Raw genomic sequence first — 288,358 nt, 5'->3', positions numbered from 1 at the left:
TCTGTGGATATTACTTTATGTGATTCGCGTCTGTGGCACACTGGGAATTGTAGTCTTTGGTAATGTATTCAATTCATGTATTTTAATGTTTAAAAACTACAGTACACACACTGTGAAGAACATAAGTTTCATTTTAAAGATACTTTATCATTTCATAAGGATACAATTTGACCACTTTTAATCACACAAAAATCTGCTGAAGAAAGTAAGGTTTTTACTGTTCTTATCTAGAGGTATACAGATTTAGATCTAGATTATGATTATGAAATATATATTTCACTGTAGTGGCTTTAAACACCTACACTATTTTTTTGGTATATCTGTAGGTATTACTGAATGTGTGGCTAACTGGTACATACCGTATGTTACCATTGGTAACTGTACATATGCCACAGAAATGCTGTGATCCTGCAGTCTTGAAGTTAAATGAAAGATGAAGTAGTAATGCAGACTGATTTACATAAAGGCTTTAGCTAGCAACTGTCATAATACTTCATAGCTGTGTCGATTTTTTTAAATTATAGATGGTTCTTGTTAGTTTCTCATTGAATCCTTTTTAATAACTAGGCAATTCAAAGGATGTTTAAAGTTTCAACCTATCTGTATAGTCACAGATTTAATCATACCAGATTTACTTAAGTAGTTAATAACAAATCTGTAACTCAACTTAAGAAACGCTTCCATATCACACATACAGAGTTCAGTAAAATTAAAAAAACTAGTTAAAAAAACTAAGCAATTCAAAGAACATTTGAAGTCTTAACCCAAATGACACTTTGGAACAATGTTTAAATACTTGTTACTTAGAAGGTCCGAGGTTTGATTCCCAGTCAAACCAAAACCTCTTACTTTTTTTACTCTGCTGGATGTATAAACTACATTCACATTACTGATGATTTTAGATATCACAGAATGTCAAATATTAAAATAAGATTACTAAAGTAATAATATGATTGAAACCCAAGTCCAGCAATCTCCAAAATGCTCAGAAATAGCAATGGAATTTAAAGATGAAATTAAACAGAAGTTGCAATTGAGTTTTTATGTGCCTTTTGAAATAGGATTTTGGTGAAGGAATGCACAACACAGCAAATTTCCAGTTCTGAATTTTATTGAGGAAATGTACAATTTGATCAAAAGAGCAACAAACAAGGAGAGGTCTCCCACATAGAAGTAAAATGATCTATGTAAATCATCTTTTGGTTTGCCTGTCTACTTTACAAGTAAAAATTTCTTATTAATCTACATTCAATATGGAATATGTCTCAAGAAAAGATAAAACTGAAAAAAATAAAAGAAAACACCACATATAAAACATAATGCAAGTGAATTTTAAAAACTCCCCCAATAAAATCACAATGTAAATATACAAGACGAATCCAAAATGATATTAAAGATTAATCTGTTATTCTGATTCACATTCCCCTTTATATTTCAACCTGAGAGCTTTGGTCTACTGCATATTGTTTCAGGATTCAGTCACAACTGTTTTTGCATTAGTGTAAGCGAGGCCCTTGTAGATACCTCTGGTATTAAACTTCAGAACACTGCCATTGTAGCAGGTAATTTCCACTGTGCCAGTGTACGGGAGATCCACAGTGGCTCTACCAATTGTGATGGCAACATCCACAGTTTTTCCTGGAGGAACTTGGACAGGAAAAGACAGAAGCTCAGTTTTCTCTTCTGAATTCTCTAAGCCATATTTACTTTCTACTCCCATTGTGAAGCTAAACCCAGCAGACACTTCCACAATCTCTGGAATTCCTGATTGCACCTCTATACTAAAGGTTGCTTCCATTTTGTTAGCCACAGACCATGACGATTTTTTAGTTATTGTTTTTGAAGTTTCTATTTTGTATGACTGAGGGACATCGGACCTGTTTTGGTAAGACAGAGATTTGATTTCTTCCGTATTAACTTGCGGAATGGCTTGATGAAGGGTGGGATACTGGAGATTGGTCAATACAGTAGACTTGATAGTGTTGATGAATACAAATCCTAAGCAATCAATGTCTGCACCTGCATTTCCTACAATTCCCAAGCAAATTCCAGAACCAATATCAATTGGGTACTCTGTTTTAAGACCCCACTCAGTCATATGTGCAAAAAATTCTCGTGAGCGATTTGTCTTGAATTTGATGGCACCTAGACGTGTTCCAGCTCCATTTCCCCACAGTGAAAGTGAGGTAAAAAACTCTCCATCTTCAAACTGAAATTCAGTAAAATTCCCAGAAGCATTTCCAAATTGTTTGAATTGACCATCAGTAAGCCAAACCTTTATAGCCTTCACCTGCCAGCCTCCTACCCACACCCATATCTTTTTCAGTGTGGCTCCAGTGTCTGTACCAGTGAAGTTAAAGGAACCACCTCCTTGTCCACCAATAATCTGTACAGGTGACAGGTATGACATGTTCTTCTTGGTGTAAACTTTAATCTGAAATGGAAAAAAGGGCTTTGATAAATTGTATTATTCAGGGTAAAAGATTTATATGAACTGTTTTAGAATTTATTTTGAAATGTACTCTGCATGCTGATATGAGTTATTGATTCTTGAGTCATGTTGATTTGCATTTTACCAATGTCTTGCAAGATGTCAGGGTTTCAACAGCAGGACTGGGTATCTTGTTCCAAGCTCCTACAACCCTTTGGGAAAAGAAATACCTCCTACCCTCCTGTTTAAATGAATATACACACAGTTTCTGCTTGCGCCCCGTTTCATGTTTACGTCCTCATTTTAAACAAAATGTGTTGAAGTAACTTTAGTAATAAGAATACCCTTAACATTTTGAATACTACATACTTACCCTCATAATCCTCTCTGTTCTAGACTAAAAAAAGGTCCAGTTCTTCCCAGTTGTCAGTGTAGGGCATTCTTCTCTCATTAATTACTAAGCAGCAATATCATCTTGTATAAACTGATGATCACAATTATGCACAGTATTCCAAATATGATATTTTTGTCCATGAAACAATATAATACACAGCATAATACAACATGCCTTTATTTAAATTCTACAATACAATATAAGCTATATATTCTTACATTTTGTTTGCTTTTTATTTCCCTACACTGTGAAGGCTGCAATACTGCATTAACAATGATTCATTTGCTAAGTACTAGTCCTGTCTTAAGGGACATTTAAAAGAGTTGCATGAATAGCTTCTGAATTGCATCTCTTGTATTCATTTTCTAAGATGCCTATTAGGCCCTGTGAATTCTGCCTCCTCTGTGGTCAAGGTGTTGACTTTTTTCCTTAGTAAACACCTTAATGACCATTTCCCTGGTCTAAAGATTTCCCATTTCTTTGCGGAGAAGATCCTCCATCTTACCTGAACCCTGCTGCTGTTTTACAGAGCGAAACTTGGTAGGTATGCTCACATGTGTATGTAGTTGCTGCTCTGAATGTACATTCATATTCAGTTGATATCAGACAGTGAGTGGTGAGATCTTAAGAGAGCAAGCACAGAAAGGGGTACAACAATATTTAAATCATGTCATTCTGGTGATTGGTTATGAAATCATCAGGTGTAGAGACAGACCTATGTGGCATGTTCTTTATTATTGAGCCAACCAGACCTCTCAGCGTATTTATGATAGGTGGGAATCAGTATGATTGAGTGGCACCCATTTAGGCATTATATCACTTGTGTGGTGTCAGGGTGAATCCTATTTGTGAGATGCCTACCTTAGAAGTACCTTAGCTAAGGAGCTATACTACAGGATTTGACAAGTTTATACATATATTTCCAAGGAAATAGAAGTCATATTACTTAAATTATTATATTCTAGATTAATCTTTTAAACAGAATAATTCTAGGCCTGACCATAGCCTTGCTAATATGTTGCAAATGTGGGCATGTTGCAAATGAGGGGAGGCGATTTGTCCCATTACTATTATTTTCTATATTGGTAGTAAAATACAGTAAACCCTTCTCCAAGAAAGATTTGATAATACCCCAAGTAATTGAACTACTTGCAGTCATACACATCCAGTTATTCAGCATGCATGTAGAATAATAATAATAATAATAATAATAATAATAATAATAATAATAATAATAATAATAATAATAATAAGCTCTGATCTTAATGTAGTATTTTAAAAAATATTATGTATTATGATTGCACTACTTTCTGAACCCGCCAGGTGGTGCACTGAATGTTTAACATGGCAGTATTTGGCCTCTGACCTGAAAACACCTGGTTTCAAATCCCACTCAATGCTCAGTCCCCCATAGGGACAGTCTTTTTCCAGTTAAAGAATTTGATTTGTATACTGTTTCGACTTTAATTCATTTCATACTGTATATTACAGTATGTTAACAATTTAATATTAAAAAAAGAAAATAAGAAAGTAGGGGTGGTTTACAAAACAAATTACTTAGTCAGATACTGTATATAAAAAATACTTTATTGTTCTATCTTGTTGCAATGCACTTTTCTCAAGTTTACATCTGGATTGAAATAATCTATATTTTGTCTTAATGCTAATTTTAGAAACAAGTAATTAGGAAACAAGTTTTTACTTCAGATTTTGATTATACTGTACTGTAACGGCTTTAAAACCCTACGCTATTGTTTTGTCATATCTGTGGATATTACTTAATGTGTGTGGCATGTCAGGAATTGTAATCTTTGTTCATGTATTCAATTCATGTAATGGAAGTTTTCAATCTTAAAACCCATATTCATTTTTCATTGTCAATGAGCGGATCAATTTGCAATCCTGAACTGAAAGAAGCAGTTAGAAAATTTATGGATATTTAGCATATATTGCAAAATACCTATGTTTATACATTATTTATTAATTGGCATATTGATTATAATAAAATAATAAATAAAATGCTATGTGAACAAACCATAAGTGAAACATGTTTGCTAAAGACTACCTGGGGTGAAAAGTGATAGCTGTACAAAAGTGATATCTATATACATAACTTGAAATGGGAGGCAAAACAGCAGATTGTACTAAAGGCAAAACCAGAAGATTTTGTTCTTAGCTGCTATATATGTGTATGTTTTGCAACAATGTTAATGTTTCTGCTCTACAGACCTGGCTTTAATCAGGTTTAAACGTTCACATTTTGATTAATGTTATAAAAATATTTACAGATCATTCAACACAATGGAATATCATTAGGAAGAACTGAATACATTTGCAAGGCACGGTACGTCATGTATTAAACTAACAGAAAACACAGTTAAACCTTAACCCTAACCTAACAGAGAATAATTTACAGGAACTGACTGATCAATTACTCTTTTTATAGTTATTGGTTCACAGTATTGATTGATGATACAGCCCTATGTAATACATACTAATTGTTTTGTTTTAATTGAGTTGATTTTAAAAATAAAATGTATGACTGTCATTGTTTTCTTTTATAGTATTAAGTAAAGTAAATCCTAAAAAATGTTTAAACAATTACAACACAATCCATACTTATACAGATTTAATTTACATGTACAGATTTACGTCAAGAATATCAGGGATACTTACAGTGAAGTCGTGAGCAGCTGGGTAGCTGTAAAGTTATAGCACAAGAAAATGGTTTCCTGTGAACAGCTTGTTAGAAAGAAGCTGTTTTCTCCCTTAAATTGAAATATAAGTAGACAGGTTGGTCATACATCATTGGCTAAATACAGGTTTTTATTTAATGTTAACAGAACCTTGACATATTGGTATGTGCTGAACCAGAAATATGCTAATAACCCACATCAACTAAAAAAAACATGATTTTCAAGAAGAACTAGTTAATAAAGAAGTATTGTAAGTAAGTGCCTTAGGGACTGCAAGCTACAAAATAGATGTTGGATCTGTGTCAAGGAAGCAACTATTCCAATTAACTAAAAGTTGAAATATACCTTGCACCCCTGTTACCCTTAGCAGTTAAAATTAGTTAAAAATAGATGGATAAATAGAATGTACCTTTACCATTAACATTGAAGTATCTAAATAAATTTCATTTGCACTTTATTTGCACTGGTCAGACCTGACGCCATATATCCATCAATCCTAACCCTGTAGTTTCCTTACTAGCTAGATACATTTGTTTTAAATGAAAGAGTAATATTTTTTATTATTGAAAGATGCGTAATACAGAGATACAACTGAACATCTGGCTGGGAAGAAATCCACCAGTGTTTTGTGATTCAACTCTAATGATATTCTTTCAAGGCAAAAAAACTTTCAATACTGTGAACAAAATCATTCTACGATCCCATTCAAAGTCATATAATGTCTTTATAAGTCCTATAAATCCTATGACCCCTTACATTTATTTGTTTAGTGGCTTTTAGAATAATATGTAATCATAATGTATTTAATTATGTTTTTTTTTTACCATTGATAGACATAAAACACTATAATTTCAAAGTAAAAGCAAAATTCTACAGATCCTCCTAAGTGAATTCGATAATTCAAAACAGAAAACAAATATTTCCACAACTATAAGTCTTTAGTCCCTGAAGTTGGTCTCTGTGTTCAGATAATTTTGACATGTTCTGTAGTTTTGCTTCCCTGAAGGAGGACCCCATTGCAGTGTTTTTTCTTCTCCTTCTCCTTTATCTCTACTCTTCAATCTGTTCTGATGTACCAGGAATTTTTTGGCCACATTTAAATACCAGTACAATTTACTGGCCAACTGGATTCAGGCCATAGTGGCTGTGTCAATCAACAAGATAACTGTAACAAGATAGGATCAGATAGTTGTGGGAGGCCTAACTTGACACACAAATAAATTGGCCTTTTGCCAAACATTAAAGACACAAAGTACAGTAAGGGGGAAGCTAAACTTGTTACTCTTCCCCCAAAATATACTGTATATCAGTTTTATTTACCTATGTTTCATACCTAGTTTTTCATTATCTATATTTCATACCCAGGGAAATGTGAAAACTGAAACAGAAATATGTATAAGTTGACAAAATTAACTAACGCTCAAAAATTAAAAAAGGAAACAAATCCTGGATGTGATTTCTGATACAGATACTTGCAGTAGATATTCTTTTAGCTTGAGAAAAACTATTGTAGCAAGCGTGATGGGGCAGGTTTTTGACATGGTCATGTAATGATAAATGCTAAAAGAGCACTACACATTATTTCACATAGAGAGTTATTAACAATTGTTCAGAATTCAAATATGATCTACCATATGCAATTTTCTAACAAAAAAATTAAATATATTAAATCAATTGTGAAGACAAGGTTATTATGTTAAATAATGTTATGGAGTATATATAAAAAGTACAAGAAGGTAGCTGTGTCAGCATGCGTAGGCTGTGAAGGAACAGGTGAATGTTTATTCCATACTGAAACACTTTTTTCAGTGTCTTTCCCATACCTTCAGCACATACCTTTTCGTATATAAAAGTAATTTATCTCTAAGATCTTCTTTCTCTGTCTTTTATCTTTCTGTGTCCTTTCTTGCCTCTCTATTAATGTTGTTCTCTATGGCTGTCCTGTAGGTTGTTCATTAACTAGAGCAAGTAACAAGACATCCTTTGTTCATCTGTATTCACTGCGTCTTAACCCACTTTCCGCTAGGCAAACACCTCAAAGGATACCCTTTCAGCTCTCTAAATAGTTCAGATCATGCTGGGAAAGTAAACATAAGTTACTTTCATACCAGTAGTTTATAACAATAATTATCTGTGAAATAAAAATATTATAGCCAATCCTGCTCTCTTTTGGAATAACAATTGTTGCCTTGGAGTTTCAAAACATAATCATCAACAAAGCTAATTCACAATATTCACAAATAGCAAAATTCAGTTACTGTCACTTACTGTCACTGTCAGTTACTGAGAAACAGCCTTTAGCTCTATTTAGAAGAGACATTAAAACCAAATTACCTGAAGAATTGAATAACACTTCTCAACTCCTTAAGGCAACCGATGAGGGTGCTGCATCCAGTTCTTATCCTTCAGTGTCTACATGTGAAATGATGGCTGCTACAATACATTAGATTGAAAAGATAATTGTGGTGTGTTAATCAAGATATGTAGGTTAAATTTTGTATAGTCCCCTCCTGGGATCATGACCTTGTTTTAGTAGAGGGGCTTGAGTCCCTCAGGGAACTTTAGACCTATGTCGTATGGGCTTTTGCACTACTGGTAGGTTACCCTTGGCAAGTTGGTCTAAGGTTAGGGAAAAGACAAGAACTCCCCAGAACTTTTCTCTAGGAAGCAGAGAGAGCGAGTCAGTAAAGTACAGAATTCCATCCAAGATATTTTCTCATAAACATAGCGGTTTACAGTTAATGGGGACTCCCCTGAACCACCAATGTGCAGCATCCACCTGTATGATGCGACAGCAGCCATAGTGTGCCAGAACGCTCACCACAAATCAGCTATCAGTGGGGGGGAGAGCAGAGTAATGAAGCCAATTCATAGATGGGGATTATTAGGAGGCTGTGATTGGTAAGAGCCAATGGGAAATGTATTAATATCCAAACATATTTTAAACAAAGTTATAGCAGGAATGAACTGAGTTCCCCCTTTTGTAAAAACTTTCGCCCTGACCCTAAGAAGACAAACTTGCATACACTGGTTCAAAAACAAAAGTCAGCAAAATTTAAAAATTCCTATTACTATACAGATGCAGCCATTCAAAGTGCATGGCACAGACACGTACCGGAGGTAATTGGCTATGACATCGTGACGTGTGTTGACGCAAAATACCGCGGTACGTGATTGGTTGACCGACAGGGGCACTTGTGGTGCGTTGGTCGATCGTAGAAAGATTTAAATGTCTTTACTGTGCCCATTTTAGTATTGAATATTTATATGGAATTTTACCACTGAAGGGAAATCTTAGTAGCTGACCATAAAAAGAATAGGAGCATACTGTAATGCGTGTGAAGGCCATAAACAATATTAATTTTGGAACATAAACATACAGTGTATGGCTGGTCTCAGTACTTTAAAGAAAACATACACACCAGTATTCCATTTCTCCCTAAACATTTTAAGCATGGAAGTCTTTAACTAACGTGATAGTGGAGTCAACAAGCATACTTTTAGAACTTGATTAAAAGGGAATATAATATGGAATCGCGTATCTAAAGAAATTAATAACAATATAATTATATTCATGTACCGCAACACAAGCCTGCATCCAGCCAGAGCCATGACTTTTTTTAACAAACATTTCTTTGAAAAAATAAAACGAGATTAAATCGTTTAATTTAATTTAAATTAAGTCAGAGATTAAATAAAACTTCACTCGCACCAAACAAATTTATATTTCTAAATATCACAACATGATCGAATTTAAGTCATGCTAATAACAATGAATAGTCACCTATGCGTTACAATATAAACATTTATATTGATTTAAATCATGTTTTGATTTAAATCGCAAACGCGTGTTTAAATATGTGTTTTTTTTTCATAATCAGACAAATGCAACATAAATTGATATCTTTGTCTTCTAAGTATCTTAATAAACTTTCAGCATAGCTTTCTCCCCGTTTAGATTTATTTTTATTGGGATCTTGGGATCAAATCTGGAAAGATTAGATTGTAATCGTTTCTATTTTTTAAATACATTTTAGAAAAGTGTAATCTATACTAAAAAGCTGTACACCACCTGCTATAAAGATACATATTGTAATACTTTCGGGCTCAGATAGGACGGACACAAGAACTCAGACTTGCGGAGTTAAAGCAAGTTAAAGCCTTGATTTTATATATCACCTTTAAAAGTGGCATCTCAAAGCAATACAGATTACAAAGTAAATACCCAACACTGATTGTACCCATCTGTCATGCTAATAAACACCTTGAATTGAATTGAATTGAGAGAGAGAGTGGGGGGAGGGCGAGCGAGAGAGCACAGCCAGGACAGACAGGCAAATAAGATACACTCCACAGACATTCACAACAGCGACATATCATAAAAAAACATTTGCACATATTGTTAAATTATTACTTGTTTTTTAGGAAGTTAAAAAAAACACTTGAATTACTTATCCAGTCTCTCGAAATAAAGTTATTTTTCAAGCAATGCAACTGACATCGGGCAATGTGTTTATTTTAATCCAACATTGACAGCCACATCTTAAATCTTGTCAGTCAGCTCTTTTTTCTCTATTTGAATTGTGGCGATTCAAACAACTTGGGATAACAAGTGGTCTCAAAGTCACCGAGCTCACAGAGCTTCAATAACAGATGGCAATTTCTTTAGTCCTTCCTTAGTCTTCCTGAAATTGTCAGATTATGAGTGAATAAAAGCATTTAATTAAAAACACTTTTGCATTTGTTTGGGAGCTATATTATGTATTTTTCATATGTAAGATATAATGATGTGTTCCTGCTTACTCATTGCACAACTTTAAAAGCTAGAAAAACAGGTTTCGATTCACATTATCTGGTGAGCTTTGTTTTGTCAAAGGACAACACACAATTCAATTCAATTCAATTCAAGGTGCTTTATTAGCATGACCGATGGGTACACTCTCTCTCGCTTGCCCTAAACTGACAATACACAGGGGGGAGGGCAAGCGAGACAGAGAGGGGGGGGGGGGGGGGGGGGATGATATGTGAATATGATAATGTGAAGTCAGGCACCTGTGAATTTGCAGTATTCCCTGAAAGAGCCGCATCCCATCCACTGTTCCTCCAGAAAGCTTATGTAGAAGTGAAGGAATTAAATATGGAATTAATATGGAATTTAATATGGAATTAAACAGGTTTCACAGGTATTTTCAAAGTAGAAGGGGGCAAGATTTCCAGCGAAAGACATGTATGGGTAGAATATGTTCATTGTCTTCCAATGAAAGAAGGGTTCCTTTCACTGTAGTCGGGAGACATTAGAAGCTTGCCACGCCCAGAATGTTACACCAATGCATTAGCATATTAAAGCGATTTCATTGAGGAGCCTAGCTTTCTAAACTAGTAAGTACTGTACTTACTGGGTTTTGGAGGGGGGGAGGTGTCTTTCGCTGGAAGTCTCGCCCCCTTCTACTTTGAAAATACCTGTGAAACCGGTTTAATTTGTCACAGCCAGCACTTCCGCAGAGAGGGGGGTTGTACTTGCAGCGCATCAGGATAGATGGGAAAGCCAGAGCCTACCGCTATGCTGACCCCGTGTTCGGGGTGCTTACCATTCTCAGTGCATAACAAGGAAGATTAATAAGCATAAACATAATCTCATTGGTAAATAGTCAAGTCTAGCCATGTGTGAGTCTAGTCTCACAGAGCTTCAACAGCAGATGACAACTTGTGAGTTTGATTAAGAATGAATAAAAGCATTTAATTAATAACGCATTTGCGTTTGTCTGGGTGCTGACAAAGTAAAAAACAATTACTTTTTAAAAATGATGAACTGTATGTGTGTCTCTCTCTGGCATTTGTAATCATTTTTATTTTTAAATACATTTTAGGAAAGTAATTTACCATGAAAGTATTGTGAGACATATTTGGGTTAACATGTTCAGTGTTCAGTGTGTGGTAATTTGTTTGGTGCGAGTGAAGTTTTATTTAATCTCTGATCCAGGGAAAAGTGTGGTGTGGACAGCTAAGGAGAGAATGCAGGCTCACGCTGTGTCCATTATTCTTTTTGTCGTCTTCTGGCTTGGTCGGATAGTTTTTGTTTTTGTTTTATCAAGAAAGTTTGATAATCGGCCAGTGAAAGCTCTGTTGTCCTTCACATGAATGCCTGAAACATTGTACCGAACCCGGGATTTTACAGTATTTTTTTCTTTAAAATATCAATATCAACAGCGACATACAGTTTATATAATATGTTTATGTTCCAAAATTAATATCGTTTATGACCTTTATGACCTTCGTTATGCTCTTTGTTAATGTCTAAACCGGAACACATCATTATATCTCATTTTGTATTTATTTTAAAAAAAAACATTTGCCCAGCCTAACAGTATTGCTGTTATTGTTTTTTTCCTGTAAAGCGCTTTGAGGAGCCACCTTTAAAGGTGCCATATACAATAAAGTTCATTATTATTACTATTGTTAATTTGCTGGACAGAGAGGTGAACATTATTACGCAGAAGACAAAGATAGCGATTTACGTTGCATTGTGCATTGTGCTGCTGTAATACAGTTTTAAATAATTAAAAAGTCTAAACAGTATCAGCTTTATTTATGGGTTTTAAATAAAGGCGATTTAAACGTGATTTCAATCAATATAAATGTTTATATTGTAACACATATTCATTATTATTAAAATGACTTAAATTCAATCATGTTGTGATATTTAGAAATATAAATTTGTTTGGTGCCAGTGAAGTTTTATTTCATCTCTGACCCAGGGAAATGTTTTATTTTTTCAAAGAAATGTTTGTTAAAAAAAAAGTCATGGCTCCGACTGGATTCAGGCTTGTGTTGCGGTACATGAATATAATTATATCGTTATTCATTTCATTAGATACGCAATTCCATATTATATTCCCTTTTAATCAAATTCTAAAAGTATGCTTGTTGACTCCACTATCACGTTAGTTAAAGACTTCCATGCTTAAAATGTTTAGGGAGAAATGCAATACTGGTGTGTATGTTTTCTTTAAAGTACTGAGACCAGCCATATACTGTATGTTTATGTTCCAAAATTAATATTGTTTATGGCCTTCACACGCGTTACAGTATGCTCCTATTCTTTTTATGCTCACCTACTAAGATTTCCCTTCAGTGGTAAAATTAAATATAAATATTTAATACTTAAACGGGCACAGTAAAGACATTAAATATACATATACATACAGATGCAGCCATTCAAAATGGGTGAGGTATTTCGCGGCATACCACGACACGCCCACCGGGGTATCACGCAGTTCACGTGTGTCACGTGACTAACTATCCGGCGTCGCCTTATAAAACCGCCAGGGGGAGCTTAACCTCTCATGTACAGCATTTGAGCTTTTAATTTTGAACTGTGTATTACAGCATGTTAATCATCAGTCATTAAAATGTTGGTATATTTTATGAAAGCAAGATTGCTCAGTTGGACAAAAGTACACAACCTACCTTTATCAGAAATATTTATGCATCAAAGCCTTTACTGAAGATATTACTAATAGTATTAATAATGGATGACTTTGGACAAGCTGTATACTCAAAGTATAATTTCTTTAGCACATTTGTACAAGCACTTGGAATCTGTCCAAGCCATACTTTGTCAGGCATTTTGTTTTACTTCAACGGGCATAAAAACTTCCTTGCTTTTAACATGGCGTTTCATAATTTCTAACTACGAAAATGATTTAAAATGCGACACCTATCATTCAACTAGAGCTTAAAATATCACAAGGATCCTCAAGAGCACAGCAAAGAGTGTATTAAAAGACACTTGTATTTATGAACACTTTCTTTTCCGTATACCAGATTTTGTGGAACCACTTCAGAGGGGTGTTCCAGGAATCGGCACTTTAAAGAAAAAAATACACACCAGTATTCCATTTCTCCCTAAACATTGTAAGCTTCAAAGTCTTTAACTAACGTGATACCGGAGTCAACAAGCATACTTTTAGAATTTGATTAAAAGGGAATATAATATGGAATCGCGTATCTCAAGAAATTAATAACGATATAATTATATTCATGTTGCAAAAGAACTGCAATGGACATAAAAACTCCCTTGCTTTTAACAGAGCGTTCCATAATTTCTAACTATGAAAATGCCAGGTGAAAGGATTTGTAAACATATTTTGTTAAAGCAAGTCCTCAGCACATAAAATACATCTTTCCAAGAAAGTTTAGCCTTTGTCACTAATGAAACCACTAAATAAAGACATAAATATAGAAATCTTAAGATTTGTTTTATTTAATGTTGGTAGCAGGATGAACTGTCAGAGTGTATATTTTGTGGCAGAGTTGCTGCAAGATGTTAACAGTGAAAAAGGTATTTAGAAATGAGTTATTTCAAGATGAAAAGGAAAACATACACGAAACATGGTTTCATTATGACCAGAATCAGTCTTGAGATATTTTTAACTTGATTTACAGTATTTGAAAGGTATGTCTTAACACCGATAATACAGTGCTTAAGTACTGCTCACGTATATGTTTCTAGGTTTATATTATGCATTTCATACGGTCAAATTACTTTATTTAGTGGTTTCATTAGTGACAAAGGCTAAACTTTCTTGGAAAGATGTATTTTATGTGCTGCGGAAAAAACTGACTTGCTTTAACAAAATATGTTTACAAATCCTTTCACCTGGCATTTTCATAGTTAGAAATTATGGAACACTCTGTTAAAAGCAAGGGAGTTTTTATGTCCGTTGCAGTTCTTTTGCAACATGAATATAATTATATCGTTATTAATTTCTTGAGATACGCGATTCCATATTATATTCCCTTTTAATCAAATTCTAAAAGTATGCTTGTTGACTCCGGTATCACGTTAGTTAAAGACTTTGAAGCTTACAATGTTTAGGGAGAAATGGAATACTGGTGTGTATTTTTTTCTTTAAAGTACCGAGACCAGCCATATACTGTATGTTTATGTTCCAAAATTAATATTGTTTATGGCCTTCACACGCGTTACAGTATGCTCCTATTTTTTTATGCTCAGCTACTAAGATTTCCCTTCAGTGGTAAAATTAGATATGAATATTCGATACTTAAACGGGCACAGTTAAGACATTAAATATACATATACATACTGTATACAGTACAGTTTGCATACGGTAATATGTTTATGTTACGCGATTAAAAAATAAATAAATAAAACTGAAAGGTCCAGCACCAGCTGGATTCAAACACACAACCTTCCAGTTGGTAGTCACACACCTAGACCAGTAGGCTACAAGACAGCTCGCATGAACAGGCAGGCGAAACAGCCCTACACAGCCCTGCCGCAGTACACGGATATAATCATACCGTTATTAAATTCTTGAGATACGCGATTCCATATTATATTCCCTTTTAATCAAATTCTAAAAGTATGCTTGTTGACTCCGGTATCACGTTAGTTAAAGACTTCGAAGCTTACAATGTTTAGGGAGAAATGGAATACTGGTGTGTATTTTTTTCTTTAAAGTACCGAGACCAGCCATATACTGTATGTTTATGTTCCAAAATTAATATTGTTTATGGCCTTCACACGCGTTACAGTATGCTCCTATTCTTTTTATGCTCAGCTACTAAGATTTCCCTTCTGTGGTAAAATTCAATATCTACAACGGGCACAGTAAAGACGTTTACAGTAAGTCTTTCTACGACAGACCAATGGACCACGAGTGCCCCTGTCGGTCAACCAATCACGCACCGCGGTACCCCGTGTCATCTTACCTGCGGTACGTGTCTGTACCGCTCACTTTGAATGGCTGCATCTGTACTGTATACAGTACAGTTTGTATACAGTAATATGTTTATGTTCCGAAATTAATCTCTTTTATGAGCATGTGAAAGGCATGGTGAATCGGAGATTCTCAAAAATTACTGTACTTTGCATGATTGGAAACAAATGTGTGATTGCTAAATGCTGTGGTGTTACTTTTACAAAGACGGTCAATGAAAAAAAGAATGTGGACCAGGGCAATGCTTTGAGTTTACAGCTTGTCCAAGGTAATTCATTATTAATACTATTAGTAATATCTTCGTTAAAGACATTGATGGTGACAGCTCAAACATGAGAGGTTGAGCTTTTTTACTCCACCTTGCGGAAATTCCGGATACTATTATTTTACTTGCGGTACCACGTGCTATTATAAGGTGCTATACGAGAATTTAAGGTAACTCGCGGTAGACTGAAGAGTGAAACGCACCGTAAAATAATGCGGTATCGCCCGCTTGTTTTGAATGGCTGCATCTGTACCTCCTCCCTCTTCTTTTGAGTGCCTTGTTATAAATGTCTTTATCCCCCAATCTACTATCATTGCCACAGTTTATAGCCCACCCAAACCCAGCAAAGCCTTCTCAGGTGAGTTTGCTGATTTACTCTCATTTTTATGCCTTAAGTTTAAGTTTAAAAGGATCCTTATTCTAGGGGACTTTAATATACACATTGACTCAAGGTCTTCTAGTATGGCTAAAGACTTCCTTTCTCTATTGGGATGCTTTGATCTTACTCAGTTTGTTTTTACCCCTACATATAACAAAGAACACACCTTAGATTTAATCATTGCCAGTGACTCTTTTGTCTTCCACTGCTCTTCCCTTGATCTAGGCCTCTCTGACCACTTAGCTATTCTTTTCAATCTGGAATTACCTGTTTCTAACACTTCCCCCTCACGCTCTGTAAGTTTCCACTGCCAATCAATTGATCACCCATGGTTTGCAAATTCCAAAAAACCCCAGCTTGCTCTCAATGAGACTCACAGACAAGGAGAGAGCCTGGGGTCAAAGCACAGGGTCACCCATTGTACAGCACCCTTGAAACAGTTGGGGTTAAGGGTCTTGCTCAGGGCCCCAACAGAGTAGGATTCATCTGCCAGCTGCAGGATTTGAACCAACAACCTTCCAGCCACAGGAACAGATCCTAAGCCACAGAGCCACCGCTCCGCCCCGTTATCAGGCTTGGAGAGGTTACTTGTCTGAATATAAGGGTACAATAGAGTCTGCTAGATCCACCTACTTCTCTAACATCATTGAAAATCACCATAACAACCCCAGACATCTTTTCTCCATATCATTTCCATACCTCCTCCCTCCTTATCCAACTTTTCTGGTTCCCTTCTCTCCAGATTCTCTCTTCTTGACTCAACATCCCTCAATAAACTAGTTAAATACATGAAACCCACCACATCTATTTTAGATCTCATTCCCACCTCTTGATTTCAGTCCTGTTTCTCTGTCCCATTGTCCTCAATATTATAAATTAATCCTTGAGCACTGGCATTGTACCAACGGTCCTCAAAACTGCTGCCATTACTCCCGTGCCAAAAAAGCCTAACATGGCTCTCGACAATTTTAACAATTTACGCCCCATTTCCAACTTACCCTTTCTTGCAAAAATTCTAGAACGTGTTGTCACATTTCAGTTACATAACCACCTCATGACAAATAACCTTTTCGAACCCCTCCAATCTGGCTTCTGTCAATTTCACAGCACAGAAACTGCCCTGGTCAAAGTCACTAACAATCTTCTAATAGCCTCTGATCCTGGTTCTCTTTCTGTATTCATCCTTGATCTCAGTGCTGCTTTTGACACTGTTGACCATGACATCTTACTTTCTCGTCTTGAGACTGTGTTTGGAGTTTCTGATACTGCTCTCAAATGGTTTAAGTCTTACCTCACTGATCACTGTCACTTTGTCTCTCTTAATGGTTTTAGGTCTGAAATTGGTCTTGTTAAGTCTGGTGTTCCTCAGGGCTCAATACTGGGCCCCTTGCTCTTCAGCAATTACATGTTTCCACTTGGTCAGCTTTCAGGATCACATGGCCTCAGCTATCATTTCTACACTGACGATACTCAAATATACATCCATACGAACCTAACACCGATGTGGCTGTCTCTAGTCTATCTAATTGCATCTTTGACATAAAAACTTGGATGACTCAAAATTTCTTTCATCTTAACTGTGACAAGACTGAAGTCATGCTTATTGGCACCCCCCATCAACTTCATAAAGCCAATCCTGTAACCCTATCTGTAGATGGTTATGTACTTGAGCTTCAGTCTAAATTGAAAAACCCTTGGGTGAAATGCGATTCTGGCTTAACATCTGACCCACATGTGCAGCATATAGTCAAAAAATCATTTTTTTCACCTCAGAAATATCGCTAGACTATGCTATCACTAACTGTGGCTGAAAAGCTAATCAACACATTTGTGTTCTCTCGAATTGACTACTGTAATGCTCTACTTGTTGGGGTATCTAAATCTACTTTGAACAAACTGCAATACGTCCAAAATTCAGCAGCCAGGATCCTGACCAGGTCAAGTGATCACATTACTCCTATCCTGGAGTCCTTGCACTGGCTTCCTGTCAAATTCCTTGTGGACTTTAAAATCCTCATGCTGACTTATAAGGCTCTGCATGGCTTGGCACCTCAGTACCTGTCTGAACTATTATCGCCTTAGTCCCCAACTCGCAACCTTTGCTCTTCTAATTCTGGTCTCCTAACTGTCCCCCAAGCCAGTCTACATTGTATGGGTAACAGGGTCTTCTCCTGTTATGCTCCTAAGCTCTGGAACTCTCTGCCCAAGGAAATCAGAGAGTCACCTTCTCTAAACTCCTTCAAATCCAGACTAAAAACCTTCTTCTTTAGAAGAGCCTTTACTTAATTTTTCACCCCTCTGCTTTTCCTAGTACCACCATTCACGGTCTCCTCTGTATATTGTAATTGTGTTTTATCTTGTGTATTCTTTTTATTTATTGTTGTTCTCATTGTGTAAAGTGCTTTGAGAAACCACCTTTAAATGCACTATATAAAATAAAGTTTATTAATATTATTATTTAAACTGACTATCAGAAAATATAATTTAAAATTAAGACAGAGTTTTTTCTGTCTCTCCGTACTCCCTCTCACCAGCTGTGATTCGGACACAGAATGGTTAAAAATGGGGATAGGTCAGACAGGCAGAGGGAAAGGGGAAGGAGGAGGCGTCTTATCACCTCTACAGCTAAAGAAAGTATCAAAGAGGAATGGCTTAAGTGACATACAGAGCCGAAAAAGTTTGGTGGGGTCTTTAAAGGTACACTCCTTGTGGAGAATTTTTGCCTCGAACGTTTGCCCACCAACTAACACACAGAAACAAACTGAATATAAAATGTACTTGCAAGAATAGCAATTACAAACATTTTAAAAAACATACTTGCTCTCTCTATCTCTCTCACCTAGCATTAATTCCGCATCAGCAGGGTCCGCTTGTCGCCATTTGGTGGTTTGACCCATATTTTTGAGCTGACGTTACCATTAAATGCGACAAGAATACTCCAACCGGAGCGTTGCTCCGCCTGCCGTCGGTGGGGAGAACAAAGTAATGTAGCCAATTCATAGAGGGGGATTATAAGGAGGGATGGGAAATTTGGCCAGGACGCCAGGGTTACACCGTTACTCTTTTCAAGAAACACCCTGGGATTTTTAATGACCACAGAGAGTCAGGACCTCGGTTTTACATCTCATCCGAAAGACGGCGCTTGTTTACAGTATAGTATCCTCGTCACTATACTGGGGCATTAGGACCCACATGGACCACAGAGTGAGCGCCCCCTGCTGGCCTCACTAACACCTCTTCGAGCAGCAACCTTAGTTTTTCCCAGGAGGTCTCCCATCCAGGTGCTGACCAGGCTCTCACCTGCTTAGCTTCAGTGGGTTGCAGGGTGACATGGCTGCTGGCTCAAACATATTTGCTATATATTGTTATACTGTACAGTGTATTAAAATTAATACTCTATAGGCATTATTTTTGAGTAACACTGCCCACTAAACCTCTTTCCCAAAAATGTCATGGGGGCAAGGTCATGTAGGTGATTCATAGCTAGATACAATTTTATCTTGCTGCGTGAAAGCAAGACCTCAGACATCTGTCAACATATTTACTAAAATTACCCATCTTACTATCACACTGTGTTAATCTCAATGTGTGCCCCAGTGCCCCAGTGTTCACACTCCCAGTAAAATAAAATTGCTTAGCAGAGCCACTTGTAAGAGCAAGGTGATTTTCTGCTCCCCTTGTGATATTTTAGCTGCTTAGTTACACGACTACATATTAATATTACTATTAAGAGGTATTAAATCAGTACAACTTTTTTTTTACAATAACAGCAAGTGGTGTTCTTACCATGTATTCTAAGGAAAGGATAAAAGGTTATAACTTTTTATGAAGTACAGCATATAAGGTTTATAATGTTAGAACAATCACATTAAAACCACAAACCAATGTAAATTACAGAGTTAAAGACTTTGATACATAAAATATTTATGCTTAATTAAAATATTTACATAATGAAGAAGGTGGAAGGTTATGCACTTTTGTCCAACTAAGCAATCTTGCTTTTGTAAGATATACCTACTGCAGTAATTTCAGTTACTTCAAATAATCTCAAAGGCTACTCTGTTCCAGTAGCTCCTCCCAAGAGGCAATGTGCACCTTTGGTCCACTGAAACATACCCCTATATGTGCTAACACTATTTATTTATTTTTGTGGCCTTCCAATTTTACAACTAAATGCTTCCAGCATCTTGATTCTTTAAGCTATAGAATTTCAATATCAGCCATGCAGGTCCAACCTCTAGCTCCCATCTACTACCCCTGACATTACTCTCAGCACTGCATTACTTCAAGGCTCAGGCAACAATTGCAGGTCATCATCCAATTTGCTTAAAAATAATCATATCTGGACATGTCCTAGTACTGACCTCAACCACCATATAATCAGCAGTCGTTGAACCAACTCACATTGTGTCAGCACTTCCTCAGCTCACTGTGCTCTAGAGATGCACCTTACACCTCCACCACATTCTCATCTTGATCCATGTTCTTACAAATATAGAAAGTATCTGGGTTCAAACTTCACTAACATCTCTAACCATGCAGTCTGCTCTATAAAAGCATGATATTTGCAATTTCTGTTTACTGTATACAGATGTAACCATTCAAAATGCACAGTACAACCCCCTACTGCGCGCAATTACCCATAGTTCACTGTAGTGTACCGCGGAATGTGATCTGGCTTGCCAAAATGATCGACAGGGACACTCGAGGTGTATTGGTTGTTAGTGAAACAATTAATCATTTAATCTCTTTACTGTGCATGTTTTAATCCATTTAGTATTGAATATTAATATGGAATTTTACAACTAAAGGGACATTTAAGTAGCTGAGCATAAAAAGAAGAGGACCATAACGCCTCTGAAGCTCATAAACAATATTAATTTAGGAATATAAACGTTATGTAAACTGTATATTTTCATTGACAAAAAGTAACACCACGGCATTTCGTTGATCCGATCACGTAATTGTTTTCAATCATACATAGTAATTTTTGAGAATCTCCAATTCTCCATGCCTTTCACATGCTCATAAATGATATTTTAGGAATTTAGGAACATGAACATATTACAGATGCAGCCATTCAAAACGGGAAAGTATCCAGAATCACCTTGTAAAAACGCCAGGAGGAGCCAATAAAGCTTAACCTCTCATGCACAGCATTTGAGCTTTTAAATTTAAACTGTGTATTACAGCATGTTAATCATCAGTCATTAAAAAGTTGGTATATTTTATGAAAGCAAGATTGCTCAGTTGGGCAAAAGTACACAACGTACTTTTATCATAAATATTTTAATTATGTAGAAATATTTTATGCATCAAAGCCTTTACCGAAGATATTACTAATAGTATTAATAATGAATGACTTTGGACAAGCTGTAAACTCAAAGTATTACGCTGGTCCACATTCTTTCTAACTGTCATTTTAAACTAAAATACTTTTATTTTTTTCTTTGACAATCACCACAGCATTTCGTTGATCTAACTAACGAGGACAGGACATTAGCTAGCCAATTGCTAATTTCTTTAGCACATTTGTACAAGCACTTGGAATTTTATCCAAGCCCTACTTTGTCAGGCATTTTCTTTTACTGTAACGGACATAAAAACTCCCTTGCTTTTCACAGAGTGTTTCATAATTTCTAACTATTTCTAACTAAAATTATGTAAACTGCGACACATCATTCAACCAGAGCTCACAATATCACAAGGATCCTCAAGAGCACAGCAAAGACTGTATTAAAAGATACTTGTATCAGATACATGAGAATCCAAGCTTTTGTATCCACGCTTTCTTTTCCGTATACCAGAGATTATGGTACCACTTCAGAAGGGTGTCAGCCAGTCAGATTCCAGGAATCGGTACTTTAAAGAAAAAATACACACCAGTATTCCATTTCTCCCTAAACATTTTAAGCATCGAAGTCTTTAACTAAATGTGAAATAGTGTGTATTAAAAGTGGTAGTTTTAAGCTTTTCTGCTAATATAATATGGAATCGCGTATCTAAAGAAATTAATAACGATATAATTATATTTGTGTACTGCAACACGCTGTACAATGTCTGTTGATTCTGTATGTGTAGGGCTGTTTCACCCCAGTAGCCTGCTGGTCTACATGCTGGATTAGTAACCCACAGGTTGTGTGTTCAAATCCAGCCAGTGCTGTGACTTTTTTTTAACAAACATTTCTTCGAAAAAATTGAATATCAATATTATGAACAATTAATTGACAATAAATATACAAAAGCACATATTACATTTGGGAAATAGTTTTAATATGTTAGTAGTTCCCTGGTTCTGCACCCCTGGTTTCACTCTCTCTCTTGCTCTTTCGCTCGCTTCCCCCCTCTCTCTCTCAATTCAATTCAAGGTGCTTCATTAGCATGACCGATGGGTACAATCAGTGTTGCCAAAGCAAATAAAATAATGAACTCCCTTGCTTTTAACAGAGAGTTTCATAATTTCTAACAATTATTTAAACGGCGACACTTTTATCATTCAACTTTTATCATTCATATGTTTAGATATTTAGACCTGGCGTGGCACCAAGAAAGGGAGGAGGCAAAGAGCTCAGCAGTACAGAATGAACGTTGTGCTGCCTGGAGCGCTTAATGGCACCAATCGCGTCTGCATTTATAACTTAGTTTTTAAAATTAATCAAGCAATATGAAGCATCTCTTTTTACTTTAAGACCCTTAATTATCATTAAGCACAGCTTTCCAACCACTTAGACTACTTTTTGATACCATCCTTAGACAAAGCAGAAACTTGTTGTACTTTCTAATGACATTACAAGTGGAAAGATTACAGATTTTAATCGTCTTTAATTTTGTTACGTTATACATTTTAGAAACATTTCATCTATACAGACACCACAAAACTATTCTTGATTGTATTTCGGAATGTTATGTTACACTTAGTTCACTATTTTAAATACATATAATTAAGAAAGTCACTGTAGGTGTTAGCATAAACTATTAGTAATCAATAATATTAAATTTAGCACTGTAATAAGTTGTTTCACTTTCCCCCGGATCTTGTAAATATATATTTTCATTGTTCAAATATACATTAAATCTGACTTTCATATAAGAAGTTGAATACAAAACTAAAGAAAAAACAGGGTAAAATATAATTCAAAATATTTTGCTAACAATGTTAACTGTTTATAAATAATAAAATGTATTAACTAAGGAGTAGGATGGCACAGTTGATAGTATGCTTTTTGTTTTGTTTCTTTTTCATAAATACAACAGTAGTACCTGATTTCTCAGTGGCTTTCAAAATTAAATTATGCACGCAAACCTGTGAACTGGCCTGTGATACTGGCCATGTAAGACTCTGCATTGTGGAATAATAGTTTATTTTTAAGGATAGAGAAAGCACAGAAAATAGGCTGTTAGATTGATCAGATTAGTATGAAAAGCCATTTAGCAAAGAGGGAATGAGAAGAGTGACAAACTAGTATACTTTAGATCTTTTTTTCTGAACCAGGGAAAATCTGATCATGTTTTTCTATAACAATAATAAAAAAACTTGTATTATTAAAACAGTTAAGGACCACAGATTACAAAGTAAATACCCCGACAAACGTTTTTAATAAAATGCTTTTATTCGTTCAGCAGAGAGAGAGAGAGACATCCAACAGAGAGAAAGACACACACACACCAGTTTTCATTAACAAAAATAAATTGTTTTTTTTACATTCCTCTTGTCTAACAGGAATGTTTTGTTTGTGGACAGACTGTTAGACTAGAGGAAAAGAGCGCCTCCTTCTTCGAAGCATTTCATTTATCCGATTACGAATTCTTCTCCAGTCGCACAAAGTAAGGGTTGAGAATCTCCGATTTACCATGCTACTAATGGTTTCTCAGAGATTGCAAGGCAAGGCACTTTTGCCTCTGGACCCATCGAAATTTACAGATGTGGTCCACCCCCAATAAATTTCAAAAGTCACAAGATTTCGAAACACGAGGGCGACGTAGTGGTCGGCTCTCGCTTTCCCATCTATACTGATGCACTGCAAGAACAAACTCCCCCTCTTTCTCATGAGTGATGGGCAACAGGTGGATATCTGGGAGAATTATTCGTCCCACTGGCGTCTGTGAATTCTGCTCTGTAAATGGTGCTTCCTGAAGGGAGATAGAAGGCGGGGACAGCATCAGCCAATTCCTGCGCGGTGGTGAGCGGAGAGGCCGGGATGGAGTGTCCCGAGACGGTGTCTGCTCTGTGGGGGGCAGAGCTTCCGCCAGGCATTGCAACCTGCGCGGCGGGGAGAGGCACTTATCAGGAGACAGCTGCTCAACTGTTTGACTGCCGGAACATACTGTCTCCTTCTTCTGCATCTTCAGGAGTGTCTCTAACCTCCCAATCCTCCCCAGTAATGCGTCGTACTGCTCCCGCTGCTGCCAAAAAGTCTCCACACAGGTGCCGCTTCTACAGGTTGGCACCCTGGCCAGTGTCCGAGAGCAGAGACCCACCACCTGTGGCAAAATAACATAATTCATGTAAGAAATAAAGTCACACAGTAGTATTCAACAGTTGCTGAACAGACGTCAAAATAAACTTTTCTTTTTATCCGTCTTACCGCTTTCTTTTTTACTGTCCTGGTGGTATATTTTGAAGATCGTTTCGCCCATGCTGTGTTTTCCTGAAGAACAGGCTATGAAGAAATATTTATAATTGAATGTATAATTCAAAATGGCAATAATATCTTGTAATATGTGCTATAATCGCGTATTTCAGATGAAGCCTGCTGTACTTGCTTACCCTTCACTCTTTGCAAGTTGGGGCGGCAGAAGCACCTTGTCTCTTCCCGTAACAGGTCTTGGTCTCCATACTGTACTATGGTCGCTGTAGTGCAGGCTCGCAGTTTTTTTTGTGATGGGAACTCACCCAATCCCTTGGTATATTTATGCTATATTCTCATGTACGGCTAGAATGTGTTCATTGTCTTCCAATGAAAGGCCGGTTCCTTTTGCCGAAGTCGGGAGACATTAGAGGCTCGCCACACCCGGACTGTTAAACCAACGCATTAGCACATCAAAGCTATCCCATTGAGGAGCCGGGCACAATAATTGTTCCTGCTCTATGCAGACGACCTGGTCCTGCTGTCGCCCACAGAACAGAGGCTGCGGCAGAACCTGGCTCTGCTGGAGCAGCACTGTCAGACCTGGGCGCTGACAGTCAATCTGGACAAGACCAGAGTTATGGTTTTCCAGAAAAAAAACCAGACCTCAGGGAAACAGGTACAAATTCACACTTAACAACAACACATTAACACCTAACAATGGGTGCAGGGGCGAATTAGGCCAGTACCCACTATTGTTATACAGAAAAGAATATGAAAGTATTGGCTTTAATATTAGCCATACAGAACATTAAAGTGCCCCTTTTCCATTCAGCGTGTGTCTGACCCGCTGTGTCCTATCTTCTGACAGTCGCTGTTGTGAATGTCTGTAAAATGTATTTTACTTTTAGTACTATATTTTTATGTTATATTCCCTATTAATCAAACTCTAAGAGTATGTATTGGCTTGTTCCCCCCTCCTGCCCCTCTCTGTGTACAGTAGAGCCTCCTGTCCTGGATGGTGGAGCCCATACAGCTGTGTCTGGAGAGAATCCAGGGTATCAGCTTCAACCACACGGCTGGATAGCTTGTTACCCCCTCCCGCCCCTCTCTGTGTACAGTAAAACCTCCTGTCCAGCCAGTACAGGAGGCTCTACTGTACGCAGAGAGGGGCGGGGGGGGGAACAAGCTGTCCTGCCATTTGGAATGCTACAGAACCCTAAACAGACAATACACACTAGCCGAATATTTGACCGAGATATCCAAACACAGCTGGATGAGCTCCACCAGCCAGGACAGGCAAATAAGATACATTCCACAGACATTTACAACAGCGACATATCATAAAACTTTTGCACATATTGTTAAATTATTACTTGTTTTTCAGGAAGTTAAAAAAACACTTGAATTACTTATCCAGTCTTATATAAAATAATTTTTCAAGAAATGTAACTAACGTCAGGCAATGTGTTTTTTTTTAAATCTAACATTAACAGCCACATCTTAAATCTTGTCAGTCAGCTCTTTTTTTCTATTTGAATTGTGGCAATTCAAACAACTTGGGATAACAAATGGTCTCAAAGTCACCAAGCTCACAGAGCTTCAACAACAGATGACAACTTCCTTAGTCCTTCCTTAGTCTTCCTGTAATTGTCAGATTATGAGTGAATAAAAGCATCTTATTAAAAACACGTTTGCGTTTGTTTGGGAGCTATATTATGTATTTTTCATATGTAAGATATAATGATGTGTTCCTGCTTACACATCGCACGACTTTAAAAGCTAGAAAAACAGGTTACGATTCATATCTTTTTCACATTATCTGGCGAGGCTTGTTTTGTCAAAGGACAGCAAATACTTTGAAAAGACCGCAAATGTATTAGCAAGGGTTAATTGCACTATGGACCACACAAAGAAATGTAAAATAGTCTTCTTTAGATGTGAGGGCAGGAGTGGATCGCAACAGGCATACTCAGCAAATAACAAGAAAACAAAGAACAGGGCAAGTGAGATGAGTATCCAGACAGTGAGTGATCAGAAAAAGGAAACAATTGTTACACCTGGGTTTTCGAATCAGTTTTTTTCAACTTGCTAGTGCATCAGACACATTTCCTGCGTATTGTGTTTTAAATAAAATAGGAGTGTCTTTCCCTGGTATTAGCTCATCGGTATGGTGTAAGTTTTATCTGTTCCATAATGTATACAGGTACAGACTTCAAGCTGCACCACTGTATCGCTTTGGTAAGGAGACAGACTATGGCCAATGAAGATGAAAAGAAATGGGAAGTCAACATGAGACATTGTACAGCATTTGGCTTCGATGGACAACTGCGTTTGTGAAAGCACAGTGAGACGACATTATAAAGGGGAGAGGAGGCAAAGAGAATTTAAACCGAGGACGATTCAAAGGTAAATAACTTTCTAAAAATACTTTTCTTGCATGTAAATACAACTACGCAAATTATTTTTATAACTAACTGTTGATCTCTTTTTTTTCAAGTCCTATTGTGCGAGCCATCGACAGACTGACAGATGAAAATGATGAGCTACCGGCGATGCAAGTTCAAAGACGGCTGCAGGCTGACCTCGGTGCGAGCGTTAGTCCGACATCGATAAGAAGAGTGCGCAGAAGGCTTGGATGGAGATACAGAAAAACCAACACATGCCCCATGATAAGGGTAAAAAACAAAGAAGAAAGACTCAAACATCCCCAAATCTAAATCCGATAGAGATGGTTTGGCATTCCCTGAAAGATGATGTTCGGAAAACCGCTAAACTCGGCACACAGCAGGAACTGATCGATGTGATCTATAAATTCTGGGAGGAAGAACTGACCGAACAAAATTGCAACCATTTTATTAACAGGCTATTTCGTGTTGTTGACCGGGGCGGGGGACACTGGGGAATGTGAGTCTGATAAAGACAATCTCACGTTCATGGACAGTCTGTCCACAAACAAAACATTCCTGTTAGACAAGAGGAATGTAAAAAAAACAATTACTTTTTGTCAATGAAAACCGGTGTGCGTCTCTCTCTCTCTCTGCTGGATGTGTCTCTCTCTCTCTCTGCTGAACGAATAAAAGCATTTTATTAAAAACCCGTTTGCATTTGTCGGGGTATTTACTTTGTAATCTGTGGTCCTTTTAACTGTTTTTACAACTACTGCATTGCTTTGAGATGCCACTTTTAAAGGTGATATATAAAATAAAGTTTTTTTATTATTCTTATAGAGAAACATGATCAGATTTTCCCTGGTTCAGAAAAAAAAGATCTAAAGTATACTAGTTTGTCACTCTTCTCATGCCCTCTTTGCTAAATGGCTTTTCATACTAATCTGATCAAAAAGTAGTCTAAGTGGGAGGAAACCGTGCTTAATGATTATTAAGGGACTTAAAGTAAAAAGAGATGCTTCATATTGCTTGATTAATTATTAAAATATAAAATATTATTAAAATAAAAATATTAAAACTATTTCCTAAATTTAATATGTGCACTGACTGGTTTTGAACAGACAATCTGTGGATTACTAATCCAGCATGTAGACCAGCAGGCTACTGGGAAGGTCGCATGAACACAGCTGAAACAGCCCTACACATACAGAATCAACAGACATTGTACAGCGTGTATTACTGTGTTGCAGTACCAAATATAATTATTTCATTATTAATTTCTTTAGATACGTGATTCCATATTATATTAGCAGAAAAGCTTAAAACTACCACTTTTTATACACACTATTTCACATGTTAGTTAAAGACTTCGATGCTTAAAATGTTTAGGGAGAAATGAAATACTGGTCCGTATTTTTTCTTTAAAGTACCGTGACCAGCCATATACTGTAATACTGTTTGTTTATGTTCCAAAATTAATATAATTTATGGCCTTCACACGCGTTATGTTCCTATTCTTTTTATGCTCAGCTACTAAGATTTCCCTTCAGTGGTAAAATTCCATATAAAAATTCAATACTAAAACGGGCACAGTAAAGACATTTAAATCTTTCTACGACCGACCAACGCACCACGAGTGCCCCTGTCGGTCAACCAATCACATACCGTGGTATTTCACGTCATCATCCATCATGATGCGCGAAGACGTAGCCAATTACCCATGGTATGTGTCTGTACCGTGCATTTTGAATGGCTGCATCTGTATGTAAACTGTGTGTGGATGGTATTAGCAGTTTAAATTAAAAAATGGACACCCGTTTTTCTTTCTTCCTAAACATTTAAAGCATAAAAGCTTTTAATTCGGTTAAATAATGTGGTTATTTTGGAATAGTTTTTAGATACTCCTTCTGACTATATTAAGTTTATATACTTTGTAAGACGTTTTAATGTTTAAACCTTTTCTGTGATTACTTATGCTATTGCAGTAAAAAATGCATACAGTTTAGAATTTGATTAATAGGGAATATAATGTGGAATCGCTTATCTAAATAAATTAATATCTATATAATTATATGCATATACTGTAGCTCAAATTATCACAGTAGTACACTTTCTTCGTAAACGTCTGCATCAGTTTAACTCTTTCCCACATGATTCTGTGTGAGGCATAATGGCTTAGGTGTGTGTCTTGAATGGTTGAAATTGGGGGTTCAAATCCAGCTGTCACCATGAGTTTTCTATTAACAAATAAACATTTCTTTGAAAAATTAAAATAGCAAATATTATGGACACTATATTGACATTTATTATATTTCTAAATATCAAAACATGTTCAAAGCTAAGTGATCTATTAATAACAATGAAATATTTTAAACTGCTACTGTTCTGCCACTACTGTCGTTATTACTGATTATAAATATTATCAACACTATATTGAATTTGTTGGTATTTCTAAATATCACAAAACATTCACATCTTTGTGAAACAATCATGACATTCATGTGTATTTTCGTATAGCTTCGGCTTTGTTGTTTTGATGGTTTTACGTTAGTTTCTTTGTACTTTCGTTTGTTTGTGTGTTCATCCTTGTTTTGTCATTACCTTGCCCCAGTGTTACATGTTCAACTTTTGTGTTCTTTTGTACCCTGCTCCTGTGGATTACTCTTGTTATTCCTTATTTGTATTCCTGGTTCACTTGTGTTTGTGTGTGAACCTTTGTATATAAGGTTAATTTAGGTTGTTGGGGTACACTTTACAGACTTAGTTGATTTTGTATTAGTACACTAGTTTAGTATGGGTGAGTGCCATTTGTCTTGTATGGTTTTGGGTAGTCAGTGCAGGTTAGCTAGGGTGTTGAAGACACCGAAGACCATGTGTTTCGGGTTTTCTTTTGTAGTTAGTTTAGCTTTCCCTCACTGTCCTAGCCAGCTCCATTTTGTTTGTTATTTTCTTTCCTTTGGCACCACTCTAGTTCCTTACCCTTATCACGCTTCCTAGTCCCTCACCAAAACCCACCTGCTTCCAAAAGGATTATCATAAAAGTTACACCCCTTTACCCCTAGACACTTGGGGTCGTAACAGTGGACTTTCTGAGATACAGGCCACACACTCACAGTCCATTCAGTATTGATGGAATAGAAGTGGAAACAGTCACCAGCTTTACGTTTTTGGGAATTCACATTTCTAATGATCTAACCTGGACTGTGCATATGGACTCTCTGTCCATATCTCTGTCTTGAAGAAGGCTCAGCGGTGCCCCTATTTCCTGAGGTACCTCAAATGATGGGGGATGCCAGTACCTGTGTTGGTGAACTTCTACAGCTGCACCATCAAGAGCATCCTCACCAAAGGGTATGGTACCCACCGTGTGGTTTGGCAACACCTCTTCTTGAGAAAGAAAGGCACTGCAGAGAATGGTGAATGTGGCCCAGAAGATCATCGATCGGCTGTGGTCTCACTGAGATTAAACAGCTTTATTAGGACTGCTATCGTGGTAGAATTCTGGCCATCACAGAGGACAGTCACCACCCCGGGCATGAGCTCTTCACCCCACTGCCCACAGGCAAGAGATACAAAAGCATACGGACACTTACCACTAGATTCTTCAATAGCTTCTATCCACAAGCAGTGCAATTGGTGAACACATTTAGCCATGCCCCTCAGATCACACCTACACCATCTACCTCATATTTTTTTATTTATTGCACATCTCCATTGTTTACATGTCTGCATTGTTTACATTCAAACTGTTTACTTGTACATTGTCTACTGTTTGTTTGTATATTGTCTTGATGCACTGTCTGCACTTTGTGTTTTTACACTTGTTTTAACAATCAAGAGACTTTCTGTAAATAAGAATTCCATTGTACCAGCACAAGTTCCGGTTACATATGGCAATAAAGTTCAAGTTCAAGTTAAGTTTTATTAGCTCCACTTGGCAGTTTTACAAGGTTTCTGGATACTATTATCATAATCTAATTTGCTTGCGGAATAATGCGGTATGATGTGCCATGCCTACCGCGTTTTAACGCAGCATACTCCATGCATTTTGAATGACTAGATCTGTATGCTCACACAAGGCCTGTTTGCCCTGCAACTTAAGCACACTATCTGCCCTCCGGGTCTCTATACCTACCCACAGACCCATTCTGATGGAATGTCACTAATTTCCTGACTCTTAGCTTTATCCACAACAATGCTGTGGCATTCCTTTCAAATTCAAATGTAATTTAAATTCCTATAGAAATTATCACAGAAGTGATGTGCTTTGCTGCCCTTTCTATTTCCTGGGATCAGACGCGTCCAAACTCTAATCCCTGCATCTCTAAATTTCAACTTCATTGGAAACTGAAATTGAGTCCCCCATTACCTGCTTTCTGTTTCCTATAATTCATCCACCATTCTATATAATCTAGAAATCAGTGTCTCCAGAAACCTTCTTTACAGTGAGGTTCTCTATCTCGAGACAGTGGCATGTCATCTCCTGCAAAAGCCATTATGGACGTACACTATTGTGCTAATTTTTATTTTTAGAATTCAAAATCAGGCATACCAGCTTTCCTGCAAAGGATCTCTGGCTGCAACTCCTGAACATTAATTATTACCTTTTGGAACATTTTTTTTAGTATAATGATAGTCTAGTTGCTACATAGGTATTTGTCAAAATAAATCTCTTGCTTTTTGACAGTGATAGAGCATTTCTAAAGGGTGTGTCAGACAATGTTGTCAACAGTTTTCAGAAAGAAGATGTTCTCACGCTACCTATATGTCACTCTCCTACATATGGTATTCTAAAACTTCTGTAGGTAAGATCAAAGTGAATTTTTTCAGCAGGTTTAGTAATGTCTCTACCTCACTTAGATTTCTCAATAGATGATTCACTGTATTAGTGCCAGTGTGTATATTAACCCTTCACTCGAAGTCTCTGTGACAGGATTACTGTTTGTGTATTGGTCAATCTCTGTCTCATTCTGTTAGTGTCAGTATTTGTACAGTATATTGACTCCTGTCTCAAACCATTAGTGTCAGTGTGTGCGTATTGACTCACATCTGTCTCTGTCTTAGTGCATTAGTGTTGGTAAAATGTGAAACACAAGATCACTGAACAAACATTTATGTGAACCTGCCAAGAACAGTTGCCTTCAAAAATGAATACAGGTTATTTTCATAGTTGCTTTTAGACACTGAGTCAGACAGGAGCTGATACACACACACTGTGACTAATTCAGTAAGACAGATAAAACTTACACACACTTTGACCCTAACAAACTGAGACAGAGAGGAGGCAATGCACACACAGTAACACTGTCACAGTGTGGAGTTAACTGAGAAATCCGAGATGGAGACATTGCTAAGCCTGTTTAAGATTTCTTTAGATATGATCAAAGAGAATTTTTAACGAAATCAGTTTAAATACTAGACATGGGAGAGTGATGTATAGGTAAATGTAGGAACATTTTCTTTCTAAAGACTGTGCTGTGAAGATTGTTTGGAAATATTGTGTCAGTGTCGAATACCAAGAAAAATTGACAAATTCCTAGGTAGCAGCAAGACTATGATTTTAGCGTCAGCCTTAGATTTAGCTTCTTAAAATTGCTGTTGAGATGGGAGCAAAAATCAGAATGTGATATTTTAAGTTCCTTGGTCAGGTAATGAATTTACTGAAAGCAAAATGTCTTTCAAGAAAATTAAAAAGCTTTCAAAGCATGCCAAGTAGTCCATGTAATCCATGAAAAATACAGATTGAGAAAATAATACAAAATATATTGAAGCTTTTGAAAACGCCAGTGAGCACTCTACCCAATCAACAAAAAACGGAAGTTGCATATCACCACCCAAGCACCTTGTTTACACAGGAAGAATTCTTTATTTGCTAGTTCTTCAGGAATTACAGCTCTGGGTTGTACATATGTGTTATAGTGTAACTACTGTATAGTTGTATTATTTATCATTGTTAAACGTTTTAATAATCTTTTTGCTGGCTGGGCAGTGTGTTCAGATATGTAAAAGATGAATAAAACATCAGTGTCCATATTACAGTTATCAGTGTGCCACACTTGTTTGATAAAATTTAATTCACAGTAGCAATTATATTTTACATGTGCCACACCACATTCCACATACTCCACCTCATTTAATCTTGATCCATGTTTTTACAAATATAGAAGGCCAAAAAATTATCTGGACTCAAACCTCACTAACAACTTTAACCATGCAGTCTGCTATGGCATTCCTTTCAAATTCAATCTTTCAATAGCCCCAGTCCTGTCCCATCTGGGAGCCTCACCATCTCCTGCTTTGGAATTTGGGCTCCCTCCTCCACCACCTCTGAGGCCTCAGTTGGCCACAAAGTCCATTCTATCTGTAATTACATGTCCATATTGTTCCCATCAAATAAACATTTTCTTTCACCTGATTCTGTAGCCTTTGTCACCTCGTCTGGAGGTCAAGATCTAACTTTCACAATCCGATGCCTTCAACAACTCCTCTCTTCAAGCTCCTAAATTGCATCAGTCATCTCATTTGGCTAACTTATTGCTCTCAAACCTGTTTAGTCAGCAGTAAACTGTCAGCAGTCAACACAAAAATAACTCTCTACTTTCTCTGCTTGGTTTTCATTGCTCCTAGGTCCCACTTCTTTAGATCACATTCAATTGCAGGTTTTCAATCAATCTTCTGTCCAAACCCTCTCTCTATTCCCACAGTAACTCTTGGAATCACATAATTATCTCCTTCTATCTCATCCAGGAAGCCTATCTCCAGTAAGGTTATCTTATTTTGATTCCTATTCTAAAACAATGTAATTTAATTTCCTATTGAAATAATCACAGAAGTAATGTGCTTAGGTGCCCTTTCTATTTCCTAGTATCAGCTGTGTCTAAGCTCTAATCACTGCATCTCTAAATTTCAACTTCATTGGAAACTGAAATTGAGTCCCCCATTACCTGCTTTCTGTTTTCTATAATTCATCCACCATTCTATATAATCTAGAAATCAGTGCCTCCAGAAACCTTCTTTACAGTGAGGTTCTCTATCTCAAGACAGTGGCATGTCATCTCCTGCAAAAGCCATTATGGACATACACTATTGTGCTAATTGTTATTTTTAGAATTCAAAATCAGGCATACCAGCTTTCCTGCAAAGGATCTCTGGCTGCAACTCCTGAACATTAATTATTACCTTTCGGAACATTTTTTTTTAGTATAATGATAGTCTAGTTGCTACATAGGTATTTGTCAAAATAAATCTTTTGCTTTTTGACAGTGATAGAGCATTTCTAAAGGGTGTGTCAGACAATGTTGCCAACAGTTTTCAGAAAGATGTTCTCACGCTACCTATATGTCACTCTTCTACATACAGTATTCTAAAAATTCTGTAGGTAAGATCAAAGTGAATTTTTTCAGCAGGTTTAGTAATGTCTCTACCTCACTTAGATTTCTCAATAGATGATTCACTGTATTAGTGCCAGTGTGTATATTAACCCTTCACTCGAAGTCTTTGTGACAGGATTACTGTTTGTGTATTGGTTAATCTCTGTCTCATTCTGTTAGTGTCAGTATTTGTACAGTATATTGTATATATATACCATACAAGTATATGTACAGTATATTCTACAGATGCAGCTATTCAAAGTGTGCGGTACAAACCCATACTGAGTGCAACTCACTACGTCATATCGCATCGTACCACGGTACACAATTGGCTAACCAAAATGACCAACATTGGCACTCGTGGTGCGTTGGTCGGTAATGGAAAGATTTAGTAATTTAATCTCTTTACTGTGCACATTTCAATCCGCTTAGTATTGAATATTTAAATGGAATTTTACTGTATATTGCTGGTCTTGGTAGTTTAAAGAAAAAAATACACACCAGTATTCCACTTTCTCCCTAAACATTTAAGCATCAAAGTCTTACATGTGGTTATTTTGGAAATGTTTTTACATGCTCCTTCTGACCATATTAACTTTATATACTTTGTGAAAAGTGATAGTCTTTTAGCCTTTTCTGTGAATTCGCTCATTATTGGCAGAAACAAAAGCATTAGAGTTCGATTAACAGGGAATATAATATGGAATCGCATATACACTATACACTATATTGACATTTTTTATATTTCTAAATATCACATAACTTCAAGCTGTAAGACAATGTAAGACTTTGATGCTTAAAATGTCTAGGGAGAAATGGAATACTGGTGTGTATTTTTTCTTTAAACTACCAAGACCAGCCATATACAGTACAGTTTACATACAATAAAATGTTTATGTTCCTAAATTAATGTAGCGTTAACAGGTTCTTTTCAGAACAAAGGACCAGTGGAGACACGATTAACAAACCAAGCGATAGCTTTATTCATTAACAACCACACAAAACCAAACACAGGATATACACGCACATGAGGAGACTGACGGAACACGTACACATCTTTAGGGTGGTAATTACTTAACAACACGCTATACTCTTATAAGACTACACAGGGCACTAGAACAACTAGGACATTATTTACTCAGGTAGGGTCAGCCGCTGGTCATCGTGCTGACCCTCAGACTCTCCCCGGCTACCACTCCCAGCATGCCCAGCGGTACTACAAGCGCCTAGGGGCGCTTCCTCCTCACCACCAGGAGAAGGCGTTATTTAGTTTATGAGCATGTTGAAAGACATAGTGAATCGGAGATTCTCAAAACTGACTTTGTCTGATTGGAAACGAATACAAGATCGGATCAACGAAATGCTGTGGTGTTACTTTTTGTCAATGAAAAAATAAGTGCACCAGGGTAATGCTTTGAGTTTACAGCTTGTCCAAGGTCATTCATTATTAATACTATTATTAATATCTTTGGTAAAGACTTTGATGCAAAAAATTTTTCTGCATAATTAAAATATTTATTGGTAGGTTGTGTACTTTTGTCCAACTGAGCAACCTTGCTTTCATAAAATATACCAACTTTTTAGTGTATAATGTTTAACATGCTGTAATACACAGTTTAAAGTCTAAAGAGTATACAACTTCAATTCTTAATTCTTAATTGAATAAAGATTATCCCTCAGCAGTGATCGGGATTCAAAACCGGGTGTTTTTTTTACATTCAAAAAGTTTTCTCATTTAAATTCACATTTATTCATGTTTCTTTATATTTATGCTTTAAGTTATCCTTTAATTGCAAGCTTCCTGTCTGCATTCATCACCTACTGTGTTTTTAAAGTAATCTTTTTCTCATGGTCTCTATTTAACACATTGTAGAAAAAGACATGTTAAATACTAATATAAGCCGTGTAAATTAAGTACATGCTGTGGGATGATGTTACAGGTAGCAGAGACAAGATGGCTAATCTTGCCATTACTGTTAAGGATTCGGCCAATGAAACTGAAACCTAGTAATGAACCCACTTGTGGGAGCTGAAATAGTTACCCTGAAGGAGATCTATACTGCGAAATAAAACCAAGTCAAAAGGGGAAGCCAGCAATCCAAACCAGGAAGAGAGAGACCTGTCACGATATTAGTTCCCCCTCCTTAAGGGTGCTCCAGCCCTTTCACTAAGACTTTAACCTCTGCACCTGTTCCCTATTCCCAGCCCACCTTAAAAGCCAGGCGCTGACGCTCATCCGGGCTCTGCATCTGATTTCCATATCGTGCGAGTCCGGGACCTGGAAGCGCCTGGTCCCGTTAAGGTTTTAACCTCTGTTCCCATTCCTGTTCCCCGTCCGCCGGTTCCGACCCAGCCTTCGTGGTTTTTTATTCTCTGTTCTGATGGATCTCCTGGTTTTGGACTTACCCTTGCGTTTTGGATTTTCCCTAAGGACTACTCTCGGATTGTTCGCCTCGGCCACACCTCCCCCGTGCACCAGCGCACTTTGGACACGCCCCCCTGTCTTCAGCCCCGTTTTCCTGCATGACGTTTCCCCAGTGTTTCCCCACTCCGTTGGACTGTGTCGTTCGCATAGGGTCCGGAAAGAACTGTTCGTTACAAGACCAAAGCCAAGCCGTGATCCAAAAAGCTGTAGTTGAAGGAGTGAACCAAAAGTCCAGGGGAAGCCAGTGATACTAAACTAGGGAGAGAGTTACCGAAGCCAAGCCGTAATTCAAAAGCCGTAGTCGAAGGAGAAAACCTAGAGTCCGTAACCAAAAAGTAGCAAAGAGGAATAAGGGGTAGCGCAACGCAGTAGTTTTCAAACTGAAAACCAATACTGAGTGAGGAGGTAGGGAAAAACTGTGCTTAAGTACAAGATGAAATGCAGGTGTGGTGGTGAATACATGCTCGAATAGGTTGTCTAATTGAACTTGAACTATGCCTTCTTCTGCCTCTTCTGTTGCCGGGAAACAGGGATCATAACAACGACTGCATATCCTAGAAACTTGAGAATGGCCTACCGTTACCTCATCAGTCCTGTAATAATCCATGATAGAATAATGTTGACAGAAAAATACCACAGAAAGGAAAAAACAACAAATGTTTGGAAGAAAGAAAGGAAGAAAAACCAAATGTAGCAATAAGAGATGCTGCATCCTGTCTATCTAGCTGGAGAAGAAGTTGTCACGGACGTCCAAAGGGACTAACCGTGGGGAGTAGGAGAGCGGAAAAAGACCCATATGCGTAGCGGCGGGACGGGAAAAAGACCCGGGCTCATTAGTGCAAAGAGTTCAGGAATGCCGTATAGAAACCTATGCACTCAGGAAGCGGACGTGGGGCGCCCTGGTGCTAGGCGGGTCTCAGGACATCCGAACGTCACTGCTGAGCCAGGACAGAGTGTAAGACCCGGAAATATATAGCCCAAGGGAAAGAGAGGGACAGGAAGGACAGCAGACTGGAAACTAGGGACAGGACAGAGATGGAGTGCCCTCTGGCTACAGAGGGCATGACAGAAGTATCTTCTCTAGATCTACATAATGAGAGTGTGCAGTTCTTTGGGGTAAGATGGTGGCTTCCAGATGGAAGCCATACAAAAGAAAACTGCTGGTGTCATGAAGATTTTCCAAGCCATGTGTACTGTTAGACCAGCATCAGTAGGCTTGTTGGTTCAGGATGTTGCAATTCATTCATGTGGCAGGAGGTGGAGACCTGAACACATGACACCTGAGGGCTCCAACATCTGAGGATGGGAAGGCAAATCAAATTCTCCACCCCAGAGGAAAAGGAAATTTACACTCCAGACCAAGGGAGGTCAGGAAGAGCAGTGACTGCTATTGCTACACCCTGAATAGGGGTATTACAATTATTTTAATACTATGAGTAATTAACTGTTACTCAAATTAACTGGCACTGATGCAGGAATCCCCACTCCTATCTCTACCAGCACTAGTTCATCCACTGCAGGATCCTATTTCAATACGAGTTTCACACTCTGATATATCCTTCCTCTCATGAGACATGGTGAAGCTTGGTGACACGAATGTCGGAAAGGGCATGCCGTGGAATGAAAAAGATGCATACTACCCTATGCATACTGGTAAAATGAGGGTTAGCCCAGGCTCAGGAGTTCAAACGATGTTGGGTGGAAACCTATGCCCTCAGGCCGCAGAGGAGATGGCCTGGTGCTAGGTAGGCCTCAAGACTCCCGAACCCTCAATGCTCAATGTCGAGCTGCAGGGACAAAATAAAAATGTAATCGACATGGTCAGCAGTGTTAACATGTTTAAAACTTTTTTGTCAAATAAGCTTCTTGGTGCCAATGCTCACATTAAGGTAGGATATTCTGTTTTCTAAAATGGAAAACATTACTTGTTCACTGTAGCATGAGTAACTTGATTTTATTTGCTGTCATTTTAGTGATGGATATCATTATTGTACTAATGTGCCCACAGTCTGTTTTTCCTATTTCAGAGCTTCAAATTCACACTGGTAGATAGCGCTGGACTGGCAAATGAAAGAGTAGATCTTACATTAAAAAAGGTTGGGCACCCCTGTTCTAGTTATATAGAATTTGCCAACTTTGTATTTTGTTTTTTACTTTTCATTTATTTTGATTGAAGATTTATTTTACTAAACTGAATAATTTTTATTATTGAAAATAACAATCTCCTAGAGGCATCTGTCAGAATAAAAAGGCCCAAAATATATGTTTGTGTCATGTGGAGGTTCACATGCTGCAAGGTATACTAATGTTTTAACTGTGTTGTCGGGCCGTTAGGTGTGTACAGATGCAGCCATTCAAAGTGCGCGGTACAGACACCGCAGTACAGATACCGCAGGTAAGATGACACGCGATACCGCGGTGCGTGATTGGTTGACCGACAGGGGCACTCGTGGTCCGTCGGTCTGTCGTAGAAAGACTTACTGTAAACGCCTTTACTGTGCCCGTTGTAGATATTGAATTTTACCACTGAAGGGAAATCTTAGTAGCTGAGCATAAAAAGAATAGGAGCATACTGTAACGCGTGTGAAGGCCATAAACGATATTAATTTTGGAACGTAAACATACAGTATATGGCTGGTCTCGGTACTTTAAAGAAAAAAATACACACCAGTATTCCATTTCTCCCTAAACATTGTAAGCTTCGAAGTCTTTAACTAACGTGATACCGGAGTCAATAAGCATACTTTTAGAATTTGATTAAAAGGGAATATAATATGGAATCGCGTATCTAAAGAATTTAATAACGGTATGATTATATCCGTGTACTGCGGCAGGACTGTGTAAGGCTGTTTCGCCTGCTTGATCATGCAAGCTGTCTTGTAGCCTACTGGTCTAGGTGCGTGACTACCAACTGGCAGGTTGTGTGTTCGAATCCAGCTGGTGTTGGACTTTTCATTTTTATTTATTTTTTAATCGCGTAACATAAACATATTACCGTATGCAAACTGTACTGTATACAATATGTATATGTATATTTAATGTCTTAACTGTGCCCGTTTAAGTATTGAATATTCATATCTAATTTTACCACTGAAGGGAAATCTTAACATAAACATACAGTATATGGCTGGTCTCGGTACTTTAAAGAAAAAAATACACACCGGTATTCCATTTCTCCCTAAACATTGTAAGCTTCGATGTCTTTAACTAACGTGATACCGGAGTCAACAAGCATACTTTTAGAATTTGATTAAAAGGGAATATAATATGGAATCGCGTATCTCAAGAAATTAATAACGATATAATTATATTCATGTTGCAAAAGAACTGCAACGGACATAAAAACTCCCTTGCATGGTTTCATTACGACCAGAATCGGTCTTGAGATATTTTTAACTTGATTTACAGTATTTGAGAGGTATCTTAACACCGATACTACAGTGCTTAAGTACTGCTCACGTATATGTTTCTAGGTTTATATTATGCATTTCATACGGTCAAATTACTTTTGAGCAATAAGAAGCGAGAAACGGTATGCGTTTTACTTTCATTTTGTGCTGGGACCCCTGGATTGATTAGAGATATCAAGTACATACAAGTCATTTTTTAAATGTTGTAGTTCGTCTTGAAAAATGTTACGAGTACATCATCTATCAACAATTACACAGGTTCTGTTTCCATATTGCGGATTTTGGTTACGTAATATTATTTTCTAGATTTCACGTTGTGAATATGATGGGATGTCTGATGGTATGTTCCTAAAAATCCATCCTCTGTAAAACGTCTTCTCTAGTTGTCCTGCATATGTATTCGCTAATGAAGCTGTGTGTTCTGAGCCTAGATCTCTACATTTCTGTATGAACCAGCTTAGAGGGCTAAAGACAGCTTGTGTTTAAATTGAGTGTAAGGCAATTTATGCTTCTAAAGTCATGGTCAGCATTTATCTTTGTACTGTGTTGTAAACTTGTTCTGTGCCGAGTCACATTATTTTATAGCGTTTTTAAAGCGTTATCAAATTCGGTGTTACTGTAGTTTACTGAGTCCCATGTCACATAGTCTGTGATTGAAACCTGTAAAACCGGTTTAATTCGTCACAGCCAGCACTCTTCAGGTGTGAGGGTCTTCTGCTCAGAATGAAACGCTAAAATGTTTGTGTATATTCTAATGGTATTGGGGGCGGGGTGTGTGGGAACAGGTTTGGTTGAAACATTTTCTCTGAAAGCATTTTCTTCTTGTAACCGATCTTGTTACAGAATGTTACAGTTTACTATTATTAACCATATTAATTTTAAGTGCTCAATGTAAAATCTTGTAAAAATATATTTTCATTTTCAAATATACATTAAGTCTGACTATCATATAATATGTTAAATACAAAACTAAAGAAAAAATAGGGTTAAATATAATTCAAAATATTTTGCTAACAATGTTAACTGTTCATGAATAATAAAATGTATTAACTAAGGAGTAAGATGGCACAGTTGTTAGTATGTTTTTTGTTTTTTTTTAACCCAATCTCCGGGAAACCATTAGTACGATGGTGAATCGGAGATTCTCAACCCTTGCTGCGTACGACTGGAAAAGAATTCGTGATCGGATCAACGAAATGCTTCGTAGGAGGAGGCGGTCTTTTCCTCTTGTCTAACAGTCTGTCCACAAACAAAACATTCCTGTTAGACAAGAGGAATTGAAAAAAAAAACAATGTTGTCAATGAAAACCGGTGTGTTTGTCTCTCCCTGCTGGATGTCCCTCTCACAAACTGCTGAATTAATAAAATAATTTTATTGAAAACGAGTTTGCGATTGTCTGGTCTTTAAATTCTGGAGATACGCGATTCCATATTATATTCCCTTTTAATCAAATTCTAAAAGTATGCTTGTTGACTCCGATATCGCGTTAGTTAAAGACTTCGATGCTTAAAATGTTTAGGCAGAAATGGAATACTGGTGTGTATGTTTTCTTTAAAGTACCGAGACCAGCCATATACTGTATGTTTAAGTTCCAAAATTAATATCGTTTATGGGCTTCACACGCGTTGCAGTATGCTCAGGCACTAAGTAAAAGGAGATGCTTCGTATTGCTTGACTAATTTTAAAAACTAAGTTATAAATATAAAAATTGCAAGCGCTGCTCTGGTGCGTCGGCACCTACACAGTGCCTGTCTGCCGTAATCGTTACAATATACATACAGTATCCAACACTGCTTGTACCCATCTGTCATGCAAATAAAACACCTTGAATTGAATTGAATTGAGGGGAGAAGGGGGGGATACTAAAGCCAAAACTGGCTCAATGGGCTTTGACGTGCTAATGCGTTGGTTTAACGGTCCGGGTGTGGCAGGCTTCCAATGTCAACTCGACTCGATTAGAAGACAATGAATGTATTTTAGCCCTAAATGAATTAATAGCAAACATGGTTTACATAAAATACATTTTTCCAAAAAAGTTTATAATAATACGATCTATAGTTGAAATCTGAGCCTACTTTAAAAATAAAGGAAAAGCATTTTCAGAGAGCAATCACGCTGTGTTTATGTAGAAAAAGTGATTAGGTTTATGAGCAATCTAATTACCTATTCGCTTAAAACGCTATGTAGATTAAGCCGACTCAGGGAAGCCAAATATGTAATCATAGTGGCTCTCTGAAGGCACCAGTTCTGTAGGGTTTGGGCATTTACTGAGACAATTATTAATTGTAGCAGTAAATCACAAAGTTGATTCTTTTGGTGGCTTTAGAATCCAACCATGCGATATAACTCAAACAACGCACACACACAGGTACTAATACACGAGGATACATTTATTAATACATAGAATATGCATATAAACCTAACAGATCTTATCGAGAGGGTTATCAGAATACAAAAGATATATATTCAATCAGTTACAAAGTGTTACACATCAAGAGGACATACGTTCAGTATATCATTCATTAAGACCGTTTCGTAAAGTGAACTTGGTTACAACTTCTACATTACTCAAACAAGTACATAACTCTTAGGAATTAAATTGATATCAACTGGTTGGGATAACAATTGAATTCTCGAGCTGTAATGCATTGAAGTTGAATACTCATCCAATCTTTGGGGATTCAGATCTCCTGCGGGCACAAAGAAACAGTTGCAGGCTGTTGCTGTCCAATCCGCGCTCTCTGGCTCGGTGCCAGGCTGTGCTGTGCGGCTTGCGACGGTGCGCTGCTGATGCTCACTGTTGGCTTTAACTAGCAAAGTTTGTGCACAGGAGAAAAGATGACTGTGGGTCCCAGCAAGTCAGGAAGAGGACCAGTTCGTTTATGATGAAGAGCTAGTTCTGAATAGTAATTCAGCTGTCCACAGTTCCGACCTGTTCACGAGGCCTGCTGCTGGTTACTCTCTGGCAACCTCCACTCTAGACTCTTAGAACAAAGGATAGTTCTGGCACTCGGACACACTGGCCGTTCCGTGGTTGTCCGGGCTGAGTCTCAGGATGGTCAGGAGGCGCGCTGCGAGAATGTCCTGCCCTTGGGATTCTCCTTTGAATTCCCTTTAGAATTGTTGAATCTGAATCTGAATCTTGTCTGAATCTCTCAGGCTCTCTGTGTTGCCTGTTTTTACCTGGAGGAACTTCAGCTCATTGATTGGCTGAAAGTTCCATGGGCATCAGAGTCCCACGTGGGTTACTCAGCCCTACCAGTCCCTGATTGGTTGATCAGGGTGAAATATGAGTCACTTAGTCCTGACACTTAGTAATGCAGTCCAGATGTCCAACTCGCACTCCCTAGACAGATAGGCACCAATGGATGACCATTGATCATGATAGCCAGGCTTAGCTAAGTGCATCCCCCTTTGGGAGCTGTCCTTGGACCTTAAATCACCTTGCATGAATGGTTTCTCTGTGGCTGCACCACAGAGATGAACAGAGAAATGAGGCCTAATTTGGGAAAGCTCAGAAACACTTAATTCTGCATTATTATTAAGCCTTGCCGCTACATATCCCCCCTTTTTGAAGGCCACGAGGTCCTGAGGCGTTGTTGCCTTCAAAACAAAACAGAGTTAAGTGATGTCCCTTGCCATTAGAACATTAACCTTAAATGTCTACATTACTCCTCGAGAATTCATACCGGAACCAGCATTGGATACAAACAGGATGAATAACATCTGGAGTATGTATAAACACGGTAGGAGACATTATCTCAGTCTAGGAATTACACATGAGGAAGTTCACTGTCAATATCTGATACCTCTGTAGTAGATATTTGGGGAGAAGTCACTTCTTTTCTTTTGACATGCTACCTTTGACTCATTCATGCTACCCAGAGTACATCTTGATGTGAGACTACATCATTCAGAGTACACTGTCAGTCATGATCCAGCTACCTGGCAGTAGTGTTACAATAACAACAGTTCCTGTTCCCAGCCCCCCGATAAACCACAACACCTGTGTTGGGTATCTGCTAGGGTGATTTGGAGGTTTGTTCCATTAAAGCAAACTAACTACCTGTACCTCTTCAGGGCTTACTGTTTCTTGGATTTCTATCCAATTGAATAGTGTGGCACCTGAAGGCATCTTAGACCTCAAGTTTGGTCTTATATTGTCTGGTTCCAGACCGTACAGTGTTAAGTTACCATGCTGTACTATGGCCTCCTCGGGAACTTACAGGAAAACTATTGGTTAGGTAGCTGCATTGCGGTAGCTGTATCATGCCTGTCACAAGTCATAGTGTCAGTTAAATGTGGTGTGCTGACCAGCCATTTACTTCCCACCTGCTCTTCTTGGGTTTATTAACCTCCCTCTGCTCATCAGTAGCTTTACACCCTTCATTGGTGAATCGTTTAGACACAGCCAATGGATAGCTTTGGTAGCCATACCCATCTCAAGATTTGGAACCGAATTCAATCTTGGATTGCCTTCTGGGTGAGCTATGAGCGATGGGGTTAATGTCACGCACTCCTCTACTGAGAAGAGTGGAATCAAGTGGGTTGGGAATTGTGCCATGGCTAGACTGGCTACAGTGGCACTAAACTCCCTTAACAGGTCTTGTGTCAACATTCTGGCCTGTTGCACACAAGCATAAACCCACTGTATAACACCAACAATCATGTCCACTGGTTGGGGAATAAGGTTTAACCCTGTTGCATAGGAAGTTGCCTGTAGGGTTTCCCCTAAGCTTTCCAACTTTTGCTGCTGTTGATACAGTCTGTCACTACCCTCTGGCATCTCTGACACCTGCCTTCTTGGGGCAGTCAGGGTGAGAGTGCCAGTAGCACACAAACCTACCAGAAATAGCAAATGCACAACAGTGGTGGCAGCAATCAGTCCTCCCAAAAGTCTTTTCGGGTGGCTGATCCCAGTCATCTCCTTCTGAGTGACTGTTGCCTTTCTAAGCTGGCGCAGCATGTACATGGTGTCTTTCTCAGTATGCCCTGTGGCATCTTGGGCACCAACATCCTGGAAATCTGGGGAGATCTGACGTAGCGGTTGATGCTGCTCCTCCGTTTCCAGGGCATCTGCTTTTTCGATTTGTTCATGCATGTGCTCTAGGAACCCTGCAGGGGGCGGTGCAGCGGTGGAGCATGCCTGACCCTCGGCTGAGTGGTCATCTGGAGCACCTGAGTGATCTGGGATTGTTACCCGATTCTCACTGTTCAGGTCCACCCTGCACACTTCCTGATTGAGGAATCCCTCTATCGGCATGTTTACAATCGTTCGCTGGGTGTGGGTGTAGGACACCTGCTCGCTCCCCCCTTCCCTCGCTAGGGGTTCAGTGAGCTGCCCCAGCACTGGGATAGCTAGTTCACTGTCTTTGAACTCACTATCACTCACCAGGCCCATGTCAGTGCAGACGGGGATTCTGACACCTCTCTTTGCGATGTCCTGCACTGGCAGGCGGGTGACTTTACCATCCAGCTCCAGTCTGGCTGAACCACTGTTGGTCAGACTCAGACTGACAGACTGAGCTGGTGGCTGTAAGAAAACCGTCTCGGCTTTCATTCCCTGTCCCTTCTGGGGGACTGGGTGTGTTGGCAACCCTGCCATTGAGGCAGGAACAATCAGGTCAGTCTCACTCACTACCTGGTAGTTGTGAGAAATAATGTTACCTGACTGCAGGTTCCCTGGGTCACAGCAGAGGGAACCAGCATCTGGGATCAGGTGTGTCCACAGTGCAGTAGTCTCAGCGTCCAGCTGGACCTCCTGTCTAAGCTGTGAATGTTGCACCAGGGGCACCTGGCGGTGGCCCTGCGACAGCTGCTCAAGCAGATCCTCACTAATAGAGGACCTCTCAGGGCTAAGGGTGAGGGCTACATCACCAACCTGCTCTCCTTCCATCTGGATCCCTTCCACCACTGCGGGGTGGTGGTCCTGACCCCTCTTGGGTGCCAGGGTGTACAGGGAAAGCTCCTTTTCATCGCCAGGTGGGGAGATCTGCTCCTCTTTAGGGATGTAAAAGGTGTGTGCTTTACCTGGTGGATCAGGCTGCTGCTTGGAGCACCGCTCCTGTGGCATGGAGGCTGTTGGGACCTCAGCCGGGACACGACTTCCCTGTATATCCGGGGAACAAGGAAATATTTTTATTTCTTGTCCAGAGGGAACAGAAGGAATCTCCGCATAGGCTTCTGTGTTCGGTGGGCACTGTGTGAGCACAGTCTGCCTCTTGGCCCCCCTTTCCTTCTGTACAGAAGGCTTAGGAGCCTTGACCTGTTTCCACACCTTGCCTTTCTGGTGATCCACCAAAGGTTCCTCTCTGAGTCGAGTGCCCTTTTCTTTTTCTACCCGTTTGAGCTTGCCGTGTGACATCAAACACCTTTCAACCTCAGTGTCAATCAGTGTCTCACTGTGTAAGACACCTACCATGGCAGCCTCGAGGTAAAAGCTTCCTGCTTTGTTTTTTCCTCTGTGTTTTACTGCCTGCTCTGTGACTTCAGGGGTGGAGTCAGCACTCGCTGGGGAGTGGCTGACCTCATCTAGGCAGGAACCCTTCCGCTCAATCAGATAGACTGAGGGAGGGAGAGGGGGCGGGTCTCCGCCTCCTCCAGTGGAGAGTATCAGCTCATTCACGCTTCCGGCAGCCTTGGGGAGCGGTTGTCCCTGTCCTAATAAAGCTTGTTCAAGCCTGGCCAGGCGGGCGGCTACTGAATCCTTTTGTTCAGCTTTATCTAGCCCTTTCCCTCCCCCGGTGTTCTCATGGCACTTAGGACGCTGGGTGCGGTCCTGTGTGAGTGCTTTGGAACGGGGCTTAGCCAGCTCAGGAGCCTGTGCTCCTTCGAGCAGGGGGGAATTAACCCTCCTGGCTCTGACGGCGAACACAGTCGCTTTAACAGCTTTTTGCTCAGAGCGACTTTGGACATCATACTCCCAGGCTTTCTGCACGAATCTCTTGATATCAGTCATTTTCATGGTCTGTGCATCTGTATGCATTAAGATCATCTTTCTGACTGACGGGTGGAGATTCGCAATGAATAAACCCTTGAAATGTGTGTTCTCTTCGCAACCCTCATCATTTCGCCCTCCAAAATAAGTTCGTCTAAGTCTCTCGTAATATTCGCGAGGGGACTCTGCTCTCTCGTGCTTAATGTTAAGAGCGGCGGCTATCGCGACAGTCGGGTCAATAAACGCACTGTATTCTTCGATAAGTGCTTGACAAAGCTGCTCAAAGTCATTACAGACTTCTTTCATCTGCCTAGCCATCCACTCATGTACAGCTCTGCTGGTAGTTTTTCTAACCAGAAACACTTTCTCCTGTTCTGTGGCGTTTGGCAGGTACTGCAGGTTATACCTGATGTCTTGAATATAACTCTCGATATTATTCTCTGACACTGCGGGGTCAAATCTCTCTATGTCCTTCACTAGCTCTCTCAGAGAATGGAGATCTATTCTCCTAGCTTCTCCGCTGACGGAGATATGGAAGAGATCGTGGTCAGACCTGTCGCTGCTAGAGAGAGTGCTTAATAGCGACTCGAATTCAGACCTTTTTGCAACCATCGTTAAACTTAAAGAGTATTACGTTTAAGTACGAAATCACAGTTTTACCACAGAAAACCAAAAGATCAAGTATGCAATCAACCCGGTAGATCGCAAAAGATCACAAAACAATCAAGCACTGCTTAAAGAGCAAGGGGAACTTTTTTCCTTTCGGCTTTCAGCACACTGTATTGTCGTGTATGAAACCCGCGGCGTTTTATATTGAATTATTCCGCTTGGTTGACTCATTTCAGTCTTGCCACGCCCACCCAGGGACGCCAAATAATGTAGATTAAGCCGACTCAGGGAAGCCAAATATGTAATCATAGTGGCTCTCTGAAGGCACCAGTTCTGTAGGGTTTGGGCATTTACTGAGACAATTATTAATTGTAGCAGTAAATCACAAAGTTGATTCTTTTGGTGGCTTTAGAATCCAACCATGCGATATAACTCAAACAACGCACACACACAGGTACTAATACACGAGGATACATTTATTAATACATAGAATATGCATGTAAACCTAACAGATCTTATCGAGAGGGTTATCAGAATACAAAAGATATATATTCAATCAGTTACAAAGTGTTACACATCAAGAGGACATACGTTCAGTATATCATTCATTAAGACCGTTTCGTAAAGTGAACTTGGTTACAACTTCTACATTACTCAAACAAGTACATAACTCTTAGGAATTAAATTGATATCAACTGGTTGGGATAACAATTGAATTCCCGAGCTGTAATGCATTGAAGTTGAATACTCATCCAATCTTTGGGGATTCAGATCTCCTGCGGGCACAAAGAAACAGTTGCAGGCTGTTGCTGTCCAATCCGCGCTCTCTGGCTCGGTGCCAGGCTGTGCTGTGCGGCTTGCGACGGTGCGCTGCTGATGCTCACTGTTGGCTTTAACTAGCAAAGTTTGTGCACAGGAGAAAAGATGACTGTGGGTCCCAGCAAGTCAGGAAGAGGACCAGTTCGTTTATGATGAAGAGCTAGTTCTGAATAGTAATTCAGCTGTCCACAGTTCCGACCTGTTCACGAGGCCTGCTGCTGGTTACTCTCTGGCAACCTCCACTCTAGACTCTTAGAACAAAGGAAAGTTCTGGCACTCGGACACACTGGCCGTTCCGTGGTTGTCCGGGCTGAGTCTCAGGATGGTCAGGAGGCGCGCTGCGAGAATGTCCTGCCCTTGGGATTCTCCTTTGAATTCCCTTTAGAATTGTTGAATCTGAATCTGAATCTTGTCTGAATCTCTCAGGCTCTCTGTGTTGCCTGTTTTTACCTGGAGGAACTTCAGCTCATTGATTGGCTGAAAGTTCCATGGGCATCAGAGTCCCACGTGGGTTACTCGGCCCTACCAGTCCCTGATTGGTTGATCAAGGTGAGATATGAGTCACTTAGTCCTGACACTTAGTAATGCAGTCCAGATGTCCAACTCGCACTCCCTAGACAGATAGGCACCAATGGATGACCATTGATCATGATAGCCAGGCTTAGCTAAGTGCATCCCCCTTTGGGAGCTGTCCTTGGACCTTAAATCACCTTGCATGAATGGTTTCTCTGTGGCTGCACCACAGAGATGAACAGAGAAATGAGGCCTAATTTGGGAAAGCTCAGAAACACTTAATTCTGCATTATTATTAAGCCTTGCCGCTACAGCTATATAAAATAAAGTTTATTTAGAGATGAATGATCAGTGTCGCAGTTTAAATAATGTGAGTCAGGAAACTAACACAGCGCCACCGGATTTAATAACGCAATAAAAACACTATAAAATAATGTGACACAGTACAGCACAGTACAACAATACTGACCATGACTTTAGAAGCATAAATTACCTTACACTCAATTTAAACACAAGCTGTCTTTCTGTATGAACCTCTAAGCTGGTTCATACAGAAAATGTAGAAATGCATTAGCCTGATCATGATTAAAAAACACATAATTAAACACGCGTTTGCGATTTAAATCAGAACACGATTTAAATCAATATAAATGTTTATATTGTAACGCATACTGTCCAGCCTCCATTTCTCTATAAAAATTTACTGTTGCACACACACACACAATAGAAGCAGGAACCGCTGTCAGAAGGGAAGATATATTCAAAATATCGCAAATATCGATCATGTTGCGATATTTTGAAATATAAAAGTCAATTGATTGTCCATAATATCGCTTACCTATTTTTTCGAAGAAATGTTTGTTAAAATAAAAGTCCAGCACCAGCTGGATTCGAACACACACCCTGTCAGCTGGTAGTCACGCACTTAGACCAATAGGCTACAAGACAGCTCGCATGATCAGGTAGGCGAAACAGCCTTACACAGTCCTGCCGCAGTACACGGATATAATCATACCGTTATTAAATTCTTTAGATATGCGATTCCATATTATATTCCCTTTTAATCAAATTCTAAAAGTATGCTTGTTGACTCCGGTATCACGTTAGTTAAAGACTTCGAAGCTTACAATGTTTAGGGAGAAATGGAATACCGGTGTGTATTTTTCCTTGTGATATTTTAAGCTCTAGTTGAATGATAGGTGTCGCATTTTAAATCATTTTTGTAGCTAGAAATTATGAAACGCCCTGTTAAAAGCAAGGAAGTTTTTATGCCCCGTTGAAGTAAAACAAAATGCCTGACAAAGTATGGCTTGGACAGATTCCAAGTGCTTGTACAAATGTGCTAAAGAAATTATACTTTGAGTATACAGCTTGTCCAAAGTCATCCATTATCAATACTATTAGTAATATCTTCAGTATAGGCTTTGATGCTTAAATATTTCTGATAAAGGTAGGTTGTGTACTTCTGTCCAACTGAGCAATCTTGCTTTCATAATATATACCAACATTTTAATGACTGATGATTAACATGCTGTAATACACAGTTCAAAATTAAAGGCTCAAATGCTGTACATGAGAGGTTAAGCTCCCCCTGGCGGTTTTACAAGGCGACGCCGGATAGTTAGTCACGTGACACACGTGATACCGCGTGATACTGTGACACGCCCATCGGGGTATGCCGCGAAATACCTCACCCATTTTGAATGGCTGCATCTGTATATTGTATAAAAGAAACGGTTTGAATTTTAAGATGATTATGAACAAACCTGGTGCACAACAAGTTTACTTTGTGGAATGATGCCTGTCTGCCTCAAATCTCAAGTTCCCTGTCTTGTAATTTTATTCCTGTTGCACAACTTTGAAACAAAGGTGCAAAGATTCAAAAAGCCTTTTTACTCCTTTACGCTCAAGGTTTATCAGTACTAATATCACATTTCCAATTGGTAAGCATCTATTTAAATTAAAAGGTTTCCTAAATGGAAACAGGCAGTTACAGAACTTTTTTACAAATGTATACATTTGTTATAACAATATAGTAACAAATAGGGGCATGTGAACTATTCCAAACTATATGAGCTATCATTCAAATAAAATAATGAGGGTAAAATGACGTTTGTTCTTGGTTTATCTGACACAGCTTGGTGATAAAGTAATAACTAGGTGGTAAGCTCAAAAACACTAATATTTGTTACATAAAATTACAGATATTTAAAGTTCTATAAGTTTCCTAGCCACACTTTCAACAGATTTCTCTCAATCGTTACAACATAATTTTGTTCTCATAACTCAAGCTGCCTCTGTATAGGGATCTATTTTACCATTTGACTTGAAATGTGTGCTAATTATTTTCGATCAATTCTGTCTTTATCTATGTAAAAAAATAAGTCTGCTTTGCTGATGGTAAAATCTGCATTGAGAAAATCCAAAATCCAAATATGGTAAAAACCATTAATTATTTTTTATGTTTTTAATTTAATTTTACTACATAATAACAAACATTTTTACATTAATAAGGGTGGCATGCTGGCTCCCTAATGGGGACAGTGATAATCATTGTAGAAGTATTATGTGTTGCCTTGTTATTTTCTGGCATCTAACTTCTTTCACTTCTTGGGCATTCAAGATTTGATTAAATTATTTGTATAATACAAGGCAACAACATTGACTTACAGATATACTGTACATATTAACAGTAAATCAGCAAAAAATGTAATAACAGCAGGATTACATACAATTGTACTTTTTTCATCAAACTATTAAAATATTTGTGGTAAAGAAACAATATTGGACACTCAATAGAACAGGATTCCATCACAGATAAGTACTGTACAAATATCCCAGTATAAACAAAGGTAAATACAACGTCAAAGAAAAAATAGAAAAATAATGTTAATGTGTTGCAAAATTGCAGATTTGGCTATTGATAATTGTGAAAGTAGTATTGTTAGTCTTTATATTTGCATGTAAATACTGTATAACACAATCCAAGCAAATGTGATGGATTTGATTTGAAGTACATTTTTTGTAAAATGACAGTTCAAATTCTAGGTTTATCATTAATTTTATGATTAGATTTGACCATAATTTTAAGAAACAATCATATCCCCAGATATGGACACATCTTCCTGTGTGATTATCCAACGCCAATTTAGCATTTAATTAACAAATGTTGTTTAATTGATATTGTTTTATGTTGGGGATGACTTTATTAGCTCTATTTCAGTCAGGCTGTTGCAAAGGGCCTATGTCACAAATGTAATTTATTTTTTTAAAACAAATTACATGAAAACAGCTTCACACACAATGATGGTAGTGGAGTCCAGGCAAGCAGGTCCATAGCAGACTCTATAGCAGTGCACACTCCATAACTGAAATGAAGCAGAGAGTGAAGGAGAATTTTTTTTTTTTAGTTCATCAGCAGCAAACATATCAAGCCAGACTCTCTGATCCGGTCACTCATGGTAGTGTTTTTTATTTTCAAAACGTCTATCCTGGGGCTTATTCTTTCTAGGTTAGGGTTTAAACTAGGATCAGTGTAACAATTACATTGAAAATTCATCTGAGGTTGGAGTTCTATTTTTATGGGAACAAGTAATAGCTTTATTCCATGGAGAAAACAAAGAAGAAACAAAACGTTTCGGCCATGGAGCCTTCTTCAGTTGTGAGAAAGACAAGTAAGCAACTTTATGCATATCTATTTTTATGCATGTTAATTAAGCAAGTGTCACTGTAGTTAGATTTTGTGTTCAAATTGAATTTTGAGTTCACTTTTGAGAAAATTCTGTAAGAGAAAAAGTAGGGTTTTTTGCAATTAAAGATTTAAGAGGAACGTCTTTACAATTCACTGAATGTATTGAAAATCACACCACACAATCACTCTGTGACAATTTTCTTCAGCACATGTGAGCAACATAGAAATCACCTTTTACATTAATTATTAAATTTTGAAATCTGATCTTGAATGCTTGGCTCAAATAACAGGATATAAGTAATAGGTTTATTCCGTGCTTCCACACCTGAAGAAGGCTCCACAGCCGAAATGTTGTGTTCTCTTTTCAGCATGGAATAAACCTATTTCTTGTTCCTTTTTAGCCTATGCGTGCTGATGCAGCTATACACCTGAACTAAATAGCAGGATAGCAGGATAATGTTTAAGGCACACATAGCACACATTAGCACATATTAAAATAATCCACGTATTTTTTAAAAAAATTATACATTTTAGAAATCTCTAATAGCTCTTACTCTTTTTAACATATTACTCAATTAACATATTATTTATATCATAATAAAAATAAATAGAATTATAAAAAATAATAAAACATAACTTAAAATATTGCCAATACTGTATACAGTCATTGTGACATTTTACTGTGTTAACACTGGGTGGCATTAAAACTTCACAGCTATTGAATTTTACGGTAGCCCATTACAATAAGGTTGCGATATTAAGGGTTTATAAATACTTTATTAATAATGAACTTATAAGGATTCATAGTTTATTGAAAATGAACAAAGTATTAAAGATTAACAAAGATGTTCTTAGGCCTTCATTAACTGTGATTTGCATGTTTTGTAAATGTTTTCTTAAAATGGATCTAACACAAACTCATACTTTATAGAGTGTGAAAAATACATTAAAAGATGTCATTTTTTTGTGTTGCTAAACATGAATTCTCTGCTCTGTGGAAGAGCAACACAAGCTGTCTCTGGCGCACCTACAGTAAGTGCTTTATAGAACACCCTTTGAAGAGATCACAATTGCAGGTATATTAGATATTTATGGGAAACATAGATGTGTTGAAGAGAGTGTGTATGCAGCTCCAGGTTGTTGACTCCTTTCATCCAGGATTGTTTTTTTTACCTATAACCATCAACCACATTCAGACTAAACCTTATGAACAACCTTCCTATTTACTAACCCCACATTGAGTTAATATATTATTAACAGGCATTTGTAAAGGCTTTATAAGCCTTTTATACATTCTTTGCAGCACCTCATGTAAAGTCTGAACCTATTCATGCTTATTAATGCAAAATCATGTTGCAGTAAAATATTAATAGACATTAATAAAGCCTTTGTGAACCACATTTGGTATTAAAATGTACCAATAATACAGACCAGATTCTTTTAATGACAATAAATTCCAACCTCTATATTACTTGTAAAAATATTTTGCAAATACAAAAACAGAAATCTTGGACAAAGTATCTTTACAGCATCTTAACAAAACAGTATTTGTTTTACACAGATAGAAATGATTTTTGACTTTGAGGCATGGCATCAAAGTAATGACTACTGTAGAAAAAATAGTAAATACATAAAATCAAGTAGGAACAGGCAAAGCTTTACTCCATGTTGAAAAGTAGAGGAAAGAGAAACAACTATGGAGCCTTCTTCAGGTGTAAATAAAATAAATTATATACATATCATCGCTCCACGACTACACTTAGTCTATTGCCGCAACCAAAACAATCAATAGCAAAGACTGCACAGCAGAATCAAGTTTGGCATATTGAGAAAGATATTTGTAGGGATAGTTAATGATTATGGTATTGTTTCCTCAAATCATTAAATAATCTACCCAGGGGTCCATTTCAATGTTTATTTCCAAGCCAAAGTATCCACTCTATCAAATCCAAGTGCTCTTATAGCAGCATCTCTGTCCTCTTTCCTCTCAGTCTCCACTTATGTTCCTTGTATATATGCCATGCTTTCTTTTATGTTGTGTGTGAGCACCTGTACAAGGATACACAAAGGTTCTTCTGTTACTGACAGTAAAATGTTTGTAAGCAAGACTGCCTAGTACTCCCCTGTATGTTCGCCACTTATCTGTAAATATGCTAGTTTGTGGTCGAACGTAATGAACAACGTGGGGTATCAAATGTCTTCGTGACCTTTTCTCCACTAGACGCAGGACTGGCTTCTTTTTTTCAGCCTTCACCCCCAGAATTCCGTAAACTAAATTTTTCCTTTGCTATGTTGCAGAAAACCCCCTTCTTCTATACTGATAAAGAAAAAGGAAACAAGTTGCTTCAAACATTATCAAATACAGTACCTATGACATAACAAGTTTCACAATTGTAGTCCCTCCTCCTTAAGGGCGCTCCGGCTCTTTAACTTTGGATTTAATTCTGTGCACCTGTCCCCTGTTCCCAGTCCACCTTAAAAGCCGGGCGCTGACGTTCATCCGGGCTGTGCATCTGATTTCTGTATTGTGCGAGTCCGGGACCTGGAAGCGCCTGGTCCTGTTAAGGTTTTAATCTCTGTGCCCGTTCCCTGTCCGCCGGTTCCGACCCGGTTCGTGTTTTTAATTCCTTGTTGGATGGATCACCTGGCTATGGACTTATTCTTGTGTTTTTCCCAGTCTGGATTAGTTTTGGATTGTTTGCCTCAGCCACACCTCCCCCGTGCACCAGCGCACTTTGGACACGCCCCCCTGTTTTCATCCCCGTATTCCTGCATGACTTGTTCCTAGTGTTTCCTCACGATTCTGGATTGTGTCGTCTGGATAGGGTCCGGAAATAACTGATCGTTACAACAAGAACATATAACAAAAGCGGAGATTTGCTCTACATTTCTATCTTCATTTTGTTAAAGAATCTTTCTAGTGATTCTTTTGTGTGAAATAGGTCAATCTGTAAGGTGTGTTTTTGTATTATTGCAAAATCTGCTCTCACGAAATATGTTGGATTATTGTTAGACATTTAAGAACTTTATATTTTTGTCTTAATAGTGTTCCAATTATCTGCAAATATATTCTCCTATCATCAGAATACAAAGAGAAAGCTAAAAGAAAAGGAAACAATTATGTAATGAAATAAATATCACATACAGAATGTACCTTTTTTTTGTGTCTGAAATTGCTTTCATCAATTACTCCAAACTCCCTTCTGCCACTCAGGTACCTCTGCGGTACCTCAGGATAGCTTTCACACAGACACCCTGGACCTTCTTGGCCTTTTTCGACAAGGGGCTGCTGCGCGTGGCAATGGCATCCTGAATCATGTCTATCTGAAAAAGACGCAATCCTTGAGCAAATCTAATTTAAGAGTCAGTGAAGGAAATCAATATATTTGTTGATTAAAGCTGTTTTCTCTTTAGTTTTAGGGAATTGGTTTCAGATTTAATTGAAAAATATTTAACACTTTAATTGTTCTTCCTCTTGATTTATGTGTGTGACTTTTAAAAGGATGGCAAAATACATAAATATTACTGGATAAAATCTTTGACACCATTTTCTGTGATCATTTCATCAGTTTCTGTGAAACTTCCCTTTGTAAAATGTTCATCCACTGACGCAGTGAGAGTTTTGATTTTGTGAACAAAGATCCATGTGTCTGATTTCAATATGGAATATATTATTAATAATATTAATAATGAAAGACAATGGATGAGCTGTTAACTAAAGAGTTATAGAGAAGACATGTTGAGCCTTGTCTTTTCAGCTTGGAATGAACCTTAAGAGCAATCCTTTTGGCAAAATTTTTGACATAGCAGGATGTGTAAAAATAGTTTGTTACTATAGCTTTTTGTGAATGCAATGTGCATCTTTCAGGTTTATATCCACATTAAGAAAATGTATATTTTGTCTTAACACAAATTTCAGCAATGAGAAATTTAACATTAAATTGTGATTAAGAAAAGCAGCCCTGTTAGAGTTTGTGTTAACACACTGCACCCTTTTGAATAGATTTCTGTCTGTCTGGGGAGTAGAGGTTGTATCCCTTCCTTAGTTTAACATCTGATACATTCCCAGTAAACTGAGACACTAAAACACTCTATCAATAAAACAACTGCCTTGCGACAATTCTCAGACTGCTCCCAAGTCGGGCGCAGAGTATATAATCCTCTAAACTGAAAGCCACAACGGACACCACAATTACCCGTAACACAAACTGTAGTACCATAATACCTGTAATACAAAGGACCACAACAAACTTAAACAACCCAAAGTGCAGCACGTATGAACCAAGGAAAAAATATCGTCTCCACAAAACAAATCAAAGATCCTGAAGAAGCAACCAAATATACTACATCCCCACTGTAGTTATGGCAAGGTGAAAGTGGGAAACTGATTTTTTAAACAAAATAAAAAGTAAGAAACAAAAATATGTGCCTGCCTAAATTAGACATTGCATGACTTTAAAAGCTTAAACTTAAAACAGTAGAACCTCAATTATATTTGCCATTGTATTAACATTTACAACAGATACATATCTCACAAATCCAAAACCTTTTAAAACAGAAGCTGTTAACTCTACTTCACAACTGCATGTCAAGATCAAGGTGTGCCCAGCAGCTCTTTTGTTTGGATTACACTATGAATTAATCCCTGTGGCATACAATCCAAGGTTTTGAAATTTAAAAAAATTCAAACCTTTGTTTGGATAAGAGAAATGGGTATCTTTTAAAAAGTTAAGTACTGATTCCAAAGAATCTGATTTTGACAAACCTTAAAGAGCTAATATTGCTTGAAGAATTAAAAATCTGCCTGCCTGGCTGTATTGCAACTTATTTAATTGAACTGTTCAGACACCTATGGAGATACTCGATCTTTTTTCATGGTTTTGTTATGCAAAATGTTTTTGGACTTTTTAAACTCTGAGATCCTAACTGATTTACTTTATATTTCCCCATTAAGCTGAAACAGAAAAGGAAAACGTTCTGTAGTTAATCTTTTTGGAATTCGATTTATTATATTTGTTATTATTATGGTTAATAATTATTAATGTTATATTATTTATTATAAAACCCCTAACATCGACAAAGGTGCTGCTGCTGTTCATTGCCTCTCATTAATTTAAAATGTGACCAACCATTAGGGTCAGTAATGCTAGTTTTGTGGATTAGAGATATTCTTTTATTTATCAAAATGGAGACACCTCCTTTCTTGGAATTGTAAATCGCTGAGAATATTTGATTTGCGAGGATTTTAGTGTCTGATGCTCTGATTTTCCTTAATTAGTTTCTCTTATTAGACATATGTTAGCCTGTGATTCAATGAAGCGATTGAAATTTTTTTAAACCGAAAGGCCTACTTACTGTGCAAAACACTTTATAGGAGATGCAGCTTTCTCATTATTGAACATAGCACATGAAGAAAAAAAACTTCAGGTGGTCAACCACTTTTTGTTCTTCCCCTCCTAACAGTTGGCTCATGCTCTACTGGTGGATCCTCTTCTTCCAGCATAAGACCTATCAGGGAGAATATCTTTTGAGCATACAGTCATGTGAAAAATAAAGTACATCCTCTTTCAATTATATGGTTTTATAGATACTTTATTAATCCCATGAGGGAAATTGCACAAATATATCAGGACATAACAAAAAATCATCTGGTTGTTACTAGGTCCTACAGTTAAATAAATCTAACCTCAGGTGACAAACAACACATAACAGATTCCACTATGTCATTATTTATTTAACAAAAAATAAGGCAAGATTGTTTTATGATGAATTTTGGCCCACTCTTCTTTACAACATTGCTTCAGTTCACTGATGTTTGAGGGCATTATGCACAGCTCTCTTAAGGTCCCTCCACAGCATCTCAATGGGGTTGAGGTCTGGACCTTCATTATTTTCTTTTTCAGCCATTCAGTTGTAGATTTGCTGGTGTGCTTGGGATCATTGTCCTGTTGCATGACCCAATTTCAGCCAAGTTTTAGCTGTCGGACACATGGCCTCACATTTGTCAATTTATTTTGATTTAGTGCCTTTCACAACAAGGTTGAGCCAAGGCACTTAACAAAGCTCTGTGATAGTACATGATATTACAATACAGAAAGAGAAAAAGAAAACGGAGGAGAAGAACCAAAAACTCCTCTTTGAAGAGAAAAAATACCTCTAGGGGTCCAAGGTCAGCTGGCTGCCCAACCCCTCTGGGCATGCTAACATTATACAATTCTAAAAAAGTACTAAATGTGGAGTATTAAATCTTCCATCATGTCCTTCTGTGTGCCAGTACTGCATGCAGTTCTCTGTAGACTAACAAATCTTCCTAATTGAAGATGCCTACAGTATGCCTGCAGGTGCTTGACCCCTGAGAGCCTTATAAGTAAGTAAAAGAATTTTGATGTCTGCCCTGTACCTAATAGGAAGCCAATGGAGAGAGCTAAGTACAGGCATTATGTGGTTGTACTTTCTACTCCTGGTAACAATTCTATCTGCTGTGATTTAAATTTGCTGTAAGGTGTTGAAAGTGTGATAGGTGCCCCCTGATAGTAGGGTATTACAGCAATCTAAGCTGTTGTATACGAAAGCATGTATTAGTTTCTCTGTGTCTTGTGCAATATTTCTTAACTGTAGGAAGCATGCCTTCCATACTACATTAACATGAGAGTTAAATGAGAGCCTTGTATCTAAGATGACACCTAAGTTACGTGCCGAATCTTTGAGTTTATAGCAGTCCTATCCACATTGTTGACTCCAAACAACAGAACCTCAGTTTTAACAGTTGAGTGCCAAAACATTTTCACACATCCAAGACTTTACTTCATAAATGCAATTAGCTAAAGTGACAATTGACGAGTTGTCATTAGATGTAAATGAAATGTATATTTGAGTGTCCTTAGTGTAGGAAAACCGGCTAAGGGACGCCAAATATGTAATCATAGTGGCTCTCTGAAGGCACCAGTTCTGTAGGGTTTGGGCATTTACTGAGACAATTATTAATTGTAGCAGTAAATCACAAAGTTGATTCTTTTGATGGCTTTAGAGTCCAACCATGCCACATAACTCAAACAACGCACACACACAGGTACTAATACACGAGGATACATTTATTAATACATAGAATATGCATGTAAACCTAACAGATCTTATCGAGAGGGTTATCAGAATACAAAAGGTATATATTCAGTCAGTTACAAAGAGTTACACATATCAAGAGGACATACGTTCAGTATATCATTCATTAAGACCGTTTCGTAAATGAACTTGGTTACAACTTTTACATTAGATACTCAAAAACAGTACATAACTCTTAGGAATTAAATTGATATCAACTGGTTGGGATAGCAATTGAATTCTCGAGCTGTAATGCATTGAAGTTGAATACTCATCCAAACTCTGGGGATTCAGATCTCCTGCGGGCACAAAGAAACAGTTGCAGGCTGTTGCTGTCCAATCCGCGCTCTCTGGCTCCGTGCCAGGCTGTGCTGTGCGGCTTGCGACGGTGCACTGCTGATGCTCACTGTTGGCTTTAACTAGCAAAGTTTGTGCACAGGAGAAAAGATGACTGTGGGTCCCAGCAAGTCAGGAAGAGGACCGGTTCGTTCCTGATGAAGAGCTAGTTCTGAATAGTGATTCAGCTGTCCACAGTTCCGACCTGTTCACGAGGCCTGCTGCTGGTTACTCTCTGGCAACCTCCACTCTCGACTCTTAGAACAAAGGAAAGTTCTGGCACTTGGACACACTGGCCGTTCCGTGGTTGTCCGGGCTGAGTCTCAGGATGGTCAGGAGGCGCGCTTCGAGAATGTCTTGCCCTTGGGAGCCTTCTGCTCCTGGGCCGTCCTGCCCTGGAATTCTCCTTTGAATTCCCTTTAGAACAGTCCACAGAATCTCTGTGTTGCCTGTTTTTACCTGGAGGAACTTCAGCTCATTGATTGGCTGAAAGTTCCATGGGCATCAGAGTCCCACGTGGGTTACTCGGCCCTACCAGTCCCTGATTGGTTAATCAAGGTGAGATATGAGTCACTTACTCCTGACACTTAGGAATGCAGTCCAGATGTCCATCTGGCACTCCCTAGACAGATAGGCGCCAATGGATGACCATTGATCATGATAGCCAGGCTTAGCTAAGTGCATCCCCCTTTGGGAGCTGTCCTTATCAGGAGAAAACATCTTAAATCAGCCTGCATGAATAGTTTCTCTGTGGTTGCACCACAGACATGAACAGAGAAATGGGGCCTCATTTGGGAAAGCTCAGAACACTTAATTCTTTCTTATTAATAAGCCTCGCCACTACATTAGCATAGGAATGAAAGTTAAGATTACGCTTTCTTATTATCCTATGTAGCGGCAACATGTACAGAGAGAACAAAACTGGTCCAAGTACTGATCCCTGTGGTACCACAGATTTGACAGTGACGAAACAGTACAAATAATTAGATATTTGAACATAGTGAAACTCAAGCCTGTGTAACAAAATACACTGTGTCGAAGGCAGCACTAAGATCTATGAGCACAAGCACTGTTGCATTCCCTGCGTCAGTTGCTAACAGAATATAATTTGCAACTCTTGTTAATGCAGTTTCAGTGCTGTGGCCTGGGCAGAAACCATATGGGAATTTCTCAAGTATATTATTTGAATCCAGATAAGACTGAAATTGGGCCACAACTATTCTCTTAAGAATTTTAGATAAAAATTGAACATTTTTCTTTTTCACATGACAGTATATACTGTACATGCAGGCTTCAGCAGGGAGTTTCAAACAACCAGGAGAGTTGCTGGCTGCTCTTGCACTCCAGCATGGACGTGCTTGTCCCCCTATTTATACCCTCTCCCTATGATATGCGACAGTAATAAAGTATGTCGCTGCTGTAAAAACCAGAGTAACCAGTAATATGTAGGGCAAAACTGTACCCTTTGACTTCATGTGGGTTACATGTGCATGGGTTCGTACATGTAGCAAGATGGTCGATATCATAAGTTATCATTTTCAGTGTCATCAGTATTGTTGTCACAGATAACCATTTTAACAGTGCAAAAGAAAATCTAAAGGGGCCAGCAGGGGGTGCTCACCCTGTGGTCCATGTTTGTCCTAATGCCCCAGTATAGTGATGGGGACACTATACTGTAAACAGGCACCGTCCTTCGGATGAGACGTAAAACCGAGGTCCTGACTCTCTGTGGTCATTAAAAATCCCAGGGCGTTTCTCCAAAAGAGTAGGGGTGTAACCCCGGCATCCTGACCAAATTCCCCATTGGCCCTTACCAATCATGGCCTCCTAATAATCCCCATCAATGAATTGGCTTCATTACTCTGCTCTCCTCCCCACTGATAGCTGATGTGTGGTGAGCGTTCTGGCTCACTATAGCTGCCGTCGCATCATCCAGGTGGATGCTGCACATTGGTGGTGGTGGAGGGGAGTCCACATTACCTGTAAAGCGCTTTGAGTGGAGTGTCCAGAAAAGCGCTATATAAGTGTAAGCAATTATAATAATAATAATAATAATTATTATTATTATTATTATTATTATTATTATTATTATTATTATTATTATTATTATTATTATTAAAGATTGTTACAGTGCCCTCCAGAATTATTGGCACTCTTGGTAAAGATGAGCACAAAAGGCTATGAAAAAATGTCTTTGTTGTTTATCAGCTTGATCTTACACTGAAAATATGAGAGAAATCTAACCTTTCAGTGAGGTAAAATTATTCAAAGAAAAAAAAATTCTTATAAAAAAAATTAACATTTTTCTCAAAAACACGTGTCACAATTATCGGTACCTCTGCATTTTATTACTTTGTGCACTCTCCCTTTGCAAAAACATAACAGCATAACAGCACTGAGTCTTCTCTTATAATGTCGGACGAGGTGGGAGAACACATATAAAGGTGTCTGAGACCATTCCTCCATATAAAATCTCTCCAGATCCCTCAGAGTCCTTGGTCCCCGCTTGTGGACTCTCCACTTCAGCTCACCCCACAGGTTTTCAATGGGGTTAGGTCAGGGGACTGGGATGGCCACTGCAAAAGCTTGATTCTGTGGTCAGTGAACCATTTCTGTGTGGATTTGGAGGTATGCTTTGGATCACTGTCCTGCTATTAGATCCAACCGCGACCCAGTCTTAGCCTCCTGGCAGAGGCAGCCAGATTTTGATTTAAAATCTCCTGGTATTTGATTGAGTCTATGATGCCATGTATCCTAAGAAGATTCCCAGTGAGGATGAGTTTTTTTTCTGCATGACCTTTTTACTACTGCTACTGCATCACATACACATATCTGGACTTTTACACTACTCCTATGTACTACACAATTTCTGTCTTCCCAAGTAAACACAGTACTACCAAACCTCTGCATCTCAGACATGAAAGGGGTAAAATATGTGTCAACTCTAGGTTTATGTCTGCCAAACAGCCTGTGTGTAATACAACATTTATACATCTGTCTATCAAAGACAGCTCACTAATGGTGCACAAAATGGGCCAGATAGAATACTGTGATGATCTGAAACCAGGGGACCCATCACAGTTGAATGATACTGTAATGTTGTCAACAACATCTGTAAATTCCAGATGTGCTTTGTAATCACAGAATGTATCTCTGTAGAACTGCTTCCTGATCTTTGCTTGAACTTATACAAGAATGTTTCTGAGCTGCTTTCTGAGGGGCATGACTAAGAAGTAACTGGCTAATTTCAGTAGGCTAACAATGTAACAATGACAAGGTAACAATGACATTTAGGACAGTGATAGTGGACATGGACTTTGTCATTCAAATAAAAAAAACTGCTTGTCTAGAAACCATTTTGTTTTTGGAACACATCCTGACACAATATGGTTTAATCGCTCGAGTAGATCTTTTGTAGCTGTTGTTGACAATTTGTATCTCAAGATAAATGCCATCATAAGTATTAGGAGAGCACCCATGCTCCGTTGTGACCCAGTGTAGATCTTTTTGTCCGATTGAAAGAAGCAATAAACAAGCTTTCCTGTAGGGACATGAAGGACATTTGTATCCATGCATGCAGAAAACAGTCTGTAGACCAAACAAGTATAATAGAAATATACAGATGGAGCCATACAAAACGTGTGTTGTCACCTAACAAGATATACTGCATAACGTTTAGCTGGCATCCCAAACTGAACTATGATGGAGGCTTAGATGAAAATGACATTATTGTCCCACTTGAGATCTTGTGTTATTTCAGGAATGGAATATACATACAGTACAGTTCCTGTATGTTGTCATTATGAAAATCATCCTCATCAGTTGGGGGTCTCATCAGATTATTCTCCATTTAGCTGCAATGTTCAACAAATTTATCAACCATGCCAGTATTTTTTCTAAGAATACCATGACTTGCATTGCTCAGTTGGACAAAAGTATGCAGCCTTCCACCTTTATCATAAATAATTTAATTATTCATAAATATTTTCTGCATCAACGTTTTTAAATTGGTAACTTACAGTGGGTTCTGGTTTTAACGTGTTTGTTCTAACATTAAGCTTATATTCTGTACTTCATAAAAAGTAATAACATTTTATCCTTTTCTAAGAAAACGTAGTAAGAACAACACTTGCTGTTGTTGTTAAAAGATAAATGTTGAAGTGATTTAACATCACTTGATAGTTATATTAATATGGGATTGTGTGACTACAGTAAGTAGCTAAAGTATCACTATTGTCCTTGTAGTGGTAATGAGCACTGTAATGTACCAAGATGCACCCAGGCAGTTTAAAGCGCAATCTGAGCATTACTCTAAGATTATTTCTCATATAACCGAATGCATACAAATAGTCCACTATTATAGCTTATTGTGAACACGATGCATCTCTTTCAGGTTCACATCTGAATTGAGAAAATCTATATTTTGTCTCAATCCAAATGTCTGCAGCCAATGATCAGCCAACAGTTAAACTTGGAAAGAGTAGTAGGTTTATTCCATATTGAAAAGAGAAGAAAGAAAACACAATGTTTCGGCCATGGAGCCTTCTTCAGGTGTGAGCGGGAAGATGATGTGGAGCTATCAGCCGTAGAAATTCTGTAGCCTCTTTGATGTTGTTGTCGGAAAGGATAATTTGTTTTTTGAGTGAGAAAATGGTAGAAAGCTTTAATTTTCTAGAAAATTGTTTTAGAAGTCTGTGAGTGTTACTCTGGGTAATATCAGAGTCAAAAGAAAAGGTATTAAATTTCAGGCAAAATCCTTTAGGAATTATATTATGTTGACGACATCTGTACAGGAATAGAAGGTGGTTAGAAAGCCTTGTCTTGGAATAGATTGCTGTGAAGAGACAAAATGCTGGTTTAGTGAGAGAAGGGGGCAAGTGGTCCAGGGAGGAAGAGAAGGTATGACGAAGAGATCTAGAAAAAGATTTGGAGAAAAGCATAGTGGGTTGCAGCATATGTAGGCTGTAGTAGTTCAGGTGGATAGCTAAGAACACGTATGTGAGAATGCTGTTTGTGGACTACACTTGAGCATTCAATTCCATTATACCCAGTCAACTGGTGACAAACCTCAGGGGATTAGGTCTGTGCAACTCTGTCTGCAACTGGCTGCTGGACTTTCTAATCGAGAGACCACAGATGGTGCGGATAGGTAATAAAACATCAACACCACTCACCCTGAGCACTGGAATCCCACAAGACTGCTGTCTGAGTCCAAGGTTGTTCTCCCTGTTCACTTACTACTGCACAGCAAGACACAGCAACAACCGGATCATTAAGTTTGCGGATGACACCACTATAATAGGGCTGATCAGCGATGATGACGAGTCCACTTACATGGAGGAAGTCGTGCAGCTGCTTAGGTGGTTTCATAGCAATAACCTCAACTTGAATGTAAATAAAACGAAAGAGGTAATAGTGGACTTTAGGAGACACAGGCCACACACTCACAGCCCATTCAGTATTGATGGAACGGAAGTGGAAACAGTCACCAGCTTTAGGTTTTTGGGAATTCACATTTCTAAAGATCTAACCTGGATTGTGAACACTGATTCTATCATGAAGAAGGTGCCTCAAAAGATGGGAGATGCCAGTACCTGTGTTGGTGAAATTCTACTGCTGCACCATGGAGAGCATCTTCACCAATGGGATCACCTTGTGGTACGGCAACACCTCTTCTTGAGAAAGAAAGGCACTGCAGAGAATGGTGAATGTAACCCAAAAGATCATCGGCTGTGGTCTCACTGAGATTAAACAGTTCTATGAGGACAGCTGCCATGATAGAATTCTGGCCATCACAGAGGACAGTCACCACCCTGTGCATGAGCTCTTCACCCCACTGCCCTCAGGCAAGAGATAAAAGAGCATACGGACACTGACCATTAGAATCTTCAATAGTTTCAATCCACAAGCAGTGCGATTGGCAAACACATTTAGCCATGCTCCTCGGACCACACCTACACCCTCTACCTCTACCTCTACGTTATGATTTCTTATTTATTGCACATCTCCAGTCATTGTTTACACATCTGCATTGTTTACATTTAAACTGTTTACTTGCACATTGTCTACTGTTTGTTTGTATATTGTCTTGATGCACTGTCTACATTTTGTGTTTTTACTCTTGTTTTAACAATCGAGAGACTTTCTGTAAGTAAGAATTCCATTGTACCAGTACATGTACCAGTTACATACGGCAATAAAGTTCAAGTTCAAGTAGCTGCGTTCACATGTGTAGGCTGCAAAGGAACAAATAATATGTTTATTCCATGCTGAAAAGAGAAGAAAGAAAACGCAAAGTTTCGGCTGTGGAGCCTTTTTCAGGTGCTCACACTTTTAATTTAAGTTAATTTCATCCCTCCCGGCTCCCCTAACTTCAGATCTTTTCCAGGAATAATGTCCCCAAACTCCTTCTCCCCATACTTCTACCACCAAACACCAAACAATGCGACAATGTAGCACTTTAGGGCTCATGTGGGTATGCAGCTGAAATGTCACTGTTTAAACTAATAAAAAAATAGATTGCTCATAAATCTAATCACTTATTCTACATAAACACAACATAATTACTCTCTGAAAATGCTCTTTTTCCTGTTTGTTTAAAGTTATACTGGGCAGTGGTGAACGGTGCACTATTTTGTCAGAAACCTGCTAGTCTGCTTAACAACTGTAGAAAATATTATTTTATTTCTGTATGGAATGAGTGTTGCATTTACAAAATTAAAGTTTTTCAAATCTGAAAATTAGAAATATAAAAAATGTCAATATACAGATGCAGCCATTCAAAATGCGTGGGCGATACCACATTATTACCACATCCGGTGTGCTTTACACAGTCTACTGCAAGTTACCGGTAAATACCACTAGATACCGTAAATTCTCCTATAATACCGCAAGCAAAATAATAGTATCCGGAATTTCCGCAAGGTGGAGCTAATAAGTCTTTAACGAAGATATTACTAATAGTATTAATAATGAATGACCTTGGACAAGCTTTAAACTGAAAGTATTGCCCTGGTCCACATTATTTTTTTCATTGACCGTCTTTGTAAAAGTAACACCACAGCATTTCGCAATCACGCATTTGTTTCCAATCATGCAAAGTACAGCAATTTTTGAGAATCGATTCACCATGCCTTTCACATGCTCATAAAAGAGATTGATTTAGGAACATAAACATATTACCGTATGCAAACTGTACTGTATACAGTATGTATATGTATATTTAATGTCTTTACAGTGCCTGTTTAAGTATTGAATATTTATATGGAATTTTACCACTGAAGGGAAATCTTAGTAGCTGAGCATAAAAAGAATAGGAGCATACTGTAATGCGTGTGAAGGCCATAAACGATATTAATTTTTGGAACATAAACATACAGTATATGGCTGATCTCGGTACTTTAAAGAAAACATACACACCAGTATTCCATTTCTCCCTAAACATTTTTAGCATCGAAGTCTTTAACTAACGTGATACCGGAGTCAACAAGCATACTTTTAGAATTTGATTAAAAGGGAATATAATATGGAATCGCGTATCTAAAGAAATTAATAACGATATAATTATATTCATGTTGCAAAAAAACGGCAACGGACATAAAAACTCCCTTGCTTTTAACAGAGCTTTCCATTATTTCCAACTACGAAATTTATTTAAACTGCGACACTTATCATTCACCAAGAGCTCGAAATATCACAAGGATCCTCTAGAGCACAGCAAAGACTGTATTAAAAGTATACTAGTGACAACCTAGTATAATTTAGATATTTTTTTCTGAACCAGGGAAAATCTGATCATGTTTCTCTATAACAATAATTAAAACATTATTTTACATATCACCTTTATGTGATATCACCTTAAGGACAGCACTGTCATGGAAATTTAACTATCAAGGAAGCCACAAAAGAGAGTTCTCACCTGAGTAAGGTCTTTATTTCAATATTGCAATATTGGGAGCCCTGCTGCAAAGTGCAACCAGAGACTCAATTTGTTACAAGCAGTACAGGGTTTTTATAAGACGTTGCGCTGTAAAAAAGTTCAGCACTTGGTCCCTTCTAAAACTTCCCCTTTCTCTAAGAGAAAACAGATTACATCATAGAGCGAGAGAAGAAAAACTAGATTTGTTATTCAAAGCTTATCAGTTACTTTCAGCTAATTCTAATGACCCAGACAGCATATATTGTTTTGGTACATTGTCTTCTAAACTAACCTAAACAGTGTACTTTGTTGACGAACTGTTTTCTAAAATTCTGCACGCACTGTAGCACAGCAGTTACATCCTTGAAATATATTATCTAAAAGCACCAATATATTTTTTTCAAAGCTCTCTACATTTTTAAGAATCAATTTACTTATTAGATTTCCACTTCAGCACATACAAGGGTTAATTGCACAATGGACCTCGCAAAGAAATTAAAAATAGTCTTCTTTAGGTGTGAGGGCAGGAGTGGATCGCAGAAGGGATAATCAGCAAATTACGAAAACAAAGAACAGGACAGGTGAGATGTTTATCCAGAGAGCGAGTGATCAGAAAAAGGAACAGCTGTTACGCCCAGGTTTTACGCTCTCTCTCTGCTGAATGAATAAAAGCATTTTATTAAAAACGCGTTTGCATTTGTCTAGGTATTTACTTTGTAATCTGTGGTTTACATCTACTGTATTGCTTTGAGATGCCACTTTTAAAGGTGATATGTAAAATATTTTTTATTATTGTTATAGAAAAACATGATCAGATTTCCCTGGTTCAGAAAAAAGACGATTAAAATCTGTAATCTTTCCACTTGTATGTCTTCGGAAAATACAAGAAGTTTCTGCTTTGTGTAAGGATGGTATCAAAAAGTAATCTAAGTGGTGAGAAAGCTGTGCTCCTCAAAGCGCTTTACAGGATAAAAACAATAACAACAATAGTGTTAGGCTGGGCAAACGATTTTTTTATAGAAATACAAAATGAGATATAATGATGTGTTCCGGCTAAGACTTTAACGAGTACAACCCCCCTCTCTGCGGGAGTGCTGGCTGTGACGAATTAAACCGGTTTCACAGGTATTTTCAAAATAGAAGGGGGCGAGATTTCCAGCGAAAGACACCTCCCCCTCCAAAACCAAGGAAGTTCAGTACTTACTAGTTAAGAAAGCTAGGCTCCTCAATGAAACCACTTTAACATGCTAATGAGTTGGTGTAACAGTCCGGGCGTGGCAAGCTTCTAATGTCAACTCGACTCGATTGGAAGACAATGAACATATTCTAGCCCTAAATGAATTAATAGCAAACATGGTTTACATAAAATACATTTTTCCAAAAAGTTTATAATAATACGATCTATAGTTGAAATATGAGCCTAAATAAAAAGAAAAAGCATTTTCAGAGAGCAATCATGCTGTGTTTATGTAGAAAAAGCGATTAGGTTTATGATCAATCGAATTACTTATTCCTTTAAAACGCTATATAAAATAAAGTTTATTATTAATTTGCTGGACAGAGCGGTGAACATTATTATGGATAAGACAAAGATAACGATCCTGATCAGTTTAGAAATCTGTGTACGCTGTAAGGTTTTTACTTCTTAAACTTTTAAAATACACGTTTTGAATAGAAAGAAATCATCTTCCTGATACAGTATGTATAGCAAACCAGCACATCTTTTTTCTCCAATCAGAGGAGTTAGACGCTCGGTTAAAAGCAAAGGAGATTGTCTGTTATAGTGGACATAAAAACAAGAGTTCACTGGCATTATATCCTAGAAGACACAGATCGGCGCCAGACCAGGAGAATGCCCGCAGCGTAAAAGAAAATGCCTGATGAACTAGGGATTGGACAGTTTCCAAGTGCTTGTACAATTGATGGAAATGTTTAAATAAATGTGCAAAAGAAATAAAATAATCATTTATTTCTTTATTATATTGGCTAGCTAATGTCCTCTCTTTGCTAGTTAGTGGCTGTGTTTCTGCGTTGGGTAGCAACGGGTGACTGTTCTCAGGCGGAAGATGTAAACAGCTTAATTTTCGTGTTAAATATTTTTTTTTAATTAAAATTCATTCCATACAGCAATCGCATATTTGGGTTCCATTTCATAAAACTTTCATGCTTAAAATGTTTGGGGAGAAATGGAAGACTGATAATGGAATGGAATGGAATGAATGATAAGTGTCACAGATTAAATAATTTTCGTAGTTAGTAATTATGAAATGCTCTGTTAAAAGCAAGGGAGTTTTTATGTCCGTTACAGTAAAAGTAAATGCCTGACAAAGTAGGGCTTGGACAGATTCCAAGTGCATTTTTGCAATTTATGTTGCATTGTTTATTGTGCTGCTGTAATACAATTTAAAATAAGTCTAAACAGTATCAGCTTTATTTATGGGTTGCAATTTAGAAAAAGTAAAAAACCGCACTCAAAATGCAATTTAGAGCTTTCTGGCAAGAGGAGACACCCAAATTAATAATGTAACATGCCACTGTTTGTGCGTGAACAAAGTTATACTGCTATTTCCTTAGATACGCGATTAAAAAAATAATTTTTTTGAATCCCCGGCGGAACACATTCCATAAGATTCAGCGCTTTTATATATCGCCTTTAAAGGTGGCTTCTCAAAACGCTTTACAGGATAAAAACAACAATAACAGCAACAAGAACAATATTGTATTTCATTGCACTTTGAAAACCAAGTAATAACTTAACTATATGTGCAAACGTTTTATGATATGTCGCTGTTGTGAATGTCTGTGGAGTGTATCTTATTGTCTGTCCTGGCTCTCTCGCTCGCCCTCCCCCCCCTCAATTCAATTCAATTCAAGGTGCTTTATTAGCATGACAGATGGATAAATCGGTGTTGGGTATTTACTTTGCTTTGAGATTCCACTTTTAAAGGTGATATATAAAATCAAGGCTTTAACTTGCTTTAACTCCTCAATGTATTTAAAAAATAAAAACGATTACAAACTAATCTTTCCACGTTTGATCCCAAGATCCCAAGAAAAATAAATCTAAACAGGGAGAAAGCTATGCTGAAAGTTTATTAAGATACTTAGAAGACAAAGATATCAATTTATGTTGTGTTTGTCTGATTGTGAATCAAAAAACACATATATTTAAACCCGCGTTTGCGATTTAAATAAAAACGCAAATGGGTTTATATTGTAACGCCTAGGTGACTCTTCATTTAATCTCTGACCAAGGGAAACGTTTCATTTTTTCAAAGAAATGTTTGTGAAAAAAAGAAGTCATGGTTCCAAAGTGGGATTTGATCACAGACCATGTGATACAGGAGTCAGAAACCTAACCCACAGCACCACCAGCAAGGTCGCATGCTGAATGCTGAATGCTGAATGCTGAAAAAGCACTACAGAAACATTATCAACAGACAATGTACAGCGTGTACTATTCTTGTGTTGCGGTACATGAATATAATTATATCGTTATTAATTTCTTGAGATACGCGATTCCATATTATATTCCCTTTTAATCAAATTCTAAAAGTATGCTTGTTGACTCCGGTATCTCGTTAGTTAAAGACTTTGATGCTTAAAATGTTTAGGGAGAAATGGAATACTGGTGTGTATTTTTATGGTGTACATATGTTTATGTTCCAAAATTAATATCGTTTATGGCCTTCACACGCGTTACAGTATGTTCCCATTCTTTTTATGCTCAGCTACTAAGATTTCCCTTCAGTGGTAAAATTCCATATAAATATTCAATACTACAACGGGCACAGTAAAGACGTTTACTGTAAATCTTTCTACGACAGACCAACGGACCACGAGTGCCCCTGTCGGTCAACCAATCACCGTGTGTCATCGTGTGTCACAATGCGCGACACCGTAGCCAATTACCTCCAGTATGTGTCTGTACCACGCACTTTGAATGGCTGCATCTGTAGTGTCCATAGTATTTGCTATTTTAGTTTTTATGGCTATTTTAGAAATGTGTATTTGTTAAAAGAAAAGCCTTATGATAACAGCTGGGTTTGAACCCCCAAACTCTAACATGCAAGGCTTAAGCCTAAGCCATTACACCACACATAATCACAGGTGAGTAAGTTAAACTGATGTAGACATTTACAAAGAAATTGTACTACTGTGATAATTTAAGCTAATTTGAATATAATGATATCGTATGATGAAAAGATCTAGAAAAAGATTTAGAGGAAGGCATAGTGGGTCGCAGCAGGTGTAGGCTGTAGTAGTTCAGGTGAGTAGCTGCGTCAGCATGTGTAGGCTGCAAAGGAACAAGTAGTAAGTTTATTCCATGCTAAAAGAGAAGAAAGAAACACAACATTTCGGCTGTGGAGCCTTCTTCAGATGTGAGGTCACAAAAAACAAGACTTGTTTGAATATGATGTAGAATGTAGAAATGTAGAATATGAAAAAAGTTGATCACAGCTTCCAAAAAAAAATGTGTAATTATTTTTTTAAAGATATAACCTGCCACGAGGGGGACAAGATGGCTGCGTGAGGGAGAGCATCAAGAGTGCAGAGGGTGCTAATTCAGTTCAGCTGTTAGAATCTGTAACTTAATCTTCAATAAGTTTCCTGTTTGAAATACAAAATATTCACTGGCAACGACCTGGAGCATTTGGAGCAACCCATAAGAAATTGTACCATGGTACATTTATGGTACCAGTACTATGGTATGGTACCCTGGTATTTTTGACAGTACCATAGTAGAAGTACCATGGTACTTATACTGTATACCATGGTCGACTAAAGGTTGAGTACAGATGCACCCATTCAAAAGAAGCGGATGATACCGCGTTAAAACGTGGTGCGCTTGTTGCAGTATAACTCAAGTTACCGTACAATACTGTATTAATACACTCATACAGCTGTGTCTGGAAATCTTGGTCAAATATTCGGCTGGTGTGTATTGCCTGTTTAGGGTTCTGTGGCATTCCACACGTCTGGGCAGCTTGTTCCCCCCTCCTGCTGAAGACTCGACCACTTGAAAATACCTGTGAAACCAGTTTAATTCGTCACAGCCAGCACTCCCGCAGCGAGTGATGAAAACCACATGTAAGACTTTGATGCTTAAAATGTTTAGGAAGAAATGGAGTATTGGTGTGTATTGGTGTGTGACTTGCGGAGTTAAAAGCTGCCTTTATTTTCTTCTCCATCACCACCTGTCAGCGAGCTCTCCCGCGCCCCTACCAGAGAGAGACACATGACGAGCCCTGCTAATAAAGCACCTTGAACTGAATTGAATTGAGGGGGGGGGGGAGGGTGAGAGAGAGAGACTGTGCTCCCACTGCCAGCGGGGAGAAATAGAGACAGAGGTGCATTCCTACTGCACTGTGACAGATACTCTGGGATTAGAGAAACATTCTTCCCTAAACTCAGAAATCTAGTACCAGAGTTCCCACACCTGCCAGAATAACAATGGGTCCCAATCCTACTGGGTGAGGGAGGATGGAACTCAGTTGAACTGGCAGCCCAGTATGTGATCTCCTGTCACAGCCTGAGGAACAGTGAGTCTGTCTCCCAATAATGCTCCTGCTGTCTACATTATATGTAAATATTCTATAATATGTAATTGTTGTAAATGTCTGTAATATGTCTATAGGGTTTATATTCATGTTATTTTTTGTTTTGTTTTAATGTGAATTTCATTATTTTATTTGCTTTGGCAACACTGATTGAACCCATCGGTCATGCTAATAAAGCACCTTGAATTGAACTGAGGGGGGGGCGAGCGAGCAAGAGAGAGAGAGAAACAGGGAACTATTTACATATTAAAACTATTTCCCAAATGTAATATGTGCTTTTGTATATTTATTGTCAATTAATTGTCCATAATATTGCTATTCTATTTTTTCAAAGAAATGTTTGTTAAAATAGTAGTCGCGGCACCACCTAGATTTAAACAGCCAACCTGCGGATTACTAATCCAGCACCTAGACCACCAGGCTACCGACAAGGTCGCATGAGCAGAGGTGAAACAGCCCTACACATACAGAATCAGCAGACGTTGTACAGCATGTACTACTGTGTTTCAGTATATGAATATAATTATATCGTTATTAATTTCTTTAGATACACGATTCCATATTATATTAGCAGAAAAGCTTAAATCTACCACTTTTTATACACGCTATTTCACGTTAGTTAAAGACTTAGATGCTTAAAATGTTTAGGGAGAAATGTAATACTGGTGTGTATTTTTTCTTTAAAGTACCGAGACCAGCCATATAATGTAATACTGTATGTTTATGTTCCAAAATTAATATAGTCTATGGCCTTCACACACGTTATGCTCCTATTCTTTTCATGCTCAGCTACTAAGATTTCCCTTCAGTGGTAAAATTCCATATAAATATTCAATACTAAAACGGGCACAGTAAAGACATTTAAATCTTTCTAAGACCGACCAATGCACCACGAGTGCCCCTGTCAGTCAACCAATCACGTACCACGGTATTGCGCCTCATCGCGTGTCATGATGCGCGAGGACGTAGCCAATTACCCACGGTACGTGTCTGTGCCGTGCACTTTGAATGGCTGCATCTGTATAGATTACACTTTTCCAAAATGTATTTAAAAAAACTTCCATCTTCTTAAAAATGAAATAAGCCAGAAAATGTGCTTGACGCATTTGCAAGTTAAAGCGAATCTGTTGAAAACCCGGGTGTGAGAATTTTTTTATTCCTTGATTTTCTGATCTGCAAGGCCCCTTGGCTACAGCGAATGTGAATTTTGTCTGGCATTGCCAGATTTTGAAAAAATAACACTTTTGGAGAAAATGTTTCTGGTGGGAAGAACACAGACCCCCATTGCAATTTCAACCAAACCTGTCTCCACACACCCTGCCCCCACTGCAATTAGAATATACACAAAGCACAGAAATCTTTCGAGCAGATGATCAGGTGTTTTGTAGACGTAGGCATAGTTCATAATTCAGGCTTTATGAATTCACATCTGGGATTCGATTAATTAGGGTTATTAATTATTAGAGTTCATCAAGCCTGAATCGAAACCTGTTTTTATAGCTTTTAAAGTCATGCAATGTCTAAGCAGGAACATATCATTATATCTTATATATGAAAAGTACATAATATAGCACCCAAACAAACGCAAAAATGTTTTTAATAAAATGCTTTTATTCATTCATAATTTAACTCACATAACTCACATTCCCAAATGCCTCCCACCCCTCTAAACAATTTTAGGAAGACTAAGGAAGGAATATGTATACAACAAGTGTTTGAGTCACTGTGTCCATCCTATATAATAATGCCACAATATGTCTTTAATGTGTTGAAAAAACTGACTTGCTTTAACAAAATATATTTACTAATCCTTTTGCCTGGCAATCTACCTGAATGCCCAATTATCCGAGGCAGCGCCACGTGATGCTGGCCGCGCCGGTTTCCTTGGAGCAGGCCCTGGCTCTGGCTGAGCAGGCTGATGCCATATTTGAGGAGACCGCTGGGCACCAACTGAGGTGCCATGCAGCGAAGGTGGCACACGGGGAAGATTGCCAGGCGAAAGGATTAGTAAATATACTCCTCAGTGGAATCGCTTTAACCTGCTAATGCGTCAAACACATTTTCTGGCGTATTGTTTTAAAGAAGATGGGAGTTTTTTTAAATACATTTCAGAAAAGTGTAATCTATGCTGAAAAGCTGTATTTATTCAAATACCACTTGATAGTTAAATTAATGGAGATAAGAATTCAAATTGATACTGTTTAGACTTATTTTAAACTGTACTACAGTATCACAATGCACAATGCAACGTAAATTGCTACCTTTGTCTTCTGCATAATAATGTTCACCTCTCTGTCCAGCAAATTAACAATAGTAATAATAATGAACTTTATTTTATATAGCGCCTCTAAAGGTGGCTTATCAAAGCTCTTTATGGGATAAAAACAACAATAACGACAACAATATTGTATTTCACTGCACTTTGACAGATTGTCTTTAAATCAGTTGTTGTCAGAATTTCCATGCCTCCAAACTAACAAGGGCTCTGAGAATGCCTGTGGGCTTTTCACTGATAAACTTGTGTTAACAAAAACACAAGTTTGCTTAAGAGTTGTTAAACCGGTTTTTATCTATTTTTAGGCACAGCCAGCCGGCTGTAGAGTGGTATTAAATGCAACTTTTTTGTTTAGATGAGTTTGCTAAAATGTATTTAAAAATAAAAATGATCACAATTGGCACACCTGTTGCTTTTTCACAAAACCTCCTAGAGTTATGAAAACACTTGCTTTGTGTCACATTGTGACTGTTTTCACAGCCTTCACTATGTCGTTTTTAAGCCATTTTTTTTACCAGGCTCGAAAATTCTTCTGTCCATATCTTTGGAAGAGAAACACAGAAAGCCTTCAAACCAAATGCATTTTGAAGACCATGACTTGTGAAAATATTCACAGCCTGAAAATATTCACAAATATTCAGTGAGCTAATTCTCTTTTTTTAAACCTCCGGTTTTTCATTGATGCGTAATCAGGCACTAACTGGAACCCGAGGGGACCGCTGTGTACACATATTCACAACGCAAGAAATACTGCCCCCCCCTCCCAAAACCCTTTTTTTTGCTTACAGTAGTACTTCTCGCGTTAAGAAAGTTAGGTGTTAGCATAAGCTTTTAGTGAGAGGCTCTGGTGAAATTTTGCTGTGAACTGAAGAGTTAAAGTGTAAAGTGTCTCCTCTTTTTAACAGGGAGAGACGTGGTGCTTCAAACAAGAGAGTGTTGCGTTACTTTTTGTTAATGAAAAAGTGTGTTTTTTTTAATCCCTGGCGGAAAATGGCTTCCTTAAGAATTCAGTCAATTGTTGATTTAAAGTTTGACAGTAAATGTTTATATTGTAACGCGTACAGCCTCCATTGCTCTTGAGAGCCGGCTTACCAGCGCGGGGACATCACTGCCCTTCCCTGGTTCTAGCAGGGCCGGCAACCAGCAGGCTGAGGGGAGATTCCTCTTTGGCTCAAGAGGCTGGGTCCCTGTTGAGTGATACTGGAAGCCTGAGTTTGAGTCCCCAATGGTGGGGGACTGTCCTATTATGGCAGCGGCAAGGGTGCCCCTGTGAGCCCTATAGTGTTACAATATCATTATATCAAATTTTTTATTTCTTCATAAAAATTTAAAAAATCGTTTGCACAGCCTAGGGGGGGTCTGCTCTCATTGACAGCTGACACTCCTCCATACACACAAGTGAAAAATTAATAACGCTAATTTAATGTCGTATTTTCAACTTGTTGATAATAAAAATGTTAAGTTCTCTCAGTCAAGTATGATAGTTGACACAGGGACCTGTGTAAGCATGTGCAGGCAGCATAAGATCAGCTGAACTGGGAAGATGCGACACCGAAGATATTATTAATAACCTTTTAAATCTGAAGGGAGATCTAAAGGGATCCCCACACGATACCGGTTCCTGCTCCAGAGGGAAAGACGGTGGCTATTTGTTGTTATTAAAAAATGACTTAGATTCGAACATGTTGTGATATTTAGAAATATAAAAAAGTCAATTAATTGTCCATAATACTGCTATTTTATTTTTGCAAAGAAATGTTTGTTAAAAGAAAATTCATGGCACTAGCTAGCTAGTGGACCTCTCACTTATAAGTCAGGCACTTAGACCATCACACCACTCACACAGTCACATACTGAGTGGTAAAACAGCCCTACACATATCAATAGACATTGTATGTGTACAGTATATACTACTGTTTGTGTTGCAGTACATGAATATAATTATACTGTTATTAATTTCTTTAGATACGCGATTCCATATTGTAGCATTTACAGGTTCTTCTCAGAACAAAGGACCAGTGGAGACACGATTAACAAACCAAGCGATAGCTTTATTCTTTAACAACCACAAAACCAAACACAGGATATACAGGCACATGAGGAGACTGATGGAACACGTACACATCTTTAGGGTGGTAATTACTTAACAACACGCTATACACTTATAAGACTACATAGGACACTAGATCTACTATGACATTATTTACACAGGTAGGGTCATCGTGCTGACCCTCAGAATCTCCCCAGCTACAACTCCCAGCATGCCCAGCGGTACTATGAGCGCCTAGGGGCGCTTCCTCCTCACCACCATGCGAGGGCATTACAATATTATATTCCCTATTAATCAAATTCTAAAAGCATGCTTGTTTACTCCGGTATTGAGCGTATTTGCAGAAAAGCTTAAAACTACCACTTTTCTCACAGAGTACTGTATACTGTATAAATGTCCAGTAACATGATCAGAGGGAGCAATGAGCACGTAAAAATGTTTCTGAAATAACCACGTTATTTCACGTTAGTCAAAGACATTGATGCTTAAAATGTTTAGGGAGATATGGAATACCTGTGTGTATTTTTTCTTTAAAGTACCGAGACCAGCCGTATACAGTTTACATAATACTGTATGTTTATGTCCCAAAATTAATACTGTTTATGACCTCCAAATGCGTTATGCTCCTATTCTTTTTATGCTACTAACACGTCCCTTCAGTGGTAAAATTCCATATAAATATTCAATACTAAAATGTGCAAAGTAAAGACATTTAATGATTAAATCTTTCCACGACCGACAAAGCACCACAAGTGCTCCTGTCGGTCATATTGGCCAACGAATCACGTACCGCGGTATGACGCGTTATGACGTAGCCAAATGCCTGCGGTACATGTTTGTGTCGTGCACTTTGAATGGCTGCATCTGTATGTCGTACGTTGAAATCTATTTTATCCTATGATGTTTTGACAGCAGTATGGTATAAGTATGGTACTTTTAGGGGTTCCAAAGTACATAACACTAGTTATTAAAATATGATTGATAGATAAATTGATCCACAGGCCTACTTTATTCATTCTGAAGAAGATTGCAAAGAAATTAGAAAGCCAACATAAAATGTACAGTACAGGCTATTTTAAACATTTTTGGTTTTGGAATGAAACACAAAATTCAATAACCGGTTAAGTCCAAATGTATTAATACTGTATGTACATCAATACAGAATATGATCATAACTGTACAAATACAACAATAACAACAACAACAATAATAATAATAATTTCACAGCTGAAGTTAAAGGGAGCAGGGCATTTAAATTTAGACTGGCTCATGTTCATGATGCTTGTTTTGCTGGCCCACACCACACTGACGCTTTGGAATCTTTGCTGCATTAGATAGCTTCTGCTCAGAATGATTATTTCAGAATATAACCTAAGCCATCAACACTCACCAATTATAGCTTCAACTTCTTCTCGGGGCAGGGGTGGCCTTATTTCACTGTTAGATGAAGAGACCAGGACACAGTGAGATGCCATGTATGCTGTAGTGTACAAGCCATTCATCAGATCATTTTTGTATTTTGCTGCAGTTGCCCGGGAACAGCGATCCCTCAATGTGATGAGCTGTACATTTTATAGAGAAAGACAACATTTGGAGAACAGGTGTGAGGAAACAATTGAGCTACCTGTGTGTGCTTAGCTGTAGTACATGTGTGTAGCTTCTACTCAGTTAGAAAGCGTTAGAATGGCAAATGGCTTTACACATACCTTAGCTTGTACACCCTGAGGTGTGGACTCTCTTGTGAACTGGCCAATTGCAAGTTTAGTTTTAGTTGCCTAGAAAAGAGTAGAATAGAATGAATAATACTAGAAATACCCAAAATAACCCAAAAGAACACTGTCACATTGAAATAGTTTGTGTTTGTTGTGTATGTGTTTGTGTGTGAATGCCTGCGCATGTGTTTGTGTGAGTGAGCAGTACATCACCCCTCATTTCATCAGAAAATATGCTAGCTGACATGACAGCTTGATAAATGTGAGAGGTTTTAATTGCATTTCACAATGTAAGATGGTAAAAGAGGGATGAAATGAAGGAATATGTTACTTACTTTTTCTGAGTGAGCAGGGGGAGGCTGGTTGAGGCTAGGGGTGCGAGCAGGAGGCAGAGAGCAGGGACAGTCCTTGAAAAGAAGAGGAAGTGTACTGATGTGTGGTGTTTGGTGTTTTGTGGTAGAAGTATGGGGAGAAGGAGTTTGGGGACATTGTTCCTGGAAAAGATCTGAAGTTAGGGGAGCCGAGAGGGATGAAATTAAATTCTTCAATGAAGACACCATCTCAGGCAAATCTGAAATTACATTTGGAAGATAATCACAGTAAATTAATGTCACACTGGCTACAGAAACATTCATTATAGCTTGTTTTTATCAGCTGATATGACTGTATATGATACTGAACAAATAAACAAATAAATAACATACCTCTAAACATACTTAATGCCTGTCTGAGGTTCATATTTTCCTCCTCAAGTTGTTTTATTTTGACTTTAAGACTTTGCACCACCATGTTTTTTTCTTCTTCATCCTTCTTTTGTTCACAGGCCTGTTAGGTAAAATATATGCCTTTACTCAGTGGCCTGTGACAAACGATATTACAATAACATAATATTTCTAGTCAATTATGTAGCCTATGGTCAATTCAATCACCTGATATTGACCTTCTTTATACTTCTGCAAGATGGTTCTGCAAGAGTTCAATGAGGGCTTTATTTTTTTTCTTTTTTGATGGTGCACTCTCCTGAGAACAAAACTGGATGTAAGTCATTACATTTACACTCACTGACCATTTTATTAGAAACACCTACCTATTAGAAACACCTTGTAGGTATACAGTTTGTCACGCCCTCTGCAGCCAGAGGGCGTTTCTTCTCTGTCCTGTCCCTAGTTTCCTGCCTGCTGTCCTTCTGGTCCCTCTCTTTCCCTTGGGCTATATATTTCCGGGTCTTGCACTCTGCCCTCGCTCAGCATTGACGTTCGGATGTCCTGAGACCCGCCTAGCACCAGGTCGCCCCACGTCCGCTACCTGAGGGCATAGGTTTCTATATAGCACTCCTGAACTCTTTGCACTAATGAGCCCGGGCCTTTTTCCCATTCTGCCGCTACGCATATGGGTCTTTTTCCGCTCTCCTGCTCCCCACGGTTAGTCCCTTTGGACTTCCGTGACACAGTTAGAGACTATAGCTCATCTGCCTACCTAATTAAGTGGCCAGTGAGTGTAGGTACAAGGTACAGTAGGTGTTTCTAATAAAGTGGTAGGTGACGTTAACATTAATTATTTGTTTAAAACTTAGTGTACCTCGGTGGATTCATTGTTAAACACTTTTCTCTTCTTAATATGAATTCCTCTGACATCTCTTCTGTACTTGTCAGCCTGTTCCTCATTTTAATGAGTTCAGCCTTGTCATCTGTAGGAGATGTCACTCTGTAACTTAACCCTATACAACGAACCTTAGGCTACTACTAATGGGTCATCGTCTAAAGAGTTAGCTAACTTTACTGGAAATGATCAGTAACTCTATTCAAGCTAGGTGTAATTAATTAAAATAGTTAAAATAATTATTGATTACTGGCTTACCCTTACTAACGTAGGTCTATTTCCTTTAAGTTAGCAATGTTTGAAGAACCCGAAAGATCACTAACCCCAACCACACTAAAAACTCTCTTCCTTTTTCACAGTTCCTTAGGTTACGACGATTATGCAGCGACGACATCGACTTAGAGAACCAAGCCCATTGATTATTTTTCATCAACAGAGGATACCCCAGCAGTGTGATTGACCGGGCCCTTTCACGAGCCAAAAACACCCCCCGGACCATCAACCTGATCGGGAACTCCCGCCGTAACATCCGCATTCCTTTGGTGCTTCCTTACCACCCTAACACACTACCTATCCCCAGGACCATTAACCACAACTTTTCCATCCTACAGGATGATCCCTCCACTGGGGCCCTCTTTTCTGATCGCCCTATCATCTCATATCGCCGGCCACCTAATCTGCGTAACCTCCTGGTTCACAGCTCCCTTGACTGCCCTCAACAACCATCCACACCAGGCACTTTCCCTTGCAACAGAGCTCACTGTATCACCTGCAAGTACACAGCCACCACCACACTCATTCAAGGCCCCTCAGGACAAATCCATCTTGTACCTCCAGCAACCTTATTTACTGTATCTCTTGCAGTAAATGCCCAGCCATCTACATTGGAGAAAAAGGAGGGAGACTCTGAGACCGCTTCAGAGAACACGTCAGGGCTGTGAAGATTAAAGATCTCTCCAAGCCCATTGTTTCTCATTTCACCTCTGACGGCCACGACCACTCTAATCTCTCCGTCTGTGTTCTCAAAGACGTTTTTTTGAACTCATACATCAGAAAGACCACCGAAACTAAAATTATTCTGCAGCTAGGATCACACATTCTCCTTTCCCTTAACGACAGACTACTGTTCTTTTAAATGTTCTCCATTCATTGGAAGTTTCATTTCACACCTCTCTGCACCCATTCTGACTTCAAACCTCTTGATTGGCCTCTCTTTCTGTCCCCTGCTCCTGCCTCTCACTCCTCCTCCCTTCCAACCTTTGTTCTCCCGCTACTTTACCTCTGCCTACTGCCCTGTCTCTCTCACACCTGAAGAAGGCTCCATGGCCGAAACATTGTGTTCTCTTTCTTCTTTTTTTCAGCATGGAATAAACCTATTACTTGTTCCTTTGCAGCCTACGCATGCTGACGCAGCTACCCACCTGAACTACTAACATGTATATAATATACATATATATTATAGAATATATACAGTATAGAATATTTTATATATATTATATATAAATGTATAAATATTTTATATAATATGAGTAAACATACATATACTGTATACATACAGTATACTGTAGCTGAGTGTGATAGATAAAACACATACAATTGAATGAACTGTAAGAACTGTAATTAACCTCTCTAATAAGATACAGATGTTTAACTGTCGCCATATTGCAGACACGCAAAGCCTGAGCATAGATTCATACCTATCTCACAGGTTAGAATTAGGCTACAGAAACACAAACAAATGGAATAAGGATCTCAAGGATGTTTACTGTAAGGTTTTCAGTTAATAAATAATTTACAAACAAATGAACATTGAAACATAAATAAGCTACTTGATACAGCTTTGTAGTCCTTGGAACTTCATACTGTTTGTCATGACAGATAGGGTTTATATTTTTTTATTTCGGCATGTGTGACTACATTTTTGAATTGACCATAGGCTACATAATTGACTAGAAATATTATGTTATTGTAATATCGTTTGTCACAGGCCACTGAGTAAAGGCATATATTTTACCTAACAGGCCTGTGAACAAAAGAAGGATGAAGAAGAAAAAAACATGGTGGTGCAAAGTCTTAAAGTCAAAATAAAACAACTTGAGGAGGAAAATATGAACCTCAGACAGGCATTAAGTATGTTTAGAGGTATGTTATTTATTTGTTTATTTGTTCAGTATCATATACAGTCATATCAGCTGATAAAAACAAGCTATAATGAATGTTTCTGTAGCCAGTGTGACATTAATTTACTGTGATTATCTTCCAAATGTAATTTCAGATTTGCCTGAGATGGTGTCTTCATTGAAGAATTTAATTTCATCCCTCTCGGCTCCCCTAACTTCAGATCTTTTCCAGGAACAATGTCCCCAAACTCCTTCTCCCCATACTTCTACCACAAAACACCAAACACCACACATCAGTACACTTCCTCTTCTTTTCAAGGACTGTCCCTGCTCTCTGCCTCCTGCTCGCACCCCTAGCCTCAACCAGCCTCCCCCTGCTCACTCAGAAAAAGTAAGTAACATATTCCTTCATTTCATCCCTCTTTTACCATCTTACATTGTGAAATGCAATTAAAACCTCTCACATTTATCAAGCTGTCATGTCAGCTAGCATATTTTCTGATGAAATGAGGGGTGATGTACTGCTCACTCACACAAACACATGCGCAGGCATTCACACACAAACACATACACAACAAACACAAACTATTTCAATGTGACAGTGTTCTTTTGGGTTATTTTGGGTATTTCTAGTATTATTCATTCTATTCTACTCTTTTCTAGGCAACTAAAACTAAACTTGCAATTGGCCAGTTCACAAGAGAGTCCACACCTCAGGGTGTACAAGCTAAGGTATGTGTAAAGCCATTTGCCATTCTAACGCTTTCTAACTGAGTAGAAGCTACACACATGTACTACAGCTAAGCACACACAGGTAGCTCAATTGTTTCCTCACACCTGTTCTCCAAATGTTGTCTTTCTCTATAAAATGTACAGCTCATCACATTGAGGGATCGCTGTTCCCGGGCAACTGCAGCAAAATACAAAAATGATCTGATGAATGGCTTGTACACTACAGCATACATGGCATCTCACTGTGTCCTGGTCTCTTCATCTAACAGCGAAATAAGGCCACCCCTGCCCCGAGAAGAAGTTGAAGCTATAATTGGTGAGTGTTGATGGCTTAGGTTATATTCTGAAATAATCATTTAGAATATTTTGTTAAGGTAAATAATATTTTTCTGTTCTCTTTCTCTCGATAGCTGAAGTAAAATCTGTGTTCCCTGACAAGACTCATACAGAAATCAAAGCCTTTATGAGACAGAAGCTATCTAATGCAGCAAAGATTCCAAAGCGTCAGTGTGGTGTGGGCCAGCAAAACCAGCACCATGAACATGAGCCAGTCTAAATTTAAATGCCCTGCTCCCTTTAACTTCAGCTGTGAAATTAGTATTATTATTATTGTTGTTGTTGTTATTGTTGTATTTGTACAGTTATGAGCAAATTCTGTATTGATGTACATACAGTATTAATACGTTTGGACTTAACCGGTTATTGAATTTTGTGTTTCATTCCAAGACCTAAAATGTTTTAAATAGCCTGCACATTTTATGTTGGCTTTCGTTTTTCTCTGCAATCTTCTTCAGGATGAATAAGTTTGTAGTTCAAACAGGAAACTTTTCAGACTTATTTTAAAGGATTATTGAGGATTAAGTTACAGTTACAGTAACAGATTCTAACAGCTGAACTGAATTAGCCCCCTCTGCACTCTTGATGCTCTCCCTCACACAGGCATTTTGTCCCCCTCGTGGCAGGTTTTATCTTTAAAAAAATAATTTGAAGCTGTGTACAACTATTTTCACATTCTACATTTTAAGTCTTTAAAAAACAATTTGTTTTATGCAAGACACAAAAAACAAATACCATATCGTTTTAAGTTCTAGGCAAAGCACTAAGTATTCTAAAGGACAAAACCAACCAGGAACACCACAGCCGAAATGTTTCTTTTCATTAGTTTTCAGCATACAGTAGTATGAACCTTTACTTTTTCCAGAAAAGCTGATTGCTATTAAGCAGTTATGTTTCGCCCTCTGGAGGGTTAAAGATGTATTTCAACGTCGCAATGGTATGTGCAAGGGTATAGTTTACGACAGCAGCACACTGCCATCTCTTCGGTATCTGGAGGAGGTTTGGTTGTCGTGATTTTAGCTGTTAAAAGATCCTTAGCAAATTTATTGTACATTTTTAGATGCATTAGTAGATGTTTGCCATGTATAATAGCTACAATGAAGCTGAGAAGACCGTATTTGTGGGAAACTTAGACAGCTCAGTAAGAGAGGAAATTCTGTTCGAGCTTTTTTTGCAGGTATTGCACATGATACGTTTGCTATGCATCTTGCAAGCAACCTGGGTGTTGATATGATGGTTAATGGTTTCTCAGATACATTGCAGGTGTGTCGGTGATACAGTATGTGATGAAGGTGAAATGTGTCCGTGCCACGGTGCAGGATGAATCACGCCTGGTCACCACCGTTAGTGTAATCTGAGTTACGAATACGTTTTAGTACAGATCGGCTTTCTAAAATATTTCAGTTGTAAAACAAAAACGGCGTTATTGTCAGTATCGAGTTAACCTATACTGTATAATGTATGCATTGTAATATATTCATACTTCTAAGGTCTTAATCCGTACAGTTTTTAACATTTCATTATTTAGAGAAGAAAAAGGCCAGACATACTCTTAAAAACACCCGAGGTAAACATATAGAAGACTTCCTTAGTTTCTAAATTTTGATGCTGTAGGGGTAGACTCCATTTGTCCTAAATTTTCTATTTATTTTCTTTTCAAAGTTTTCTCATTTTCTATGTATGGAAAGCTTATTTGATGTTCTGGAAGATGAGTAGTAAATCTCAGGAACATCTATTAATTTGCAAAAATTAATTACATGATTGAAACCTTGTACCAGTTTTGGTAACTTTATTTAAATGATTTGTGGAATTCTTTTCTCAGCCTCAACTGATTTTTTAATTATGTAGTTTTTCTTTACAAAACATACATAACAAAACTTTACTTTATGCTTTACCAAACATACCGTACACATACATTTATGTTTTACCCTAGTTACTGTGAACTGTGGTGAACACAACATTCTGTGCTTTATCATGATTACTGGGCAGTGTAGTGAGTACAAAACATCGTGCAACTTACTATTGTCACTGGGCATTGTACGTGGCATTTTTGCTTTACTATGTCCTCGTGGTATTGACGGGAGAACATTACATTATCTGTTTTACCATTCTCATTTTTCACTGTATTGAACTCATGATAATCTGTGTTTTAATAAAGTCACTAGGCATTGTATAGAACATGTGACATTTTGTGCTGTATCATGTTCATTTTACACTATTTAAACATATCATGTGTACTTTACCATAGTTCCTGCCAATGAACAGCATACAGAACCCATGATCATCTGTTTTTTACCATAATTATTACCACTGGGAATACATGACATCCTGTGTGTTTCCTTAGTCACTGAGTATTGTAATGAGTACAGAACACAGCTTGTGATTATAATACCTAGAGTACTTGGGATTCTGTTTTGCTGTAGTGAACACTTTGTGTTATACCGAAGGTAATAAGAACTGTAATACACACGTCAGTCTGTGCTGTACTGTAGTTACTGGGTAGCATAGTGAAAACATGACATTGTGTTATTTATCATAGTTACTGTGTACTGGAATAAAAACATGATATATAGTAATCTGCTTTGCTATAGTCACTGTACAGTGACTAATGCTCTATGCATTGAGCCATGATTTTCTATGTTTTATCATTCTTCCATTGGGTTTAATATTTAATTTAATATTTATATTATGATATATAATATGACATTTTTGCTGTACCATAGTCAATGGACACTATAGTTAGCACATTCTTTTCCTTATTTTAGACGCTGGGCAGTGTAGGTAACACATTACAACACCTGTGCTTTACCATACACATTTGTCACTGTATTGAAGACATTATATTCTGTTTTTTGTTATTATAGTTAATACCAGTGGACACTGTAGGGAATACATCAAATGTTGTGCTTTGCCTCAGTTATTGCCACAGGGAACTGTATTGATATTTAAATAATATTTAAAGCTGCTGGGCATTTTAGTGAAATCATGACATTCTGTGCTTTACCTCAATCACTTGGATTATAGAGACCACACGGTATTTTTTGCTTTATTTTAGTTGCTAGGCAGTGTAGGTAACACAGGATTTAAAAAAAAAAATAGTTACTAGGTGGTGTAATGCACACATGATATTCTTTGTTTTACCATATACTATATACAGTGCTTTACTCTAGTTACTGGGCAGCGTAATGAGCACTTGACATTCTGTGCTTTGCCATTGTGTTTGGACACTGTAGATTCTATGCCATATTAAATTCACTGGGATGACACTTGAGTATTTGTGCTTTAGAGTTGTAACTGGACGCCATAGTGTGAGCACATGATAGCCTATGTTTTTTGTTTTACCATAGTTAAGGGGCACTGTAATTGGGGTATGGCAGTTTGTGCTTTGCCATAGTCTTTTGGCCCTGTCTTAAGAATATCACTGGTTGTTTATTAGTATATTTCCTGGGTAGAGTTGGTTGTTCTTTTGCTGATTGTAGTGTCTTTGTCAGGCTGGGCCTTTGACAAAAGTCACCATTGCTAAAGACAAGGATGGGAGGCAGAGATCCTATGGTTTTGTGTGTTACAAACACAGAGAGGCGGTGCCATATGCCATTGCACTTCTCAATGGGATCTGTTTGTATGGACGACCAATCAAGCTTCAGTACAGACTCGGTGGGTTTCATTATGATACACTAATTTTGCTTTCTATTTATTTTTCATTCACCTGAATAAAAATATACATTTTAGTACCTCCTAAAAGTGTGAAGAAGCTTGCACATGCATAAAAGTGTTATATATAAACTGATTTGTTCTGTTATACTGTTTGATTCCTTGCTTTTTACACACCATCCTGAACTGCCAACTGTGAACACAACCCTATATCATTTAAAGACAGAAGGAATTTTTACAGTTCTACACTTCAAATGTGTGACATTATGACTTTTTCAAGAAAAGGCTTGATGAGATCCTCCGATTTAGCTGCTATCAAATGAGCAAGCTGGATCAAATGGCCTCCTCTTATTAGCTAAAAGAAGGTTAAGAGTACGTATATTGGATGAACTCTGATCATACTGTTGTAGGAGTTAATCTATGTAATTGTTTATGTGTTTATAATAAATGAACTCATTATCTTATCATTAAGATTTGTCAAAAGAAAAAGACAGCTAATTAATAGCTAATAAAATATAGATATAGTAATTAATCCTTGCAATGTATTCTTACTACAAATTATTAGTAAATTCAGGCAAGCATTAATATAACTGTGTATGACATAACAGATTTCATACTGTAGAAAGTATTAAAATAATTTTTTGGACTAAATGTTGGAAAAAGTGTAATTTGAAGAGCTCCAGAGTTCAGTTTTGTTATCGAATGCATCCACATAAATAGTAAGATGTGCATATTCATTTATGAGTTTTAGATGTTATGAGATTTTAATATTATTTTTGTATTGATATTTCAAAAGTATCAATGGGAAGCAAATAAAATAAAGTGCATGAGCTAACTCATTGCAGGTCCCTTCTTAGGTTGTCGACCCCTTATACATGTTATATGAGGTTTCTCACATTTTCTAATCAGTTTTGATTTCAATGAGGTAATTTACTGTAATTTTGTCTTGTAGAGCAGTTACTGTAATTATATTGTCAGATTGATGACAATGCAGAATCACCAGTAAACTAAGATGTATGTTTTCTAGGGAGCTCCCACAATGCTGAAGCACATGCTGTTTTCCCAGTGTTGGAAAACGGTCCTGGTAAGCCTTCACAAGAGAGCTACAGGTATGAACTTCAGATATCACCTCGTTATTGCCCTGATGAAGAGTTTTAACTTGGGGATCTCTGAGAATGAGTATGAAGGGAATGTTTTTGGTTATAAATATGTTTCAAACCCAAGCTATTGAAACAACCAACTGTACCTGAAGTATTCCCAGATTCTGTTCTTTGAGTTAGGAATGGACTGTGTCTGTTTAGATTAGACAGCAGTATGAAACAGTGGTTAGGGTTATTGACTCACAGCTGGGAGGGTATGCATTGAAATCCTGGTTAGGAACTGTTGTACCATTGAGCACAGTACTTTTTGGTTTGGATTAAAGCGTCAGCCAATTACAAATAAAAGGTCTACAACTGGGGAAACAATTAAATTGATTAAATTAAAGGTAAACTGGATTAGTTTATTAAGCTTTCAATGTTTCACAATGATAACTTGACTGTGAAGGCTTAAATAATACAATTAACAATGAATTGCAACAAAACCATTCTAAAGGAAAGGCTGGTATTGTGTAAGGACATTGTTATTAAGAGCGGGAATTGCATTTGCTTTATTCAGTATAACCAAATGTTTTTTTTTTCCAGTTAAGCATTTTGTTTTATAATGTTTCTTTATATGGTTAAGAAACAGTACTAGTACAATATAGAAATTATATATAGTACATGGTAATTATGATTAATTTAATTTTTGTGAGCCAATAGGTGTAACGGACACGGACTGGAATCCGTGTCAGATCTTGTAGAAGACCCTATGCGATGTGGTAAGAGCTGGAGAAAACAGGAGGCGTGGTAAAAAGGAACACACAGGGGTTTAATAGTGCACAAAATAATAGTGACAGTCCGTGAGACAGTGTACGGGGAAGCCAAACGGCATCCAAATCAAAACGGGTCCAAGGGCAGGTCAAAGCACGGTCTGAAAGTCCATCAACTGGAAATCCATCCTGGGACGCGACAAAGTTAAAATCCCTGGGAGGGGGGAGCACACGAAACAAACGAAACATGGAGGTCCAAGGGTGACGGGGCGAGATCCTCCAGACCCCGGGCTCAGGAGACGGGAGGTGTCGGGAATGAGGCCTATGCCCTCAGGAGACGGACGTAGGGTTTCCTGGTGCTAGACGGGCCTCGCGACATCTTACCCTAATGATGAGCCCCGAGGACTGGAGGAGCTGGTCTTTAAATAATAAGACTAAAAGGGTACACCTGGAGAGCAAAATGACACGAACAATAATGAGAGCAGTGGTGTGCCCTCTAGGGAGGGATGTCGGGCGTGACAGTACCCCCCCCTTCAAGGGCGGCTCCTGACGCCCTACACAATTAAAAATAAGGGCAATACTATCAACAAGAATATCACAAGCACAGACTATATACAACCAGAGAAGGAAATTCAGAATCACTATATACACAAGAGATAAAACCGGAGAATACTATATGCAAAACGGTAGGGCTGTCCACTCTCAAAATAGTTCCAGCGGGGAAAGAAAAAAAAACGGAGAAACAAAACGGTCCAGGAAAAAAAAAAACCAAGAATTCCTTTAAAAAAAAAATCCACAAAAAATACCTTGTCCAGCGAAACAGGAATGGATCTTGACAGGAAAACAGGAAGGGCATCTTGAAAAGAAAAAGGTCCAGATGAGGGTCCGGGTGTTCCAGATTACCGCTCGCGGGGTCTAGCGTAGGCTCATCATTCTGTAACGGACACGGACTGGAATCCATGTCAGATCTTGTAAAAGACCCTATGCGATGCGGTAAGAGCTGGAGAAAACAGGAGGCGTGGTAAAAAGGAACACACAGGGGTTTAATAGTGCACAAAATAATAGTGACAGTCCGTGAGACAGTGTACGGGGAAGACAAAACGGCATCCAAATCCAAACGGGTCCAAGGGCAGGTCAAAGCACGGTCCGAAAGTCCATCAACTGGAAATCCATCCTGGGACGCGACAAAGTTAAAATCCCCGGGAGGGGGGAGCACACAGACAAACGAAACATGGAGGTCCAAGGGTGACGGGGCGAGATCCTCCAGACCCCGGGCTCAGGAAACGGGAGGTGTCGGGAATGAGGCCTATGCCCTCAGGAGACGGACGTAGGGTTTCCTGGTGCTAGACGGGCCTCGCGACATCTTACCCTAATGATGAGCCCCGAGGACTGGAGGAGCTGGGCTTTAAATAATAAGACTAAAAGGGTACACCTGGAGAGCTAAATGACACGAACAATAATGAGAGCAGTGGTGCGCCCTCTAGGGAGGGATGTCGGGCGTGACAATAGGTTATGGAACAACACAGCTCAAAGCTCAGAAATTCTTAATTATGCATAGCATTTCAAAAGGCCGAAAACATCTAAGGTCTTAACAACAAGCAATGACTAGAATGTTCAAAGTATAATTAAATCTCTAGTGATCCAAATTAGTTTGAGAATATACTGTATAAGAAACAAATCACATAAAAAGAAAGCTGTATTAAGAGGTATTTCAAAATGTGTCATCACCATAACCTAATGGTTTCTTCTACAATGAAGATATTGTAAAGAATTATTATTTGCACCATATGGCCTACCTTTGGAGTGACATTTATAAATTATACCATTAGTTCAGGAGTTGATGAGTTGTAACTGTACCCAACCAAACTTTTGAAGTATGAATAAAGTTGATAGATTGAACAAGTGAAAAGCAGTTAAGCACGGAAATTTAAAAGCTTTAAGGCTTCAGAAAAAAAAAAACAGTCTGGGTTTTGCTTCAAAGTTGTCTTTAAAACACAAAACTACTACTCTAGACTGACAGGATAGAAGAACCTTACTGTAAATTTGATGAGTTGATATTCTTTGTGAATTTTGTAACAGAAACTTTGCTATGGCAACTCAGTAAGCATCTTAGACTAAGAAAACCTGGACAATTGTTTTATCAGAAATAAAGGCCACAGATACATATGAATTTAATTCCTTTTCTTCTTCTGTAAATGGGGGATTTGGAGACACCTTTTTGGTAATCCATATTCCATATTCAGCATATTCAGCCATAATGAATATGATATGTTTTGCAGGACTGTTTGTTGTCAGAAGGCTTCTGTGTTTCCCAGTTCAGCAGTCAGCACCTGTTTATCGCAAGAGAATCTCTGCTGGCAAAATCCGGTAAGCGCAAGACACACAAGTTAAAATGCATGTCAACAAAACTAAACTTGATTTCTAAAAAGCAGAATTATGTGGTTTACGTGAATCAACAGTTGTGATTCAAATTTATACTTTAAAAGGAAATGTTTATAATCTTTTCATTATTGCAGATGTTTTGTTCTCCAATCCAACCATATTCCATGGATGCCCAGATTGCCCAACAGCAGTCTTATCTTCCTGATGCCTTCTCCCAGCAGTCTAGAATGACCTCCATGTCCTGGTTTGTGCAGAGCTGCCCAGCTAGTTCCAGCTTTGTCCAATGGACACATGCACAACAGGACCAGCAAGACCAGCTCTCAGAATTTCTGTCTTACAGCTGGGTCCGTGAGGGGCAGGTAGTAGACACATGGGACACAGACCAAAAGGAGAGAAGAACCAAGAAGACACAGGATGGTAAACAAGAATTCAGGAAGCATAAGAGCAAACATAAAATATGAGAGTCATTGAAGCCGGTGTTTCCTTCTGCACTTAAAGCACTCATTATACAGTATATACTGTATGTACAGTAATTCACACACAGTGTCATTAGAAGGGATTCATTAACAGCTCAAAGCAGAAAAAAGATTTAAGAAAAACTCAGTGACACTTGCAAAACATCTTGAAGTCTTAATTTATGTATTCTGTTTTTTCTTCTTGTGAATAACTGCTACTGCTTAACTGCTACAAGTATTTTGTATGAATAGTTTCCCACTCAGAATGAACACAACAAAAAAGTCTTAGATATTGCTTTGGATGTTGCCCTCTGGTTCTCGTTTATTTTTGTACAATGCAGGCAGTGTATTAAAGGAAAGATATTTTAATTTTTTTTTTAGAATTTTAATGTTTAAGACACAATAATAAAGCAATGGGAAAATATATATTGTTTTTATTTCTAAAACAATTTAATTTCATACAGAAGGTCTTAATACTGAAATCCTTTATCTTTTTGAAAAAAGGCATGTACTGTACTTGTATATGGATTCCAAAAAAATCTAACATTACCAATACAGAATAAATGCCTTTATAAAATCATGAGATTTTATGGAGGCAGTGTTAGTATTATTGCCTCACAGTTCTTGGATTCTGAGTTAAATTATTGGCCTGGGGCACATTCTTTTTGGAGCTTGCATGTTATCCCTGTTGCCATATAATTTTTGGCTACCTCAGTCAAGTGGATTAAGTCCTCCCCTCCTGTATGTAAAACACTCTGGGATGTTTGCAGATAAAAGTGCTATTCAAATGTAACTACAGTAAGTAAGATTTATAATTACTGTAGAATTGCAGTGACAGACTTAAATTTCACATTTTCTAGAATAATAAATTAATATTTCAGCATATCATAAAAAAGTAGGACTGAAAAAGATTTAGCCTTAAATTGTAGAGATTTTGAGGATCTTAATTACCTTATCACATACATTAAAAAGGTTTTCTTAAGTCTTTAGAAACTGTATAAATAATGTGATTTATTTGCATAAGTCTAGATTTGAGCATGCTTTTGCAAACTTATTTTGCCTCTTTTAGATATTATTCTAAAAATGCCTAGGATTGTTCCTCTGTGGTTCACAACATTGACAATAACGATAGCCACTCAATATTATTTCTTATTATTACTATTCATCAACCCAATTTTGAACTATTTCATCCAATACAGGGTCACCTGGATCAGAACTGTTCTACTATAATGAAACATAAAGGAATAGTTTTAATTGTCTTATTTAGCTCTCAGGGCTGAGGTACAGATGCAGCCATTCAAAATGGGTGAGGTATTTCGCAGCATACCCCGGTGGGCGTGTCACAGTATCACGCAGTATCACGCGGTATCACGTGTGTCACGTGACTAACTATCCGGCGTCGCCTTGTAAAACCGCCAGGGGGAGCTTAACCTCTCATGTACAGCATTTGAGCCTTTAATTTTGAACTGTGTATTACAGCATGTTAATCATCAGTCATTAAAATGTTGGTATATATTATGAAAGCAAGATTGCTCAGTTGGACAGAAGTACACAACCTACCTTTATCAGAAATATTTATGCATCAAAGCCTTTACTGAAGATATTACTAATAGTATTAATAATGGATGACTTTGGACAAGCTGTATACTCAAAGTATAATTTCTTTAGCACATTTGTACAAGCACTTGGAATCTGTCCAAGCCATACTTTGTCAGGCATTTTGTTTTACTTCAACGGGGCATAAAAACTTCCTTGCTTTTAACAGGGCGTTTCATAATTTCTAGCTACGAAAATGATTTAAAATGCGACACCTATCATTCAACTAGAGCTTAAAATATCACAAGGAAAAATACATACCGGTATTCCATTTCTCCCTAAACATTGTAAGCTTCGAAGTCTTTAACTAACGTGATACCGGAGTCAACAAGCATACTTTTAGAATTCGATTAAAAGGGAATATAATATGGAATCGCGTATCTAAAGAATTTAATAACGGTATGATTATATCCGTGTACTGCGGCAGGACTGTGTAAGGCTGTTTCGCCTACCTGATCATGCGAGCTGTCTTGTAGCCTACTGGTCTAGGTGCGTGACTACCACCTGGCAGGTTGTGTGTTCGAATCCAGCTGGTGCTGGACTTTTATTTTAACAAACATTTCTTCGAAAAAATAGGTAAGCGATATTATGGACAATCAATTGACTTTTATATTTCAAAATATCGCAACATGATCGATATTTGCGATATTTTGAATATATCTTCCCTTCTGACAGCGGTTCCTGCTTCTATTGTGTGTGTGTGTGCAACAGTAAATTTTTATAGAGAAATGGAGGCTGGACAGTATGCGTTACAATATAAACATTTATATTGATTTAAATCGTGTTCTGATTTAAATCGCAAACGCGTGTTTAATTATGTGTTTTTTAATCATGATCAGGCTAATGCATTTCTACATTTTCTGTATGAACCAGCTTAGAGGTTCATACAGAAAGACAGCTTGTGTTTAAATTGAGTGTAAGGTAATTTATGCTTCTAAAGTCATGGTCAGTATTGTTGTACTGTGCTGTACTGTGTCACATTATTTTATAGCGTTTTAATTGCGTTATTAAATCCGGTGGCGCTGTGTTAGTTTCCTGACTCACATTATTTAAACTGCGACACTGATCATTCATCTCTAAATAAACTTTATTTTATATAGCGCTTTAAGCGAATAGGTAATTAGATTGCTCATAAACCTAATCACTTTTTCTACATAAACACAGCGTGATTGCTCTCTGAAAATGCTTTTCCTTTATTTTTAAAGTAGGCTCAGATTTCAACTATAGATCGTATTATTATAAACTTTCTTGGAAAAATGTATTTTATGTAAACCATGTTTGCTATTAATTCATTTAGGGCTAAAATACGTTCATTGTCTTCTAATCGAGTCGAGTTGACATTGGAAGCCTGCCACACCCAGACCGTTAAACCAATGCATTAGCACGTCAAAGCCCATTGAGCCAGTATTGGCTTTAGTATCCCCCCCTTCTCCCCTCAATTCAATTCAATTCAAGGTGTTTTATTTGCATGACAGATGGGTACAAGCAGTGTTGGGTACTGTATGTATATTGTAACGCTTACGGCAGACAGGCACTGTGTAGGAGCCGACGCACCAGAGCAGCGCCTGCAATTTTTATATTTATAACTTAGTTTTTAAAATTAGTCAAGCAATACGAAGCATCTCCTTTTACTTAGTGCCTGAGCATACTGCAACGCGTGTGAAGCCCATAAACTATATTAATTTTGGAACTTAAACATACAGTATATGGCTGGTCTCGGTACTTTAAAGAAAACATACACACCAGTATTCCATTTCTCCCTAAACATTTTAAGCATCGAAGTCTTTAACTAACGTGATACCAGAGTCAACAAGCATACTTTTAGAATTTGATTAAAAGGGAATATAATATGGAATCGCGTATCTCCAGAATTTAAAGACCAGACAATCGCAAACTCGTTTTCAATAAAATTATTTTATTAATTCAGCAGTTTGTGAGAGGGACATCCAGCAGGAAGAGACACACACACCGGTTTTCATTGACAACATTGTTTTTTTTTCAATTCCTCTTGTCTAACAGGAATGTTTTGTTTGTGGACAGACTGTTAGACAAGAGGAAAAGACCGCCTCCTCCTATGAAGCATTTCGTTGATCCGATCACGAATTCTTTTCCAGTCGTACGCAGCAAGGGTTGAGAATCTCCGATTCACCATTGTACTAATGGTTTCCCGGAGATTGGGTTAAAAAAAAACAAAAAACATACTAACAACTGTGCCATCCTACTCCTTAGTTAATACATTTTATTATTCATAAACAGTTAACATTGTTAGCAAAATATTTTGAATTATATTTAACCCTATTTTTTCTTTAGTTTTGTATTTAACTTATTATATGATAGTCAGACTTAATGTATATTTGAACAATGAAAATATATTTTTACAAGATTTTACATTAAGCACTTAAAATTAATATGGTTAATAATAGTAAACTGTAACATGCTGTAACAAGATCGGTTACAAGAAGAAAATGCTTTCAGAGAAAATGTTTCAACCAAACCTGTTCCCACACACCCCGCCCCCACTACCATTAGAATATACACAAACATTTTAGCGTTTCATTCTGAGCAGAAGACCCTCACACCTGAAGAGTGCTGGCTGTGACGAATTAAACCGGTTTTACAGGTTTCAATCACAGACCATGTGACATGGGACTCAGTAAACTACAGTAACACCGTATTGATAACGCTTTAAAAACGCTATAAAATAATGTGACTTGGCACAGAACAAGTTTACAACACAGTACAAAGATAAATGCTGACCATGACTTTAGAAGCATAAATTGCCTTACACTCAATTTAAACACAAGCTGTCTTTAGCCCTCTAAGCTGGTTCATACAGAAAAGTAGAGATCTAGGCTCAGAACACACAGCTTCATTAGCGAATACATATGCAGGACAACTAGAGAAGACGTTTTACAGAGGGTGGATTTTTAGAAACATCCCATCAGACATCCCATCATATTCACAACGTGAAATCTAGAAAATAATATTACGTAACCAAAATCCGCAATATGGAAACAGAACCTGTGTAATTGTTGATAGATGATGTACTCGTAACATTTTTTCAAGACGAACTACAACATTTAAAAAATGACTTGTATGTACTTGATATCTCTAATCAATCCACGGGTCCCAGCACAAAATGAAAGTAAAACGCATACCGTTTCTCGCTTCTTATTGCTCAAAAGTAATTTGACCGTATGAAATGCATAATATAAACCTAGAAACATATACGTGAGCAGTACTTAAGCACTGTAGTATCGGTGTTAAGATACCTCTCAAATACTGTAAATCAAGTTAAAAATATCTCAAGACCGATTCTGGTCGTAATGAAACCATGCAAGGGAGTTTTTATGTCCGTTGCAGTTCTTTTGCAACATGAATATAATTATATCGTTATTAATTTCTTGAGATACGCGATTCCATATTATATTCCCTTTTAATCAAATTCTAAAAGTATGCTTGTTGACTCCGGTATCACGTTAGTTAAAGACTTCGAAGCTTACAATGTTTAGGGAGAAATGGAATACCGGTGTGTATTTTTTTCTTTAAAGTACCGAGACCAGCCATATACTGTATGTTTATGTTAAGATTTCCCTTCAGTGGTAAAATTAGATATGAATATTCAATACTTAAACGGGCACAGTTAAGACATTAAATATACATATACATATTGTATACAGTACAGTTTGCATACGGTAATATGTTTATGTTACGCGATTAAAAAATAAATAAATAAAACTGGAAGGTCCAGCACCACCATTATGTTTATATGGTTGTTTTTGTTGGTTGGTTGTTATTATGGTTATTAATAATACGATCTATAGTTGAAATCTGAGCCTAAATAAAAAGAAAAAGCAAGTGATTAGGTTTATGAGCAATCTAATTACTTATTCGTTTAAAACGCTATATAAAATAAAGTTTATTATTAATTTGCTGGACAGAGCGGTGAACATTATTATGCATAAGACAAAGATAACGATCCTGATCAGTTTTGAAATCTGTGTACGCTGTAAGGTTTTTACTTCTTAAACTTTTAAAATACACGTTTTGAATAGAAAGCAATCCTCTTCCTGGTAGTGTGTATAGCACGCCAGCATGTCTTTTTTCTCCAATCAGAGGGGTGTCAGATAGTGTCAGCCAATCACCATTCTGCGTTGGGTAGCAACGGGTGACTGTTCTCAGGCGGAAGATGTAAACAGCTTAATGTTCGTGTTAAATATTTTTTTTTTAATTCAATTAAACGGGCACAGTTAAGACATCAAATATACATATACATACTGTATACAGTACAGTTTGCATACGGTAATATGTTTATGTTACGCGATTAAAAAATGAATAAATAAAACTGGAAGGTCCAGCACCACCATTATGTTTATATGGTTGTTTTTGTTGGTTGGTTGTTATTATGGTTATTAATAATACGATCTATAGTTGAAATCTGAGCCTAAATAAAAAGAAAAAGCAAGTGATTAGGTTTATGAGCAATCTAATTACTTATTCGTTTAAAACGCTATATAAAATAAAGTTTATTATTAATTTGCTGGACAGAGCGGTGAACATTATTATGCATAAGACAAAGATAACGATCCTGATCAGTTTAGAAATCTGTGTACGCTGTAAGGTTTTTACTTCTTAAACTTTTAAAATACACGTTTTGAATAGAAAGATATCCTCTTCCTGGTAGTGTGTATAGCACGCCAGCACGTCTTTTTTCTCCAATCAGAGGGGTGTCAGATAGTGTCAGCCAATCACCATTCTGCGTTGGGTAGCAACGGGTGACTGTTCTCAGGCGGAAGATGTAAACAGCTTAATGTTCGTGTTAAATAATTTTTTTTTAATTCAATTAAACGGGCACAGTTAAGACATCAAATATACATATACATACTGTATACAGTACAGTTTGCATACGGTAATATGTTTATGTTACGCGATTAAAAAATAAATAAATAAAATTGAAAAGTCCAGCACCAGCTGGATTTGAACACACAACCTGCCAGTTGGTAGTCACGCACCTAGACCAGTAGGCTACAAGACAGCTCGCATGATCAGGCAGGCGAAACAGCCCTACATAGCTCTGCAGCAGTACACGGATATAATCATACCGTTATTCAATTCTTTAGATACGCGATTCCATATTATATTCCCTTTTAATCAAATTCTAAAAGTATGCTTGTTGACTCCGGTATCACGTTAGTTAAAGACTTCGAAGCTTACAATGTTTAGGGAGAAATGGAATACTGGTGTGTATTTTTTTCTTTAAAGTACCAAGACCAGCCATATACTGTATGTTTACGTTCCAAAATTAATATCGTTTATGGCCTTCACACGCGTTACAGTATGCTCCTATTCTTTTTATGCTCAGCTACTAAGATTTCCCTTCAGTGGTAAAATTCAGTATCTACAACGGGCACAGTAAAGACGTTTACAGTACAGTAAGTCTTTCTCTGACAGACCAACGGACCACGAGTGCCCCTGTCGGTCAACCAATCACGCACCGCGGTATCGCGTGTCATCTTACCTGCGGTATCTGTACTGCGGTGTCTGTACCGTGCACTTTGAATGGCTGCATCTGTACTCTCACTTTGCTGTTGATGTTAACTGCTTTGTTCTTTGTAAACAGAATTTGAGTACTTTTACTCATTTATATGTAACTTTTGATTTTGCTTATTTAACTGCATCTGACGTCTTTGATAATTCTTGGAAATGTATGCTTTATATACAACAGACATTATTTTTGCTACTTGTCCAAAATACCAGGTTGGTTCTAAATAATACCAAAGTAGTGTGTTATATAGTCTTTACAAAACAGACTTCAATACTTCACCTCACATTAGAATACCAAATTTGATCTAATATATATAGAACACCTCCATTAGAAAGTCAAATCATATTTATATTTAATATATATATGTATTTATAATATATTTATATTTAATAGTCTTGAAAATACTAGAAATTCCAACCATGATATCGCTAGAAATTCACACCATGTTTCCTGATTTTTGATGTCGATTTAAATTATTTTAAATTATTTAATTTCTTTATGAACACAATTCTCATTAGTAAATATGTTTCTGCCTGAACTAAAAGAAACAGCATGAAAGTGGTGTCTTTTTCAAATCTCTTGTACTTTTAGTTATCCAGTAAAGGCTACACCTTCTGAGCTGAACGTAGAAAATTGGTGCGTGGGACTCTGTAGAGTGGCCTTCTGATTGGACACAGAGTCGAGGCTGAAGCTGTGTGTGGCAAGAAACAGAGCTTTGTCTGATACGGGGACAAGAAAGTGCTCGACCATGATGGTATAAGAGTTCTAGAATAGAGCTACTCAGCAGCGTTTTATCATTTCATCTTTCTGCATCAGCTTTCCTCCACGTTCATAAATTAAATGGTATATAAAATGCTGGTGTGCTTTTGAGCTATCTTTGCTGTGCATTGAAGACGCAAGCCTGTTCGCTCCGCTTCTTTTTCAGTAGTTCTTCATCATGATCAAGCTGGCAAAAGCATTTTTGTTGAGAAATGGCTCGTACGAAAAGAAGATTACTCAGAATAAGGTAAAAACTTTTTACCTGTGATATAATTACTCAAACAATATACGTGGTGGCTGGAGAGGCAGTTCCTCTACCTGTCTAGCGAACAGTCCGTCATTGCCACCATGTTTTTTCAGGAACTAAAAAAATCTCGTAGCAACGTGCATAGCTGCCTGACAAGTTGATAATTTAATCGATGACAGCAACAGAATTATAAAACTCGGTTGAATAGGCGTGAACAGGCAATGTGTGATGAGTGTTGTAAAGGTGTACGCGGCTGACTACTTTTCCGAAGTGCTTGTGCGGTCTGGTGGCACGTTTAGTTAAGTGCATGAAATCTGCTTTATGTGTACTGTATAATAAAAATACGGAAATCTATCGATGCACAGCAAACTTTATTGTGGAAGTGTATTTGTTTACATAAAATACAAGCAGTAAACGGAGCTGCATCTTTCCTCATTGAAATATTTCATTCTTGCTTAAAATTATCAAGTGAAATAAATTACATTATTTATTCTGCCTTTTCTCATAGTGAGTCTCCTTTTTGAATTCATATTAATACAAAATATGTTTATAAACCCACCCGAAAAATTATATGGAGTTTAATTTTTTTCACTTTACAGTATATAAACCATATTTTGTACCTTATTAAAAAAATGTTGAAATGGCAAAAACTGAGTGTGAAAAAAAGTTTGTTTTTTTATGGGCCAGTGACAACAGCAGCGTGTGAAAGCAGTTGTCATTATGTGAATTTGACACCTGCTGCTGTTTCCTGGAGATATGACTGAATGCTGGCTTTAACTTACAGGTCACAAAGCAGCAGCAACGTAGTTCTACACAATACACGAGTTAAGCATTAATAAATAAACATCCAGATTCAGAGACAGTTACTTCCCAAAAGCTGTCAGATTACTGAACTCTACTGCTACCACTACTAGCACTGATGTTTTTTTTCCCTCTTCTCACACGGTCTGATTTGTTAGTTTTTTTTCATGTTGTATGTTATTTATTAATAAAGACTCCTTGTTGGAAAAGAAATCACACAATTATTGTCTGTTCAAAGGTATTAATAGTGAAGTAAATGAAATTGAACAGTAAATGAGAAATGCTGTAGGCTCAGTATGACCCACTGCTGCCCTGGGCGATATCACATATTGACCTATGAAATGGGGATCGCTGCATTTTCTTTGTTTCTTAGCATTGATAATTGTTCTTGAGTAAAGTAGTTCTTTGTTTGTGAAGTCCTGTTAAAATTTGCAGGACTGTAAGAAGATGCACCACTCTAGGATGGATCAGTTATTGGCAATATATATATACCAGAACTGTCCATTCCAGTTCTAGTATGCTCATGAGTGGGATTACAGTGTGGTCTGGCAGCAGCTTGTTGTCTGACCAGAGGGGGGTGATCAGGTAAGCCTAGTCCATTACTGGAGTACGGCTCTCTTCTATTATGGATATTTTATAACTTGCTGTCTCGGGAAGGCTGGAAGTAATGCTTAGGATAAAAATCATCCCGGTTTCTCACTTTTCTCTCCCCTTTCCTTTGGTAAGAATTATAAGAGCATAAAGGCACAAACATCCAGATTCAGAGACAGTTACTTCCCAAAAGCTGTCAGATTACTGAACTCTACTGCTACCACTACTAGCACTGATGTTTTTTTCCCTCTTCTCACACTGTATGATTTGTTAGTTTTTTTTTCATGTTGTATGTTATTTAACTTGCTGTTCTGTTTGTTTTGGTAATTCCTTAATACTTTGTATTGGAGCATACCTGCAAATAAGCATTTCATTGCACTTGTGCATATAAGAAACTGAAACGAATTTGAGATAAAAATGTGGTCCTAATGAAAAGTGTTGTATTAAAAGCAAATGTACGTGTAGCCTCAAATATGACTTTAATGGAGGATATAAGGTTAAAAATAAGACAAAGTACTTTATGGAGTGAATAAAAAAGCAATATCTAAAATGAGTGAGTTGTAAGCACAGGTAAATACATTAGATTAAGGTATGTATTGGAAACCCTAGACAAAGAAAAAACTATTTTAAAATGTTTTTCAACAGCAAAATAACTTAAAGATTAAGATCACTTACAGTAAGGGGGGGAAATATTTAGCCGATTAAATAAATGATTAGTTATATATTTTTAGAAAAATGGAAAGCAAAATTATAGATCAATGAGTCTTATTTCAATTAGAGTTAATAATTTGCAAATCGGAGAGAAATTTAAAGAGTGGCTTGAAAACAAAGGTATTATATCACATACCTACATGGATTTGGACAGGTAAGATTTTGTTCAACTTCTTTTGTCGTTCTTCAAAAAAAGCAACAAGTATAGTAGATATCACTAAGGCATACAACAGTTAGTTTTCTAAAAAGGTCTGGATGAAAAGATGTTCAAATTAAAGGGCATAGGAATCCATTGTAATATAGCATATGGTTGACAAACAAGTAAGAGTGTGTCACCTTAAGGTGCACAGCTTCTAATTCGCAGATACACAGTAGTTACCTTCTAGAAATGGACTAATTAGAAATAATAATAATTGCTTACACTTATATAGCGCTTTTCTGGACACGCCTCTCAAAGCGCTTTACAGGTAATATGGGACTCCCCTCCACCCCCACCAATGTGCAGCATCCACCTGGATGATGCAACGGCAGCCATTGTGTGCCAGAACGCTCACCACACATCAGCCATCGGTGGGGAGGAGAGCAGTGTAATGAAGCCAATTCATAGATGGGGATTAGTAGGAGGCCATGATTGGTAAGGGCCAATGGAAAATTTGGCCAGAAATGAGAGAAGGACATCTGGCTCATCTAGCCAATTTGGTTAAGCAGTGGCTTGCCACAGGGATTACTGTATGCACATCGCTCTATCTGATTTCTATTAATGATTCTGGTATAGTTATTATACTAGTTAATTTATTTAAGATTACAAAAATAGTGTAAGTGTCAAAGATAATGGCAAGGAAATTACAAAAAGACTGAAGCAAAGTCAAAGATTGTGCAGGTACTTGTGAGGTTTAACATCGATAAGTTCACACTACATTCCTAGTAGGAGCACATGCCACATGTATTACATGTGTGATGCGGAGCTGCATGAAATAATATGGATGTTTATTTTCTCCCATGTCCTTATCAAGACAATGATATACTGTATGGAAAAAAGTAAGCAATTCCTGGGTGTATAGCAAAACGGGTATATCGAAAAATGTGTGAAATCCAGCCTTAACAAGAACTTGGAGAGTGAGAGGAAATTTGATTCAAGTACATAAAGTATAAGAGTATAGATAGTCAAGCCAGGAAATTATTTCTCACTGAGTAGTAAATAAAGAAAATGTGAAAATAAAAGGGAATTTGGCTAGGGTAGACTATAGGAAACACCTTTTTACACATTGAGTAGAGGGTGTCTGGGATAGGATTCACAGCAAGGTGGTTGAGACCCAAACTCTGGGTACCTTTAAGACATGGCTAGATGTAATTTTAGTTTCACACAGCTTCTAAACTACCACACAATCAAGATGGGTGAAGTGGCCTCCTTGTTTGCATCCTTTTGTTATGTTCTTATTTCTCTTGGGTGTTTACCAATGGAACATTGACAACATACCTTAAACAGTAGTTTCACTTGTAACGTTGCCATAGCCAAAATGTAAATGTAGTGGCTCTCTGAAGGCACCAGTTCTATAGGGTTTGGGCATTTACTGGGACAATTATTAATTTTAACAGTAAATCACAAAATTGATTCTTTTGATGGCTTTAGAATCCAACCATGCGACATAACTCAAACAACGCACACACACAAGTACTAATACACGAGGATACATTTATTAATACATAAAATATGCATATAAACCTAACAGATCTTATCGAGAGGGTTATCAGAATACAAAAGATATATATTCCATCAGTTACAAAGTGTTACACATCAAGAGGACATACGTTCAGTATATCATTCATTTAGACCGTTTCATAAATGAACTTGGTTATAACTTCTACATTAGATACTCAAAACAAGTACATAACTCTTAGGAATTAAATTGATATCAACTGGTTGGGATAACAATTGAATTCTCGAGCAGTAATGCAGTTGAATACTCATCCAATCTCTGGTGATTCAGATCTCCTGCGGGCACAAAGAAACAGTTTCAGGCTGTTGCTGTCCAATCCGCGCTCTCTGGCTCGGTGCCAGGCTGTGCTGTGCAGCTTGCGACGGTGCGCTGCTGATGCTCACTGACCGGCTAGTTAGTGTTGGCTTTTAACTAGCAAAGTTTGCGCACAGGAGAAAAGATGACTGTGGGTCCCAGCAAGTCAAGAAGAGGACTGGTTCGTTCTGATGAAGAGCTAGTTCTGAATAGTGATTCAGCTGTCCACAGTTCCGACCTGTTCACGAGGCCTGCTGCTGGTGCTAACCTCGGGTGGATCCTCTGGTTACTCTCTGGCAACCTCTGCTCTAGACTCTTAGAACAAAGGAAAGTTCTGGCACTTGGACACACTGGCCATTCCGTGGTTGTCCGGGCTGAGTCTCAGGATGGTCAGGAGGCACGCTGCGAGAATGTCCTGCCCTTGGGAGCCTTCTGCTCCTGGGCCGTCCTGCCCTGGAATTCTCCTTTGAATTCCCTTTAGAACAGTCCACAGAATCTCTGTGTTGCCTGTTTTTACCTGGAGGAACTTCAGCTCATTGATTGGCTGAAAGTTCCATGGGCATCAGAGTCCCACGTGGGTTACTCGGCCCTACCAGTCCCTGATTGGTTGATCAAGGTGAGATATGAGTCACTTACTCCTGACACTTAGGAATGCAGTCCAGATGTCCATCTGGCACTCCCTAGACAGATAGGCGCCAATGGATGACCATTGATCATGATAGCCAGGGTTAGCTAAGTGCATCCCCCTTTGGGAGCTGTCCTAGTAAACCTTATCAAAGGAACCTTAAATCAGCCTGCATGAATAGTTTCTTTGTGGCTGCACCACAGAGATGAGCAGAGATATGAGGCCTAATTTGGGAAAGCTCAGAAACACTTAATTCTGCCTTAATAAGCCTTGCCGCTACACACTAAATAGCTGTTAATATTCTAGAATTTATAATTGTCCACACTAAATGTAGCTACGCATAATTATCTGAACATTTCTTGCAGCATTTCCTAATATAATTAGTGCTTTTGACTGCTAGACATGTTCATTAAATACCCCACAGGGTCAAATGAACAGAAAACATGATGAAACATTCTTTATTCTGTTGATGATGGTTCCTCCGTTTATGCATCTTTCTGGCTAAAATTAGGGAATGTTTTCATTCAAAGGATTGTGTTACACTGTACTGCATAGTACCACTGTGGATGATAGTCCTGTGTTTTGTCTAATCCTGCTGATGGGGTCCTCTCATTGTGGTCTAGCTACTGTAAATGCATAAAAACAATCTTGTACAACTACACAATAGCTTAAAGAGGAGGTCCACTTCAGCTTCATAATAATGTAAATTAAGTAATGCCAGCACATGCATGTTTTCCCAATTTTTATACTTCATCTTGAGAAATGTATTTTTACATTTTAAGTGATTATCAGTGAATCTTTGCCAGGAATAGTCTCTGGCTTTTGCAACAAATATCACAAGAGTTTATCCTTACAGTTTTCCATAAAGAGCAGTAATTCATGATATTGGATTAAAATTCATGTTCTTTTTAAGGTGTTTTGCTGGCATGGATGACCAATGCTTGACCAACCTGCCTACTGAAGTGGCATGAATGCAGTTATTCAGATTGTTCAAACCTTAATTGCTTTAACTGGATAACTTAAATGTGTGTTCTTTGTGAAATGGAGTTAATCTGAACTCAGTTATCGGTTTAAAACAGTTTAAACCCGCTTTGTGAAACAGTCCCCCCTAGAAAACACAAGTGGAAACTCATGGAAAATTGATTAAAAACTGAAGAACAGTTAGTTGTCTGCTGTGGGAGTACAAGTTACCCAGATTTGTGCTGTTCTTTAACAGGAGATAACACCACTTGTGTTTCTGACTACTGTATAACACTTAATGGTCTGTCATAACTTCTTGTACGCTGTTACTGTGTTACTGCTTTGCAATGTGCTCATATTTGCCCTTGTCGTGGTTTCACAGAGCAAAAACCCAGAGAAAAATGCCACCTTCCTCAGTCGGATGACTTACTGGTGGTTTAACAGGTAACGGAACTTAATTTATTTCTCCAAGATTACAGAAGATCAACATGAAATTTTGTGCTTATTACTGTGCATTTAATACAGTACTGTACTGTATTTTGACTCACTTTCAAAAGAGAAAACCTACAGAAAGAGGCACAGCTAGTAGATTCCATAGGAGGAAAAGGAGCTTGTAGTAATGATGATATGAGAATTTGCTAAAATATTTTTCCTGTACATGCAGTGTTCTGTTTAGCTAACTAATGATTTTGTGCATAATTGCAGAAAACCATGAGTGCCATAAGATACATTCTCTTTGACAGTGAACCGAAACAGCTGTGTTTGCCATTTAACTGCTCCTAATATAGGTGTTTGAGGAGAGGGAGTTGTTTGTGGCTTTGACCCACGGTATGTGCTAAAAAATAAATCTTTAAATACATTTGATGTTGACTTTCAGATTGGCAGCATTCACCTTTGATAAATCTTTTTATTGGTTCTTATTAGTGATGCATTAATATTTGTACAACAGATAAGGTGAAAATACGATTGATTCTTCTATCAGGATTTTTTGAATCTGGGGAGTAAAAGGAATCTTGTAATGTGAGGTATTTCTGAGCATTCATGACCAAGACATAAAACAATCTGTCTGATATTTCATGAATTTCAAACATAATGTCAGGTTTTTATTAGATGCATGATACACACAAAATGTCTCTGGCAGCAAAAATAATCAGCCTTTTAAATTAAATTCATATCTTATTTTAGCAGTGACCCAATTGTTTAAACCTTATACCTGTATATACATGTGAGTGCATGAATATAGTATATTTATGTGGATATGTTAGAACATTTGTAATGGAGTTGTGTTATTGGTTATAGTGTCTGCATTGACAGACAATGTTAAGCAAATGTGGCTGATTATGAATATGATAGTACACCAAACTACGGTTCAATTTTTATTGTTTTGTAATTAGTGATTTCAAAGATCTTAATTCTTTACCTTTGCCTGGACGTTATCTGTTATATCAAGTGAATCCATAAATCAGGAAAGAAGTTTAACAACTGAACTGCCCTTTCCATTGTTGCAGGGTTATTATTCTAGGTTACAAGAGGCCCTTGCAGAGGGAAGATCTCTTTGATCTGCCTGAAAATGACTCATCATACTCTGTGTGTTCTGCCTTTGAGAAACACTGGAGAGCAGAGGCCCATCGATCTGACCAGGTGATTTTGATCAGTGTATCACTTTGTACTACTGCAATGTAGTGAAGATAGCATTGAGAAAGCCACCATCTTAACTCAAAACACAGGTATGAGTTTGAACCTGTGATGTGGACTTGAACTAAAATGGCCACCTGTTGATTGGGAGAATCTTCAGAATAAGACACAACTGGTAGATTCCTTAGGAGGGAAAGAGGAAGCCTCTTTGTGCAAGTAGCCACTCATCTGGATTAATTGATATAAACCTGTTTAAACCTAATAATTTCATTAAATGCAATGATCATACAAAACTCAAAATTTTTCATAATAACACTAGAATTATATATCTTTTAATCACACATTTTAGATATATATAGACGGATTCATTTTTCATTAGGGTTTTTTCTCTAATCAAAGAAATCAAAGTCCTCGCACAAGATGCATAAATTATAATTTCCCACACTTATATAGCACTTTTCAAAGCGCTGGCAGGTAATAGGGACTCCTCTCCACCACCACCAATGTGCAGCATCCACCTGGATGATGTGACGGCAGCCATAGTGTGCCAAAATGCTCACCACATATCAGCTATCAGTGGGGAGGAGAAGAGAGTGATGAAGTAATAGAGTAATTATAACCTATTTTAAGTCTGTGGTATTCTGCTTTATAAGGTGAAATGCAGGTATTTTGCATAAATACAGATGCAGCCATTCAAAATGCACGGTACAGACTCGTACCGTGGGTATCTACGCGTGTGCCACCCATTCCGGGGTACGTGATTGGCTGGCCAAAATGACTGGCAGGGGCACTCATGGTGCATTGGTCCGTAGTGAAAAGATTTAATCTCTTTACTGTGCATGTTTTAATCTGCTTACTATTGAATATTTATATGGAATTTTACAACTAAAGTGAAATTTTAGGAGCTGAGCATAAAAAGAAGAGGAGCATAACGCATCTGAAGGTCATAAGCGATATTAACTTAGGAACATAAACATATTATGTAAACTGTACAGATGCAGCCATTCAAAACGTGCGGGCGATACCGCATTATTTTGCGCTTTACCGTAAATTCTCCTATAATACCGCAAGTAAAATAATAGTATCCGGAATTTCCGCAAGGTGGAGCTAATAAAACTCAACCTCTCATGTTTGAGCTGTCGCCATCAAATTCTTTAACGAAGATATTACTAATAGTATTAATAATGAATGACCTTGGACAAGCTGTAAACTCAAAGTATTGCCCTGGTCCATATTCTTTTTTTCATTGTCTTTGTAAATCATGCAAAGTACAGTAATTTTAGAGAATCGATTCACCATGCCTTTCACATGCTCATAAAAGAGATTGATTTAGGAACATAAACATATTACCGTATGCAAACTGTACTGTATACAGTATGTATATGTATATTTAATGTCTTTACTGTGCCCATTTAAGTATTGAATATTTATATGGAATTTTACCACTGAAGGGAAATCTTAGTACCTGAGCATAAAAAGAATAGGGGCATACTGTAACGCGTGTGAAGGCCATAAACGATATTAATTTTGGAACTTAAGCATACAGTATATGGCTGGTCTCGGTACTTGACTCCTGACTCCCACGTCACACGGTCTGTGATCGAATCCCGCTGGAGCCATGAATTTCCTTTTACAAACATTTCTTTGAAAAAATGAAACATTTCCCTTGGTCATAGATGAAATAAAACCTCACTCTCACCAAACAAATTTTATATTTCTAAATATCACAACACGATCGAATTTAAGTCATTTCAATAACAATGAATAGTCACCTAGGCGTTACAATATAAACATTTATATTGATTTAAATTGCAAACGTGGGTTTAAATATATGTTTTTTGATTCACAATCAGACAAATGCAACATAAATTGATATCTTTGTCTTCTAAGTATCTTAATAAACTTTCAGCATAGCTTTCTCCCCATTTAGATTTATTTTTCTTGGGATCAAACATGGAAAGATTAGATTGTAATGGTTTTTATTTTTTAAATACATTTTAGAAAAGTGTAATCTATACTAAAAAGCTGTACACCACCTGCTATAAAGATACATATTGTAATACTTTTGGGTTCGGATAGGACAGACACAAGAACTCAGACTTGTGGAGTTAAAGCAAGTTAAAGCCTTGATTTTATATATCACCTTGCCTAAAAGAGATGCCTAAAAGTGGCATCTCAAAGCAAAGTAAATACCCAACACTGATTGTACCCATCTGTCATGCTAATAAACCACCTTGAATTGAATTGAATTGAGGGAGAGAGGGTGGGAGGGCGAGCGAGAGAGCCAGGACAGACAGGCAAATAAGATACACTCCACAGACAGCGACATATCATAAAACGTTTGCACATATAGTTAAGTTATTTGGTTTTCAAAGTGCAATGAAATACAATATTGTTGTTGTTGCTGTTATTGCTGTTTTTATCCTGTAAAGCGTTTTGAGAATAAAAAAAGCGCTGATTCTTATGGAATGTGTTCCGCCGGGGTTTCAATTTTTTTTTTTAATCGCGTATCTAAGGAAATAGCAGTATAACCTTGTTCATGCACAAACAGTGGCATGTTACATTATTAATTTGGGTGTCTCCTCTTGCCAGAAAGCTCTAAATTGCATTTTGAGTGTGGTTTTTGACTTTTTTTATATTGCAACCCATAAATAAAGCTGATACTGTTTAGACTTTGAATTATTTTAAACTATATTACAGCAGCACACAATGCAACGTAAATTTTAAAAATGCACTTGGAATCTATCCAAGCCCTACTTTGTCAGGCATTTTCTTTTACTGCAGTGGACATAAAAACTCTGTTGCTTTTAACAGAGCATTTCCTAATTTCCAACTACAAAAAGTATTTAAACTGCGACACTTATCATCCAACCAGAGCTCAAAATATCACAAGGATCCCCAAGAGCACAGCAAAGACTGTATTAAAAGTATACTAGTGACAAACTAGTATACTTTAGATTTTTTTTTTTCTGAACCAGGGAAAATCTGATTATGTTTCTCTATAACAATAATAAAAGCATTATTTTACATATCACCTTTAAAAGTGGCATCTCAAAGCAATACAAGCTTTTAATGTCAACTCGACTCGATTGGAAGACAATGAACATATTCTAGCCCTAAATGAATTAATAGCAAACATGGTTTACATAAAATACATTTTTCCAAGAAAGTTTATAATAATACGATCTATAGTTGAAATCTGAGCCTTAATAAAAAGAAAAAGCATTTTCAGAGAGCAATTATGCTGTGTTTATGTAGAAAAAGCGATTAGGTTTATGAGCAATCGTTTAAAACGCTATATAAAATAAAGTTTATTATTAATTTGCTGGACAGAGCGGTGAACATTATGGATAAGACAAAGATAACGATCCTGATCAGTTTAGAAATCTGTGTACGCTGTAAGGTTTTTACTTCTTAAACTTTTAAAATACACGTTTCGAATAGAAAGAAATCATCTTCCTGGTACACTATGTATAGCAAACCAGCACGTCTTTTTTCTCCAACCAGAGGGGTTAGACGCTCAGTTAAAAGCAAAGTAGATTGTCTGTTATAGTGGACATAAAAACAAGAGTTCTCTGGCATTATATCCTAGAAGACACAGACCGGCGCCAGACCGGGAGAATGCCCGCAGCGTAAAAGAAAATGCCTGCTGAATTAGGGATTGGACAGTTTCCAAGTGCTTGTACAATCGATGGAAATGTTCAAATAAAAGTGCAAAAGAAATAAACAAAATAATCATTTGTTTCTATATCATATTGGCTAGCTAATGTCCTCTCTTTGCTAGTTAGTGGCTGTGTTTCTGCGTTGGGTAGCAATGGGTGACTGTTCTCAGGCGGAAAATGTAAACAGCTTAATTTTCGTGTTAAATAATTTTTTAAAATTAAAATTCATTCTATACAGCAATCGCATATTTGGGTACCGGTTCATAAAACTTTCATGCTTAAAATGTTTAGGGAGAAATGGAAGACTGGTGTGTATTTTTTCTTTAAACTACCAAGACTATCTACAGTATGTCTTTAAAATTTATCACACAGTAACAAGTCAAATTTCTGGGGCGTCCATATACCAGAGATTATGGTACCGCTTCAGAAGCTTGTCATCCAGTCAGATTCAAGGACCGGAATTATCTGTTTTATAATCGAGAATATGTTAGCACGTATCTAAATAAATGAATCATGATATTAATTTAAGGATCTAAATTTCCAAATCTATGTATCTATATAGCTGGTAGTATTACTGTATTTCACTTTCTTTGTAAATACGTTTTGTTAACACCAGAATCGCAGGTGGATTCTGTTTTTTGGTCTGTTATGGTCTGTAGCTCAAATCCTGCTTAACTAAAAATGAGACACAAGAAGAGTATTATTGGACAATGTTGTGAGGCTCTGGTGGAATTTCTCTGTAAACTGAAGAGTTATAGAGGAGATGGGTTGTGTATCGCTTCTTTTGACACTAGTTAAAAACATTCCAATCTTAATGCGACACGGAGGATAATGTGGTGTATTGGTCGTTAGTGAAAAGATTTAATCATTTAATCTCTTTACTGTGCACATTTTAATCCGCTTAGTATTGAATATTTATATGGAATTTTACCACCAAAGGGAAATTTTAATAGCTAAGCATAAAACGCAGAGGAGCATATCGAAGGTCATAAAGGTCATAAACGATATTAATTTAGGAACATAAACATATTATGTAAACTGTATGTTGCTGTTATTGGTATTTTAAAGAAAAAATACACACCAATACTCAATTTCTCCTAAAGTATATTGACATTTTTTATATTTCAAAATAAAACATGTTCATACTGTATGTACAGTACACAGCGGTACCGCAGGTTGAACTGTAGGGCAAAAATCCACCCGAACCCAAAAGCCCAACATATTAATGTGCATTTGCCTGACGCTGCGCGGTTTTCATCACTCTCTGCGGGAGTAGTTTTTAATTCAGTTTGAATTAGAGCTGTACGTACTGTACTGTCTTCGTATTTGGCCAGGGCTTTAAAGAGAGGGCGCGCCAAAATTAACTGGCTGTTTCAGTAACCTAAAGTATAAATCTAAAGTAATAATTTAACAATATATGTAAATGTTTTAAGATATGTTTATGTTGAGAATGTCTGTAGATTGTATCTTAGTTTTAGTTTTTGTTTTGTTTCAAATGGCCTTGCAGATCAGATACTGTATCAAGGAACAAAACAATTATCGCGCCCGGCTCCTCAATGGAATTGCTTTAACATGCTAATGCATTGGTGTAACACTCTACAGTGTCTACAGTACATTGTGAACAAACCGGTTTCACAGGTTTTTCAACCCCCAACCAATGTTGTTTCATCGGTTGTTATCCTGTAAAGGGCTTTGAGGAGCCACCTTTAAAGGCGCTATATAAAATAAAGTTTATTATTATTATTATTATTATTATTAATATTGATCATATTTTTCCTCCCAGAACTTGTAAATTGTTGTTATTGTTGTTGTTATCCTGTAAAGCACTTTGAGAAGCATACTGTCCAGCTTGTCAGGTGCATTCTCTTGTAAAATAATAAGTAGAGTTTTGGGGTTATTAGTGCTCCACTTACAGCAACCCAATGTAAATACATTTTGTCTCCAAATCCACACCAGCCCTGCCAAATGATGCAAATTCTGCTGCAGTGGTTGTGTGCAGGAATTATTCAGTTTGGCATCTCCATGTTCAAGTAAACACTGCTCTGTGTGCAAATGCATTTAAAAAAAGTTTTTTTTTTTAAAAAGCCACCTTTAAAGGCACTATATAAAATAAAGTTTATTATTATTATTATTAATATTGATGTTATTCTTCCTCCCAGGAAAATTGTAAAATTGTCGTTGTTATTGTTGTTATCCCGTATAGCACTTTGAGAAGCATACTGTCCAGCATATTGTATTTCATTGCACTTTGACAGATCGTCTTATAATCACTTGTTGTTAGAATATCCCCCAAGAAGATATTCCCCCCAAGAGGATATAGAGGATATCCCCCAAGAGGTATCCAGGTAACAGTGAAACGGGAACCAGTTCCCTGGTTCCACGCCCTTTGGTCTCTCTCTCTCTCTGGCCCGTGCTTTTGGCGGGCTTGTCTTGTGTTTCTCTCTCATCTGGGCGCGGGAGTGCTGCTGGCGGGTGGTGACGTAGAAGAAATAAAGCGCAGTTTTTAGCTCCACAGGCTCCACCAATTCATTACATTGGTGTCAGAAGCGGAGAATGGACAGTGAACGGCCGATGATGTCGAACTCAGAGAAGCGCCGGTTCCCCCAGCAGCCGAGTGACCCCCTAAAGCGCCTTTTGGGGCAAGCAGCAGCCGCCAGGGACCGGGACGACCCCTCAGCACCGCTAGTGGCCACAGCCCTTATCAGGGCTACCCCATGGTGACCTACTCAGCGGAAGGGGGGCCCTTTCCCGGGTCGCCTCAGGCCATGTGGCAGGAAGGAGACGCCAGACCAGCAGGGTCCAGCCCGCCATCCCTGCTCCAGCCTGCGCTGGTGAGACCGAGCCATAATAATGGGGAGTTCTATGGCAGATGTTTGAGGCCCAGTTCCAGATGGCGGCCTGGGCAAACGGCAGGTGGAGATGGTGGGCCACCTCGCCGCCGTCCTGGAGGGGAAGGCCTGCCAGGAGTTGCTGGATATACCTGGGGACCAGCGGTACAACTATGCAGCGTTGGCGTTGGCCCTCCGGAGGCTTTTTGGCAGGAGAGGGGAGGTGCCGGAACTACTGCGAGCATGGTTGGCCCAACGCTGCTGCCTAGTGGGAGAGCCACTGGGTCCAGTCGCCGCAGACGTGGCGGATGCCCACTGGGAGATGGCGCTCCAGGTGTTTCTCTGGGCCCTGGTGCCAACTGAGGTGCAGCGCCACGTGATGCTGGCCGTGCCTGTCCTCTTGGAGCAGGCCCTGGCTCTGGCTGAGCAGGCTGATGCTGTATTCGAGGAGACCGGTGGGCACCAATAGAGGGGTGCACGGGGAATCAGATGGGGAGACGGCCAGCGCGGCGATGCTGGGGGAGTGACGACGGCTGGTCATCTGCCACCGCTGTGCGGAGAGGGAGTACCAGGCGTTGGATCCCAGGGGACTCCGGAGGCCATTGGGAAACGGGAGCGGGGCGGCCTAAAGGGGGGAAGGAGCTACCCCCGCTCCAGAAAGCCAGAAAGAACACTTCACCCTGCCTACTGTGGGAAGGGTTGGCCACAGCCGGGGCTTATTTCTTCCCTGCCTCATCGAGGGCAGACCCTGCCAGGCCCTTGTCGACACCGGTTCGACAATCACCCTCTTGCAGCCTGGTGTCTTGCTGGGCACTGAGGCAGCCAGACCCACATGGTGCTCACCGTGCACTTTGTGGCTGCGAGGGTGAAACACCCCTTCTACCTTGCCCCAGTCCGAGAGGAATGTATCATGCCCAGGTTGCCTTGACCCGGGCATGAGGGACAGGGTGCTGCGCCGGGGGTGGCGAGTGCCTTCCAGCGGCGAGGTCACTTGCTGCAACCAGTCCAACCCCAGGATACATTCCTCGCGGACTGGGGCAAGGTAGAAGGGGTGTTTCAGCCTCGCAGCCTCAAAGTCCACGGTGAGCGCCCTGGGGGTCTGGCTGCCTCGGTGTCCCCACCCACCGGTCTCCTCGAATACGGCATCAGCCTGCTCAGCCAGAGCCAGGGCCTGCTCCAAGAGGATCGGCGCGGCCAGCATCACGTGGCGCTGCACCTCAGTCGGCACCAGGGCCCGGAGGAATGCCTGGAGTGCTATCTCCTGGTGGGCCTCCTCCGGGAGAGTAGGGTAACCCTGGCGGGCTAAGTAGGCCACGTCTGAGGCGACTGGACCCTGTGGCTCTCCCGCTAGGCAGCAGTGTTGGGTCAACCTTGCCCCCAGCAGTCCCGGCGCCTCCCCTCTCCTGCCAAAATGCCTCCGGAAGGCCGACGCCAATGCAGCGTAGTTGTACCGCTTGACCCCGGGTACATCCAGCAACGCCTGGCAGGGCTTCCCCTCCGGGACGGCGGTGAGGTGGCCCACCATCTCCACCTGAGACCAGCTGTTTGCCCAGGCCGCCATCTGGAACTGGGCTTCAAACATTTGCCATGGGATCTCCCCATTATAACGGCTCGGTCTCACTGGCGCAGGCTGGAGCAGGGGTGGCGTCTCCTTCCTGCCACATGGCCTGAGGCGACCCGGGAAAGGGCCCCCCTTCCGCTGAGTAAGTCACCGTGGGGTAGCCCTGATAAGGGCTGTGGCCACTGGCGGTGCTGAGGGCTTGTCCCGGCCCCTGGCAGCTGCTGCTCGCCCCCAAAAGGCGCTTTAGGAGGTCACTCGGGTGCTGGGGGAACCGGCGCTTCTCTAAGTCCGACATCATCGGCTGTTCACTGTCCATCCTCCCGCTTCTAACAGAAATGTAATGAATTTGGGTTAGTTGAGGACAAACCAGAGACTCAAACCTGTGGAGCTAAAAACTGCGCTTTATTTCTTATACGTCACCACCCGCCAGCAGCACTCCCACGCCCAGATGAGAGAGAAACACAAGACAAGACCGGATATCCTCTGTATCCTCTTGGGGGATATTCTAACAACAAGTGATTATAAGACGATCTGTCAAAGTGCAATGAAATACAATATGCTGGACAGTATGCTTCTCAAAGCGCTTTACAGGATAACATCAACAATAACAACAATTAACAAGTTCTGGGAGGAAAAATATGATCAATATTAATAATAATAATAATAATAAACTTTATATAGCGCCTTTAAAGGTGGCTCCTCAAAGCGCTTTACAGGATAACAACCGATGAAACAACATTGGTTGGGGGTTGAAAATACCTGTGAAACCGGTTTGTTCACAATGTACTGTAGACACAGAGTGTTACACCAGCGCATTAGTATGTTAAAGCGATTCCATTGAGGAGCCGGGCGCGATAATTGTTTTGTTCCTTGATACACTATCTGATCTGCAAGGCCATCTGATACAAAACAAAAACTAAAAATAAGATACATTCACAACATAAACATATCTTAAAACATTTACATATATTGTTAAATTATTACTTTAGATATATACTTTAGGTTACTGAAACAGCCAGTTAATAAAATCGTTGCAATTTTGTTCTTGTTTGGAGGTGGGGATATTCTGACAACAATTGATTTAAAGGCAATCTGTCAAAGTGCAATGAAATACAATAATTACGCTGGGTGAACGGTCCGAGGTCAAATGCTTCCGCGACAGAGGTACCTTTAAAGTGCAGACGACGGCACCGAAAACTTTTGGCATGTCGTCTCTTTAAAGCCCTGGCCAAATACGAAGACAGTACGTACAGTTATAATTCAAACTGAATAAAAAACTACTCCTATTTGGCATTTTAGTTATGGAGGCAGAAAGACGCCCCCCCATCTCTGGGTGCCTGAGTTGTCGCCATCTTTAACCAGTTCCGAGTTGCGGCAAAAAATGTTCATCCCAGCTACAATACATTATTTTTTATATTTTTGTGGTAAGAGGGAACAAAACATCAGCATTTACTGCTAGTAATTAGTGTATGATCTATAGTTGAAATCTGAGTCTAAATAAAAAGAAAAAGCATTTTCAGATAGCAATTATGCTGTGTTTATGTAGAATAAGTGATTAGGTTTATGAGCAATCTAATTACTTATTCATATATAACGCTATATAAAATAAAGTTTATTATTAATTTGCTGGACAGAGTGGTGAACATTATTATGCAGAAGACAAAGATAACGATTTACATTAAAAGACATTTAATTAAACACGGGTTTGTGATTTAAATGGGAATGGGGGTGACGGGAACTCTTAATCTAAATAAAAATAAAATAAAACAGGTTTCGATAGTTAATAACCACTTTTTATGCACGAAACACGGGTGATTTTCTTCCTCCTGATCAGTTTAGAAATCTGTGTACGCTGTAAGGTTTTTACTTCTTAATTAAACGTTTAAAATACATGTTTCGAATAGAAAGAAATCCTCTTCCTGGTACAGTATGTATAGCAAACCAGCACGTCTTTTTTCTCCAATCAGAGGGGTGTCAGATGGTGTCAGCCAATCACCATTCTGAAGCCCTACCGTAATCTCTGGTATAGGGAGACCCCAGAATTCTGTCCCATGGTTTAGATAGATGATAGATACGTTTATTGATCCCGTGAGGGAAATAAAGTAAATCATTTTCATTTAGGAAATTATTAAACGCTCGGTTAAAAGCAAAGGAGATTGTCTGTTATAGTGGACATAAAAACTGCGGTTTGCTGCGGCGTTATTGGAAACCCAAATTTAAAAAAAAATCGCTGGCATTATATCCTAGAAGACACAGACCGATGCCAGACCGGGAGAATGCCCGCAGCGTAAAAGAAAATGCCTGATGAACTAGGGATTGGACAGTTTCCAAGTGCTTGTACAATCGATCGAAATGTTCAAATAAATGTGCAAAAGAAATAAACAAAATAATCATTTATTTCTTTATCATATTGGCTAGCTAATGTCCTCTCTTTGTTAGTTAGTGGCTGTGTTTCTGGGTTGGGTAGCAACGAGTGACTATGTTCTCAGGCAGAAGATGTAAACAGCTTAATTTTCGTGTTAAATAATTTTTATAATTAAAATTAATTCTATACAGCAATCGCATATTTGGGTACCGTTTCATAAAACTTTCATGCTTAAAATGTTTAGGGAGAAATGGAAGATTGGTGTGTATTTTTTCTTTAAACTACCAAGACCAGCCATACACAGTACAGTTTACGTGCATACAGTAATGTTTATGTTCCTAAATTAATATAGTTTATGACCTTCAGATGCGTTATGCTCCTCTTTTTATGCTCAGCTACTAAAATTTCCCTTTAGTGGTAAAATTCCATATAAATATTCAATACTAAGCCGATTAAAATGTGCACAGTAAAGAGATTAAATGATTAAATCTTTTCACTACCAACCAATGCACCACGAGTCGGTCACTTTGGCCAGCCAGTCACTTACCGCGGTGCCCTGCGGTGGCTTGTGGGTAGTTTCCCGTACCGCGCATTTTGAATGGCTGCATCTGTACATGCTCCTTCTGACCATATATTACTGTATGTTTATATAGTTTGTGAAAATTGATCGTTTAAACCTTTTCTGCTAATATGCTCTTTATCGGATTAAACAAAAACATTCTTTTAGAATTGGATTATTAGGGAATATAATATGGATTCGTGATTGATATGTTTTTATCACATGACTGCCTCGGTGGCGTGATCGCTTAAGTTGACTGACTTATTACTCTGAGGTCAGGTGTTCAAACCCAGCTGTCACCATCAGTTTTCTTTTAACAAATAAACATTTCTTTGAAAAACTAAAATAGCAGATATTATTGGCATTATATTGACATTTTTTATATTTCTAAATATCACAACATTTTCTTACTGTATGTACACTGTCACGGAAATATACTTATCAAGGAAGCCACGAGAGAGAGTTCTCACCTGAGTAAGGTCTTTATTTCAATATTGCAATATTGGGAGCCCTGCTGTCACTCTGCAGAGTGCGTCAGAGACTCAACTTGCTACAGGCAATGCAGGCTTTTTATAAAGATGTTGTATGCAGTGGAAAAATACAGCACTTAGTCCCCATCTAATACTTCCCCTTTCCTTAGGACCAGTAAGATTACAACATAGAAACGAAAGAAGAAGCGCCAATACATATTGTACAAAATTTAGCAATTGCACTTGGCTAATTTGGTAATCTAAACAGTTATGTCCTTTCTTGACAAACTGTTTTCTGACAACCTGCACGCAGCACAGCAGTTACATCATTGTCATATAGTTCTCTAAAGCTCTTTAACATTTTAAGAATCAATTTACCCGTTAGATTTCCATTTCAACACAGTGGTACTGCAGGGTGAAGGGCGCAAATCCATGTGAGCCCAAAAGCCCTACATTAATGTGCATTCACCTGGTGCTGCGCAGTTATCGCATCTTTCTCTCTCTGTGTGTGTGTGTGTGTGTGTGTGTGTGTGTGTGTGTGTGTGTGTGTGTGTGTGTCTACATTGTTTGTAAACAAACCGGTTTCACAGGTATTTTCAAAGTAGAATAAGGGCAAGTCCACCTTCCCACACAGACATGTTTTCTAAGAAAAACAGATGCACAATGCAAAGCTGTGTCAGTCTTCTGTGTAAAAAAAAATGGTTTGAACACCATGGGTGCTGGTTTTAATATGCTGCTGAGTAAAGAATAGTAATTTTCCTGCTGTCAGCAGTATTGTGTATATAGTTTTATGTACATGCTGTGAAATGTTTCACAAGTTGAGGTCTTTAAAATTAGGCTGGGCAAACTATTTTTTTTAATTCTTAAAAAATAAATAAAAAAACAAGATATAATGATGTGTTCCTGCTTAGACATTGCACGACTTTAAAAGCTATAAAAACAGGTTTCGATAGATAATAGCCACTTTTTATGAAAAATGGGTGATTTTTCTTCCTTGTGATCAGCTTAAAATCTCTGTGTATACTGTAAGGGTTTTACTTCTTAATTAAATGTTTAAAATACACAAATTTAATAAAAACACCTGTATCGAACAGAAAAAAAATCATATTTTGTTGTCTTGCTGGTATGTAGAACCAGCAGGTCTTTTTTTCCTCAGAGGCTCTGAAAATAGCGTGCCGAACACTGCGCTGTGTCAGAGGGGGAGGCGGCACCGAGAGAGGGAGGTAGCGCGGAGATCAGTATTGCATAATGGCTGTAAAGCACCATTTGTGTCTGCATTCATAACTTAGTTTAAAATTAAACAACGTAGATCATTTTCGTTGATTCCTTAGTCCCTTGCTTTTCAATAAGCACAGGTTTCTTTTTTGATACCACCGTTAGACAAAACAGGAACTTATTATACTTTCTAATGACATTGCACGTGGAAAGTTACATATTACAGATTTTAATCATCTTTAATTTATTTATACATTTTAGAAAAGTTTAATCTATACATACACCACAAAACTATTCTCGATTGTATTTCTGAATGCTATGTTACACTTAGTTCATTATTAGTAATCAATAACATTAAATTTAGCACTGTAATAAATTGTGCTAATAATAAATTCTATCTACTCTGAGAATGTAGGTGGGAGGAAAAATGCCCGTGGTCTTTTCACTGATAAACTTATGTTAACAAAAACTACAGTATGCTTAAGAGTTGTTCAACTGTTTTTTTTTTCAGCACACCCAGTGAACTGTGCCTGCTAGAGCACCACAATTCACACTCAACCACATCACAGATCACAGATCAGTCCCAGTGTGTGAGATCTTGCTGCTTGATCTTTGATTTGAGCTTTAATAGAGAGCTTTTCTCTGTAAATATATTAATATCGAGTGGTATTAAATACAACTTTTTTGTATAGATGACACTTTTCTAAAATGTGTTTAAAAATAAAAACAATTACAATTAGCACGGCTGTAGCTTTTTCACGATTACTCCTAGAGTTACAAAAACACTTGGTGTGTGTACAAAGTACATGTGGCTGTTTTCCACACGCCCACCGCGTTGTGTCGCAGCATACCCTGCTTGTTTTGAATGGCTGCATCTTTACCTGTTGAACAGTAATTGTCACAGTATGAACTGATGATTGCACATAAACAAAAAGCTAAGGGTTCTAAAAATGCAATTAGGTAATAGATAATTAAAAAAATGTGTTAAAACAAATTACAAATGTTTTTTTAAACATCAGTGGTTTGAAAGAAAACAAAACCAGAAGAGCATCGATAAAGTGATGTCAGGTCCACAGAATTTTAATGATTTGTTTTGCAAATCTGCAAAACATGAGATATGAGATAACACTAAGATCCTGTTTCCCTGATTTTCTAATTTGGTGACAAAAGAAGGTACAGGTGAAAAGGTCTGTAGAGGGGAACTAACTCATAGTTGCCTACAAAGGTTAAGAGGCCTCATTCTAACATTACTGTACAGATGTACTTAAAACATTACATCTGGAATATACTGCAGAGATGTGGCGGAAAGTTTGTGGTCTAACAAGTTTAAAGTGGAAGTTTTTAGCCTGAATACCAAGCGGTATACAGTATACAGATGCAGCCATTCAAAACGAGTGGGGTACGCTGCTGTAAAACGTAGTGGGCGCGTCACGTCATACCGTATATTACCGCAATTATGATAATAGTATCCGGAATCACCGCCAGGTGGAGATAATAAAGCTTAACATCTAATGTGCAGCATTTGAGCTGTCACCAGAAAACGCATGGTTTCAAATCCTAGTCACTGCTAAAGGACAATCTTTTTCCAATTAGGAAATTTAAGTTGTATACTCTTTAGACTTTTTAATTTAACCTCTGTATTATAACATGTTAATCATTAAACATTTAAAAGTCGGTATCTTTTATAAAAGAAAGGTTGCTCAGTTGGACAAAAGTACACAACCTACCACCTTTATCCTAAATATTTAAATTATGCAGAAATATTTTATGCATCAGAGTCTTTACGGAAGATATTACTTATAGTATTTATAATGAATGAACTTGGACAAGAAGTAAGCTCAAAGTATTACCGTGGTCCACTTTCTTTGTAACCGTTTTTGTAAACAAAAAGAGTTTATTTTTTCATTGACAAAAAGTAACACCACAGCATTTCGTTGATCCGATCACGTATTCGTTTCCAATCATACTAAGTAAGTTTTGAGTCTCAGATTCACCATGCGTTTCACATGCTAATAAATTATATTAATTGTATACTTTGTGAAAAGTTTTAACCTTTTCTGCGAATATGCTTGTTATCGGAGTAACAAATAAATAAACAAATATGGAATCGCGTATCTAAAGAATTTAATAACGATTTAATAATATTTGTGTACAGTAGCTCAAATAGTGTATTATACTACTTTCTATGGATATGTGTGCTTCAGTTTCACTGCTTCTCATGTGTCTGCGTCTGTGGCGTGATGGCTTAAGTGTGTGTCTTATAAGCCATAAGAGGTCTGGCGTTTGAACCCAGCTGTCACCATGAGTTTTCTTTTAACAAATTAAACATTTCTTTGAAAAACTAAAATAGCAAATATTATGAACACTGTATTGACATTTTTTATATTTCAAAATATGAACAACATGTGCAAAGCTGTCATTTATTAATAACAAATAATGTCAATCTGCTACAGATATTATTTCTGACAATAAATATTATTGACTCTATATTGTCATTACAAACATGTATGTAATGTCAGCCATACGATGTATGCGTTACTGAAGCTGTAAGTTTAACCTTTGACACTAATGTAACCACTAAATAAAGAAATTGCTACATTACAAACTGTATGTGGCTGGTATTGGTAGTTTAAAGAAAAAAGTGTGCACCAGTATTCCACTTTTTTCCTAAACATTTTCAGCATCAATTATTATTGAAAATGCCCAAACCCATACCGCGGGCAACTACGCGTGCGCCACCGTGCCGTACTGTGGTATGTGATTGGCTGGCCAAAATGACCGACGGGCACTTGTGGTGCATTGGTCGGTAGTTAAAAGATTTAATCATTTAATCTCTTTACTGTGCACATCTTAATCTGCTTAGTATTGAATATTTATATGGAATTTTACAACTAAAGGGAAATTTTAGTAGCTGAGCATAATGCATCTGAAGGTCATAAACAATATTAATTTAAGAACATAAACATGTTATGTAAACTGTATATTGCTGGTCTTGGTAGTTTAAAGAAAAAATATACACCAGTATTCCATTTCTCCCTAAACATTTTAAGCATCAAAGTCTTACATGTGGTTATTTTGGAAACGTTTTTACGTGCTCCTTCTGACCATGTTACTGTACATTTATATACAGTACTTTGTGAGAATAGTGATAGTTTTAAGCTTTTCTGCAAGTACGCTCGATACCGAAGTAAACAAAAGCATACTTTTAGAATCTGATTAATAGGGAATATAATATGGAATCACGTATCTAAAGAAATTAATAATAGTTAATAATGATGTTCCTGCTTTCAGCAGTATTGTGTATACAGTTTTATGTACAGGCTGTAAAAACTTTCACAAGTAGAGGTCTTTAAAATTCTTTAATTCTTAAAAAAAATCAAAAACAAGATATAATGATGTGCTTAGACATTGCACGACTTTAAAAGCTATAGGTTTCGATAGTTAATAACCACTTTTTATGTGCAAAACACGGGTGATTTTTCTCCCTCCTGATCAGCTTAGAATCTGTGTACGCTGTAAGGTTTTTACTTCTTAATTAAACGTTTAAAATACATGTTTCGAATAGAAAAAATCATATTCTGTTGTCTTCCTGGTATGTAGAACAGATCAGCAGGTTTTTTTTTTCCCCAAATCAGAGGCTCACCACAATTCACACTCAACCACATCACAGATCTGCCACACACACGCGCCTTAGGACGGTGACATCACTGCCTTTCATGTGAGTCCTTTCATATGGAAACATTTTGACACTGCACTTAATCTCAGGAAGATCACAAAACAAGCCTGTTAGCCTGGATTTTGCCTAAAAAAATCATGCCCGGGAAAGTGAAGTAGCGTTAACTAGTAAAGGTGTTTTGCAGACGTAGGCATAGTATGTACTTCAGGCTTTATGAGCTCTAATAATTAATAACCCTAATTAATTGAATCCCAGGTGTAAGTTTATAAAGCCTGAATTACATACAGATGCAGCCATTCAAAACAAGCGGCTGATACCGCGTTAAAATACAGTGCGCTTGTCGCAGTATAACTCAAGTAACCGATTACTGTTCGCAGATGTCCAAGTCAGACACCGTGGATAAATGGTGAGATATGCGTCAAACTGAAAGCTAGGGCAGCTGCTTTCAATTCTGGTGATATGTGTAAATACAAAAAATCCAGATACGACCTCAGTAAAGCCATCAAAATAGCTAAATACAACTACAGAGTAAAACTAGAGTCATATTATCACGGCTGCAACACACGGACCATGTGGAGTGGTATATGCACCATTACAGACTACAAAACGCAACCCAGCTATATTGCACAACAGTCTGCCTCTCTTCCTGATGAGCTAAATTCATTCTATGCTCGGTTTGAGGTCAGCAACGCAGATCCAGTCAGGAAGATTCCAGAAATCCAAGACAGAAACCCACTGATCATATCCAGAGCGGATGCGTGTAAAGTTTTTAAAAAGACCAATCCACGCAAGGCTCCTGGCCCTGATGCCATCCCTGGCCGCCTTCTGAAGGCATGTGCAGACCAGCTGGCAGATGTCTTCTCGGACATATTCAATCTCTCCTTAGCTCAGTCTATAGTTCCTTCCTGCTTTAAGAAAATCACCATTGTCCCTGTTCCTAAAAAATCCAGAGTCAGCTGCCTAAATGACTACCACCCTGTTGCACTCACACCAGTTATCATGAAGTGCTTCGAGCAGTTGGTCAAAGCATACATCACCTCCTCACTGCCTGACAATCTAGACCCACTGCAATTTGTATACCGCCAGAACAGGTCAACAGAAGATGCTATTGCCACTGCCCTCCATACTGCTCTCTCACACCTGGATAAGAAAGGAACATATGTGAGAATGCTGTTTGTTGATTACAGCTCAGCATTCAATACCATAGTGCCCTCAAAGCTCGTCATCAAGCTCCAGGACCTGGGACTGAACACCTCCCTCTGTAATTGGATCCTGGACTTCTTGACGGAACGTCCGCAGGTGGTGAAGGTGGGCACCAACATATCCTCTACCCTCACTCTGAACACTGGAGCCCTCCAAGGCTGCGTGCTTAGTCCTGTCCTCTACTCCTTATTTACCCATGACTGTGTCACCAGGCATAACTCAAACTCCCATCATCAAGTTTGCGGACGATACAACAGTCAATGGCCTGATCACAGATGCTGAGGAGTCTGCATACAGGGAGGAGGTTGAAACCCTGGCAGTATGGTGCCAGGAGAACAACCTCTCTCTGAACATCAGTAAGACTAAGGAGATGATTGTGGACTATAGGAAACATCAGGGTGGAGACCACACACCTGTTCACATCAATGGGACTGCATTGGAGAGGGTCAGCAGCTTTAAGTTCCTGGGAGTTAACATCTCAGAGGGCTTAACCTGGACCCACCACACCAACAACGTCGTCAAGACAGCACGGCAGCGCCTGTTCGTTCTCCACAGGCTAAAGAAGTTCGGCATGCCATCACATATCCAGGCCAACTTCTACATGTGCACTATTAAGAGCATCCTGACCGGTTACCATCACTGCCTGGTACGGGAGCTGCTCCGCACGGGATCGCAAAGTATTACAGAGGGTGGTGAAGTCAGCGCAGCTTATCACTAGCTGTGAGCTACCAAGCATCCAGGAGATCTACTCAGCTAGATGTCTGAAGAAGGCCAGGTCCATTCTCAATGACCCCAGTCATCCCAGTCACAAACTGTTTTCCCTCCTACCATTCAGTAAACAGTACCAAAGCATTCGGTCCAAGTCCAACAAGACTACGGAACAGCTTCTACCTCCAGGCAATAAGACAGCTAAATAGCCAACCTGAAGCTCCTTAGCAAATCACCTGTAATGGCTACATGGACACACAATTCTCACTATATTCAGCATAACTGCACTACATGTAAATATTGCATACACCATGGACACATAACAGCTCTACTCACATTGAGTTTTATTCAATTTCAGAAATGTAACCTCAATTTTGTAATTTTTGTGAGCTCGCAGAAAAAGACATTTCATTGCCAGCAACTACTGCTGCATGCCGTATTGTGCATTTGATAAATAAACTTTGATTTGATTTGTATAATACCGTATTTTCTCACATAATACTGCATGGTACCGCAAGTAAAATAATAGAATCCGGAATTTCCGCCAGGTGGAGCTAATAAAGCTCAATCTCTCATGTACAGCGTTTGAGCTGTCGCCATCAAAGTCTTTACCGAAGATATTACTAACAGTATTAATAATGAATGACCTTGGACAAGCTGTATACTCAAAGTATTACCCTGGTCCACATTCTTTGTAACCGTCTTTGTAAATGAAAATATTTTATTTTTTCATTAACAAAAAGTAACACCACAGCATTTCGTTGATCCAATCACGCATTTGTTTCCAGTCATGCAAAGTAATTCTTGAGAATCTCTTATTCACCATGCCTTTCACATGCTCATAAAAAATATTGATTTAGGAACATAAACATATTACTGTATGCAAACTGTACTGTATATGTATATTTAATGTATTTACTGTGCACGTTGAGTATTGAATATTTATATGGAATTTTACCACTGAAGGGAAATTTTAGTAGCTGAGCATAAAAAGAATAGGAGCATAACGCATGTGAAGGTCATAAACCATATTAATTTTGGAAAATAAACATACAGTATTATGTAAACTGTATATGGCTGGTCTCGGTACTTTAAAGAAGAAATACACACCAGTATTCCATTACTCTCTAAACATTTAAGCATCAAAGTCTTTAACTAACAGGTGAAATAACGTGTATACAGTACTCTGTGAGAAAAGTGGTAGTTTTAAGTATTTCTGTGAATACTCTCGATACCGGAGTAAACAAGCATACTTTTAGAATTTGATTAATAGGGAATATAATATGGAATCGCGTATCTAAAGAAATTAATAATGATATAATTAGAGAATTAGCTAAAATATAACGAGAATTAGCTCACTGATAGTTTTATGTGGAGGCTGTGAACATTTTCACAAGTTGTGGTCTTTAAAATGCATTTGGTTTGAAGGCTTTCTGTGTTTCCCTTCCAAAGATATATAACAGACATGCAATAGATTTTAATAAGGCTAAAATTAACTATTCTATGACGCCTAATGTTATAGAGGATTAGAGCCTTACTTTTTAGTAGAATGGTTCCCAAAAACACAGAACCCTTCAATTGGGTGAAAAACGATAGTATCAATGACAATGAAAGGACAGAGTATTCAAAGCCACTGTGTTTGTTTTCTAAAGCAAATATATACATACAGAGACAATTTTGGATGTATTATGGAGTAGTCTTCTCTTTCACTTGGCATTTCAACAAAAATAAAATGTATTCACTACAAAAGGGATAACGTACATTTCTTTTGTGAATGAAAAGACTGTAGAATAAAGACTTCACAATAGAATAAAATGAGAAAATTACATAATAAGAGCAAGTAAATATCTCTGCACTCTACTAAAGTAAAGACTACATAATCTAATAGTTTCTCTCCATCAACCCAATTCAAGAGACACAAGGCAGGGTTTAACCTGTAGAGGATACCAGTCCATCCAAGGGCACTCACAGACACACATTCTCATATTGGACAATTTTCCAGTGTGTTTTTGGCAATACCAGTATGTATTTGGACTGTGGGAGGAAACTTACACAAACATAGGGAGAACATCCAAACTGTATGCAGGTAGACCCACAGGTACAGAATTGAACCCAGGGCCCCATTGCAGCAAGACAGCAATACTAACAACTGCACCACCATTCCACCCCTAATCCATTGTCTAATTATCCAACCTGTTCCTGCATGTGATTGATCGCAGTTTTCACAGAGATAACACTAAGCATTTTTTAAATTACTTCTGTTTCAGAACACCCCAATGAAAAATGCAAGCCCAACTTTTAAGAAGGTGTTCACTATATTTAAATAGAATTAATTCCAACAGAAAACTGTTTGAGATACTGTACGTGTAAAAACTAAAGGTCCTGTTAGTAGGTTTGCTCAAATAAAAGTGCTTTACAGATCATTCTAGCAGTAATCAACAACAAGGTCACACAACCCAAAACAGGCACTATAAAGATAAACATTTTCTTGGTTTGCCAAATGCTCTTCAGCTGGCATTTTTTTTCACAGGTGAAAACCAATGGCACGAAATGTGCTCTCTCAAGACTCCTTAGGCTTGAACAAAGAAAATCTCCCTCCTTTTTAAGTTTGGGCCACACTAACTGCTGTTACATCTGATAACGATATTCACATGGAATCAACAACACGCTGTTGCTGTTCCTGAGATGCTAATTGTAGCAATAGGCATGGAGTGTAAGGTCTATAAAGGTGTGGTGCAGTGCACTGTATATACTGAACCTGAATTAAACCAACCGAAGGAAAAAAAAGGAAATGAAAAAAAGGCACTGCACCACAATGCTTGATAGCTACAGTACTATATATACAGATATTACTCTATGCCTATAACCATTGTAGCTATACATCATCTTCAAGAGGTGAGAAAGGTCAGGGCAGTGCAACACTGAGACTTGGCAGAATTGATCTATAATAGTCTGGAAAGCAGCAGGGTACTGATCCATCCTCCAATCTGTGTCTGGGTTACCTTTTGTAGCGAGTTCAATGACAGGGGCCCAGTGGTGGTGATGTAATTAATAAATCTTTAATAACCAGTGACCTCCAGGAAACACTCAATGTCCTTTTTGAACTTTGGAGGACAGTGGCTGCTTGAAATGTTAAGCATGATCAGGGCTTAAGGTAGAGACAACCACCTGAGATTCCCCTGTGAGGTGGGGTCTTCCCAAAGAGATTCACAGATCAAGAGAAATGCTTCAGGAAAGTCTAGATCCACTGGGAGATGATCAACCCTGCTCATGCTCTGCTCCCACACCCAAGCTGCTTGCCATTTCTACTGAGTTGTGTATTTCCAACATTTTGCGGTTCACTTCCAGTGTCGCACCCCAAGAGTTATCAGGTAACCAACAGGTAACCCTTTCTTGTGTCATCATGTTTTTGAACATTCATGAAAAAGTTGCCAGCTGTGAATATGTGACCTAAAAACATCCATATGGCTTTATTTATGGGTTGCAATTTAAAAAAAGTCAAAAACCGCACTCAAAATGCAAGAGTGCCTTTGGCGCTTTCTGGCACGAGAAGAAACCCAAATTAATAATGTAACAAAACCAACTAAAATAACAAGCTTAAAAACTAAACACTAAAATTAAAACGTGTCATTTTCTAGGGTTCAAGGCAATGTGTTTCTCTCTGTTACTGTTTTTTTTTTTCACTTAACATGACGGTGTGTTCTTGAAGAGGCTAGTAGAAAAAGATAAAGAATAATACATATCGAGGTGCAGCGTTACTGAGTTAAGGAGAGCTGACAAGCATCTCCTGCTGCAGCTCTGCCTAATCAATATCCCAGAAAAACACTGTTCTATCCCTGAGGGATTTCACAAAAACTTTCAGTCTTAACATAACATTTATTGAACACTGATTACAATTTATTTTTTTATTTCACAAAATGCCCTCGAAAAGGTGTCCACATACCCATAAAAATTAAGATAAAAAAATTGAATCTGGCCATGAGAACTGCTTGCATTTGTACTATATGGAATTCTCTTTGTTATATTTGAGGAAAAAGTAATTTATTCAGTTGGAATAAGTAAGCTAATTCCAACAAAGCAAGCTCTCATAATGAGAATAAACAACCATCTGAGGATAGTAAATTAAGAAAATGTATTATATAAAAAACAATGTAATCTATCTACTTCCTTTTCTTATTACAATGGGATATTTCCACCCTTTAGTAATAGATAAGAGCTGTTACAATTGCTGTTAAAAGCCACACCTTCATGCATATTGCAAGCAGAATATCTTTCCCTGAACTGATAATAGCGTTGATTGATGTGGTATTGATGGATATCTATAAATATTGAGAACAAGTGACCATGCTAATTTTACCAAGGAAAGAGAAATACTGTATACTGCAGTATATATTGAGTTGCTTTCCGTTTAGGATTATGACCAGAGTACTGTAAGTTTTTACTAGAACCTATTAGTCCTACTGTACCAATATAGAAAAGCAAATTTGGGAAATTTGGTTTCAAAAGTCCTCATATCAAGGATGCCTATACTGTTTTCCTCTACAGTATGTTAATCTATCATTCTGTCCATCGAAAACCTGTTTATATGTGACCCTTTAGAACACCTATCTGTTTTCTTCCTAGCACAATTTATGAGCACTCTGTGATTAAATTAATTCTCATTACATTATCATTCTCACTGTGCATAACAAGGGAGATTAATAAACATAAGGTTGTTTAATGACAATCTATTGTATATATCATGGCTAAATAGTCAAGTCTAGCCAAAAAAACAATACATCAGCTTTATTTAAACTTATTAATTCATTTAAAAGTATTAATGATTTTTAATTACCATACTTTTAAACATAAAGCAAGGTTCATTAGCAGATGAAATACAATAACAAGCTGTCTTTCCAACTTTCAATGAAATTCACTTCCTGACTGAGGAACCTTACAGAGATGGGTGCATTTATTCTGAAATCATGTAAACCAATATTGTGACACACAGACAAAAGCCACTAAACTAATCTGTATTTTTGTGCACCTGAATTAAATAAGTTTTGACAAGCAAAAGGCTTGGAATACTTCTGCAATCTTGACTTTCCCATTTTTTCTTTTCTGTTAATTACCTATTTTCATCTGTATTTTTAGTTTTGCTTTGAATGTGTGGAGTAAGTTGTGTATGTACAAATATTAATTGCTACTTCAAAGCCATGATTGCAAGCTTTAAAGTACCATAATGTGAAAACAAGGTCTGAATAATTTTGTAAGAAACTAGATGATTTGTCAGTCTTATCAACTTTAGCAAAATTAATTTCAGTCTTGTGAAATGAATAATGGAATAGATGAAAGGTGAACGCTGTTCTGTATTCTCACGTTGCAGTCATTCATCGGTATCTTTTATTCTAAATATTTATGTACATAAGAGGTGGTAAATAAGAGGCAGCTATTTGGCTCACTTGGTAGTAAGTAGTTACTTAAAATACAAGATTCACATACATTTTAGTGCCCTTAACATTCTATATACTATATCCCCAAAAAAACATTTTTAGACTCACTGATTTAATTCACTCTTGACAAATTTGCTTGTTATGGCAATGCTCACGTTGGCTTAATATGGAATGTATGGTCTAAATGAAATGTATTCTTTGATTAACAGAAAAACATTATTTCAGCTTATTTATATTTTGGCGCTATAAAGGTGCTATATTTCAGAGCACCTCTGACATTAGAGGTGCTCGCCTGCACGGTGACGTCACCGCATTTCCCTCTGAATAGCTACTAAATATGCAGTGAAAACATTTGTCTGTCTTCCTTGGGGGGAAGGGGGACTGTCCTTGATTGGAAGGCACGCCTAGTCTACTCTGAGAATGCCCATGGTCTTTTCACTGATAAACTTGTGTTAACAAAAACTACAGTATGCTTAAGAGTTGTTAGACCGGTTTTTATTTATTTTTTGGCACAGCCAGCCGGCTGTCGAGTGGTCACCCCGCAGGCGGGCACCTCTAATGTCAGGCATAAGCGTTATATTTAGATCTTTGAATTAATATTTTTTTTTAGCATCACAACATTGTCCAATGATACTCTTCTTGTGTCTAATTTTTAATTAAGCAGGATTTGAGCTACAGACCATAAAAACCACGCTTTTTGACCATGCTTGAATATTCTTCTGTCCATATCTTTGGAGGGGAAACACAGAAAGGCTTTAAACCAAATGCATTTTAAATACCGCAAATTTTTTTTTCATTGATGCGTAATCACGCACTAACTGGAACCCGGGGGGGATCGCTGTGTACACATGTTCACAATGGAAGAAATACTGCCCCCCCTCCAAAACCCCCTTTTTTTTGCTTACAGAAGTACTTCTCGCATTAAGAAAGTTAGGTGTGAGCATAAACTATTAGTAAGAGGCTCTGATGAAATTTCTCTGTGAACTGAAGAGTTAAAGTGTAAAGTGTCTCCTCTTTTTTATGGGAAAAGACGTGGTGCTTTAAACAACAGAGTGTGGCGTTACTTTTTGTCAATGAAAAAGTGTGTGTTTTTTTTACTCCCCTTTATTTCCAATAAAAAAAAATCGTTTGTCCAGCCTAAGGGGGGGTCTGCTCTCATTGACAGTTGTCAAACCTCTGTACACTCAAGTGAAAAATTAATAATGCCAATGTAAATGTCATATTTACAATTTGTTGATAATAAAAATGTTAAGTTCTCTAAAGCTTTCTCAGTCAAGTATGATAGTTGCCACACAATACCGGTTCCTGCTTCTGGAGTGATTCAGAGGGAAAGACGGTGACTATTCGTTGTTATTAAAAAATGACTTAGATTCGAAAACATGTTGTGATATTTAGGAATATAAAAAAAGTCAATTAATTGTCCATAATATTTTTTTTTTGCAAAGAAATGTTTGTTAAAAGAAAATTTGTGGCATTAGCTGGATTTGAACAGCCACCTTCTGGCTTATAAGTCAGGCACTTAAACCATCACGCCACTCGCACAGTCACATGATGAGTGGTGAAACAGCCCTACACATATCAATAGATAATTGATTTCTTTAGATACGCGATTTCATATAATATTCCCTATTAATCAAATTCTAAAAGTATGCTTGTTTACTCCGGTTTCGAGCATATTAGCAAAAAAGCTTAAAACTACCACTTTTCTCACAGAGTACTGTATACACATGTTATTTCACATGTTAGCTAAAGATTTTTTTTTTTAGCGTGTACGCCAATGTAAACGTCATATTTACTATTGGTTGCTAATAAAAATGTTAAGTTCTCTAAGGCTTTCTCAGTCAAGTATGATCATTTACCTAGGGAGCTGTGTAAGCATGCGTAGGCAGCAAAAGATCAGCTAAACTGGGAAGAAACTTTAAAGAAAAAATACACACCAGTATTCCACTTTCTCCCTAAACATTTTAAGCATCAAAGTCTTACATATGGTTATTTCGGAAATAACCTGCGGGCACTTTTCCTATCCATTGGGGGGGAGGTCTTTCATTAGAAGGTTAGCCTATTCTACTCTGGGAATGTAGAGGGGTTGGAAAGTGCCCGCGGTCATTTAATTAGTATTAAAATTCGCACTGATTCCCTTGTGAAGATATAGACATAAGAATATTCGTGCATGATAAAAAAAATGGCATAAAAACGACAAAGTGCAGGCTGTAAAAACATTCACAATGTACTTTATACACAAAGCAAGTGTTCTCACAACTCTAGGAGGTTTCGTGAAAATGCTACAGGTGTGCCAAAATTGTTTTTGAACTTCAAGCTAACTTTACCCCGGTTTTCATTGTCAGATTGTGATTCAAAAAACGCATTTAATTATACAAGTTTGCGATTTTAATGAAGTACTGTATTGATGGAAACACACATTCCGTACAGATACAGTAAAATCACATTCTCCTGTCTTTCTGTGGGGTAAAACGAATTAGCAGGTGATTGAGATGATAATGCATCCCCCACTGAGTGGAATGTTCTCAAGTGTAAAAAGAGGTGATAATTCTTAATTCTGTGTCGCATTAACTAACTCTTCAGTTTATTCCTCCAGACAGTACATGAATATAAATACATTGTTATTAATTTGTTTAGATACATGATTCCATATTATATTCCTGGTTAATCAAATTCTAAAAGTATGCGTTTGTTTAAGCCAATAATGAGCGAATTCACAGAAAAGGTTAAAAGACTATCACTTTTCACAAAGTATATAAACCTAATATAGTCAGAAGGAGCACGTAAAAACGTTTCCAAAATAACCACATGTAAGACTTTGATGCTTAAAATGTTTAGGGAGAAATGAAATACTGGTGTGTATTTTTTCTTTAAACTACCAAGACCAGCCGTATACAGTGCAGTTTACGTAATTTGTTTATGTTCCTAAATTAATATAGTTTATGAGCATGTGACAGACATGGTGAATCAGATTCTCAAGACTTACTTTGTATGATTGGAAACGAATGTGTGATCGGACAGCGAAGTGCTGTGGTGTTACTTTTTGTCAATGAAAAAATAAAGTATTTTCGTTTACAAAGACGGTTACAAAGAATGTGACCCAGGGTAATACTTTGAGTTCACAGCTTGTCCAAGGTCATTCATTATTAATACTATTAGTGATATCTTCGGTAAAAACTTTGATGCATAAAATATTTCTGCATAATTAAAATATTTATGATAAAGGTGGTAGGTGGTGTACTTTTGTCCAACTGAGAAATTTTGCTTTCATAAAATATACCAACTTTGTAATCTATAATGATTAACATGCTGTAATACACAGTTTACATTTAAAAGTCTAAAGAGTATGCAACTTAAATTCTTAATTGAATAAAGATTGTCCCTCAGCAGTGATCTGGATTCAAAACTGGGTGTTTTCTGGTGACGGCTCCACCTGACAGTTTAACAAGGTGATTTCAGATACTATTAATAATTTGCATATGGTAATTGTGGTATACTGCAACATGCCCACTGCATAGTACCGCAGCATGCCTCTCTTGTTTTGAATGGCTGCATCTGAACCTCTGTTGCGTGATGGCTTAAGTGTGTGTGTAGTATTACTGTATTCCACATTCTTTGTAAACATGTTTTATTAACACCCAAATCGCAGCAAGTGAGAAAGAGACATAAAAAAGTGAATCCTGCTTAACTAAAAATTGGACGCAAGAAGAGTATTATTGGACAATGTTGTGAGGCTAAAGAAATCAATAACGATATTAATTTAAAGATCTAAATATATTATAACACATAAGGTGACATTTCAGGTTGTGCCTGCTCTCCAGCGTGATAACATCACCGTCTTTCCCTCTGAATACAGTGGTGTGAAAAAGTGTTTGCCCCCTTCCTGATTTCTTATTTTTTTGCTTGTTGTTGCTGCTAAGGGTGGCCCAACCAGTTATTAGGTTTAGGGGGCTATCACTTTTTCACACAGGGCCATGTAGGTTTGGATTTTATTTTTTCCCTTAATAATTAAAACCTTCATTTAAAAACTGCATTTTATGTTTACTTGTGTTATCTTTGTCTAATATTTCAATTTGTTTGATGATCTGAAACATTTCAGTGTGACAAACATGCAAGAAAACATGCAAGAAAATAAATCAGGAAGGGGGCAAACACTTTTTCACAACACTGTAGCTAGCAGAGACCTCAGCCGCCGGCAGAGGAGAGATCTCCCTTTAGTTCAGCTGGCAGTGACGTCGGAGGCCCAGGTTCGAATCCCCTGTAGATTACTGTATTCCACTTTCTTTGTAAACACATTTTATTTTTTAATTTAACTCATTCACACATGATGTACCATGATCTTGCCATCCAGGTGTGGAGGTGTGCAGGTCTGAAGTAGAGTTAACAGCTTCAGATTTAAAAGATTATTAATGATATCTTCAATGTCCCATTAACATTGGATGTTCTTCCAAGTGTAAAATGAGGCAATGCATAATGTGTCTCCTCTATAAATTTTCAGTTTACAGACCATACGAATAATTAAAGATAATTACGAATAATGTCTGCTATATCGCATTAAAATTGGAACACTTTTCACAGGTGTAAATCCACCTATTTTCTAACCGCTTTATCTAGGACAGGTAACAGTTTCACCCCTCCCCCTTCCCTCTGCCTATCTGACCTCTTTTAAACCCTTCTGTGCCCGAATCGCAGCGGGTGAGACTCTCGATTAAATTCTCTCTTATAAAATTATAAAACATGCAACAAAACTAAAAATAAGATACAATCTACAGACATATAACAGACATTTACAATAAAGACATATGACATTTACATATACTGTTAATTACTTTAAATATATACTGTAAATATATGAAAAATATAACACCTTTAAAAGTGTCATCTCAAAGCAATACAGGATTCTGTCTGTCAAATTCTGAACATATTGGAGATTGCTCAGTGTGGATTTAATTACCCCAGTGAACAGGATGTCAATTTATTAATTCTAGGGAAAAAAAGCCTTTCTTAATTTCTCTAGTTCCTAGTTTCTCTAGTTCCTTTTAGAAGATCTATTATTCCACAATGCAGAGTATTACATGGCCAGTATTTATATATGATATTTGTGATTTAAAGAAATTAACACAAGCATGGGGATTTAAGTGTTGAGTTATTGCAGGATATACACCTAGAGATGTTGGTAGGAAAAAGATAATTTGGGAAAAGTTGAGGAATACACTGATATGAAGGTGATGAAGTTAACAGACTGTATGTTTACATAGATACTGAAATGAGGATTGTATTTTAGATTCTGTGTAGTTTCTAGCATTGAACTGTGTGTTGGATGCACATGAATTGAAGGAATGGGCAAACATAGCTGATGCTGATCCACAGAACAAATATGTGTTTGTATTTAGAGGCAATTTGTTTAACTAACTAGGTATGAATACTGATGTGCAAGAGAGGTGGAAAGGCTGTTTCTTTAAGCCAGCACTATAAAAGTACTTATCCTCATTGAGGTGCTGCCATTTCATAGTGGGTTTCAAACACAGTGCCTTTACTTCCATCCATTTTCTAATCTCTTTATCCAGTACAGATGTTTTGGAGACTATCCCAGTAAGCAGCGGACACAAGGCAGAATAGACCCTGGACACAAACACACACACACTAGGGCCAGTTTTCTCGTAAGCCAATTAACCTACCAGTATGTTTTGGAGTGCGAGAGGGAATCATATCACACATATGGAAAAAAACACAGAACCCAGAGAGAACATGCAAGCTCCTCACACACAGGGCAGCAGGAATTGAACCTAGGGCCCCAGTGCTGCGAGATAGCAATGCTAACCACTTTACCGCCATTAGAAATGGATGCATATCTTAGTTATCTTTCTATTTCAGAGGTCTGCATTCATAATTTAATTTTGTAAGCCACTGAGACATCTGGTACTACTGTTGTATTTATAAAAAAGAAACAAAATAAAAAACATATTGTTAATAAACATTTTGTTAATACATTTTAACATTGTTAGCAAAATATTTTGAATTATATTTTACCCTATATTTTCTTTAATTGTGTATTTAACTTATTTTATGATAGATTTAATGTGTATTTGAACAATGAAAGTATATTTTTCAAGATGAGGAGAAAAGTGCAACAATTTATTACAGTGCTAAATTTAATATTATTGATTACTAATAGTTTATGCTAACACCTAACTTTTAATTAGATGTATTTAAAACAGTGAACTAAGTGTAACATAGGAATCAGAAATACAATTGAGAATAGTTTTGTGGTGTATGTATGAAACTTTTCTAAAATGTATAACAAAATTAAAGACAATTAAAATGTATAATCTTTCCACGTGTAATGTCATCAGAAAGTACAATAAGTCTAACGATGTTATCATGTTAAATGTTTAATTAAGAAGTAAAACCTTATAGCGTACACAGAGATTCTAAGCTGATCAGGAGGAAGAAAAATCACCTGTTTTTGTGCATAAAAAGTGGTTATTAACTATCAAAACCTGTTTTTATAGCTTTTAAAGTTGTGCAATGTCTAAGCAGGAACACATCATTATATCTCGTTTTTTATTTATTTTTTAAGAATTAAAATAATTGTTTGCCCAGCCTAATTTTAAAGACCTCTACTTGTGAAACTTTTCACAGCCTGTACATAAAACTATATACACAATACTGCTGACAGTTAGAAAATTCCTATTCTTTACTCAGCAGCTTATTAAAAACAGCACCGATGGTGTTCAAACTGATTTTTTTTTACTCAGAAGACTGACACAGCTTCACGTTGTGAATCTGTTTTTCTAAGAAAACATGTCAGTCTGTCCATGGGGGGAAGGTGGACTGTCTTTCATTGGAAGATGTGCCCTATTCTACTTTGAAAATGAAGAAGCTGAGAAAGGACTTGTGAAAGTGGTTTGTTTACAAACAATGTAGACACAGAGACTCAGACTTTGTGGCGTTAAAATAGATAGCAGAAACTCACTTTGCTTTTACAAGTGGATCTGTTAAGCAGACCTTGTTTTAACACAACTCAACTTTGTCAGTGAAACAAATGATCCCAGGCACTTTTCTGTCCCCCCTATATTCTCATGTACGAGTAGAATAGGCGAACCTTCCAATGAAAGATGGGTGCCTTTCACCCAAGACTGGCAGAAAACAGTCGAAACTCGCCACAACCAGACTGTTAGCTCAATCAACCTTTTTTAATAGCCTTGCAAATGCGCTCACACTTTAGGATATGCACTCAACGTGCCACAGGTGTCACATTTACTGTACATGTCAAAACAGTTGCTTTCCGTTGCAATATTTTTTCTCCATAGCCTCAGCTTTATCATTTATACAGTATGCCTATTTCCAGAGACATTTTCATTGTCGATAACTATGCAAGGAGAGCATGTCGATTCCAAAACACTCTACAGCAACAGAACTGAGCAATTACCTGCTTGAAAAAGAATGTGTTCCCAAAAGCATATAGTGTACAATTATTGCAGCATTTGCAAACATTGTCGATGCATAACCATGTTACTGTACTCTACATCAGTGAAAAAATGACTGCAGGCCCTTTTCCTTCCCTTCAGGTTGTTTAAGAAAAACTTGCTCTTAATGTGCTTATCCTTTAGTCATTCTCTGATGTATTGCATCAGCTGATCAGGTGACCGAGGGTGACTGAAATTATTTCCCACTGCGTTCTGGGGAATGTAGTTTTGACAAGAAACCTCCATCTTGTCTCCATCTATGACTCTCTCACAATTCATCATGCGTGAATGTGTCAAATTAAAAATAAAACTTGTTTACAAAGAAAGTGGATTACAGTACAGTTGGGTATGCATGATTAGCAACATGGGGTCATTGTTATGAGTTCTTCATTACTATCAAATCCCTCAACTCATTCACTTGTGGTTATTTTGGAAACATTTTGACATGTTCCTTTTAACTACATTGCTGTCGATATTGTAGCAATAGACAAAATTAAACGCTTCGAGTTTGTGATATAGGGCGCACTGAACGAGTTAAACTTTGATGCAGGACAAATAAATATATTCCCCACAAGCTATACTGTAGTGGCAGTACAGTAGCAGTTTGAAATTATTTGTTGTTATTAATAAATCACTTATCATGGGTTAATGAGTTAAACTGATGCAGACAGTTACAAAGAATGTGTACTACTGTGATAATTTGAGCTATTTGAATATAATTATATCGTTATTAATTTCTTTAGATATGGGATTCCATTTTATATTCCCTATTAATCAAATTCTAAACAGTATGTGTTTTTTAACTGCGATAACAAGTGTTAGTATTCGCAGTAAAGATTAAAACATCATAACTTTTTATGAAGTATACAAGCTTAATATTATTAAAAGGAGCATGTAAAAACTTTTCCAAAATAACCACAGTGTGTAACTGAATGAAGGACTGATGCTTAAAATCTTTAGGAAGAAAGTGGAATACTGGTGTGCATTTTTTATTTAAACTACCAATACCAGCCACATACAGTTTACATAATATGCTTATGTTCCTAAGTTAATATGGCTTATGACCTTCAGACGCATTATGCTCCTCTTCTTTTTATGCTCAGGTTCTAAAATTTCCCTTTAGTTGTAAAATTCCATATTTATATTCAATATTAAGCGGATTAAAACACACACAGCAAAGAGATTAAATTGTTTCACTAACAACCAATGCACCACAAGTGCCCCTGTCAGTCATTTTGGCCAGCCAATCACGTACGTGGCAAACTGTGGAAAATTTTGCGCGGTACAAGATTGTACTGTGCATTTTGAATGGCTGCATCTGTCTTTAATTAAATCTTTCATCATATATTTCATGTTACTATTAGCAAGAGAGAGTTTTTCCCCAAATGGCAATTTGTTAAAGTACAGATACAGCCATTCAAAATGCGCGGGCGATACCGCATTATTTTCCGGTACGCTGTAGGCAGTCTACCGCTAGTTACCGTAAATTCTCCTATAATACGACAAGCAAAATAATAGTATCCGGAATTTCCGCAAGGTGCAACTAATAAAGCTCAACCTCTCATGTTTGAGCTGTGGCCATCAGTCTTTAACGAAGATATTGCTAATAGTATTAATAATGAATGACCTTGGACAAGCTGTAAGTGTAAACTCAAAGTATTGCCCTGGTCAACATTCTTTTTTTCATTGACCGTCTTTGTAAAAGTAACTCCACAGCATTTCGCAATCACGCATTTGTTTCCAATCATGCAAAGTACAGTGATTCACCATGCCTTTCAAATGCTCATAAAAGAGATTGATTTAGGAACATAAACATATTACCGTATGCAAACTGTACTGTATACAGTATGTATATGTATATTTAATGTCTTAACTGTGCCCGTTTAAGTATTGAATATTCATATCTAATTTTACCACTGAAGGGAAATCTTAGTAGCTGAGCATAAAAAGAATAGGAGCATACTGCAACGCGTGTGAAGGCCATAAACGATATTAATTTTGGAACATAAACATACAGTATATGGCTGGTCTCGGTACTTTAAAGAAAACATACACTAAACATGGTTTCATTATGACCAGAATCGGTCTTGAGATATTTTTAACTTGATTTATAGTATTTGAGAGGTATGTCTTAACACCGATACTACAGTGCGTAAATACTGCTCACGTATATGTTTCTAGGTTTATATTATGCATTTCATACGGTCAAATTACTTTTGAGCAACTAATAAGAAGCGCGAAACGGTATGCGTTTTAGTTTCGTTTTGTGCTGGGACTCTGCTTTTAACAATGTCCCCGTGGATTGATTAGAGATATCAAGTACATACAAGTCATTTTTTAAATGTTGTAGTTCGTCTTGTAAAAATGTTACGAGTACATCATCTATCAACAATTACACAGGTTCTGTTTCCATATTGCGGATTTTGGTTACGTAATATTATTTTCTAGATTTCACGTTGTGAATATATGATTTGGGCAAACAGAGCCGCAAAGAAGTACATTATGGGTTGTTGGTTTTTTTTTGCAGTTTTATCTAGAACAAACGATGCTTAAACCTTTGTCTGATTCTTGTGAAACTATCCACACGACAGTTACAGTACCTAGGAGTACGCTGGGCAAACGTTCCGAGGTCAAATTCTTCCAGCACGGGGGTACTTTTAAAGCGGAGACGACGGCACCGAAATTTTTTGGCGCGCCTTCTCTTTAAAGCCCTGGCCAAATATGAAGACAGTACGTACAGTTATAATTCAAACGGAAAGAAAGACAAGCAGTTAGAGGTTTTACCAAAATTAGAAAATGAAGCAGATACAGACACTAAGTCTTCTGAAAAGAAAGGTTCTGAGGTTAGATTTAAATGCACTCAGGGTACGTGACTGATATCACTGGGAATACAAATTGAGAGCTCTGGGGTGCAGCTAGAGAAGACCCTGTCACCCACAGAATGTTCTTGAGGACAGCTAGAAGACCAGAGTCAGACGGACAAAGGTGGGGAGTAGACAGATAATAAGCCATATACTGTAGGTACTGAATGAGGATGAGGATTTTGAAGTTGACTTGAAACCTGATAGATAACCAATGGAAGGACTTGAAAACAGGTGTAATGCATCCCTGATAGGATTCTCGCTGTCATATTCTGAACATATTGAAGATTGCTCAGTGTGGATTTAATTTCCCCAGTGAACAGGATGTGCATTTATTAATTCTAGAAAAAAAAGCCTTTCTTGATTTCTCTAGTTCTTAGTTTCTCTAGTTCCCTTTAAAATAAACTATTATTCTACAATGCAGAGTATTACTTGGCCAGTATTTACACATTATATTTGTGATTTCAAGAAATTAACACAAGCAGCTTTTGGAGATTTAAGTGTTGGCTGAGTTATTGCAGGATAAAAGAAAAAGACTACAGATGTTGGTAAGAAGAAGATAATTTTGGGATAGCTGAGGAATACACTGATAACAAGAACACTTCCTAATGGGGTTAGGCATACTTTTGATGAAGATGATGAAGTTAACAGACTGTATGTTTACATAGATACTGAAATGAGGATTGTATTTTAGATTTTGTGTAGTTGCTAGCGTTGAACTGTGTGTTGGATGCACATGAATTGAAGGAAAGGGCAAACATAGCTGATGCGGATCCACAGAGCCAGCATATTAAGATGTTTATAATTAGTGGCAATTTGTTTAAATAACTAGGTATGGATACTGATGTGCAAGAGAGGTGGAAAGGCTGTTTCCTTAAACCAGCACCATAAAATGTTTTATTCTCAGTGAGATGCTGCCATTTCATAGTGGGTTTCTAACACTGTGTATAGTTCCATCCACACAGTGCCTTTACTTCCATTTCTAATCTCTTTATCCAGTACAGAGGATTTGGGGCCTATCCCAGTAAGCAACGGACACAAGGCAGAATACACCCTGGACATAGTGCCAGTCCATCACAGGACAGACAGACACAAACACACACACACCAGGGCCGGTTTTCCCATAAACCAATTAACTTACCAGTATGTTTTGGAGTGTGAGAGGGAGTCATATTACACATGTAACCCAGAGAGAACATGCAAACCCCACACACACAGGATGGCAGGAATTGAACCTAGGACCCCAGTGCTCAAAGATAGCAATGCTAACCACTTTGCCACCATTATAAATGGATGGATATCTTAGTTATCTTTCTAGTTCACAGGTTTGCATGCATAATTTAATTTTGAAAGCCACTGAGACATCAGGTACTACTGTTGTATTTATGAAAAACAAAACAAAACCAAAAGCATACTAACAACTCTAAGCTGGTTCATACAGAAAATGTAGAAATGCATTAGCCTGATTATGATTAAAAAACACATAATTAAACACGCATTTGCGATTTAAATCAGAACACGATTTAAATCAATATAAATGTTTATATTGTAACGCATACTGTCCAGCCTCCATTTCTCTATAAAAGTTACTCTGTTGCACACACACACACAATAGAAGCAGGAACCGCTGTCAGAAGGGAAGAAGGTGACTATTCATTGTTATCAAAAATGACTTAAAATCGATCATGTTGCGATATTTTGAAATATAAAAGTCAATTGATTGTCCATAATATCGCTATTCTATGTTTTCGAAGAAATGTTTGTTAAAAGAAAAGTCCAGCACCAGCTGGATTCGAACACACAACCTGTGCATTGTTAGTCATGCACGTAGACCAGTAGGCCACAAGATAACTCGCATGAACAGGGAGGCGAAACAGCCCTACACAGCCCTGTCGCAGTACACAAATATAATCATACCGTTATTAAATTCTTTAGATACGCGATTCCATATTATATTCCCTATTAATCAAATTCTAAAAGTATGCTTGTTGACTCCGGTATCACATTAGTTAAAGACTTCGAAGCTTAAAATGTTTAGGAAGAAATGGAATACTGGTGTGTATTTTCTTCTTTAAAGTACCAAGACCAGCTATATACTGTATGTTTATGTTCCAAAATTAATATCGTTTATGGCCTTCACACGCATTACAGTATGCTCCTATTATTTTTATGCTCAGCTACTAAGATTTCCCTTCAGTGGTAAAATTCAATATCTACAACGGGCACAGTAAAGACGTTTACAGTACGTCTTTCTACGACAGACCAACGAGTGCCCCTGTCGGTCAACCAATCACGTACCGTGTCATCTTGCGTCATGATACGCGACACCTGCGGTACGTGTCTGTACCACGCACTTTGAATGGCTGCATCTGTAGGCTGGGAATTGAATGCAGGCCTCCTGTGTTGCAGGCATGATTCTTAATTTTTGTATTTATAACTTCTTAGTGATGTTTTTATTTGATCTGAAGTTTCAGTTTCCATTACACTGCGAATAAATATAATATAAACAACAAATCATTAACTGATGTTATTATTACTTATAGAAGGGTAGAAAACAAACGAAAAAGGCCTACACAGCTGACAGTGGAAATGAGTTGCATTAAAGCATGGGAATCTATAGCAATAACACATCATAAAAGTACAAAACAATTGAAAATTAAACTACAGTGAGGTAGACTTTAAAAAGGTAGGCTCTTTTTAGTCAGCATTGATGTATGCTTTAGTAGTTGTAGTGGGTGGACTAAAATCAAGGGAGTGCAGTGGCCCAGACATTTTTCACCATTATGACTCCTCCCAAGATAATAATTATTCCATTCAGAGGTGGCCAGATAAGAAAAGTTTGATTATTAGGTGTTTGGTCTTTATGTACCCAATAAACATTTAGGTACTGTATAACTGTTCATAATATTTTCACACTCAATAGAAGTGTTTCAAAAGCACTCAGTAATCTAAACACAACACTACTGTATCTGTTTAACTTAATAGAATGACAAATATAATTGTGATTTTAACTGGTTATCTCCTAATATTGCTCGTCATACATGCGTGTTGTACAAGTGATGTGGTTAATTGTACAGTATTACATGACAGGTTCAGTCTTGGCATTTCCACAATGGAAAAAAATACGCAGCTCCATTGATTAAGGTTACAATTCAGTGTCGCACTTCTGTTTCCATGCATGCCCATGCTGAAAAAAATATTTATTTGTAAATTTTTTGGCTATGATTTTTTAGATTGGAAGATCCTCATTTGCGTTTTAGAAGCTTGACTAATTCCCAATTGATGGCAGATATATTATTATTTCTAAAGACAAAAAGACAATGATAAAGACAACCCTAGCAAGATTTTGAGCAGGGAAATTATAAGATTAAAGTTTATAGTTTTATAATCATCTAATAAGAACCTAATGTTCATATATTCATGGCATAGGTTGTCTTATTCTTAAGTAACATTGCTAGACTATTTAATATCCAACCAAGCAGTTTTAAAATAACAATTTAACCAAAAAACATCAGAGACTTAACCAGAGGCTTGTTTTCTTTCTTTGTCCTGTCAGGTGAGATCATATACAGGAGATCTAATTTTGTTTAAGTAAACCCTTCTTATGTATTGGGGAATTTTCTATTCAGTAATAGGATTGACAGAGGTTTAGAACAGCTTTAAAAAATCTAAATTAAATGATGAAAATAAGTGTTAAGCTAAATTGTATTTAGTTTAGTCAATATAACTGTAGCGGCAATGCTTGTTAATAAGACAGAATTAAGCATTGGTATGCTCCTAAAAGAGGCCCCATCTCACCCTCCATCTCTGTGGCTGAAGAAAGAATTCATGCAAGCTGATTTAAGATGTTTTCTTGTGATAAGAACCAAGCTCCCAGACGGGGATGCAATTAGCTAAGCCTGGCTATCATGATCAATGGTCATCCATTGGCGCCTATCAGTCTAGGGAGTCCCGAATGGACATCTGGACTGCATTCCTAAGTGTCAAGAGTAAGTGACTTATATCTCACCTTGACCAACCAATCAGGGACTGGCAGGGCGTGGTAATACCACGTGGGTCTCCAATGCCCGCCAAACTCTCAACCAATCAGCACACATCTGGGTCTTGATCAAAAAAGGGAGCGCAAGCTCAGTTCTGGGCTATCCTTGGCCATTTTCGCGCATCCTCAGAGACAATCACGTGACAACTGCTGTTGTCTGCAAAAGGACTTGGGCTTTGTTCTAAGCGCGAGGACGAGGATCACGTACGTACTCAGAATTCTACCAACGTGAATGCTCCGCTTGATCCACGGCAGCCTACAGTTGGACCCTCGTTGACAACCTGAATAGCTTATTCAGAAGCAGCGCTGGACCGGGAACGAACCAGCTTCTTCCCAGGCAAAAGAGTGACTTGTGAGGACTCGCGGTCACACTCTGTGCATAGAGACTTTCTACTAGCCAGCCGGACTGCTGGTAGATCCCCTCGGAGCAACAACTGCCCTGCGCGCCGCAGTCAGATTCCTCCGCCCGTCCTACTCCGAGCTGCAACTCGACTGGTTGGCCGGTAGCCAGAGGACGCCGACACAACGCCCATTGGACAACCGCTGGAACAGAGGCTGCAACAGAGCCTGTCAGCTGGTTTGGTGTTCGTGCCGGGAAATTCCAAATCCAAACACAGTGGATAAGTAAACCCCATGTTCTACATTGCGTCTCGAGAATTCAATTGTACCTCAACACAAGTTGTTATCAATTTAATTCATGAGTAACGTATTTACTTCCGAGTTTAGAGTAACAGTGGGTAATAACACTGATTAGCAATTTGGTAACCGAACGATATATATTGACATATATTCTCTGTTGTGTATCTCTTTGTGTTTGCATCTCTTCGAGATTATATACCTTGTATATTGATAACCCTCACAGTAAGGTCTGCCGCTCGTATGCAGGCAGACTAGTATATGTTTGGTGCACAGTTTATATTAATAAATGTACCTCGTGTATTGAACCCGTGTGTGTGCGTTGTTAGTTGTTCTGACGATTGATTTTCTAAAAGCCCCAACAACAACCTCGTGATTACTGCTACAATTAATAATTGTCTCAGTAAACCCATCAAACCACTACATAACCGTATAATTTGCAAGATTAAAAAAAAAGATGATACATTGTGTTAACACCAAAATCTACATAGATTACAAAAGGAACATCTACAAAATTAAAATTAGATATCATGACATACATAATTTACTATATTGATAAATTATATTACATTTTTGCATAGTAAAATAACATAATTTCACAGAATATTTACATATTTACATCAGGAGGGTCGGCCTGATTGTAAAGTTAGTGGCCTTCTTGAGCAGCTGTAATGCACTAGTTGCCTGGGGACACAGGCCACTTCCAGCCCTGCCGTAACAATAACCTCATTGTTTCAAGTTTCTTAAAAACAATATTTTACTAGCATAATATAATACTTATTATTGTTATATTGCTATATTGTTATTTTTTAAAGATGAAGATGTATTCTAAGGAGTTTATAATTGAATCGAATGTTTATTTAAAAAGAATACAAAGACATTTAAAATTGCAACCCATTCTTTTGAGTGATGTACAGTATTTCAAATATTTAGAATAAGCAGTATACTAGCTGCACTAAAAGACAAATGTTGCACTGTTATGTAGTGCCAATACAATATATAAACATGGAAAAGTAGCAGCAAATTGGACTAACTACAATGCCTTCAGGAAATATTTAGACCCCCTTCACTTTTTCCAAACTTTATGTTGTAGACTTATTTCAAAATTGATTAATTGATTCTTTTTTACCATCAATTGACACATAATTGTGAAAACACATTTTTATGAACTTTTGCTTATTTTTATAAAAATTTAAAAGTGAAATCTCCCATTTCATAAGTATTCAGACCCTTTATTCAGTACTTTGTAGGACCACGTTTAGCAGTGATTACAGCTGTGAGTCTTCTTGGGTATGCTTCTACCAGCTTTGCACACCTGGATTTGGGCAGTTTCTCCCATTCTTCCCTGCGAATTCTCTCAATTTGTCAGATTGCATGGGGAGTGTTGGTAAACTGCAATCTTCAGGTTTCCCCAGAGTTTTTGTATGGGGTTCGTCTGGGCTTTGGCTGGGTCACTTAAGGCCTTTCAGAGACTTGTTCTGAAGCCACTCCAGCGTTATCTTGGCTGTGTGCTTTAGATCATTGTCATACTAAAAGGTGAATCTTTGCCTTAGTCCAAGGTTGTGTGTGCTCTGGAGCAGGTTTTCTTCAAGGACCTCTATGTATTTGGCTACGTTCATCTTTCTCTCAATCCTGACCAGTTTCCCAGTCCCTGCCAATGAGAAGTATCCCCACAACATGAAGCTGCCACCACCAGGCTTCATCGTAGGGATGGTATTAGCCAGGTGATGAGTGGTACCTGGTTTTTGCCAGATATGGAGTTCAGTTTTTCTCTCATCAGACCAGAAGATCTTTTACCTCATGCTCTCAGAGTCAAACTCCGTGTGGCCCGTCATGTGCCTTTTACTCAGGCGTGGCTTCTGTCTAGCCACTCTACCATAGAGACCTGATTGATGGAGCGCTGCAGAGTTGGTTGTCCTTCTGGCAGGTTCTCCCATCTTTACACTGTATGTCTGACTCTTTTAGTGTGGCCATTGGGTTCTTGGTTAGCTCGCTGACCAAGACCCTTTTTCCCCCAAATGCCCAGTTTCGCCAGGTGGCCAGCTCTAGGAAGAGTCTTGGTGGTTCCAAACTTCTTCCATTTGACAATGATGGAAGCCACTGTGCTCCTGAGAACCTTCAATTTGTTGCGATTTTTTTATACCCTTTTCCAGATTGACACAATCCAATCTCGGAGGTCTATGGAGAGTTCCTTGGACTTCATGGCTTGGTTTTTACTCTGCCATGAACTGTGTGACCTTATAAAGACAGGTGTGTGCTGTTCTAAATCATGTCCAATCAAGTGAATTTGCCATAGGTGGATTACAATCAAGTTCTAGAGACATCTCAAAGATGATCAAAAGAAAAAGGATGCATTTGAGCTCAATTTGGAGTGTCACAATAAAGGGTGTGCACAATAAAGGGTGGGAGATTTCATTTTTTTATTTTTAATCAATTTGGACAAATTCTATAAACTTGTATTCACTTTGTTGTTATTGGGTATTGGGTGTTGATTGATGGCAAAAAATAAATCAATTTTGAAATAAGTCTACAACACAACAAAGTGTGGAAAAAGTGGCGGGGTCTGAATACTTTCTGAAGGCACTGTATATCTATTAATTAGACTTACAGAGTGGATCCACCACATATTAGTGGAAAACATGTCATCAAAATGGTTATCCCAAAAGGTCTGCCACACCGAAAGATTGGGTTTTCTTCCACTTAATGAACAAGTGCTTCATATATAGTATTTAATTGAAAAGGTCAATATAGCAGCTGTTAGGAATAGTAGCAATTGTGTTTGTATGCAAAATACTTTTTGACTTACCAATATGTTTGATGAAGCCTGCCCTATACAAAAGTAGTATAAAATGTCCTACCTACTGTAGGAGTTTATGAATTTCCAATTAGGATATGAAAATTATGATTGTGAGGAAAAAGTCCTAGAGTACCTATGATTTTTTTTCATTCAATTCAATTTATTTTCACAACAAGGTTGCATATTGTGAATACAGAACAGAAAAGACCAGAGGGAAATGGAGGAGAGGAACCAAAAAATTCAGTAGGAGAAAAAAATCCTCTAGGGGTCCAAGGTCAACTAGCTGCCAAACCCCTTTCGCCATGCCAACATTATAAAATTAAAAAAAGGAATACATGAATAAGGGTATTATTCCATCCATCATGTCTTGTGTATGTCAGTACTCCATGCAGATCTCTGTAGATCAGCAAAATCGTCCTAAACGATAACTATATCCACAGTGTCCCTCTTGGAAGGAGAACAGGATAGGTTGGTCAGAACAGATGTATCTACCTGGTGGGCCAACATGGAGACACACAATGACATGGACAGCAGCAGCAGCAGCCATGGTTGCAGTTGGCTATGATGTAAGGTGTGAGTAGGCTAGGCTGAAGTAATAAGTCTTCAGTCTGGATCTAAATACTGAGAGTGACATCACAGTACATCACACATTTTCATCAGAGTATATAGTCTAACAATATGTTTTAACAACACAAAAAAAATACCATGAATAAAAAAAAAATGTGTATTTTAAAATAAACCTGAAATATTTTAAAGAAGAAATTATAAACCCTACTGTCTTTCAAACCTGCATGTGAAATCACGGTGTGGTTAGGTCTAACCAGGTCCAAGTCTAGCCGGGTATGTTTTAACAGCAGAATGGTGTGCTGTCCCACGTTTTTATGCGGGACCGATCACTGGCGCTTGGTCGGGCATGACAGTAGCCAAAGGTGGCCAAAGATGATTGATAGGTGATACCTGTTGTGTGTTAGATGTTAGTGAAAACATGAGCTTCCTACAACAAAAATGTAATGCTTCTTATATTTTTTTAAATCTGCATTATATGGAATATTAATATGGAATCATGTGACTGAAGGGACATTTTGAACATAGCTGAATATAAAAATACAAGTAATAGGTTTATTCAATGCTGAAAAAAGAAGAAAGAAAACACAACGTTTCGGTCCTTCAGGTCTTCAGGTCCTTCTCTTGGTCTTCTTCAGCACCTGAAGAAGGCTCCATGGCTGAAACATTGAGTTTTCTTTCTTTTCTTTTTAGCATGGAATAAACCTATTACTTGTTCCTTTGCAGCCTACACATCCTGACCCAGCTACCCACCTGAATATAAAAATATATTTCTGAAAGTCAGTCATTGTTAACAATAATGATTAATGAATATAAATATATTTAGCTGGTTGTGGTAGGGTATTCCACTTTCTTCATAAACAACTGGATCTAATTTAACTTGGTCACTTGTTGCTATTTGGAAATGTTTTAACTTCATTTCCTGTTGTGGTTGTTGCAATGGAAAATGAAAAGCGTGTTAAAAAAAAGTAATTGCCTATGAGATAAAAGACCCCAGGTTCTCTTCCTGGCCAATGTGCTAGTTGTACTTTTAAGAAATATTGCCACAACATTTTGGCTGTGGAGCCCTTTCTGGCTCAAACCATTTCTTAATAATGTCTCTGTGCACCATTCTTAATGTATAATTTACAGAGGTTTTAGAGCTTGCTCAATGCAGGCAGGTATTTTGACAGTTGTGCATCTTACTGGATCGCTGATCTTGCTCTGATGTCAGGTGGGATTGACTGGGATAGTCTGGCATAATGCCAGTTATCCATTTAGAGCCGTACACAATTAACTGTGTTCACACTAATTAGCTGACCAAATAATGAAAATAAATGAAGAGGAGAGAGAAAAATAATAGAACATGTGAATGATTATAAGAATTATGAAAAAATTATGAAAAAAAGTATATGAGAAAGAGTCACAACAACAAAAAGTAACAAAGGTGTCCACCAAACTGGGGGAAGTGGTGGTGGAAAAATAGAACAAAAGGTAAAATCCATCTTTCTTTTCCTATTTATAATTATGTTTCTTTCATTATTAAAAAAACGTTCAGTATTTTGCATTGAATGTTAAAAGGTACAGTTTTCTTTTCGAAATCTGGTCTTTGGCAGATTGGTGAAGAAGAGGAGGAAAATCTCAAGAGCAAGGTCCCCAGCAGGCTGTCGTTGCTGCGGGCTCTCTGGCAAACATTTCGGACTCCTCTCATTTCCATTGCTCTCCTGAAAGTGCTTGCTGATGTATTGGTGTTCTTAAGTCCTCAGATACTGCGGTAAGTCCTGACCTATTCTCTTTGTTATTGAAGGGGATCGTGGTAACATGCTGACCAGCCTGTATAAACTCACCCAACTGGGAGTCCTTGTATTTATGTTAGTCACAAACAATAAAAAACAATGTCAGTATGATGAGGAAAAACAGATCAAGGTTATATTTATTTGTTAAATAACATGTATGGATTTAATAAGAAAAATGCACATTTATGATTCATCTAATATCTGAAAAAAATCAAGAGTTACATGCACACATTCTCTTTCTGTGAAACTGGAATAAGGGACAGAAAAAACGATTGTACAGTATTCATGTTAAATAATGGGTTGCTCACGAATGATCTGTAGACAAACAATGGAAATGTTTGTATTAATCTATCACAGATTTAGCTTTTTAGGTAGTCATTTTAATTTGTTTAGGGACATATAAAGCAAATTAATTGTGTATTTAAAAAAATATTATCCTATGGAAAATTCCTGAATGAACTTGATGGCTGGTTTTTGGATACATGTAAGTTAAATACAAAAGTTACATGGAAACCTGTGTCTAGATCAAGGGTCCCAGTCCAAACTTTCCCTGTGCAGGTTTCCTAGGTCTCTTTAAACCCCAATAATAGAATAATGCAGGTTATTATGTGCCCAGCTAGACTGAAAACCCATGGATACATTTGCCATTTAGGAACAGAATTGGAGACCTGTTAAGGTAATAGGTTGTGGAACTGAAACAAGGGATATGGTGTTAATTCTGGATTCCAACCTTTTACATTTTCCTCATTTTTGTTTTACATCTCCAGGCTTATAATTGCCTTCTGTGAAAACCAGCCACTGTTCGACTGGAATGGACCTACCTATGCAGTCATGCTTTTTGCAGCAACTGCTTCTCACACTGTTATCCTGCAGGTGTATCACCGCAACAATATGCTGACTGCAGCCAAGATAAAGGCAGCAGTGACTGGGATAGTGTACAGGAAGGTAAAGACAAAGGGAGACTAAAACAGTCTTCTCAGTTTTATAGTTTCATTGTTTGTAAGTGTTTTATTTGACTGAGGTCACAAAAAAGAAAAAAATCCAAACCACCTGAATAGTTTTGCCTACTGAAAATATTTAGTCTTCATTAGCTTGATATGTCTATAAACATATGGGAAAGCATTTGGTATTTGAAGGTGACAGAGTTATCTTTTTTCGTTTTAAGGCTTTAAATCTGGCAAATGTCTCTCGACGCCGGTTCACAGTGGGTGAAGTGGTGAACTTTATGTCAATGGATGCCCAGCAGTTCATGGACCTGGCACAGAACCTCAACCTGTTGTGGTCAGGCCCCTTTCAGGTGCTGCTGGCGGTCTACTTCCTGTGGCAGGAGCTTGGCCCATCGGTTCTCGCCGGTGTGGCTGTGCTGCTGCTTGTCATCCCGCTGAATGCTGTGGTAGCGTCCAGGGTCAAACACCTAAAGGTCCGTCTTGGAGCAAATTAATAAACATGTTTTTAAACATCCTTTATCACAAATACCCTGTGGAACTGTATACTTTAAATTTCTCAGCCTTAAGTTTGAAATTAGGAGTTTCATTTAATTTTTGGAAAAGCTGGCTATGAAAAAAATGAAGCAGAGTTTACATGTGCAGAGATGGGAACAGTTACATGGTCGTACGTCATATACAAATAAGAGGTTACAAAAACAGCGATATAAGAAAATGGCTGAGCTGATGAATGAATAATAAAATAATCACGATTCTCTACTTGTAAATAATTTCTGCCTTGAACATACACCTGAACCGTTGGTATAATTAAAGAGAAACAAAAATTCTTTGTTTTCTGGCATGGCTTATGTGAAAATAGTAATAATTCAGGCACATTGCGTTAAACAAATAATTATTCATAATCCAATCACAATCAGAGATAGCTCCACAGCCGAAAAGTTGTTTCTTTTCTTCTCTTTTCAGTATGGCATAAAACTTTACTTGTTCATTTACAGGTGTAGCCATCCAGAATATGCATTAAAACCCTGTGACGCATGTGATTCACTGGCCAAAGATGATCCATAGGTGGCATTAGATGTTAATGAAACAATTTCTTCATTTAATCTCTCCACTGTGTATGTTTAAATCTGCTTAATATGGAATAAATATGGAATTTTACAACTTAAGTGGTAGCTGAGCATAAAAATAACAGGAGCATAATGTTTCTGAACGTCATGAACAGTATACTTTAGGAATATACCTATTGTATATGGCTGGTAGTGGTAGCTAAAATACATCAAAAAAGCATCAAAGTCTTTAACTCGTGATTATTTTGGAAAAGTTTTGACATGCTCATTCCGACTATATTATATTAAGTTTATTTACTTTATAAAAAGCTATGATTTTTTAACCTTTTCTGAATACTTGCTGTCATTATAAAAACGTATACTTTTTAGAATCTGCTTAATAGGGAATATAGTATGGAATCACGTGTCTAAAGAAATTAATGACAATATTAATTTAAGGATCTAAATTTATATTATATAGTTCAAAGTATTAGCATATCCCACTTTCTATGTAAAAATCTGCATCAATTTCTTTGACTCATTCACTTGTGATTACTTTGGAAACATTTTGACCTGTCCATTTCAGCTATGTTTCCAAATGGCGCGTTGGTACAGTGAGTTTGGTTGATGCTTCTCCCTCCGGAAGTCTGTTTGATTCCTGTTTAGGGCACATGTTTTTCTCCAAATAAAGACTCCTTTTTAAAAAGTTTTTATTATTTTTAAATATCACGACGTGTTAAATGTTAAATGAAGTTATTAAAAACATGAATGGGCAGATGTAAATACTGTTCAGGTGGGTATCTGTGTCAGCATGCTTAGGCTGCAAAGGAACAAGTAATAGGTTTATTCTCTTTAAAGCATGCAATAAACCAATTACTTGTTCAAATATGAATATGTGAATCCCAGTGGGGGAGTTTAGAAGAAGGCGGCTTTGCAAAAAATTGTAACCCAAAATCGCAGCTAAGTTATATTAATTATAATTATAATCTAGAATACTAGTTTTATTAAAAAGACCACTGAAACTGAACTATAATAACATTTCTGATTATTATTAACAATATTAAGTTATTATTTATAAATAATAATTTCTAACTTCTTTACTGATCTTTACTGATTCCTTTTAATTTTTTAAAGAAAATAAAAAATAAGAAACAATTACAATTACAAAGTTTTTTATAGTTGCGTGCAACTATAAAAAACTACAGAAACTAAGAAATCATCCTGTTCACTGGGGAAATTAAATCCACACTGAGCAATCTTCAATATGTTCAGAATATGACAGCGAGAATCCTATCAGGGATGCATTACACCTGTTTTCAAGTCCTTGCACTGGTTACCTATCAGTTTTTGAGTCAACTTCAAAATCCTTATCCTCATTCAGTGCCTACAGTATATGGCTTATTATCTGTCTACTCCCCACCTTTGTCTGTCTGACTCTGGTCTTCTAGCTGTCCTCAAGAACATCTACATTCTGTGGGTGACAGGACCTTCTCTAGCTACACTCCAGAGCTCTCAGTGATATCAGTCACGTACCCTGAGTACATTTAAATCTAACCTCAAAACCTTTCTTTTCAGAAGACTTAGTGTCTGTATCTGCTTCATTTTCTAATTTTGGTAGCACCTCTAACTGCTTTTCTTTCTTATATGTTTTTACTTTGTAATCTGTGGTCCTTTTATCTGTTTTTACATCTACTGTATTGCTTTGAGATGCCACTTTTAAAGGTGATATATAAAATAAAGTTTTTTTATTTTTGTTATAGAGAAACATGATCAGATTTTCCGTGGTTCAGAAAAAAGATCTAAAGTATACTAGTGTGTCACTCTTCTCATTCCCTCTTTGCTAAATGACTTTTCATACTAATCTGATCAATCTAACTGCCTATTTTCTGTGCTTTCTCTATCCTGCTAGATTTGCAATTATTCTGAAAATTCTCTTCTTCATGTACTTGATGAACATGTTTGCATGTTCTTTTGTAACATACACCTTTTTGTGATTTTTTTGTGTGTTCCTGCATCCCTCTGCACTATAGTCATGGCTTTTTTTTCTGTTTGCTTATTTCAAAGCAACAGCTGCTCCGTTTCTAAAACGTTTTGCTCATGTGCATTTTTGTATTTTTTACACCTCTAGCACTTTAACGTCCTAAATTTTCATTTGCCTTAATTTGTAGAATGAATTTTAGTTTTAGCCTTAAAAAGCTTAAGTTTTCACTATCTTTTGTTTCTTGTCCTACAACTGTTATTATTGATCACCGAATTATTGTACTTGACATGACTTCATTCACCCTTTCCTGAATGTCTATGACAGGCAGAGAGAGTACTGTTTCTGGTGCAATCTTTTGCAGCTGACATTTCACTGTTTTAAACCAACAAGAAATTAGATTGCTCATAAATCACTTATTCTACAGTATATAAACACAGCGTAATTGCCCTCCGAAAATCCTCTATTTCTTATTCGTTTTAGAGACCTTGATCGAAACTGATTTTAGATGTCAGAAAGGATTTATTGTCTCTGTATTTCCTACATTGCTTTGTCGAGATTTTAACTTTATATTCAGGCTCAGATTTCAACTATAAATCGTACACTAATTAATAGCAGTAAATACTGATATTTTGCTCCTTCTTACCACAAAAATATATATGTATTGTAGCTGGGATGAACTTTATTTTGTTCGCGTAGCTACTGAGATTCGGACACGGAACGGTTAAAACGGCGACAAATCAGGCACCCAGAGAGAAGTGGGACGGGGGGGCGTCTTCCCGCCACCATAATAAAAACAAAATTGCTCAGTTGGATATATAATAAGAGTTTATTATTATACTGTAGGTTGTTTTGAACGAGATGTGCCTTTCAGGTTTACATCCGCATTGAGAAAATCTAAAGATAAATTTAGGTAGTGAAAAATTAAAACAAGTAAAATGTAATATATGGTAGTGGTAGCTATATGGTAGCTAATATTAAAAAGTACACAGCAGCATTCCCTCTTCTTCATATTTTATGCATCAAAGTCTTTAACTTGGTAAATTATAGTGGGTATTTAAGACATTTTTAATGTGCTTGTTCTAACATTATAAAGTTTATATACTGTTGTAGCGGCAATGCTTGTTAATAAGACAGAATGGAGTGTTGCTGTTCTTTCCCAAAAGAGGCCCCATCTCTCTCTTCATCTCTGTGGTGCAGCCACAGAGAAGCTATTCATGCAGGCTGATTTAAAGATGTTTTCTTTTGATAAGGGACAGCTCCCAAATTGGGATGCACTTAGCTAAGCCTGGCTATCATGATCAATGGTCATCCATTGGCGCCTGTCTGTGTAGGGAGTGCCAGATGGACATCTGGACTGCATTCCTAGGTGTCAGGAGTAAGTGACTCATATCTCACCTTGATCAACCAATCAGGGACTGGTAGGGCTGAGTAACCCACATGGGACTCTGATGCCCATGGAACTTTCAGCGTGAACGAGCTGAAGTTCCTCCAGGTAAAAACAGGCAACACAGAGGGCCTGAGAGACTATTCTGTGGACTTTTCTAAAGAGAATTCAAAGGAGAATTCCAGGGCAGGACGGCCCAGGAGCAGAAGGCTCCCAAGGGCAGGACATTCTCAAATTTAGAACAAAAGAAAACATCTTTAAATCAGCCTGCATGAATAGTTTCTCTGTGGCTGCACCGCAGAGATGAACAGAGAGCTGAGGACTCATTTGGGAAAGCACAGCAACACTTAATTCTGTCTTATTAACAAGCATTGCCGCTACACGTCATATGACGCGTTACAGTGCATCATACTGTGTTAGGATGCGACACGCCCACCGCATGGTACCGTGGTGTACCTCACTTGTTTTGAATGGCTGCATCTGTAGTCTGACTAAATATGTCAAGGGTTTTCCAAAATAATCACAGTAAGTGACCGAGTGAAAGACTTTGATGCATAACATTTTTATGAAAAAAGTGGAATACTTTATATATACTGTATACTGTATTTCTTAAACTACACTACCAGCCATATACAGTTTGTATAATATATTTATTTTTCCTAAATTAATATAGTTTATGACATTCAGAGACGTTATGCCCCTCTTATTTTTATGCCCAGCTACCAAAGTTTCCCTTTAGTTGTACAATTCCATATTTATATTCCATATTTGGTGGATTAAAACATGCACAGTAAAGAGATTAAATGAAGCAATCGTTTCATCAACAACTAATGCACTACAAGTGCCACCTGTCAGTCCTTTTGGTCAGCCAATCGGTAGTCCGCAGATTTGCTTGGTTATGGGGTTTTGCCGCACATTTTGAATGGCTACATCTGTAGCTCAGCAGAACTGATATGTTGCATCCAAGGTTTTGTTAATCCCTAATATACAGTACAGTTCTCACCTCTAAGGCCCTGCTCCCAGGAACCTTTATCCCATTAATCCTGGCCTCCATTCTTAAGGTGTGTACCACTTGAACTGACTTGACAAACTGCACAGTTCATATTTACTGCCTTTGACAAAAGTCCATTAACCATTATTCTGTTCTCTATAGCCTTTTTATAATAACCTTACTCAAGGAAGAAACCTGGACGAAAGCACCATCTTTTGAAGCACTATAAACATGTACTTATGTGAAACATAATCATAAACTTTCTCAAAATCCAAATTTAGAACAGGTAACCTAATATTCATATCTCTCATGGTATCTGGTATTTCTGATTAGTGTCACACTGTGATCTTTCTCTTCACAAGTTTGATCTAGATGAGTGACCTCCCCAAGACAGCTTTCAATCAAGCATTAGACACGAAAAAAACACACAATTCAAGAGACTTATGAGTCTCCAGTTAGTCATGTCCATTTGATCATTCTTTTTTTTAATAATAAAACCACAACACCTGTTCTGAAACTGAAATCTGGTAAAATATTCTAAAAAGTCCTATAAATCTCAATAGATATACCATCCAGTCCCGGAGTCTTGCCTGTTTTGAGAGTCTTCAAACCTTCTTTTAATCTCTTGACAAAACTGAATAGTTACCCCTACATTCTTCAGAATCACATTCACATTTTTTTTTTTCAGCAGCACATTTGAAACCTGTTTCTCCATAAAATTCTCCATAAAAATCCTCCGTTACGGTCAGCATGTTTTCTGCATAAGTCTTCAAATCACCTGTCCCTTCAAACCTTACATTAGCTCCCTACCCGCTACAATTTTCTTTAAGAATCTTGTACATTTTTCTCCCTCCCCTACCTTCTTCACTTTGCTTAAAAAATACACACATATATAATACTCAGTACATACATTTAAAATTAAAACTGAACTAAAAAACTACACATCCCAGTTAACATGGTGGTGCTTGTGATCATTGAGTTAAACCAACAAAACAGAGTGAAAAATCAGTCACATGACTTTGGGGCTGGGTTTCAAAAGCTAAACCTATCAGCAACGAAGTGAAAATTAAATGATAGGCTACCTCAATCTGTCAACTACATACTACTGTATGTTGCTTAAGATATTATATGGCTTTTTACATATAGAGGTGGGAAGACGACTCCCCCTTCCCTCTGGCAGCCTGACTTGTTGGCGTCTTTAACTATTCTGAAACTGGCTAAATCACAGTGGTCGAGAAAGTGTGGGGAGAGACACAGACAGAAAAAAGTGAATCCTAGCTACAACTATTGAACAATCTAATTTCATATCCATTTAAACATTGAAATGTCAGCTGCAGAAGATCGCACCAGAGACAGCAATAGCTCTGCTTGCCGTAGAAGTTGAGAAAAGGGTGAATTAAGTCATGTCAAGTGCAATAATTTGGTGATAAGTAATAACTGTTTAAAATGTGTATAGATTAATGTAAAGATTCTGGAAACCTTGCAATTAAAGAGCTTTGTAGGACATGTAACAAAAGTTGTAAAAGACGTTTTTTTTGTGGCCAAAATGGGTAAGGGTTAGGAGGAAGATTTTAGCGAAGAGGGTCAAAATAGGTGGGAAAGAGATGCCTGAGTTGTTAACTTTCCTTATGCAAAAGTATTTGTCAGTACATTCTGTGTGTAGCTGTTGGAAACGGGGCGAAGGTATCCTTTGTCTTGTTTTTTGTATAGTTTGTATTTGAAGATTTAAAAAAGTTTAGAGATTCCTTTAACATTACTTGATTTTAACCTTGCATATATCCATATATGGGGCAGTGCAGTGGCTCTGTGGCTAAGGATCTGCGCCTGTGGCTGGAAGGTTGCTGGTTCGTATACCGCGGCCAGCAGAGGAATCCTACTCCATTGGGCCCTTAACCCCAGCTGCTTTAGGGGTGCCATATGAATGGCTAACCCTGCGCTTTGACCCCAAGCTTCTCTCCCTGTCTGTGTGTCTCATGGAGAGCAAGTTAGGGTATGCGAAAAGACAAATTCCTAATACAAGAAATTGTATATGACCAATAAAGTGATCTTGTATCATTATAAAGAACTTTCTGGACAAATGGAATTTGAAAAACGAGGCACTGGATGAGTTGATAGCAAGAGGCAAGGAAATTGGCAGGGAACACAGGTGTCCAATTCAAGTACTCTATGGACATGGACTGAAGAAGTTAACAAAAATAGAAGAAAGCATCGCCTGGTGGGTCATTTGTTGCCTTTGGGAAGGCAGAAACATGCTGACTTAAAGAACAGATAAAAACTCACCTTTAACATTGTTGCGGACGGCTTTGTACTCTTTGAGGGTTTACATCCTGATCCACTGGTGGAAGTTTGGGGAGAGAGAGACTGAGAGGTTTTGGAGGTTGGCATTATGGCCAAAGTATATTAAGGTTAGTTTGTGATGGGTCGAGAAATTATGTTTCAGCAGGTCAGCTTGGAGGCAGCTTTGATTTTGTGAAGCATCCTGTCTTGTACAATGAGTGTGGATTGTCGAAATTCTTTATTTTTAGTTTTTTTATTATTTTTGATTGTGTATAGAATTTTGTCTCTGTATCAATAAAATAAAATTGATTCCTGAATTGTAAGGAGTTTAGATAGCACAGAAGTGTATATACAGTACAACTCCTGTACTTTAACATCAGTAGCCAACTGGCCGTCCTAAAACCATGTTTGAGAAGTTGGAAAGAGCTAAGACTTGCAAGGATTTTTTTAGGCATTGGATTATGTAGAGATGGATGGATCCAGTGAGAATTTAGTAGTTTTAGTGATTTAGTATTCCTAGCTTAATTTGAATTCACCATAGTATTCATAGTGTTCTAGTTTCTTGTTTACAGTTGGAAACTTGGTACCAGGGGGCATGCCAGTAAGTCTCGGAAGAGACAGGGAACATGCATATTCCAATGATGGGAAGGCTATGGAAGCATGAGCTTGTTTGAGTTTGGCAGGGGTTCCAGGGAATGAAAGAAGAGGTTAAATTGACTAGGAAGAGAAACTGAGAATTTAGGAATTTGTCTATTCCAGCTCTTTCAGTGTAATAGAGGGCTGAAGAGTTTTTATGCATGAGAAGAGGAACTGAAAATCTTTTGGGGACTAAGATCTCTAATCTCTGAATTTTAAATTGTGTGCTGTGAGGGTTATTTTTAGGTTTATATTCTAATATTTAAGTTAAAGGTAAATACAATGCAAAATAGGGAGAGTGGCAAACAAAAACATTGGCATAGGAATTACAAGACTTGGACAAGATCATTCAGTGAAATTGAAATTTAATCATATTAAGTGTTACGTGATCCACTTTGGCAGAAATTATTAAAAATGGTCTTTACTCATCCAAGATTTGAGTTATGGGTAGGTACACATGAAAGGATCTATGTATTTATCTAGATTCTTCTGTACATTAAGTCATTGTGGTTAGAGGAGTAAAATCTCTTCATTCTAGGGACATTAGAAAGGGAGAAGATTTGATTAAACTATACAAACTCTTAATTTAGGATTATTCCATGGTACACTTTCACACTCTGTGAAAGAGGGTATCTTTGAAAAGAGGACGAGCTAAAATAAATTTATTTATAACACAGAATAGGAAGCTCTTCTGTACACAGAGTTGTGGGTATTTGAGACATCCCAGACAAAAGATCAATTATTTGATATTTAAACTTTGGGAATGTTGTAAAAGCATCTTGACCATTTTGTTTTCACTTATCTAAACAAGAAACATTGGCTAATTAACTAAATACATAGATTATTGTTTTATTCATTTCTATATTGTTATAATTGCTAATTGTGTTGTATATCCCCCAAGATATAAAATGTCACGTGAATTATTGTGTATCCCTTCTGTATGCAGTATTTATCTGTGTTTTCTTAACTTTTATCTTTTTTCTTAACGGCAGAAAACCCAGATGAAAACCAAGGATCAGCGGGTGAAGTTGCTGAATGAAATCCTGCATGGAATTAAGGTACTGTTCGCTTCCTTGGGACTTGAAATGGGTCATTATCTTAAACTCACTGGAACAGGTCTTACATGTACAGATGCAGCCATTCAAAATGCATGGTACAAACCCATACCACCCACAATTACCTACAGGTAACTGCGTTGTACCCCAGTATGTGATTGGCTGACCAACAACAGGGGCACTCCTGGTGCATTGGTCGTTAGTAAAAAAATGTAATAATTTAATCTCTTTACTGTGCATGTTTTAATCCGCTTAGTATTGAATATGTAAACTGTATATGGGTGGTATTGGTAGTTTAAATAAAAAATACACACAAAGTATTCCACTTTCTTCCTTAAACATTTTAAGCATTGAAGTCTTTCATTCGGTTACATACTGTGGTTATTTTGGAAAAGGTTTTACGTGCTCCTTCTGACTATATTAAGTTTATATACTTCATAAAAAGTTATAATGTTTAAACCTTTTCTTTAAATATTTGCGCTCATTATCGCAGTAAACAAAAGCATACTTTTAGAATTTGATTAATAGGGAATTTAATATGGAATCGCGTATCTAAAGAAATGAATAATGATATAATTATATTAATGTACTGTAGTTCAGGTGGGTAGCTGCGTCAGCATGCATAGGCTGCAAAGGAACAAGTTATAGGTTTATTCCATGCTGAAAAAAAGAAGAAAGAGAACACAACGTTTTGGCCGTGGAACCTTCTTCAGGTTTCATGTACTGTAGCTCAAATTGCTTCAGTTTCACTTTCCACGTGATTACGTCTGTGGCATGATGGCTTAAGCATGTGCTTTATATGCCTGAGGTCGGCAGTTAAAGCCCAGCTGTCGCCATGAGTTTTCTTTTAACAAATAAACATTTCTTTGAAACACTTAAATAGCAAATATTATGGACACTATATAAGCTGCTGCTACTGTCGTTATTACTTATAATAAATATTATCAACACTATATTGAATTTGTTGGTATTTCTAAATATCACAAAATGTTCAAACTTAAGTGAGTTAAGTGATTACCATTGTCCATGAATACTTGTGCTCATTCTGGCAGTTAAAGAAACTCATACTTTTCAGAATTTAATTATTAGCGAATATAATATGGAATCACGTATCTAAAGAAATTAATAAATATATTAATTTAAGGATCTAAATATATGTGGAGTAAAACGCCAATTTTCCACTGCATTCTGGGGAATGTAGTTTTGACAAGAAACCTCTATCTTATCTCCATTTATCACTCTCTCACAATTCCTCATGCATGAATGAGTCAAATTAAAAATAAAACGTGTTTACAAAGAAAGTAGTTTACATAATATGTTTATGTTCCTTAATTAATATTGTTTATGACCTTCGGACGCGTTATGCTCCTCTTCTTTTTTTATGCTCAGCTGCTAAAATTTAGTTGTAAAATATTAATATTCAATATTAAGTGGATTAAAACATGCACAGTAAAGAGATTAAATGATTAAATCGTTTCACTAGCAACCAATGAACCATGAGTTCCCCTGTCGGTCATTTTGGCCAGCCAATTCACATACCACGTTACACAGTGTAGTGTTTAGAGGATACAGTTGCAAGCAATGTTGCAAGAAGGGCCTACAATTCCTCCTAACCTTTCTGCAAGTCTCATCAGCAGCTACAGAAAACGTTTGGTGGAGGTTATTGCTGCTAAAGGAGGTTCTACCACTTACTATGTACAAGGGTTCACATACTTTTCCCAAACTAGACTGTGAATGTTTAAATGATGTGTTCAGTATTGACAAGAAGAAGTACAATTGTTTGTGTTATTAGTTTAAGCAGATTGTGTTTGTCTATTATTGTGTCTTTGTTGAAGATTAGTCCACATTTTTAGGAGTAATTAATGCAGAAATCCAGGTAATTCCATAGGGTTCACAATTTTTTTCTTGCAACTATATGTATTAGATATCTCTTGCATTTGTGATTTATTTAGAAATGATTAAAAATAGTTTAGTTTTGAAAACAAATATATATATAGTCGGATATGTCTATCTGACCAAATACATCTCTTTTTGTGAATAATTTTTATTCATTTTATTTTAAAAAAGGAAACAATAAAACAACAAAGCATAATCCACTGTAGAATTTGTGGATTTGAAGATGGTTCTTCTGGATCTTAATCTCTTCGGTTGAAGCCTGGAGGGTGAAAGGCAGTTGAGCTTTCTTTTAAACAGCTGCAGTAAATAAATCCACCATCATCTAAAATCCCTTTCACTATCAGGGGTACCTTCTCTGAGTTTACCTACTCCAAGACCCACAAATAGAATCAGATAACTACAGTAGAAAAGGTGAAAAGACTAGACTGGGCCAGCATGTGTAAAAAGGTGAAAGCATACACAGGACTGGAAGCTGTTAGCAACCTAGCTTGCATAGGTGAATTGTAGTCTATTCTATACCTATTTGAAATCTACTGTTTCTCACCAAGGGTCATGAGAAAGACATTCCTCAGTTCTTAGTGGAAAACATCCTTAGAAAAAGTCCAGTTAGGGTTTTGATTCAATCAAAGTAAAGAAGCCTTGCAAAGAGTATTAAATTACTGGTAAATGCAGATTAAAATTATGTTTCCTACCTTGTTTTATTGGACCTTGGGCTGTATTTGAAATAGTAGAGCATTACATTTTAAAAGAATGCCTTGAAAATGGTTCTTTGACAAAATATACACATGTAGTGTAGCTCATATCTGTCATATTATGTAGATAGATCTTTATTTCCTAAGGGGTGTCTGTTAATAAGATATAACCTGTGGTGCCCTATTCGGCTTCTGTCTTTTATTCATTAGTATTTACTTTTAGCGTGTTACCTTTTGGTCAGATTATTTAAAACATTTTAAGTATTATGAGTACTGTATATATATTTTTTAATTACTGTTTCTTTTATTGTAGAATTTTAAGAAAATGTTTTGATCATGTTTGCATTGGTTCATTCTTAACTTTATTTAAGCACTTTGAAAACTCCTGGTTTATAAATGAAAAAAGTATTACAATTAATATAGGATACCTTAGCTGAAATTTCCAAAGTAGGTTATTGGTACTAGCAACCTCTTATACTGTAGCTCTTTTAAAGAAGCCATACTTATTCTTTTTCTACCATATTACTTAAATGTAATGTTTCAACCAGAAACACAAAATGGTAAATACTTTATTGTAAAATCATTTTACATAGAGGTAAAAGCTGCTCTTTATCCAAATCAGATCCTGAAGCTCTATTCCTGGGAGCCCTTCTTTCAGGAGAAAGTAGGGGAAATTCGGGAAGGCGAGATTGAAGTGCTGCGGTCATCTGGGTATCTGACTGCATTTTCCATGCTGACCCTGACATGTGTGCCTTTTCTGGTAGGAAGCACGTAGAGCCAGCCTCTTTTCCCACTGTGTTTGACCTTGTGAAATGACATACATAATTATAAAACGCAAAATGCCTGCTGATTTCTTCTGAGGTAGCCAGAAAGGGAAAGTTAAACCCCATCTTAAAAAAGTACATTTTTAAATACAAAGTGGAATAGTCACTGGAATGTTTCTTATGTATCAGCACTCAGCTACTAACCCCACAACCATCCACAGAGTTCTCTTACTCACCAACCTTTAAGTGACATCTTGTCACATGTCACGCACAGCCTGATACTGGGAGGTCACTCTAGATTGAAGGAAGGGCAAATGCCTACAGTCATCCGAGAGATCACACTGGTTGATGTGAGAGCCCTGCATGGCTATTCCTACACTACACACAGCACCACACAGTCAGTTCCTTTGTTTCATCTTGATGATTTAAGTATTTTAATAACTTATGTTTGGGTTAATTGATTTCTTATTCTTAGATTGCAAATTACTTTAGTTTCTAAATCTTTTTTTTTAATTAATACATTGAAGTATGTGAAACATACAGTTATGTGCTGGTTTGCAAACAGCTTAGATGCAGTAGATGAATTTGTCTGTTGCAGTTTAGACTACCTCATATTGTGATCATTTCATCACTGGGGGAAATGCAGACGCAATACACATATTATGCTTACATAGAATATTAGAAACACCTATTCAAAATTAGAATGAGTTATTTTTATGTCTGTTCCTCTCCAAAATAGAGTTGAGATTTTGTAGCCAAATCACTTGTGATGTGTTTTGTCCTTTGTGATAAATGATATGGTATTATCAAAGTGGTACATTAACACTAGATACTGTAATTATTCTCCACAGGTCTCCTTGGCAACCTTTGGTGTCTTTCTCTTAGTTGATGATGATAATGTTTTAACAGCATCCAGAGTGTTCACATCTATCACCCTTTTTAACATTTTACGTCTTCCTCTTTTTGACTTGCCTACAGTCATATCTGTTGTTGTTCAGGTAAGTTATACTGTACTGGAAGAAATTATTTTAAATTTGGAGTTATAAAAATTTGTGCTTGACATGATGGTGAAATAGACTTTGTATGAGGACACAAAGCGACTGCTGTAGAGTGTATTGAACAGGCAGTTTGATTGGATCTGTTGAGAAGAAAAAGCTTTTTCAAGCATTTGCATTTCTCTGAAATCCTGCAGCTTTTCCTTAGTCAATATTCGGGGAAAAGCTTGTATATATTTTTGTGCTGTGCTTTAATAAAATAAATGAATTCAAGCCCTGCAAAGGAAACCCGAACAGATATAGACAGAAATCAAGGACTGTCTGATGGCATTTAATGTAGAAAAGTACCAAGCCATTTAGAGATAAAAAGATTTCACTCGGATCAGATGAAACTTTTTAAATCTTGTTCAGACTATGAGAAGACTTAATATTGTTCTTTCACAGTTTCTACTGTTTTCTACATTTTTCACATTTTCTGCGTACAATCTCTGCAAACATGGTTTTTACCTCTCTAACTAAATCTTTAAACATAATTTAGTGATACTTTTGACATTTAAATATGGGTACCATATATACAGATGCAGCCATTCAAAATGCACGGTACATGCTTATACAGCTCCCACAGTAAATTATCATACTTGACTATGAAAGCTTTAGAGAACATAACATTTTTATTAGCAACAAATTGTAAATACAACATTTACATTGGCGTTATTAATTTTTCACTTGAGTGTATGGAAGAGTGTCAGCTGTCAATGAGAACAGATCCCCCCCCCCCCCCCAGGCTGGGCAAACGATTTTTTTAATTTTTAAATAAAAATTAGATATAATGATATAAACATTTACTGCAGTACATTTACTTTGGTGGGTAGCCACGTCAGCCTGCAACGTTTTGGCTATGAATTCTTCTTCAGGTGTGAGGGTTTTCAGCTCAAAATGAAACGCTTGGAGTTTGTAATGTAGGGCGCTTTGAACAAGTTCAACTTTAATTCAGGAAAAATGTATTTCCCAGAAGCTATACTGATTTTTATGGAAGCCCGTTTCGGCCAGGGAGTAAAAAAAAAACGCGCTATGGTATTCTCTCCAATGCAGTGCAGTTAAAAACATATCTCTGATGCTGTTCCTAAATTAATATCGTTAATGACCATCATATGCTTTTTGCTCCTTTTCTTTTTTCCAATGGATTGAACAGGGAGAGGCATTTCATTGTGTACTTTTCACTGATGAAACAACAGTGGCTCTGGAACAGTTTTCAACTATGTCATTTTATAAAAAGGGGATATATGTGAACAGGCAAAACCCAAAACAAACATGTATGCCATAAGGCGTACGCGTTAAGGAAGCTAAAAGTTTAGCCTTTGTCATTAATGTAACCACTAAATAAAGACATAAATATAGAAACCCCTACGTTACAAACTGTATATGGCACGTAAAAACGAGCACGTAAAAACGTTTCCAGAATAACCACATGTAAGACTTTGATGCTTAAAATGTTTAGGGAGAAAGTGGAATACTGGTGTGTATTTTTTCTTTAAAATACCAATACCAGCCATATACAGTTTACATGATATGTTTATGTTCCTAAATTAATATCATTTATGAGCATGTGAAAGGCATGGTGAATCGGAGATTCTCAAAACTTACTTTGTATGAATGGAAACAAATATGTAATCAGATCAATGAAAAGCTGTGGTGTTACTTTTTGTCAATGAAAAAATAGTATTTTCGTTTACAAAGACGGTTACAAAGAATGTGGACCAGGGCATTACTTTAAGTTTACAGCTTGTCCAAGGTCATTCATTATTAATACTATTAGTAATATCTTCGATAAAGACTTTGATGCATAAAATATTTCTATTAAAATATTAGGTATATGATAAAGGTAGGTTGTGTACTTTTACCCAACTGAACAATCTTGCTTTCATAAAATATACCAACTTTTTAATGAATGATGATTAACATGCTGTAATACACAGTTTAAATTTAAAAGTCTAAAGAGTATACAACTTAAATTCTTAGTTGAATAAAGATTGTCCCTCAGCAGTGTTCAGGATTCGAAACTGGCGTTTTCTGGTGACAGCTCAAATTCTGTACATGAGAGGTTACAATTTATTAGCTCGTCCTGACGGTTTTACAAGGTGATTCCGGATACTATTAACATAATCTAATTTGCATACGGTAATTTGCAGTATGAAGGGAAGTGATGCGTTATACAGCGTTTTGATGCAACACGCCCACCGCGTTATACCGCAGTGTACCCCGCTTGTTTTGAATGGCTGCATTTGTAGGTCCCAAAACAGCTCCAGCATAGAAAAGGGACAACTTTAAATCACTGTGTGCAGATTTTGGGAAGAAACTGTGTTTTCATGGTTTCTAACTGAAATGTAGCTGGCCATTTCCAAGATCCAAGATGCTATCTCCACGGCTGAACAAAGTCGGCTACTAATAGAGACATTACTCTGAGAGCAACAAATCATAGTGCAGAGAGTGACCCATCTGGAATCCTGTCCAACTAAGCAAAAAAGAGTAATATTTTACCTTCATCAGGAACTGAATTAAAATGCTATTGCTTTTCTGTAAAGATGGCTGCCTAAGATTCTTAGCTTACCACCATCTCAGAATCTGAGAGAGTCTACTACTTAGCTCTAAATCAAATGACAAGGCAAAGCCAAGGGCTTTCATGATCAAGCTGTTCCAGTTCCAAGACACAGTCCAAATCTTTTCTGCTTCCCATGCTGAAAAAGACCTTTGGTACAGGATCTTGGAATCACAATTTTTCCCAATCTGTCACTGATGCTGTACAAGGATAGGATGGCATTCTCCCCATGTAAGAGAGAGATAAAACAGTCCAGGATGGAGTAAAGTTAGCATTATCCCACCATCCTGCAGATGAAGGCACAGACTGGCGAACGCTTGTTCAACATGGTAGTTTACAGAAGACTACATGGATAGAGAGTTCCTTGAACCTCTTACTGCTGAGAACTTGGGTAACACATTTCAATTAAGTTACTTCACTGCAATGTATGTGTTCAATTCAGTCAAATCAGGTTAATCCGTTTGAAAAGGGAAGGTTGTTCGGTTTCCTTTTGGAATTGAACATTTTTTAGAGGTCAAGTTACTGTAGTTAGTGCTATGTCAACACTGATTTAAGATAATTTCACTGCAGGAAAAGTTTACACTGACTGAAAGGGTTATTTTTATTTACATGCTTTTTTTTGTAACATTGTTATATTTTTAGGGAAAGACTAAGCACAGAACGTAATGGAGTAGATTTGTTGTACCTTTCCGGGCAACGTTTAAGTTTGGTTGTTCTACAATGTAACCATCCAGAATGTGCTTTTAAACCCAGTAACACACTACAGGGGTTGTGATTTACCGCGGCATATGATTAACTGGCGAAAGATAATCAATAAAAGCACTTGTGGTGCATTAGATGTTAGTGAAATGACTGCTTTATTTAATCTCTCTACCATGCATGTTTAAGTCTGCTTAATATGGAATATTAATATGGAATTTTACAGGGAACTGTTGGTACCTGAGCATAAAAATAACAGGAGCATAAATAATATTAATTTAGGAATAGAAATATATTATACATACTGTACATGGCTGGTAGTGGTACCTAAAATAAACAAAATACACAGTATTCAACCTTTTTCATAACAAAATTATGCATCAAAGTATTTAATTCGATAACTTACTGTATTTATTTTGGAAAGTTTGGACGTGCTCGTTCTATTTTAAATTGACCATACTTGTCGTCGTTCAGTAAAAAGACATACTTTTTAGAATCTGCTTAATAGGGAATATGGAATCCCGTGATTAAAGAAATTAATAACTATATTAATTTTAGGATCTAAATATAATGTTTTTACATAGCTGATAGTATGACTGGATTCCACCTTTTTTGTTAACTTTTTGTAAACAGTTTCTTTGAGTCATTCACTTGTGATTACTTTGGAAACATTTTGACCTGTTCATTTCAGTTATACATCCATGCTGTACGTTGGTGAAGTGGGTTTGATGAATGCCTCTAGGATTTCAGAGGTCTGGGTTCAATTCCTGTTTAGGGCACTAGTTTTTCTTCTAACAAACAAAGACTCATTTTTAAATCTAAAATAATAAATATTATTACACTATATTGACTTTATTATTTTTAATATTACAACGTGTCCGGTGTTAAATTATGTTAAAAACATGAATGTGAATACTATATATATTATAATATATATTATAATCGAGAATAACTAAGTGGTATTAAAAGACCACTGAAACTACAGATGCAGCCATTCAAAATGTACAGTACAACTCCGTACAGCACAAAATTATCTACAGTTCACCACGTTCTACCGCAGTATGTGATTGGCTGGCCAAAATGACCGACAGTGGCACTCATTGTGCATTGGTTGTTAGTGAAATGATTTAATCATTTAATCTCTTTACTGTGCATGTTTAAATCTGCTTAATATTGAATATTAATGTGGAATTTTACAACTAAAGAGAAATTTTGGAAGCTGAGCATAAAAAGAAGAGGAGCATAATGTTTCTGTAGGTCATAAGCGATATTAACTTAGGAACATAAACATATTATGTAAATTGTATATGGCTGGTATTGATAGTTTAAATAAAAAATACACACCAGTATTCCACTATCTTCATAAACATTTTAAGCATCAAAGTCTTTCATTCGGTTACATACTGTGGTTATTTTGGAAAAGTTCTCCCTCTGACTATACTTAATAAAAAGTTGTAATGATTTAACCTTTTCTATTAATATTTGTATAAATAGGCAGTGAAAACATTGTCTGTCCGTGGGGGGAAGGGGGACTGTCTTTCATTGGAAGGTCCACCTATTCTATTCTAAGTACCAAGTGCCCCTGGTCTTTTCACTGATAAAGCTGTGTTAACAAAATCTTTTAGATTTTTTTTCAATATGGCACCATTAGACATGCAATACACTGGGATAGTGGGGTTTTCTTCATTACTCAATAGCTTTTTAAGCACAACACCCACAGTGCTGCAACTATGTTTCACACACTAGACAGGTCCTTTGACCTTTTCCAGCTTTGTTTTGGGTTGTGAAACTTTTCTTTATTTTGTTATGATAAGATAACACTACAGATAATACACTGGAATAGGAGGGCTTTCCTAATGACTCAGTAGCTTTTTAAGCATAAGATTCACAATGCTGCAACCAAGTGTTTTACACACCAGACAGCCCCCCTCACTATATAAAAACTTGTTTTGGGTTGTGAAACATTTCCTTATTTTTTAATTAGTTTTTCAATATGGCACCATTATAGAAGTGGTACAAGGGGATAGGGGGGTGCTATTCACGAGTCAATAGCTTTTCAAGCACAACATTCAGAATGCTGTAACCGAGTGTTTTACATACTAAGCAGGCCCTCTTATCTTTCACCATTGGACAGGCAATACGCGGGAATAGAGGATCGCTGTTCATGACTTAATAGCTTTCAAACCACAACACTCACAGTGCTGCAACCAAGTGTTTTACACTCTAGACAGGCCCTCTGACCTTTCACAACCTTGTGTTGGTTTGTGAATCTTTTCTGCAATGTTTTATAATTTTTTGGAATAGACAAGCAATTAGACAGGCAATACATTGGGATAGGGAGTGCTTTCAGTAATTTCTGGGTTTCCTGTGTTTTATTTCAGTTTAACATTGGTTCAGAAAGTTAACACTTATGCAAGACATACTGTTTTCTGGGCATACTGAAACTGTTACTAAGCTTTCTTTCTGAGGGGAGTTATCCTGAGAAAAGATGTACTTTACTGTTTTCTTGATTTTCAGACGTTGCTATTATGCTATGCTGTGCAGTATGGGGTGGCTGTTTACTTATCAATAGTGCCTGGAATCTAAAACCATTAGAATGCCATCCACTCAATCTAGCTAATGTAGTAGTTAATAATATATTAATCCGAGGACCTTATCCTGCTTTTTTTAAAGAAGCGCAAGTAATTGGACAGCCAGAATCCTTATTGGGATGCATAACGTCTGTCCTTGCAACTCCTATCAGGTTTCGAGTTTTGAGTCAACTTCAAAATCCTCAGTCTGTCTGACTTTGGTCTTCTAGCTGTCCTCGAGAACATCTACATTCTGTGGGTAACAGGACCTTCTCTAGCTACACCTCAGAGCTCTCAATTTGTATCCCCAGTGATTTCAGAGTCACCTACCGTGAGTGCATTTAAATCTAACCTCAAAACCTCTCTTTTCAGAAGACATAGTGTCTGTATCTGCATCATTTTCTGATTTTGGTAGCACTTCTAACTGCTTGTCTTTCTTACAGTATATGTATTTACTTTGTAATCTGTGGTCCTTTTATCTGTTTTTACATCTACTGTATTGCTTTGAGATGCCACTTTTAAAGGTGATATATAAAATAAAGTTTTTTATTTTTGTTATAGAGAAACATGATCAGATTTTCCGTGGTTCAGAAAAAAGATCTAAAGTATACTAGTTTGTCACTCTTCTCATTCCCTCTTTGCTAAATGACTTTTCATACTAATCTGATCAATCTAACTGCCTATTTTCTCTGCTTTCTCTATCCTGCTAGATTTGCAATTATTCTGAAAATTTTCTTCTTGAAATAACTCATTTTTTTACTGTTAACATCTTGCAGCAACTCTGCGACAAAATATACACTTAGCTCAACCTGACAGTTCATCCTGCTACCAACATTGAATAAAATTTTTTTTTTTATTTCTACGTTTGTCTTTATTAAGTGGTGTCATTAATGACGAAGGCTAAACTTTCTTGGAAAAATGTATTTTATGTGTTGCAAAAAACTGACTTGCTTTAACAAATCCTTTCACCTGCTCCATTTCTAAAACGTTTTGCTCATGTGCATTTTTGTATTTTTTACATCACTTTAACATCCTTAATTTTCATTTGCCTTAATTTAAAAAAAATCGTTTGCCCAGCCTAGGGGGGGCTTTCATTGACAGCTGACACTCCTCCATACACTTAAGTGAAAAATTTATAACGCTAATGTAAAAGTCAATTTTACAATTTGTTAATAAAAATGTTAAGTTCTCTAAAGCTTTCTCAGTCAAGTATGATAATTCACCCAGGGAGCTTTGTGAGCATGTGCAGGCAGCAAAAGATCAGCTAAACAGGCAAGAAAACGCTTTCAGAGAAAACAGTGTTTCAGGTGTGAAGAATACAGATCAATTCGATTTCAGCCTTAACCTGTCCCCACACACCCTGCCCCCTCTGCGATTAGAATATACGCAAAGGACTGAAATCTTTATGGTAGACGTAAGCATAGTACGTAATTCAGGATTTATGAACGCACACCTGGGATTCGATTAAGTAAAATAACGTTTTTTTTGTAAAAACTACACCAGGTATTAGATCTTGTTTATATTAAAGTTATATCACTGGGCAGTGGTGGATGGTGCGCTATTTTGTCAGTAAAATAGCCTGCTAATCTGCTTAACAACTGTAGAAAAGATTGTTTTATTTCTGTACGGAATGCATGTTAAATTAAAAAAAAAAAGTTTTTCAAATGTTTAACTAAGAAGTAGTGTAGTCTGCAAAGGAACAAGTAATAGGTTTATTCCCTGCTGAAAAGAGAAGAGAGAAAACATAACGTTTCGGCTGTGAAGACCAACACAGCTATGCGTTGTGAATCTCTTTTTCTAAGGAAACATTTGTCAGTCTGTCCGTGGGGGGAAGGGGGACTGTCTTTCACTGGATGACTCACCTATTCTACTTATACTACTTCTACTTATAATGAAAGGGGAGAAAAAGAGTCATAAAACAGATTTCTTTACAAACAATTTATCCAGTGGGCAATTTAGTAGACTCCTCAAGCCTATGAAAAGCTTCTTTGAAAAACGAAAATAGCAAGTATTATGGACACTGTTGTAGCGGCGAGGCTTATTAATAAGAAAGAATTAAGTGTTCTGAGCTTTCCCAAATGGTCCCATCTCTGTATATCTCTGTGGTGCACCCACAGAGAAACTATTCATGCAGGCTGATTTAAGGTTTCCTTTGATAAGGTTTCCTAGGACAGCTCCCAAAGGGGGATGGACTTAGCTAAGCCTGGCTATCATGATCAATGGTCATCCATTGGCGCCTATCTGTCTAGGGAGTGCCAGATGGACATCTGGACTGCATTCCTAAGTGTCAGGAGTAAGTGACTCATATCTCACCTTGATCAACCAATCAGGGACTGGTAGGGCCGAGTAACCCACGTGGGACTCTGATGCCCATGGAACTTTCAGCCAATCAACGAGCTGAAGTTCCTCCAGGTAAAAACAGGCAACACAGAGAGCCTGTGAGATTCAATAAGATTCAGTGGAGAATTCTGTGGACTTTTCTAAAGGGAATTCAAAGGAGAATTCCAGGGCAGGACGGCCCAGGAGCAGAAGGCTCCGAGGGCAGGACATTCTCGCAGCGCGCCTCCTGAACATCCTGAGACTCAGCCCGGACAACCACAGAATGGCCAGTGTGTCCGAGTGCCAGAACTTTCCTTCGTTCTAAGAGTCTTGAGCGGAGGTTGCCAGAGAGTAACCAGAGGATCCACCCGAGGTTAGCACCAGCAGCAGGCCTCGTGAACAGGTCGGAACTGTGGACAGCTGAATCTCTATTCAGAACTAGCTCTTCATCAGAAACAAACCGGTCCTCTTCCTGACTTGCTGGGACTCACAGTCATCTTTTCTCCTGTGCACTTTGCTAGTTAAACTTTGCTAGTTAAAGCCAACACTAACTAGCAGGCCAGTGAGCATCAGCAGCACACCGTCGCAAGCCGCACAGCACAGCCTGGCTCCGAGCCAGAGAGCACGGATTGGACAACAACAAGCCTGCAACTGTTACTTTGTGCCCGCAGGAGATCTGAATCCCGAGATTGGATGAGTATTCAACTTCAATGCATTACAGCTCGAGAATTCAATTGTTATCCCAACCAGTTGATATCAATTTAATTCCTAAGAGTTATGTACTTGTTTTGAGTATCTAATGTAGAAGTTATAACCAAGTTCATTTACGAAACAGTCTTGAATGAATGATATACTGAACGTATGTCCTTTTGATATGTGTAACACTTTGTAACTGACTTAATATATATCTTTTGTATTCTGATAACCCTTTCGATAAGATCTGTTAGGTTTATATGCATATTTTATGTATTAATTAATGTATCCTCGTGTATTAGTACCTGTGTGTGTGTGCGTTGTTTGAGCTATATCGCATGGTTGGATTCTAAAGCCATCAAAAGAATCAATTTTGTGATTTACTGCTACCATTAATAATTGTCCCAGTAAATGCCCAAACCCTACAGCACTGGTGCCTTCAGAGAGCACACTACATTACACTGTATTAAAATTTTTAGAATTTGATTGAAGGGGAAATTATATGGAATCGCATATCTAATTAAATTAATAACAGTATATATTCATATACTGTAGCTTAAATCTTGCTAAACTAAAAAATAGACACAAGACTGTTATTGGACAATTTTGTGAGGCTCTGGTGAAATTTCTCTGTAAACTGAAGAGTTAAAGAGGGGGACACTTGTGTATCGCCTCCTTTTAAACGAATGTATCGAATTTGGCGAAGACGGCCACAGAGACTCAGACTTTGTGGAGTGAAAAACTGTGTTTTATTTCTTTTCGGCACAACCAGCCAGCCAGCACTCCCGCGCCAGCTGAGAGAGAGGGACGGAGAGGGAGAACTTGCACAAAAACGGGCGATCTCCCCAGTGTCACGATTATAGTTCCCCCTCCTTAAGGGTGCTCCAGCCCTTTCACTTTAGACTTTATTCTATGCACCTGCTCCCTATTCCCAGCCCACCTTAAAAGCCAGGCGCTGACGCTCATCCGGGCTCTGCATCTGATTTCCATATCGTGCAAGTCCGGGACCTGGAAGCGCCTGGTCCCGTTGAGGTTTTAACCTCTGTTCCCGTTCCTGTTCCCTGTCCGCCGGTTCCGACCCGGCCTTCGTGGTTTTTAATTCTTGTTCTGATGGATCTTCTGGTCTTGGACTTACCCTTGTGTTTTGGAAATTCCCAAAGGACTACTCTCTCGGATTGTTCGCCTCGGCCACACCTCCCCCGTGCACCAGCGCACCTTGGACACGCCCCCCTGTCTTCTGCCTCGTATTCCTGCATGACGTTTCCCTAGTGTTTCCCCACTCCGTCGGACTGTGCCGTCCGCATAGTGTCCGGAAAGAACTGTTCGTTACAGAATGCAGAGCCAACACCTGGACCCCCCGGACGGCACCCTGGCAGCCTGGATTCCATCGGTTTTTTTTCTCCCCTTTTTTTTCTTAGGGCTTCGGAGCCGCCCTGAAAAGGAGGGGTGTACTGTCACGATTATAGTTCCCCCTCCTTAAGGGTGCTCCAGCCCTTTCATTTTAGACTTTATTCTATGCACCTGCTCCCTATTCCAAGCCCACCTTAAAAGCCAGGCGCTGACGCTCATCCGGGCTCTGCATCTGATTTCCATATCGTGCGAGTCCGGGACCTGGAAGCGCCTGGTCCCGTTAAGGTTTTAACCTCTGTTCTCGTTCCTGTTCCCCGTCCGCCGGTTCCGACCCGGCCTTCGTGGTTTTTAATTCTTGTTCTGATGGATCTTCTGGTTTTGGACTTACCCTTGTGTTTTGGAAATTCCCAAAGGACTACTCTCTCGGATTGTTCGCCTCGGCCACACCTCCCCCGTGCACCAGCGCACCTTGGACACGCCCCCCTGTCTTCTGCTTTTCTAATCCCTGTCCTGCTCCTCACCGCGTACCCCATGTCAATAAAAAAAAGGACCCCAGTGCTGCAAGATAGCAATGCTAACCACTTTGCCACCATTTGAAATGGATGGATATTTTAGTTATCTTTTTAGTTCACAGGTTTGCATGCATAATTTAATTTTGAAAGCTACTGAGACATCAGGTACTACTGTTGCATTTATGAAAAAGAAACAAAACAAAAAGAAATGTTAAGTTCTCTAAAGCTTTGTGATAGTTTACCCAGGCAGCAAAAGATCAGCTACACTGGGAAGAAGCGACACCGAAGATATGGTTAATAAACTTTTAAATCTGAAGGGAGATCTAAAGGGATCCCCACCCCCTTCCTTGACAGAAGAAAAGAAGGTGACTATTCATTGTTATTAAAAATGACTTAAATTCGATCATGTTGTGATATTTAGAAATATAAAAAGTCAATCAATTGTCCAGAATATTGCTATTCTATTTTTTCAAATAAATGATTGTTAAAAGAAAAGTCACGGCGCCGGCTGGATTTGAACACACAACCTGTAGACCACCAGGCTACCGGGAAGGTCACATGAGCAGAGGTGAAACAGCCCTACACATATAGAATCGACAGACATTATACAGCTTGTATTACTGTGTTGCAGTACACGAATATAATTATATCGTTATTAATTTCTTTAGATAAGCAATTCCATATTATATTAGCAGAAAAGCTTAAAACTACCACTTTTTATACACGCTATTTCACATGTTAGTTAAAGACTTCGATGCTTAAAATGTTTAGAGAGAAATGGAATATTGGTGTGTATTTTTTCTTTAAAGTACAGAGACTGTATGTTTATGTTCCAAAATTTATATCGTTTATGGCCTTCACAGGCCTTACAGTATGCTCCTATTCTTTTTATGCTCAGCTACTAAGATTTCTCTTCAGTGGTAAAATTCCGTATAAATATTCAATACTTAAACGGGCACTGTAAAGACATTAAATTTACATATACATACTGTATACAGTACAGTTTGCATACAGTAATATGTTTATGTTCCTAAATCAATATCTTTTATGGGCATGTGAAAGGCATGGTGAATCGGAGATTCTTAGAAATTACTGTACTTTGCATGATTGGAAACAAATGCGTGACTGCGAAATGATGTGGTGTTCCTTTTACAAAAACGATCAGTGAAAAAAAGAATGTGGACCAGGGCAATACTTTGAGTTTACAGCTTGTCCAAGGTCATTCATTATTAATACTATTAGTAATATATTCGGTAAAGACTTTGATGGCGACAGCTCAAACATGAGAGGTTGAGCTTTATTAGCTCCACCTGGCTGAAATTCCGGATACTATTATTTTACTTGCGGTACCACGTGGTATCATGTGGCACTATGCGAGAATTTACGGTATTAATACGGTAACTTGCGGTAAACTGCGTCAAGCGCACTGCAAAATAATGCGGTATCGCCCGCTTGTTTTGAATGGCTGCATCTGTATACGATTTTGTATATAGAGGCTTGAGGCGTCTATTTAATTGCCCCACTGAATAAAGTGTTTTGAATTAAACCGGTTGAACAGTTGACAGTATTCACATTTTTATTTCATTATTAATATAACTTAACATTAAATATGTTATACTATATATGTACAAAAAAAACAAAAACATCTTTATAGTGTACATACTTCATCATGCGTAAATTAGTCAAATAAAAATAAAACGTGTTTACAAAGAAAGTGGATTACAGTAGTACTACCAGCTATATAAATACATATATTTAGATCCTTAAATTAATATCGTTATTAATTTCTTTAGATAAGCGATTCCATATTATATTCCCTTTTTTAGCAGTTTCTAAATAGTCTGAGGATTTTTACTGTATTTTTATTGCATAACGAATGCAATAATTCATAGAAAAGGTTAATCACTTAACTCACTAAACTTTGAACGTGTTGTGATATTTAGAAATACCAACAAATTCAATGTAGTGTCTAAAATATTTACTATTTTAGTTTTTCAAAGAAATGTTTATTTTTTAAAGGAAAACTCATGGCAAGAGCTGGGTTTGAACCCCCTACCTCCAGCATGCAAGTCATATACCAAAGCCATTATACCAACACACCACTTGACAACTTAAGCTATAACTGAACAGGACAGGCAAGAAGTTTCCAGGTAGCTGCGGGTGAATGAGACAAATTGATGCAGATGTTATAAAGAAAGGGTACTACTGTGATAATTTGAGCTATATGAATATAATTATATCGTTATTAATTTCTTTAGATAAACGATTCCATATTATATTCCCTATTAATCAAATTCTTAAAAGTATGTGTTTCTTTTCCTGCAATAACGACCGCAAGTATTCATAGAAAAGGTTAAAACATTGTAGCTTTCTGAAGTATATAAGCTTAATATAGTCAGAAGGAGCACGTTAAAACTTTTCCAAAATAATCACAGTATGTAACCGAATGAAAGACTTTGATGCTTAAAATGTTAAGGAATTAAGTGTAATACTGGTGTGTATTTTTTATGTAAACTATCAATACATAATATGTTTATGTTCCTAAATTAATATCAGTTATGACCTTCAGACACCACTTATTTTTATGCTCAGCTATTAAAATTTCCCTTTAGTTGAAATATTCCATATTAATATTCATTATTAAGTGGATTTAAACATGCACAGTAAAGAGATTAAATAAAGTAATTGTTTCACTAACAACCAATGCAAAAAATGCAATTTTGCATGGTATGGAGTTGTACTGTACATTTTGAATGGCTGCATCTGTATATAAATAACAATTCTCTGAATGTAATTGAATTGAGCTCTGTGTATTTTTGAAGATGAAAGTATCACTAGGTCGCTTGGAAACCTTCCTCAACAGTGAAGAGTTGAATCCTGGAAATGTTCAGACATCTGAATCTGGTGGTATGTAGGAAATTTTAATAAAATAATATTTTTGCACAACCCTCTAATAGTTTTTACATGTAACCATTGTAAGAAATCACTACTTTGCTTTTGTAAGTATGTTTTAGTAAGTATGTAAATACGCCATGATCAGAGCCCTTGGCCTGAAAGCCTTAGTAACATAACTAACTATACATGGAAATGTATTGCACATGCTCTTGTCCTGATCATGCCTGTGTGTGTCTAGATGACTATGAACAGAATAACTTCAGATTATGCAGTGAAGCAGGGACACACTTATTCACACGATGTCACCATGGGCAGTTTTAATTTAATTAATTCTCTTGTGAAGTATTTATTCTCTCAAACATTTTAAACACTTCTCTTTGTCACAGACCTTGCTGTAGGATTTACCAATGCTTCCTTCCGTTGGGATAAGACTGAACCTGTAGTGTTGAAAGAGTGAGTTGGAACCTTTATTTCACTTAAATGCACAGTGGAATTTAAGTGTTGCTCTTAATCATTTTTTCATTAACATTTTCACTAAATAGAAAGTTTTTTACTCAAACCCAAATTAATTAACAGTGTTGGATATTTTATTGAGACAGAATTGATTTATTAATATTCATTATGTGAGAGTTTCTTTTGATTTTTACAATAACTGTAAAAAATTCAGTGTCAGGTCTGCTGTGTCTTTTTTTAAAAAGCATCCTCAGGTTCTTACTAATTCTGGAAAAGTTTTGAGGCCAGGAATGTTAATTTGTTATTTACATTCAAAGCTACCAGCATGCATAATGCTAATTGTTGCAAAGCTCTTGAAATGTGAACAAGTGTGTATGTGGTTGCTGAGCCCAGGGGAGTTTTATTTGTTTTCTGTGTTGCCAGTCTGAACATGAGAATTGTAGATGGATCTCTCGTTGCTGTGGTGGGGCAAGTGGGTGCTGGAAAGTCCTCTTTCCTGTCATCCATCCTTGGAGAGCTAGAGAAGGTGGATGGTGTCGTCCAGAGGAAGGTGGGGTTGCTTTACACTGGAACTCTTAAATCTTAAGCTATTCATCTCTTATATCAGGCACTGTACTGCATGTGCCTAAACACTGACTTCTGCCTGTCTGTGACAGATGCCATCTTCATAAGCTCCATAAGCAAAACACATGAATAGGTACCAGGTGTTATTTTGATGAACTGATAGAATGTACCAGAATTAAAAGAATAAATTTGGTGAATAATGGGAATATATTGAACAGAATTACTAATGTTGAAATCGATGCAATAATATTGTTCTCCCAACAATAAAATTGATCTATCTGGCAGCTTTTTTCTGTTTCACCTATATCTCGGTAAATTAAAATTAACTCCCCAGTGAAATAACAGTATTTCCTCTGCCTAAAGCTGGTCCTTTAGACTGGCCAGCTCACTTCTTCCTAAATGATACATGTGACTCACCACAGAGTTCTAGTTCCAGGTAATGTATCTACCAAATATCTCCTGGTATTTAAGACAAGAAAGATTTATTATCCCCTGAGGGAACCTTTTTGTGGACACACAGCATATCACTCTATTGCACATATATGACACATAACATATAACATTTATAACACATTACAAAACATATTGCACACAAGTGGATTGTAAAGGTAAAAAATGGTGTTTATCCTTGCCATTTGGATTGACGGCTTTAACGGATACTGGAACAAAAGAATGTTTGTATTTGTTTGACCTACAGTGCACTGGGGAATCCTGAAACATTTGCCAGAAGGAAGAAATTGGTATTCAGAATTGGGGATGTGAGAAAGATCTGATATATTTTTTTCTGCCTGTTTAATTATGGCTTTTTCAAAGATTGTCTGCTGAGAGGAGTGCTGTTTCACTCCCATGACTTTCAAAACTGTTTGGATGAGACGGGTAATTTGCGATCTCAATTGAACTGATAAATTACCAAACCACACTGGTATACCATATCTGATAATCCTCTCGATTACAGTATGGTAAAAGAGTAGCATTATTTCCTGTCAAATCCCAAAATACTCTTAGTCTTCGTAAGAAATATAAGCACTGTAACACACAAGTTACTGTCTATGTGTACTCCTAAGTACTTATATGAATCAACATGAGCGATAGGTTTGTTGTGGATTACTACCTGTGAGTGATCAAAAATGCTCTGGGATCAAAAACTATTTCTTTTGTTTTATTAACATTCGAACTTAGGCTATTGTTGTCGCACCATTGCACAGACCTTTGGATTTCTGGTAGATGAACTGCTTCCTCTTTGCATTAAGCCATCCACAGCTGTATCATCTGAGAATTTGAAAATGAAGTTGCTTTGACTACTGCTCATACAATCATTTGTATAAAGTGTGAATAGAACTGGTGAGGTCACATAGTCCTGAGGTGCACCTGTGCTAATGGATCGTGACTTCGAAAGAGTTTTATTGACCCTGATATACTATGTACAGATGCAGCCATTCAAAATGCGCGGGCGATACCGCATTATTTTGCGGTGCGCTTTACGCGGTCTACCGCGAGTTACCGGTAAATACCGCTAGTTACCGTAAATTCTCCTATAATACCGCAAGCAAAATAATAGTATCCGGAATTTCCGCAAGGTGGAGCTAATAAAGCTCAACCTCTCATGTTTGAGCTGTCGCCATCAAAGTCTTTAACGAAGATATTACTAATAGTATTAATAATGAATGACCTTGGACAAGCTGTAAACTCAAAGTATTTCCCTGGTCCACATTATTTTTTTCATTGACCGTCTTTGTAAAAGTAACACCACAGCATTTCGCAATCACGCATTTGTTTCCAATCATGCAAAGTACAGTAATTTTTGAGAATCTCCGATTCACCATGCCTTTCACATGCTCATAAAAGATATTGATTTAGGAACATAAACATAATTACTGTCTGCAAACTGTACTGTATACATATGTATATGTATATACGTATGTATATATATTTATACATTATATTTAATTTATTAACTGTGCCCATTTAAGTATTGAATATTTATATGAGATTTTACCAATGAAGGGAAATCTTAGTACCTGAGCATAAAAAGAATAGGAGCATACTGTAACGCGTGTGAAGGCCATAAACGATATTAATTTTGGAACTTAAACATACAGTATATGGCTGGTCTCGGTACTTTAAAGAAAACATACACACCAGTATTCCATTTCTCCCTAAACATTTTAAGCATCGAAGTCTTTAACTAATGTGATACCGGAGTCATCAAGCATACTTTTAGAATTTGATTAAAAGGGAATATGATATGGAATCGCGTATCTAAAGAAATTAATAACGATATAATTATATTCATGTTGCAAAAAAACTGCAACAGACATAAAAACTCCCTTGCTTTTAACAGAGCGTTCCATCATTTCTAACTACGAAAATTATTTAAACTGCAACACTTATCATTCAACCAGAGCTCGAAATATCACAAGGATCAACAAGAGCACAGCAAAGACTGTGTTAAAAGAATCGTGTATCTAAAGAAATAAATAAGATATAATTATATTTGTGTACTGCGACAGGGCTGTGTAGGGCTGTTTCACCTCTCTCTTCATGTGACTTCCCTTGTAGCCCACTGGTCTACGTGCCTGATTACCAACTCACGGGTTGTGTGTTCAAATCTAGCTGGCACTGTGACTTTTCTTTTAACAAACATTTCTTCAAAAAAATAGAATAGCAATATTATGGACAATCAATTGACTTTTATATTTCAAAATATCACAACATGATATTATATCACATGCATGCTTCTGCTTCCTGCTTCTATTGTGTGTGTGTGTTGGGGGGAGATCCTTTCAGATTTAAAAGATTTAAAAGGTTATTAATCATATTATCGGTGTCGCATCTTACCAGTGCAGCTGTTCTTTTGCTGCCTGGGTGGGTCAACTATCACAAAGCTTTAGAGAACCTAACATTTCTATTATCAACAAATTGTTAATTTGTAATAGAGTAAATTTTTATAGAGAAATGGAGGCTGGAAAGTATGCGTTACAATATAAACATTTATATTGATTTAAATCGTGTTTTGATTTAAATCGCAAATGCGTGTTTAATTATATGTGTTTTTTTTAATCATAATCAGACAAATGCAACATAAATTGATACAGTATCTTTGTCTTCTAAGTATCTTAATAAACTTTCAGCTTAGCTTTCTCCCCGTTTAGATTTATTTTTCTTGGGATTTTGGGATCAAAAGTGGAAGGATTAGATTGTAAGTTTTTATTTTTCAAATACGTTTTAGAAAAGTGTAATCTATACCTGCCCAGACTGTACGCCGGCTTCACTGTGGGACAGCCGCACTGGTCGGCGGCCTTCCTAACCACTAACCTGACCACTTTCACTCCTGTCCTGCTCTTCCCCGCGCACCCCAGCCGGGCGCTCTTCGGCCTCTGCCCGGTACGAATTTATATTTAGATATTTATACCCGGCGCGGCACCGAGGGAGCGTCTGCATTTATAACTTTATAGCAATATGAAGCATCTCCTTTTTTACGTCCCTTAAATACATTGAGCACAGCTTTCTCACCACTTTGATTACTTTTTGATACCATCCTTACACAAAGCAGAAAGTTCTTGTATTTTCCGATGACATACAATACAAGTGGAAAGATTACAGATTTTAATCATCTTTAATTTTGTTACGTTATACGTTTCAGAAACGTTTCATCTATACAAACACCACAAAACTATTCTCGATTGTATTTCTGAATGTTATGTTACACCTACAGTAGTTCACTGCTTTAAATCGAATTAAGAAAGTTAGGTGTAGCACTTTAGATCTTTTTTTCTGAACCAGGAAAAATCTGATCATGTTTCTCTATAACAATAATAAAAAACTATATTTTACATATCACCTTTAAAAGTGGTATCTTAAAGCAATGCAGTAGATGTAAACCACAGATTACAAAGTAAATACCCAGAGAAACACAAACACATTTTTAATAAAATGCTTTTATTCATTCAGCAGAGAGACAGAGAGACATCCAGCAGAGAGAGACACACACACACAGGTTTTCACTGACAAAAAGTAATTGTTTTTTTTACATTCCTCTTGTCTAACAGGAATGTTTTGTTTGTGGACAGACTGTCCACAAACGTGAGACTGTGTTTCTCAGACTCACAGTCCCGAATGTCCCCTGCCCCGGTCAACAATCCTAGGAAGAACATGAAACAGCCTGTTAATAAAATTGTTACAATTTTGTTCGGTCAGTTCTTCCTCCCAGAATTTATAGATTGCATCGATCAGTTCCTGCTTTGTGACGGGCTTAGCAGTTTTCCGAACGTAGTCTTTCAGCGAAAGCCAAACCATCTCTATCGGATTTAGATCTGGGGATTCGGCTGGAGTTTTCACCCAGTTCACTCCTTCAGCTACAAGCCTCGCCCTTGCTGCTGTGTGTTTCGGATCGTTGTCTTGAAAGAGACGGTGCCTTGATCCAAAGTGCTCCCTGATATATGGGGCGGCATGCTTTGTGACCATGACTTCCTCGAAGAATTCACGGTCCATAATTCCTTCGAAAATAAGAAGTGGTCCCGGGCCTCTTCTAGATATACCCCCCCAGACGTGAACCTTCAGTGGATGTTTGGGCTTTGGCTTGTCCACATATCTCCCCTTTTTGCAAAATGACATTGTTGAAAACTGTTCCAGAGCCACTGTTGTTTCGTCGGTGAAAAGTACATCCTGAAATGCCTCCCCCTGTTCAATCCATTGGAGCACTTGTTTGAGTCTTTCCTCTTTGTTTTTTAGCCTTATCATGGGGCATGTGTTGGTTTTTCTGTATCTCCATCCAAGCCTCCTGCGCACTCTTCTTATCGGTGTCAGACTAACGGTTGCACTGAGGTCAGCCCATAGCCGTCTTTGGACTTGCATCGCGGGTAGCTCATCATTTTCATCAGTCGGATTGTCGATAGCTCGCATAATAGGACTTGAAAAAAAAGAGAACAACAGTTAGTTTTAAAAATAATGTGCGTAGTTGTATTTACATGCAAGAAAAGTATTTTTAGAAAGTTATTTACCTTTGAATCGTCCTCAGTTTAGATTCTCTTTGCCTCCTCTCCCCTTTATAATGTCGTCTCACTGTGCTTTCGGAAACGAAGATGTCCATCGAAGCCAAATGCTGTACAATGTCCCGTGTTGACCTGTTTCTTTTCATCTTCATTATTTGGTGTGAGAGAGTCTTTGTGATTTTGGCCATTGTCTGTCTCCTTACCAAAGCTACAGTGGTGCAGCTTGAATTCTGTACCTATATACTGTATGGTATGGTAAAGATAAAACTTACACCATACTAATGAGCTAATACAAGGACACCAGGAAATGTGTCTGATGCATTAGCAAGTTAAAACAATTGCGTCGAAAACCTGGGAGTAACAGCTGTCCCTTTTTCTGATCACTTGCTCTCTGGATACACGTCTCACCTGTCCTGTTCTTTGTTTTCCTAATTTGCTGATTATGCCTGCTGCGATCCACTCCTACCCTCACACCTAAAGAAGACTATTTTAAATTTCTTGGCGCGGTTCATTCTGCAATTAACCCTTGTATGTGCTGTCCTTAAGGTGATATCACATAAAGGTTATACTGCTATTTAATTGGATACGCGATCTAAAAAAATAAATAAAATTTTTAATCCCCGGCGGAACACGATTTACAGGATAAAAACAACAATAACAGCAACAACAACAATATTGTATTTCATTGCACTTTGACAGAGCGTCCTTAAATCAACTGTTGACTCTTTACTACTTGTTTGGAGTGACTGAGCTCCACTCTGTACCACACAATGATCACCCCAGAGTCTGTGCCCTGGGTGATTTGGGTTTTTTTGACAGATGGCAAAAAACTCTCTCTCGCTTGCCCTCCCTCCCCCTGCGTATTGTCTGTTTTTTTGTGCTGTCCTTTGACAAAACAATGCTCGCCAGATAATGTGAATCGAAACCTGTTTTTCTAGCTTTTAAAGTCGTGCGATGTGTAAGCGGGAACACATCATTATATCTTACATATGAAAATACATAATATAGCTCCCAAACAAATGCAAACGTGTTTTTAATAAAATGCTTTTATTCACTCATAATCCGATAAATTTCAGAAAGACTAAGGAAGGACTGAGGGAATTGTCATCTGTTGTTGAAGCTCTGTGAGCTCGGTGACTTTGAGACCACTTGTTATCCCAGGTTGTCTGAATCGCCACAATTCAAATAGAGAAAAAAGAGCTGACTGACAAGATTTAAGATGTAGCTGTCAATGTTGGATTTAAAAAAAACACATTGCCCAACGTTTGTTGCATTGCTTGAAAAATAACTTTATTTCGAGAGACTGGATAAGTAATTCAAGTGTTTTTTTTAACTTCCTGAAAAACAACTAATAATTTAACTATATGTGCAAACGTTTTATGATATGTCACTGTTGTGAATGTCTCTGGACATGTGCTGGCTGGACAGGCGGCTCTACTGAACTGTACACAGAGAGGGGCGGGAGAGGGGGACAAGCCGATACATACTCTTAGAGTTTGATTAATAGGGTATATAATATAAAAATATAGTACTAAAAATAAGATACACTCTACAGACATTCACAACAGCGACTGTCAGAAGATAGGACACAGTGGCTCAGATACCCGCTGAATGGAAAGGGGCACTTTAATGTTCTGTATGGCTAATACTAAAGCCAATACTTTAATATTCTTTTCTGTATGTTTAACAATAGTGGGTACTGGCCTAATTCGGCCCTGCTCCCGTTGTTAGGTGTTAATGTAATGTTGTTAAGTGTGAATTTGTACCTGTTTCTCTGAGGTCTGGCTTTTTTTCTGGAAAACCCTAACTCTGGTCTTGTCCAGATTGACTGTTAGTGCCCAGGTCTGACAGTGCTGCTCCAGCAGTGACAGGTTCTGCCGCAGCCTCTGTTCTGTGGGCGACAGCAGGACCAGGTCGTCTGCATAGAGCAGGAACTCGATTTCTGTAATTAATGCAGATCAGTAAATCAAGGGACAAAACAATTGTTGCGCCCGGCTCCTCAATGGGCTTTGACGTGCTAATGCGTTGGTTTAACAGTCCGGGTGTGGCGACCCTCTAATGTCTCCTGACTTCGGTAAAAGGAACCTGCCTTTCATTGGACAGGAAAGCAAGAACCGACCACTACACCGCCCTCGTGTTTCGAAATCTTGTGACTTTTGAAATGTACTGGGGGTGGACCACGTCTGTAAATTTCGATGGGTCCAGAGGCAAAAGTACTTGCCTTTCAATCACCGGAAACCATTAGTAGCACGGTGAATCAGAGATTCTCAACCCTTACTTCATGTGACTGGAAAAGAATTTGTGATCGGATCAACGGAATGCTCCATAGAAGGAGGCGTTCTTTTCATTTAGTCTAAAAGTCTATCCACAAACAAAACATTCCTGTTAGACAAGAGGAACGTAAAAAACAATTACTTTTTGTCAATGAAAACCGGTGTGTGTGTCTCTCTCTGCTGGATGTTCCTCTCACTCTCTGCTGAATGAACAAAAGCATTTTATTAAAAACGCGTTTGTGTTTGTCTGGTATTTACTTTGGTCCTTTTAACTGTTTTTCCATCTACTGTATTGCTTTGAGATGCCACTTTTAAAGGTGATATGTAAAATAATGTTTTTTATTATTGTTATAGAGAAACATGATCAGATTTTCCACGGTTCAGAAAAAAACATCTAAAGTATACTAGTTTGTCACTCTTCTCATCCCCTCTCTGCTAAATGGCTTTTTAATAAAGTCACATGAAGAGAGAGGTGAAACAGCCCTACACAGCCCTGTCGCAGTACACGAATATAATTATATCTTATTAATTTCTTTAGATACACGATTCTTTTAATACAGTCTTTGCTGTGCTCTTGAGGGTCCTTGTGACATTTCGAGCTCTGGTTGAATGATAAGTGTCGCAGTTTAAATAATTTTCGTAGTTAGAAATTATGAAACGCTCTGTTAAAAGCAAGGGAGTTTTTATGTCCGTTGCAGTAAAAGAAAATGCCTGACAAAGTAGGGCTTGGACAGATTCCAAGTGCATTTTTGCAATTTACGTTGCAACAGACAATGTACAGCGTGTTACGGTACATTAATATAATTATATCGTTATTAATTTCTTTAGATACGCGATTCCATATTATATTCCCTTTTAATCAAAGTCTAAAAAGTATGCTTGTTGACTCCGGTATCACGTTAGTTAAAGACTTCGATGCTTAAAATGTTTAGGTAGAAATGGAATACTGGTGTGTATGTTTTCTTTAAAGTACAGAGACCAGCCATATACTGTATGTTTAAGTTCCAAAATGTATATCGTTTATGGCCTTCACGCGCGTTATAGTATCCTCCTATTCTTTTTATGCTCAGGTACTAAGATTTCCCTTCATTGGTAAAATCTCATATAAATATTCAGTACTTAAACGGGCACATTTAAGACATTAAATATACATATACATACTTTATACAGTACAGTTTGCATACGGTAATATGTTTATGTTCCTAAATCAATCTCCTTTATGAGCATGTGAAAGGCATGGTGAATTGATTCTCAAAAATGACTGTACTTGATTGGAAACAAATGCGTGATTGCAAAATGCTGTGGTGTTACTTTTACAAAGACGGTCAATGAAAAAAATAATGTGGACCAGGGCAATACTTTGAGTTTACAGCTTGTCCAAGGTCATTCATTATTAATACTATTAGTAATATCTTCGTTAAAGACTTTAATGGCGACAGCTCAATCATGAGAGGTTGAGCTTTATTAGCTCCACCTTGCAGAAATTCCGGATACTATTATTTTGCTTGCGGTATTTTTGGAGAATTTACGGTAAGTAGCGGTATTTACCGGTAACTCACGGTAGACTGCGTAAAGCGCACCGCAAAATAGTGTGGTATCGCCCGCGCATTTTGAATGGCTGCATCTGTATGTGCTTGAAAGATTGTATGATCATCTGCAGACTTACTGCAAGCCTACCAGTACTACTGTCAGCTGTGATAGTATCTAATATACTATCGCATGCACCAGAGAACTCCTGTGTCTCAAACCTCAGATAAAAGGCATTCATCTCATTTACTTTAGCTAGCTCGTCCATTGTATGGAAGCTCTTCTTTGAAGAATTAATGTTTGTGACTGTTTTCATGAGGTTGCCACAACCTCCTAGAGTTCATTGTTTCAAAGTCCCTCTCCATTGTCTCCTTGTGTTGATTCCTTGCATTCCTCAATTTTAGTTAAAGCTCTTTTTGCAGTAATTTGCAGTTGGACTTAATCCTGGTTTTTAAAAGTTAGTTTTTTTTGCGGTTGATGCAGTCTATCACATCCTTAGTTATATATGGTTTATTATTTGGGTACACTATTATGCTTTTCTTCAGTATGACACTCCCCACACAAAAATAATGTAGCCTGTAACAGTCTCTTATGCCTCATTAACCTCCAGATTATGAAATATCTCCCAGTCTGTGCAAAGAAGACACCCTTTCAGCATCTCAATACTATCAACAGTCCATACATTTACATTCTTAGTGAAAGGTTTGCTGCTCTTGAGAGCTGTCCGGTAAGTGGGGATGAGGTAAACAGTACTGTGATCAGAGTTAGACAGAGGTCGTTTGACTTTGGCGGTATAGGCTTGTTTTATATTACCATAGCATTTGTCTAGATCTCTCTTCCCTCTTGTACCACATTTGATATACTGTTCAAACCCACACAATGCCATCTCCAGTTTACAGTGATTGAAATCACCCAAAATAAACACGGGAGCTTCTAAAGTCTGCCGGAGTTACACATGTATGTAATTGGCTATCTGAGAAGCGGCAGCCACTGCATTTCCACTGGGAAGAATGTAAACGGCACATATAATATAGTTACTGAATTATCTCAAAATGTGAAAAGGCCTGAGACTCAGGCACAAAACTCAACGTTTTTATTGCAGATAATCTTCCTCACCAAGTATTATCTGCACCACTTATCGTTCACAAAGACACAAGTGAACTCCTAGGATCTTGAACAAAGCACTATGGGATTTGATGGTGAAATATTAACATTGGAGCACAGGACAATACTTTGTAATTAAAGTATTAAATTAATTATTTTACTTTAATGCAAGACTTAATTATTTCAATCATGATTTCATGAAATACATTCCCCTCTGTTATTTTCTTAATATGGTCATCTCCTGAGATGGCCTTCACAAAGAAAAGAGTTTGTTTCCCAGATAGGAAGGATACGCTTACCACTTAAAGAGGTTTCATTCAAATCAGTAAATCCAATGTGGTGAGATAAGGGGGACATACAGATCCAGCCATTCAAAATGTGCGAAGTACACTGCGTCACAACGTGGTAGGCATGCTGCATCTCAATGCATCACAACGCATCATACCGCATGTTATGATAATAGTTTCCAGAATCACCTTGTAAAACCGCCAAGTGGAGCTAATAAAGCTTAATGCCTCATGTACAGCATTTAAGCTGTCACCGGAAATCACCCAGTTTTGAATCCCAGTCACTGCTGACTGAAAATCTTTTTCCAAGTAAGAATTTAAGTTGTATACTCTTTAGACTTTTAATAACTTTAAACTGTGTATTACAGCATGTTAATCATTAAACATTAAAAAGTCAGTTTATTTTATAAAAGCAAGATTGCTCAGTTGCACAAAAGTACACAACCTTTCACCTTCTTCATAATTAATTTAATTATGCATAAATATTTTATGCATCAAAGTCCTTACGGAATATATTACTAATAGTATTAATAGTGAATGACCTTGGACAGGCTGTAAGCTCAAATATGACCATGGTCTACTTTCTTTGTAACCGTCTGCATCAGGTTAACTGTTGCGACACGAAAATACTTTATTTATTCATTTGACAAAAAGTAACACCACACTCTCTTGTATAAATGGATTGTTTTTTTTTGCTGCACAGACTGTTAGACCAGTATTTTTTTCCAGGTGGCACTGCCCTGCTGCGACACAGACACCTGCGCTCCTGTACTTTCTGTTGTTTCTTTTATTTTGTTTTATTCCTTATTAGTTGGTTATTTTCATTATTGTTGTTTTGCTATTTTTCTTGTTACTTTTGGTTCTTGTTTACGTTTGCCTTTTTTAAAGTGTTGTAACATGTCTATTTTAGTAAACTAAACAATACTATTTGCGAAACTGATCCTGTCCGACTGTGAGTCTTCACAGTACTTGAAATCACGTGGAAATAATGTGGAAATGAGTTAAACTGATGCAGAAATTTACAAAGAAAGTGTACTACTGTGATAATTTGAGCTATATGAATAGAATTATACCATTATTAATTTCCTTAGATACGCTATTTCATATTATATTCCCTATTAATCAAATTCTAAAAAGTATTATAACTATAAATTCTATAAAACATTATGACTTTTAATGAGGTATATAAACTTAATATAGTCAGAAGGAGCATGCAAAAACTATTCCAAAATAACCACAGTATGTAACCAAATGAAAGACTTTGATGCTTACAAATGTTTAGGAAGAAAGTGGAATACTTGGTGTGTATTTTTTATTTAAACTACCAATACCAGCCATATACAGTTTACATAATATGTTTATGCTTGTGACAGAGTGCTTGTTATTTTTCTTTCTTTTACTGAATATGAAATACTCCAATATTTCCTTCACCCATCTGGTATGTTTGAGAGTGTGTATGTGATACAAATGAAGTGTGAATGATATTACCTTTTTGTTGTTTCCCTAAAATCACTGCAGTGTTTTTCCCCAGTGGAGTATTATATTGTGTTGATCAAGATGGCCACCACTCACCTTTCCTGTTTGTAGTATCCCACAAATGGGTTTTTTATATCCCTATTTTGATGAAAATAAATCCAGTTTTGTTTGCATTTGAAGACTGCTGTTTGGGAGCTTCTTTTCTTGTGAGCGAAACCTGGTCACTTGGCAGGTGACAATGTTCCTAAATTAAAATCGTTTATGACCATCAAACGGGTTATGTTCCTCTTCTTTTTATGCTCAGCTACTAAAATTTGCTTTAGTTGTAAAATTCGATATAAATATTCAATACTAAGCGGATCGGATTAAAACATATACAGTAAAGAGATTAAATGATTAAATCTTTTCACTAATGATCAATGCACCATGAGTGCCCCTGTTGGTCATCACATACCGGGGCACAATGCAGTGACCTGTGGGTAATTGCAGGTGGTACGGGTTTGTACCATGCATTTTGAATGGCTGCATCTGTACATGTAAGACCTGTTCCAGTGAGTTTAAGATAATGACACATTTCAGGTCCCAAGGAGGCGTTGTTATTGAGAGAACAGTACAGATGCAGCCATTCAAAATGCGCTGTAAAAACCCGCGGTACAGTAAGCTACCCACAAGCCACCGCAGGGCACCGCGGTAAGTGATTGGCTGGCCAAAATGACCGACAGGGGCACTCGTGGTGCATTGGTTGGTAGTGAAAAGATTTAATCATTTAATGTCTTTACTGTGCACATTTTAATCCGCTTAGTTTTGAATATTTATATGGAAGTTTACCACTAAAGGGAAATTTTAATAGCTGAGCATAAAAAGAAGAGGAGCATAACGCATCTGAAGGTCATAAACGATATTAATTTAGGAACATAAACATTACTGTATGTACATAAACTGTACTGTGTATGGCTGGTCTTGATAGTTTAAAGAAAAAATACACACCAGTCTTCCATTTCTCCCTAAACATTTTAAGCATGAAAGTTTTATGAAACGGTACCCAAATATGCGATTGCTGTATAGAATGAATTTTAATTTTTTTAAATTATTTAACACGAACATTAAGCTGTTTACATCTTCCGCCTGAGAACAGTCACCCGTTGCTACCCAACGCAGAAAGCCACTAACTAGCAAAGAGAGGACATTAGCTAGCCAATATGATAAAGAAATAAATGATTATGTTGTTTATTTCTTTTGCATATATATTTGAACATTTCCATCGATTGTACAAGCACTTGGAAACTGTCCAATCCCTAGTTCATCAGGCATTTTACCGGTCTGGCGCCGGTCTGTGTCTTCTAGGATATAATGCCAGCGAACTCTTGTTTTTATGTCCACTATAACAGACAATCTCTTTTGCTTTTAACCGAGCGTTTAATAATTTCCTAAAATGCAAATGATTTACTTTATTTCCCTCACGGGATCAATAAAGGTATCTATCATCTGTCTAAATTATGGGACAGAATTCTGGGGTCTCCCCATACCAGAGATTATGGTAGGGCTTCAGAATGGTGATTGGCTGACACCATCTGACACCCCTCTGATTGGAGAAAAAAGACGTGCTGGTTTGCTATACATACAGTACTGTACCAGGAAGAGGATTTCTTTCTATTCAAAACGTGTATTTTAAGTTTAAGAAGTAAAAACCTTACAGCGTACACAGATTTCTAAACTGATCAGGATCGTTATCTTTGTCTCATGCATAATAATGTTCACCGCTCTGTCCAGCAAATTAATAATAAACTTTATTTTATATAGCGTTTCAAACGAATAAGTAATTAGATTGCTCATAAACCTAATCACTTGCTTTTTCTTTTTATTTAGGCTCAGATTTCAACTATAGATCGTATTATTAATAACCATAATAACAACCAACCAACAAAAACAACCATATAAACATAATACCAACCAAAAACGTAGATAACGACCACAATACAAAATCAAATATACCAAACCATTATACTCTCGTAAATTCATCCAATTATCATAATCCCGCCCCTTATGCAAAACCAAACTCTCCTCCCATCCCATTTATCCTCTTTATCATAAACAAAATCCACCTCAATTTTCAACATAAAGCATTATTGCTTACTGGGTTTTTGAGGGGGGCGGGGGGGGGGTGTCTTTTGCTGGAAATCTCGTCTGCTTCTACTTTACGAGTACAATCCCCTCTCTGCCGGAGTGCTGGCTGTGACGAATTAAACCGGTTTCACAGGTATTTTCAAAGTAGGAAGTAAAGTGTTAACTGGTGGCTGGGCTCCTCAATGGAATCGCTTTAACATGCTAATGCGTTGGTTTAACAGTCTGGGAGTGGCAAGCTTCCAATGTCAACTCGACTCGATTGGAAGACAATGAACGTATTTTAGCCCTAAATGAATTAATAGAAAACATGGTTTGCATAAAATACATTTTTCCAAGAAAGTTTATAATAATACGATCTCTAGTTGAAATCTGAGCCTAAATATAAAGGAAAAACATTTTCAGAGAGCAATCACGCTGTGTTTATGTAGAAAAAGCGATTAGGTTTATGAGCAATCTAATTACCTATTTGCTTAAAACGCTATATAAAATAAAGTTTATTTAGAGATAAATGATCAGTGTCGCAGTTTAAATAATTTTCGAAGGAGGGCTTGGACAGATTCCAGGTGCATTTTTGCAATTTACGTTGCATTGTCCAATGTGCTGTTGTAATACAGTTTAGAATACAGTTAGTCTAAGCTTTATCAGCTTTATTTATGGGTTGCAATTTAGAAAAAGTCAAAAACCGCACTCAAAATGCAATTTAGAGCTTTCTGGCAAGAGGAGACGCCCAAATTATAATGTAACATGCCACTGTTTGTGCATGAACAAAGTTATACTGCAATTTTCCTTAGATACGCGATTAAAAAAAATAAATTTTTTGAATCCCCGGCGGAACACACTCCATAAGAATCAGCGCTTTTATACAGTATATCGCCTTTAAACACATATATTTAAACACGCGTTTACGATTTAAATCAAAACACGATTCAAATCAATTTAAATGTTTATTTTGTAACGCATAAGTGACTATTCATTGTTATTAAAAAGACTTAAATTCGATAATGTTGTGAAATTTAGAAATATAAATTTGTTTGGTGCGAGTGAGGTTTTATTTAATCTCTGACCAAGGGAAACGTTTCATTTTTTCAAAGAAATGTTTGTTAAAAAATAAAGTCATAGTTCCATGGGATTCAATCACAGACCATGTGACATGGGAGTCAGGAAACTAACACGCAGCGCCACCAGATTTGATAACGCTATAAAAACGCTATAAAATAATGTGACTAGGCACAGAACAAGTTTACAGCACAGTACAATAATAAATGCTGACCATGAGTTTAGAAGCATAAATTACCTTACACTCAATTTAAACACAAACTGTCTTTAGCCCTCTAAGCTGGTTCATACAGAAATGTAGAGATCCAGGCTCAGAACACACAGCTTCATTAGCTAATACATATGCAGGACAACTAGAGAAGACGTTTTACAGAGGATGGATTTTTAGAAACATCCCATCAGTGACATCACTGAAGTCAACTCCTAGGTACTGTAACTGTCATGTGGATAGTTTCACAAGAATCAGACAAAGGTTTAAGCATCGCTTAATCTAGATAAAACTGCCAAAAAAAACCAACAACCCATAATGTACTTCTTTGCAGCTCTGTTTGCCCAAATCATATATTCACAACGTGAAATTTAGAAAATAATATTACGTAACCAAAATCCGCAATATGGAAACAGAACCTGTGTAATTGTTGATAGATGATGTACTCGTAACATTTTTACAAGACGAACTACAACATTTAAAAAATGACTTGTATGTACTTGATATCTCTAATCAATCCACGGGGACATTGTTAAAACCAGAGTCCCAGCACAAAACGAAACTAAAACGCATACCGTTTCGCGCTTCTTATTAGTTGCTCAAAAGTAATTTGACCGTATGAAATGCATAATATAAACCTAGAAACATATACGTGAGCAGTTTTTACGTACTGTATTATCGGTGTTAAGACAAACCTCTCAAATACTGTAAATCAAGTTAAAAATATCTCAAGACCGATTCTGGTCATAATGAAACCATGTTTCGTATATGTTTTCTTTAATAGTACCGAGACCAGCCATATACTGTAAGTTTATGTTCCAAAATTAATATCGTTTATGGCCTTCACATGCGTTGGTGTATGCTCCTATTCTTTTTATGCTCAGCTACTAAGATTTCCCTTCAGTGGTAAAATTAGATATGAATATTCAATACTTAAACGGGCACAGTAAAGACATTAAATATACATATACATACTGTATACAGTACAGTTTTCATACGGTAATATGTTTATGTTCCTAATCAATCTCTTTTATGAGCATGTGAAAGGCATGGTGAATCACTGTACTTTGCATGATTGGAAACAAATGCGTGATTGCAAAATGCTGTGGTGTTACTTTTACAAAGACAGTCAATGAAGAAAAGAATGTTGACCAGGGCAATACTTTGAGTTCACACTTACAGCTTGTCCAAGGTCATTCATTATTAATACTATTAGTAATATCTTTGTTAAAGACTTTGATGGCCACAGCTCAAACATGAGAGGTTGAGCTTTATTAGCTCCACCTTGCGGAAATTCCCGATACTATTATTTTGCTTGTCGTATTATAGGAGAATTTACGGTAACTAGTGGTATTTACCGGTAACTCGCGGCATTTACCGGTAACTTGCGGTAGACTGCGTACAGCGTACCGGAAAATAATGCGGTATCGCCCGCGCATTTTGAATGGTTGCATCTGTACCTTAATTCCATGCAGGATTTCATTCAGCAACTTCACCCGCTGATCCTTGGTTTTCATTTGGGTTTTCTGCCGTTGGGAAAAGAGATAAAAGTTAAGAAAACACAGGTAAAAACTGCATACAGTAGGATACACAATAATTCATGTAACATTTTATATTTTGGGGGATATACAACACAATAGCAATTATAACAATATGGAAAAGAATAAAACAAGAATCTATGTATTTAGTTATTTAGCCAATGTTTCTTGTTTAGATAAGAGAAAAAAATGGTCCAGTTGCTTTTACAACATGCCCAAAGTTTAAATATCAAATAATTGATCTTTTGTCTGGGATGTGTCAAATACCCACAACTCTGTGTACAAAGGTGCTTCCTATTCTGTGTTATAAATAAATTTATTTTAGTTTTTCCTCTTTTCAAAGATGCCCTCTTTCTCAGAGTGTAAAAGTGTCCCCTGGAATAATCCTAAATTAAGAGTTTGTATAGTTTGATCAAATTTTCTCTCTTTCTAATTTCCCTAGTATGAAGAGATTTTACTCCTCTAACCACAATGAGTTAATGGACAGAAGAATCTAGATAAATACATAGATCCTTTCATGTGTACCTACCCACAACTCTGACTCAAATCTTGGATGTATAAAGACAATTTTTCATGATCTCTGCCAAAGTGGATCACATAACACGTAACGTTATTAAATTTCAATTTCACTGAATGATCTTGTCCGAGTCTTGTAATTCCTATGCCACTGTTTTTGTTTTCCACTCTCCCTTTTTTGCATTGTATTTAACTTTAACTTTAATATTAGAATCTAAACCTAAAAATAACTCTCACAGCACACAATTTAAAATTCAGAGATTAGAGATCTAAATCCCCAAACGATTTTCAGTTCCTCTTCTCACGCTTAAAAACTCTTCAGCCCTCTATTACACTGAAAGAGCTGGAACAGACAAATTCCTAAATTCTCAGTTTCTCTTGTGGAGAATACAGAAATACAGAAAGTGGAATACTGGTGTGTATTTTTTTTAAAATATGAATACCAGCCTTATGCAGTTTACATAATATGTTTATGTTCCTAAATTAATATCCTTTATGGCTTTCAGATGCCTTATACTCCTCTTCTTTTTATGCTCAGCTACTAAAATTTCCCTTTAGCTGTAAAATTCCATATAAATATTCAATATTAAGTGGATTAAAACATGCACAATAAAGAGATTAAATGATTAAATAATTTCACTAACAACCAATGCACCACGAGTGCCCCTGTCTGTCATTTTGGCCAGCCAAATCACGTACTACGGTACAATGTGGTAAATTTGTGGGGGTAATTTTTCATGGTACGGGGTTGTACCGTGCATTTTGAATGGCTGTATCTGTATTGACCGTGCTTTGTTCACACTGGCTGGTGTGTTATTTCTGCTTGTCTTTTTCAGGAGTCTGTGGCCTATGTGTCTCAGCAGGCCTGGATTCAGAATGCAACTCTGCAAGACAACATTCTGTTTGGCTGTGAAATGAACAGGGTCCATTATGAGTTGGTGTTGGAGGCATGTTGCCTGTTTGCTGACATGGAGCAGCTCCCTGATGGGGACCAAACGGAAATTGGAGAACGTGTAAGTAAGCAGCAGTGTTGGACAGCTTCTGAAATTGAATTGAAATCTCCTAATGGTAGGTCCTTGAAAGTTGTGTTAATTTATTCACCATTTTTTAAAAACTTTTAGTCATAGTCTTAGTCAAGTCAACTTAAATATCTATTACTCATAGTCACTTTCTAGTCACCCACTTTTAATTTAGTCTAGTCGACTATATTTTGACTATAATTACTTACTTGGTTGACTAAACAGAATTAGTCATTTTATTCAAGTAGTTGATTTTAATTGTATAATAAAAATAATAAAAGTATAATTAAATGTATTTCTAAAAACATTAACATGTGGTAATATTCTGTTAAAAAGTCTGTTGCACAATCTAAGGTGTATTAATCCCCAGAAAGATCAAATATCTATGGAAGCCCGTTTCCGCCAGGGAGGAAAAAAAAAATGCGCTATGCTATCTCAGAATTCCGACTTAGTATCTCAGAATTGCGGCTTAGTAACTCAGAATTCCGACTTAGTATCTCAGAATTGCAACTTAGCAACTCAGAATTCTGACTTAGTAACTCAGAATTGCGACTTAGTAAGTCAGAATTCCGACTTAGCAAGTCAGAATTCCGACTTAGCAAGTCAGAATTCCGACTTAGTATCTCAGAATTGTGCCTTAGCAACTCAGAATTCCGACTTAGTATCTCAGAATTGCGACTTAGTAAGTCAGAATTCTGACTTAGTATCTCAGAATTGTGACTTAGCAACTCAGAATTGCGACTTAGTAAGTCAGAATTCCGACTTAGTATCTCAGAATTGTGACTTAGCAACTCAGAATTCCGACTTAGTATCTCAGAATTGCGACTTAGTAAGTCAGAATTCCGACTTAGTATCTCAGAATTGCGACTTAGCAACTCAGAATTCCGTTTTAGTATCTCAGAATTCCGACTTTATATCTCACATTTGTGACTTTGAAATAGCCGTATTCCATTGTCTGTCCTTTTGTTATTGTAACGGATTCGGGTTCTAGGGATTGTGCCCTCGCCGCTCCCACCCTAGTTCGTGCCTCGCTGCACTGGCTCGAACCTGAGTCTTGCCAGCTGAGCTAAAGAAGACCTTCTTTTTTAAGTAAAAAAGGACATTCAATGGGAATACGTAAAAAGTATGTTTCAGCTTTTATAATTGTGAATTCTTCTGGATGTGAAGTGCCTATTTCTGTATCTTATTTCATATTCTGTCTACGTAAATAAAAACTATTTTAAAAAGCCCACCGTGCACTATTCCATCCGGGTACTATGGAAGCCTCACTGGTGGAAATGGGATTCTATAAAAATTTGTGTAATTAATTAGATTTTCATCAGGGCACTGTACAGGACAAGTCTTCAGGCTTATAGATCCTATGATCCTGTACGATTCATGAAAAAAGTGTAACGGAACGGCCGACATACAGGTTGTACGATCTGGTTGCAGTACACCACCCTCCCCTGCGCATAACAGGGATGCTGGCCGCCGGGGTTAAAGAAAGTGAGCCAGTGCAGCGAGGCACGAACAAGGGTGGGAGCGGCGAGGGCACAAGCCCTAGAACCCGAATCCGTTACAATAACAAAAGGACAGACAATGAAGTATGGCTATTTCGAAGTCACAAATGTGAGAGTTGCTAAGTCGCAATTCTGAGATACTAAGTTGGAATTCTGAGCTGCTAAGTCGCAATTCTGAGATACTAAGTCGGAATTCTGACTTACTAAGTCGCAATTCTGAGATACTAAGTCGGAATTCTGAGTTGCTAAGTCGCAATTCTGAGATAGTAAGTCGGAATTCTGACTTACTAAGTCGCAATTCTGAGATACTAAGTCGGAATTCTGACTTACTAAGTCGCAATTCTGAGATACTAAGTCGGAATTCTGACTTACTAAGTCAGAATTCTGAGATACCATAGCGCGTTTTTTTTTCCTCCCTGGCGGAAACGGGCTTCCATAAATATCAAATACAAGAAATAATTGTGCAATAAAAGGTTAATAATAACAAATCTTATACAGAGACATTGTATGAATCTTTCCTAATAAGAAAATCAATTTTGGTACTGTTAATACTGTGCTTTTATATAAAGCAACTTTTTTTCAAAGTTTCAAAACAATATTATTACAAATGTATTCATCAGAGGCTCCTGTCAATACTGAATTTGCAACTGAAGGGGAATTACTGCATAATTTATAAAAAAATATTAAAACCAGAAAGGATAAGTGATGCATGTATTTTTTGCACTACTGGTATAATGTAAATAAATAACTAGCCATTTTGATGGCATAATGTTTCAGTCAAAAAGGCTACAATATTGTAAGAGCTGAAATGCAATGTTCAACCAACTCTCACAACTCTTTTAACAGGGTAACTTACTTCTTATACATTCATTAACCTCCAGCTAAGATTAAAGAAAAGTAATTTCCTTATACGCACACAAGTATAAAATATTGTTTTCATGCCTAGTTTTCTGTTTAATTTGTTGATTAGCTACAATGTATAAAAATGATATATTTTCAGTTCAAAAGTGTCTGGTTGCTGTGACTCATATGGTGCTTATTTTTCAACTCATAATTTAGCCACATTCTGTTTATCTTCATTATAAACAATACTTATTGTATAAACAATAGCTTTTCCTGGTTTGCTCGTCCTACTGTATATGAAGAACTGCCAAACTGTAGATCTTTTTTCTTCCAGCTGAAGGCATGGAGTATCATAAGCATTTCTTGCATTTCTGCAGCTTTTCCTTTTCTGAGCAAGGTGCTCTAGTTTTAATATTTTATCTAATTAGTACAGTGTGTACATCTAATTGTTTATCTGAATACCAATCAATTTACAAACAGTAAGAATTCCTGACTGACATAAGGTGTGGAAAAGACCATCTAGAAATGAGGGACAATTAGAAAACAAAAGAGAAGAAGGGAGAAATATTGCCCCCTTATACTTGCAATTCTCACACAGTAATAGCCCCAAGGCATAGTGCAATCCACATATAGCCACAGCCCTGGGATTATACACATTACAGTGAGTCTGCTATTTTCCAGATGAAGTAAATGTGTAAATGGTGAATCTCATATGGCAAAATTTATTTCAGTATGAGTTGTAGTCATTTTGTCTCACCTTAGTTCTCTCAAACAAAAATGCAAAGCAATTTAGTCTTCCTTATCATCATTGTTGAATATTTTCATTAGTGTTTGGTCTTTTGTCATTAAATTGAAAAACAGGACATTCGAACATTTTCGGCATGATATTTGTTGACTGCTTCAAAGCTTGTATGAAAACATTTTTGACTTCCTCAGATTTGCTCCTCTAAGGTTCTACTGAAATAGTCTCAGACCCTTAAAAACTTAAACGTTCTAATTTGAGGAGGTTATTCGGACATGTATCCCATCAGTAGCTAAGAAGATAAAAAACTACAATTAGAAGGTTAACTGTTATACAGAAATGAAGTCCTTAACGACTGCTGCCCTTTAGGATTGAGTTTGGTCATGTGGTCTGGACACATCTCCAAGGACTATGTTATTGAATGCTGTGATGCAATGAAGTGGCTGTTGCTGTTTTTCTGAGATGCAGTATTGTTCATGTGTTCATAGGGAGTGAACCTGAGTGGTGGACAGAAGCAGAGAGTGAGTCTTGCAAGGGCCGTGTACAGTGATGCCGACATCTTCTTGCTGGATGACCCCCTCTCGGCTGTTGATGTGCATGTTGGCCAGCAGTTGCTTAACAGAGTTATTGGACCCACAGGTCTCTTAAAGAACAAAGTAAGCTGCTCAGCACCAAAGAAAATGCTGCACACAATCTTGACTTTCCCAGGACATTTTCAGTTGCCAAACCTTGTCCGCAAAAAAACTCAACCCTAGACAGAGACCATTAGTGACAGTTATATAAATAACTCAGTTGTTATTACTCATAGCTCAGTAACAAGGAGGCAGCAAAAACATTCATAGTGATTGCACTCCTGTCTTTTTTTCCAGGTTGGGAGTAGCAAGAGTGATGTAGAACCTTTAGGATTTACTGCTCCAGTACTTAGATTTACAATAGACTTATACAAGAATAGATTTTATGGATTTCACTTCTAAAGAAGCAGTGTGGAAAAGTGGATTAACTTCAGGTGAATTTAATTCAAATCCCAGGTGGAGCATTTGAGTAAGGTACGATGAGTTAGTGGCAAGTGGTGTTTTGAGAGTCTCTATTCTGGCTTAAAACCTAGGCCTGGTGTTGTGGCCTTGAACCAAGATGGACACTTCTCAAGTCTCAGAGTGTGTAGAGATAAAAAAGACAAAGAGAACTTAGTTGACTGTTGCTTTTTCTAGGATGCAAGTGTTGGTTTTTGAGAAGCATTGCTTGCCAAACAAGATCAGCCAGGAAAGTTTGTGATGGGAAAAGTTAGTGCTTGTTATTGAAGATCTGGTGCTTGGTGGAGAGTAAGAGCAAAGAATTAAGTTAAAATTATTATTTTGTGAACAGTTTGATTGGGTGAGATGGAATTAATCTAATTGAATACTCCAGTGGCTAGCAGTGTTAAAGTAAAGATGAAGAACTGGGCAATTGTTAATCAGGTTGAATACTCTAGTGTGCCTGGAGATTAATGAAGACAAAAAGAGTAGAGATCATGAGAAGATTTAGTAAGTTTGATGCGCATGGACATTGCTTAGTGACTAATGAAAAGAGAATGAAGAGTTAATGAGAAGTTTTAATGAGTTGTGTGAGTAGAACCAAATGAAGTATGACCTAGGTGGTCAGCTGCTGGTCATCGTGTGGACCCTCAGACTTCACCTGGTTACAACTCCCAGCTTGCTCCCTGAGCACCTAGGTGCACTTCCTCCTCACTACAGGGCGAGGGCACTACAGTACTTCTCTCAGAAGCTTCAGAAAAATGTCCTGCTGTCTAGATTATTAATAAATTAAGTTTCTTTGGCCTAAAATATCAGTCTGTATTTTAGCACCTAAGGAACTAAAGAGTGTTAAAAGTGGTTTAATTAATTTAGTGATGGGTCTGAACCTAGCAGTTTGTGAAATAATGCACATTATCTTTCAGACACGCGTGTTGGTGACTCACAACACCACAGTTCTACCGCTTGCAGACCAGATTGTGGTAATGGAAAATGGGAAAATCACTGAAATTGGCTCTTACCAGAGCCTATTGTCTAGTAAGCAAAAGGCTGCAGAGTTCCTGCAGTCATATTGCCATGTTCCTGAAGGCCAGAGAAGACACAGTCCAGAGAGTATGTTCCTGCCTTTTAACTTTACTTGCTGTGTACTTTAGGCCATCTTAGAAAATACATGTTTATAATAATGTGTACAATTCCAATATTCCCTTTTTCTAATAATGGATAGTGTGAGTTATGTGATAGCCAAGAGATTACATTACTCAGGTCAATGAATCCTGTCTATAATCTTATAAATCCTAATAAGTAGAGCTACATATATATGAACTGAACTGCAGTTCAGCTGTTTTCCTGTTTTGACCATTGCTGCCTGTCACTATCAGCTGTTTCTTAGTTAGCTGAGCACTGCAGTCAATGGGATTTCTAAATACATTTGCTTTGTGTCAACCCCTCACATTTATTAATTTTCCAATTGCAATAGAAACTATAATAATGAGCACTTTTGCCTTTCATTAATAGTCTGAAGACAAAAACAATAAATTATTTAACTTTTCTATGATGGTGTGCTGCCAGTTTTAACAGTGTGATCATAACATTTTCCTCTAGAAATGAAGAAGCAGCAGGTTGGCCCAGTCTTTAGGGAAATGTCAGATGGGTGAGTTTTTGTTTTCAAACCTAGCAGGTTACTCGCAGATTGAGTGTCTCCACTTCAGAAGGTAGAACCCCTTCCCCCCTACATCCAATAAAGGAGATACCTAATATGATAACATGCATATGAATTACACTATACAAAACTAACTACTTCACATATAGTATTTTATTGAAAATACAATTGTTAGGAATAGTAGCAATGATGTTAGTGTGCAAAATACCTTTGGAAAGGAACCTTTTGGCAAGAGGGTGCCTAACTCTTAAGAGATCATGAATGTAAAGTTAATATTTAATAAAATTAATATAAACATCAATGTCATAAAAACAGATTTATTAATAGAAAATTATTTTATTTAACATTGTTAATCTATTGTTTATATATTAGATATTTAAAACAGAAATTAACAAAGTATGATATATATAAAATATATTACTATTATATTTCAACCATATAGCTGACCTAGTAGTCATTTTATTGACAGTTTCATTTTCCTTTACACTTCAAAGTAGCATCTCAAAGAAAATAAAAATTGTTGCAAATTGCTCTAAAGTCATTCGAGCTTTTCCTTCTCTAGACAAGAAAGAGTGAAACTAAAACTGTATTCCAGTTTCCCCCTCACTTCCCGCACCCAACTGAAAGGAGACAATGAAACTAAGCCATCAATATACCCCTCTGATTTGTCACTCTGTACACAGATAAAGACATTAATGAAGAAAATGTTTATGAAGAAGGTAAAATACTGCTGTGTAGCGTCTTTTTTATCTTTAGCTAATATTACCTGCTATGGATGTTTATAATTTTTCATTATTTATTATTCATTAATTAATATATTAATGATGTTCAGTTATTATACTTATACTCTCCCAATTTTTTGTACTTTTCACTCTGTAAGACTTCTAATTTTTTATTTTTGTTTCAGTGGTCTTTTTAATACCACTTTTTTATTCTGGATTTTAATGATTATATATACAGATGCAGCCATTCAAAGTGCGCGGTACAGACACGTACCAGAGGTAATTGGCTACGTCGTCGCGCATTGTGACGCACGATGACACGCGGTACGTGATTGGTTGACTGAAAGGGGCACTCATGATCCGTTGGTCTGTCGTAGAAAGATTTACAGTAAACGTCTTTACTGTGCCCGTTGTAGTATTGAATATTTATATGGAATTTTACCACTGAAGGGAAATCTTAGTAGCTGAGCATAAAAAGAAGAGGAGCATACTCTAACGCGTGTGAAGGCCATAAACGATATTAATTTTGGAACATAAACATACAGTATATGGCTGGTCTTGGTACTTTAAAGAAAAAATACACACCAGTATTCCATTTCTCCCTAAACATTTTAAGCATCAAAGTCTTTAACTAACGAGATACCGGAGTCAACAAGCATACTTTTAGAATTTGATTAAAAGGTAATATAATATGGAATTGTGTATCTAAAGAAATTAATAATGATATAATTATATTCATGTACCGCAACACAAGAATAGTACACGTTGTACATTGTCTGTTGATAATGTTTCTGTAGTGCTTTTTCAGCACTCTCCATGTGACCTTACCGGTAGCGCTGTGGGTTAGGTTCCTGACTTCCACGTCACATGGTCTGTGATCAAATCCCACTGGAGCCATGACTTTTTTTGTTAACAAACATTTCTTTGAAAAAATGAAACTTTTCCCTTGGTCAGAGATTAAATAAAACCTCACTCGCACCAAACAAATTTATATTTCTAAATATCACAACATGATCGAATTTAAGTCATTTTAATAACAATGAATAGTCACCTATCCGTTACAATATAAACATTTATATTGATTTAAATCGTAAACGCGTGTTTAAATATATGTGTTGTTTGATTCACAATCAGACAGATGCAACATAAATTGATATCTTTGCGTTTTAAGTATCTTAATAAACTTTCAGCATAACTTTCTCCCCGTTTAGATTTATTTTTCTTGGGATCTTGGGATCAAACATAGAAAAATTAGATTGTAATCGTTTTTATTTTTTAAACACATTTTATAAAAGTGTAATCTATGCTAAAAAGTTGTACACCACCTGCTATAAAGATACATATTGTAATACTTTCGGGTTCGGATAGGACAGACACGAGAACTCAGACTTGTGGAGTTAAAGCAAGTTAAAGCCTTGATTTTATATATCACCTTTAAAAGTGGAATCTCAAAGCAAAGTAAATACCCAACACTGATTGTACCCATCTGTCATGCTAATAAACCACCTTGAATTTAATTGAATTGAGGGAGAGAGGGGGGGAGGGCGAGCGAGAGAGCCAGGACAGACAGGCAAATAAGATACACTCCAGAGACATTCACAACAGCGACATATCATAAAACGTTTGCACATATAGTTAAGTTATTACTTGGTTTTCAAAGTGTAATGAAATACAATATTGTTGTTGTTGCTGTTATTGTTGTTTTTATCCTTGTAAAACGTTTTGAGAAGCCACCTTTAAAGACGATATATAAAAGCGCTGATTCTTATGGAATGTGTTCCGCCGGGGATTCAAACATTTTTTTTATTTTTTTTAATCGCGTATCTAAGGAAATAGCAGTATAACTTTGTTCATGCACAAACAGTGGCATGTTACATTATTAATTTGGGTGTCTCCTCTTGCCAGAAAGCTCAAAATTGCAACCCATAAATAAAACTGATACAGTTTAGACTTTGAATTATTTTAAACTGTATTACAGCAGCACAATGGACAATGCAACGTAAATTGCACAAATGCACTTGGAATCTGTCCAAGCCCTACTTTGTCAGACATTTTCTTTTACTGCAACGGACATAAAAACTCCCTTGCTTTTAACAGAGCGTTTCATAATTTCTAACTGCGAAAATTATTTAAACTGCAACACTTATCATTCAACCAGAGCTCGGAATATCACAAGGACCCTCAAGAGCACAGCAAAGACTGTATTAAAAGAATCGCGTATCTAAAGAAATTAGTAAGATATAATTATATTCGTGTACTGCGACAGGGCTGTGTAAGGCTGTTTCACCTCTCTCTTCATGTGACTCTATTCAAAAGCCATTTAGCAGAGAGGGGATGAGAAGAGTGACAAACTAGTATACTTTAGATCTTTTTTTCTGAACCCGGGAAAATCTGATCATGTTTCTCTATAACAATAATAAAAAACATTATTTTACATATCACCTTTAAATGTGGCATCTCAAAGCAATGCAATATATGGAAAAACAGTTAAAAGGACCAAAGTAAATACCAGACAAACACAAACGCATTTTTTATAAAATGCTTTTATTCATTCAACAGAGAGTGAGAGGGACATCCAGCAGATAGAGACACACACACCGGTTTTCATTGACAAAAAGTAATTGTTTTTTTTATATTCCTCTTGTCTAACAGGAATGTTTTGTTTGTGGACAGACTGTTAGACTAGAGGAAAAGAGCGCCTCCTTCTAAGGAGAATTCCGTTGATCCGATCACAAATTATTTTCCAGTCGCACGAAGGAAGGGTTGAGAATCTCCGATTCACCGTGCTACTAATGGTTTCCCGGAGATTGAAAGGCAAGTACTTTTGCCTCTGGACCCATTGAAATTTACAGACGTGGTCCACCCCCAGTACATTTCAAAAGTCACAAGATTTCGAAACACGATGGGCGGCATAGCGGTCGGCTCTTGCTTTCCCGTCCAATGAAAGGCAGGTTCTTTTTGCCGAAGTCAGGAGACATCAGAGGCTTGCCACACCCGGACTGTTAAACCAATTAGCATTAGCACGTCAAAGCCCATTGAGGAGCCGGGCACAACAATTGTTTTGTCCCTTGATTTACTGATTTGCATTAATTACAGAAATCGAGTTCCTGCTCTTTGCAGACGACCTGGTCCTGCTGTCGCCCACAGAACAGAGGCTGCGGCAGAACCTGTCACTGCTGGAGCAGCACTGTCAGACCTGGGCGCTGACAGTCAATCTGGACAAGACCAGAGTTAGGGTTTTCCAGAAAAAAAGCAAGACCTCAGGGAAACAGGTACAAATTCACACTTAACAACAACACATTAACACCTAACAACGGGAGCAGGGCCGAATTAGGCCAGTACCCACTATTGTTAAACATACAGAAAAGAATATTAAAGTATTGGCTTTAGTATTAGCCATACAGAACATTAAAGTGCCCCTTTCCATTCAGCGGGTATCTGAGCCACTGTGTCCTATCTTCTGACAGTCGCTGTTGTGAATGTCTGTAGAGTGTATCTTATTTTTAGTACTATATTTTTATATTATATACCCTATTAATCAAACTCTAAGAGTATGTATCGGCTTGTCCCCCTCTCCCGCCCCTCTCTGTGTACAGTTAAGTAGAGCCTCCTGTCCAGCCAGCACATGTCCAGAGACATTCACAACAGCGACATATCATAAAACGTTTGCACATATAGTTAAATTATTAGTTGTTTTTCAGGAAGTTAAAAAAAACACTTGAATTACTTATCCAGTCTCTCGAAATAAAGTTATTTTTCAAACAATGCAACAAACGTCGGGCAATGTGTTTTTTTTATCCAACATTGACAGCCACATCTTAAATCTTGTCAGTCAGCTCTTTTTTCTCTATTTGAATTGTGGCGATTCAAACAACCTGGGATAACAAGTGGTCTCAAAGTCATCGAGCTCACAGAGCTTCAACAACAGACAACAATTCCCTTAGTCCTTCCTTAGTCTTCCTGAAATTGTCGGATTATGAGTGAATAAAAGCATCTTATTAAAAACACGTTTGCATTTGTTTTGGAGCTATATTATGTATTTTTCATATGTAAGATATAATGATGTGTTCCCGCTTACACATCGCACGACTTTAAAAGCTAGAAAAACAGGTTTCGATTCACATTATCTGGCGAGCATTGTTTTGTCAAAGGACAGCACAAAAAAACAGACAATACACAGGGGGGGAGGGCAAGCGAGAGAGAGTTTTTTGCCCTCTGTCAAAAAAAACCAAATCACCCGGGTCAGAGACCCTGGGGTGATCATTGTGTGGTACAGAGTGGAGCTCAGTCACTCCAAACAAGTAGTAAAGAGAGAAGAGTCAACAGTTGATTTAAGGACGCTCTGTCAAAGTGCAATGAAATACAATATTGTTGTTGTTGCTGTTATTGTTGTTTTTATCCTGTAAAGCGTTTTGAGAAGCCACCTTTAAAGGCGATATATAAAAGCGCTGATTCTTATGGAATGTATTCCGCGGGGATTCAAAATGTTTTTTTTTATCCAATTAAATAGCAGTATAACCTTTATGTGATATCACCTTAAGGACAGCACATACAAGGGTTAATTGCACAATGAACAGCGCCAAGAAATTTAAAAGAGTCTTCTTTAGGTGTGAGGGTAGGAGTAGGTCGCAGCAGGTATAATCAGCAAATTAGGAAAACAAAGAACAGGACAGGTGAGACGTGTATCCAGAGAGCGAGTGATCAGAAAAAGGGACAGCTGTTAAGCCCAGGTTTTCAACACAATTGTTTTAACTTGCTAATGCATCAGACACATTTCCTGGTGTCCTGGTATTAGCTCTTCGGTATGGTGTACGTTTTATCTGTACCATACCGTACAGTACATAGGTACAGAATTCAAGCTGCACCACTGTATCGCTTTGGTAAGGAGATGGACAATGGCCAAAATCACAAAGACTCTCTCACACCAAATAATGAAGATGAAAAGAAACGGGAAGTCAACACAGGACATTGTACAGCATTTGGCTTCAATGGACATCTTCGTTTCCGAAAGCACAGTGAGACGAAATTATAAAGGGGAGAGGAGGCAAAGAGAATCTAAACCGAGGACGATTCAAAGGTAAATAACTTTCTAAAAATACTTTTCTTGCATGTAAATACAACTACGCACTCTTTTTTTTCAAGTCCTATTGTGCGAGCTATCGACAATCTGACTGATGAAAATGATGAGCTACTGGCGATGCAAGTCCAAAGACGGCTATGGACTGACCTCAGTGCGACCGTTAGTCCGATATTGATAAGAAGAGTGCGCAGGAAGCAAGAAAAACCAACACATGCCCCATGATAAGGCTAAAAAACAAAGAGAAAAGACTCAAACAAGCGCTCCAAATGGATTGAACAGGGGGAGGCATTTCAGGATGTACTTTTCACTGACGAAACAACAGTGGCTCTGGAACAGTTTTCAACAATGTCATTTTGCAAGAAGGGGAGATATGTGGACAAGCCAAAGCCCAAACATCCACTGAAGGTTCACGTCTGGGGGGGTATATCTAGAAGAGGCCCGGGACCACTTCTTATTTTCGAAGGAATTATGGACCGTGAATTCTTCGAGGAAGTCGTGGTCACACAGCATGCCACCCCATATATCAGGGATCTCTTTGGATCAAGGCACCGTCTCTTTCAAGACATCGATCCGAAACACACAGCAGCAAGGGCGAGGCTTGTAGCAGAAGGAGTGAACTGGGTGAAAACTCCAGCCGAATCCCCAGATCTAAATCCGATAGAGATGGTTTGGTATTTGCTGAAAGACTACGTTCGGAAAACTGCTAAGCCCGTCACAAAGCAGGAACTGATCGATGCGATCTATAAATTCTGGGAGGAAGAACTGACCGAACAAAATTGTAACAATTTTATTAACAGGCTGTTTCGTGTTCTTCCTAGGATTGTTGACCGGGGCGGGGGACATTCGGGACTGTGAGTCTGAGAAACACAGTCTCATGTTTGTGGACAGTATGTCCACAAACAAAACATTCCTGTTAGACAAGAGGAATGTAAAAAAAAACAATTACTTTTTGTCAATGAAAACCTGTGTGTGTCTGTCTCTGCTGGATGTCTCTCTCTCTCTCTGCTGAATGAATAAAAGCATTTTATTAAAAATGCGTTTGTGTTTGTCTGGGTATTTACCTTGTAATCTGTGGTTTACATCTACTGTATTGCTTTGAGATACCACTTTTAAAGGTGATATGTAAAATAATGTTTTTTATTATTGTTATAGAGAAACATGATCAGATTTTCCCTGGTTTAGAAAAAAGATCTAAAGTGCTACACCTAACTTTCTTAATTCGATGTATTTAAAGCAGCGAACTACTGTAGGTGTAACATAAGATTCAGAAATACAATCGAGAATAGTTTTGTGGTGTTTGTATAGATGAAACGTTCCTAAGACATATAACGTAACAAAATTAAAGACGATTAAAATCTGTAATCTTTCCACTTGTACTGTATGTCATCGGAAAATACAAGAACTTTCTGCTTTGTGTAAGGATGGTATCAAAAAGTAATCTAAGTGGTGAGAAAGCTGTGCTCAATGTATTTAAGGGACGTAAAAGTAAAAGGAGATGCTTCATATTGCTATAAAGTTATAAATGCAGACTCTCCCTCGGTGCCGCGCCGGGTGTAAATATCTAAATATATATTCGTCCCGGGCAGAGGCCGAAGAGCTCCCGGCTGGGGTGCGCGGGGAAGAGCAGGACTGGAGTGAAAGTGGTCAGGGCGGGGTTTAGGTACGCCGGCTTCACTGTGGGACAGCCGCACTGGTCGGCAGTGAAGCAGGCGTACAGTCTGGGCAGGTATAGATTACACTTTTCTAAAACCTATTTGAAAAATAAAAACGATTACAATCTAATCCTTCCACGTTTGATCCCAGAATCCCAAGAAAAATAAATCTAAACGGGGAGAAAGCTATGCTGAACGTTTATTAAGATACTTCGAAGACAAAGATACCGTATCAATTTATGTTGCATTTGTCTGATTATGATTAAAAAAAACACATATAATTAAACACGTGTTTGCGATTTAAATCAAAACGCGATTTAAATCAATATAAATGTTTATATTGTAACGCATACTGTCCAGCCTCCATTTCTCTATAAAAATTTACTCTATTCCAAATCTATAATTTGTTGATATATAAATGTTAGGTTCCCTAAAGCTTTGTGATAGTTGACCCACCCAGGCAGCAAAAGATCAGCTGCACTGGTAAGATGTGACACTGAAGATATGATTATTAACCTTTTAAATCTGAAGGGAGATCTGAAGGGATCCCCCCCCAACGCACACACCATAGAAGCAGGAAGCAGAAGCAGGGACCGTTGTCAGAAGGGAAGAAGGTGACTATTCATTGTTATCAAGAATGACTTAAATTCGATCATGTTGTGATATTTTGAAATATAAAAGTCAATTGATTGTCCATAATATTGCTATTCTATTTTTTTGAAGAAATGTTTGTTAAAAGAAAAGTCACAGCACCAGCTGGATTTGAACACACAACCCGTAAGTTGATAATCAAGCACGTGGACCAGTGGGCTACAAGGGAAGTTGCATGAAGAGAGAGGCGAAACAGCCCTGTGAAATTATGGAATGCTCTGTTAAAAGCAAGGGAGTTTTTATGTCCGTTGCAGTTCTTTTGCAACATGAATATAATTAAATCGTTATTAATTTCTTTAGATACGCGATTCCATATTATATTCCCTTTTAATCAAATTCTAAACGTATGCTTGTTGACTCCAGTATCACGTTAGTTAAAGACTTCGATGCTTAAAATAGTTAGGGAGAAATGGAATACTGGTGTGTATGTTTTCTTTAAAGTAACTAGACCAGCCATATACTGTATGTTTAAGTTCCAAAATTAATATCGTTTATGGCCTTCACACGTGTTACAGTATGCTCCTATTCTTTTTATGCTCAGGTACTAAGATTTCCCTTCAGTGGTAAAATTCCATATAAATATTCAATACTTAAATGGCCACAGTAAAGACATTAAATATTCATATACGTACTGTATACAGTACAGTTTGCATACGGTAATATGTTTATGTTCTAAATCAATCTCTTTTATGAGCATTTGAAAGGCATGGTGAATCGATTCTCAAAAATTGCTGTACTTTGCATGATTTACAAAGACAGTCAATGAAAAAAATAATGTGGACCAGGGTAATACTTTGAGTTTACAGCTTGTCCAAGGTCATTCATTATTAATACTATCAGTAATATCTTCTTTAAAGACTTTGATGGCGACAGCTCAAACATGAGAGTTTGAGCTTTATTAGCTCCACCTTGCGGAAATTCCGGATACTATTATTTTACTTGCGGTATTATAGGAGAATTTACGGTAACTAGCGGTATGTACTGGTAACTCGCGGTAGACTGCTTAATGCGCACCGCAAAATAATGCGGTATCGTCTGCATTTTGAATGGCTGCATCTGTATACATACAAATTTGATTTAAGTTCTGTTGTAGACCTGTGTTCTCACACAGTAGAACTAGTTTTTATTCCTGCCATTGACAGTATTCATGTTTGTCAACTCATTCGTGTTCATTCATGTTGTCATGTTATCCATTTATACTTAAGGTGGATAGCTGCGTCAGCAGGTGTACGCTGTAAAGGAACAAGTAATAGATACCTTATTGATCCCGTGTGGGAAATTGCTGTGCAAAAGCAGCTTAGCACAGTCAACATAGAATAGTGTAATGAAACAATACAATTCATACAATACAGTCAGTGAAAAGTGCACTAAAAACGTTGCTCACAGTATAGAATATACAAAAAACAGAACAGTTCACAAAAAAGTTATAATGCACTTTATAAATATAAATATATAATATAAATATATAATATAATATATTATAAATATAAATATAAAATATTTAAATATAAAAATATATTGCACAAGTCCCTAGAATATATTATATTATATATTATATCTTGCCCCTGCCCAGACACATTGTGGATGAGTTGTACAGTCTTATGGCAGAAGGCAAGAATAACCTTCTGTAGTGCTCCATGTCGCACTGTGGTTGGAACAGCTTATTGCTGTACGTGGTTTTCATTCTCACAAGCATGTCATAGAGGGGATGGGCAACATTGTCCATGATGGTCATTAATTTGGACACCTATCTCCTCTCAGCCGCTACCTCCAGGGGGTTCAGGTCAGACCCAATGATAGAGTTTGCTCTTTTGATGAGCTTGCTCAGCCTGTTAGCATCCCCTGCTCTAATCCCAGAGCCCCAGCACACCACCACATAGAAAATGGCACTCACCACAACCAACTGATAGAACATATGGAGCATCTTACTACACATGTTAAAGGACTTGAGCCTCCTAAAGAAGTAAAGTTGTCTCTGACCCTCTTTGAAGATGGCCTAGGTGTTCATAGACCATTTCTAATTTATCGTCGATGTGCACTCCCATGTACTTGTATGAGTCCACTATTTCCAGGCCACCCCCATTGATGTAGAAAGGAGTAGGTTAAATACTCTTCCTCCTGAAATCTATCACCAGTCTCTTTTCTTTTCCTTTCAGCGTGGAATTAACCTTCACATGTTCCATTCCCTTCCAACTCATGCAATGCAGCTCCCTTCTTGAACTTCTTTAATACACATTATATTTGTCACAAAGGGTGGGGGTGTTAGGTCCCACTGTTTTTATTATTTGAAATAGGCTGTTTTGCTTTGGGGATGGGGCTGAATTTACAGTCGTCAGCAGTCTACTTCAATTCGTTCTTTGTTGGGTTTTGACATAAGGCAATCAGCAATCAAATGGCCTGTTTCATAAAAACACTAGTCATTCCTTGCATTCCGTGCATGTACTGTAGTCTTAAAACATGAACAAAAACTACTTTCCCAACATGCCACACGCACAAAGTGATATCCACAGATATGCCGAACCAAAAGCATACAATTAACTGAGGGTATACTGTATAAATATACTGTATATACAGTAAATATAGCATGATGCCGTATGATTTTAAAGACAGTATGTGTGAAATATATTTCAGCATGTATCCATAAAAAGGTTAAAACTTTGAAGTGTGATGGCAAATTGAACCAATTTTAAATAAAATTACCAATAGATCCGATACATAGATTAAATTTAATAAATAATAATAAATATTGTAATCTAACATTTACAAGAGAAAAATAAAGATAAAGTAATAACCCACTTCCTTTTTTAAATTATTTACTCAATAATCAATATAATTTCTATAGAGAATGTATTGATGAACAGATATTTTGTAGAATCTATCCAGGTCCAGATTTCACAGAAAACTTCTAGATTTTACTATGTAAATATTTATTGTCTCATTGGTTTGAAATTGATATACCTATCCAGTATATGAATTAACACAGTACGTTTAATAGTAATCTTGCTGAATGTGCAAAATGCACTGCCTGATTGTGCTGATAAATTATACAGTCTCGGTAAATTTAGATTTTCCCCAGAAGATAAAGTATAATCATGTTTATAAAATGTGATTGTTGATATCCTAACGTTTTTGTATGTTAGGCATCTTCATCAAACCCCTGCTCAATGTTTGATGAAAAAAGAAGTTGTTGCAACAGGAAATGTAAGTTAAATTTCTCTCTTCATGTCATCTCTCTCTTTATTGTCACATTTTAACACCACAGAATTCTTTATTGAAAACCAGTAGAAATCCCAACCAAAGATGATACCCTAGATTCTTTCAAGAAACCACTGAATGAAATTCTTGGATCAATAGGGTGCTAACACTTAGGATAGATGGGCTAAAAGGGTACAACAAAAAATATCTATTTTTTATATTTATATGTGAAAATCAAGCAACATTTAAATTTATTTTACTATTTTTGTATCTTTCTGGTGGTTTTTGTTGTTGTTGAGAAAATGAATCACTTGGGAGACACTGAACATTGCAAAATAAGCATCTGCTTTAGATTTCTTTTACCAACATAATGTGTGTGAGCCACAGGTACAGTATTCATAGCAGAACATTGGTGTCAGGTTGTGTTTTTTCTGCAATGTTTTTTTTTTGTCTGTTAATCACAATTCCTTACTTTGTCTCAAACCTGAGTCTGTGAGACCTTACTCATTTTGTTGCTAAACAGTGAGTTATTTTCTGAATTCTGCATGATTAATCTATAAACTTCTAAAGAGTTATTTTTTAAATATTAGTCATATAAGGTTAATATAGAGTCTGCTAGATCCATCTACTTCTCTCACATCATTGAAAATCACCATAACAACCCCAGACATTTTTTCTCCATCATCAAAAGCTTGCTAAAGCCAAACATTACCTGCCTGATCGCAACTTTGCAACATATTCTTAGATTTTTTTAGTTCTAAGATCCACAATATCACATTCTCTCCACTACGCATATCATTTCCATACCTCCTCCATCCTCATCCAACTTTTCTGGTTCCCTTATCTCCAGCTTCTCTTTTCTTGACTCAGCATCCCTCAATAAACTAGTTACACATATGAAACACACCACATCTATTTTAGATCTCATTCCCAACAATTTATTTCAGTCCTCTTTCTCTTCTCTCTGTCCCATTGTCCTCAATATTATACATGAATCCTTGAGCACTGGTATTGTACCAATGGTCCTCAAAACTGCTGTCATTACCCCCGAGCCAAAAAAGTTCAACATGGCTCTCAACAACCTTAACAATTTTTGCCCCATCTCCAACTTACGCTTTCTTCCAAAAATTCTAGAACATGCTGTCACACTTCAGTTACATAACCACCTCATGGCAAATAACCTTTTCGAACCCCTCCAATCTGGCTTCAGCCAACTTCACAGCACAGAAACTGCCCTGGTCAAAGTTACTAACGATCTTCAAATAGCTTCTGATTCTGGTTCTCTTTCTATACTCATCCTTCTTGATCTCAGTGCTGCTTTTGACACTGTTGACCATAACATCTTACTTTCTCGTCTTGAGACTGTGTTTGGAGTTTCTGACACTGCTCTCAAATGGTTCAAATCTTACCTCACTGATTGCTGTCACTTTGTCTCTCTTAATGGGTATAGGTCTGAAATTGGTCTTGTTAAGTCTGGTGTTCCTCAGGGCTCAATACTGGGCCCCTTTCTCTTCAGCATTTACATGTTTCCACTTGGTCAGCTTTTAAGATCACATGGCCTCAGCTATCATTTCTATGCTGATGATACTCAAATATACATCCATACCAAACCTGACACCGATGTGGCTGTCTCTATTCTATCTAATTGCATCTCTGACATAAAAATTTGGATGACTCAAAATTTGTGAAGTCATGCTTATTAGCATCCCCATCAACTTCGTAAAGCCAGTTAAGTAACCCTAGCTGTAGATGGTTCTGTGTTTGAGCTTCAATCTTAATTGAAGAACCTTGGGGTTATATTCGATTCTGGCTTAACATTCAACCCACATGTGCAGCATATTGTCAAAACATCTTTTTTTCACCTCAGAAATATCGCTAGGCTACGCCCTATGCTATCACTAACTGTGGCTGTAACTGTGGAATTGACTACTGTAATGTTCTACTCACTGGGGTATCTAAATCTACTTTGAATAAACTGCACTATGTCCAAAATTCAGCAGCCAGAATCCTGACCAGGTCTAGTGCAAATGATCACATTACTCCTATCCTAGAGTCCTTGCACTGGCTTTCTGTCAAATTCCATGTGGACTTTGAAATCCTCATGCTCACCTACAAGGCTCTTCATGGTATTGTGGAATTTTATCGAAGAAGAGCCAGGAGAGGTATTCTCATTCACTCAGTAAGGTCTTTATTCATATTGCAATATGGGAAAAAGCCATCACCCGTCTGTGCAGAGAAGTGAAAGCTGATTCAAAAGCAAGCAGGGAGAGCCCTTGTTGATGCAACACTTCAAGGACAAGCAAAGCAGTAATTTTCCATTACTTATAGGTTTTTGCTTTTAGTAAAGAAGACCAGTTATTCAAATAGTTTCTCATGCTCCCTTCTTCAAGCAGCAGAGATAAACATTATTAAAACATCTCGTGCCCTTGACGAGTTGGGTGCTATCACCCAACCCATACTTTGTTCTAAGTATCCAGCTGCTTCTGCAGCACAGCTCTGTCCGTAACAACATTTTTAGGACAAAACACCTTTTCTCAGTAACTTTCCATTACAATGGCTTGGCACCTCAGTACCTGTCTGAACTTTTATCATCCTACTCCCCACCTTGCAACCTTCGTTCTTCTAATTCTGGTCTCCTTACTGTCCCCCAACCCCGTGAACATTGTATGGGTGACAGGTCCTTCTTCTGTTACGCCTCCAAGCTCTGGAACTCTCTGCCCAAGGATATCAGAGAGTCACCTTCTCTAAACTCCTTCAAATCCAGACTCAAAATCTTCTTCTTTAGAAGAGCCTTTACATAACTGGTTCCATTCTTCACTCCTCTGCTTTTCTTAGTACCACCATCCACGGTCTCCTCTATATATTGTAATGGTGTTTTATCTTGTGTATTCTTTTTATTTATTGTTGTTGTCATTCTGTAAAGCACTTTGAGAAGCCACCTTTATAGGCGCTATATAAAATAAAGTTTATTATTATTATAAAGGGTCAAATGCAATGAACGAAAAGCAGCATACTAACTAGATTTCAACCTGTAGTTAACAAGAAGCTCTATGCTAAACTAATGTGCCACAATTGCAACAAAATGTATTTTATTAGTAATGGAGTTTAATGTTTGTCTTTATTAGTAGCTAGATGTATTACTAATGCATGTTGTAATAGAACTACTAATAATGTGCCTTTATTATATGATAGTGGATTTTTGGATATCCTGGGGAGTGAAAAGAACTGAAATAAAAGAAATACATGTTTAAATGAAGTGTAAGCTGAAAACACACATGCACACAGTTGAGCTTCATTACACTTTTTGTAAGAGTTGTCTAGCAATCTAAAACAGATTTTGTTCTGGTTCATGTACCATTATTTTTTTTATTTTTTATAACTGTTTTTAATCTGGTATGTGCAAATACATTCCTTTTAGCCATCTCAAAATGAAGCAGTTAAAAGTGATCAATAGAGTCTGTTTAAGCCATTTAAATGGTTATTGTCTTACAGTTGCCTTTGTTTCTTTACTTCAATACTTTGGAACCTTCTAAGGTAATGTTTAATATGTTTATATTTAACCATCAATACCTTTCCATTTAGGTGAAAAGATCAGTTATTATAAAGTACCTGCAGTCATTTGGGTGGTTCTGGGTTCTGTTGACTGTTGGTGCCTACATGGGTCAGAACCTGGTGTCTGTGGGTCAGAACTGGCTGCTGAGCACCTGGACCACTGAGGCTAAGCAGGTGCAGGACCAAAGTGAATGGAAAAAGCTGCGAGACTCACGATTGTTCCTCTACGGACTAATGGGCCTTATACAAGGTAAACTCCTTGGAAGACATGCTTTATGAGTATCACACCCAGACATCACAGGCTGTGATGAATCAAAATTGCAACCTTTTCACTGCAGAGAAATTGCAGACCTTGCATTTGATTTTGGGCATGTTTTCTGGTAGCTTCTTAATTCTTTCCAATGGCGAATAACCAAGAAAGAAAAAAATGGTTCCCAAGTGTTCCTTTTTTGTGAAATCTTAAAATTAAGTGTTTTCAGAAAGTGTTCTCTCTCCCCTCTGAACAAATCCAAAGAGTGTTGTGTTAGGAACAGAATTTTTAATGCATTGAAATGATATTTTCTTCCCTTGATTCACACAACATGTACAGATGCAGCCATTCAAAATGGGTGAGGTATTTCGCGGCATACCGCGACACGCCCACCGGGGTATCACGCGGTTCACGTGTGTCACGTGACTAACTATCCGGCGTCGCCTTGTAAAACCGCCAGGGGGAGCTTAACCTCTCATGTACAGCATTTGACCCTTTAATTTTGAACTGTGTATTACAGCATGTTAATCATCAGTCATTAAAATGTTGGTATATTTTATGAAAGCAAGATTGCTCAGTTGGACAAAAGTACACAACCTACCTTTATCAGAAATATTTATGCATCAAAGCCTTTACTGAAGATATTACTAATAGTATTAATAATGGATGACTTTGGACAAGCTGTATACTCAAAGTATAATTTCTTTAGCACATTTGTACAAGCACTTGGAATCTGTCCAAGCCATACTTTGTCAGGCATTTTGTTTTACTTCAACGGGCATAAAAACTTCCTTGCTTTTAACAGGGCGTTTCATAATTTCTAACTACGAAAATGATTTAAAATGCGACACCTATCATGAAAAGAAAAAAATACACACCAGGATTCCATTTCTCCCTAAACATTGTAAGCTTCGAAGTCTTTAACTAACGTGATACCGGAGTCAACAAGCATACTTTTAGAATTTGATTAAAAGGGAATATAATATGGAATCGCGTATCTCAAGAATTTAATAACGGTATGATTACATCCGTGTACTGCGGCAGGGCTGTGTAGGGCTGTTTCGCCTGCCTGTTCATGCGAGCTGTCTTGTAGCCTACTGGTCTAGGTGCGTGACTACCAGCTGGCAGGTTGTGTGTTCAAATCCAGCTGGTGCTGGACTTTTCATTTTTATTTATTTGTTTTTTAATCGCGTAACATAAACATATTACCGTATGCAAACTGTACTGTATACAGTATGTATATGTATATTTAATGTCTTAACTGTGCCCGTTTAATTGAATTTAAAAAAATTATTTAACACGAACATTAAGCTGTTTACATCTTCCGCCTGAGAACAGTCACCCGTTGCTACCAAACGCAGAATGGTGATTGGCTGACACCATCTGACACCCCTCTGATTGGAGAAAAAAGACGTGCTGGTTTGCTATACATACTGTACCAGGAAGAGGATTTCTTTCTATTCAAAACGTGTATTTTAAAAGTTTAAGAAGTAAAAACCTTACAGCGTACACAGATTTCTAAACTGATCAGGATCGTGATCTTTGTCTTATGCATAATAATGTTCACCGCTCTGTCCAGCAAATTAATAATAAACTTTATTTTATATAGCGTTTTAAACGAATAAGTTATTAGATTGCTCATAAACCTAATCACTTGCTTTTTCTTTTTATTTAGGCTCAGATTTCAACTATAGATCGTATTATTAATAACCATAATAACAACCAACCAACAAAAAGAACCATATAAACATAATGGTGGTGCTGGACCTTCCAGTTTTATTTATTTATTTTTTAATCGCGTAACATAAACATATTACCGTATGCAAACTGTACTGTATACATTATGTATATGTATATTTAATGTCTTAAGTGTGCCCGTTTAAGTATTGAATATTCATATCTAATTTTACCACTGAAGGGAAATCTTAACATAAACATACAGTATATGGCTGGTCTCGGTACTTTAAAGAAAAAAATACACACCGGTATTCCATTTCTCCCTAAACATTGTAAGCTTCGAAGTCTTTAACTAACGTGATACCGGAGTCAACAAGCATACTTTTAGAATTTGATTAAAAGGGAATATAATATGGAATCGCGTATCTCATGAAATTAATAACGATATAATTATATTCATGTTGCAAAAGAACTGCAATGGACATAAAAACTCCCTTGCATGGTTTCATTACGACCAGAATCGGTCTTGAGATATTTTTAACTTGATTTACAGTATTTGAGAGGTATGTCTTAACACCGATACTACAGTGCTTAAGTACTGCCAGGGCACCTCACCGTGTCAATGCGCGGTAAAACCCGTACCGCAGATTTCCACGTGCAGACTACTGCAAACTTCTGGTACGTAATTGGCTGGCTAGTGGTGCATTCATTGTTTGTGAAAAGATTGCTGCTTTTAATCTCTTTACTGTGGATGTTTGAATCTGCTTAATATTATATATTAATACGGAAATTTACAACTAAAGGGAAAGTTTGGTCGCAGACCATAAAAATAAAATTAAAAAATAAGAGGAGCATTACGTCCCTGAACGTCAAGGCTGGTATTGGTAGTTTAAGTAAAAAATGCAACTTTCTTCATAAACATTTTATGCATAAAAAAATTTCACTCTGTCACTTACTGTGGTTGTTTTGGAAAAGTCTTGACGTGCTCATCCTGACTATATAAAGTTAAGAGGAACATCATATAAGTATGTCAGTAATATGGGTTCAGGATCTTCTTAGGGCATAAGTATTTCTTCTAAAAAAGAAAAGCTCCTTCTTACAAAAATAAAATAGTAAATATTGTGTATTAACAATTATTTTTTTATTTTTTATATATATATTGCAATGTATTCATTGTTAAGTGATACTAATGTAAACTTAGGTCCTGTGAGTGTTTTGTTCAGTTGAGCAGTTTGAGGTGTTTTTGCATTGTTTGGAGTTCTCTGGTCCAATTGGTGACTAGCCTCAATGTACTGTGACTCCATGCTTTCTGATTGGTTAAGGGGGGAGAACATGACGAGGAAAGGGGGAGAGCAGGAAGTAGATAGAGAATGCGTGTGGTGTGGACGCAGAGTTCTTACTGCGGCTGTTCTCTAACAAACTGCCAAGAGAAAGAATATCCATTTCCATCCAGTTCCATTCCGTACCGACTGACCAGTAACCACTGTCACACGAACCCTACAGTTACATTAATAGTGAAATAAAAACGTAAATGAGCAAACTCATTTTGAATCCTGTCCACAGATTTAAAACCAGTTCAAACGGTTTTATTCAAATTCAGAATTATTTATTCAGTGGGGCAATTTTAACGCCTTAAAATGAAATTGTACATATTACATTATAATTATGATTGGGAATAACAAAGCAGCATTAAAAAGACTTCTGAATATATAATAATGTGTCTGATCATTATTAACAGCTGTTACGTCCCAGTGTGTGTTCTGTGCGTGTTTTTTCTGTTATTTCCACTCTGCTGACCCTTGATTGTTCTCCCTTCCCCATTGGCCCACCATTACACCACACTTTCAGTATGACGTCATCATCAATTAGCTCTCAGCCAATCAGAACACGTCTTATTTAGCATATAACATGGAGGTTTTCAGCAAGGAGAGGCCTTTCGTTTAACTTCGTTCCCGTTTGGTTTTCGCTTCGCTTTGCTTTGCTTCGCTTCGCTTCTGGTTATTGCTTCGGTTTCGTTTGTTAATTTGTTTTGCTTTGTGTGTGTGTATTTTTGTATAGCTTCGGCTTTGATGTTTTGTTGGTTTGTTGTTAGTTTCTTTGTACTTTTGTTTGTTTGTGTGTTCATCCTTGTTTTGCCATTACCTTGCCCCAGTGTTACATGTTCAACTTTTGTGTTCTTTTGTACCCTGCTCCTGTTGATTACTCTTGTTTTCCCTTATTTGTATTCCTGGTTCACTTGTGTTTTTGTGTGAACTTTTGTATATAATGTTAGTTTAGGTTGTTGGGTACACTTTACACACTTAATTTTGTACTAGTACACTACTTTAGTACGGGTGGGTGCCATTTCTCTTGTATGGTTTTGGGTAGTCAGTGCAGGTTAGCTAGGGTGTTGAAGACGCCGAAGACCCTGTGTTTCAGGTTTTCTTTTGTAGTCAGATTAGCTTTCCCTCACTGTCCTAGCCAGCTCCATTTTGTTTGTTATGTTCTTTTCTTTGGCACCACTCTAGTTCCTTACCCTTATCACGCTTCCTAGTACCTCACCAAAACCCACCTGCTTCCAAAAGAATTATCCTAAATGTAACACCCCTTTACCCCTAGACACTTGGGGTCGTAAAACAGCATTAATTTAACAATAATAATTCTTATTAAAATGCCTATTTATGAGATACAATGTTGCAGAACTCAATAACTTTGCAAAAGTGAAAGAGCCTTCAAACCACAGGCGTTTTAAAGATTGAAATGAAAGTTTAAAATTTCCACAGCTTTTATTTAAACAATATCTAGTACCTGGTTGCATTTTTAGAAACTTTCATTTGAATAAAGCGGAACGCTGGTGTAAGTGACATTAATAACAAAAGAAAGTATTATGCTACAAATTTTACATCATCCACTTTCTTCATAAACGTTTTATGCATCAGTCTTTCACTTGGTCACTTACTGTGGTTATTTTGAAAAAGTTTTGACGTGCTCATTCCAACTATATTAAGTTTATCTATTTTATGAAAAGCTTTTCTATTAATACTGGCACTCGTTATCGTAGTAAAAAACTTGTACATTTTATAATCCGCTTAATAGGGAATATAATTTAAAATTGCGAATCTAAAGAGATTAATAACCGTATTAATTTAAGGATCTAAATATATTTATATAGCTCTAAGAACTGTATTACCGCAGTCCTTCTCTTCCTCCCTGGCTACTTGCTCCCCTCTCCTACTAAACAAGCATTCTGTCTCTTCACAGTGATCTGTGAAGACCAGGCTTTCTAAACACCTCCTATTCCTTTACAGATGTCGTAAATGATACCCAAGGAAGGCTTCACAACTGACATGTGTTTTCCTTCTTCTCTTTTCAGCATGGAATAAACCTATTACTTATTCCTTTGCAGACCTTAAATTTAGATTGGATATCTCTGTAGGTTTCGGAACAGTTCAACGAAATAAACTGCAATATAGTGAGGTAGACAGATTTTAAATTCTTCAATCATATCAGTACACAACTTCTAAAAAGTTACTGGACCCGTTTCTCTCATCCAAAGGTCTGATTTTTTTTATTTCGAAACCTTGAATGGCATGGCCCAGGGACATAGTATAATACGAACAAACAAAAGAGCTGCTGGGTGACATGCAGTTGTGATGTACAGTTTACAGCCTCTGTTTTAAAAAGTTTTGGATTTATGTTAAGATCTGTATCTGTTGTAACTGGAAATACAATGATAAATATAATTTAGGGTCTACTGTTTAAAGTATCTTTTAAAGTCATGCAATGTCTAATTTAAGCAGGAACATGCATTCTTATTTTTTATTTTCTTAAAAAAATGTTTAAAAAATCAGCTTCCCACTTTCACATTGCTGTAACTATAGCAGAAATGTAGCATATTTGGAGGCTTCAGGTTCAGGATCTTTGATTTGTTTTTTGAAGTCAGTATTCTTCATTTGATTCATGCATGCTGCTATTATTAACAGTCTTTGTACTACAGGTATTACTGTACTATAGTTTGAATTATTGGTAATTGTGGTGTCCATCATGGCTTTGAGTTTAGCGTATTTTATTCAGAACAGTCTGAGAAATGTCGCAAAACAGACAGCGAGTTTTAGTCTCGGTTTACAGAGGACATACCGGATGTTAAACTGAGGAAGGCATTCAACCCTCACACCCACAAAGACAAAAGGGATTAAGCCGATAACAATCCATTCAAAAGGATGCAGTGTGTTAACACAAACTCTAATAGAGCCGCTTATGAGAGCGAGATACATTTTTGCTCAGTTACACAAGATCCAAAGAAAAGTCAGATTTTAAATTCTATAGATCCACAGATATACTGAAACAGTAGTGCATGCTACAGTGATCATATACTGTATAAATTTAGTGTATGTACATTAAGATACCATATGGTTTCAAAGTATATGTGAAATATGTTAATCAATTTACTAATCCAATCTATTTGAAAACATCTGGCTATGTAACAATATAGCCAAAAGGATCTCTGTAATGGTGCGGTGGCTGTGGCTAAGGATCTGCACCTCTGGCTGGAAGGTTACTGGTTCAAATCCTGCGGCCAGCAGGGGAATCCTACTCTGTTGGGTCCCTGAGAAAAAGCCATTTAATGTTGAACTGTAATCAACAAACAGCATTCTCAAATGTTCCTTTCGTATCCAAGTGTGAGAGGGCAGTGGCGACAGCATCCACTGCTGATCTCTTCTGGTGATATGCAAATTGCAGTGGTCCCAAGGAGTCAGGCAATGAAGAGGTGATGTATGTTTTGACCAACTGCTCAAAGCACTTCATGATAACTGATGTGAGTGCAACTGGGTGGTAGTCATTCAGGCAACTAACTCTGGGTTTCTTAGGAACAGGAACAATGGTTGTTTTATTAAAGCAGGAAAGAACTAAAGACTGAGCAAGAGAAAGATTGAATATGTCTGAGAAGACATCTGCCAGCTGGTCTGTACATGCCTTCAAAATACAACGCGAAATGACACGGTATAATGATGCATTTTAATGTGACACACCCACTGCGTTGTACTGCATCGTACCCCACTCGTTTTGAATGGCTGCATCTGTAGCTCATCAGGAAGAAAGGCAGACTGTTGTGTAATATAGCCGAGTTGCACTTTGTAGTCTGTAATGGTGTGTATTCCACTCCACATGTTCTGGGTGTTGCAGCCGTGATAATATGACTAATTTGACTCTATAGTTGTATTTAGCTATTTTGATGGCTTTTCTGAGGTTGTATCTGGATTTTTTATATCTATCCATGTTGCCAGAATTGAAAGAAGCCATCCAAGCTTTAAGCTTAGCGTGTATTTCGCCATTTACCCATGGTTTTTGATTTGGGTAAGTAAAACAGTAATCCTGGGGACCACGTCTTCAATGCATTTACTGATGTAGCCAGCAACATAATCTGCATACAGATTGATACTTTTTCTGGCAGCTTCATGGAAGATCTCCCAGTCAATGGTAGCAAAACAGTGGCTTAATATAAAATCTGATTCATTCGACCAGTGCTGAATGGTTCTTAATGCTGGGCTCTCCTGTTTAAGCTTCTGCTTGTAAACAGGAAGTAGCAGAATGGGTGTGTGTTCGAATTTGCTGAAAGGAGGTCGGGGGAGGGCTTTGCTACCATCCCGGAATGGAGTGTAAACATTATCCGACGTGTTTGGCGTCGGGCACTTGATATGTTGATTTAGATGAGACATTGTTTTCTTCAAGTTTGCAACATTGAAATCACCTGCTATGATGAAAGCCCCCTCAGGGTGTGTATTCTTATGTCTGTTTAAGTGTCCATGTACAGATCCAGCCATTCAAAATGAGCGAGGTATGCCCTGTTAAAATGGGGTAGACATAGCACAACCTACCGCATGTTTTTTGAAATAGGATAATAGTATCTGGAAGTACCTTTTAAAACCGTCAGGTGGAGCTAATAAAGTTAAACGTCTCATGTACAGCATTTGAGCTGTCTGCAGAAAATGCCCATTTTAGAATCCCTTTCACTGCTGAGGGACAATCTTTTTCAATTAAGAATTCAAGTTGTATACTTTTTAGACTTTTAACTATTTTACACTGTGTTTTACAGCACTTTTAACATTACACAGTCTATATATTTTTTAAAAGCAAGATTGCTCAGTTGGACAAAAGTACACAACCTTCCACCTTCTTCATAATTAATTTAAAGTCTTAACTTGTTTTTTTACAGTGGGTTCTGGTTTTAAATTAAGCTTATATTCTGTACTTCATAAAAAGTTATAATGTTTTATTTTTATCTAAGAATACATAGTAAAAAGGAGGAGACACTGAGCTCAGTATTACACAATGACCATTCTATAGAGCGGAGTGCGAATGGCACCAATCATGTCTGCATTTATCACTTAGTTTTTAAAATTAAGCAACGTAAACCATTATCTTTTTCCTCTAAGTCCCTTAATTAACTTTAAACAAAGCTTTCTCACATTTAGATTTCTTTTTTATACCATGGTTAAAGCATGAGCTTTTTGTACTTCCTAATGGCATCACATGTGGAAAGATTAGATTGTATTCATTTTTACTTTTTAAATACATTTATACAAATACCACAAAACTATTCTTGATTGTATTTCTGAATGTTATGGCACACTTAGTTCAACGTTTTAAATACATCTAAATAAGAAAGTCAGGTGTAAACATAAATGATTAGTAATCATTAATATTAAGATTAGCATAAATAAACTGTTGCACTTTTTCCGCATCTTGTAAAAATATTATTTTACAAATCATTGTTCAAATGTACATTAAATCAGAAAATAAGTAAAATACAAAATGAATAATGAAAAAATAGGGTCAAATATAATTTCAAATATTTTGCTAACAATCAACAATAATAATGGCACAGTGGTTAGTATGCCTTTTGTGTGTTTTTTCATAAATACAACAGTAGCACAGAGGCACAGTAGCTCAGAGGCATTCAAAATTAAATAATGCATGAAAATCTTTGAACTAGAAAGATGACTAAGTTATCCATCCATTTTTAATGGTGGCACAATGATTAGCTTTGCTTGCCATGCAGAGGCCCTAGGTTCATTTCCTGAGGTTTTGTATTGTGGAGTTTGCATGTTCTCTCTGGGTTCATGTGGGTTTTCTCCAGGTAATCTAATTTTGCTTTGCAGTCCAAAACATACTAGTAGGTTAATTGGTTTATTAGAATACTGACCCTTGTTTAAGTTTGTGTGTGTTTGTGTCAGTTTGTTTGCCCTGTGATGGATTGATACTATGTCCAGGGTATATTCTGCCTTGCATCCGTTTCTTGCCGGGATAGACTCCAGCTACTCTGTAAAGGATAAAGAGATTAGAAAATGGATGGAACTAAGGGCACTGTGTAAATACTGTATACACAGTGATAGAAACCCACTATGAGATGACAGGATCTCACTGAGGTTAAATTATTTTATAATTTAAGGAGTCAGCCTTTCCACTTCTCTGGATCTGATCAATCGAACTACCTATTTTCTGTGTTTTCCCTATCCTGCTTGATTTATAATTATTCTGAAAATCTCCTTGAAATGGGTGATTAATAAATACCAGTGTGTTTTCACTGTTAACATCTTGCACCAACTGTGTGATAAAATATACACTGAGCTCAACCTGACAGATGCTGAGTCCTTAGTCCATCCTGCTACCAGCATTGAATAAAAAATCATTAGATTTCAATATTTATATCTTTAGAAGTTCCATTAGTGACAAAGGCTAAATTACTTTCTTGGAAAAATGTATTTTATGTGTTGCAAAAAAATGACTTGCTTTAACAAAATATACAAATACTTTCTCCTAGCAATCTACCTGAATGCCCCACTGTTTGAGAAGCCTTCCATGAAACCACGTTTGCTTTTTATTCATATAAGGTCTCTCTTACTGAATTCCTCTGTTTTTCATGTGTGCTAAGTTTCTGACTATCCTAACAAACCTTCGTAGTCTCCCTACCAGAAATGCACTTGGTTATTTAAGCCCCTAACTCTCTGCCAAATTTTTTTTCAGGTTCACGTTCTTTTGTTACACTTTTCTGTGATTTTTGCTTTTGCAAGTGTTCCCACATCCCTCTTCTGCACTGTCTGGTCATGGCTTTTTTTCTGTTTGGTTATTTCAAGTAACACCTGCACCAATTATAAAACTTTTTGCTCATGTGCATTTTGTATTTTCACATTTATTTACATCTCTAAAACTTTAACATAACAAATTTTTATTTGCCTTAATTTTGAAAAATGAATTTCAGCCTTAAAAAAGTTTATCACTTTTGTTTCTTGTCCTACAGAGCTCTTTAATCGTGAAGAGCCCAGCATTTTTACATTGCTCTATTAAATAGACAGGTTACTTGGACATAACGTTTTCATTGTATTTGGCATAGTGCACTACTTGGACATAATGCATTGGATGTAATGTACAAGCTGGACATATAGCAGTTCTATTTGTATTGAGTTTATTTTCATTTTATTCAATTTTTATTGCACTATTGTTATGTAACTTTATTTTGTAACTTTTAATTTTTTGATCCCCCCGCCGAGTTTGCAGAAAAGACATTTCATTGTCAGCAATTACTGCTGCACACTGTATTGTTGTGCATTTGATAAATACATTTTTATTTAATTTTTAAGCTGTTATTACTGATCACCGAATTATTGCACTTGACATTGCTTAATTCACCCCATTTCCTGAACGTCTATCACAAGCAGAACTAGTGCTGTCTCTGGTGCGATCTTTTTACAGCTGAAATTTCATTTTGTTTAAACGAATAAGAAATTAGATTGTTTATAAATCTAATCACTTATTATATGTAAACACAAAGTAATTGCTCTATGAAAATGTTCTTTTTCTTGTTCGTTTTGGGTGAAAATGACTGTTTAATTCAAAGAAGGAAGTCCATGAAGTGAAACACATCAGCAATGGTGAGGCTTAAAGCAGAGAAAATAAACTGGGTGAAAACTCCTGCTGAATCACCCAATAGAAATATTGTGCCTTTCACTGAAAGACTATTCGAAAATGGCAAAACCGAGAACAAAGCAAGAATACTTTTGCAAGGCACTCTATATTTGTAGCTCTGATTTATGTGTGTGGGAAAAGCGGGAGGTGACACTCGGTGGCGCGTAGGGTAATATGAATGAAGCATGTTGTTCAGGTTTTGGAATTATAAAAAATAAACCTTTGTTGAGTTTAAATGAGAGACAAAAGGTACCTTGCAAAGCAGCTGATTTTGCCAAACAGCAAATTATTGCTTGAAGAATTTAAAATCTGTACTGTAGCTTTATTTTATTGAACAGAAAGTCATTTTACACCTTGCTTATTCTGTTAAGTAGAGTTTGTGTTAAGCACAGTACACACACTTTTGTCTGTCGGGGAGCAGGAGCCTATTCCAGAGACATTTTCATTGTGTAGATTCCAAAATACTCTACGGCAGCAGAAGTGAGCAATTACCTGCTCGAAAATGAATGTGTTCCCAAAAGCATATACCTTATGTTATCACAACTTTTGCAAACATTCCTGATACATAACCACATTATGTATTCTATATTTGTATATTTTGTACCATTACAGGAGAATACATACTGTATTTATTATTGTTGTTGCTGCTGGCTTTCAAGCTTTAAATCGCCTACTTACTTCTTCGACTAGCTTGCAGAGAAAGTCATTATACTTAAAACATATACTTAATATAATCAGAAGGAACATGTAAAAACTTTTCCAAAATAACCACAGTAAGTAACCAAATGAAAGACTTTGATGCTTGAAATGTTTATGAAGAAAGTGGAATACAGTTGTGTATTTTTTATATAAACTACCACTACTAGCCATATACAGTTTGATAATATATTTATATTCCTAAATTAATATTGTTTATGATGTTCAGAGATGTTATGCTCCTCTTATTTTTATGCTCAACTACCAAAATGTACCTTTAGTTGTAAAATTCCACATAAAAATTCAATATTACGCGGATTTAAACATGCACAGTAAAGAGATTAAATGAAGCAATCGTTTCACTAACATCCAATGCACCACATCTGCCACCTTTCGTTCATTTTGGCCAGCCAATCACATACTACAGTATTCCATGCTATTCTGAAGATAAGTTTGCGCAGTATGGTGTTTTACTGCTCATTTTGAATGACTGCATCTATAATTCATCCAGTGCCCTTGTTATATTTGCCTGGTGCGGAATATACACTGCTGTGAGAACTACTGACGTGAACTCCCTCAGTAGATAGAAAGGGAGACATTTTATTGTCAGGTGTTCAAGGTGCGGAGAGCATGATGCTGAAATAATCTCCACGTCTGTGCAGCAGGAGTTGTTTACCATGAAGCATACCCCGCCGCCTCTGCTCTTACCCAAATCCATAGTTCTGTCCTGACAGTGAATAGAAAATCCTCCCGGGAGGATAGCGGAGTCCGGAATAGACGGGTTAAGCCAAGTTTCGGTAAACACCAGCACTTTGCAGCTCTTGATGTCCTTGCTCTCAGTTCATCCAGCTTATTGTCCAATGACTGCACATCAGCAAGAAGTATACTAGGGAGTTGGAGACAATTGCTGTGCTGTCTCAATCTAACCAGATCACCCACTTGTTTACTCATCTTTCTACGGCTTTTAACACAGCAGTACCAATACATCCTACACACAAAGAAGCTGCTTTCTATTTTAGTTGGATTTCCTGGCAGGAATGAAATAAGTGTTGAGGGGAGCTCCTTGAGAACAACACAGACACCCTGCGAGATGAGAACACGAAGAGAAAGAAATATGCACTGTACCGTGTCTTTACTTTGCAACACATACAGTAGCTCATTTCTGTGTTGTTCCCTTCGTACCCCAGAACCCATGTATCCCAATGGTTTGTACGTCAAGCATAATTTTTTTATAAAATATTGTAACCCTTTCTGTGCTCAGTGTGGATGATTGCTTTGGTTTTTTTTCCCTAGCCCTGCTGGTTTGCTCTGGAGCCTATGTCCTGACCAGAGGGACACTGGCAGCATCTCGTAAACTGCACTTTCAGATGCTGAACAGCATTCTACACCAGTCTCTTCAGTTCTTTGACATGACTCCAATTGGCCAGGTCATCAACAGGTTTACTAAGGTAAACTAAACCCTGCCTTGCTCTACTAACAAGTAATGCTTTAATACAAGTAATGTTAAATGGTTAACACAATAAACGACAGAGCCTTTTTGAGTGCAGAGCCACATCTGGGAAGTTCACTGCCAAAAGTCCATTAATGAATCTGTAAATCATATAAATGTTCATATTCTTCCCTTTTCAAGACTTTTCTTTTAAGTTTATATATGTAATTCAATGTGTACGTTTTAAGTAGCTGTTATTTTCTCTCTTTGCATCTACTGTGTTTTATACATGTGCTACTGTACAGTACTTTAAGTTTCTTGAAAGCTGTTTATAAATAAAACTGTATTTCTATTTTGTTAAAAGCTTGAGAAGTTTTAAAATGCTTCAGAATGTAGTGTCTCAATTTTAAGAAAGGAATTAATTGTAGGACCTATTCTTGTGATGGTTTAAGCATTTTTCTTTTTCCATTTTCTAATGGCTTTAAGAAAGGTGTTGCAGGCAATTAAATTTATTACAGCATTTCTTACTTGCCATAACCCTGATTTTTTTTAAATGTTTTTTTGGACTGCACTTCTTTGTAAAGCCACCAGGTGGAGCAGTGAATGCTTAACGTGGTGTGTGGTAACATTTGGGTTGTCGCCTGATGTTGCCTGGTTTTGAATCCCAGTCAATGCTGAAGGACAATCTTTTTCCAATTATAGAATTTAAGTTGTATAACTGTTTAGACTTTTATTAATTTTAAACTGTGTATAGCAGCCATATCACTCTGCAACTCACAGCTGGCAACCCACTGAAGTTAAGCAGGTGTGAGCCTGGTCAGTACCTGGATGGGAGACCTCCTGGGAAAAACTAAGGTTGCTTCTGGAAAAAGTGTAAGTGGGGCCAGCAGGGGGCGCTCACCCTGCGGTCCATGTGGATCCTAATACCCCAGTATAGTTACAGGGATACTATACTGTAAACGGCGCCGTCCTTCAGATGAGACGTAAAACCGAGGTCCTGACTCTCTGTGGTCATTAAAAAAATCCCAGGGTGTTTCTCGAAAAGAGTAGGGGTGTAACCCTGGCATCCTGGCCAAATTTCCTATTGGTCCTTACCAATCATGGCCTCCTAATAATCCCCTTCTATGAACTGGCTTCATTACTCTGTTCTCTCCCCCCCCCACCTCACTAATAGCTGATGTATGGTGAGTATTCCGGCGCACTATGGCTGCTATTGCATCATCCAGGTGGATGCTGCATGCTGGTGGTGGTGGAGGGGAGTCCCCATTACCTGTAAAGCGCTTTGAGAGGAATGATCAGAAAAGTGCTATATAAGTGTAAACAATTATTAGTATATACTGTAAATAAAGAGCATTAAAAGATGAAAGACGAAAGATGTTTCTGAAAGCATGTTTATTTGTCCCCACAGGATATGTATGTGATTGATGAACGATTCCATTACTATCTGCGCACCTGGCTGAACTGCATGTTGGATGTTTTGGGGACAATTCTCATTATCACAGCTGTCACCCCAGCTTTTCTTCTGGTTGTTGTCCCTCTGGCACTCATCTACCTCGCTGTACAGGTATGACAACATAAAAGTCCTCTCTCAGAATGCAGGTTGAGCTATATAACCCACACATTGTTAGTTTCAGCCCACATCAAAGTAGCATAAGAGAGAATAAACTCACTGTGTTGTGGAACATGTAATGGTTAAATCAGCATGGAAAAATAGAAGGAAAAAACACAGTTTTTCATCAGTTGAGTCTCTTTTACATTATTATACTACAACTCTTAACTATTTCATTGCCTTATTTGGGCATCTTCTAAGAAGGTCTTTACCAGACTGTTCCCTTCCAAGATGGCAGTCATCAGGCTTGTAGTGCTACAAAGTCTGTTTGTCTTCTAATATCTGATTCTGGTTCTCATTCTATTCTCATTCTCTTTGATCTCAGTGCTCCTTTCAACACTGTTAACCATGCCATCTTACTTTCTCATCTTGAAACTGTGTTTGGAGTTTCTGACACTGCTCACAAATGGTTCAAGTCTTACCTTGCTGATTGCTGTTGTTTTGTCTCTCTTGGTGAATTTAGGCCTGAAAGTGGGCTCGTTAAGTCTGGTGTTCTTCAGGGCTCAATACTGGGCCCCCTAATTTTCAGCATTTACATGTTTCCACTTGGTCATCTTTTAAGATCACATTGCCTCAGCTATCATTTCTATGCTGACGATACTCAAGTCTACATCCATATTAAACCTGTCACTGTTTTATCTTATTACCTCTTCGACATAATGACTCAGAATGTCCTGTGAAATCTGTGACTGAAGTCGTGCTTATTGGCACCCCCCATCAGCTTTTTGTTAAGCCAGTTCTGTAAGTCTAGGTGTGAATGATACTATACTTCAACTTCAGTCTAAATTGAAAACTTGGGGGTGATTCAGTCTTGACATTGGACCCACATGAGCAACATAATGTCAAAACATCTTTCTTTCACCTCAAAAATATTGCTAGACTACATCCTATGTTATTGCTAACTGTGGCTGAAAACCTGATCAACACCTGAATATCCTGAATTGACTACTATAATGCTCTACTCTCTGGGGTTTCTAAGTCCACATTGAACAAACTCCAGTATGTTCAAAATTTCGTAGCCAGAATCCTGACCAGGTCTAGTGCAAGTGGCCACATTAATCCTGTCCTGGAGTCCATCCACTGGCTTTTTGTCAGGGTTCATATTTGTTTCAAAATCCTCATGCTCACCTACAGTATAAGGATGTGCATAGCTTGGCCCCTCAGTACCTGTCTAAGCTACTATCATTGTACTCCCCACCTCACAACCTTCAGTCTTCTAATTCTGGTCTCCTTTCTCTTGTAACAGACAAATAAGTTCTGGATGCCGAGATTAAGTGAAACTGATGAGTATTGTACGGGTATAAAACTTCCAGTTTATATAGCCCTTTTATGCCGCTTCTGACGTAGCTCGTTACCATGGTAATGCGGGAGGTCAAGGTATTCGGACAGTTTACAGACTTTGGCCAAATGGTCAGTGTTAGGTTTTCGTCCTTGGGAAGGAAGATTTCTAGCTGGCATCTGGAATCCTTATCAGTTATCCCCTTTCCTGCCATAACTCCAGGCTGTTACTTAGAAGTCCAGTCCTAATGCAGAAAGGACTCAGTTAACCCTTTCTTCACATCTTATATCTTTCTTCATATCTGTCCCCCAAGCCTGTCTACACTATGGGTGATAGGGCCTTCTCCTTTTATGCCCTAAAGCTCCTGAACTCTGTCCCCAAAGACATCACCTTCTCTAAACTCCTTCAAATCTAGACTCAAAACCTTCTTCCAGCAGCCATATCACCCTGCAACTCACAACTGGCAACCCACTGAAGCTAAGCAGGTGTGAGCCTGGTCAGTACCTGGATGGGAGACCTCCTGGGAAAAACTAAGGTTGCTGAAGGAAGAGATGTTAGTGGGGCCAGCAGGGGGCGCTCACCCTGCAGTCTATGTGGATATTAATGCCCCAGTATAGTGACGGGGACACTATACTGTAAACAGGCGCAGTCCTTCAGATGAGATGTAAAACTGAGGTCCTGACTCTCTGTGGTCATTAAAAATCCCAGGGTGTTTCTCGAAAAGAGTAGGGGTGTATCCCTGGCATCCTGGCTAAATTTCCCATTGGCCCTTACCAATCATGACCTCCTAATAATCCCCATCTATGAATTGGCTTCATTAGTCTGATCTCCTCCGCACTGATAGCTGATGTGTGGTGAGCGTTCTGGCTGCCGTTGCATCATCCAGGTGGATGCTGCACATTGGTGGTGGTGGAGGGGATTACCTGTAATGCGCTTTGAGTGGAGTGTCCAGAAAAGCCCTATATAAGAGTAAGCAATAATAATAATTATTATTATTCTATAGAAGAGTCTTTACTTAACTAGTACTGTTCTTTACCCCTGTGTTCCTAATGTATTTAGTACCCTCTTTTTCTGTCTCCTCTGATTGTGTATTCTCAATGTATCTCATGTTTTGTATTTTTCTATTGTTGTTCTGTAAAGCACTTTGAGAAACCACCTTTAAAATTTATTACACTTATACCATGAATGCATAAATATGATCATATGGAATTACTGTCCATCAGGGAAGTGTTGAAGGGAATTGGACTTTCTCAGTTCTTGAGGAATTATTAACAAACAATATTCCAGAACCTTCCTCACCTGAGTCCATACCAGAGATTAGAACAGGTAGACAACAAACATCTGTTCCTCCTAAAAACTGATCAGAAGTACAGTGCATGTCCTGCATTCTGTCAGTCTGAAACTTGGCTGAATAATTCCCTTCCAGATTCGACAATCTTCCTCAGGTTTTACAGTGCAACAGAGCTGAGTAGAGAGGTCAGTTAATTGACTACGTAAATCTAAAGGGTGGAGGCATTTATTTAAAAAAAATGCGAGCGTAATAATTATTCATTTCTATTACTGAATAGTACTATCAGATGAATAACTTTTTATTTACCTAGAGCGTTTGCATAAATTGAGCCAATTGTTGTCTACATTCTACAACAAGTAAATGGTAATGGCGTAATCTGTGAACTAGCACAACATCTCTGATATTAAAAGGTCTAACCCAGACTGGAGAATTATAGTGCTGGGTGATTTTAATCATGCTGACTTGATGCAAGGAGTGCCACAATTCAAATAGCAATTGCCCTACCAGAGTGGACAGAATATTAGATCAGTGTTACTGCACATTGGACAGTTTATCATGCCTATACTAACGCACCACCGGGTACAGATGCAGCCACTCAGATTGACATTGGCTTGCTGTGGCAACACTGCCGAAAGAATCTTCACTGGCTGAAGAAAATAGATACTGTAGGTTAAGCTTTTTGTGTATTAGATATTTGATAAAATATCAGCATCTGTTGTCCCATTTAAATACACTTAATAAGTAATAAAAGGGAAATTTTGGGAACTAAAATGTAACTAAAGGGAAACTTTGGTAGCTGAAAATAAAAATAAGTTTCTGAATGTCATTAACAATATTAATGTTTAATATAAATATCATTATTTAGCTGGATGTGGTAGGGTATTTCTTTCTTTACAAACATCTGCTTCAAATCTTAACTCTACTTCTGGTCATTTTGGAAAACGTTTGACATTCTCTTTCTTATACTTGTAGAAATGAAATAGGTAACCCTAATTGTTTTTATCTTATTCAGAGTGATGCTTAAGTTCTAACAGATAAGGACTCATTCCTTAATGTCTCTTGTGATACATCCATCCATTTTCTGATTGCTGTGTCCAGTGCAGGGTCGCGTTAGCATTGTTATCCACACACCCACACGTTGAACTCGGTACAGCACTAGAGATTAACATGTTGCACCCACATCCACTAAACTTGATCAAAGCATTTTGTTGTTTTTCAAGTCTTTTTATTGTAAGTCTTTTTAATAAATTTCCACAGTCATGGTATCACCCGCTTGTTTTTGAAGTCATACGGAATATGAAATTTGAGAGTATTGTTCACATATAGGAACTTATAGGACTAAGTCTGAGTAGATTTGGTGATACAGATGCAGCCATTCAAAGTGCGCCGTACAAACCTGTACTGCACGCAACTCACTACATCATACCGCGGTGCGTGATTGGCTGGCCAAAATGATCGACAGGGGCACTCATAGTGCATTGTTTGGTAATGGAAAGATTTAATCTTTTAATCTCTTTACTGTGCAAGTTTTAATCCGCTTAGTATTGAATATTTATATGGAATTTTACAACTAAAGGGAAATTTTTGTAGCTGGGCATAAAAAGAAGAGGAGCATAACGCATCAGAAGGTCATAAACTATATTAATTTAAGAACATAAACATATGATGTAAACTGTATATTGCTGGTATTGGTACAGATGCAGCCATTCAAAACAAGCGGGTGATACCACGTTAAAACACGGTGCGCTTGTCACAGTATAACATGGGTTACCGTATAATTCATATATAATTCAGCATAATACCGCATGATACCACATGATACCGCAAGTAAAATAATAGTATCCAGAATTTCCACCAGGTGGAGCTAATAAAGCTCACCCTCTCATGTACAGCGTTTGAGCTGTCGCAATCAAAGTCTTTACCGAAGATATTACTAATAGTATTAATAATGAATGACCTTGAACAATCTGTAAACTCAAAGTATTACCCTGGTCTACATTCTTTGTAACTGTCTTTGTAAATGAAAAGACTATTTTTTCATTGACCGTCTTTGTAAGTGAAAATACTTTATTTCTTCATTGACAAAAAGTAACACCACAGCATTTCGTTGATTCAATCACGCATTTGTTTCCAATCATGCAAAGTAATTCTTGAGAATCTCCGATTCACCATGCCTTTCACATGCTAATAAAAGATATTAACTTAGGAACATAAACATATTACTGTATGTAAACTGTGCTTATATGGCTGGTCTTGATACTGTATTTTAAAGAAAAAATACACACAAGTATTCCATTTCTCCCTAAACATTTTAAGCATCAAAGTCTTACATTTTGTTTATTTTGGAAACATTTTTACGCGCTCCTTGCTCCTTGTCTGACCATGTCACTGTACATTTAAAAGCATACTTTTAGAATTTGATTAATAGGGAATATAATATGGAATCGCGTATCAAAAGAAACGGTGTAACTATATTCATGTACTGTTGCACAAACAGTACTATAAGACTTTCCATTGAGATGTCCTCCTCACATTGCTGCCTCGGTGGCGTGATTGCTTAAGTCACTAAACTTGTGATCCTGAGCTTGAGTGTTCAAACCCAGCTGGTGCCTTCAGTTTTCTTTAAACAAATAAAAATTTCTTTGAAAAACTAAAATAGCTAATATTATTGGCATTATATTGACATTTTTTATATTTCTAAATAACACAACATGTTCGTACTGTATGTACACAGCGGCAGGGCGCAATTTCATGGGATCCCTATTACTAAAGGTATTAAGGGTTTTAAGATCCCTTTAGATCTCCCTTCAGATTTAAAAGGTTATTAATAATATCTTCGATGTCGCATATTTTGCTGCCTACGCATGCTTACACAACTCCCACACAAAGGGGAGTTGGCAGACTTTTTCCCTGAGGGATGACACACTTGCATTTGAGATAATTGGGAGGTTTTCCAAAAGATGGCAATATGGAATTTCACAGTCTCCTGTTGCTATTTGCATGTCATGTGAATGGATGAAAGACTCTTTCTCTGTGATGATGAAATATTACACATACAGTATATATAGAATGAAAAGAAGGAATGTGAAAAGGGATATAATTCATAAGACACATAAGCACTCCTGATATCCATGTTATTGTAACCAAATGATTCATATGCATACGCATAGACAAACCCCAGAAAAAGATTTTTTACTGTATTTTAAATGTGAGGTATTGTGAATGGCTTGTATCTAAGGCAACAAGAATATTGGCATTTTGCATTTTCTTTAGTCAGTGTCTATACAAAAGCTGCACAGTAAGGTTTGCTTTAAAAGTATGGTAATTAAATTGCTTTAAAAGTATAGTAATTAAAAACCATTAATACTTTTGTTGAAGTTTAAATAAAGTTGATGTTTTGTCTTTTGGCTAGACTTGACTATTTAGCCATGAGATATACAATAGATTGTCATTAACAACCTTATATTTATATTTATATATTTATTAATCTTCCTTGTTATGCACAGTGAGAATGATAATGTAATGAGAATTAATTTAATCACAGAGTGTTCATAAATTGTGCTAGGAAGAAAACAGACAAGTGTTCTAAAAGGTCACATATAAACAGGTTTTTGATGGACAGAATGATAGATTAACATACTGTAGAGGAAAACAGTATAGGCATCGTTGATATGAAGACTTTTGAAGCCAAATTTCCCAAAATTTAATACAGCATTTGAGCCTTTGAGCACATATGTGCTTATGTAGTGGTTTGATGGGTTTACTGAGACAATTATTAATTGTAGCAGTAACCACGAGGTTGTTCGTTGGGGCTTTTAGAAAATCAAACGTCAGAACAACTAACAACGCACACACACGGGTTCAATACACAAGATACATTTATTAATATAAACTGTGCACCAAACATATACTAGTCTGCCTGGATATGAGCGACAGACCTTACTGTGAGGGTTATCAATATACAAGGTATATAATCTCGAAGAGATGCAAACACAAAGAGATACACAACAGAGAATATATGTCAATATATACGGATGCAGCCATTCAAAGTGAGCGGTACAGACACGTACCGCAGGTAAGATGACACGAGGTACCGCGGTGCGTGATTGGTTGACCGACAGGGGCACTCGTGGTCCGTTGGTCTGTCGTAGAAAGACTTACTGTAAACGTCTTTACTGTGCCCGTTGTAGATATTGAATTTTACCACTGAAGGGAAATCTTAGTAGCTGAGCTTAAAAAGAATAGGAGCATACTGTAACGCGTGTGAAGGCCATAAACGATATTAATTTTTGAACATAAACATACAGTATATAGCTGGTCTTGGTACTTTAAAGAAAAAAATACACACCAGTATTCCATTTCTCCCTAAACATTGTAAGCTTCGAAGTCTTTAACTAACGTGATACCGGAGTCAACAAGCATACTTTTAGAATTTGAGTAAAAGGGAATATAATATGGAATTGCGTATCTCAAGAATTTAATAACGGTATGATTATATCCGTGTACTGCGACAAGGCTGTGTAGGGCTGTTTCACCTGCCCATTCATGCGAGCTGTCTTGTAGCCTACTGGTCTAGGTGCGTGACTACCAACTGGCAGGTTGTGTGTTCGAATCCAGCTGGTGCTTGACTTTTCTTTTAACAAACATTTCTTCGAAAAAATAGGTAAGCGATATTATGGACAATCAATTGACTTTTATATTTCAAAATATCGCAACATGATCGATATTTGCGATATTTTGAACATATCTTCCCTTCTGACAGCGGTTCCTGCTTCTAGTGTGTGTGTGTGTGCAACAGAGTACATTTTTATAGAGAAATGGAGGCTGGACAGTATGCGTTACAATATAAACATTTATATTGATTTAAATCGTGTTCTGATTTCAATCGCAAACGCGTGTTTAATTATGTGTTTTTTAATCATAATCAGGCTAATGCATTTTTCTGTATGAACCAGCTTTTACTACATAAACACAGCGTGATTGCTCTCTGAAAATGCTTTTCCTTAAAGCGATTCTATTGAGGGAGTAGCCCAGCTACCACTTAACACTGTACTTCCTACTTTGAATACCTGTGAGACCGGTTTAATTCGTCACAGCCAGCACTCCGGGAGTTCATATTGCTTGACTAATTTTAAAAACTAAGTTATAAATGCAAACGCTTCCTCGGTGCGCTGCCCTGGTAAGCCGGGTCTTACAGCAATCTAATTACCTATTCGCTTAAAACGCTATATAAAATAAAGTTTATTTAGAGATGAATGATAGGTGACTATTCATTGTTATTAAAAAGACTTAAATTCGATCATATCGTGATATTTAGAAATATAAATTTGTTTGGTGCGAGTGAGGTTTTATTTAATCTCTGACCAAGGTAAACGTTTCATTTTTTCAAAGAAATGTTTGTTAAAAAAGTCATAGTTCCATGGGTTTCAATCACAGACCATATGACATGGGAGTCAGGAAACTAACACACAGCGCCACCGGATTTAATAACGCAATAAAAACGCTATAAAATAATGTATCTCTCCCACTCAGAATATCCTCAGATCAGTTTTCTACCAGCAATAAAACAAAAAAAATGGAAAGCATTGTCTCCTCCTGATTGGAACCTTTCTTACTGTCTTATAATTTATCAGGCTACCTTTTAATTTCCACTGAGAGAAGGAAGTCACTTGTCATGCAGCTATTTTATTCTTCATTGCACAATATGCTCTAAGTTAGCAAATGAAACATGAACACTTATTGAAATTAATCAAGAATACGTTTAACATCCAAACTATACTTTATCACATTTAATTATTGTTTACATCTTCCGCCTGAGAACAGTCACCCGTTGCTACCCAACGCAGAAACACAGCCACTAACTAGCAAAGAGAGGACATTAGCTAGCCAATATGATAATAAAATAAATGATTATTTTGTTAATTTCTTTTGCACATTTATTTGAACATTTCCATCGATTGTACAAGCACTTGGAAACTGTCCAATCCCTAGTTCATCAAGCATTTACCGGTCTGGCGCCGGTCTGTGTCTTCTAGGATATAATGCCAGGGAACTCTTGTTTTTATGTCCACTATAACTACGCTGGGCAAACGTTCTGAGGTCAAATTCTTCCAGCACGGGGGTACCTTTAAAGCGGAGACGACGGCACCGACATTTTTTGGCGCGCCTTCTCTTTAAAGCCCTGGCCAAATATGAAGACAATAAATAATTTCCTAAGATACGCGATTAAAAAATAAATAAATAAAAATTTGAATCTCCTGCGGAACACATTCCATAAGAATCAGCGGTTTTACAGTATATATCACCTTTAAAGGTGGCTTCTCAAAACGCATTACGGGATAAAAACAACCAGAACAGCAGCAACAACAATACTGTATTTCGTTGCACTTTGAAAACCAAGTAATAACTTAACTATACAGTATGTGCAAACGTTTCGTATGTTGCTGTCGTGAATGCCTGCGTACCCATAAGTATCTTATTTGCCTTGAGTCTGTCTACAGTATATCTGTCCCACTACCCCCCTCCCTCCCTCAATTCAATTCAATTCAAGGTGTTTTATTTGCATGACAGATGGGTACAAGCAGTGTTGGGTATGTATATTGTAACGCTTACTGCCGTCAGGCACTGTGTAAGACCCGGCGTACCAGAGCAGTGCACAGAGGAAGCGTTTGCATTTATAACTTAGTTTTTAAAATTAGTCAAGCAATATGAACTCCCGGAGTGCTGGCTGTGACGAATTAAACCGGTCTCACAGGTATTCAAAGTAGGAAGTACAGTGTTAAGTGGTAGCTGGGCTACTCCCTCAATAGAATCGCTTTAAGGAAAAGCATTTTCAGAGAGCAATCACGCTGTGTTTATGTAGAAAAAGCTGGTTCATACAGAAAAATGCATTAGCCTGATTATGATTAAAAAACACATAATTAAACACGCGTTTACGATTGAAATCAGAACACAATTTAAATCAATATAAATGTTTATATTGTAACGCATACTGTCCAGCCTCCATTTCTCTATAAAAATGTACTCTGTTGCACACACACACACTAGAAGCAGGAACCGCTGTCAGAAGGGAAGATATGTTCAAAATATCGCAAATATCGATCATGTTGCGATATTTTGAAATATAAAAGTCAATTGATTGTCCATAATATCGCTTACCTATTTTTTCGAAGAAATGTTTGTTAAAAGAAAAGTCAAGCACCAGCTGGAGTCGACCACACAACGTGCCAGTTGGTAGTCACGCACCTAGACCAGTAGGCTACAAGACAGCTCGCATGAACAGGCAGGCGAAACAGCCCTACACAGCCCTGTCGCAGTACACGGATATAATCATACCGTTATTAAATTCTTTAGATACGCGATTCCATATTATATTCCCTTTTAATCAAATTCTAAAAGTATGCTTGTTGACTCCGGTATCACATTAGTTAAAGACTTCGAAGCTTACAATGTTTAGGGAGAAATGGAATACCGGTTTGTATTTTTCCTTTAAAGTGCCGATTCCTGGAATCTGACTGGCTGACACCCCTCTGAAGTGGTTCCATAAAATCTGGTATACGGAAAAGAAAGCGTTGATAAATACAAGTGTCTTTTAATACACTCTTTGCTGTGCTCTTGAGGATCCTTGTGATATTTTAAGCTCTAGTTGAATGATAGGTGTCGCATTTTAAATAATTTTCGTAGTTAGAAATTATGAAACGCCCTGTTAAAAGCAAGGAAGTTTTTATGCCCGTTGAAGTAAAACAAAATGCCTGACAAAGTATGGCTTGGACAGATTCCAAGTGCTTGTACAAATGTGCTAAAGAAATTATACTTTGATTATATAGCTTGTCCAAAGTCATCCATTATTAATACTATTAGTAATATCTTCAGTAAAGGCTTTGATGCATAAATATTTCTGATAAAGGTAGGTTGTGTACTTTTGTCCAACTGAGCAATCTTGCTTTCATAAAATATACCAACATTTTAATGACTGATGATTAACATGCTGTAATACACAGTTCAAAATTAAAGGCTCAAATGCTGTAAATGAGAGGTTAAGCTCCCCCTGGCGGTTTTATAAGGCGACGCCGGATAGTTTCCGGCAGAGCGTCAAATGATACGTGATACCGCGTGGCACCGCGACACGCCCACCGGGGTATGCCGCGAAATACCTCACCCATTTTGTATGGCTGCATCTGTATCGTTCGGTTACCAAATCGCTAATCAGTGTTATTACCCACTGTTACTTTAAGCTCGGAAGTAAATACATTACTCATGAATTAAATTGATAACAACTTGTGTTGAGGTACAATTGAATTCTCGAGACGCAATGTAGAACATGGGGTTTACTTATCCACTCTATATGGATTTGGAATTTCCCTGCACGAACACCAAACCAGCTGACAGGCTCTGTTGCAGCCTCTGTTCCAGCGGTTGTCCAATGGGCGTTGTGTCGGCGTCCTCTGGCTACCGGCCAACCAGTCGAGGTGCAGCTCGGAGTAGGACAGGCGGAGGAATCTAACTGCGGCGCGCAGGGCAGTCGTTGCTCCGAGGGGATCTACCAGCAGTCCGGCTGGCTAGTAGAAAGTCTCTATGCACAGAGTGTGACCGCGAGTCCTCACAAGTCACTCTTTTGCCTGGGAAGAAGCTGGTTCGTTCCCGGTCCAGCACTGCTTCTGAATAAGCTATTCAGGTTGTCGACGAGGGTCCAACTGTAGGCTGCCATTGATCAAGCGGAGCATTCACGTTGGTAGAATTCTGAGTACGTACGGGATCCTCGGCCTCGCGCTTAGAACAAAGTCCAAGTCCTTTTGCAGACAACAGCAGTTGTCACGTGATTGTCTCTGAGGATGCGCGAAAATGGCCAAGGAGAGCCCAGAACTGAGCTTGCGCTCCCTTTTTGATCAAGACCCAGATGTGTGCTGATTGGTTGAGAGTTTGGCGGGCATTGGAGACCCACATGGTATTACCACGCCCTGCCAGTCCCTGATTGGTTGGTCAAGGTGAGATATAAGTCACTTACTCTTGACACTTAGGAATGCAGTCCAGATGTCCATTTGGCACTCCCTAGACTGATAGGCGCCAATGGATGACCATTGATCATGATAGCCAGGCTTAGCTAATTGCATCCCGTCTGGGAGCTTGTTTCTTATCAAAAGAAAACATCTTAAATCAGCCTGCATGAATTCTTTCTCTGTGGCTGCACCACAGAGATGGAGGGTGAGATGGGGCCTCCTTTAGGAGCATACCAACGCTTAGTTCTGTCTTATTAATAAGCATTGCCGCTACATATCCCCCTTTTTTGAAGGTCACGAGGTCCTGAGGCGTTGTTGCCTTCAAAACAAAAACAGAGTTAAGTGATGTCTGTTGTACCACGGTGGATTCTACCACCCAATATTCACATTACCTCTCGAGAATTTGTACAGGAAATAGTGTTGGGAAGAACATTGCGTATACCTGCTCTCAGTTATAAGGTACACAGAAATGAGGCATCGGGCATCATCATTAGCCCTAGACCTTAAACTTCCGGCAGTTCACTATCAGTATCGGATAGCTCTGCAGCAGGCAGACGTTTGGGAGTGGTTACCTGATTTCGGTGATAAACCATTGCTCCCTTTGTCTCATTCAAACTACCCCGCAAGGCTCTGATACAAGAGAACAGCATCCAACACATTACCCCAGCCATGATCCAGCTACCCAGCAGCAGTGTCAAGATGACCATGTTTACTGTTCCTAGCGCCCCAGAGGATCCACAACGACTGTGCTTGGGACCTACCAGTATAGTTTTTAAGTTTGTGTCATTGAGAACAAATTCGACTACCTGTACACCCTCAAGACTTACTCTCTCTTGGATTCTCTTTTCCAAGTCAACGCTGTGTCCTCTGAAAGCGTCCACAATCTCGAGTTCCGTTTCATACAGTTCTGACTACAGGTGATATAGTGCTAAATCATTGAGATGCACTACATCTCCTTCAGGAACTTGTAGAAAAACTGTTTGGTTGGGTAGCTGCACTTCGGTAGCTGTATCATGTCTGTCATAGGTTATGGTAACAGGTAACTGTGGTGTGCTGACCAGCCATTTCTTTCCCACCTGCTCAACCTGGGGTTCGTTAACCTCACATTTGCTCGTCACTGTGGATTTACACTTCTCAGTGGCAGCCCCCTTTCTGATACCACACAACCTCTGAGTTGTGTCCCTAAGGAATGGCTTACTTGGGCATACCCAGTGGATATCCTTGGTTGATGTACATAATTCCAGGTTTGGAACAAGGTACAAATTTGGATCATCTTCCTGGTAAGCTACGAGCAGTGGGGTGGTCAACTTCACATGCATGTCCCCCCTCCAGAAGCCAACGTTCGATATAGACTTGAGTCTATAGATATCCTTGCTACTCACGATGGGAAGGTTCAACAGGAAACCTATTTCCTTGGCTTCGGGGTTGACATGTATGGGAATGGCACTGCCTAGACTGTATGCAAGATGTACTTGCAATGGCTGCACCATCTCGGAAGTGGTTGTCTTCAGTACTTCTTCTACTAAGGACAGTGGAACCAAGTAGGTTGGAATCTGTCCCATGGCTAGGCTAGTTACCGTGGCACTAAGCTCCCTAAGCAGATCCTGCATCAGCATTCTGACCTGTTGCACATAAGCATAGTCCCACTGTAACACGTCGACAATCCTGCCCACGGTGTGGAGGGTGTTATTTAACACTGCTGCATGAAGGTTTATTGCTAAAATTGTGACCTGTAAGGTTTTCCCTAGGCTTTACAGCCGCTGCTGCTGTTGATACAGCTTGTCATAAATTTCTGGCATTTCCTTACGTAACCCAGACACCTGCCTTCTCAGGGTGGTCAGGGTGACAGTGTTAGCAGCAAACAGACCCGCTGAAAATAGCGAACCCACGGTGGAGGCCGCAGCAATCAGACCCCCCAAGAACCTTTTGGGGCGGCTGAGGCCTGTCATCTCCTCCTGGGTGACTGTTGCCTTCCTCAGCTGGCGGAGCATGTGTATAGTGTCTAGCTGGGCATGCCATACAGTATCCCCAGCCCACTGCCTACCATGATAGGACACCCTACTGTTCATGTTGATGTGCTTCCAAAACACATCATGTGGGTCCAGCCGTACATACACTCGCTGAGTATATGTTCTGCAATTTGTTAACAACAATCCGGGAGCGTCCTGCAGGACTATGCCGGTAGGAGGACCGGGTTCCACAACTTCAAGGGGCTGTGTCGAGGCGATCCACAGTACTTAAAGGACCAGCCGTGGCAGATTTAGGATTCCCATTCTGGAACACAGATGAGGCACATGGTACAGTTCCACTATATTTTAGAATATATTTTCCTAGCAGGATCTACACTACAGTACCTAACTACCTGCAACTACAAAGGGGCACCCCCCTCTTTGATCGGGTTTGGACTTTTAACCCTATTCTGTGTCCTCTGGCGCCATTTGAGGTGGGCGATACAACCGGAGGTGGTTGCGATGCACCCACTTGTAGACCAGAGATTGCCTTCCTTTTTCAATCCGAATTCGATAAGCTACCGGTGATACCTTATCGACAATCTATAGTATGCTTTCCTACCCTCTGCAGTCCTTCCCAGATTGTTCTGGGCAAAAGCAAAGGTGTGCAGATGCAGATGTGCTCGCAAGTCTGACACATACTGATGGGCCGTAGCAGCCCCCGTCATGCTCAGGTCCTCCACCCCATAAAGACAGTGTAGGGGAAGAGTCATCTTCCAACCTGTCATCATCTCAAAAGGTGGGACCCCCGTAGAGCAATGGGGCGTGGCTCAGATGGCCATCAGAACCAGGGGCAGCTTAATGTCCCAGTCCCTACTGCTGGTGGAGACAAACTTTTTGAGCATACTAACCACCGTTCAGTTTGCCCTTTCTGCCTGGCCCGAGGATTGAGGGTGGTAGGAGATATGCAACTGGGCCTTGACCCCAAGTATATTCCACAGGGTTGCCATTACTGTAGTTGTGAAATGGGTTCCCCGATCCGAGTCCACGGTCAGGGGGAGTCCCCATCGACTGAACACATGGTTCACCAACAGCACTGCAGTTGTCTCTGCCGTGTCATTGGGTGCTGGGAGGCACTCAATCCATTTTGTGAATGCACACGTAACAGTGAGGAAATATTTGTTCCCTCTGGATGACCTCACCAGCGGCCCCACCCAATCCATTTGTAGATTGGACCAGGGGAATGTCATGCCCTTTTTCTGGAGTGGTGCACGGTGGAGGGGCCGTGATGGTTGGAACTGGCTACACGTCAGACACCCCTTTACATACGCGGCGATGTCTTGGCCCATGTGAGGCCAGAATGCCACCTGCTGGATAGTGTCGTACGTGGCCTTGATTCCCCGGTGACCCCCACAGGGTTCGTCATGAGCGTGTTGGATCATGACCCCCCGATGACAGCGGGGAACTACCCACTTTGGGACACCTTGTGCAACTGGTACACAAACCAACAACCCCTTTATAATTTTTAGGTTGTCTTTCACCTCTGCCAGCTCCTTCAGCTCCGGAGACTGGCTCAGCACCTGCTCCGAAAGAGGTTGACGCACTGGGTCAGCGATATGCTGATGCATTTGCCCAGTTGCTGGGTACTGTTTCTGCATTTCCGCAAGATCGGTGTTAAAACCATGTGACCCAAACACTACAGATTGAGGGTCAGCTCCAACATCCTGTCTAGCCCTGCTTCGGGTGACCGCCTTGACCTCAGCCATGGTTTCTGGGGGTAGCCATTCCTGCTGGAACTGCCAGGGTTCACCCTCTAGGCGCCAGATTTGGCCAGCCAGTCAGCCTCATCATTCCCGTCATTGTCGGGTCCCTTCACCTGGGAGTGTCCCTTCACCTTCCTCCAGTAAACCATCATTCCAGCCTCGGTCGTGAGCTTATCACTGGCCAGGAACAACTCCTTGTTCTTTACTTCCTTGCCCCGGGCATTTTTCATGCCGTTACCCTTCCGATACGGAAGATGGGACACAAAGCTATGTCGGGCGTAGTTCGAGTCACTACAGATGACAAATTGTTTAAGGCCATTTGTCAGGGCCTGCTGGAGGGTGATCAGCACCCCAGCTACTTCCGCATACTGACTAGTCTTTGGTCCTAGCTTATAGCGGGTCGGCCCACAGGGAGTATTGTCTTGCCAGACTACTCCTACCCCTGCTAGCACCTGCTGTTCGTGGTGAAAAGAGCAACAGTCAACATAGGCCATGGGTAAGCCCTGGCCCACGTTCTCATCGTAGTACCGATGATTGTTCGGTAGCTCAGCAGCGGGAATTGTTTCTGGAGCTTCCATGTCAGTGTCACAGCTGTGACACACTTGGCCCAAAGCCAGGCCCTGTCCCAGGTACATTTTTCTTGCTCTGTGCATAACGTACCTCTAACTCATAGCCATCATCCATGCCACAATCCTGCTATTTGACACCCTGCCCGCTTTCAGTCTCTGGCTATGCAGGAATGTCACAGGTTGGTGGCAGGTTTCGATGATGATCTTTTGTCCCCCAACATAACTACGGAAGTGTTCTACCGACCAGACCGTAGACAACAGGGCCTTCTTGCAGTCCAAGAACTTTTGCTCCACTGGGCTCAGGGCTCGACTGGCATACGCCACCACCCTTCGCTCTTGGTCATATTCCTGACTCAGAGCAGCCCCAAGGCAGTGCTCTGAAAACCCTGCTTCAAGGTAGAAGACCTTATTTTTGTCAGGGTAGGCCAAGCACAGCGCACTACTGAGTTTGCGCTTCAGCTCCATCACAGCTTGTTCTGGGGAAGGCCCCCACTCAAAGGGCACGTCTTTCTGCAACAGCTTGTGGAGGGGCCTTGTTATTTCAGCGTAATCCTCAATGATCTGCCGGGAATAATTACATACTCCCAGAAAGCTGCGCAGTTCAGACAGGTTAGTGGGCGACTTCATATTCTGGATAGCTTGGACTCTGCTGGACTGTGGCTGTATGCCTTGGGCTCCAACCAACAGTCCCACGTACTCCACTTACGTGGTCTTACACCACTGTCCCTTAGCCAGGGACAGTTTAGCCCCTGCACGGGAGAGCTGGGTCAACACATGCCTGATCTCGGCCATGTGTTCTTCCCAGGTCTGACTCCGCATCAGAATATCGTCCACATAGACCAGGTTGCCCCTGGCGGCTGCATCACTCATGGCTTTGTGCAGAAATAAGTTGAACTCCGCTGGGGAGTTGGAATACCCAAAGGGGCATCGATTCCAGGTGAACTGCCTGTTTCCGAAGGAAAAGGCCAGTTTGTACTGGTCTGTCGGTTCTACCTTAAGGGTCCAGAACCCATTGGCCACATCCACTGTGGTGAAATATTTCGCTGTTGTCACCTTGGCTAACTCCTGATCTAGGTAGATCATTGGCCATCGTGACAAAGGAACCTGTTTATTCAGCTGCCGGTAGTCAATGGTCAGACGCCACTTACCATTGGGTTTCAGCACCGGCCACAGTGGGGAGTTATAAGTGGAGTTACACTCCCTTATGATCTGACGCTCTAGTAGAGCATCCAACGTCTGCTTTATGGACTCATATGCCGGGGAATGCGATACTGCCTTACATAGGTTGGGCGGGCGCCAGGGGCCATAGGAATGCGCACTGTGCAAATCCGTCACCCCGCAGTCATAGGCGTCCCGTGCAAACACTTCCTGGAAATCCTGGAAGATCTGACACAGCCGCTGACGCTGGCTTTCCGTTTCCAGGGTACCAACCTGTTCCTGTACCTGCTCTAGGAACCCCGCTTTTGACGGCATGGCGGTATCCCTGGTCACACTCTCGGCTGCGTGGTCCGTCGGAACACCTGCGTGTACTGTGTACACAACCATCTCATCCTTATCGCTAAGGTCCACTCTGCACACCTCCTGGTTGCAGAATCCCTCTATTGGCATAATTGTAATCATCCGCCGGGGGTAGGTGTAGTACACCTGCTCGGTTCCCCCCTCCCAAGGGACCAGGGAGCTGCCCCAGTACTGGGATGGCCAGTTCGAAATCATAGAAACCATTGTCAATTACCAGTCCCATGTCAGTGCGAGCAGGGATTTTGACATCTTGTTTTGCTATGTTCTGCACCAACAGGCAGGTGGCTCGGCCATTCCGTTCCAGTCTGGGGGTACCACAGACTGCTAGGTTCAGTCTGATAAACTGGGCTGATGGTTGGAAGAAAACCATCTCAGCATCCATTCTCTGTCCCTTCTTCAGGACAAGGCGTACCGGAAACCCTGCTGTTGATGCAGGAACGATCAGGTCCGATTCATTTACTACCTGGCAGGCCGGAGGAATCGTCTGACCTGACCGAATGTTCTCGGGGTCGCCGCTTAGAGAGTGGGCATCTGGGTTCACCCGTGTCCACAGCACACTATTTACTGTGTCCAGCTGGATGCCCAGTCGAACCAACAGGTCTGCACCAATACAGACCGAATGGGTCAGCTGAGGTGCTACCTGGAAGTAGTGAGCAAACTTCCTTTTTCCGATGGAGATGGAAGCTACAAAGCTTCCTTTGCTCCAAATGGACCTATGAGGTGGGGGTGCCCACCACAGAACCTGTGACTGCGTCACCAGGGTCACCTGACGGCTTCGCGACAGGTCCTTGAACAGACCTTCACTGATTATGGACTTCTCAGAGCTGAGGCTGAGAATTACATCATCAACCTGCACTTCTGCCACCTGGACTCCTCCCACCACCATGGGGTGGTAGTCCTGGTCCCCCTGAGGTACCAGCGTGCACAGAAAGGACTCCCATTCATTACCGGACAGGGAGATCCACTCTTCTTCAGGGATGAAAAAGGGGTGTGCTTTACCTGGCGGGTCAAGCAGCTGCTCGGAGCACTGCTCCTGTAGTTGGGAGACCGTGGGAGTGCTGGCCTGGGCAGGACTTCCCTGTAGTTTTGGAAAGCAAGAAGAGACATTTATTTCTCGTCCAGATGAACCAGGTGGAACCTCCAACTCAGCTATAGTGTTCAGTGGGCACTGTGTGATCACAGCATAACCATTGTACCCCCCTTTTTGCTGTACGACAGGCTTAGGGTTTTTGACCTGAGCCCACAATTTTCCACGCTGGCAGTCCACCAGAGGCTCCAGCCTGTCAAGCAGGTCTTGGCCAATGAGTAGTGGCTCTGTTTTAAACCTAGAGATGTAAACAGGATGCACCACGTTCATTGGCCCGAACCTAAGTGCCACCCACACTCGGTGTGTGATCCTGGCATGATCCTGGGTATAGCAGGAAATATCTATCTTACACGGTTCTACCTTAAGTCTGATGCCTTTTCCTTTCGCTACTCGTTTGAGCTCGCTGAGTAGTTCGGCTGACATCAAACTAATTTCAGCCCCAGTGTCAACAAGTGCTTCTCTATCTAAGACGTTTTCAAGAGAAACCTTGATATAAATACGCCTTGCTTTGCCTTTATGGCTGAGATTCCCTAAGAATTGTTGGAAGCCTGCCTTTTCTTTGACTTCAGGGGCGGGGTCAGCGCCAAACTCAGAGTCACAGCCTTCTTCCAGGCAGGAACCCTCCCACCCAATCAGATAGACTGAGGGAGGGGCTTGGGGCAGATCCCCGCCTCCTCCTGTGAGGAGGGGCGTGGTCCCCCTCAGTTCATTCACGCTTCCGGCAGTCGGTGCGGAAGGTTTACCCTGTCCTGATCTCTCAAGCAGGGCATGTTCAAGCCTGGCCAGGCGGGTTGCAGTCGACTCCCTTCGTCCAGCCTTATGATAGGCTCTGCCTGTGCCCTTGCCTTCCCCGTAGCGCTCACGGCGGCTCTGACGCTTAGTGCGGTCCTGCCTGCCTATTTTGCGCCGGGGCTTAGCGGACTCAGGAACCTCAGCTCCCTCGAGCTGAGGCAAGTCATCAACCCTGCTGGCTTTAGTGGCAAACACGGCCGTTTTAGCAGGTTTTCGCTCTGAGGAAGCAGAGACTTCAGCTCCCCAGGCTTTTTGAGCCAACCTTCTAATGTCAGCCATTTTCATCACTTTTGCATCAGTGCATCATCAGTGGGGTCTATGCCTGAATTGCATCACCCTTGCGTCTCGTGCAGAACTCGGCGATCTCCCCCATGCCGATCCGACCACAGACCCTGGCCGGGAGAAACCCCCTACCGGCGCGCTGGGTGAGCGCTCCGGGCTGCTAGGTGGGCTGGCATGCAAGTGTAATCTAGCCTGTTTTGCTTCTAGTACGGTAGCATCTAACTCTTTTTGCCTTTTCTGGCTGAGCTCATTTAAACTCTCAATTTCTTTTTCTTTTTCTTTCAAGCTCGCTTCCAGGTCTCTCCTAACTACCTCAGCCGCAGTTTCTCTAGCAGACAGGTCATCTAATTTACCTAAAACTTCCCTGAGTCTGTCTTCACTTTCCTCATTTTTCACTCTCATTTCTCTCATTATATCCAACAACTCAACTCGCTCCGCCTTATATCTTTCTAGCTTTCCCTGAAGCTTTTGAAACTTTTTCAGCTCGGACAAAGACAGTTCCAGCTGTTTAGCTAGATTTAAGGCGAAACTAGATAGGACCTGAACTGCGTTCACGGACCCTCCTGTGTTAAGCTGGTTCGCTACCTTAGCTACTAAATCTACTTGCAGCTTCTCAATATCATCAAAGTTCAACTTTTCGATACCGCTCCAGTAACCAGGATTGTCGTCGCTAGAAATAGTACTTGTAAGCGACTCCACTTCAGACATTTTAGCAGCCATTGTCATTACAAGAAACTTTAAGAGTATTACTTTTTTTTTCTTTTACCAAAATGCAGTATGGAATTTAAACACCCGAGCAGATGGATTTCCAATCAGCACACGTTACACTAAACGCTAGAAAACAGGGGGATTTCTTTACGCAGTTATCAGCACACCCGGTATTCGCGTATAGAAGCCGCGGTGCTGTGCTGAACTTGAACTCACAGCAATATCAGTTATTCTGTGCGATTGATTCTCATTTCATTCTAAACTCGCCCGCACAGGGACGCCATTAAATGTAGTGGTTTGATGGGTTTACTGAGACAATTATTAATTGTAGCAGTAACCACGAGGTTGTTCGTTGGGGCTTTTAGAAAATCAATCGTCATAACAACTAACAACGCACACACACGGGTTCAATACACGAGATACATTTATTAATATAAACTGTGCACCAAACATATACTAGTCTGCCTGGATACGAGCGGCAGACCTTACTGTGAGGGTTATCAATATACAAGGTATATAATCTCGAAGAGATGCAAACACAAAGAGATACACAACAGAGAATATATGTCAATATATATCGTTCGGTTAACAAATCGCTAATCAGTGTTATTACCCACTTTTACTCTAAGCTCGGAAGTAAATACATGACTCATGAATTAAATTGATAACTTTTGTTGAGGTACAATTGAATTCTCGAGACGCAATGTAGAACATGGGGTTTACTTATCCACTGTGTATGGATTTGGAATTTCCCGGCATGAACACCAAACCAGCTGACAGGCTCTGTTGCAGCCTCTGTTCCAGCGGTTGTCCAATGGGCGTTGTGTCGGCTTCCTCTGGCTACCGGCCAACCAGTCGAGGTGCAGCTCGGAGTAGGACAGGCGGAGGAATCTAACTGCAGCGCGCAGGGCAGTTGTTGCTCCGAGGGGATTTACCAGCAGTCCGGCTGGCTAGTAGAAAGTCTCTATGCACAGAGTGTGACCGCGAGTCCTCACAAGTCACTCTTTTGCCTGGGAAGAAGCTGGTTCGTTCCCGGTCCAGCGCTGCTTCTGAATAAGCTATTCAGGTTGTCGACGAGGGTCCAACTGTAGGCTGCTGTTGATCAAGTGGAGCATTCACGTTGGTAGAATTCTGAGTACGTACGGGATCCTCGGCCTCGCGCTTAGACCAAAGTCCAAGTCCTTTTGCAGACAACAGCAGTTGTCACGTGATTGTCTCTGAGGATGCGCGAAAATGGCCAAGGATAGCCCAGAACTGAGCTTGCGCTCCCTTTTTTGATCAAGACCCAGATGTGTGCTGATTGGTTGAGAGTTTGGCGGGCATTGGAGACCCACGTGGTATTACCACGCCCTGCCAGTCCCTGATTGGTTGGTCAAGGTGAGATATAAGTCACTTACTCTTGACACTTAGGAATGCAGTCCAGATGTCCATTCGGCACTCCCTAGACTGATAGGCGCCAATGGATAATAAAAACTTACAGTATTCAGAATTGGTAATGGTTAGAAATCCCATTTTATGATAAAGGACTCTGGTTGTAATCCTAAATGGAAAGCAACTCTGTTTATACTGCAGTATATTTCTCTTTGCTTGGTAAAATTTGCATGGTCACTTGTTCTTAATATTTATAGATATCCATCAATACCACATCAATCAATGCTATTATCAGTTCAGGGAAAGATATTCTGCTTGCAATTTGCATGAAGGTGTGGCTTTTAACAGCAATTGTAACAGCTCTTATCTGTTACTAAAGGGTGGAAATATTCCATTGTAATAAGAAAAGGAAGTAGATAGATTACATAGGTTTTTATATAATACATGCACTTAATTTACTATCCTCAGATGGCTGTTTATTCTCATTATGAGAGCTTTCTTTGTTGGAATTATCTTAAAAATTCCAACTGAATAAATTATTTTTTCCTTAAATATAACAAAGGGAATTTCATATAGTACAAATGCAAGCAGTTCTCATGGCCAGATTCAAATTTTTTTCTTAATTTTTATGGGTAAGTGGACACCTTTTCGATGGCATTTTGTGAAATAAAAAAAATGTAATCAGTGTTCAATAAATGTAATGTTAAGATTGAGAGTTTTTGTGAAATCCCTCAGGGACAGGACAGTGTCTTTCTGGGATATTGATGAGGCCGAGCTGCAGCAGGAGATGCTTGTCAGCTCTCCTTAACTCAGTAACGCTGCACCTCCATCTGTATTATTCTTTCTTTTTCTACCAACCTCTTCAAGAACAAACCGTCATGTTAAGTGAAAAAAAATAACAGAGAAACACACTGCCTTGAACCCCAGAAAATGACACATTTTAATTTTAGTGTTTATTTTATAAGCTTGTTATTTTAGTTGGTTTTGTTACATTATTGATTTGGGTGTCTTCTCGTGCCAGAAAGCGCCAAAGGCACTCTTGCATTTTGAATGCGGTTTTTGACTTTTTTTAAATTGCAACCCATAAATAAAGCCATATGGATGTTTTTAGGTCACATATTCACAGCTGGCAACTTTTTCATGAATGTTCAAAAACATGATGACACAAGAAAGGGTTACCTGTAGGTTACCTGATAACTCTTGGGGTGCGACACTGGAAGTGAACTGCAGAATGTTGGAAATACACAACTCAGTAGAAATGGCAAGCAGCTTGGGTGTGGGAGCAGAGCATAAGCAGGGTTGGTCATCTCCCAGTGGATCTAGACTTTCCTGAAGCATTTCTTTTGATCTGTGAATCTCTTTGGGAAGACCCCACCTCACAGGGGAATCTCAGGTGGTTGTCTCTACCTTAAGCCCTGATCATGCTTAACATTTCAAGAAGCCACTGTCCTCCAAAGTTCAAAAAGGACATTGAGTGTTTCCTGGAGGTCACTGGTTATTAAAGATTTATTAATTACATCACCACCACTGGGCCCCTGTCATTGAACTCGCTACAAAAGGTAACCCAGACACAGATTGGAGGATGGATCAGTACCCTGCTGCTTTCCAGACTATTACAGATCAATTCTGCCAAGTCTCAGTGTTGCACTGCCCTGACCTTTCTCACCTCTTGAAGATGATGTATAGCTACAATGGTTATAGGCATAGAGTAATATCTGTATATATAGTACTGTAGCTATCAAGCTTTGTGTTGCAGTGCCTTTTTTTCATTTCCTTTTTTTTCCTTCGGTTGGTTTAATTCAGGTTCAGTATATACAGTACACTGCACCACACCTTTATAGACCTTACACTCCATGCCTATTGCTACAATTAGCATCTCAGGAACAGCAACAGCGTGTTGTTGATTCCATGTGAATATCGTTATCAGATGTAACAGCAGTTAGTGTGGCCCAAACTTAAAAAGGAGGGAGATTTTCTTTGTTCAAGCCTAAGGAGTCTTGAGAGAGAGCACATTTCATGTCATTGGTTTTCACCTGTGAAAAAAATTGCCAGCTGAGTAGCATTTGGAAAACCAAGAAAATGTTTATCTTTATAGTGACTGTTTTGGGTTGTGTGGGTACACCTGGTTGTTGTTTACTGCTAGAATGATCTGCAAATCACTTTTATGTGAGCAATCCTGCTAACAGGACCTAAAGTTTTTACACGTACAGTATTTAGATCTCAAACAGTTTTCTGTTGGAATGAATTCTATTTAAATATAGTGAACACCTTCTTAGAAGTTCAGCTTGCATTTTTCATTGGCTGTTCTGAAACAGAATTTAAAAGATACATAGTGTTATTTATCTCTGTGAAAACTGCTATCAATCACATGCAGGAAAAGGATGGATAATTAGACAATAATTAGGATTAGGGGTGGAATGGTGGTGCAGTGGTTAGTACTGCTGCTTTGCTGCAATGGGGCCCTTGGTTCAATTCTGCACCTGGGGGTCTATCTGTATACAGTTTGGATGTTCTCCCCATGTTTGTGTAACTTTCCTCCCACAGTCCAAACACATACTGGTATTGCCAAAAACACACTGGAAAATTGTCCAATATGAGAATGTGTGTGTCTGTAAGTGCCCTTGGATAGACTGGTATCCTCCCCAGTTTAAACCCTGCCTTGTGTCTGTTGAATTGGGTTGATGGTGGGAAACTATTAGATTATGTAGTCTTTACTTTAGTAGAGTGCAGAGATATTTACTTGCTCTTATTATGTAAATTTCTCATTTTATTCTATTGTGAAATCTTTATTCTACAGTCTTTTCATTCACAAAAGGAAATGTACGTTATCCCTTTTGTAGTGAATGCATTTTATTTTAGTTGAAATGCCAAGTGAAACAGAAGACTGCCCCCCCCTCCAAAAACCCTTTTTTTGCTTACAGTAGTACTTCTCACGTTAAGAAAGTTAGGTATAAGCATAAACTTTTAGTAAGAGGGTCTGGTGAAATTTCTCAGTGAACTGAAGAGTTAAAGTGTAAGGTGTCTCCTCTTTTTAACGGGAAGAGACGTGGTGCTTTAAACAAGAGAGTGTGGTGTTACTTTTTGTCAATGAAAAAGTGTGTGTTTTTTTTTACTCCCTGACGGAAATGGGCTTCCATAAGAATCAAGTAATAGGTTTATTCCATGCTGATAAAAAGAAGAAAGAAAACACATTCCCATAAGAATCAGTATACTGTAGCTTCAGCTTCTCAAGGGAGATCTAAAGGGATCTTAATACCCTTAATACCCTTTATTAATAGGGATAACGTGAATTTGCGCCCTACCGCTGTGTACATACAGTATGAACATGTTGTGATATTTAGAAATATAAAAAATGTCAATGCCAATAATATTACCTATTTTAGTTTTTCAAAGAAACTTTTATTTGTTAAAAGAAAACTGATGGCAACAGCTGGGTTTAAACACTCAAGCTCAGGACTACAAGTCCATCACCAAGATCACACCACCAAGGCAGTCATGTGACAAGCACCTCTCAATGGAAAGTCTTATAGTACAACAGTGCAACAATAACATGAATATAGTTATACAGATATTTCTTTGGATACGCGATTCCATATTATATTCCCTATTAATCAAATTCTAAAAGTATACTTTTAAACATACAGTGACATGGTCAGAAGGAGCACGTAAAAACGTTTCCGAAATAAACACATGTAGGACTTTGATGCTTAAAATGTTTAGGGAGAAATGGAAAACTGGTGTGTATTTTTTCTTTAAAATACCAAGACCAGCCATATACAGTACAGTTTACATACTGTTATATGTTTATGTTCCTAAATTAATATATTTTATGAGCATTTGAAAGGCATGGTGAATCAGAGATTCTCAAGAATTACTTTGCATGATTGGAAACAAATGCATGATTGGATCAACGAAATGCTGTGGTGTTACTTTTTATTACTAAAAAAAATTAAGTCTTTTCGTTTACATAGATGGTCAATGAAAAAAAAGTATTTTCGTTTACAAAGACGGTTACAAAGAATGTGGACCAGGTAATACTTTCAGTTTACAGATTGTCCAAGGTCATTCATTATTAATACTATTAGTAATATCTTCGGTAAAGACTTTGATGGCGACAGCTCAAACGCTGTACATGAGAGGGTGAGCTTTATTAGCTCCACCTGGTGGAAATTCTGGATACTATTATTTTACTTGCGGTATCATGCAGTATTATGCGAGAATAAACGGTATTATACAGTAACTTGAGTGATACTGCGACAAGCGCACTGCATTTTAACGCGGTATCACCCACTTGTTTTGAATGGCTGCATCTGTAAGTGTACTTGGTCACTGTACTGGGGGATTGGTTTGGAGGTTCTGTTCAGAAGAAAAAGTGCAACCTACTGGTCTGCCAGCAATCTTTACAACAACAAACTGGGTTTCCTTGGTGACTCCACACCAGCACTGTCCAGGCCAGAAAAATCAATGGGATAATATACAGAGAACCAATCATTTTGTAATAAGATCTGATATGTGAAACATTTATACTATGCTTAAGGTAAATTACTAAACTCATTTCTGGAATTTTGGATGGGGTTTAAAACTGTAGCTAAAAAATTCTCAAGAATGGATCAGATGGACCAGTCTGATGTGTCGGTCTTGCTCTGGTGTGGTCACTTGAGGGCAACTGGATCTTGGACTGTCATCTGTCCTGTCGGTCTGCTGAAACCTTCTCTGCAGTCGGGTTACAGTGGAGCGGCTTACTCCATAGTGTCTGGCAACGCTGGCACATGACAAGCCTGCCTGCAGCATGCAAATGACCTTGTCCCTTGCTTCTGGTGACATTCAGGGATTGTGGAATGAACATAAAACTTAAGTGTGGCCATTTTCTTGCACATAATGAGCTTTTGTGTGATTGGCAAGTTGCAATGCCTCACTGCACAAGCTGTATTGCTGGTCAGAGGGCTTAAAACAAATTGACAACTTTTTGTGAAAGTACATAAGATATAATTATAGCATTCTCGTTCTAGAAAATGTTGCCTTTCTTTTTTCCATCAGTATAGTTCAGATACGATTGCTCCTTTGCAACCTTTAACAAAGTTCTGATATAGACGTGGATTTTACAGTGTATATAGTGAGTATAGAAAGTCACCACCCCCTTTCAAAATGTGCCTCTTTTGTTGTCCTAACGGCCAAAAAGAAGACATAAAATCACACTTTTTCCAGTTTTATTTACAAATTGTACCTTGCAACATCCAGGTGATAAAAGAAAGCAACATTTCTGAAAAAAAAAGTAGAATAACTGGGTTGGATAAGAGAACAGCCCCCTGAGTTATTACTTGGTGGCAGCACCTTTTGCTTGAATTACAGCCTTGGGTCTGATGGACACATCCAACTTTGCACACCTAGAAGAAGGAATATTTGCCCATTCCTCCTTATAGGATTGTTTAAGCTCAGTCAAACTGTGTGGTGACCGTTGATGGACTGCCCTCTTCAAGTCAGTCCAAAGATTTTTGATTGGCTTTAGGTTGGGGCTCTGACTAGGCCACTCAAGGACATTCACCTTTCTGTACTTCAGCCACTGTACGGTTGCTTTGGCGGTGTGCTTTGGGTCATTGTCATGTTGAAAGGTGAACCATCTTCCCATTTTCAACTTCCTGGTTGAAGGCTACAGGTTTTGTTCAAGAATTTGCTCGTATTTTGCATCATCCATCTTCCCTTCTATCCTGACAAGTGCCCTATTCCCAGCTGAAGAGAAACATCCCCACAACAGGATGCTGCCACTACCATGCTTTTACTGGAGGAATAGTGTTCTTTGGATGTTAAGATGTATTGGGTTTTCGCTGGCGTACCGTTTTGCATTCTTGCCAAAAAATTCGATTTTGGTTTCATCTGACCACAGCACCTTTTTCCACTTGGCCGTATAATTTTTAAGGTGCTTTTTAGCAAAACATAAACGAGACATGATGTGGTTTATTTTAAGGAGTGGCTTTTTTCTTGACACCCTCCCATACAGGCCAAATTTGTGGAGCGCTTGTGATATTGCCACATGTACACAATGAACAGTCTTTGCCATAAAGGCCTGTAGCTCGTTCAAAGTCGCCATCAGCCTCTTGGTGGCCTCTCTGATCAGTCTCCCTCTTGCTCAGTCATCCAGTTTGGAGGGACGCTTTGATCTAGGCAAGGTCTGGGTGGTGCCGTACGCCTTCCACTTCCACATGATGGTCTTGACTGTGCTCCATGGAATACTGATTTGTGCCTTTCCACAACTATCTCGAAGTTCTTTTGAAAGCACCTTTCTGCCCATAGTGGATTCTTTGCTTTGAAATGCACTTCCAAGTAGTGGAATCCTCTTGAAACAACTGCTTTTATTCTGTGATCAGTCACCACAATTAATGACAGGTGGGAGCCAATTAGTTTATTGTTTGATCTGTAAGGTGATTGGTTATACCTGACCAAGTTTACAAATGCAGTTGTAAAGAGGGTGTTCACTTATCCAAATAAGGTATTTTACTGTGGTAATATTAATTAATTTTTGGAATGTTTTAGAATTGTATTTTCCCTTGGCTAATGTGGGTTACTAGGTGTAAATAAAATGGAAAAAGCTTAATTTAATTTGTTTTTATTTTCAGTGTCATACAACAAAAAGTTCAAATTGTTAAAGGGGGTGGTGACTTTCTATACCAACTGCATATTAATTACATGATAAATGTCAGTGTTGACTTTTAAGTGTTGAATTTTCTATTCCTGTTTTGCCCTGTTTGCATTTCCTCTTTCCTCTCCTGTCAGTGAAATCTGTGAAGTTCTGTGAGGATCCCCAGATACGTCTTGTCTGGCTGTACCCTTGGCTAAGAATATGACATGTCCAGCACCATGGCACAGCTAACTGTTTATTTTGCAGAGGTATTACATTGCAAGCTCAAGACAGATCCGGCGACTGGATGGTGCCTCCCGTTCTCCCATTATCTCCCACTTCACAGAAACTGTCCTCGGAGTTACCACAATAAGAGCCTTTGGTTATCAGGGGAGATTCATCAATCAGAACCGGCAAACCATCAATGAGAACCTATTGTGCTACTATAACAATGTAATTTCTAACAGGTAATGATGAGGCCTGCTACACATTTGCCCATTATGATAAGAACATAAAAAAAGGTTACAATCTAGAGGAAGCCATTTGGCCCTTACAAGTTTGGTAGTCCATAGCTAAATAATCCAAAGATCTTGTCTAGCAGTTTTTTGAAGGAAACCAAGGTATTGACTTCAGCAACATGATTTGGTGTCTAGTTCCATATTCCCATAACCCTTAAAGAAATGGCCCCTGTCCAGTGGAGTCTTGACATCTGTAACACATTAAGTTGCTTATTTCCAATCTGTTTTGGCTGGTGGAATCTTGGTTGAAAAAAGTGGGATGTAATTCAGATTGAATGTACCACAACATTCAAATTAGACACTCAACAGACTAGGAGAGTGAGCTTCTCCCTGCTACCTGCCCAAGTACTCACTACACAGTATCCACATTTCATCATGGCCTTGTTTTTGTATTGTAATGTTCCCAGTACTGTATTGGCAGCATGAGAAATGACAGACTGGAAATGACTTAACCGGCTCACTAAGAGTTTTAGTGTACAGAGACACACACTCACACCTATGGCCAATTTTCATAGATGAAACCCACCCAAACACAAGGAGAACATGCAAATTCCACACAGATACACTAGCACCCTAGGTCTGGAATTGAACGTGGGGTCCCAGTGCTGTGAGGCAGTAATGCTAACCACTATGCCATCATGCTGCCCCTTAGCTGATCAGAGTTATTTAAATTGACTTCAAGCCAATGCATTAGTACCGTGTTTGCCCTTCTGTGGACTGATTCCATAGCAGCAGTATATTGTTACAAACTATATTGCAGGACAGGATATAAATCTGAGCATTCGGTAAAATGTGAAGTATGTGAGAAATGGCATATGTGTTGTTTTTTTTTCTTTGGCACAGTTCTGAAGATAGAATAATAAATCAGATGTGGTCAAGACTCTCTATTCTAAAAAAGTTTCATTAACGTAAAGAATTCATTTTTAGTCTGACTATTCCACAATCCAGACATGAAAATTACTGAAAATAACATAGCAAGCTCTCTACAATTATGTTCAGGTTACTTAACCAGGTGTTTGTCCAGTATGAAAATGATCTCATCTACTTGAATTTAAGTTGCTGCTATTAAAGTTTTAGTATCATCTGCAAACCTGAGTATTAAATTAACAGTACTATATCAGGTCATTTTAGGTCAAAGGTAACTTTGTTGATCATGTGTTCTGTTTTTGAGATGTTTATATTCCATAATCATTATAAATATTGATATTTCAAAATACCACAAAGCAAACAAATCATTATTCACCAAATACTACTAGTAGAGTAGTTGTATTAAATAAATACTTATAAAATAAGATTCTTTAGCACTGTAAGCCCACCAAGCTCTAGATGTAATTGGCCAGTTGCATACTGGGAGCCCCAGACATTTGACTATTGGCAGTACAATTAATGACACACAGTAGCTGCACATTCCCAGTTGTAAAACATTGCACACTCTTTTGACAATGTAGTCTGTTTTTGCTGTCATACACTTGTCACATTTGTTTTATATCAGTACAGTGCTTTTAACTATTGGTTTTGTTTTTAGAAAAAAAGTTTCTAGGAGTACTACTCTTTAAGGAGTAGTCTTAAAAAGCAGTCCTGCATCTTGAATAAAGGTTGGCTTTTTAGCCTGGAGTTCACAAGCTACTGTTTATGTTGGTCAGATCTACCAAGTACAATGTGGTTCCCACTAGGAGGTTACAATTTACAGTCAGGCCCTATAGGTATCCAGTCAGGTTCTATGGGTGATGTGTGTACACTAACCAGACAAAATTTTTAGTCAGGCCCTATTGGGTCCCATCCAAACACATTAGTCTGAAGAGGGGGAAAATAATTGTCATTCCTAAGAATTAATGATTATACTGTAAAGAGACTAGAGTTTCAGTACGATCAGGTGACATTAGTGAGTTTTCATTGTGCTCTCTCCTGCAGGTGGTTAGCAATGAGGCTTGACTTTGTGGGAAATCTGATGGTGTTCTTTGCTGCACTGTTCATGGTTCAGAGTAGAAACAACATGGATGCTGCCACAGTGGGCTTGGTCTTGTCCTATGCATTAAATGTAAGTAATGCAGATTCAAGGGACCTGCCTCTGTCTATATCTTTCAACATGAAAAAACACTTTCATACTAATTTTAAATTCTTGCTAATTTTAATGGTTCTTGTAACTAATGTTGAAAAGTGTTAAAATATTTGCAGGTGACAGCAACACTTAACTTCTGGGTCCGTAAAGCCTGTGAAATAGAGACCAATGCTGTTGCTATTGAGAGAGTCTGTGAATACGAGGAAATGGAGAAAGAGGTTTGTTTTTTTTCACTTCATTAGATTATTATCATGTGATTGTCTCTAAGGATACATGAAAATGTCCAGAAAAGCAAAGTTCTGAGCTCTGCAGTGTCTTTTTAACTAGAACAAAGACAGGTGATGATTGGTTGAGAGTTTGGCGGGCATTTGAGACCCATGTGGGGTTACCTCTCCCTGCAGATTCCTGATTGGTTGGTTGGAAGGTGAGCGATCTGTAACAATGACCTCTGACATCTAGGACTGCAATCCAGATATTTCTAAGAATCTCATAAACAGATGAGGCCCCAGGAATAGATATTTATCATAATAGCCAGGCATGGCTGGGCACATCCCCATGTGGGAGCTGCTCCTTATCGGAGAGAAAACACTTTAAATAAGAAACTACATGGAATAGCTTCTCTGTGGCTGCACCACAGAGATGATGATGAGAGATGTGGCCCTAATTTAGGCAAGCATAACAACACTTAATTCTGTCTCATTAATAAGCATTGCTGCTAAAAATGAATAGTAAAAATATTTTGTTTCCTATAAAGGCCCCCTGGATTCTTCCTAACAGACCACCTCAGAAATGGCCCGAACAGGGGATTGTCCAGTTTGTTAACTATGAGGCTCGTTACAGAAAGGACCTGCAGCCAACTCTAAGGGATGTGACATTTCAGACTTTCATGAGGGAGAAGGTAAACTTTAAAAGATGCAAAGAAAATATTAATCAACATAAAATCTTAGCATTTGTTTTGTTTTTCATATAGTTTTCGTGTACTGCATCTTTTTTATTTGTATAGCTGTGAGCATTGGACTATACATTAGCTGTTTTTCAGCCCAGGGATAAGAAGGTGAGGTTAGAGAGTATAACAGTCTTGCAAAGGCTCTAAGGAAAGAATATTAATAATGATAATAATTGCTTACACTTATATAGCGCTTTTCTGGACACTGTACTCAAAGCGCTTTACATGTAATGGGGACTCCCCTCCACCACCACCAATGTGCAGCATCCACCTGGATGATGCGACCGCAGCCATAGTGCGCCAGAACCCTCACCACACATCAGCTCTCAGTGGGGAGGAGAGCAGAGTAATGAAGCCAATTCATAGATGGGGATTATTGGGAGGCCATGATTGGTGAGGACCAACGGGAAATTTGGCCAGGACACCAGAGTTACACCCCTACTCTTTTCGAGAAAAGGCATGGGATTTTAAATGACCATAGAGAGTCAGGATCTTGCCGATGCCGTTTCTCGAAAAGAGTAGGGGTGTAACCCCGGTGTCCTGGCCAAATTTCCCATTGGCCCTTACCAATCATGGCCTCCTAATAATCCCCATCTATGAATTGGCTTCATTACTCTGCTCTCCTCCCCACTGATAGCTGATGTGTGGTGAGTGCTCTGGCGCACTATGGCTGCGGTCGCATCATCCAGGTGGATGCTGCACATTGGTGGTGGTGGAGGGGAATCCCCATTATCTGTAAAGCGCCTTGAGTGGAGTGTCCAGAAAAGCGCTATATAAGTGTAAGCAATTACTAATTATTATTAAAAGATAAGCTCATCTCCCTCACTTGCTCATACACAAAGACCACTAGGTCATCCTGTGGCTGAGACCACAGTGAGGGGCCTTTTTCGCTACATTCCCATGACAGGAAACAAGCTGTGTAAGTGAAATAATAGGCCTTATACACTATATAAGACCAGCAAAAAATATGAAAAAATGACATTTGTTTTTAAAGAGAACTCCCTCTCAGCAGTGTCAATGTAAGCTACAGTTTTTAACTGAAACTTAGTCAGCCAAACATTTGATTTAACCTGATCCTGGCTTGTGGTTACCTAATGATTTGTGGTTATCTAATGAGATTGTTTCCTGCTAGTGGAAATGTGGAACAAAAGATTTATAATGGAGTTTATTGCACAGATTTACTCAATTATTCAGTCACATACACAAAATTGAATAAAGATATTGAATTGGAATTCCCAGTTTTAATGAATACCAATTCTCCTCACATTGTGTGCAAAAATATAACTGAAAGTTTTAGATTATTTGAGTTTTTCTGGCAATGTACAGTTAAACTCTCCTTATGCATGGATCTGTATACAGCTGGAAGAACATCACTAAAGCAGCAGTCTTCTTTCCTCTTCAGGTTGGGATTGTTGGACGGACAGGTGCAGGAAAGTCGACCTTAAGCAGCTGCCTCTTCAGGATTATAGAAGGATGCAAGGGCATGATCCTCATTGATGAAGTGGACATAGCCAGTATTGGACTGCATGACTTGCGAGGGAAACTCAACATCATTCCTCAGGTTGGTAACAATGAAGATATTCACAGAAGCTTCATGTTTGACCCACTGTTTATTGGTTTGTACTATGGCTTTCAATATTTTTGTCAGGTGTGGGAGTATGGAACAAGCTATCCAGTCATGTTGTTAAAGACAGCAACTTTAATTGCCTTCTTTCAAGAACTGCTAGGTGAAATCCACAGATCAATAAGCTACTGTCTACCAAACGAGTTGGATAGGTTGAATGGCCTCCCTCTCATTTGTTCTCTTGTTCTTATCTTAATGTCAGGTTTGAATGACAGTTTGCACAGTATATATGCAGTTTAAAGTCCTGTATATTATTTATGGTGTAAACAGGGGCTTAAGAGATAAACAAGTGGCACCTAAAAATTATGGGGACACCTGGAATATTGATTTATGTGAACATCAAAGAGCATGTTTTGATTATATTTGAGAATGGCCATCATTTATTAAGTTGGATTTCAAAATTTCTGTTAAAGACTCGTATGGGTTTTTTTTCAGATGTCTGTAAGAAAGCCATCTTTTTTTGACAGTTTGACATACTGGTAGGTTAATTGTTTCTGGGAAAATTGGCTGTGACATGAGTGTGTGTATCTGTTTAAGTGATGGTTTCATGATTAAGGAATTCTTCACAGAAGTTAAACACAAGTTAAACAAAGGAGGGAAGAACGGTCATTTTTACAATTGCCAGTAACTAGAGAATGGCTTCTCAATATTTGAAAAACTGTACCATGATGGAAAAGACAGACGTGTTACAAGGTGAACCAGATACTCAATTTGTTGTTTACTCATGTACAGATGTAGCCATTCAAAATGTGTGGGGTACCCTAAGGTACAACGCGGTGGGCATATCACATCATGATTGATTATATTTGAGAATGGCTGTCTTTTATTAAGATGGATTTCAAAATTTCTGTTAAAGATTTGTATGGGGTTTTTTTCAGATGTCTGGAAGAAAGCCATCTTTCCAAACAAGCACGATTAAGGGCATCTGGAATAGTAGCTTCCACATGTGTCGTGTTTGTAGACAAATCATGAGACGATAATGATACAGCACAGATCCATGTGTTTGTGCTGCATGCCCAGGGACATTCTGGGGATGCTAATAATAATAATTGATAATTACTTACAATTACAGGTAATGGGGACTCCCCTCCAGCACCACCAATCTGCAGCATCCACTTGGGTGATGCGACGGCAGCCATAGTATGCCAGAATGCTAACCACACATCAGCTATCAGTGGGGAGGAGAGCAGAGTAATGAAGCCAATTCATAGATGGGGATTATTGGGAGGCCATGATTGGTGAGGACCAACGGGAAATTTGGCCAGGACACCAGAGTTACACCCCTACTCTTTTCAAGAAAAGGCATGGGATTTTAAATGACCATAGAGAGTCAGGATCTTACATCTCATCTCAGAGTCATACATCTCATCCGAAGTATGGTGCCTGTTTACAGTATAGTGTCTCCGTCACTATGCTGGGGCATTAGGACCCAGATTCTAGAATATAGAATAACAAAAATCAATTTTTGTTTTCTTTGATCTGATTTACAGTATCAAGATATGTGTAACCTTAACCAGTACAGAAGAAGAGATTTAGTGTATGTTTATGGAACTGTATAGCCTCAAAAACTGAGCAGCAGGTTATGATTCCTTGGCCTGCTGTGAAATCATTAACAGTGAAGAGGTTCTGAACAACAAAATGCCAACACCCTGTTTATTTCAGGACCCTATTATGTTCTCGGGGTCTCTGCGTTTGAACCTGGATCCACTGGAAAAGTACTCAGATGCACAGCTATGGGAGGCCCTGGAGATGTGTCACCTGAAGGACTTTGTACGTTTGTTACCCAATCAGCTTCATCATGAGGTGCTGGAGGGTGGTGAAAACCTGAGGTAATAAGAAGACATAGAAATAGACACACTTGTGTCAAGAGATCCTCACTTGTTATGTGATTCAGTGTTTTATAAAAATAAAAATGAATACTGTTCATTTTGACAAATTACATTTATTTTGCTTTTGTAAAATTTTGTTGAACATCGTAACTTTTTTATGCTCATTTGATGCCATTCAGAATGCATACTGGATAATGCAGCAGATTGTGGTGCACACACCGCACCCCTCCCCTGTACTGTACTTTTAAAAAAATATTCTGTTGTTGAACTACACTACTATTTTGAAAACTGCCAGGTGGCACAGTGAATGCTTAACTTGGCATATCACAAGAAAATGCCTGGTTTCAAATCTCTGTCAACGTTGAGTCCCGTGGGACAATCTTTTTTCCGATTATAGAATTTATGTTGTATAGTGTTTAGAGTTTTATAAATCATATACTGTATATAACAGTATGTAAAATATTAAATTAATAAAAAAAAGAAAGTAGGGCTTTTTTACAAAACCAAAATGACTCAGTTGCGTATATAAAAAATGGTTTATAATTATAGCTTGTTGTGGACACGATGTGCTTCTTTCAGGCTAACATCCACATAAAAACAAATATCTATATTTTGTCTTAATGCAAATTTCAGCAAGAAGTAATCAGGAAACAATTTTAGTTTAAATTTTGGTTATAAAAATATATTTTATTTGGCTTTAAAATCATACAGTACTGTATCAACCTCCTCTGAACAGTTGATTGTGAAACACCTATACTTCTAGTTGCATTGAGCTCAGTTTGTATTTCAGGGGCAGTTAGTCGCCGGTTTCGCAGACTTGTGACTATAAGTACACATATCATGCAGTTAAATATTAAGTGTTTATAGACAATATTATACAGTTTAAAGCACAAATAATCATGAAAAATCTGGTTTCAAGGAGGTGTACTCAAACATTTGACTGGTACTGTATATTTATATACCAATCATATCCCACTATAGTTGATTACTGCACAGTACGATATAATGCAAAGTACCACACAGTCCAAAGACATACTGGTAGGTTAATTGTTTCTGGGAAAATTGGCTGTGACATGAGTGTGTGTATCTGTTTAAGTGATGGTTTCATGATTAAGGAATTCTTTAAAGAAGTTAAACACAAGTTAAACAAAGGAGGGAAGAACAATCATCTTTACAATTGCCAGTAACTAGAGAATGGCTTATCAATATTTGAAGAACTGTACCATGATGGAAAAAACAGACGTGTTACAAGGTGAACTAGGTACTCAAGTTGTTGTTTACTCATGTACAGATGTAGCCATTCAAAATGAACGGGGTACGCTGCGGTACAACACGGTGAGCGTATCACATCAAAACGCGTCATAATGCATGCAAATTAGATTATGTTGATAGTATCCGGAATCACCTTGTAAAACCACCAGGTGGAGCTAATAAAGCTTAACCTCTCATGTACAGCATTTGAGCTGTCACCAGAAAATACCCGGTTTTAAATCCCGGTTACTGCTGTGGGACAATCTTTATTCAATTAAGAATTTAAGTTCTATACTCTTTAGACTTTTAAACTTTTTATTACTTCGTATTACACCATGTTAATCATTATACATTAAAAAGTTGGTATATTTTATGAAAGCAAGATTGCTCAGTTGGACAAAAGTACACAACCTACTATACCACCTTTATCATAAATATTTTAATTATGCAGAAATATTTTATGCATCAAAGTCTTCACCAAAGATATTACTAATAGTATTAATAATGAATGACCTTGGACAAGCTGTAAACTCAAAGTATTACTCTGGTCCACTGAATCTCCGATTCACCATGCCTTTCACATGCTCATAAATGATATTAATTTAGAAACATAAACATATTATGTTAACTGTACTGTATATGGCTGGTATTGTTAGTTTAAAGAAAAAATACACCCCAGTATTCCATTTCTCCCTAAACATTTTTATCATCAAGGTCTTGCATGTGGTTATTTCGTAAACGTTTTTATGTGCTCCTTCTGACCATATTACTGTATGTTTATATACTTTGTGAGAAAACTGATAGTTTTAAGCTTTTTTGCGAATACGCTCATTATTGGAGTAAACAAAAGCATACTTATAGAATTGGATTAGTGGGAATTAATATATATATATATGGAATCTCGTTTCTTAAGAAATTAATAACGATATAATTGTATTCATGTACTGTAGCACAAACAGTAGTATAAGACTTTCTATTGATATGTGTATGGCTGTTTCACTGCTTTCCACGTGACTGTGTCTGTGGCATGATGGCTTAAGACTGACTTAGAAGGTTGAGGGTGAGTGTTCAAATCCAGCTGTCGCCATAAGTTATCTTTTAACAAATAAACATTCTTTGAAAAACCTAAATATTATTGGTACTATATTGACTATATAGTCACTTTTCAGTCACTTACTGTAGTTATTTTAGAATAGTTGTAGCGTGCTTATTCTGATTAAGTTAATATACTTTATGAAAAGCTATAATGTTTTAACCTTTTCTATGAATACTTGAATATGAATATGTTACTGCAGTAAAAAACATACTTTTTAGAATCCACGTAATAGGGAGTGTAATATGGAATCGCATATCTAAAGAAGCTAATAATATATATTAAATATTCATATTAGTATCATTACCATAGTAGTACAGTAGAATAACCGTAACCCACTTCTTTGTAAAGATCTGCATCAATTTCTTTGACTCATCCACTCGTGCTTACATTGGAAACATTTTAATCTGTCTGTTTCAACAGTGTTTTTAAGTGGTACTTTGGTACAGTGGATTTAGTGCATTCTTGGCAACCCAGAGGTCAATCTTTGATTCCCCCTTAGGGTATACATTTTTATTTTAACAAATAAATACTTGTCTTTTTAAATAAAATTGTAGATCGTATGTACACATTTTTTACATTTTATTATTTTTAATAATACATTTTATTAATTTATTATTATATTATTATAGGCATTGTATAGAACATGTGACATTTTGTGCTGTATCATGTTCATTTTACACTATTTAAACATATCATGTGTACTTTACCATAGTTCCTGCCAGTCAACAGCATAGAGAAAACATGATCATCTGTTTTTTACCATAATTATTACCACTGGGAATATATAACATCCTGTGTGTTTCCTTAGTCACTTAGTTCTTGAGTATTGTAATGTGTACAGAACACAACAGCTTGTGATTATAATACCTACAGTACTTGGGATTCTGTTTTGCTGTAGTAAACATTTTGTGTTATACCGAAGATAATAAGAACCGTAATACACACATCAGTCTGTGCTGTACTGTAGTTACTCGGTAGCATAGTGAAAACATAACATTGTGTTATTTAGCATAGTTACTGTGTACTGAAATGAAAACTTTATATATAGTGTTCTGCTTTGCTATAGTCACTGTACAGTGACTAATGCTCTATGCAGTGAGCCATGATTTTCTATCCTTCATCATTTTTCCATTGGGTTTCATATTTCATTTAATATTTATATTATGACAATTTTGCTGTACCATAGTCAATGGACACTATAGTTAACACATGACATTATATTCCTTATTTTAGACGCTGGGCAGTGTAGGTAACACATTACATCACCTGTGCTTTACCACACACATTTGTCATTTGTATATTGAAGACATGGTATTCTGTTTTTTTTATCATAGTTAATACCAATGGACACTGTAGGGAATACATAAAATGTTGTGCTTTACCTTGGTTATTGCCACCGGGAACTGTAGAGAACCATTTATATTGATTGCGTTAGCATAGTTTCAGCAACTAGGTAAAGTTGATAGGACATGACACTATGGGATTCTGTCTCTAATGAGTGAGCACTGTAGTATGCATAATTATGTAATAGGTTTAATCCATGCTGAAAAGAGAAGAAAGAAAACACAACATTTCGGCCTTGGAGCCTTCTTCGGGTGTGAGGTTTTCTTTCTTCTCTTTTCAGCATGGAATAAACCTATTTCTTTGAAGCCTACACATGCTGACGCAGCCACCCACCTGACATATTAAGTTTATATACTTTTTGAAAAGTTATGTTTTAACCTTTTCTGCGAATACGCTCATTATCCGAGTAAACAAAGTATACTTTTAGAATTTGATTTATAGGGAATATAATATGGAATCGCGTAATGTTGCTTAAAGAATTTAAAATCTATCTGACTGTACTTTTGATCTTATGTACAGTAACTGAGCAGAAAGTCACCTTGCTCTCACAAGCAGCTCTGTTAGAGTTTGTGTTTTAACACCTTTTTATCACCTTTATCACATTTGTCTTTCAGGGGCCATGGGGGTTGTATGCCTTCCTTAGTTTAACATATGATACATCCCCAGTAAATCGAGAAGCTAAAACTCGCTATCTGCCTTGTGACATTTTTTGGACTGCTCCAAAGCCCAGCACAATTACCCATAACACAAACTGCAGCACCATAATACCTGTAATACAAAGGACCACTTCAAATTAAAATGACCCAAAGTGCAGCACACGTGAATCATAGGAACAAAATATAAATAGATATTTAACAATATAAATTAACAATATAAGTCAAAGATCTTGAACAAGCCCCCAAATATGCCACATCCCCACTATAGTTATGGAAAGGTTAAAGTGGGATGCAGATTTGTTTAACATTTTTTAAAGAAAATCAGGTACAGGTACTGTATATGGTATAAGGAAATGCTATTTAGATAGCTCTTGGACATAAGTAGTACAAAGAAAGAAAACAACAACAATACAATTGTATAACAAAAGAAAGACAGAGACAACAGGCAGTGTGCAAAAAACAACAACAGGCGATTTGCAAAAACAACAACAGACAATGTGCAAAAAACAACAACAGGCAATGTGCAAAACAACAAAAAGGTAACAGGTTATGTGCAAAAACATGCATCAACATAATGAAATAAAGGGATAGAAATTATGGGGAGTGATCTTTTGACACATATGATAGAGGTAGATTTTCAATGTATGTTTGGGTTTTTGGTAAGAAAGAAGGCACTGTGACGTTCAGATCATAGGTGAGAGGTGAGGTGAGAGTGAGAGAGGCTGGGAGTTTAATAGTTTGATAGTGCGGGGGTAAAAACTGTTTCTGAGTCTGGTAGTCCAGACCCGAATGCTCCGGTACTGTTTTCCAGATGGTAGCGGATCATACAGTCTGTTGCTGGGGTGTCTGGGGTCTTTGATGATGCTTAGACCGTCTGTCATAAATGTCCTGTATAGATGGGAGGGCAACCACAGTGATGGACTGGGCAATTTTCACCACCTGCTGAAGGCTTTGCGGTCAGCAGTCATACCATACTGTCATACCACACTGTGATGCAGCCTGTCAGTGTGCTTTCTGTAGTGCATCTGTAAAAGTTACTGAGGATCTAGGGACATATATTAGCCTTCTTCAACCGTCTTAGGAAGTACAGGCGCTGTTGCCCTTTCTTGATCAGACAGGTGGCGTTGAGAGACCATGTGAGGTCCATTGTGATATGGACACCAAGGAATTTAAAGTTACTGACCCTTTCCACTTCATGTTGAGGGTGTTGAGGTTGTTGTCATCACACCACGTTGTAAGGAGATTGACCTCCTCTCTGTAGGCCTTCTCATCATTGTCTGTGATCAGACTTACAACTGTGGTGTAATCGGCAAACTTAATGGTGGAGTTGGTGTTGTGTTTGGCCTTATAGTCGTGGGTATAGAGGGAGTAGAGCAATGGACTAAGCACACACCCCTGGGGGACCCCAGTGTTCAGGGTTAGTGTGCCGGAGGTGTGGTTTCCAAGCCTGACAGCCTGAGGTCTGCCTGTCAGAAAGTCCTGGATCCAGTTGCAGAGGGTGGTGTTGAGACCCAGTGCACTGAGTTTCTTGACTAGTTTCTCTGGGATGATAGTGTAAAAAGCTGAGCTGAAGTCGATGAATATTAGTCTTGCGTATGTTTTTTTTTTGTCCAGATGGGATAGGGCAGTGTGTATGACAATGGAGATTGCGTCATCCATGGATCTGTTGGACCGGTAGGCAAACTGGTACGGGTCCAGTGTGTTTGGAATGGTGTCCTTAATGTGCTTCATGACCAGCCTCTCAAAGCACTTCATGATGACAGGTGTTAGTGCCACCGGTCGGTAGTCATTAAGACATGTCAATGTGGTCTTCTTTGGTATTGGGATGATGGTGGTTGTCTTAAATCAGGTGGGGACTTCGGCTTGGGCCAGAGACATGTTGAAAATGTCTGTGAATACACCCGCCAGTTGATTGGCGCAGGCTCTGAGGATCCAACTGGGTATGCCGTCGGATCCTGCAGCCTTGCGTATGTTCACTTTTAGCAGAGATCTCCTCACCTCATCTGCAGACAGTGAGACCAGATGGTCAGCTGCGGAGGGTGCAGTTCTGATGACAGGTTCGGTGTTGTTGGTTTCAAACCAAGCATTGAAGGTGTTGAGCTCGTTAGGCAGGGAGGCATCATGGGCAGGTGCACAGATGTTCTTCCTCTTGTAGTCTGTGAGGGCCTGTATACCTTGCCACATACACCACATATGCCTTTCATGACTTTAAAAGCTTAATGTTTTACACAAATCCAAAACCTTTTAAAACAGTAGCTGTTAACTCTACTTCAGACCTGCATTTCAAGATTATGGTTTGTTCAGCAGCTCTTTTATTTGGATTACACTATGAATCCCTGAGGCATACTATCCAAGGTTCCGAAATAAAAAAAAATCAGACATTTTTTTGGATGAGAGAAATGGGTACGGTATCTTTTGAGAAAGTGTGTACTGATTTCAAAGAATCTGATTTTGACAAACCTTAAAGAGCTGATTTTGCTTGAAGAATTTAAAATCTGTCTGCCCGACTGTTTTGCAGCTTCTTTAATTGAATTGTTCGGACATCTACGCAGATAACTAATCTAACTTTAAGGTCTGCTTCTTTCACAGTTTTTATGCGAAATCTTTTCTTAGACTCAGAGATCCTGACTGATTTGACTTTATATTTGCCATATTAAGCTAAAATAGTTAAAATAGTTTTTTTGGAATTCGATTTGTTATATTGTCATTATTATTATAATAAAACGACTAACATCAACACAGGTGCTGCTACTGTTCATAGCCACTCAGTAATTTAAAAATTACTCTGCCATATACAGGCACCTCTTTGAATTTTTAACACTCTTATCATCTTTGTCTGTCCAGGAGGGTGGGGTCCCCAATACCCCGCTATGAGAACATGAATGTTTTTAATCCCCATCCCCCAAGCATACTAGAAGATTGGAGCTGTCTAACATAAAGTGGCTGCAGTGGAATACGTAAAAATTAATTTCAAGCTGAAAGGAAAAGACTCATTGTGTCTCCGATATAACTCTTCAGCTTACAGATTGTCCAAAGTCATACATATTATTATTAATTAATATTATTAATTATTTATATTATTATTAATATCTTCCAATATCGCATTAAAATTGGAACGTTTTTACAAGTGTAAATCCACCAGTGTATCTGTTTTCTAACCATTTTATCCAGGACAGATAGCAGTCTCATCTACACAATTTACGATGAAAATGGTGAATTTCAGGAATGGACCGAATGCTTTAGTCAGTAATTAAAATATTTATTCATAACCCCAAACTTGTTAATAGTATCACCAGAATATACAAGAACGGTTGGTATAATTAGAGGCATGTGAATTCTTTATTCTCTGGCATAACTTTAGTGAATAATCCAGGCACACTTGGTTAAACAAATATTTATTAGCAAAGAAAAGACAAACACTATGCTACAGACAACAAAAAAACACACAAAGTTATTCTACCTAATTAGTATTTAGATAGATAGATACTTTATTGATCCCGTGAGGGAAATTGCAGTGCAACAGCAGCTTAACACAGACAACACAGCCACAGTGTAATGAATGATACAATAATAATAATAATAATAATAATACAATACATACAATACAATCAGTATAGTGAGGAGTGCACTAAAAGAGTTACTCACAGTCCAGGACACACAAAGAACAAACTAGAACAGAACAGTACACAGAAAAATCGTATTGCACATATGAATATATAGATGTAAATATAGATATAGATATAAATATAAATATAAATATAAATGTATTGCACGGGTCCCTGGCATATATTGCACAAAAAACGGTAGTAAACGGGAAAAGAAAAAGAACAGATGTAGCAGTAGATGTGTAGATGTGTTCAGTCCAGAAATAGGTCACTGTCGATGTTGCCTCTGCCCAGACGCAAGGTGGATGCGTTGTACAGTCTTATGGCAGAAGGCAAGAATGACCTGTAGCGCTCTCTGTCACTCCATGGATGAATCATTCTATTGCTGAACATGCTCTTCATTTCTACAAGCCTGTCATAGAGGGGATGGGAGATGTTGTCCATGATGGCCTCTAGTTTGGACACCATTCTCCTCTCACCCACTACCTCCAAGGGGTCCAGGTCAGACCCAATGGCAGAGCTCTCCTGATGAGCTTGTTCAGCCTTTTAGAATCCAATTTACAGACAAGGTGTTTCAGGAGCTTAATATTCTAATCATTCAGAGACCCCCCCAGACTTCTACTAAGTATAAAACTCTTAAATAATGCCTACAGAGGCCAAATAAGATATAACTGTCTTCTAAATAAATGCAGTACAACCTGCAGTTAAATCTCTCTGTTTCTGTGTGCACTCCAGATTCCTCAAAATAAATGGGAGGCCTATCTCTCTATTCTAAAACTGCACCTGAAAGTAGGAAAGACATCTTTAACCAAGGTATATTTTACCCAGGAAAACCATGTTCCCTAAAAATTCAGAATAGCAAGCTCTCTCTAGCAAGGTTCAAATACTAAGCTCCATTCAGGTTTTGTTTGGAAAATCATAAAGTCGGGGCTCTCGCCTGACGCAAGCCTCAAGTTCCAACTCCAACACTTCCAACTCCAACTCAACCTTTGGCATGGCCCTTACTAAAAAAACATAATAATGATAAAACATAAAACTATAGTAAAGGACATGAAGCAAAACAAATGTCAAAAAGGACATTAAAAAATAAAAAATAACTAAAATAGTTTTTACAAAATGAATAAAAATATGAATCAAAATATTCTTAAAAACCATATTGTAGTGCACAGCACTACAAGCAAAAATAGTACTGTATTAGGCAAATAACATAATAAAATGACTGTCAAAACAAGACAAAAGTACCGTCAGTTAACAAGTTTTGAAATCAGAATGACATAAAATGGATCTGAGATCAGTACAGTTTCTTTCTTCCTGGAGTATCAAGCCAGTCACTGATTGTTATGCTTAAACAGGCGTCATGAATGGTGCCCTCAGGTGAAACCAAATCACTGCAGGCTATAACACATTATTATTATTATTATTATTATTATTATTATTATTATTATTATTATTATTATAAGGCACTGTATAAAAAAAGATGTCCAGAGCAGGGACACTAATTTAGAACATACAAAACTTATGGTCATGTTTTATCTCCTACTGTTACAGTGTTGGACAGCGACAGCTAGTCTGTCTAGCACGTGCCTTGCTGCGGAAGTCAAAACTCCTGGTTCTGGATGAAGCTACAGCTTCCATTGACATTGAAACAGACAGCTTGGTTCAGCAGACCATACGGAAGGAATTTGCTGACTGTACCATCCTGACCATAGCACACAGACTGCATACTATCATGGACTCGGACAGGTAAATACTCCTTACCACAGTATTGTGTTGTTTCAAAATAATTTGTAGTAAGAATGGGGACATCAGTCCATCTCAGGGTACACACAGACACAAACTCACACATTCAGGCCACAGACATTTTTCATAGAAGTCAATTAACCTATTAACAGTCAATTAACACTTAACCCAATTAACTGTGGGAGGAAACCAGATCTCCCAGAGGAAACCCACATGACTAAAGGGAGAAACACAAACTCCATGCGGATATGCAAGGGTTTTGGATACAGTGCTTAAGAGCTACAAGGACACAATCTTAACAGCTGTTGCACCATTCCGGCCAATGTGTATACATACAGATCCAGCCATTCAAATTGAGAGAGGTACGCTGTGTTCAAACAACAGTGGACGCAGTGCAACATACTGCATGTTTTTTTTTTAATAGGATAATAGTATGTGGAATAGTATCTGGTTGTAAAACCACCAGGTGGAGCTAATAAAGCTTAACGTCTCATGTACAGAAAACGCCCCATTTTATATCCTGGACACTGCTTAACGAAAATCTTTTTCCAATTAAGAATTTAAGTTATGTACTCTTTATTCTTTTAGTAATTTTAAACTGTGTATTACAGCATGTTAAACATTAAACATTAAAAAGTTGGTATATTTTATAAAACCAAGATTGCTCAGTTGGACAAAAGTGCATAACCTTCCACCTTCTTCATAAATAATTTAATTCTGCATAAATATTTTATGCATCAAAGTCTTTAACTTGGTAACTCACAGTAGATTCTGGTTTTAATGTGCTTGTTCTAACAATATTAAGCTTAAATTCTGTATAACTAAAAAGTTATAACATTTTATCCTTTTTTAAGAATACATAATAAGAGCACCACGTGCTGTTATAGTAAAATATAAATATTGTAGTGATTTAACATCTCTTGATAGTTATATTAATATGGAATTTTGTAACTAAGCAGCTAAAGTATCACAAGTGGACGTTTTGGAAACATTTTTGTAGTGCACGGTAATGTAGCAAGCATTACTTTCAGTTTGATTCTCATATAGCCAAATGCATAAAAATAGTCCTCTATTATAGCTTATTGTGAACATGATGTGTCTCTTTCAGGTTTACATGCGAATTGAGAAAATCTATATTCTGTCTTAATCCAAATGTCAGCAGCCAGTAATCAGTCAACAATTTAACTTGGTTAAAAAAAGTTTAAACTGTACTATATAGTATACCGCCTGCAATTGAACCCGGTCCGTCAGCGTCATTCAACAGGGAATCAGCTGGATGAATTATTATACGTGATGGTTTTGTGTTTAAGGATTTCTTCATGGAAATCTTCAAATTAAACGAGGGAGTGGGGAAGGGTTATTTTTTACAATTGCCAGTAATCGGGGAACAGCTTATCAACATTATCGGCAAACATATTTTTTATTTTTAAAAACAAAATTTAAAATAAGATACAATGATGTGTTCTTGCCTAACTAAAAAATTTCATGACTTTAAAAGCTGTATAAAATTGGTATAGATAGTTAAAAAACAGATCAGCAGGACGTTTTTCCCATTCACAGGCTGTGAACATACCGCACCGCCCACTGCCCTATGTCAGAGTGGGGGTGTATTCTGCCTTGCATCCGTTTCTCGCTGGTTTAGACTCCAGATACTCTGTAAAAGATGAAGAGATTAGAAAATGGATGGAACTAAAGGCATTGTGTAACTACTATATACACAGTAATTGAAGCCCACTATGAAATGCCAGGATCTCAGTGAGGAAAAAATATTTTATAATTTAAGGAGTCAGCCTTTCCAATTCTCTGGATCTAATCAGTCCAACTACTTATTTTCTGTGCTTTCCCTATCCTGCTTGATTTATAATTATTCTGAAAATCTTCTTCTTGAAATGGGTAATTTATAAATACCTGTTTTCACTGTTTATATCTTGCACCAACTCTGTGACAAAATATACACTGAGCTCAACCTGACAAATGCTGAGTCCTTAGTTCATCCTGCTACCAGCATTGAATAAAAAATTCTTGCGCCCAGCTCCTCAATGGAATCGCTTTAACCTGCTAATTCACCAAGCACATTTCCTGGCCTATTGTGTTTTAAAGAAGATGGGAGTTTTTTTAATGCATTTCAGAAAAGTGTGATCTATACTGAAAAGCTGTATTTATTCAATACCACTTGGTAGTTACATTAATGGAGAAAAGAATTCAAGTTGATACTGTTAAGACTTTTAATTATTTTAAACTGTATTACAGCATCGCAATGCACAATACAATAAATCGCTACCTTTGTCTTCTGCATAATAATGTTCACCTCTCTGTCCAGCAAATTAACAATAGTAATAATAATGAACTTTATTGTATATAGCACCTTTTAAGGTGGCTTCTCAAAGCGCTTTACGGGATAAAAACAACAATAACAACAATTATTTCACTGCACTTTGACAGATCGTCTTTAAATCAATTGTTGTCAGAACTTCCATGTCTCCAAACTAACAAGGGCTTTGAGAATGCCCGTGGGCTTTTCACTGATAAACTTGTGTTAACAAAAACACAATTTGCTTTCGAGTTGTTAAACCGGTTTTTATCTATTTATCGGCATAGCCAGCCGGCTGTCAAGTGGTATTAAATGCATCTTTTTTGTATAGATAACTTTGCTCAAGCATATTTAAAAATAAAAACGATTACAATTGGCATGCCTGTAGCTTTTTCATGAAACCTCCTAGAGTTACGAAAACACTTGCTTTGTGTCACATTGTGACTGTTTTCAATGTGAAATGTGAACTGAAGAGTTAAAGTGTAAAGTGTTTCCTCTTTTTAACAGGAAGAGACGTGCTTCCATAAGAATCAAGTAATAGGTTTATTCCATGCTGAAAAAAAGAAGAAAGAAAACACATTGAATAAGAATCAGCACCTTTATATAGCGCCTTTAAAGGTGGCTTCTCAAAGCGCTTTACAGGATAAAAACAACCATAACAACAACAACAACAATATTGTATTTCATTGCACTTTGACAGATTGTCTTTAAATCAATTGTTGATTTAGTTTGACAATAAATGTTTATATTGTAACGCTTACGGCCGACAAGCACTGTGTGTAAGAGCCGGCGTACCAGAGCAGGTGACGTCACCGCCCTTCCCTGTGATAGCAGGACCCCAGCTACTGGGCTGTGGAGGGATCTCTCTTTAGCTCACGGGGCTAGGTCGCTGCAGAGAGACGCGGAAGTCCCGGGTTCGAGCCTCCAGTCGGCATGGGGCTGACCAGATGCGGCAAGGGCGCCCGCCTGAGCCCCCGTTGCGTTACAATATTGTAACGCATACAGCCCCCATTGCTCTTGAGAGTTGGCTTACCAGCGCGGTGACGTCACTGCCCTTCCCTGGTTCTAGCAGGGACCAGGCTGAGCTGAGTGGAGATTCTCCTTTGTGCTCAAGAGGCTGGATCCCTGGTGAGTGATACCGGAGGCTTGGGTTTGAGTCCCTGACAGTGGAGGGCTGTCCTGATACGGCAGCAGCGAGGGTGCCCATGTGAACCCCATAGTGTTACAATATCATCATATCTAATTTTTTATTTCTTTATAAAAAATTTTCAATCGTTTGCGCAGCCTAAGGGGGGGGGGTCTGCTCTCATTGACAGCTGACAGTCCTCCATACATTCCAGTGAAAAATTAATAACTCCAATGTAAATGTCATATTTACAATTTGTTGATAATAAAAATGTTAAGTTCTATAAAACTTTCTCAGTCAAGTATGATTGTTTACCCAGGGAGCTGTGTAAGCATGCATAGGCAGCAAAAGATCAGCTAAACTGGGAAGATGCGACACTGAAGAAATTATTAATAACCTTTTAAATCTGAAGGGAAATCTAAAGGGATCCCCACACGATACCAGTTCCTGCTTCTGGAGCGATTCAGAGGGAAAGACTGTGTTGCAGTACATGAATATAATTATATCGTTATTAATTTCTTTAGATACGTGATTCCATATTATATTCCCTATTAATCAAATTTGATTATAGTTATAGCGTTAATTCGCTACGGCGTTATTGGAAATCCAATTTTAATGACAAAGCGCTGGAGTGATATCCAGTGAGACACACTTTTGCCTCTGGACCCATCAAAATACAGACGTGGTCCACCCCCAGTAAATTTCAAAAGTCACAAGATTTCGAAACACGTGGGCGGCGAAGCGGTCGGCTCTTGCTTTCCCGTCTATGCCGATGCACTGCAAGTACAACCCCCCCTCCATCTCCTGGGTGATGGGTAGCAGTTGGACATCTGGGAGAATTATTCGTCCCACTGGCATTTGTGAATTCCGCTGTGCTTCCTGGGGGGAGATAGCCGGCAGGGACACCATCAACAGATTCCTGCGCGGTGGTGAACTGAGAGGCCGGAATGGAGTGACCTGAGGCGGTGTGTGCTCTGCGGGGGGCAGAGCTTCCGCCAGGCATTGCAGCCTGCGCGGCGGGGAGAGGCACTTTTCGGGAGACAGCTGCTCAACTGTTTGACTGCTGGAACTCTAGCCTCCCAATCCTCCCCAGTAATGCATCGTAATGCTCCCGCTGCTGCCGAAATGTCTCCATACAGGTGCTGCTTCTACAGGTTGGCACCCTGGCCAGTGGCCGAGAGCAGAGACCCACGGCCTGTGGCAAAATAACATAATTCACGTAAGAAATAAAGTCACACAGTAGTATTCATCAGTCGTGGAACAGAAGTCAAAATAAACTTTTCTTTTTTTCCGTCTTAACCGCTTTCTTTTTTACTGTCCTGGTGGTAGATCGTTTTCTTGAAGAACAGGCTACGAAGAAATAATTATAATTGAATTTAAAATTCAAAACAGCAATAATACCTTGTAATATGCGCTGTAATCACGTATTTCAGATGAAGTCTGCTGTATTTGCTTACCCTTCGCTCTTTGGAAGCTGGGGCGGCAGAAGCTCTTCCCATAAAACGCCTTGGTCTCCAAACTGTACTATGGTCGCTGTAGTGCAGGTTCGCAGTTTTTTTGTGTGATGGGAGCTCACCCAATCCCTTGGTGTCTTTTAGGCGTCACACATACTGTATTTCAGCGCCATATATTTCATGGATATTATGGAATATAATGGATGGATATCTTAGTTATCTTTCTAGTTCACAGGTTTGCATGCATAATTTAATTTTGAAAGCCACTGAGACATCAGGTACTACTGTTGTATTTATGAAAAAGAAACAAAACAAAAAAACATACTAACAACTATGCCATCCTACTCCTTAGTTAATACATTTTATTATTCATAAACAGTTAACATTGTTAGCAAAATATTTTGAATTATATTTAACCCTATTTTTTTCTTTAGATTTGTATTTAACTTATTATATGATAGTCAGACTTAAAGTATATTTGAACAATGAAAATATATTTTTACAAGATGTTACGTTAAGCACTTAAAATTAATATGGTTAATAATAGTAAACTGTAACATGCTGTAACAAGATTGGTTAAACTGCGAAAAAAATGCTTTCAGAGAAAATGTTTCAGGTGTGAAGAACATAGATTTTGCAATGCAATTTCAACCAAACCTGTTCCCACACACCCCGCCCCCACTACCATTAGAATATACACAAACATTTTAGCGTTTCATTCTGAGCAGAAAACGCTCACACCTGAAGAGTGCTGGCTGTGACGAATTAAACCGGTTTTACAGGTTTCAATCACAGACCATGTGACATGGGACTCAGTAAACTACAGTAACACCGTATTTGATAACGCTATAAAAACGCTATAAAATAATGTGACTTGGCACAGAACAAGTTTACGATCTATAGTACAGCACAGTACAAAAATAAATGCTGACCATGACTTTAGAAGCATAAATTGCCTTACACCCAATTTAAACACAAGCTGTCTTTAGCCCTCTAAGCTGGTTCATACAGAAATGTAGAGATCCAGGCTCAGAACACACAGCTTCATTAGCGAATACATATGCAGGACAACTAGAGAAGACATTTTACAGAGGATGGATTTTTAGAGACATCCCATCATATTCACAACGTGAAATCTAGAAAATAATATTACGTAACCAAAATCCGCAATATGGAAACAGAACCTAATTGTTGATGTACTCGTAACATTTTTTCAAGACGAACTACAACATTTAAAAAATGACTTGTATGTACTTGATATCTCTAATCAATCCACGGGTTCCAGCACAAAACGAAAGTAAAACGCATACCGTTTAGCGCTTCTTATTAGTTGCTCAAAAGTAATTTGACCGTATGAAATGCATAATATAAACCTAGAAACATATACGTGAGCAGTACGTAAGCACTGTAGTATCGGTGTTAAGACATACGTCTCAAATACTGTAAATCAAGTTAAAAATATCTCAAGACCGATTCTGGTCGTAATGAAACCATGTTTCGTGTATGTTTTCTTTTTCATCTTGATATAACTCATTTCTAAATACCTTTTTCACTGTTAACATCTTGTAGCAACTTTGCGACAAAATATACACTCTGACAGTTCATCCTGCTACCAACATTAAATAAAACAAATCTTAAGATTTCTATATTTATGTCTTTATTTAGTGGTTTCATTCGAAGCTTACAATGTTTAGGGAGAAATGCAATACTGGTGTGTATTTTTTTCTTGTACATGAGAGGTTAAGCTCCCCCTGGCGGTTTTACAAGGCGACGCCGGATAGCTAGTCACGTGACACACGTGATACCGCGTGATACCCCGGTGGGCGTGTCGCGGTATGCCGTGAAATACCTCACCCATTTTGAATGGCTGCATCTGTATTTTACTACTGTCTAGAAAGTTATTTCACCTGACTATCCTGAAAGTGTATAGGTGAGGGAGAGTGGGGCACTCTCCTGATTAAGCCCTGATTTTGGTAGACAAGAAATGTGTTTAAATAATGTCTTTCTTCTATGCTGTTGCAGGGTGCTGGTTTTGGATGGGGGCAGGGTCATGGAGTTCGACTCTCCTAGTAGCCTTATCCAGCAGAGGGGATTGTTCTTCCACATGGCCACTGAAGCGGGAATTATCCATAACAACAGTAAGGACTCTGTTAACCGCTGGAGTTGAAGCCAGTGCTGTGTCAGGATTTTATCACATCAAAAAGGGCGATTTCTTCCTAATTGCTTACAATTATTGTTTTAAAATTAAAAGTCCTTTATCTTTTTTGTTCTCTGTGGGTTAACTTAAGTTTCAGAGATTGTTAGTGATATTTACATACAAATTAATGACTGTCTAAAAAATTGCTGAAGAAATTTGTGCAACTAATATGAAAGGTTGCCCTTTCATATTAGTTGAAAAGATAGATTTCAAATGATTTTTGAAAACAAGGACAAGGGAATACAATTGGAAACAAAAAAGTTATTTTTTTCTATTAGGAAGGGGAATATAAAATGCTTGTTTATGCAAAAAGGTCATGGATAACAAACAGGCTTCTCAGCTAGGTACAGTAGGTTATTTCAACAAATGGGTGGTTAAAATTTAAGATTTACTTACCAAGTCTTGGCCCAGGCCAAGGCTTCATCTAAAAGTTGTAAAACTATTTAAGCCATCTTCCCCTGATCAGTGGGAAAAGAACAGCAAAAATTATTTCACATGATATCAAAAACACTTACACCCTTCTGGATCACCTGAATAGGGCTGAGGAGGACAAAGATTAGATGCTTGGTAGCATAATGCAGTGTTGGCATCAAGGGAGGATGTATTTGAAGAAGCGAGTGAGGTTGTAGGGGGTGCAGACTCTGTATGTCAGGAAGACTGTTGGTGGAAATTAATATCTGTAGTATCTGTCTCCTGTGTCTTTTAACCTTGCCAGCTCCATGGTGCACACGTCCTGCACCTGAAGCACCACCATGCCGTGCCAGTACCTGGGACAGTTAACTGGCTTCCACTAAGCTCTCCTTCTGTCAATCTGTAATGGAGGTGGAAAAAAGGTCATGTCTGAAAACTCCCAAGCAGGTCTCAGGCAACGGTAAAGTGGAGAACACAGCAACAAAAAGGTGTCCAAAAAAGAAAACAAAGACATGCAACACAAAACCCAACACTCAGTGCTGCAAAGTGGTAGTGGTTAGTAACAAGGGAAACACTGAAACAACCAAGGAAGAAGAAAAAATACAGAAGACGATAACTGCCCCCCCCCAAAAAAAATGAGGTAGCAATCCAATGACAGAGCCTTGAGTGAAAGGCGAGTGAAGTATTTAAAGGAAATGGATCTAATAATGAAATAATAAATAAAATGATCAACTAATTATAACTAATTAAATTAACATTCATGACAGGTTTACTCCATGCTGAAAAGATAAAAAAGAAAACACAATGTTTCGGCCATGGAGCCTTCTTCAGGTGTGAGCCAAGAAAAATGCTCACACCTGAAGAAGGCTCCACGGCCAAAACCTTGTGTTTTCTTTCTTCTCTTTTCAGCATGGAATAAACCTATTACTTGTTCCTTTGCAGCCTACGCATGCTGACGCAGCTGCCAAACTGAACTACTATAACCTTCATGACACAATGTTTGCGGATTGTATTGAGAGACCTTATTTAAATATCTAACCAACAGTCAATGCAGGAATTTAGAGCATGTTTTTACTCTGACAGCAGTTTTGAAGTGACTCTCGCCATTACAGTACAATAATATTTGTCTTGGTCTGATTTCCTGTCATGCCTATATGAATGAAGTGGGTTTTAGGACACAAACATATGGGAATACCAGTAAATAAAAAGACATGAACCAGCATATTAGACAACACTCTTTAAGACCTTAACAATTGATATATTGCTCCCTATGGGTGTCCCCCAGGTAAAAGTATATATGAATAGGTTTCTGTTTTATA

General features: G+C 38.0%; 3 protein-coding genes across 7 annotated transcripts; 2 read left to right on the top strand and 1 right to left on the bottom strand.

The window, feature by feature from the left end:
- Window positions 1–1,093: 1,093 nt before the first annotated feature.
- On the bottom strand, window positions 1,094–5,611 carry LOC102684513 (aerolysin-like protein). Of its 2 annotated transcripts, none has more exons than XM_006628272.3 (2): window positions 5,502–5,611; window positions 1,094–2,434 (listed from the first exon to the last, which is right to left on the bottom strand). In XM_006628272.3, exon 2 carries the CDS (start codon window positions 2,408–2,410, stop codon window positions 1,469–1,471), a length of 942 nt encoding a protein of 313 aa, XP_006628335.1. In that variant the 5' UTR covers window positions 2,411–2,434; window positions 5,502–5,611; the 3' UTR covers window positions 1,094–1,468. The 2 variants fall into 2 exon arrangements, with proteins under 2 accessions (XP_006628335.1, XP_069046326.1); XM_069190225.1 differs by lacking the exon at window positions 5,502–5,611 and adding an exon at window positions 3,331–3,716.
- A 79,731-nt stretch (window positions 5,612–85,342) lies between these two features.
- On the top strand, window positions 85,343–93,138 carry LOC107076786 (splicing regulator RBM11). Its single transcript, XM_015342144.2, has 5 exons — window positions 85,343–85,554; window positions 87,869–88,031; window positions 89,056–89,137; window positions 92,157–92,244; window positions 92,394–93,138. Exons 1-5 carry the CDS (start codon window positions 85,450–85,452, stop codon window positions 92,718–92,720), a joined length of 765 nt encoding a protein of 254 aa, XP_015197630.2. The 5' UTR covers window positions 85,343–85,449; the 3' UTR covers window positions 92,721–93,138.
- A 7,407-nt stretch (window positions 93,139–100,545) lies between these two features.
- LOC102693938 (multidrug resistance-associated protein 1-like) lies at window positions 100,546–287,825 on the top strand. 4 transcript variants are annotated; one of them, XM_069190220.1, is made up of 29 exons: window positions 100,546–100,861; window positions 106,944–107,005; window positions 108,070–108,202; window positions 151,837–151,994; window positions 152,784–152,961; window positions 153,182–153,436; window positions 162,268–162,333; window positions 165,541–165,678; window positions 166,534–166,680; window positions 180,239–180,323; window positions 180,698–180,764; window positions 181,188–181,314; window positions 199,265–199,441; window positions 203,020–203,187; window positions 204,465–204,651; window positions 205,141–205,189; window positions 216,444–216,504; window positions 220,081–220,300; window positions 232,910–233,064; window positions 234,454–234,609; window positions 263,140–263,339; window positions 265,302–265,428; window positions 265,566–265,667; window positions 266,204–266,347; window positions 267,798–267,956; window positions 269,682–269,848; window positions 279,349–279,543; window positions 286,454–286,569; window positions 287,344–287,825. In XM_069190220.1, exons 1-29 carry the CDS (start codon window positions 100,793–100,795, stop codon window positions 287,406–287,408), a joined length of 3,933 nt encoding a protein of 1,310 aa, XP_069046321.1. In that variant the 5' UTR covers window positions 100,546–100,792; the 3' UTR covers window positions 287,409–287,825. The 4 variants fall into 4 exon arrangements, with proteins under 4 accessions (XP_069046321.1, XP_069046322.1, XP_069046323.1 ...); XM_069190221.1 differs by lacking the exon at window positions 279,349–279,543; XM_069190222.1 differs by lacking the exons at window positions 269,682–269,848; window positions 279,349–279,543; window positions 286,454–286,569; window positions 287,344–287,825 and adding an exon at window positions 269,092–269,222.
- Window positions 287,826–288,358: the final 533 nt, after the last annotated feature.

This window comes from Lepisosteus oculatus, chromosome 5 (assembly GCF_040954835.1).
Source record: "Lepisosteus oculatus isolate fLepOcu1 chromosome 5, fLepOcu1.hap2, whole genome shotgun sequence".
Taxonomy (NCBI): domain Eukaryota; kingdom Metazoa; phylum Chordata; class Actinopteri; order Semionotiformes; family Lepisosteidae; genus Lepisosteus; species Lepisosteus oculatus.
Note: the sequence above shows the minus strand (reverse complement) of the source record. Positions and strands in the feature narration are given on the sequence as shown.

Excerpts from the sequence above, each read along its gene's own strand:
- LOC102684513 (XM_006628272.3), bottom strand. The coding sequence starts at position 2,410 with ATGTCATACCTGTCACCTGTACAGATTATTGGTGGACAAGGAGGTGGT.
- LOC107076786 (XM_015342144.2), top strand. The coding sequence starts at position 85,450 with ATGTTTGCCATGTATAATAGCTACAATGAAGCTGAGAAGACCGTATTT. Across the intron at positions 85,555-87,868 it reads TGTTCGAGCTTTTTTTGCAG|GCTGGGCCTTTGACAAAAGT; the intron begins GTATTGCACATG and ends TGTCTTTGTCAG. Across the intron at positions 88,032-89,055 it reads CAAGCTTCAGTACAGACTCG|GGAGCTCCCACAATGCTGAA; the intron begins GTGGGTTTCATT and ends TATGTTTTCTAG.
- LOC102693938 (XM_069190220.1), top strand. The coding sequence starts at position 100,793 with ATGATCAAGCTGGCAAAAGCATTTTTGTTGAGAAATGGCTCGTACGAA. Across the intron at positions 165,679-166,533 it reads TGACATGTGTGCCTTTTCTG|GTCTCCTTGGCAACCTTTGG; the intron begins GTAGGAAGCACG and ends TATTCTCCACAG. Across the intron at positions 203,188-204,464 it reads CAGGTCTCTTAAAGAACAAA|ACACGCGTGTTGGTGACTCA; the intron begins GTAAGCTGCTCA and ends ATTATCTTTCAG.